This window comes from Crocodylus siamensis, chromosome 3 (assembly GCF_052110815.1).
Source record: "Crocodylus siamensis isolate JL-2025a chromosome 3, ASM5211081v1, whole genome shotgun sequence".
NCBI classification, from domain to species: domain Eukaryota; kingdom Metazoa; phylum Chordata; order Crocodylia; family Crocodylidae; genus Crocodylus; species Crocodylus siamensis.
In genome coordinates, this window is record NC_143397.1 from 110,970,107 (window position 1) to 111,213,899 (window position 243,793).

General features: G+C 47.1%; 4 protein-coding genes and 2 long non-coding RNA genes across 11 annotated transcripts; 4 read left to right on the forward strand and 2 right to left on the reverse strand.

Annotated features, from left to right (window-relative positions):
- The first annotated feature begins 26,352 nt into the window (after window positions 1-26,352).
- Window positions 26,353-43,721, forward strand: LOC149868663 (purpurin). Its single transcript, XM_090037264.1, has 5 exons — window positions 26,353-26,469; window positions 36,308-36,444; window positions 38,863-38,975; window positions 41,769-41,981; window positions 42,955-43,721. The coding sequence occupies exons 1-5, from the start codon at window positions 26,353-26,355 to the stop codon at window positions 42,963-42,965; spliced, it is 591 nt and encodes a 196-aa protein (XP_089893390.1). The 3' UTR covers window positions 42,966-43,721.
- Window positions 43,722-54,539: 10,818 nt separating this feature from the next.
- On the reverse strand, window positions 54,540-142,997 carry IDUA (alpha-L-iduronidase). Of its 4 annotated transcripts, XM_090038975.1 has the most exons (15): window positions 141,066-141,362; window positions 134,494-134,634; window positions 87,081-87,222; window positions 82,191-82,273; window positions 78,806-78,913; window positions 76,430-76,525; window positions 74,835-75,037; window positions 73,291-73,470; window positions 68,063-68,279; window positions 67,121-67,336; window positions 66,076-66,197; window positions 65,297-65,422; window positions 64,068-64,144; window positions 63,017-63,117; window positions 54,540-58,585 (listed from the first exon to the last, which is right to left on the reverse strand). In XM_090038975.1, the coding sequence occupies exons 3-15, from the start codon at window positions 87,122-87,124 to the stop codon at window positions 58,485-58,487; spliced, it is 1,674 nt and encodes a 557-aa protein (XP_089895101.1). In that variant the 5' UTR covers window positions 87,125-87,222; window positions 134,494-134,634; window positions 141,066-141,362; the 3' UTR covers window positions 54,540-58,484. The 4 variants fall into 4 exon arrangements, with proteins under 4 accessions (XP_089895101.1, XP_089895099.1, XP_089895102.1 ...); XM_090038973.1 differs by lacking the exon at window positions 87,081-87,222 and having other exon boundaries at window positions 141,220-142,976; XM_090038976.1 differs by lacking the exon at window positions 87,081-87,222 and having other exon boundaries at window positions 141,066-141,240.
- LOC149868665 (uncharacterized) lies at window positions 98,668-106,030 on the forward strand. The gene is made up of 3 exons (XR_016441014.1): window positions 98,668-99,058; window positions 100,123-100,241; window positions 104,516-106,030. It is a non-coding gene; the product is annotated as an uncharacterized LOC149868665 (long non-coding RNA).
- SLC26A1 (solute carrier family 26 member 1) lies at window positions 109,014-127,646 on the forward strand. The gene is made up of 3 exons (XM_090038972.1): window positions 109,014-109,143; window positions 119,542-120,192; window positions 123,072-127,646. Exons 2-3 carry the CDS (start codon window positions 119,548-119,550, stop codon window positions 124,596-124,598), a joined length of 2,172 nt encoding a protein of 723 aa, XP_089895098.1. The 5' UTR covers window positions 109,014-109,143; window positions 119,542-119,547; the 3' UTR covers window positions 124,599-127,646.
- Window positions 141,594-216,980, forward strand: LOC149868667 (uncharacterized). Of its 2 annotated transcripts, none has more exons than XR_016441298.1 (3): window positions 141,594-141,708; window positions 178,091-178,297; window positions 216,906-216,980. It is a non-coding gene; the product is annotated as an uncharacterized LOC149868667 (long non-coding RNA). The 2 variants fall into 2 exon arrangements; XR_016441299.1 differs by lacking the exon at window positions 216,906-216,980 and adding an exon at window positions 180,025-180,175.
- CORO2A (coronin 2A) lies at window positions 143,201-241,101 on the reverse strand. Of its 2 annotated transcripts, none has more exons than XM_090038977.1 (12): window positions 240,508-241,101; window positions 170,528-170,728; window positions 162,329-162,445; window positions 159,260-159,409; window positions 157,947-158,126; window positions 157,263-157,379; window positions 155,842-155,946; window positions 154,602-154,698; window positions 153,192-153,304; window positions 151,930-152,020; window positions 151,394-151,662; window positions 143,201-149,355 (listed from the first exon to the last, which is right to left on the reverse strand). In XM_090038977.1, exons 1-12 carry the CDS (start codon window positions 240,520-240,522, stop codon window positions 149,224-149,226), a joined length of 1,587 nt encoding a protein of 528 aa, XP_089895103.1. In that variant the 5' UTR covers window positions 240,523-241,101; the 3' UTR covers window positions 143,201-149,223. The 2 variants fall into 2 exon arrangements, with proteins under 2 accessions (XP_089895103.1, XP_089895104.1); XM_090038978.1 differs by lacking the exon at window positions 240,508-241,101 and adding an exon at window positions 190,434-190,602.
- Window positions 241,102-243,793: the final 2,692 nt, after the last annotated feature.

The following is a 243,793-nucleotide window of genomic DNA, read 5'->3' on the forward strand; positions in this document are numbered from 1 at the left end:
GAACAGGGGAGGTCTTTCCAGTCCTATGCCCCTAATTGCTCCTGGTAACTTCATGGGCATAATTATTCTTGGCAGCTCACCTCCACACCCAAAGTATCCAATGCACCTTTGAATTACATTCAGACAGCTAACAGTGCCACCTTTTCACTATCGCCGGGACTTGTTAATTGGTAATTCTCATATTTGAAGATGCTCTCTACTTTATGAAATGCATCAAGATGTTCTGATCTAATTTCTCATGTTGATCTGCTTGTGCCTTCTGTTGCACGCTGGTGTGGAGGTTAGTGTTTACTAAGACATCTGGTAAAGGGCTTTCAGATATATGAGTACATGGATATACAAGTCCTTTGCCTCTGAGGATTCATGTCTTTGACATGGCTTTAGCTTCTAAGTCCAGCCCTAGGGCTGGCACGTGCATTGTGGCTTATCCAAAACTACTCAAGCTGCTAACAATATCATTTTGTAAAGCACGTTGACATGCAGGGCATGCAAGCAACTGAAGAAGTCATGCTGGAATGACTTGGAAGAAGCAATTAATGTCAGCAATATATGATGGCTTTAACATATGCTTTATAATGACTTAAAGCCTTTAGCTTTACTCTGACAAGTTGGTATTAAGGTTCTTTAGTTAGTTCTATGAACAGGAAAGGAACTAAATACAGTATATATAAACTAATATAAAGCTTCAAGAATATTAGGAGTATAGTCCATGTATAACACATTTTAAAGGCTTGCTGTCAGCACAGAGAATTCACATCAGCACAGAGAATATAATAGATTCTGATCCATTGCTTCACTGTCAAATTACAGTATCTGGTACCATCCATGCCTGGCAAGCAAAAACCTGAAATAGGCCACAAAATACCCCAGGATGTACTCAAATCATGAAATAGGAAGAAGAAAAGATCCTATTTGCTTTTAGGGGTCATACTTGGAAGTTTCTCCACAAATACAGGCACTGGAATTATACTTTGTTTAAACTAAAACAGATCAGATCATCACCAGAATGCAGGAGCCGATGGCATTTAAAAGATGGGAAACAAATATCATAAGACCTGGGATAAAATCACAAGCATTGGCAATATTTCTTGGAAATTGGCTGAGCACCTGGGTAATGCCACTCATGCTACAGAAAACCCATAACAAATATCAACCTTTGTGTTCAGTGATCAGACAGTATCTACTTTTCTTCAAGTTACTGAGCCTCAGATTTTCTGGTAGGTGTAAATGAGTGAGAGGCCATTAAGCTAAAGATTTACACTGTAGCAATCACTGCGTGCTCATTCCAGCATAGGTTCAAGCAGGTAAGGGTCAGCTGCACCAGGAGGCCACAGTCTTAGACAGCATAGTCCCCCTTGCATCCTAAGACCAGGAGGGAAAGTGGTGCAGAGGCTGATGCACCAGGATGGTGCCAGCTAAGAACTTTTTTATGACAAAAGAGATATCCGTGGATGCAGGAACAATGACTCAGTCCACTCTGTGCTGCCAAAGAAGGAGAGGTGCAGGAGGCTTCTGCCTTGAACTCTAACTGCCCTGAACAGCCTGACTGTGAAAGCTCTGGGGAATTTGTTCAGAAAGCAATAAAAATCCCAGTTATCCCATAAATAACCATAGTATTAATGTAACTACCAGAGCAAAAAGAATGCAGACAGTCAGGCTTTAGCTGCAAGGTAAGAAAAATTAAACAATAAATGGCAAGTGTAATGGCCTAGGATCAGTGCATACTAGTAACAACCAAAAATATTTTTTTCTGTATTAGTATAAACCATATCATATCACAATGATATGACTGCCTTAAATTAATATACTGTTTTTCCCTCTACCAAATGGTGACAGAGTTATGGGACCTTGCTGGTCAACTTTCCAGTGAAGGGGCAAACAGTGATGTGGGTATAATATGCAGAATGTAATTTGTTTTATTTGCACACATATGCCAGTTCTGTAACAGACTTGGTCAACCAGCATGTAGAGATCACAACCACCCAGAATGCCTGGCTTCTTGGGAGCATCATCTCCAATTTAAAAATTGTTTCTGGCTACTCCAACTTGGAGAAAAATAATCTTAGTGCCCAGCAAAGCTTTGTGTAGCAATATTTAGCCATAGCTTGCCTTCTGAAGATAAAATATTTGTCTGCATGTTAAGAAAAACTTGAAAAACTGCAACAATGCTGTTCAATGTTAGTGACATCTGCAAATGTTACCTTATTCTATTAGAAAATGTCTGAAAATACTTTCAGTCATTTTCAACAAATGGGAAGTGTTATGTTTTCCACTTTCTAACAGAAAATATCAATATTAAATAATTGTACTGTAAGCCCCAGGGCCAGAAAGATTAGGTGGATGGAACTTCCTACTGCTGCCGTAAGGGAGGAAGTGAAAAGCCAGTTCTTTTCAGCTTTATTTACATGAATTACATCACTTGTCCATAATTCAGCTTTTGCACTATTGCTTTTACTGGGATTTGATTTTGATGGTATACCTCATCATATTTCTTCTGTACTAATGGATGGCCACAGGAATTGTACATGGCCTGGAGTTAATGGGTCAGCAGGACTGTAGAGTGTAGCGGGCAAACTGACTTATGCTCAGGCTCTTAGCGTAACTTTAGGCCTTCCCAGAACTAAGCAATTAAATTGGCACTCACTGGGAAAAGTTGGTACAGTGGGCTAATCAGATACAGTACTTTCCCAAGAAGGAAAATAAATAAAAAACGGAATAGGATTGGAGTACTTTATCTAAAAAGATAAGGTAAGAAACTTGAAGAATGGACAGTTTGAGATGAAAAAGTCACAAAAGTAGTGGACAAAGAGACTGTGTGTTTGCATTGCCACCCTGGGGAGACAGGAGCAACCTTGGGATTCTTGCTTTGAGTAACAAAGAATCCAGAAACTAACATCCCACACACCCAGCAGAGGATCTGAGGCCAGTACCACCAAAGGTCAGTGTTGTGACATCTGAAAGAACCATTTGCTATGAGAGAGAGAGAAAGAGCAGGAGAGGGAGGGAGGCATGAGAGAGAGAAATAAAAAGGAGGCCATGAGAGAGTGGGAGGTATGAAAAGAGAGGGAGACAGGGAGGCATGAGAGAGAGAGAGAAGGAGGGAGAGAGGGAGAGAGCATCATGAGAGGCGGGGAGGTGGAGAGAGGGAGTCACGAGAGTGAGGAAGGCATGGAAGAGAGGAGTCATGAATGAAAGACAGAAAGACATGAGAGGGAGAAATAAACAGTGCATCATGAGAGAGAGAGAGAGAAAGAGGGAGGTATGAGAAAGAGAAAGCATGATGGATGACAGAGACAGAGAAAGTGACAGAGGGAGGAATGAGAGAAAGCAATAGAGGGAGGCATGTGACAGAGAGAGAGATGGGGTCATGAGAGAGACAGTGAACATGAGAGAGAGAAGGAGGCATGAATGAGAGAGAGGGAGGCATGAGGGAGAGAGAAAGACAATGAGAACAGGAGGCTTTAAAGAGACAAAGAGAAAGAAGGAGAGGCAAGAGAGAGAGGATGGAATGGCAGAGGGAGGTAGGCATGAGAGAGAGGGAGAGGGAGTCATGGGAAAGAGAAGGAGAGGTAGGCATGAAAAAGAGAGGGAGCCAGAGAGAGTGAGGCATGAGGGAATGAAAGAGACAGGGAGGAATGAAAGAAAGAGAAAAAGCAGGCATGAAAGAGAGAGAGGGAGAAATGGGGAGAGGAGGGATGCATAAGAGAGACAGTCGGAGAGGCATAAGAGGGAGAGAGAGAGGCAGAAGGTATAAGAGAGACAGAGAGGAAGGGATGGAGGTAGGGAGGCATTTGAGAGACAGGGAGGGAAGTATGTGGGAGGGTAGGAGGGAGACAAGAGAGAGAGAGAAATCAGGAGGCATGAGTGAGAGAGATAGGAAGGCATGAGAGGGATGAGGAGAGAGGGAGGGAGGGACAAAGAAGAAAGGTGGAGGTATGGAAGGGGGAGAGAGAGAGGAGGCATGATAGAAAGAGGGAGAGATGAGTGAGGGAGAGAGAAAAAGAAAGGCTTCAGAGAGACAAAGAGAGATGGAGGCATGAGTGAGAAGGAGAGAGTGAGAGGAAGGCATGAAAGAGATCAAGAGATGAAGGCATGGGGGCATGAGAGGGAGAGGGAGGGAGACATGAGAGAGAACAATGTATGAGAGAAAGGGAGGTGAAAAAAAGAGGGAAATGAGAGAGAGAGGCAGGCAAGAGCTAGTGAGAGAGAGGAAGGAATGAGAAAGAGCTAAGCAGGCATGAGATAGGAGGGAAGCATGGGAGGTAGGCATGAAAGAGGGAGAGAGAGAGAGAGAGAGGCAGAGGCATGATTGAGGGAGGGATGGAGGGAGGCATTTGAGAGAGAGACAGGGAAGGAATTATGTCAGGGAGGGACTGAAGGAGTCATGAGAAAGAGATTGGGAGGATGAGAGAGACAGAAAGAGACAGTGAGACATGACAGAGGGAAGGAGGGGAACATGAGAGAGAAGGGGGAGGCATTAGAAAGAGTAAGGGATGAGAGACAGGGAGGCATGGGAAGGAGGCATAAGTGAGAGAAATGGAGGTATGTGAGAGAGAGTGGGGAGGCAAGAGAGAGATGGGGGCAAGAGAGAGAGGGCAAAGCAAAAGAGAGTGGGAGGAGAGATAGAGTGTGTGGGATGTCAACACTGATAAGTGCAAGGTGTTGCACATGGGGAGGAAGAACCGGCACCACGCTTACAGGTTGGGGGGCTCCCCTCTTGCCAGCACGGAGACGGAGGAGGATCTTGGAGTCGTCATTGACTCCACGATGGACATGGGCCGGCAGTGTGGGGAGGCGGTCAGGAGGGCCAACCGTACCCTGTCATGCATCCACGGATGCATCTCGGGCAGGTCCGGGGAGGTGATCCTCCCCCTCTATGCGGCACTGGTCAGGCCGCAGCTGGAGTGCTGCGTCCGGTTCTGGGCGCCGCACTTCAAGAGGGACGTGGACGATATGGAGAGAGTCCAGAGGAGGGCCACTCGTATGATCGGGGTCAGCAGGGCAGGCCTTATGAGGAGAGGCTACGGGACCTGAACCTGTTTAGCCTACACAAGAGAAGGTTAAGGGGGGACCTTGTAGCCTGCTACAAACTGGTCAGGGGGGATCAGCAGGTATTGGGGGAGTCCCTGTTCCCCCGTGCGCTGCCAGGAGTGACCAGGAATAACGGTCACAAGCTGGCGGAGGGTAGGTTTAGATTAGATATCAGGAGGTGCTACTTCACAGTCAGAGCGGCTAGGGCCTGGAACCGGCTTCCAGGGGAAGTGGTGCAGGCTCCTAGCCTGGGGATTTTTAAAAGGAAGTTAGATGAGCACCTTGCCGGGGTCATCTGACCCCGGTGCTCTTTCCTGCCAAGGCAGGGGGTCGGACTAGATGATCTACCTAGGTCCCTTCCGACTCTAGCTACTATGAAACTATGAAACTATGATAGGTGGAGGTGAGAGAGACAGAGGGGGAGGTGGGAAAGAGAAAGAAAGTGAGAAGTGGATGCAAGATAGAGAGAAGGGAGGCAACAGGGAAGAGAGAGAAGGAGAGGGACAGAGATGAAGGGGAGAAAAAGATGGGGAGATGTTAGAGAGAGAGGAGACAGAAGAGAGAGGGGAATCTGAGAAAGAAAGTGGGGAGGTGAGAGAGAGACAGGAGCAGGAAGAGAATGAGAGGGAGAGGCCAGAGAGAGACATGAGGCAGGACAGAGATAGCAGGGAGGCCAGAGAGAGAAAGATGGGGGGGGAGAGGGTTAGAGGGGGAACCAGGAGAGAGAGGGAAGGTTAGAAAGAGAGGGAGGGGGAGAAAAGAGAGAAAGAGTGAGTGGGAGGTGAGAGACACAGGCTGCTGATAGGGAGAGGGGGAGGTGAGATGGAGAGAAAGGGGGAGATGAGAGAGTAAAAGTGGGGATGATAAGAGAGAGGAGGGAGGAGAGAAAAAGAGGGGGAAGCGAGAGGGGGGGCAGTGAGAGAGTGAGAGGGGAAGGCAAGTGAGAGAGAGGAAGATGAGAGGGGGAAGCAAGAGATGGGGCAGCAAAGGAGAAAAGGGGATGTGAGAGGGAGAGGTGTGGGAGATAGGGAGAGTGGAAGGTGATGGCAGGAAGGAGACAGTGAGAGAGCAGTGGAGGTGAGATAGGGAGAGGAGGAGATGCAAGTGGAGGAGAGAGAGATGGGGAGAGATGAGTGAGAGGGGGGAGGCAGAAGAGATAGGGGAAGCATAAGCGATGGAAAGTGGGGCTTTACTGGGCTCATCCCCCCCAAACAGGGGGCAGCAGGTATGGCTGGAGGGTAGATCGGCCACAGGCTGCTGCAGCAGGGGTGAGGAGCACACACACTCAGATATCCTGCACAGCCAGGATCACAGCCGGCCCAGGAGGCAGGTAAGTTTCTTTCTTTACCTGATATTGTGGGGGGGGAGCAGATTAATACCCCACAGTGACAAATCATTCACCACTGCCCCTGCCCCGCTGCCTGCTGCACTGTGGGGATCATCCCACGATCCAGCCTGTGAATGAAAGTGAATGGGGCCACAGCTGGGACGGGTCATGGGACATTTAGAGCCCAGCGGCTCCTCCAGAGATGCAGCATGGCACTGGGGAGCCAAGGTGGGGAGGGGGGGCATGTGTCTTCCCATCTTTTCATGGGGCATGTGCCCCTCCCATCTTTGCACAGGTGGGTTGCAGCTGCGAGCAGGGATCTACCTGCTCCCAGCCTCTGTGCTTCATTGCCTCTGCTTCAAAAGCGACACAGTGCCATGTGAGTCCTGCCGCTGCAGCGAGGTACATGGTGCCACACCACACCACTTTCAAAGCAGTGGCAGCAAGATGTGGAGGCTGAGAGCAGGCAGAACCCAGGTCGCAGCTGCGTCCTGCCCTTGACCCATGCAAAGATTGGGCGGGGAGAGGGGGCATGTGCCCCCCTTGCCCCTGGGAGGGTGCCATATTTGAACATGGTGACTGGTAGCTTCTCTGCTAAGTATAGTATAACACCTCCCCATCTCCCAGCAGGGACACCATATTTGTAATTTAGTATGATCTTGAGCAAGGGGATGCAAGATTAAAAAAAGCAGTTAGGAAGCCCAGGAAAATTCCAGCCCAGGGATTGGCTAGGTGGCTCCCCTTAAGACCAGAGTGTCTCCCCGCCCCCAGGGTGGAGAGAGAGAGGCGTGCACTGTGTGACAAGGGCTAAGAAGAGCCTGCAGTATGGTCCCACCCTGCAGCTGCCTGCTGGACCCCTCATGGTTGGGCCAGAGGCCAATGGGGAGCCTGAAGGGTCAGGCAAAAGAGATAAGACCCCTAGAATGAGCAAGTGAAGTTCAATGAGGAGCTAAAAAAATCCCTTAGGGTGGGGACACAGCTCCAGGAAACCCCTAGAGAGTGTGTAGGTGATTCTTCACTGGGCTTGGAGACTTGAGGGAGGTGGTCAGTAAGAGAACCCCTGTGTAAGTGGTCATGGAAAGGACTGTGGCAGGACTGGGTCAGCTGGGTGTAAAGAGACACCAGCTAGGGAAAAGTGCCAGGATGCCAGTGTGGGTTAAGACCCAAGGAAGCACAACTTGAGGAAAAGCATCAGTGCGCCTGAGTGCCTAAAGTGGGAAGTGAGCCCATAAGTGCTGCCTGATTTGTAGTGGCAGTTCGCTCTCCCTCTGTGGCTCAATTGTGTAAAAACTCTGTAGGCGTGGAGAGGCTGTGTACATGTTACACACATTGCCAATTGCTCAAATCATGAACAAGACCTTATGAGGGAGGATAAGTCAAGATACCACTTTTATTGATTAAGACACCAAAAAACAATAAACACAGATTTTTCTGTATCCCTCCTTTTGCAATTCTCGACCACTTAAATGTTACACTAATTGCCAATTGGTCAAATTACGAGCGAGACCTTATGAGGGAGAATAAGGCAAGATGCTGCGTTTATCAATTAAGCACATAATACACACACTCACACACCACGTTCATACCCCAATTTCTGTTCTGTGCTGGTATATGTTATTAGTCTTATCAGTGCTCGGATCAACTTAGTGCTCAGCCAAGTTGATCACGACTAGGAGCTGGGCTCCTGCCGGTCCATCTCGTCAGATGAACCAATGCTCCAGGATGACATGCAGAACAAGACCCAAAATCGATATGTCTCGCCCCATCTTTTATAGCCTTGTCAATTCACCAAGTCCTCTGGGCTTTTGCTGTGTTATCACTGTGTTCTTCCTTGAAGGTCGATTGCCGTTGTTCTTTCGCTGTTCTAGGGAGGATTCTTCTTGTTTTGGTCTTTTATCTGTCTGCATTCTTCATCTAGTTGCCAGCTGATGTCTTCCTTTTCCACAGACACACTCTCACCCACTCTTTCACACATACAAAGGTCGAGCACTTATGTCAAGGTACAAAGCAATACAAATTGGAATTTCTTAAGGCAACACAAAACTCAAGAAAATACATAAGTTTAAGAGCAATAGGCAAAAAGTCTATTTGTATAACACATAGGCAGAGAGGAGTGCACAGTGGCTATTAGTTGTATATAATTAATTAGGGGATAATAAAAAGTCCTTTTTTAGATATGTGGGGAGCCAGAGGAAAAGCAAGGGCAACATTGGACCCCTGCTAAACCAGAAGGGACACCTGACAACCAATGCCTAGGAAAAAGCAAACTTGCTAAATGGTGAGTTTGTGTCAGTTTTTCACCAGTCCCATGGAACACCCCTGCCCACTGTGGGTCAGGGAGGCCCGGGTGAGGGAGATTCCTTACCCTCCATCGAAGCTGAAGAAACACCTTGACAGGCTGGATACCTTCAAGTCAGCCGGCCCTGATGGTTTACACCCCAGGGTACTCAAGGAGCTGACAAGCTTCATAGCCCAGCCCCTGGCACAGATCTTTGAGAACTCCTGGTGCTCTGGTGAAGTGCCAGAAGACTAAAAGAAGGCCAATGTGGTGCCTATCTTCAAGAAAGGGAGGAAAGTGGACCTGGCAATCTATAGGCCCATCAACTTGACCTCTATCCTGGGGAAGGTCTTGGAAAAGATTATCAAAGAGGCCATTCTTAACAGACTAGCTGACGGCAATATCCTGAGGAATACCCAGTATGGGTTTCTTGCAGGTAGGTCTTGCTTGACCAATTTCATTTCCTTTTGTGACTAGGTGACCTATCACCTCGACAAGGGGAAAGTGATTGATGTCATATATCTTGACTTTAAAAAGCCTTTGATCTGATATCCCATGACCACCTCTTGGCAAAACTGGCTAACTGTGGCCTCGACCTCACCACGATCCGCTGGCTGGGGAATTGGCTCTGCAGCAGGACCCTGACGATGGTGGTTGACAGAAGCCAATCATCTTGGTGCGCAGTCACCAGTGGGGTCCCTCAAGGCTCTGTCCTAGGGCCTATACTATTTAATATCTTCATCAATTACGTGTATGTTGGTATCAGAAGCGGACTGGCCAAATTTGCCAATGACACCAAACTCTGGTTGGTTTGTTGCAGATTTTTCTGCCCCAGATGGAGCACTTTACACTTCTCAGTGTTGAACAACATCTGGTTCTGGTCCTTCCATCTAACTAATCTGTGTAGGTCCGCCTGGATCATCAGCCTACCCTGAGGCGTGTCTGCACTTCCCCATAGCTTAATGTCATCAGCGAACTTTGCCAATGTGTTTTTCACGCCCACATCCAGATCATTGATGAAGCTGTTGAAAAGCACTGGTCCAAGTACCGAACCCTGGGGGACCCCACTGGCTGCCACCAGGTCGACACAGATCCGTCTGTTTGTACTCTCTGGGTCTGATCCCACAGCCAGTTTTCCACCCATCTGACTGTTGAATTGTTGAGCTCATAGTCCCCTAGTTTTATCTCAAAAGCTTCATGGGACACCACGTCAAAGTCCAAGTAAATGTTGTCAACCTCATCTCCCTTAACCAGGTGGCAAGTAACTTGGTCGTAGAAGTAGATGAGGTTAGTCAGACATGACCTACCCTGCACATAGCAAAGGACTGAGGAGAGTCTGTTAAAAACATACTGGGTGCATGATGCTACATTGCTATAGTGATGTGCTATGGCAACATAGCTCGTCGTTATGGCAATATAGCATCAACGGGCTCATACCATGATGGCAATGCTACATTACTGTAACAATGAGCTACCTCACCATGTCATGTCGCTACAGTGACATAGCTGCTAAAAATAACTGTGTGCCACCAAGACAGCACAGTAATGGCTGTTACTGTACCATCTTTTAATACTCCCTAAAGCAAGTGTTAAATGATGGCATAGTAACAACTGCACTGTAGGAGGCACCCGTAGATGTGCCCACCGAAGTACGATCTACTCAGTGCCATCTAACACATTATTTAATGCTTGTGGCCTTCTTACCAAACCAACCATGTTAGTTCTTTCCGGGGAGCTTGAGAAGAAACTGCAGCCGTATGATCCCAATTTTCATCAGAACAGCAACAAAAAAACTGGTAGTTGTTGACTTTGTATCTCAAGGATGCCAAGTCTGAAGTAAAATAATGAAAACTTTTCAAAAACATTTCAATACTGTACAGAGGAAGGCTATCCAATTCCAACTGGTTCAGAGGGTAGATATCATGTGACAGTTATGTGGAGAAGTCATTGAAAGAAGGTGAACAAGAGAGGAGGAAGACTATTGTACCAATAGAGTTTGTAAAACTGGATCCTGAGACTCCTTTACCTGTTCAGATGGAGAAGTTTTGGCAGCCTTCAGCAAACAAAGAGTTATTACAACTGTCAGCCAAACAGTACTTCTGTGAAAAAGGAAGAGAGAGTAGCATACATACTACAGTGTTAAGTGGAACTATGACAGGAGAAAGTGACAGAAGAAAGTCCAGGGAAACAGGAAAACAAAGATTTTAAATGTAATTGGTTTGGAAGTGGATGCTGTGATTGATGGGACAACTCACTGTATTATTATCTCTCTCCAGACAGCTACTATATAGCCAAAAAGAAAGTTCATAGCAGGTGATTACTTATTCCTAATGATGTTGAAACAAGAGCTGGTCAAAATTTTTCTAGTGAAAGAAGTTTCAAAGCTGTTTATCTTCTTCCAAAACTTTGATTTTAGTTTTATACTTTAAAGCATTGCTGGAGGCCAGCAATTCAGTGTCCTCTTTGCTTCAAGTTACAGTAGCTTTTGAAGCTTAACTGTGTGCTTTTGAAATACAAATCCACATTAAAATTTAAACTATACAGGAAAGAGAGACTCAGCCATAGGCCAAAAGGCAGGTGCATTGTACTTTCTTGGTCTCTGCCTTACTCTGCTTTTAGCTGAATATCAGTTATGGTCAAATCTGAAACCGCTCAAAAGTAGTAATGACTACCAGAAAAAGTTGCCTCTGGGAATTGGCACTTAGTTGGATGGGAGCCACAACTGTATTGCACGGCCTGATCCTGTTCTTTGTTAGTGGGTGTCACTGCCATTGGGCTCTTACTTGTTAAAACTGTGAGGAGGCTATATGTTGCAGGCAGCGTTGATAATGAGCTGTGGAACCTTTCACATCCTTACATCAAGCCCAGGGCAACCATACCTGAAAGTCCCTGCCTAGGACTTACAAGAAGCACAACTTATTTATTGGATGAAGGCAGAGCAGTGCATTATAAGTTAACTTAGAAAGGCACAAGCTTTTGTAGGCTACAACTTACTCAGGCCTCTCTGAATGAGTTAGTCTGTCTTGCCTTCTTGTCAAAGTTCAGACTAACATGGGTAACTACTTCTGTTTATTTACTGGATGTTAACATCCATTGTCTCTTCCAACTATAAAGCTGTCCTGTGGCATGATCACAGAATCCGGGCCCTCTACGCCCATTAGACTAGGGGGGACACCATACAAGGTGGACTCTTTATTAAAGGTGGGACAATCCCTGGGAGTGACAGCCAGATTACAACCCACATTATGACTTCATGTGTCTGTCTCCCTCGTGCCACACGGTGTCAGAAGTGGGCCTGATTCCTCTCTTTGGTGCAGGGGAAGGGAGAAAGAAGAGCCCCAAACTGCAGGAGTGTAAATAGTCTCTCCCTGACTCCCTATGTGCACTACAGCCAGGAGGAGGCAGGCTGAAAGCCCAGTGCAGCTATGGAGACTGTAACACAGATGGCTCTGCTAGAGAAGTTTGACTATGGGAATGCAGGCAGTTGGTCTTGCTGAATCGGAATATTTGAGTGGATCTGTATGGCTCCAGATGTATCAGAAAGAACATAGAAATACTAGGTAAATGCCTTTATCTTTGCCATGGAAAAGGCTAAAGATGATATTCTATGGGTCCCCTCTCCCCCTTTTACTGAAGAGGAAAAGAAAGACTACAAAAAAGTGAAAAAGGCTTTTGATGCCCGTTTCATAGGGAAAATAAATATTATGTACAACGGGCCAAATTTAACACAAGATACCAGGAACCAGAGGAAACAGTTAATTTTTTTATTACTTGAGTTCATGCTCTTGCTGAACACTGAAGTTATGGAGTTTTGAAAGTACAGCTCATAATAGGGGACTATTTCAAGCATCAGAGATGCAAGCTTCTCCGTACAAATACAGTTAGTTCCAAAATTCACACTAGCAAAAGCCATAACAAAAGTTAAGATGAAAAACATGATGAAGAAACAGCAGTATCTATTGTGAGGTACTAGGAAAATGCATATTAGTCTGTCTTAATGAACTTTAACTAAAGTGCATACTTTTTAAGTGACACTAAACGCACATGGCCGTGTATAGACGAAGTGAGGGGCGTGTTTGCACAATACCTTAAAGTGGGCTAAATGCTTTTGCACCGCTTTAACAGTATCAGTGTTTGCATGCCTTGGCGGCATATTGAGCATTAATTCCAGCCGCTGTAGGAAATTTCACAGCATAATGCACCTTAAATGACTTGGGGCACAGCAAACTAAAACTCCTCGAAGGAGTTTTAGTTTGCTGCCCATACAGGCGCAGAGCAAAGCACCAGGCTCTGTGCAGCTCCATGGCTCTGCAGGAAGCTCTGCAGGCAGCCTGACAGCAGCCCAGGAAAGCAGTTCTGCCCAAGAAAAGCAGCAAGCCTTATCTATTTTTTTTTCTTCCTCCCCTGGAGACTGCTGGCCTGCTTGAGCTGCACAGGGGGCCCAGTTCTTCCCTCCACAGCTGCAGTGCCCCCCGTGACTGCCTGAGTCGGGTCCCTGCAGGCAGGTGTTGCCTGGGGGCTGCAGCTGTTGCGGAGGGAAGCACCAGCCCCCCCTTCACAGCCCAGGGACCACTCCACCCACGGGCAGCTCACTCTCCCCTCCCCACTGGAGAGGCAGATAAGTCAGCAGAGTGTCAGCCCTAAATTGAAGCAGTGTTTTTTAAAACCCACCGCTTTAATTTAGGGCCCCATTTCATCGACACGTACCCCATTAGCCTATTTTAGTGCACATTAAATAAAAAGGCATTTTTTTTGCATGACGCTTTAATGAGCGTTAAAATAAGCTAATGTGTATTAAAGCACACATGTAGGTGCACCCACAGTGTACCTAAAACTTCATCAGATAGGACTGATATAGGAAGGACACAAGAACTAAGAAGAGAAGGGACCTTCACATCTAAGATACAGTATAAAAATAGAGCAAAAATGAGGCAAAACCAACCAAGAAACGTCAGCAGAGAAAGCAGTAAATAGTGTGACAATTGTGGTAAAACACCAAGCCATCATTGACACCATCATACCACAGGTCCAATAAATGTTATTCTCCCCTTTGCATTTTTCCTGGGCCATCATGGCTACAACAGCACTACAACACTGCTAGATCTTACAGGTCATGGATGAAGTGAGCTAACGATCCAGATCCGGTTCCTAGCACAGCCTGGAAGGTACTGTTCATAACCTGCGCTCCTAATGGCATCATTGGCAGAGAATGAGTATGAATGTGAATTCCACTTGGAGTGGACCCTCTTGCAGATTACTAGAGAACTGTAGTGAAATTAGCTGTTCCCCAGTCCAAGATGTCCCTGCCCTAGGGGCAAGCAAACAGGGGGCAGGGTGGGGTGTTTGTGTCACTCCATGAGTGTCAGTCAGCATGCTTAACAACAATTACATTCTCTTACTTCAGAGGTGGAAAGATGGTTCAATTCACAGAAATGAAGTTGTGATGTATCTAATGACTATCTCAAAGTGTGTGTGTCTACACATGCATGAATGCACTTTTCCTAATGTGCATTACATTTAATACTTCCATTATGAGGTGCTAAATAAATGTGCATTAGGCTACCCTAATGCACAGTACCAAAAGTGTACGTTCTTAAGTGGCATATTTTACTGCACATTTGCATAATTGCACTTCTTTTTAAGTGACATTTTAATGCACAGTAAAATAGGCTACTGCACATTAAAGTACACATAAAGATGCACCCAGTGGGCAGTAAACTACAATACTTTTGGACTTAAGTCCAAGAACCTTATGTGTTGGCCAAATGGGAACAATATCAAATGACTTCCCATCCATATCAAGCACATTGTGTATTTGATAGGGAAAGCAAAGCTAGAATTAAAATAGCCACTGTTCCTCATCCCATGACCCCCAAGCACTTTACCTCAGGTAAGCAAGCATTATAGCCTCAATTTCATAGACTGGTTGCCAAATAGAACAACATTTTAAGGTGTTTGTCACTAGAAGAGCTAGAAACCGACCTAAAGTCTAAGATGTAGCCCTGTGCCTAAATTTCAGGCTTCCATCCAGAGTCTCAGGAATATGAATTAGACCTACCTAAGCTAAAGCTAAGGCAGGTAATTCTCTCTGCTTATGTACAATAACCACTGCGATATTTGTCAAGGGCAGCTCAAAACGAGTCTATATTTAGTGGCTTTCAAAGACCTTTGTGAACAAGCACAGAACTTGATTGCTAGCTGGGCAGCAGGGAACTTAATGCCTGATGGAGGAGACTATTTAGAGACCTTATACTGTACCTCCCACTGCTGAGTTAGCACTAGCTGCTAAATCTGAGCTGGCCCAGCAATCACAGTAAATCCTAGAGTAGTTTATCCAATGCTTGTTCTGATAAATAAAGGCATGAAGAGGGGTCAGTTTGCCATAATAACACTGAGCATTGCTTTTCTATGTTCTTGCCTTCTGCTTGCTGTCAGCTGTCTTATCCATCTCCTTCTGCAGACAATGCGATTCTTGGTTTTAGTATGACTATTTTACATGGTTCTTGATGAAACTGTCAATCTTAAACGACTTGGAAATGTTTCTTGAGGTATTTCTAGACTCATACCTCCTTTTCTATGCCAAAGGTGCTCTGACATGGTATTTTTACATTGTTCTATTAGTGTAATTATTTTTTTCCTTACTGAAAACAGTAAACAATGCAGTGACAGATGTTACAGCCACAAACCAAAATCTTGTGTTGTGATTAGCTATTATTAGTGCATCTCTAATCCCAGTGGGATTAAGTGTCACCTAAGTATTGCTTCAAATGTCACCTATGTCTTGCGGGAACATAAACTATTTTTTTTGTTGTGTTAAAATCAGGCTAACTGCTAAGTGGTCACAAATCCTTCTGATTTACAGGAAATACAGAAAACTCACTCTTGCATAAGCAGTAATTTTATTTGTATTAGAAGACAACAATTATAAGGTTATTTCTTTGTTTTTGTCCAGCTCTAAAGCTGACATCCTTCCAAAAGCTGTTACAAAAAAATTAAGTCATAGTTTCAGTGGTCTCATGGTTAAATGGCAAAAAATTATATTAACAGACTATAAACATTTGACAACTGTTTATTGATAAATCAGTTAAGCACTGTGGCAGAAAATTAAAATGGCTTGTTATGGCTCCAGTATAAGTTTGAGCCCTAGTCCAGACCCACGTTCAAGTGGGGTTATCTGGCCATTCACACTGGGGAGTCAAAGGCAGCCAGATATGATGTTGGCTGCATTACTTTTGTGTGCTATTGGTGATAGAAACTGGCCTGCCTTTGGTATGTTAACCCAATGAGCCACTAGGCTGAAAGGGACCTTTGACTCCATTTAAAAGACGAACAAAATAGTCAGTGGAGGATGCAAGGGAGAGTATTGCTTCCTCTGAGAAGCAGGTTGAACATAGTTTTTATCATGGTGGGCAGTCATGTGCCTGAAGTAACAAAGCATTTTTTTGTTGATGCTGTCTGAGGGGGCAGCAACTATGTACCCTGTTGATTTACAAAAAGGCATGGTACATATATGGTAGCCTTGATCACTGACAGCTGTAGCTGAGGGATTTTCTCAGCAGACCACAATTCAGTATCCTTCTGGAAAAGCAATCTGAGTTTTAAGCTGGCATTTGGTTCTAGCAGTACTTGTAGGCTGAAGTCAGTACTTGGGGTGGTGAGAGAGAAAAGGGTTTTGTGCTTTTGAATGTGCTGTACATATACAATATAATCAGCAGCAGCAGCAAACACTCACAGTCAAAGATGATCGTCATCCACGACTGCCTTATCTCTGAGTCCAAAGATGGCTGATGAGGCCTATCTGGGATTGACAGCCTCTGTTTCAGCTCAGGCACATGTTTCCACATGGGGTGGGTGGTTCTGGGTTCTTGGTTCGTTCTGTGACACACTATTTTTGCCACTTCCAATTTTCCATCTCCTGTTGTCATCATAAGGTTTCAAAGTAGTGAAATCATTGCAGCAGAGTCTTCCTCTATTTGGGGTGGTTCTGGGTGATAGTCTCCCACAAGTTCATATCAATGGTGCATTTTTTTAAGTTGGCCTTGAGGACATGCTTGAAGTGCTTTCTCTGCCCTGCTCTTGAGTGTATGCCTTGACTAGCTGAGCGCATAAAACTCTTGAGTGTACACCCTGGGAGAATAAGACTTGCTTCAGGAATCTGGAGTTGGACATCTAAATGATGTGGCCAGTGAAGTTGATGTCAGAGGATCATTGCCTCAGTGCTTGTGCTTAAAAGAGGAAGCTAATGTTGGTATGTCTGTCTACCCGCTGGATTCGAAGAACCTTCCACAGGAGCAACTAGAGGTGTCTCCTGTATGTTGTCCACATCTCAGCTCCAGACAGTAAAGGGGGGATCATGGCTGCTTGATGAACCATTGGTTCTGATGTCATGTTCTTCAAACACCTGGTTCTTTAGGTGTTCCAAGGCTGCATTACACATTGGCAGTGCTGTTGGATTTCTTTATCTATGTCAGCCTTCTGTGAGAGGCAGCTTCCGAGGTATGGGAAATACTCAACAGTCTCCAGACTCTCACCTTGAAACTGAATTACTAGAGCTCAGTACTGCTCATTGGGCGCATCTGCACATACTATTAATGCACTAAAAGCTTACGGCACATTAAGCTTTCCCTGGAAGTGCATTGACACATCTCCTGCCCTGCTCTGCTCCCATATGGCAGCCAGGAGGAGCTCTAGGCTCTCTGGGGTGCCAGCTCTGGGCTGGCAGGGGGCTTTGGGGTCAGTCCTGGGCTCCTGGGAAGCGGGGTGAGTTGTCCCATCTCTGGAGCAGTTGCCTCCTACCTCACACCCCTGCCCTGGGCAGCTGTATGCTGCCAGGCCCCTGCTCTGAGATCGGAGCAGAGGCTAGGACATCATCCCCTGCCCCAGCAGCTTCCTGCTACTGAGCAGGGGACATGTCCCAGCCCTAGCTGTGATCTTGGAGCTGAATCCCAGCAGCTGCCTGCTGTCAGGGCAGGGGACAATGCCTCGGCCCCTACTTCAAGATCAGAGCAGGAGCCAGGCAGCTGCTGGGGCAGGTGACGATTTCCCAGCCCCAGTTAGCCAATCAGCATGGTAGCTGGGAAGTAAGCAGCTATCTGGGGAGAGAAAACAGCTCTCATACTCCCTGCTGCCTGGGCTGACTGGAAGTAATTTGCTTCTGATTAGGTGTCTACACATGTGCTACTGCATGGTAAATCTACCTGTATTTACAGGTAGTAGAAAACCATGCAGTAGATTAATCTACTGCACAGTAGCTGCTGTGCAAGGTTACACAGTGACACTTGACTGCATAGTAGATTAGTCTACTGCGCAGTAAAGTGTCTCATGTAGACAGGCCCATTAAGAGCTTGTTGATGGAGGACCTTAGTCTTCTGAATGTTAAGTATCAGTCCCATTTTCTTGTATGCCTTGGTAAAGACAATGACAATTTCCTGAAGGTCTGTTTTTGAGTGAGCACACACTACAGCAACATCAGTGTACTGGAGCTCAATGATTGAGGTTTGGGTGGTCTTGATTTTGGCTCAAGGTCAGCTGAGACTAAAGAGTTTACCTCCACTCTGACTGGCTCTTGACTAGCAGCTCTCATACAAAAGAGGTTTAACCTTCATCCGTTCTGGATGCAGCCCATTGAATCATTGCTCAGAATATCTACTGTGGATTTGTCTCTGGCCAGTCACTCTGCTGGCTGAACAGAGCTATATTACTGTGTCCTCCCTGCTGCCTTTGGAGTGGTTTGCACCAGTGGGAGACAATGAGAGTATTTTCCTGTGCTCCAGGGAGCAAGGGCTGCTAGTATAATCAAACAGGATGAGACACAGCCCGGGGAGTGGCTAGAAATAAGACAGCACATATCGAAGGATGTTTAGTGTGCTTCAGCTCTCCCTGCTGAGAAGAGTTGAAGCACTGAAGAGGAAATGGGCAGAGGCCTCAAGAACCATTGTCTCATTCTGATTCAGAGGTCACAATAAATGGCTTCCAGCAGGATTGTGCCCATTCATCATGCTTAATGGATAAAAGGGATATGGGTGACATTTGGCCAGTGGTTAAGCGTTCATCACAACGTCCAGCCCGTTGGAGCCCTGACCACAAATGCTATCATACTTTTCCTGGGATGACTGGTGGAAGTCCTCCCCACAATGTTTATGAACACTCCAAGTGTTCCATATGCCCTGGGATTTTCTGTTTTAGAAAACAAGCCAAATCAAGACACCAGTAAAAGACTACAGTAAGATCTGAAAGTCATGCTAAGCTGAGGCTTATTCAGAACAGGTAAAACAAAAAACACTGATGCTGACTTCACAGTGCAAGCATGGCTTGGCCATCTGAGAAGAAATAATATGGTATCCCTTCCAGTTTATCTTCCATATTCATAATAATTTCAAGCTGGGTCCTAGGTGTCTGGTTACTCCTTAAAACCTTATATTTTTCCTGGTTGTTAATCAGTTTCTTGAGACGTTCCAACCCATATTGGATGTTCCAACCCTTGTCCTGAAAAAGTTAATTTATTTAGATTGAAACTGTTCAAATAACAGGATTTTCCCTGTCAAATATGGCTTGGGACCCTCTTGATTTACACAATTAAAAGAATGCTTTGAAGAGGCTGGACTAAGGTTATAAGAAAGCTGTAAAGCAGCAAACAGTGTGCTTCAAGAGGGAGAAAGCTCTCTGACACCATCAGCTGTTGTTTTTGAGAAGTTGAGATAAACAGATCGTCCCTTTTGGTCACCTGTTTAACCTTCAACAATCGTGCCAGGAACTTTGCGTGTCAACAAAACACCCGAGTGCCTTGGAACGATGAGATCCCAGCTCTCCTCTCTCCCTCTCCCTCTCTCTCTCTCTTTCTCTTTTTCTCTCTAGGCATAGCTTTCTGAACCTGAATTTTATTAGTTAAGTTTGAGCTAGGTTTTCCCAAATACTCAATTGAACTAGGGTAATATTGTAATTGTTTTTGTTTGTTTTTCCTTGCATGGCTATTACTACCAGTGCCATCATAAATTTCATATACTTAGTAATAAATAACTTTTATAGTCAAACTGGTGGTAACTGGGTGTATTTTTCCTTCTCTACTTCTCCTTTCCCACTTGCCCTGCAGCAACGCTTCTTTTCCCTAAGCCAAAGATCCCTGTAAAGCCCCAAGATACTGTGGGTTCACTCATCAAGAAGCTATCACTACTAGGACAGTTAGGGCAAAAGATTGGGACATACTGAGTTTGAGACACATAAGGGGATCAGCCTACATAGGCTGATTGACCCAGTTTGGCTCAGACATGCCCTAATGAACTGAATGCTGGCCCATGAGGGTGTCAGCTGGGCACCCAGCATGATTCAGGGGTATTCTGTTTACCTGTGTGCTTGTGTCTGACTGCATTTTATTGTTATCTTAATGAACTGATTCCTGGCATATGAGGGTGTCAGCCTGCGTATGCCGGCTGGATCAGGCATGTCACATTAATCTGCATGTGTGTGTATGTATTTGACTGATTTGATGGATGGAGGAACCCAGCCCCACTGAAACTGAGTCCTGCAAGATAGCTCCATTGGGGGTGAGGACTTGCAGAAGGGAGAGATAGAGCTCCATATAGAAACACAAGTGACACAAGCAGCACATTGGTAGAATTACAGAGACCCCAGAAACATACCCCTAATAAATGAGCACATCCCAAAGTGATGGGCAAATCTGGTAACAGCTTGTGGATGGGAATTGCAGGAGGCAGTGGGAGACAATAAGGAAAGGAGGCGCAGGTTTGGATACAACAATTTTATTATGTTGGTTTGGGATTAATCTGAGTTGCTCTAAAGCACTGCCTCAACAGGTGAAGTGCTCCAAGAGAGACACCTGGGAGAAGAAAAGAAACATAGCACTGGTACTACTGGAAGTGTCTGGAGTCTGGCCAGACAGTGAGGGAATAGTGTGAGTTTCAATATATGTCAGTGGACAGGAAATCCAGGAAAACCAACACAGACATGGAGAGACATCCTGGGGCAAAGTCCATATTTTTAGACTCACTGTTTTGAGTCTTAGCTGATAATGCAAACATCCATCAGCTTTGTGAACCTAAGAATATCTTCTGTCCAGGTGATTGGGCAAGTCTGGTCACATGCATATGCTTAATATAAGTCTAAAGCAAGAGGTTCTGATTTAACTCTGCATTTGCTTAATATACATCTAAAGTGGCCAGAAGAGTGGAATACGGCAAAAGTAATTTCTCATTGCTTCAGCAGACTTCTGTGCCCTCTGGGCTTTTTTTTTTCCCAATTATGTAAAAGCTCTATATGTATTAGTACAGAAGGCAGATGCATGTGTGTGAGGATTACTGTTGGTGTTTACATAATGGATTATCCAAGATTAAGTGTTTTGTGCAGGCGTATGAGTGAAAATAACCAATTAGTGACTTTGCAGACTTATTATTTAAAGGCAGCTAGAAGGTAGTTCATACAAAAACTCTTCCACTAACCACAACGTAAAGACCAAGATAGAGTAAAGTAGAAGAGGTCCAGCTATCCCAACAGGTACGTCCCTTTCAGTAGAGAAAAATCAGGTAAATATCTCAACAAACAGTATTTCCTTTCAGTCCTTTCAACCTATTGCACATGAAGTGCACAATACATAAGAAAAGTATAAGTAACAATTGCTGATATTAGCACATGTATGGTTTAAGATGGAGAAGAGTAGTTGCTTGGGTATTTAGGGCCATCTTTTAGGTAGCTCAGGCTCAATGTGGGCAATACTGTAAAACTTAAAATGTTTAAATAACCTAGCTAGGTGTTTTGTTGGATATTAAGGGTTGAATTTCCTGGAAAAATATTGTACCTCCACACTTTTCTGCCAAAGCACATAAGAATACAGATGAGCTGGATTTTGCTATGAACTGGATGCACACAGGAACAGGCAGCCAAGTTTGTGACAAAGTTTAATGGCAACCAAACAATCCACCAGTTGAATATTATTCTTCAGATTTGGGAAGTGATGTGTATGAGAAACTATTAAAATGTCAAATGTGTTTTGCCTTTATAATATGCAATTAGGAAATGATTAGGTCATGAAGACTCAATAAAGGTAATGATCATGCTGTTTGTTGCTGCTAGATACCTAAAAACAACTTAACTCTAACAAATGAAGCTTCACTAAAGCACACTTTATTGTCAAAACAAAAATTCAATGAAAACAGAAAAATATTGTTAAGTCTATTCTATGTTTGATCAAAATTTATATTTATAAAATATAACTGGCTTATATTGCAGTATTGTGGCAAGCAAATTCTATGTTTGGCAAATCAGTCATAGTTGCTCAGACAAGGTAACTGGATTTGACTGGGGCATTTAAAATTGCCCAGGTTTTTTAAAGAAGTATTTATTCAGTACTTTTTATAATATGAAATAAAACTAGCATAAATGTAAAGCATGTAGCTGTAGGTATAGCACTATCTGTTTATACTTGCTACATACAATTAACAAGGTTTTGTTTTTATTTACTTAATTTTTTATTTAATCTATTGCATATCTTCTGTTTTATACCATTCATATATGACTGCCTCTTAATGCAGGCAAAAAACTTAAATACACATGCATACAGACTCAAGAAAAAAAGTAATTCTCTAAGATGTACGCAATTTTAATAGAGGAAAGGTATAGATAGACTAGACAAATGAAACCTTGGGGAAGGGTTATTAAACTTAATGTGCTTTACAGAAGAAAAATCTTTTTATAAAATATTCCACAGATGGTACCTATCTCCAGCCATGATCCAACACATTTTTCTAATGGTGGTGCGTCATGTTGGAGAGGCTGTGGAGAAAGAGGCTACTCTTTTATGTGGTGTTTGTGCCTAGAGGTCCAAATATTGTGGGGGTGAAGTAACCAGAATAATAATTACTGTTGTGGATAGTATTTTGCTTTGGATCCATTGATTTGTCTACTGAATGCCCTAGTAAAAGAAGTTTATTTTGTGTAGAATGCAAAGCTGACATCTTGCTTGTTTTCAGCTGCTGGATTATGTATTGCTCAAATATAGAAAGTGGTTAGCCATGTTACTCTGAAGTCAGGCAGAAGGCAGGTCTGGGTGGCACCAGAACAAGTTAGTCTTTAAGGTGCTGTTCTGCCCTGTCTTCCAATGTGGTGGTGATGGAGAAATTGTTCTATCAAGTTAGATTTTTAGAAAAGTGACAAAAGAGGGGTAGATATTTAGAAATATAGGTTCCATTCTGGACCTATACAAAGGACAAAAAATCACCAATCAGAAAGCCAGTGCATCAAAGCAGAATTCTTGAATATTACTGAATGTTACTGGATGTTACACACACACACACACACACACACACACACACACACTCATTATAGTGATAGTGGAGGTGGTAGTTTATAAGAATTTTTGTTTTCCTTTGTCAAGATTACAGAGATGGTTAGCTGGGTTAACCTTAAGCCAGGCAGAAGGGAGGGCAGGGAATCACCTTCGGGCTCAGGCAGACATTATTTTTCTAGTGCTAACTTTGTAGCACTGTAAAAAATACAGTGTTATGGGCAGGCACTCAAGCACAGCCTGGCTAAAGCAAGACAGTTACCACAAAGGCATGCTGTCTGGCTAGGGAGTGACAAAGGGCCTTCTCCCAAGACAGCCTGTCACTGAGTTGGACAAGCTCACCAATGGTCTTGCCTGATCATCTGTTGCTATCATGGCAATAGCTGATAGGGACCAGAGACTGCTGGCTACTTCCAGTCTCAGGCTGCCTGCCAGTCCCTCAGGTAGGCAGGCGACCCCAGTGCTTTTTCCAGAGCTCCAGTTGGGCAGGTGGCAGCTCTGTTCACTGCTCCCCACCCTGCAGGAACTGGACCTGCCCTGGGGACCCCGTGGCTAGAACATTGCCTCCTGCTGATATTCTGGCTACAGGGGCAGAGCCTTTCTCTGTGGCTATCAGAGCACAGGAAAGAGCAGGGCTGGCCAAAATATGTCCTGACAAATGATTTTACCCAACCCACAGCTGGTCCACTGAAGGAGAATTTTATCTGGCCCACAGTTACCCTGGCTTCTGGTGCCTCTCACCCTTCTCCCTTCCCCATGGCAGCCAGCTGCAGCAGCAGCAGCAGCCACTCCCCTCCCCTCCTTGGCCAGCCTGCCCTGTCCCACCCTCCAGCCCCCAGTGTAAGCTCTAAAGCAGGGGGTGCTGAGCTCCTGGTCAGGCTTCTGAGGCTGTCTGCAAGCCACTCCAACCCTGACCCGGCGAGTCGAAGCTCAGGTAAGGTTCTCCCTGCTGGTGGGGAGGAGATGTAGGGGGAAGAGGGCCAGGAGCAGTGGGTTATCCAGGCTGTGCTTGACCAGGGTCTGGTAGGGTGTAACAAGTGTGTGTTCCAGGGCCAGTCCAACTGTTGGCCCACTCATTTGTCTCAGGGCTAACTGCCTGCTTACCTTACCTGCCACGCCTTTGATGATATGAATGAGAAGATGATAACAAGGCAGGAGGCTGCCCATTTACTTGCCCTGATGCCAAGGGCCTATAAACAGCTCTGACCTTCTCTATACCATGTCCCATGCCTCGCAGATGGCATCAATATTACTCCAGTGCCTCACACTGGGATCCGTACTCCTGTGCCCTGCCACTGAGGTCCTCACACCAGTGCCTCACCTTGGGACTCTTGACCCCTGTGACCTCACACTGGGACTCCTAATAACTCCCACTCCGGGCTCCCAGCCCATCCCTTCTCCTCGGGCACCCTGCCTGGCATGAGACCCTCTTGATCCCCTCACAGGACCCTCTTGGTCCCCTCACGCCCCCACATGGGGGCCTCATCCCGTGCCCAGCACTGGGCCTCAATTCCCTTAATCCGCTTGGCTGAGGAGCCTCACATCTAGCTCCCTCGTAGGCTTAGGGCCCCACCCCCTGGAGCCTCAAATCCAGCTCCTTAATGCAACTCAGGACTTGCAGTGAGCCTGGACACTGCTTTCACATCCCTTTCTGACCTGGGCTCTGCCTCAGGACAATCAGTTGTGCCTGACTGGGAGTGCAGCCACCTGCAGACTGCTCTGAAGTGGTAGAGCACAACTTGTACTCTATTACATAGGGGCATGGGCATTGATGCCATGCTGTGTTCCTGTGGACCGCTTTGGGCTCTCCCACATGGACATAACTAGAGCAGTTGGCATGGCTCCTGCCCGACCTTGAGTTCCTGGCCTGTGGCAGGAGCCGTACCAGCTTCACCCACTTGGCCAAAGCGGCATGCAGCAACACAGCACAGCACCAGCCCGGCCATGTGCTGGGGACTCCAGGCGGGGCAGGGGGTGAAGAGAGAAGGCGGGAACACAGCACCAGCCTGGCCAGGTTTGGATAACCCACAGATCCCAGTCCCCTTCTCCCTGATCTCCCTCCTGCACCCCAAGTCCCTAGCATGCAGCCCGGCTGGTGCCATGTTGTGTTCCTGCATGCCAGCTCAGGCCATGCCGGTGCAGCTGGTGTGGCTCCTGCATGACTCAGCTGTGTGCTGGGGACTTAGGGACAGGGGAGGAAGTTCAGGGAGAAGGGTGTTGGGAGCTGCGGGTCATCCGCACCCAGCTGGGCCAGTGCCATGCTGTATTTCCTCACTTCTCTCTGCCTTGATTCCCCAGCATGTGGCTGGGTCAGGCAGGAGCAGTGCCAGCTGCACTTACATGACCCAAGTCAGAACATGGGAATATAGCATGGCACCAGCCTGGTTGCATGCCAGGGACTTGGGGCAGGAGGGGGATGAAGGGAGAAGCAGGGAACAAAAGTTAGGTTCCCCAAACCTTTGTTCTCATTGTGCAGTGATAGGCAATTATTTGGGCTGGAGAACCACTTAGGGAGTTTTGGTGAGCTGTTGCGAGGGGGCAGTGCTGACCTGGCCTGTGACAGTTCACCCAAACTCCTTAAATGGCCCTACGGCCAAATAATTGCCAACCCCTGGGAAAGAGTGTGTTCGAGGAGCCCCAGCCCATGGCCAGAACACCAGGCAGGGGCCAGCATCGTGCCCTGACAGAGCCCCCTTACCTGGTGCCAGTGATCAGCTGATTGACAGGACCAGGAAGGGGGCAGTGTGCCCTGACAGCTCCAGAGAGCCAGCAACTCTCCCTCTTTTGGGTTCCAGAGAGCCATACTCTTGGAGTGGAGGAGGGTGAGGGGGGGACTTGGATCTGTGATAGGAATGCCTGTCTAGATGTCAGAAAACCTTCCTGCCACAAAGACGTTGCTGTTTTCAGTGATGGATCTGATATTTTTGGGACAGGTCTACTATTTTTTTCCTATGAGAAACAGCTTGACTATCTGGCTGGTTGAGTTTCTTCATGGGAAATTGCTATATAGATCATGAGAAATCTGGTTCACACCTTATTCGTTAGTCTATCTAAAGTGCCACCCTGCCCTACCTTTTGCTTTTATAAAGATGTAATAATTTCAGCCTCATGCAGTTCCTGTGTATCTGTCCAGTGTTGAAGGTTTGTTTCTGGAATTGCCTGCACAAAAAAAGGTTACCACCCCCCCCCAGCGAAACATACAGTCCTCCTATCTCATTCACCCCAAATTGGATCTGGCAATAACCACATGAAAATGTAAATTATTTTATTTGTTGTAATTCAAACAAAATGTTGGCTTTGCTCACCCCATGTCTGGTATAATTCATATGTAGTATCTGGATTATGCATGACCTTTCATAATGTATTTTTAATTGTCTATATTAATCAGAATAAGACTCAACATGTTTGCTTTTGTCTTGCAGAATGAAAAAGAAACAGTTTATTTTCCTACTCATGCTCCTCTCTGCTGTTGAATATTGCTTAGCTCATTCTTGCGCAGTGGATTCTTTCTCTGTGAAAGAGAACTTTGACCGAAAGAGGGTAATTATTACTACTTCATCTGTAGGAAGTAACTTGTAGAAGTAATCCAATTTAAATGATTTTTTTTATATATATATGTATTACGCTTATCTAAAAGGTTTCTCGATACAGTATGTTCTGGTTAATTATTAAACATAACATCACTATAATACACACTCTCAAGCACTGTTTCTGTAGTTGAACCGCTCCTTTTTTGTTGCTGTTAACTCATAGGATTAACCCCCCACTACCATTATATCAGTGGGAAACCAGTCCCCTCCCTCCCCCAACTCTGAATCCAGTATTTCAACACACATGACAATTAGACCACCCTGATCCTTTCCGGTAGGGCAGGACATAAATCTAGATACTGCTACTACTAGTTTGACCTTATATTATCTGCTGTATTGTGCATCATCCAAAAGTGATGCTCTTGGTTTTACAGGCACTCTGTCATGTTTTCATGGATAATATTCTGGGCTGGCTGACTTCTGCAACTTAACTTTGTTTCTAAACCCATGGTCGAGTCATTCCCCCGAAGGTGAACTATCAGTGCACAGTCAATGGGAAGGGTAGGGTTCTTTTAGTCTAGATAGGGAACATGAATGAGAAAACCTGCACTTCCTAGCTGGGGAGTAGCCTTTCTCAGGTTCCTCCAGCCTGCACTCACTTAGCATAGCCCCATTCACATGAGTCAGCTCTTAATGTGAAATCTGCAGCATCTGCCTGAGCCATGGTAGTGAACATGGTTACCTGTATGAAGCTGTTACTTGTGACATAAAAGGTTTCAAATGTGGGCTTGAAAGTGCCTGGGGCGTTTGTCTGGAACCGGGAAGAAGAGAAGGTTCAGACTGCTGTTCTGCCACAGACGTCCTGTATGATTTGGGCATTTTCCTGCTACTTAAAGCTACCACTATGACCTATATTTGCCAACTATCTATACTATGGAGCTCTGGCTAAACTTCTAGGTAGGAGGTAAATTCCTCCCCCATTTTATCTCTTTGCTTACCCCTCCTTGCAGCATGCCCAGCTCTGCAGGCCTTGAGCACAGGAAATTGGCCAGCAGCAAACCCACAGTTCTCTATTCCTGATTTCTAGGGCCAAAAGAAATGACGTACCCCAGCAGGGGTGGTTCCCGTTGCTCGGGTTGACTGAGGGCAACCTCAACTCTAAATATAGTGGAGATGTACCCTTGGTCTCTTTATGGCTTAGTTCCCAGGCTGTAAAGTAGGGATTATAACACTATCCTGTCTCTCAGTGGTGTTGTGACCATACACACACTGAAGCTGATATAAAGGCCCTAGAGTATCTTGGACTGTAGACCACACCATTTGATACAGCCTTCCTCTTCTGCTCCAGTGGGTATAGCATTCAATTTTAGTCAGTAATCAGAAAGAAAGACTCTTGGTCTCCCTGAAGCAGGATTAAACAGGTTGCCTACTCTTACTCTGAAGGGCATTTTTCAAAGTTTGTTTTTTCTTCATCCATTACAGATAGAGCCTGGGCCAGTGTAGGCATCTAACACCCCACATAATGCTCAAGAGCACTGCTCTGTTTTGACTGCACTGGAAATATACCCTATACCTACCTCCTGGGGTAGAATGGCCCTACGTCACCTCTCTCTATACTATGAGTAGTACCTAAAGGCAAACAACTGGAACCCATTTTTGTTAACTCAGGGATATAGTCAGACTTCATGTCTTCATAAGCTGCAAACACTAATTCAGCAAATTCATAGCTGGGCAGCTCTGCAGTGCAGCCACTGTGCAACACCCAGAGCAGCATTGGCTGCTGGGGTGGCAATTGCAGCAGTGTGATCAGCCACTACTGCAGTCATGGCTATTTTTGCACCCCTTCACAGAAGCAGCACCCACAGCTGTTGCCCAGTTTACCGCCTCCCCGCCATAGTAGGGTAGAGACCAATAGTAAAGACCAATAAGATCTCTAGATTTTATTGTAGTAGGCAACTCATTGCTGCAAGCTGCAACAGTGTATTCCAGGTAGAGGTGGCCTACCCGTGTCAGGTAAGTCATGTTGTCAATCTGCCAACTAGTGCATGTAGTCGCCGTAGTGGAATCCAAGATGGCTGCGGTGAATTCACATTCTGGTCAATATTTCAGCTCCCAGTACGGTCAGAAAATTAATTCCAGTGACAAAACCAACATTGTATGAACTAAGGAGAACAATTATAAAATTTCTGCCATGGTAGTCATATTGGATTCCAAGATGGCTGACACACTAGCTTGTATGTATCATCTCAATATAATTAAAACTAATAAAACGATACTCTCATACTAAAACCTTACAAATTCTATCACTACAAATTTCCTAGCAGGCCTACAGTACTAAAAACATTATAACTCCAGCTAGCCAACTTGTTCAAGTTATACTGAATAAGACAATACATTTTTTAAAATTTTAGACAGCGAAGAAGTCAGATATTAGTAATATATAACTCAATGGCAATGAATCCATAGATGCTTCTCAAGCAAATCCCAGGATGTCATTCTCCCCTTGTACTCGGCCTTGGTGAGGCTGCAGCTGGAGTACTGCGTCCAATTTTGGGCTCCACAATTCAAAAAGGATGTGGAGAAGCTTGAGAGAGTCCAGAGGAGAGCCACGTGCATGATCAGAGATCAGGAAAACAGATCTTACGATGACAGGCTGAGAGCCATGGGACTCTTTAGCCTGGAAAAGCGCAGGCTCAGGGGTGATCTGATGGCCACCTATAAGTTTCTCAGGGGTGACCACCAGGATCTGGGGGAACATTTGTTCACCAGAGCGCCCCAAGGGATGACAAGGTCAAACGGTCACAAACTACTGCAAGACCGTTTCAGGCTGGACATAAGGAAGAATTTCTTTACTGTCCGAGCCCCCAAGGTCTGGAACAGTCTGCCAGCGGAGGTGGTTCAAGCACCTACATTGAACACCTTCAAGAGTAAATTGGATGCTTATCTTGCTGGGATCCTATGACCCCAGCTGACTTCCTGCCCTTTGGGCAGGGGGCTGGACTCAATGATCTCTCGAGGTCCCTTCCAGCCCTGATGTCTATGAAATCTATGAAATCTATGAAAAGCATAGACATATATTCAGCTCAAGGCAATAGGAAAATGTAATAGTCTAATCCAATGGTAATATAATAGTAATACAATGGTATATATAACATTAATACAATGGGTACTGCAGTTTTTCAAATCTCTTCATCACCTGAATCCATTTCTGAATCCCTGTAGTTATTATATGCATTGCAACATGCTGTCTCATAGCACTCACAGCTGGGAGTGCATGGCACATTAAGCTGCTTGCACAAGCACGCTGATCCCTGGCATTCCTTCTTTCACTTGCAACTTGTTATCTGAAGGTATTCTGCTGATAATGGTTCAAGCATGATTAATGATAAGAACATAACTGTCATTTTCAGCTTGCCAACCACACTGGTCAGATACAAGCTCATTTCACCAAATAAGACTTTGATAATTGGCACATACACGGTGCGCAAAGAAGTTGTAGGTAGGCAGAAGTCTATCCAGAGCTTTTCCTTGATGGAATAATTTTCACGCTAACATCCAGGAAGATCAAAGATGTTGATGGCTGATACAGCAACACAACAATCTTTTTTACACAACTGTGCAAATACTTATCAACGTCAGGACTACTTTCTAGACCTGCCAATAGATGTGGATGTTGAATGAACACTTTCTAAGCAGTTTTCTTAGCATGACCACTGAGCTGGCTGGTGGTATCACAACCAGTGCAATTGTAGAATCCAGTTAGAGATGCATCGCCTGGCTCAGGCAATTCTGACACATACCATGAACTGGAATGAATCTTACTGGAATGAACTGGAGTCTTATTGGGTTGCTTCTCTTCATCCAAATCTTAGATGCAAGTTTATGCCATAGAAGAAGGACCAGTACATCTGTGTCATTGCACAAGAATACTAGACAGGAGTATTTTTGACCAACTGCATGTTTGCCATGTAAGAGAATTCTTGCATCCGCCTCTTCCTGGTGTGATTGCCGTTGCGAAATGTCACACAAGCTGGAGTGCTCTGCTTTTCCATCAGTGCAACTACCAATAATGAGCACTTGTTCACTTTGGAAACATTGGCATAATTCCTTAACAAGCTCCTCACTTAGAAAATTAACTAGGTTTTCTTTGCTTGCTGGCAAGGATGTAAAACTATTCCATGATGCCAGTAGTGGAAGAGATCTGCTCCTTTTGAGTCTGTGGAGTGGCCTAGTATTTTGAGTCCTTGATATTCTTATGCCTGCTATAATCAATAGTGATATATATCAATCAAAAACAACTTCAGCTTGATTACATGTGTTGAAATAGTTGGCAAAAAACTTATTGCACAAATGAGTCAGCCTAATCTCCAAATGCTCATGCAGTTTTTTGGCTTTCCTATTTTCTGTACAGGAGCCATGCCATCAATAATAACAGCTGATTTCTCAGGAGTAGTATCTGGTAGAACAGTTAGTGCTTTATCTCTAATCAAGATCCGTGACAAAGCTGTTTTGTAGGCCTCATGGAGCGATTTGTCAGGTTTAAAAATGACAGAAGGTATGCAGACAGTTTGTGCTGTAGGAGAGCATGCACATCGAACCTCCTACCTGCGGCAACCACTGCCAGTATCCTCTGCTGGCTCTCCTTTGTATTCTGCATCTGTTTCATTTTGCTGCACTGTCGCATACTTGACTTTACATCCTTGAAGGCTTTCAGTGTCAATTTGGTTATGTTTGCATAGAAGCTCTCAGTAGCATCTGGATAATGAAGTTCACAATTTCTCTTCCTTTGTCATGTGCATTCAGAATGTCTTTGTGGCAGGTTCGTGCCCCAGGCGTGGCCGTGAAGCCCCCTGGTGACCATATGACCCCTGCTTGGCTCAGTCTCTATTACAGCCCTCCCTTAATTGCTCGCCCGCCACATCTTGTTCTTACTAGAGGTTAAATAAAGGAGGCTGCTCACTGGACTTAGAGTAAGCCTTAGTCTATTTGCAGTACCCTTGGGTCCCTCCTGGACCCTCAACTGCCTTGATTCTCCCTTAATCTCAATAGCTTCTCTCAGCTGGCCTGTGCCCCTGCAGAGCCCCTGTAGCTGCAAAGGCAACGTGCATATTTATGCGCCCCTGCCCCAGGGCACCCATAACCTTAAGGGCTCAATGCATGGCTCCATTTCCTTCCCTATACCATGCCCCAAGCCTTGTGTTCTCTCTTCAGTGCTAACTATTTGTACACGTGACCTCCTTGGGCCCTCAGACCCCTGGTCCCCTATGTAATCTCCCTGTACGCTTGTGGACGTCTGGTCCCACATGCAACTCCTCTTCTGGGCTCTTGGACTCCTGGTCCTGAGCAAAGCCCCTCCTCCAGGCTCTCAGACACTCTAGTCTGGCCTCTAGTTAGCATGGACCCTCTGATATGGGTCTCAGCCTTTCCTAAACTGCTGGACCCCTTACTGGGCCCCATGCTCAATCAGAGGACTCCTGAATTACTGGCTGTCTGAATAGCTGGCCACCACAGGGCTCAGGGGTTGGGAACCTCTGGCTGGGGGGAGACTAACTGACTGGTGGGGACTCTGGGCTTAGGCTCCATCCTGAGGCCTCTTCCCATCACGTGAATCCCACAGTAGCTCCCCCTGTCACCCACAAGTGGCCTCACAGGCTGCTTGTGCCCTTAAAGGAGGAGGCACAACTCAGTGCCCTGCTACGGTTTAATGCAATATCTTCCAACACAGCGTCTCCCATAGAAATACATAACAGCTCGTTGTTGGAAACCTTAAGCAAGAGGAAACTTTCAAACTGCTCTTGTACCAACTTGACATTGTTGTAATCTCATTTCAGTCATGTCCTTTGTCTTTCATTATGATTGTTGTTGTATTGTTCCCAAATACTTGATTTACCATCTCAGTTAGGGAACTTCTTTTATTGAAGTTCAGCTCCCGAAGTTGTCTAACTGATTCATTGCATGTTACGTTTACTATGCCTCCAGTAATATTGCAAACTTTGTTAACATGCTCTATTGCCTGGTTGATTTAAATGTTTACAGGTGGGAGATTAGTTGTCTTCTAGTTCATCACTGGCATCTCGTTCACCCATCACTTTATATGCCGTGCTCTCACTTCTTGAGCTATCTCCACATGCAAATGGGAATGAGAGACTTGTTGCTTCCACTGTTCTTCCCACCTGCATTCAGGATGGTAACATGCCTCAGCAGCTATTAGAGCTTTGATGCCAATTTGGCAGCGCAACACTTCATTCTTCTCTGTCAGCTTGTGTATTGCACTGGCTGATTCAAACAGCACTTGACCCCAGTATCTTCTTATTAGAATGCTTCTGGCAAAATATGCACGTCCTTCAGTGAACTGCTGGAGTAGATGATCTGCTTGATGTCCTAGTGCACATCTGGCCCATGGAGTGATTTTGCCCCACTGGGTGGTGCTGGGGCACCCCCAACTCATGCCAGCCTGCAGCTTGCCCCAGGATGCCCATGCAGCAGCAGCAGCAGCAGCCCCAAGACCTGCTGGCTTGGTGTGGGATGTAGCAGCATGGAGTAGAGTGGTACAGGGGCAGTGGCAGTGGTAGGAGCCCCGGTGAGGGTGCTGCATCTAGGGCTGGGTCCAGGGCCAGTCTCCATGGAGACTGCATGTGGCCAGGTGAGGAACTGCATCCAGGGCCAGAGGCTGGTCTCCGTGGAGACCATGCATGGTCAGACGGAGCTACATCCAGGGTTGGACGCAGCACCCTCACCAGGGCTGCCACTGCCCCAGTGCCTCTCTGCTCCATGCCACTATACCCCACAGTGAGCTGATGGGGCTGGGAGCTGCTGCCACCATTCAGGCATCCTGGGGCAAGCTGCAGACTGGCACAGGATGGGGGTGCCCCAGCACCACCTCCCTGCCCCGGCCCCAGCCCAGTCCTGGCCACTTCAAGTGCATGGTGGGGTGTAGAGTCATTGCTGGGTTCACACTCTGTGTCCCCTGCCTGTGAGCTGAGGGAGAGGACAGATGAGGAGAGGGGGAAAGAGGCTAAGTTCCCCCCACTTAGTGGACTTGGCAGTGACACATGGCTGTCCCTTGCCCCTGCCTCTCCTCCTTAGCCTCCTGAGCCATCTCCATGGGGCTTACAGCCCTCCTCTCCTCTTCATGGGTACTGTGGCTCCCCAGTGAGGCCCAGTGGTGGCTTCCAGCTCTGTCCTGGCCCTGCACTGTCACTGCCCCAAGATCTTGGCTCCAGCCCCAGATAAAGCACCTGGGATCCATGTAGGCAGGATGCATGGGTGGGTGGGGAGTTGCATCCAGGGCTGGGGCCAAGATCATTGGGCAGTGACAGCATGGGGCCAGGTGGGGACCGAGCTATGATCTTCTCCCTGCCCCTCCCCACCTCCCGACCATGGAACCTGAGCCTATCACAGGGGCATGTGGGCAGCATATTGTGGCTCTGACTTGGCCCCAGCCCCACACTGTCACCACCCCATGCCCCTGCCTTGTGATCCCAGCCTTGCCTCCAATCCCACTCCTGAACACCTCTGCCTGGGGCCCCATCCCACCACATAGGGAGTTTTGGTGAGTTGTTGCATGGGTATTGGGAGGGGGCGGGTGCTAACCTGGCCTGCAACAGCTGACCAAAATACCTATGTGGTCTTCAGGCACCAAATAATTAGGAAAGTCACCCAAGGTAGAATATGAAAGGGAAACCCTACCAACAACATCAAGTGAAGAACACACTGGGACCCCTTGTTAGCAGGGTTGTTGGTAGGGTTTCCCTTTCATATTCTGCCTTGAATGACTATCTTAAGTCTTGCAATATGTCCTTTGTGTGTAAAAGAACTGTAGCAAGAACGGTGCCAAATGAGGCTTTTTGCAACGCTTCAGTGCAGGGTCAACACAACATGATAATCTGTCAAGAATACTGCCATAATAAGTGTTGAATTCAGCAACCGTCCTACACTGAATGAGCACCTTGTTTATTCATGCAATGCCAGCAGGTGTACTTTGGCAAATCATTGACTGCAAACCTACTTAGAGACATATGATGCATTTTGTAGATTCCCAGTTGTACCACGCACTCTTTGCTGGACTCAGTGATGCTACTGGCTCCATTGTAACATTTGCTAAAGGGCAAAAAGGGCAAGTCTCTTGTAGACAGTCTCCATCAGAGGTTTTCATGTTGAGGTAATTTGAAACAGAACAGAGGTGAAGTACCAATTTTGCAAACCTTTTGAGTATCTAATAATGAACAAAACTGTAAATTCACAGCAGCCGCTATGGAAATCTTACAATTGATCTCCTCTGTTCATATAATGCTAGTTTTATCATTGGAATTAATTCTCTAACACTACCAGGGCCTGAAATGTTGACCAAAACATGAATTCACAGCAGCCATCTTGGATTCCAATATGGTGGTTACACATACTACTTGTCAGATTGGCAACCTGACTTTTCTGACATGGGTAAACCACCTCTACCTGAAACACACTGTGGCCACTTATGGCAAGGAGCTGCCTATGGAGTGATACCTTTGCCCTTCTTTACTACCCTTACTATAAGTTACACTACTGCATTTCAGTCCTGAACATGCAAGCAACTTCCTAGGTCAGAGGTTTTCAATCTTTTTTGGTTGGTGTACCCTCGGCAGCCGGTCGAGAAGCAGGGAGTCCCTCAGCTGGTCAATGAGTAGGTTGGGGGAGGGTCCCCCAGCAGCTGGTCAACAAGTGGGGGTGGGGAGGGGGCCCCCTGTGCAGCAGCAAAACCAGAAGTGCCAGCAGTAAAACTGGAAGCACTGGTGGCAAAACTGGAAGTCCCCTCCCCCTCCCTGCTTCTCCGTGCCTCTGCTGCATACCCCCTGGGGCCCTCTCAAGTACCCACAGGGGTACGTGTACCCCTGGTTGACAATCCCTGTCCTAGGTTATATGAGCTTTTTTTCTAACTGAAAACCATAAGTTTATTTAAAATAACAACAAATCGTATCCCCAAGTCCCACTTCTCTTTAGTATGAACATGGGGATACCCGATGTTAAAGTGCAGGCAGACAGCTTTCTGCTTGTGTTTAACCCTGTGAGGTTCTTCTCCCAGACTACAGTTAATTGTGGGCCCCTTCCAGTACTGGAGCAGTTTTCTTGGATCCTCTTTCTTCCCCACTAGTAGGGTTCTAGGTCTTCAGTATTCTTTTTCTTAGCTTATATGTCCCCACCCCAACTGTCCTTATCCTATTATTGATGCCAAACTTTTTCCTCTGTTTCTAATGGGTAGGGTCCATCTTTTCTGCTTTGTTTCACAACCTTATACCACAGAGGTCAATGACCTCCAGCAAAAACTCAAATTCAGTCCCTGTTGGCAATATCAGGTACCACTCTGAAATGGTAAAAAGAGATAGGAATAACCATTTGTCCTAAAAACACCCATGCAGTTTGCTCTGTATTTATTCATTTCTCTACATCATATCTGGAGAGGCCACGGACTGCATGGGAAGATAGTGTACTGTGAGTTATAACAATGGGCCTTCTGGTTTATAGATGAGCATGGCAGTGTGGCAAAACTTGTGAAATTGCTGCCTGAGCTGCAGATACCTGCAATATTAACACTGGAAGGTTACTACTCCAGTACTCATCACAGGGGAGAGAAGATACAAACTGAAACACGTACACAAGGACCATTAATCTGAGCCCCTAACAGAAGATCTTACAGGCAGAATTTGCACAGCACACAGTTACCAAAATTCCAACTTTCTGCCCATCACCTAGCTCTAGAGAGTCTAATGCCAGGTGGTGATGCTGTTTCCATTTGCACTAGGCTCCTGTCAAAGGTTGTGTTCCTGCATGCAATGATAATGACTCCAAACACTAATATCCTTTCATTTCAGTATGCAGGGAGATGGTATGCCTTAGCTAAGAAGGACCCAGAAGGTCTCTTCCTGCAGGACAATATCTCTGCTGACTACACTATTGAAGAAGATGGCACAATGACTGCAGCTTCCAAAGGGAGAGTGAAACTCTTTGGGTAAGTGTGTAACTCACCTTTTACTTCAGCTGCTGATAGACTGTGTTTTGTGCATACCATTTCCAGCTGTCTAATCTAGGCATGTGCGTAATACACTTGCTTCCTTCAAGAAGGTATGTGTCATAAAGTTAATGCATTAGAAGCAGGAGATTTGAGATACTAAGCTAAAATGCTATTCTACCTATTGGGCATGTGGATGAACTTGGGTACCTAAGTGAAAATTCCCTGTTCAAATTCTGAAAATCTATTAATGTCTCCTTTTGTAACACACTATCATTTGACCTTTAATACTGAGTCACAAAAAAGCAGTGAGGAGGACCCACCTATCTCTTGCATTAAGAGCCTTGAACAAGGTGAAATAGAATTCACTATATCCACTTATGTGCCCTAATAGCCAGAATAGAATCTGTCCCTGAGGGTCCTGACTTAACACTTATGGAGTTCGTGCTCAGCCTGGACCCTGTTGGAGCCTATCACAAATTGATCATGTAATTGATAATCTTTGTTCAGAGGCATGGAGCTTAGGATGTCATTAAATGGTAATAAGTGAATAGGAACAGGTGCTAGATACTGAGTTTGAAACTAGATAACAAAATTAACTGAGTTATTAACAACGATTTATTTTTTGCAGGGGGTTGACAGTGTTATACTTAGTTATGCAAAATAAGATCTCAGGAACTGAGCCTGAGACTTAACTTCTATGCAGAGAAACATGGTAAAGAAAATAAACCAATGTGAACATTTAAATAGTACTTCTAACAAGTTACATTTCCTTGACAGTTTTGGTTGAATGAGCCAATACTGTATTTACCTGAGTCTAAGACAAAGTATTTTTTCCCATTTAACATGGAAGAAAACCCCCTCATCTTCAGCCCCTACCCAAGGCATGGGCCATAGCAACAGCTACTGCCTGTTTCTTTCCTCCCACTTCCACCCTGCCACTTCTGCACCTTGCCATTTCCCCCATGCAGCCTCTTTCCCCATTTCCACCCCCTCCCCATGCAGTTTCTGTTCCCCCACCTGCCCCTCTCCCTCCCATCCTTTATCTTTGCTCTGTGCCTATGCCAGCAGGCTTTGTTCATGTTATAGCCTGGGGTGCTGAGCACAAGCCCAGCCCCAGCCCAGCCCCATAGCAGTGTTGTGCAGCTCACACAGCACCCTAGGTAGAATAGGGATAGAGCCTGCTAGCACAAAAGAAGGGGAAGTGTGCGGGGGGAAGGAAGTGGGGAGCAGAGGCTGGAAGGAGGAGAGAGGTGGAGGAGTAGAGGTTGGGGGAAGGTCAGGCAAGGGGCAGAGGTAACCGGGGGAAGGCAGAAGTCAGGGGCAAGCTGCTTTACCTCCCAGTACCACCTGCCCCACCACTGCCTGCTCCCCTGCAGCAGTGCAGGATGGGGGAGTGAATTAAAGACAGTCCTCCAATAATTAGATTCTAGAAATGGAAAATTATAATAAATTTATCAATTTTCCATGTATAGAATCTAATAGTTGACGGAGTTGTCTTAAATTCAGGGTCATCTGGGATTGGAGTAAATATAGCAAGTGAATCTTCCAGCCTGAACTTTTTTGTCTTTCACTTCATCAGATGCTGTGAAAGGATATATTTAGTTAATCTATAAGGCATGAATCAGCCTTTTCTCAGTAAAGAAAGAGACCTCCAAAAGTTCAACAGGGGTTTCACTGCTTTTTGGTATTTGTGGTACACCTGGCAAACACAAATCTAAGGATTGTTAAGACAGACGCATCCTAGGAGAGTAGAGTCAAAGCCAGGTGAAGTTCAACAGGCATGTTATATAACGCATGTGTGAAGAAATAAATTAACTGACTTATTTATGAGTTTTGGGTGGCTTCTCAAGAATACCTAGAAAATCTCAGGCTGCTGCCTTGGATACATCTTTTCAATGTGCAGTAAGGGTAAAAGACAAGTTACAAGGTCAGTCTGTAAACCTGAAAAGGATGGATAATCCGGAGAACACTGTCAGCCAATGGAACATTCTAACATCTGGGAACCGATGTCCAAATACATTAACAGTATTTAAAGTGCATAACAGAAGAAAACAATTTTTTAAAAAAAGATATATGAATTATAAGCACTAATTGAGGAAGATGTGTCAGACAGAATTTATAAGGCTAATTATATGGGCAAATGAACTAGTTACCATGCAGTAAAAGGAGGTGGAGACTTACTGCACATCAGCTTGCTCTGTTGTAACCCTGTACAGGCTGCACAATGTGGCTTTTACTTGATAACAAACAGTTATTTTATAGCAGCATGGTGGTCTTGCCCCATGTGGTCATGATTAATGTATAGTCCAGAGTGTACAGGCATGACATGCTCTGAGCTGGCTTACGGCTGCTGTTGACGTGTGCATTGAAACAAACTGCAGATTCTCACCCTCAGCATCTTGACTCTTGTTTCAGCTTCTGGGTGATATGTGCTGACATGGCTGCTCAGTACACTGTGCCAGACCCTGCCACACCAGGCAAGATGTATATGACTTACCAAGGTCTGGCTAGCTACCTGTCCAGCGGAGGTGAGTGGGCTGGTTTGTAGCTTGTGGCTATTCAGGCCCATGGATTTCATTGGATAAAGTGCCAAGCCAGTTTTGCTCCTCTAGTTCATGACCACTCAGAACTGAGAGCTCCAGAGCTGGGAACAAAGTGGTCTCACTGAGGGGCTGAGGCTTGGAGCAAAATTAAGGAGAGGAGGGAGCTCCAGATTCTGATCTTTGGAAGATACTGCAAAACACTGCTTTCAAGGCTTCCCCCTAACAAGTGGACCATGGAAGCCTGCTCCAAACAAGTCTTTTGATTAGGACAAAAGTCAGAAATTTTCCTAGGGACCTAGCTATTGTGAGTCCTTTGTTTTTAGAAATTGTGTTTTAGAGGCAGGTGACAGCACAAGATGGATGGAAATGAATGCAGTACTTGCCTTATGTGAACTTGGGGAAGCAGTCCTTTCTCAACTCTGGGGGGGTAACTTCTCATGTCAGCGTTTGCAGAGCCTGCTTACTTGACCCAAGTGATGGGATCTGGCACTTAAACCCAAATCGTCAAACCAGCTGCTAGCCTAGACCATGTGGGTGGACACGACTGGTTCTAACTGAGCTGCCCTCCGTGCTGCCGCCCAGATTCGCTGAATTATTTTGCTGCACAGAGTATATGCACCTCCTAATCCTATTCATGTCCTTTCCATATTTATTTTGTAGCCAGTGGCCTCTGTAGCTATGGAGAATGGGCAGCATGTTCCCCTTAGTAAGGACTAAAGAAATACATTTCTAGTGAAATAGTAATTTATTAGTATGTACCTGATTAAAGAACACTGCTTGAAAAACAGTCATAACATCATATAACATCTATATACATAAAAAGTATGCAACTTTAACGAAGCTGTTAGTCTACATGTAGTATTTTCCCAGATACGTGCCATTGTAGAAGTTTGTCATTGAAGGCCAGATGGGATTTAGTCTGCGTGAAGAAATCCCCCTCTCTCTGTCCCTCCCATGGGTCATTTCAGCTGGACCCCTCTCTCCCTCTCTCTTGCTTTCTATTTGGTTCAGGCTGGTCAACCAGGTGACCAGGCTGGATAAATTCCAGAGGGGAGGGGGAATGCTCTCTTCCTCCAGTGGGCATTTTGAAAAGCCACAGGCAAAGTGCCTCCAGGCTGCTGTGTGGATGAACTCCTTTAAGTAGAAATCTGGAAACTAGCCAGGTGTTAGGATTTATGTATAGGCAGATGAGTTTTAAAAGGATTCTTTTGCCCAAGACTGTACAGGCAACGCCCACTTAACGCTGTTTCACTTAACGCTATTTCACTATAACACTCATTTGAAATTGATACCTGATTTCACTTAGCGCTCAGCAGGTTTCGTAACAATGCTCATGGCCACCATCTTGGGTCATTAAAAACAATTGCAGTTGCCATCTTGTGTCATCAAATATTTTCAGTTTCACTTAACACTCATTTTGCTTAATGCTCAGTTTTTCAGGAACCCATTAAAGCACTAAGCAGGGGTTGCCTGATTACATTTACTTAAAGCATCCTCTGACTTCCTTGTTCTCCCCCTCCACCTCGATCAAAAATGGTATTGGGTTACAGTATGCCTTACTGTGGTATTGTGGAGGGGTGAGAGGCGAGCTTTTTTGCTCCCAGCGTGGCCAGCAGAGCTCATCTGTTTATGTTTCCTCAGTCCTACTTGAGGTTATCTTGGGATGCTTCAAGCTGAAATAGGCACCCAGAAATATTACCTGTGAGGCATTGGCAACGCGTAGGGGATGCATGCAGGTACACATGCACACTCTGAGATTGGTCCTGCCCCCCAAGATTGGTTGCTGCTGCCAGTAGCGTCTGTGAGCAGTCACTGCTCGCCACCTCCCCCCGCCACTGCTACTGCTGGCGGCATCTGCAGGCAGTCGCTGATCACTACTCAGAGCTCCCCCCACCACCACTGCCACTGCCACAGCTGCCTATGGGCGGGCCCCACTTGGCCTGCCCTCACCGCTGATGTCACCACGGTCACCTATGGGCAGTCCCTGCTCACCACCAACACCACCGCCACTGCCTGCGGGGGGTAACCATGCCCCCCCAGCCTCAGGAGGCAAAAGGCATTCATGCCTGTGGGTAAAGCACCCCCAAGGCTTGCAGGGTCTGTGCACCCTGGCTGCACAGAGCCCTAACAGAGGCCAGTGCCTGGCTGGTGGCCGTGTTACCCCAGGTTTGCTGGTGTTCTCCAGGAAGCGGGACAGCTGGCTGTAGGCACCCCATGGGAGACTCCCAAAGCAAGGTTTTTTGAGCCTGGAACAGTGGGGCAGGTGGCCCTGCATAGTAGTGCCCCCTACTGTGCACGCCACAGTCTGGTCTTTGGCATAGCCAAAGCATCACAAGAAACACAGGGAGAAATGCACTGAGCTCACCTCGTGAGTGGACTAAAGCATATCTTATTGGGCACATCTTGTGAGGTACTAAATTAATGCTTATTAGGCTGCACTAATGTGCAGTAGCACATTTGCATGCTTTTTTAATGCTGCTTAATGTGCAGTAGACTATTTATTGCACATTAGTGTAATGTCACCATTTTTTTATGTGCGGCTTTAATGCACAGTAAAATAGTTTACTGTGGATTAAAGTGAACATGTAGCTGTGCTTGTTGAAAGATATATAGTCTTAAGGTCAGGTCTTTAAGAGACAGAGAACTTTCCCTCCTCTGGGAAGCTGCTCTCACTCTAGAAATTTTGTGGGGGGGGTAAAACCTTTGTCTGTAAGAAGAGATCTTTGCTCAGTGTAAGAATGTGGAGACCAGAACTAACAAACTGTCCTTATATTTCAGGAGATGACTACTGGGTGATTGACACCGATTATGTTAACTATGCTGTTACATATGCCTGTCGTACACGGAAAGAGGATGGAACGTGTGATGATGGGTACTCCATTATCTTCTCACGCAATCCTCGTGGTTTCTCACCAGCCATTCAGCGTATTGTACGTCAGAAACAGGAAGAGATCTGCATGTCTGGACAGTTCAAGCCTGTGCTGCAGTCAGGTACTATAAGGGCTTGTCTACTGTGGGAGAAGTGTTTCCCAGGGGCACAAGGATCAGTTTGCTTTGCACACCCAAACATACTGACATGCTTAGACTTTGAAGTTAATCTGTGAGGTTGCTCTGAGCTTGTCTACATGACTTATGCTTGAGCTCACAGACTCCAGTGGGCCTGAAAGTACAACTGGAGACATGACCAGAGCAGTGTTACTGGTGGACTTCAGGGTCTGATGTTTGTAGCAGACCTGAGCGAGTGGAACAGGCTCAGGCTAATCCTTCCCGGGATTTCCTGCTATAGTAGTATAGACAAGCCCTAAGACAGTAACCAGACGGACCTGGTACCATATAGAGGTCAGATGTACTTTTCCAAATTAGGGACTATGTTGGCAGCCAGCTAAGAATAAGAGGGCTGCATTTATTGTAAATAAAGTGAGGGCAACTGAATTAATACTCTTTTCTTTGCATTTTTAAGTAAGAGTGTGACCGAAAAATAAAGTACATGACATTTAGCGAAGGTTAGATGTCAGGTTGCCCCACAGTCTTCACACTTCTCCTTCAATCAGTCCTACACACTGTTGCTGACGTCCTCTGAAAAGAGTATTCAATATAAAAATCAACACCTGGCAAGAGGCAGAATCTAGGTTGCATGTATAATGGTAAATCTGGACTGTCCTAACTTTCAACCAAAATCTTAGCAGTGTTAATACAATTCTTTTAAAGCAACCTTAGTGTGCCATTCCCTGGCTATTTCAAGGACAAATGTATGTAATATATTCTACAAAGTAAATCATGAGCATGATCTGAGTCCTGACTCTTCAGCACAGACTGCTACTATTTGAGGAGCTGCGCTACCTAGGTTAACTGGCTGCTAAAGGCTATTACCCCAAAGAGGTAAAAGAAAAACACTGACTCGGCAAATTCACATGTCTGGAATTAAAAAAAGAGTTAAAGTTTTCTTTTTATAATTATTTTGCAGGGGCCTGCTAAAGACTACAGTTTGATTCTAAGAATGAAAGCCGGATCTCTTGGTCTTGAAGTTGCCATCTATCGGGAAAAAAACCCAGAATCATAGCTTGGACTAGTGCTTTTCCTGGAAAACACTGTTGAAATGTTTTGTTGTTGTTTGTTTGGTTTTCTGGGTTTTTGGTTGTTTTTTATTTTATTTTATTTGTGGTAACTTCTGTGCAATACCACACTGGGTATCTGAATTTTCAAGGGAATAACTAGTGTAATATTTGTCAATATTATATTTTTTAAGTACAGCATGTCTCACTTAACTAAGTTTATATCCTAATTCCTAAGTAATGAACCTTTGTGGAATGGTTAGAGCTCTACTGTGATCCCACTACTTTATGCTGAATAACAGAAGGAAAAAATTAGGTTTTGGATCCAGGACCTGTTCAGGTCAAAACAACTTAAATGCAGAATAGGTACGTTTATTAGCTGTGTATAAACTATTGTCAAGTATTATAAATACTTCATCTCCCTGACCAGCCTGGTCAAAGTGCAGTGGCCACTGAAACGACTGAATACCCACTAATTACTCATCTCACTCACAAGGAAGTATCAGGGTGGAGTTGAATGAACTTTGGATTCTAGTCTCACGGGGCATTTCTACACATGCATTTATGCTGGCTTAAATTTACTGCATAGTAAATTACTGTGCAGTAAGTGGGAATAAGCAGACATCTACAAGTGCAGGCATTAAAGTGCATTAACACTGCATGTGGATTGATTTGGGACTAAAATTAATCCCAAGTCACTTACCCCACAGCATTAATGAGCTTACTGTGCAGTAATATGTAGCGGGGGAGAGACAGGCTAGGGGGGAATGGGGAAGGGGAATGAATGTAGTGGTAAATAGTTTACCAGTTGCATTCATTCCTCTTCCCCCCAGCCTGTCTCTCCCCCACTGACTCCTTAATTTACATCTTCACTGACTGGCTTTCTTGCATGCATACCAGCCTCTGGCTTCTTTACTATTCATTCCTTCCAGGAAGAGCACACACCAACTGCAGATGCTTCCTCAGCCTGAGAAAGGGTATTTGTAACTGAAAGCTTGCAAGAAGAATTTTTCCAACTTATGAGACCAACTCAAATAAAGATATTAGATTTACAAAAAGAACCTTGTATGCCTAACGTGCAGTAATGCGTCTACACATGCATCATGCAGGTATCAAATTTACACTCAGGTCAATGGACGTTACCATATTTACTGTGCAGTAGGGGTGTGCATCTGTAGATGCGTTACTGTACTGTGCAGTAAATGCACATGCGTTGCCATGCCCACTGATTAGACAAGGCAAATTCCTGATTACAGTAAGTCTAGCTTTTGGACAAGACATTCAGAAGAATGCCTCCAATTCTGGAGGACTAAGAATTTTAATGTCCTTTATTATTTCATTTACATTTCTGTAGCATCTAGAAGCCCCAGCAGGCAGGAGCTAGACCTTAACTTTGTTCTGCCCTGAGGCAAGTCCTGCTCCTCCCCACCCCTGCCCATGCCTTACTGGCACCTAGCACCATGTTAGGGCATTAGGGCATTGCTTAAACTTAATGCCAACTGAGAGCCATGTTATATGGAACACTTGGTATCTGTTAAATTCACTTAAAATATAGGCATCTGCATGTTCAAGTAGTAAAATGCATGCTAAGTGTGTTCATATCATAGCAAACTTATGACTCTTTGGGTGAGAAGTATCTCCAGATCATATTAAGTAACACATGTTCAGCTACCACAAGCCTATCTAGTGGAAATAATATGAGCAATTTGCAGTCTGCCAGCATGTAGGGTGCACTGTTTCCAGCCACCTAACTTCCGCTCCAAGGTCTGGTCTATCCACCCACCTGAACTTTACAGCTCAAGTGGGTGTCACCAACCGTAAGGCAACACCCTAGGCTGGGAGTAAGTGACACCCCAGCCTACGTGGCATCACCCCAAGTATGCATGGAAACCTTCAAGGTTCTTCAAAGCTTGCTTGAGTGTCCACTGCAAACAGAGAACACCTCGCTTTGTGAACCAAACTGAACCAGAGATTCTCCTCCTTAGACCCCTGTAGGAGGACCATGAACTGGACTTGTGACAAAGTGTTGAACCTCATCATCATCTGGGGTGAGAAGAGAACCATTGTCACCACCACCACCAAGGGCAGGAAGGACAGCCACCAAATGGTGTATGAGTGTATCAAGGCCCAGATGATGGCATGGGGACACCAGTGGGACTGGCAGCAGATATGCACTAAAAGCAGCAGATATGCACCCATATCATTTAAACCTCTGTAGTATAGTGTATAGTAGCTGCTGTAGTGATTGTGAGAGCACTGGTTTCAGTATATCTACCTATCTGAGGCCCTGGAGTCTGGTGTCAATGGTCAGCTTCCTTCAAGGAGCTGTCTTCTCCAGAAGGGGGTCTCTGCCTGCTGGTACCTGAGGTTTTGGGAGTGCACCCTTGACTTATTTGCTTAACAGCCGTTTTATCATGGGTTACAGAAATAGTCAATAGAATGGGTGCTTAGTTCCAGGAATCAGTTCCTTGGCTTGATTAACTTAAAATGGCTTGTAGAGTAGAGTTTTGTAATGGTAAGTTCCTCAGGCTACTCTATTGTCAATTAACAACCAGAGATACTTGGTTTGTCATTCGTGCTACATTCATTCAAGGGACAGCCCAATATAGCAGATGTTATCATTTAACAATTACAATTTCAATGCAGCTTTTAACAATGGTCCAGGTTGTAACTGCATTCTACAGGGAGTACATTCCTTAAAGGTTTAACAGTATGAAATATAAAATACAAAATGCCATGGTAAAGCTGAGACAGATGAAATATAAAAATGCACTATGAGAAATATACAAAATGCAATGTGAGATAGTAAGGATCAAAGGTTACTGGGGACAGTAAGTGAGGTAGGTTAGCACAGTCATTGAAGTGGATATTTTAGTTCTTTTGTTTTCTTAGTGACACTGAGTTTAAGTGATATGTAGATATAGTTTCTAGGTTTCTCCTACAGAAAGCCACTTCAGCTTTCTGGCTTGCTCTTGAGCCTTGCCACACCCAGGCAATGAGTGTGCTAGGTCTCTGACAATACTTAGAAGGAAAAAGAAATATACAAAATGGGGGGCGGGCGGGGAGGGTGTTCAGGCAAGAAGGGGCTTCTGTTATATCAATGTCCAGAAGGAAAATATACAAAAGGGGCTTTCTGCTACATTATTTCCCGCCCTTTGGGGTGATGGCACTATAACCTTTCAGTTACTGAACAGCATGGTCCCACTTTATAGAAAGGAGGCATGTCATCTTCAACTGCTTTGAAGTTAAAACAAAAGTTAAGCTGTTAAAAGAAATTAAAAGAGAAAAATCTTGGTGGGAGGAAGAGAGAGAAAATGACATAATAAGGTTGCTTTAAACAGTTACAGTGGCATAAATGTCTCTTCACTTATTAAAATAATGTTGAATTAAATATGACTTTGACGTTTTATTATGGAACCTGTGTGCCTTTTTATGGATGGGATTTGTATTACCAAGGGTGATTCCTTTTCTGCATGCTGGCTGATTCATTAGAAATACATTTCTAGATGCAACAGGCAGACTTACCTTTTCATCTGCCATGATTACTCTCACACTACAGTACCACTGCAGAGCCAAATTTAACTTAGTTTTTAACCATTTTTTTTCTTTAGACACAGAGGCTTCAGGTTTAGGAAACATTAACTCAGCAGGTTCTTGTTTCCTTTAACACAATGGGTTAATGCAGTTTCTTACACACATCTTGTTATACTGATGTTCTAAATAGCACTTAAATCCTTGAGGGGAAAAAAAACCATTTTATCAGATGGTTTAGAAAAGAGAAAAAGAAAAAGAATAAACAAAATACACATTACGTTTAATAAATATTATTTTGCTAATCAAGTGGAATTTAAAACTTTTATATGAATTTCTGCCCTTGTTTCAAATATTAGAACAACTTTCCAATCCAGCTGAATAGAAGTGTTCTGGTCTGGGATCCACAGACAGATTCAATTTTTAGAGGGGGTATTACCAATGATTTTTTTATATTCATATATATTTAAACTTTTGACAACTTAAAAAAAACCAAACAAACACAAAACATATAACAAGACAACACAAACAGACAATTTTTTTTTGCTGTAATTTTTGCCACGGCTTAGATGAGGAAGGCAATGCTGATGGTAATGAGGCCTCATGGTCTACCAGTCACTTTTGCTACTGGATTGAGATTACACTGTGGTTTCTGCAAAAGAAAACAAACACACACAAACCTGCCAAGGAAAACTCCTTGCAGTGGCTTGTTATTCATATTTACAAATGTACAATGCTGACATGTGCAAGTGGCAGTGCACACATCATTGCCATTCTTGGGGTTCTTCTCCTCTATACAGAAAAGGTGGAGCAGTTACCTACAAGAGGGTGGCCATCATAAGGTAAGTACTTTTCTGACTGTTTCCTGCCTTAACATTGGGTTGGGCTCTGATCAGCCTGTCCAATGCATATTTTCCAATGGCTCAGAGCCATTCCTTTCTGCTAGCCAAGAAGGGTGGCCAGCAGGTAAAGAAGACTGTTTACCTTATTCCTTGAGGGTCAGGTGATTTATTTAACATGGGGGGTCCCAACATTAATTGCTCAATGGAGCCCTCTTGTTGCTGTATATGTGAGATTGAGGGATGCCAATACTCTTGTTACAATTAAGCCAAATTGTCATTTTAAAGATGAGTTTTTCCTTTAGAGGGACAATTTCTCCCTCAGAATTTTTACTTAGAAAGCTTTTTCCATGCTCTTTTGGCTGTGCATTGTGAAATCTTTAGGATACTTGGGGTAAAACAATACTATTGTTCCTTGAATATATATTTAAAATTATACCAGCACTTTTATACCAAGGAGATAGAAAACAAACAAAAATACAACCTGCATTAAGCCAAATTTAATACTGAAAACCATTTTACCCCTCCTGCTATAGCTGCTATAATTGCAGGGTACTCTGCCTTTCAGAACAGAACAAATTTCAAATCAGAGAGTCACACACACTAAGCATTTATACTATCATTTCCTGACTTAACAAACTTCTATGAGCTATAATCCTATTTCAGTTTCCAGTGAATATTTACAGTGCATTGGTAGAGGAGAGTTTGGTCCCTCAATTAAGACACATGCCTGTATCTCGTCACATTTTAACCTTTTTCTCTGCCCAAACTTTAGGAAATGCCTTCATTCAATTGTCTGGGTTAACCCTATCATTCACTCAATCACAGCCAAACCTTAACAACTGCTAACACCGTTCTTTCTAGGATACATATATTATACCCACACTATTTCTGGACATACCTTACACCTATTACCAATAAGAGTATACTTTTACACTTCTAGTAGTTTTTGCCCTGCACCACAGGCACAGAGCAAACACAGAACACTGCTTGCACTCTCTGTTTTGCACAAACCCCTCAACGACCTCTGCAATGCAGCCCTTCTTAGGCTTTACTTTTATTACTCCCTGCTCTAAAGTAGTCATTCCTAGCATTTCATTCTTACTCTTTCCTCCTACCTTCTCTAGCATTCAAATTCTGTTAATGTCTTATTCTTTCCTCTCTTTCTAACCACTTTCCACACCTCTCTCCTTAACAGCTGCCTTACAGCCTGTTTTCCCCTTCCCTCCATCTATTGCAGCTCCTTGCTTTCTGAATCTCTCTGTGTAAGGAAACAAACCTTGAATAAGTCATCTGTGCATCCTGGCTAGTAAATTTTGATTTCACTCCCGCACATAGGGCTGTAACAATACAGGCACCAGCTCTGGGGGGTATTTTCAATCATAATGGTTTTTGACCTGTCCAGACCCAGCACCTTTCAAGAACTGGGTCTCCCTTATGTCTCAAATCTGGCACAAAAAAGGGAAGTTAGAAAACCAGGTTGTCCCCCAACTCCTTACGGTTACCTTTAACCCTTAGGCATTATTACAGCTTTCTCTGTAATATGTCCTGACAAGTGACTTCCTAAACACCTTAGGAGCCATTTGTGATGGTTGTTCCTGCTTCTTAGTAATTCTCATTAGTTATTCCTACCCTCTCTCCACGGTGGGATCTGGGTTGGGCCTCTGAATAGTAGGTTGCAACCCTTTCTAATCAGGTCTAAATACTGGACTATACTAGCTCTTCACGACAAACAAAAAGCCAGTCTCTTGCACCAAACACTAACTTACAATCAGCAATAATCTCAAAATTCAAAAACTCAAAGCTGAAAATCTCAAAATTTCAGCTCAAAACTCAAAATCTCATAAACCTCAAAGCTTAAGACACAAAATCTCAAAAGCCTCAAGACAAAACAATCTTACAAGCATTTCTGCTTGAGAAGGACCTGCCTTCAGATACCTCCTACCCACTTGGCCTCATGGTCCCCCATTCTAGGCTTAGGAGAAGTCTTGCTGAACAGAAATATTTTCCTAAACGTATTCTGAGCCCTCAGATCCTAATCCTCAAGCCTCCTGATGGAATATGTCCCTACCCTGCAGGAGTTCTTTGAACAAATCTTACTCCTTCGTGGACATGAGCTCTATCTAAAACAAATTCCTGAGTTTCCTTGAGCCCTCACACTCCTGACACCTCACAGGAATTCCCTAACCAATTCCCACTCCCTCACAGACGTGGCCCTCCCCTGTCCTGCAGGTCGAACGCAGGTTCTAGCTGTCTCTGAATCCTGCCCTCCCCTCTCCTGCAGATTGGGCGTGTATCCCACTCCGTCATGGACATGGATTCTATCTGTTTCTGACCCTGAGCTTGTTGGTTCTTAAGCCCTTAGCTGACTTCTCGCAGGAATTTTCCAAACAACTCCCACTCCTCTGTGGACGTGGGTTTACAAGGTGACACAGCCCCTGCTCCCCGCCGCAATTATTAACTGTCACAACCATCAATAATCTTAGGATTTTGCCCATATTCTCCACCAAATAATGTTGGCTACAAAGGACCAACTCACGGGCTCATAATAAATTCTAGTTTATTGAATAGAACGTGAAATTACCAATAAAATCATAAATGGAAACTTTGAGTTATGGGTGGTACTGTCACCTTAGTACATACACACACACATGCGCTCACTCATTCAAACCCATATAATTTAAATCCATATAGTATAGTGTATAGTAGCTGCTATAGTGATTGTGAGAACACTGGTGTCAGCATATCTACCTGTCCGGGGCCCTGGAGTCTGCTGTCAAGGGTCATCTTCCTTCAAGGCAATGCCTTCTCCAGAAGGGGGTCGCTTGCTTGTCCTTCTGTCTCAGTAAGTCAGGTGTTTGGCCCTGGGAGCCATGTCAGATTCTTGTGTGTAAACCCATCACGCTCCCACACCCCAACGCCCCCCCAGTGACCTCAGAGCACCCCGCCAACCCCCAGCACTGACGGAGATAAGCGGGGCCCATGGTGGGAGGGGCACAGTTCAGCTGCACAGCAGCTGAGTGGAACTGAGGAGGGGCTCGCCCTGCCCGGCTTCTACTTAGCCCAGCCCCCTCCCAGGGAGAGAGAGGGGAGAGAAAAGAGGGGGGAGAGGGTACTTACCAGTCCCTCTCTGGAAGACCAGGGACCCCCAAAGTCCCAGGTAGGGCCCCCCCCTTGACAGGGAGCAGCATCTTGCTGGCAGCGGGCCTACTGCGCATGCGCAGAGTTTAAAAGAGCCCACCAACTGGAAAAAAACCTGTTTGGTCCTGGGAGTGGCGTGAGATGTACAGGTGTAAGCCCGTTGCGCCCCTGCACCCTGAGGCCCCCCCAGTGACCCTCAATGACCGCAGAGCACCACACCAACCCCCAGCCAGAGATAAGTGGACTGCTGGAGGTAAGCAGGGTCCATGGTGGGAGGGACATAGCCCAGCTGTGGGGCGACTTAGTGGAGCTGAGGAGGGCCTCACCCCGCCCTGGCTCCTACTTCGCCCAGCCCCTCAGGGACCTGTGCAACCAGAGCCTCGGAAACAGGATGCACAAACAGGTGCGCTTCCGGGCCTGGTGCATGAGCTACCATGGGAGTTTGCGCAGGAGGGTGAGCAGGAGAGCCTGAGGCCCTGCCAGTGATACCCCTAGGGCAGGCAGTCCCAGCCGCAGCTGGCCTACCAGCGGCATCATGCGAAGGGACACGCTCCACAACCCAAGGGTCTCCTTGGGGTCTGCAGCCCACCCCCTCAGCTCCTCAGGCCTCCACCCAGATGGAGCCAATGGTTCCAGGCTCCAAGCAAACAGAACCTCTGGCTCTCAGCTGCTGTGGCTGCTTGACACTTTTTCAGGCTCTGGGTTCCGGGAGCATGGCCACCTCCCGTTGTGAGGTCTGTTCCCTTTTGAGGTCTCTGGCGTGCCAGCTGGAAGAGCTCCAGGCCACAGTCCAGAGACTGCATGCCATCAGGGATGGGGAGTGGGAGATAGACTCCTCCTAACAGGCCCTTCTCCCCCTGCAGGTGGAGGGTAGACTAAGGTCTCCTTCCATTCTGTCCAGCCAAGGGGTTGGACCAAGGTGGTCAAGGGCCCCAAGGCCCACTGCACCAAGGTTCTCACCCCGCTGGAACGCTGTAACAGGTATGAACTTCTTGCAACCCCAACAGAGCCTGCTAAGTTGCCAGCTTCTGCAGGCAACACAGGCTCAACTGTAGCAACCACCCCCACTCTCCCTAAGACAAAATGCAAAGTGTTTGTCATGGGAGACTCCATCCTGAGGGGGACTGAGGGGGCACTCTGCCGCCCCGACCCCTTAGCCTGGGAAGTATGCTGCTTCCCAGGAGAATCCAAGACATTGAGGAGAAGATCCCTGAGCTCCTCCGGCCTACTGACCACTACCCTATGCTCCTTATCCAGGTGGCACAAATGACATGGCTTGGAGAGCTCCCAGCTGGGTCATGAAGCACTACAGGGATTTGGGAGCAGGACTTAAGGGGTTGGGGGCGCAGGTGGTGTTTTCTTCGATCCTCCCAGTTTCAGGTTATGGGCTGAGGAGAGAGAGGAGGATCGAGGTAGTGAACCAAAGACTGCAGTGCTGGTGTCACTGGGAAGGCTTTGGCTTCCATGACCACAGTGTGCTCTTTGGTGAGAGAGGCAGTGAGCTGCTGGGAAGGGATGGCCTCCACTTCTCTCCACTGTGGAGGAGGCTTTTCTCAGCCAGACTGGCTGACCTGCTCCACGGGGCTTTAAACTAAGCCAGCTGGGGGATGGGGGAGACCACTGCCACTGCTGGCCCGCTGAGCGACCCTTGCAAAGCCAGCAAGCCAAGGCACTTCAGGGAACCCACCCCTGCCCCAACCCTGGAATGAGCTGTAGGCAAGGCAAAGGCCCCCATAGGGACACTTTCCTGCCTGTACACAAATGCCAGGAGCTTGGGGAATAAACAGGAGGAATTTGTCCTCCTGCTTAACGCAAATAATTATGATGTCATAGGGATAACGGAGACCTGGTGGGACTCTACCCATGACTGGGCCACAGGTATAGACGGCTATACCCTGTACAGGAAGGATCAAGTGGACAAAAGGGGAAGGGGTGTAGCTCTCTATGTCAAGGAAAGCTATGCACCCCTGCAAGCCAGCATGGGTTTGTTGCAGGTAGGTCTTGCTTGACCAATCTTATTTCCTTTTATGACCAGGTGACCTATCACCTGGACAAGGGAAAAGAGATTGATGTCATATATCTTGACTTTTAAAAAAGCCTTTGATCTGGTATCCCATGATCAGCTCTCAGCAAAAATGGCTAACTGCAGCCTTGGCCTCACCACGATCTGCTGGCTGGGGAATTGGCTCCATGGAAGGACTCAGAGGGTGGTGGTTGATGAAAGTCAATAGTTGTGGTGCTCTGAGACCAGGGGGGTCTCTCAAGGCTCTTGTCCTTGGGCCTACACTATTCAACATCTTCATTAATGATGTGGACATTGGTATCAGAAGTGAACTGGCCAAGTTCACTGATGACACCAAACTCTGGGGTAAAACGTCCACACCTGAGGATAGGAGGATGATCCAGGCTGACCTTGACAGGCTCAGGAAATAGGCGGACAAGAAGCTGATGGTTTAACACTAAAAAATGCAAGGTTCTCCACCTTGGGAGGAAAAGCCTGCAGCATGCTTTTAGGATCAGCAGTGCTACGCTGGATAGCACTACGGACGAAAGGGACTTGGGAGTCATGACTGATCACAACATGAACATGAGCCTTCAATGTGATGCTGCAGCTAGTAAAGCAAGCAAAACACTGGCTTGCATCCATAGATGCTTCTCAAGCAAATCCCAGGATGTCCTCCCATTGTACTCAGCCTTGGTGAGGCTGCAGCTGGAGTACTGCATCCAGTTTTGGGCTCCACAATTCAAAAAGGATGTGGAGAAGCTTGAGAGAGTGCAGAGGAGACCTACACGCATGATCAAGAGTCAGGAAAACAGCCCTTATGAGAGGCTGAGATCCATGAGACTCTTCAGCCTGGAAAACCGTAGGCTCAGGGGTGATCTGGTGGCCACCTATAAGTTTATGAGGGGTGCTCACCAGGATCTGGGAGGACATCTATTCACCAGAGCACCCCAAGGGATGGCAAGGTCAAACAGTCACAAACTCCTCCATGACCGTTTCAGGCTGGACATAAGGAAGAACTTCTTTACTGTCTGAGCCCCCAAGGTTTGGAATAGACTGCCACCGGAGGTGGTTCAAGCACCTACTTTAAACACCTTCAAGAGACAATTTGATGTTTATCTTGTTGGGATCCTAAGATCCCTGCTGACTTCCTACCCCTGGGCCAGGGGGCTGGACTCAATGATCTTCTGAGGTCCCTTCCAGCCCTAATGTCTATGAAATCTATAAAATCTATGTGCTGTATGAGAGGGCTCCACTGAGGGTCACACTTCACTGCCTTTTATCCCTTTCTGGCAGACTTGTGTGATCCTTCACCATCATCTTGGCTGCCCAATCCGGAGGTCGCTGTCCCACATGGGTTTTGAGTACTACATGACAGCTATTAGTTCCAGGAGTCTCTGCCTGCTTGTACTTGAAGTTTTGGGAGTCCACCCTTGACTTATTGACTTAATGGCTGCATTGTCATGGGTTACAGGAATAGTCAATAGAGTGAGTGCTTAGTTTCAGGAATCAGTTCCTTGGCTTGATTAGCTTAAAATGGCTTGTAGAGTACAGTTGTGTAACAGTAAGTTCCTCTGGCTAGGCTATTGTCAATTATCAGCCAGAGGTACTTGGTTTGTCATTCATCCTCGCATTCATTCAGGAGACTGTCCAATATAGTGTATTTTATCACTTTACCATTACAGTTTCAATGCAGGTTTTAACAATGGTCCAGGGTGTAACTCCATTTTATGTGGCTGCATAGTTAAGGTCCAGCTTTATTTCTGAAATAGGATGGTAAATAGGATAGTAGGATGCAGATCCTTAATGCTCACTTTTGAGGTAACGTTGGAATCCAGTATAAGAACCATAAACCAAACTGGCTCCTGTACCTTGCTACAGCCTTCTCACATGATTTATATTATGTTGTGAACTTGAGAGTTTGGAGTGAGAATTATTGCCAGAATCTGTTCCCTTATGATTGAATGAAAGAAAAACAGTCATATGAAAGGCTGAGAACCAGTTTTATTGTAAATTCAAGGTATTTTATAAGATATAGTGATAGGTGAAATGTAGTTTGCAGGTTTATACAATATAAAAATTATCCTCCATGAGACTTTTTGCATTAATTACACAAATACAATCAGATACAGAAATAGTATGGTACATGGCATTAGAAAAAGTAAGAGTGCAGCAAAATAATGCCTGTGTAACAAGTTAAACTTTGGATGTAGATAATAACACACTTACTCGAGAGTTATTGTGACTTTATCTCTGGGACAAAAGTAGAGTGAATACAGAGTGTGTCCATGTGCAGCTTTACATTGATCGCTCAACTCTGGGGTAAAATTATCCTTCAGAAAACAAGTATCCATACACCTACGTACAGATTATGGGTCCATCATTCTAGTCCATTTTGTCCAGGGGTATCCTTTTGCTTTGTGCAAACAGGCTATTGTTGGCTGCCTCTCACCCAGTTTCAAGGTACTGTAGTAGCAGCTACTGCAGGTATATACCTGCAGAGACTCGGTCATGTGTCTGTTGCAGACACCAATGTAATTTTATTCAGAAGTAATATCCAAGACAAATTCTCCCAAGGTAAACATGTTGCATACCTGTACCATACTCCAACCTACTCTCATCTATATCTCTGTCCATCAGTAGATATACTAGAACATGGGTACCACAAGTAGCACAGGCAGTCTTTTTGTGTGGCACACAGCAGACTGGGGAGGGAGCAGAAATAAACTGAGTTAACTAAAACACCCACTTAATTAAAATTATATTAACTGTCTTGTCTTACTAGAAGTATATAATTGGCTAAATGGCATTGTCTTCAATGTATAATAGGGGCTTCAAGCCAACTTGTAATCTGATATATTGTAGGATCCTTACCAAAGTTGTAAACCAAACTCCCATTATACTTTTATTATGCTAAGTTGGCACCAAAATACTAAACCCCTTGGATAATTCTATTAGTGTCCAATAAACATCTCTTCCTTACTAGGAACTGTTTTGGGACTGAACACCTTTAAGTCCTCTGAGTTTCTGGAGTGTTTTGTTCAAAACTGGATCAGGAACTGGCAGCAACTAATTTATGTACTATTGATAATGTATGGAAAATTATGATGTATGAAATACTGTATTGGTCAATTTCTGGTAAACAAGTAGCTTATAAACATTGGAATATTAGGCAGGCTTATTGAGTTCATTCTGTGAAATATCAGCACCAAAATCAGACCAGACAATGGGTAATCTAGTATACCTACATTGCTGCCATTTGATTATGTTCTTAACTGCTAAAATCAACGAATTAAATGAGTCTGGTCTGCCTGGTCTTCTGAAATATTTTTTTTAAGAAAAAGTCAGGAGTAGGTTCTTCAGGACTGTAAAAGGGAATAACTGCACTACTGAAGTATTGGAAATTTAGCCTATCTCATCTCAATCATCTACTCAGGCTACTTATATATGGATGGGGTGTGGGAAAATCACATCTGAATCCACAAGGCTAAATCTTGTTTAACAGCTGACTTTATGTTGCCAGGCAACCAGGGTTGGGTGGGGGCGGGGATCAGTAGCAAGATACACCCAACTTTCAGTTGACCACATCACAGGAGAAGCAGTCAGGGAATTTTTTTTTAAGTCCCAGAAGAAATTAAGAATTACACCTGCCCTTTTCCTTCCCTGCCCACTGCTGCTGTTGTCTCCAGCTGCCCCAAAGGCAAAGGTGAGGGAGAGGGCAGCTTCAAAGCTGTGCTGGACAATCCAGCTGGGTCCTGGGAGGAGACAGGCTCACTCAGGGACAGAGGGAGCAGCAGCTGGATTTTCTCCTCCCTGCCCTGTCCCCCAGTTGCTCCTTGCCAGCCAGCAAGTGTTGGGGAAAGGAACCTGCCTGCTACTGCTACTGCCTCTAGCCAACATTGGTTTCATGTATAGCCTGGCTGCAGTGGGGCAGGAGCGACTGAAGCCCCTTGTCCCTGGCTCAGCTGGGGACAACACCAGTGGCATCAGTGGGTAGGGGAAGGAGGGAATATAAGGGAAGGCAAGAGAACATGCACATGCAGCTAATCGTGGAGAGGAAGGAAGGGGAGCCTTCTTACCTGCTTGAAGGACTTTAGAAAAGTCCCTGTTGCTGCTTCTGCAATTCAGCCTGTCTGCAACAAGGAGGGATGCTGGGAGCTGGGGTGAAACTAACCCTGCAGTGCATGTCACTGCTCCTGTATCCCCTTTCTAAAAACTTTCTGAAATCCTGGATCCACCCATACACACAACTAAGCTTGCTTTGTGTTAAACTGATGATGTACTTTATATCAGTGGTGGGAATGTTATAAGAGATGTTTGTGACAGAGGCTTATTTCCCTATTACAGAATATCCTAATATTTTACTGCAATGTTTTTTTTTAGTGTCTACTTCCTTCTGGGAGCACTTTAAAGAGAAAAAACAGTAATCCAGTTGACTCAAACACAGATGTAACTTTAAGCAGATAAGGTTCTTTTGGTGAATCTGGTATCTTTTATTCGACCAACTTAATAAAATATATCAGATTCACCCAAAGAACCTTGTCTGTGTATGTCCTTAGACCAGCACAGCTACAACCTACACTGATGTAACTTTAAGGCACTTTGACTTACAAAACAATCATTAACATGTGAAGGCAATCTAGACATAACACTGGCTTTATCTTTTTGTGTAACACTATAACCCTCTTTTTAAAAAGTTTTGTAAAAGACAAGCTACTGAAGCATTCTTAGCTAAGTTTCCAGAAAAGTGTGCCCAAGGCGAGCCCTCTGCCATGTACAATTCTAGGGCCTACTTATCTGGGCCTTTTAGCAGTTAGCTGATTATGGAAGGAATGCATAACCCACTCTATCTGTCACAGGCTTTGGCTTATTTAAGGCTCTGCACACCGGGAATAGTAGTCTGCAGCTTGGCCATGTGACTTAGGAGTAAGCAAGGCTGCAGGGAACAGGGAAGCAGGTTGTCTTTGTCTGGCCTCATTGCTGTGACTGAGAAAGCCTAAAGTTTGGGAAGTCCTGGTTGGAAGAGGTAAAGGGATGGTGATTTAAAACATCTGAAGAAAAAGAGAGAACAAAAAAGCATACAGGCACAAGCCCATGCATGCTAGAAAAGGGGATGCTTTCCTCTCTCAATCTTGTTGGAGGCAGGGTTCTGTGCATGTAGGTAAGGCCCAGCAATGGGCAAATGACTGCCAAGAAGCTCTTACACACAGGGCTGAAGGACTCTGCGCTTCCTGAGAAAGTGGGCCAACAAACTGCATTGAATTCCTAGAATCCTTTAGGAAAAGGCACTGCCAAGTAACACCCACAGCTTACAGGGTTTGGGACAGCAGCCCAAGGAGGACAGAAAAGGTTGCTTTGTTCTTGCCTTGGAAGACATGCACCTCTGACAGAGCTTTGCCTTTACTCATATTCCTCGCTAGCAGGGAAGGAAATTCAGTTACCCCCTCAACTCCCCATTGGGGTCTGCCTGAGAATGCTTCGATAGGCCCAGTTTGTGACTTTGCTGTTGGCCTCTGCCTAGTCAGTCAGTCTGTACATTGGAACCATGGCCTCATTCTCACTGTCCTGCTCTGCTTTTACGACCCCAAGTTTGCTGCTGTCAGGTGAGTTCCACTACTGGAATACAGGAAGAGGCAAGGTCAATTATTTCTTCCTGACCACCAATTAACAAAGCAAATCCTGGTCCGGTGTTAGTCTTTTACAAAAATAGCAGGAGTCCAATTGTCGGTGTTCTTGCTGTTTGTATGTTGTCTTCAAGCAGCATCAGCGACAGTAGCTGACAATACTGCTTTCCAACATGCTTCATCATGTCACTGCTGTCTTCCCACATAAATTAAGGTGAAGTTTTGTTTTGGGGAGGTTGTAGTTGGCAGTAACCTATGCTGCTCTGCCACATGCTGCAGGCAGATTCATGGCTTTCTCTTCTTTTTCATTCAGGAGCTTCAGTGTACTTCACAGGAATGGAGAAAGGGCCTGGCTTGCCCCAGTAGTCAACAGCACGCACTCTGTAAAAGCCTGAAACTATGCTTCCTACAAATGAGGAGATCAAACATGATTACTGCAAAAGACAGTCATATGCTAGAAAAGCCACTGTCCCTGTAAAGCAGGGGTTTCAAACTCACCTGGCCCTGTGGACTGGGTGAGCAGTGCAAGGCCAGTCCACAGGGAGGACTGGACCCACAGAATGGCTGTGCATGTCTGTTCTGGAGGGGCTGGAGTGGTTGCTGTGTGTAGTGTGGATGTGCTCCAGCTGCCTGGGGCTGCTGCGTGCAGCCGCTGCTCTGCTGCTCTCGGCTGTGTGCTGGGGCCAACCGGGGTGCCCAACATGTTGCCTGTGGGTCAACCCTGAGATCCACAGGCAACAATGGGAGGCAGATGATAGGTCTCTGTGGGCCAGATCTGGCTCTAAGGCTATACATTTGACACCCTTGCTGTAAAGCATACATTTGTGGAAAACAGTAGATCTATGGCTGGGTTCTAGTAGGAATTTCTCTCTCTTAGGTATCACATATTTGTACTAGGCAGCCACCTACAAAGGATAATCTGCAGGAAATTAAGTGTTGACTTATTCACTGGTGCTTGTTGCATATCCAGCATATGCTTTGTCCTTATCTGGACACTGAAGTATGGCTACAGTGTTAGTATAAAATCTGTGTCTATAATAGTAACTGATTTACTCAAAGCAATCATGGTTTTCTTTATTATTGCTTACACTTCAATTTGACTATATCAGATGTGATGTAATTGTGTTCTGACTAAGAGATACTGAGCATTCAGAGCAGGGTAAATCTGAAGGAGTGGTACAATGCTCCTGTATGCTTGCAAAGTTTACAGGTTGGTTTTAAGATCCTTAAAGCTCTCCTGGCAAAATCAACAGAACTTATATGTTTCTTGAAGAAGCAGTCTCATGCCAGAGATACTTGAGATGCAGGTGTGCTATTCTGTAACTCCTGAACTGCACTGGATTGTAGGCCTGCCTTTGTTTAGGTCACTTTTGAACTTCATTCATTAGCAAAGAATTTACACCTCACAAATAAAATGGTTATGGGTTTTCTTAAAATAAAGTAGGTAAATGTAATTGCCTATACTTGGCAATAACTCAAGTAAGAAGTATTCTGTCCTGCTGGTCAGATGTATTTTATTCTACCAAAATGTATAGCTTAAAGTATTACGATACATGCCCTGTACCACCATATGACTTTGCGCTCTGTCCTTGGAGTCCTGACTGAGCCATGACCTTAGTTTGTGCTTATCTGTTCATCTTTATCAATGCTTTAATGGTCTTTTGAATTTAAAAAGAGAACCTGACTTCAGCCGGTTGTATCAGAAATGTTCACAATCAAGGCAAACCTTTGTTTCCAGTAAACTGCCTTCTGAACTGTACCTCGGAGTATGTCACTCAGAATACAACTTTCATCTCTAATCAGATTATACATGTAAAATCTAATCAGTGTTTATTACCGTAATCAGTGCCATCAAACTGCCAAATAATTTGTGTCTAAGCTTTTTATATGTTAGAATACCACCCTACCACATTCTTTCTTCTTCTAAGCCAGTTTCTATAATCTTTTGCCCATACTTAAAAAAAAATGCTCATTGACTTCCATGGGACTTTTGCCTGAATTATGAGGAGGTCATCCTGCTGTCAGTAGAGTGCTACATGGCCATAGGCAAATGGAGACTGTGTGGTATTCAAGCCTATGAAAATTATCAGCAGCAAATGTAGAAACATGGAAAAGTAGGGCTAGAAGGGACCTGAAGAGGTTATCTAGTCCAAATCCCCAGCCACAGGCAGAACCATCCTTATCCAAACCATCCCATCAAAATCAGCAAAACCCAGAAGCATGGAAATACTCATAGTAGAGCCTAGGCATACAACTCCTACATCATCCCTGAACAATACTCATCTAACCTATTGTTGACCACCTTCAGTGATGGAAATTTCACAACTTCCCTAGGCACCTAGACAGCCTATTCTATTGCCTCACTGCTTTAACAGTGAAGTTTTTATTGATGTCCATCTAAACCTACTTTGCTGCAACTTTAAGCCATTAGTCCATGTTCTACTGTCTGCTATTTTCCCCCTTCTTTAGGCCAGCCCTTCATATATTTGAAGATTTCTATCAGTGTCATTTCTGCAAGTTAAACCAGCCTATTTCCTCCAACCTCTCCTCATATGACTTGCCTTTCAAGACCTTTCATTCTTGTCACCCACTGCGGGACCCTCTCTAACTTCTCCATGTCCAGGAGAGCTAGCTATACTTTAAGAAGGCCCTTTTAGGGATGTAGGATTTAGCTATCCCAATTCAACTGAAGAATAGGAACTACAACAGGAGGCCAGCCTGGCTAGACAGTCATTTCTTCAATGAACTGGAACTCAAAAAAAGAATCCTACAAAAAGTAGAAAGTCAGTCATAGTACTGGGGAAGAGTATAAGAATATGACACAGGCATGTATGGAGAAAATTAGGGCAGCCAAGGAATTATTTGAGATGCAACTGGCAAGAGATATAAAAGGCAATAAAATCAGTTTTACAAGTACATCAAGAGTAAGAGAGGGGTGCTTTAATTAGAGCAGCTCCCAAGAGCAGCTCTAATTAAAGCACCCACAGCATCTCAGTGTTCAGTGTCCCCATGTCTCAAAATGCTGGCGGGGTTGCTTTAACTAAAACTCATTTGATGAGCTTTAGTTAAAGCTCCCCACATTTTGAAGTGCAGGGATGCTGAACACATGAGACACCAAAGCTCCTGGAGTGTGCTGATTAGCATGCTCCAGCAGATTCCAATGCACTGTAATTGCGGCATGTTGGAGCAGGCATCCCACATGTCTACAGACACCCAAGAAAGCCAAAGAAACCACAGGTCCTTTACAGAACTGTAACAGAGCACCCTGTGCTCTGTTACTATCAGGGGCCTGAGCAGCAGCCAGGCAGCCCACAGTTGCCTGTGGTCCTAAACAAGTAGAGTTGCCTGATTGAGGAACAGGGTCCAGCTGGTGTATATAAGGGCTGGGTCCCTGAACTGCAGGGCAGCAGTCTGCTGCTGCCAGTTGAGGAGGCAACATCTAGCTGAGTTGCTGCCTGAAACATCTTGGAGGTAAGAGCTGGGGTGATAGGGATGGAGGAGGCTCCAAGGTCCCGGGCATGACCCAGAACTGTACCCTGCCAGGGATGGATGGTCTGGTGGAGCTACCTGTGGCAGTGTAGCTCCCCAGAAATGCCAGGCCAGTTACCTCACTTGATGAAAGGTGAGTAGGGATGCTTGAAAACTGCAGCCCCCACATCCCTGGTGAGTGAGACCTGAGACAGGGGGAGCCCAAGCTCATTGCAAACACTGAGGCAGTGTGCAGGTTGGTGGAGGGACCTGTGGCAGCACCTAGTCTAGCAGAAGAGCCTAGGTGCATTATGGAGCTAGGTGTTAGGCTCCAGGGGGGAACAGGGCTTGTAGCCCTAGTCCCATTGTGAGAGGCTTGGAGCCTAGTGAGGGGACCTGGGACCTGGAGATATAGAGAGTGGGTGATGCCCAGGGACAGGGCTTGGAGCCTGAGGATGGGGCTTAAAGTCAGGAGAGCCCTGTGGCCTGGGGATGGTGCTTGGAACCTGATGACAGGCTCTGGAGCCAGAGGATGGAGCTGGGTGTCAAGCCATAATGATTGTGAGGCCGGGTGTTAGGCCAGGAAACATCTACAAGGCATAGGACATGTCAGGGTGAGGTTGGAGTGTGTACAGAGGCCCTTGTCATCAAGGCAGGTGAAAGATCTGGTCTCATTACTGGGAATTCACTGACAGAAATATGCCTGGTACTACAGTGTAATGGCACTGAAAACATGACTTTTGGACTGAGGAACTAAGTATATTAAGTTGAAAGAGGAGGAAGAGACATACCACACATCGACTATTCCACAGTAACTGTTTTGTATGTTTGCTACTATTCTGCAAAAAGTGGAAGATAAACTGAGGGAACATAGCTGAGACAGGACAGGAGCAGATACGTGAAACAATTACCTTGGACAGTTGATGTATGGTAAATCTCCCTTCCATCTCCCCCTAGCTGCACATATAGTGCCTCTCTCTCATCCCAGACACACCGGCTTCCCATGCTGCAGGAGCATGGCGTATCTCTTGCCTTTGTTGCATGCAGTGAGAGCAGTCTGGCCCTCTCCCCTGCCATGCATGCAGCACAGACACCTTGCTCCCCACTGCACACCCAGCTGGGCCCCCTCTCACTGTGCTGCCCCCTGGGTGCAGGAAGTAGAAGCTGAAGAAGGAAGAGGGAGCCCAAAGAATCCAGCAGGGATTGGGGAGTGGCAGTTAGGCAGGAGCCCGCAGGTGACACACTAACCCCTTGGCGGCTACATATGCCCTGCATCCTGTTAGATGGGCAGCTCTGCCCTAAGTTACATTACAATCTGTAATCAGTTAAAAATATAACAAAACATACGAAGTGTGCATGCTTGCTTTACCTGGACTGTAGACCCAGAGAGTGAATATAGTGTCTTTGGTATTAATCCTTTGGTATGTTTTTCCATTTGGCGAAAACTCTACTTCAAATGTTTTTATGCACCTAGAAAAGAAATCATGACTCTATGACTACAGTGGTGGCCATGGAAAGGCCATGTCCTACTCCACCATGCCATATCAGTGAGGAGAAATGGTTGGTGTTGCGCACTAGCAGAAAATCCTGCACTGCATCATCCCCCTCCAAATAAAAGGTAGCACTCACTGTTAGGCAGTGGGTGTGGTGATAAAAGCCCACAGAAGAACATCAAGGCTGGCTGACAAATAGTGCAATGTGTTCAGAGCACCTGAAACACATTGCACAGCACCTTCTGCTCTTACTGAAACCAGAAGGGGAGTCAAGGCTTGGCATTTTAGTGAAGATGTTTTACATCGTGCAGGCTGAGGCCCATGAGGCAGGTATGCTGGCCCTGACTGACTAGTTAAAAGGGATGCTTTAAGAGTTGGGGTGTTTACTATGCCTCTGATCTGCAGGGCAACCTACATCAGTGAGTTTCTGGGCTAGAATGTATGCAGATTGTCTGCTGATACCTATTGGATGTAGTTTACCATCTCTGCCCCTTCAGATAGTATCATTTATGTTTTGCAGGGATAATTTTGACTGGATTTGGCACAAGAGCTTTCTTTCACACAGGAGTGTTTGTGGAGCCTATCTCTTCCAGAGGAACAAGGCATCTTGATTTGCCATTGTGGCAGCCTGTGAGGTATCCCTCAAATGAACCAGCAAAATAGGCAAGAGGCTATTCAGGGTACCTTCATGGCAGATACTGAACATGGGTGCTAATGATTCTATACTGGTTGAGGCCACAGTGCATACAAGTGGTATTAGGAATAAAACCTTGATGGTTGGAAAGGGATAATGCCTTGTGCTTAGCTGTGGCATGCAGGCAGGCAGATTTTGCTTAGCAGCTTTGTCTTAATTTTACCAGGCTCCTCCTAACATCAGATCCCTGTCCTGCTAACTTTGTTTAGCTCCATTTCTAAAAAAGCACATACTTTGAATCCACATAGTCGTCATCCCACAATACAGCAACTTGCTCCTTTGTGAGTGGTAGAAGGTAAACACCTGTTACCTGTCAAAAAGAGATGCCCATGTAAGAATATGGGGCCCAGTAAATTTGAAGGCCCTACTCTAAATGATCAGAGCTATCGGATCATGTTTATACTTAAAAGGGCTGGCCTGGATATTTTGAAGTAAAACAATAACATACTAAATAAATAAACTAAATAAAAGTAGATAAAACTCAGTTCCCCATATTTAGAAACCTATACCAGTAACCTAATACCCTCCCTTACTCCTCCCCACCAGTTTGAATGCTCAGCAACTCTCATTGTTTTCATTGGGAATTTTTAGTAGCTTACTTTCTATAGAGAGGAAATAAAACAGACCACTTATTATGCTGCACCAGTATAGAGTTTTGGAACTACATCTTATGCCCTTTTCAACCAAATTCTTGACCCTACCATTCTGCACCTAGTCTTGCAAGTCATTCAGCATTCTCAAATCCTCCCACTAACTGCACAGGAAGTTGAAAGCATCCAGCCCAACTTTGGACATACTCATTATTCAGGCTTGGGCATCAGAAGACACGGATATGGTGTCTGATCCACTACACTCACTATTCCATAATGTAGCTATAAAATATGAATATGTTGCTTGCTGAAAAGTTATTTTTAATCATTTTACTGTTGGAACTGATAAGATTATAAAGTATTGTCCTTACAGTACACTAAAGTGTTTGGTTTTTTTTCTGGTGCCGGCAGATTTTGATTTTTAGTTCAGTTGATATGATCTGCCATCTCTTGTGGGGGGTTTTATACTGGAATGCAATTGCAATTCATGGAATCTAGCTAAGAAATGAAGTCAGTCTCTCTGCTTTAAATAAACCTTCTGTGCAGCCTTTAAAAAGTATATGGTGATAAAATAGAACTTAAATATTTGCAGGGCTAGGTTTCTTGCTCACTGTGAATATGAAGATTTATGAACTGGGGAATTGTAGAACCACAGCAAATAGCTGTATAAGACCACTGAGATGCTCCAATTGTTTGCTGTGGCTCTTCAAAGGGCACTGCTTCTCTGATCAGTTTTGTAGGACCAACTATGAATGACTTGGGTTTCACTGTACACTGCACCCATCAGTAACTAACATCTCCAATGAGATCCCAATAGACAGTGTGGGACCAGTTTCTAACTTGACCACATAGCAATGAAATATGATACGTACTTGGTTGGGAACAGAGCGAGGTCTTGCACAAACATGGATCAAGAAGACAGATGGAATGGGGAGTTCCTTTTTCAAGAGCAGGTGGCCATCTTCAGGAAATGGGAATGGTCCTGTCACTGCTGGGTCCTGCAAAATGAAATGGAAGTGTTAAGAAAAAAGATGAGTCTTCATAGCTATTTATTATGGTAGAAATGTCTTTGCCTTTGACTAGGCCATGGATGGCCAACCTGTAGCATGCATGCCAGCAGTGCCACAGGCAGCTGCTGTGTGTGGCACGCAGATCCCAAGTGCTCAGTGAAGGGAAGTGCTGGAGGCAGGGAGCAGAATGCTCCATGGGGCATAGTGGGGGTTAAGACATTGCTGCAAGTGCAGGTGTCAGCTGCCACCATCAAAAGCCAGATTAGTCCTTCCCAGGCCCTGCAGCTGACACTGAATTTAAGGCTTTGGATCCTTGCTGCACCAATTGCAGAGCACTAGAAGGGTTAACAATTCAGGACTTCTGGCAGATCTAGAATGAACGGCTGACAGCAGAAAAGAGCAAAATCTCTGCAAAGATGTCATCCTATAAGTTAAATGTCTCTCTATGGTGGTTGGAGAGCTGCAAGGATGAAGCTTGAGATATAAGTGTGTCTCAGTTTGCCCTGCATTTTATTTTTTCCCTTCTCAGCACTACACTTTTCTGGATTTAATAATCCCATGCAAAACCTCCTTCATTTTTTTTCAACTCCTTAGCTGCTACTATAAATGCCGATGCCTCAACCCACCATATACAATCATACCTCAGCATCCCTTAGTTGTTGGAACTGCTTTACAGAAGGAAAGTCAGGGCTTCCTAGTTTCTTCCACTCCAAATACGGATTGGTAAGATTGTTGTCTAGATAGTATGTCACATACACAAGCTCTTTGGAGACACAAAAGGAATACATAAAGCTCCAGATTCAGATTTGAAGACAAAAGGGTAAATATTTTAAAAAACAAATAAGCCCCAAGTTAGAAAGTGATTTAATAAACTGAGTTTCTCTGAAAGTCAATGAGACCTAGCATAAGATTTTTCACAAAAGCTTAAGATGAAAAATTCCAAACCAGTGCACTTAAAATTATGCTTCTGAATAAAAAAGGCTTGATTTTTACAAGGACTGAACACTGAGAGATCCTGTTGGAGCCAATACCAGGAAATCCCATAGACCCTGTAATATTTAACCTGAAGGGAATGTGCTGCTTTTAAAGCAGAGACTTGCAACCTTTGTAGACTCAAGTAATCTCTCATTAGACTCAAGGCACCCCTTAGAAAATGCTGGCTCTTAGTTTTCACTTATTTTTTTGACTAAAAAAAAATAATAACCAGTTCTGTTACAAGGAGTAAAAAAACCCCAATAGGTCAGAATGTTCTTAATGCTATGGATTCCTATTTGAAATCTCTGGATTTATCTTGTGAATACTGTTTTTATAAAAACAGTGCTAGTACCTGTGGCACCTTTGAAAGGATCTCAAGGCATTCCAGGGTGCCATGGCACTCCGGCTGAGAATCGCTATTCTAAAGGGTGCAGGTGCAGTGAAGTTTCTGAAAGTGTGGCATCCACAGCAGCCATCAATAAGTGGAGACAACTCCAGGAATGGAATCCAAACTCTTTTCTCATGTGGACATATTACAGACCAGAAAATCTGGGCTTGCCAGGCATGGTTTTTAGTCACAAGCAGAATTTTCCTGGGCATGTACAAACGAGCATTGTTACTTCAATCAGGAAGTTTAAAACCCAGAAAACATTCAGTGCAAACTTACTGCTGGAGATCCATGACATAAAATGCTAAGCACTGTGTGTTTACCTGCACATTTGGGGAATTGAGTAATGTTCAGTGTTACAGCACTAATATTCAATGATGTATGGTTATCATCACTAGTGTAAACCAGTATGGCAGCTTGCCAGCTATCTGAAGATCGTAGCTCAGCAGGAGTGTGTAGAGTGGCTAGTACTCCAACGGTGCTATTGTTACCATTTTCACCTTTGCTGCTGTATACATCTGCAAAAATTTGTGTTTCCCCTGAAAAAAGCAGAAATACATTTTTACCACAAAGCTAATTAAACAAGCATCTGACACATGAGAAGGTAAAACATGTAACTAACTGTCTGTGTTGGACTACAGGTTACTCAATGACACCAGCATAAGGTTGGAGTAGCACTGGTTAAATCAAGAGACTTGCATCACTGTAACTGAAAGCAGTCCTTTATTTTGCAAAACACTCTACATGGCATGGATATCATTTTATCTGATTATCAAGTACCTAGCAGTGTGGGCCTCCCAGTTGCTTTTCTTTCAGGCACTGCTGGGTTACAAGTGTTTAATGACAGTTTGCATCACTGGGACTTCAGCATATGTGATTCAAGGTCTATGTGATGAGGCTTAGAAGAATTTAAAGATTCATTAAAAAGAAATGAAAATCTTGACCAGACAGTGACCAAAGGCCTTTCCAAGCCACAAATAGGAAAGGGAAGATAGTAACTGAGGTGGCATAATGGAGGTTTAAATAGACATAAGAAGATTTTGACTGTGCTGAAGGGAAAATAAACTACAAACACACTGATATCAAAGTTATTTGTTTCCAATGGGAAGTGGTGGAAACTTTATTCTTTGTGAGACTGACCAACTACTGAATTCAGAGCTAGGAAGAGACTTAGAATAGACGATATGATGGAGTTCATGCATCTAATTTTAATGAGAATGGGATCTGGAATAAGTGACTTCTTTTTAAAGACATATTTACCATACCTAACAATGCCAGAAGGCCCATTGCAGTCAACACTGGCTTCCTCACCATCTGAACATGTGGTGGTTTTGTGTTGTTCATTTGAAATCGTGCAGTTAGTGTCCTCTGGGTAAAGTAATGGGGGTAGTAGTTCATGAAGGCATTATCATTACTCAGCAAGGTATAGTTAATAGTGTTGTTGGCCTTGGAAATGAGCAGGTTTTGATGTTGGATGATTATCTGCAAAGTGATGGAGAAGATTAAATTTCTTCTTTAAAAAAATCTAATATTTTTTCTGATTACTTAACTGAAAAGCTAATGAAGTTAGTGAAAAACTAATGAAGTTCCTATTTTCTACTGAACACTGGATATAGAATGCATAGTATTGAAGCTACTGGATTATTTCCTTGTGGGATCAATTTAACTTGCTATTATACACTGGAAACGGCAAGTGAGAGCACTCTTGCCTCTGCTATTTTGGTAAAGCTAGCTATAGAGAAATAGTTTAATTCATGTGCAGCTCAAGCGTATGCAAGATGAAGAGAGGAACTTGCAATGTATATGCAACAAAAGCAACAGCACACAACATTTTGGCTTCTAAATTCATGAAGGTCTTAGAGTGGCTTTGGGTTATGTAATACCTGGCTAAAATTAGGTCATTAGTAAGATTGCAGCAATACATCTAATCAGATGTAAAGGATTAAACCTACATATAAGGACAGAAGCAGAACAGCAGGTTCCTTGTAAGAACATAAAGCTCTGCACAGAGGAAGAGTTTTATAAACATGCTATGCAATGAGGAAGATGCAGGTGTTCTTAGCTGGAGGTCAGTACAGATGGCTGTAGCAGATTTCTGCAGAGTTTTGTGACCTATTATATTTACAGTGAAAATGTACATTTACTATCACGAAGTGTAGGGTCAGGGAGGATGGAAACAAGAATACTTAAGAATACATTAATGGACTTCTAATCCTATTCATTATAAAACAGTTCAAAGGACTGGACTGGCAGTCTGGATTTATACCAGGCGAGTATGTCCTCCTTCTCTCAACAGGACTAATGTTTTTATTTTTACGAATTACTTTGAATTTATGCTAGTGCCATAGCATACAGTTTTTAACCCCTGGTTTCTGTTTTTGTTGAGTGACATTAGGCACTTCTACACATGCTGTTAATGCACTGAAAGCTTACTGCACAATAAAATACCATGCAGTAAGCTTTCCCTGGGAGTGTGTCTACACGTGCCCATTGGGAACAAATCTGCTCCTCATAGGAGCAGTTCAGTGCAGGGCTATTCTGCTTTGTTCTGCTCCCTTACAACAGCCAGGGCAAACTCCAAGCTCCCCTGAGTGCCAGCCCCAGGCTGGCAGGGGACACCAGGGTCAGGCCTGGGCTCTGGGGGGAGCTGTCCTGCCTCTGAGGCAACTGCCTCCCAGCCCTGCACACCTGCCCTGGGCAGCTGCCTGCTGCCCAGCCCCTGCTCCAAGATTGGAGCAAGGGCTGGAACACTGTCCCCTGCCCTGAGTCAGAGTGGGGGCCAGGCAGCAGGCAGTTATTGGGGCAGGGGATGGCACTAGTCCCCAGTCTGATCTTGGAGTGGGGGATGGGCAGCAAGCAACTGCCAGGGGTAGGGAGTGGGACCCCACCCTCTGCTCTGGTCAGCCAATCAGAGCAGGGGGCTGGGAAGTAAGCAGCTGCCCAGGGAGGGGACAGTTCTCTTGCTCCCTGCTGCCTGGGCTGACTGGGAGCAATTTGTAGTAAATGCTGTGCACATATAAATGGTAATGCTTTACTGTGCAGTAGCTTAGTCTACTGTGCAGTAAAGCACCTCATGTAGATGTGCCCGCACTCATGCAGTGCTTCATTTTATTCCATTGTAAAATGATGAAGAATGCAACAATGAGTTGGATCAAAGGTATAGGCCAGAGCAGAATTTGGTGAAGTCTTGAAGGCAGATACCCTAGAAGTTGAAGTGTAGGACTTTGACAGCAACATCAGAACTGTAAAACACTGGCACCCAATCTTCTGGAATGACCCATGGGCTGGGTGACTAGCACAGGGTTGGTTGAGAGGCTGGATCATGTGCGGGGTCAGTACATGGAATTGATCTATGGCCTTGATCCTGCACTGGCCTGATTCGATTGTATGTTGGCCTAATCCAGCCATGCACTGATAATATAGTCCTGCATGCCAGACTATCTGGCTTGTAGGGCTCCCCATGGATCCAGAAATTGGAAGCAACAATTTATTTATTATTCAGATTCAAATAAATATTAACGATTTGAAATAATTATCTAAGTCAACCTTGAATTTAAGATGAACCCCAAGAAGTAAATTCTATAAATAAAATTTTTACAAATTTGTTACTGGCAGGCTCCATCCCTGTTCTAATTTGGAGACAGCCCAGCACCCGTAGTAGCTGTGAGGATTATGTGCTGCTGCTATGGGGCAGGGCTGAGATTATGCTCAGTGTCCCAGGCTGCAGTGTAGACATAATCTGCTAGCTGAAGTAAGGGTAAGGGGGCAGGGAGAGAGGCTAATGGGGAGCAGCGACTTTGTGGGTAGGGAGGGAGGTGCTGGGGGGAAGAAGCTGCAGGACAGAGATGTCAGGGTGCAAAGGCAGTGCAAGTTGGGGGGCCAGGCAGCAACTGCAGCTATGGTCCCAATGCTGGGTAGGGGCTGAAGCCCAAGCCAGAGCTGCCCCCTGCCCCCACTATCCTTGTTCATGATTCTAAAATAGTGAAAAAAAACCTTGTCTTAGAAATGAGTAAACAAAGTAATGCTGCCTCCATTCCCCCACTGCCAAATTTCCAGACCCCTGGGAGCCCCATGGGTCAGACAACAGTTCTGCAGGCCAGATGTGGCCTATGGGCTGGGGGCTGAGCATCTCTGGCATAAAATATACAAGAGACCTTAATCTAATAACCCACATTTATGCTGTCCTATTTCAAAACAACCACAAGTGTAATTAATTCTATCCATCTCAATCTTCTCAGGGACCTATTTAAAAATATTTTAAAGTCAGACTTGGTATGTCTTCTTGTGGCTCAAGGATGATTTTTTTTTTTCTCCCTCAAAGCTGCTAGGTACAAAAAGTCTTAAGAACATGGTGATATTTTATCATTAAATGTGAACCAAGAAGGAATGATGAGTAGCCATTCTTTAACTGACCTAATGCTTTTGTGTCAGATATTGCATACTGTAGTGAAAAAGGATCACCAGTCAGTCTAACACATTCATGAGCAGGTTGTAGAAAGTTCATACACATTTTGATGAAGTAAAGTCTGCTGGAGACAACAGAGCTTACAGACTGCTGCTCTGAAAAGTTCAGTGTTAGCTCTGACCAAAAGAAGCCTCCATAGTAAATAAGACTTGCCTGTGTGCACTTCTGACTCCATTATGAGAGGCAGGATATTATGTAAGCATCAAAAAAGTTGTAGGAAGTAAGCTTGCTTTGGAATGAAGGTATGAAATTCTAGGCATGTCTACATGAGACACTTAACGGCGCAGTAGCCTAGTTAACATGTGCACATGCTTACTACACAGTAAACCTCACTAATCGCAAATATGTGTACTACCTCAAAATGCAAGTAGCAAGTACTTTAAATCACTACTAGCGCAGTAGTGCTTGTGTAGATGACTAACCTGGAGCAAATCTCCTCCTGGTCAGTTGTCCACTGAAAGGCAGGAGCTCCAAACCCCCTGCTCCAGAAACATGATTGGGAAGCAGGGGCTGAGAGATCCTTATCTCCCAGGCCCTGCTGCACCATCACAATTGAGGAGTAGGGGGTTGGGAGATAAGGGTCTCCCAGTGATGGCCCTACAGTTGTGAAGCTGGCGCTGGGAGCTCCCTGTTGGCAGGGACTGGGGAGCCTGTTTCATGCCCAGTTCCATGATCATGGACCTGGGTGGGGAACAGGCTGAGGAACTTGTTCCCTGCTCAGCACCGCCAACACAGACATGAGCAGGAAATAAGCTGGGGAGCAAGCACCCCAACCTGTTCCCTGCCCAGCTCTGTGCTCATGGAGCTGGGCGGGGAACATGCTCCCTAACCTGTTCACTACCAAGCTCTGCACTTGCAGAGTTGAGCAGGGAACAAGCTCCCCACCTTGTTCCCCAGCCTCCTCCTCGTGTGTGGGGTGGGGGCTGGGAACTGTCCTGGTCAGGGGTAGGTCCTAGCCCCAAGACCCAATTGGGTGACCTAGGTAAGATATCTGCTAGCTGCCCCACCGGTGCGTTGGGGCTGGGACCTGCCCCTACCCTGCAGCTTTCCAAGTTCCTTGCCCCTGATCAGGGCACCAGGGCCAGGAGCGCCTTGCTGCTGGGATTGGAGGACATTGTTCTCACCCTAACAGCAGGCAGCCCCCAGAGGCAGGGTGTAATATTCCAGCCCCAGGTAGGAGACAGCTGTCCCCTGGCCCGGTAGTCTGTGCCAGCCCCTTTGGGTGATATCCTAGGGTACCTATAGCTCCCCCTGGTGGTGCCAGGGGCCCACTGCAGGGCTCCTGGAAGCAGGAACAGTTTGCTGCCATTAGCAGCAAATCTGCTCCAACTTCCCTGCATGTGTAGATTCCTGCCCAGGAGCATTTATTCGTGAGTTTGTAAGTAAACTGATCCCAGATCCAATGCATGTGTAGGTGCACCCTCTGACTGAAACATTCCATGAATCCACCACGTCATTCTTATAAATTCATTTCTTATAAATCGACCACGTCATTCATCCAGGCATAAGCAACACATAGTGGGGGCACATGGGTGGAGGGGTATGTGCCCCTCCGAGATTGGCCCTTGCCAGGTGGGGAGTGGAAGCACCAAGTGACGTACCAGCTGGTGCCCCTCCCTGAATGGTGCCGGTGGCACTGAGAGAAGTCACATCTCCACTGCTTCTGGTACTTCTGGTTTTGCCACTGGCACTGCGATCAATTACGGGGGGACACCCTCCTCTCCCTCAGTCATCAAGCAGGCTCTGGGGGACACCCCTCCCCCGGGCTGGCGATCAGCTGCTGTCACTCATGCATCCAGGACATTTTTATTTAATATGTAGTCACTTGAATGACTGCTAACCTCCAAGTGGGCTTGCCTGAATAAAGAGTGAAATATAAGTAAGAGCCTCATGACTGGGTCTGTAAATTTACCCTGCAGCCTATGTATTGTATATATTGCAGTCTATGTACCTAGGTTAAAAAATTGTTTAGATCCCACTACCTCTTCAGATTGGCTTTGCTTAGAAATGATTTGGGCTGTGAGTTACCTTTACCACCATGGCAGCGTAGGTCACATCAGCTCTCCATGTCTGTGGAACTGACCATCCCACCATTGGGTCTGCCTCATCATTGTAGATTGGAATAGAAGTGAAATTTGGGAAAAGCTGCTGAATTTGTTCAAGAACTTCTGTTTCTTCTTGCAAGATCTGAAGTGAACTCCCAGCTCCCTGTAATAACAGGAATATGCTGTCATGCAAAGTGAGTAAACAACAAAGACAGTACCTCTGTCATGCGGCAGGTCACTAGCCAGGGTGCCAACAGGGTTGTCAGTAAATTTACTGGCTGTCACTAAAAAATCAGGTTAAAATGGCTGTCAGTGGGCACAGTTACACGTGCCTTAATGTGCCATAATTACAATGCATTAAGTTTAGTACCTCTAATAACAGGTACTAACTTAATGTGCTGTAATTGACGCTACTGCGCAATAGTGCCAGTGCACGTTTTTGTGACGCTAATGCGCAGTGGACTAATTCTACTGCACATTAGGGCATTACCATGGTTTTTGCCTGCCACGTTAATGTACAATAGAATCAGTCTACTGAGCTTTTAGTATCTCATGTAGATATGCCCAGTAAAATCAGTAAAAAATATCTTTAGGTGTCAGTAAAAAGACTAAGCAGCTGTAGCTTGATTGCAGCTCTGATAGAGCATAGCAGTGCCACCTAGTGCTTCCTGAGGAGAATATTCTCTCAGCCATATACTACTGCTGCTGCTGCTGCATCCCAGGCTGCCTGGAATACTGCTATATCAGAGCTAGGCTTCTTTGGGGGTCTGTACCAGGACAAGTGAAAGACATGGTAAGTGGCAGGGGTAAGGCTGGTGAAGGGGGCAGCAGGGTGCAGGGGGGATTATCAGGTTGTGGGGGTAAGTAGAGGAACCCTGGGGGTGTGCAGCACAGTGTAAAACCATTATTACAGTCAACCAAGTTTGCCCACCCAATACATTTTTTACCGTAAACTTTTTACTGACATCCAAACTTCTTTTACTTTTTTTAAGTCTATTTGACATTAAACCCCTAAATTTGACCCTGGCCCTTTTAACTGGCAGCAGGTCAGGGCCTAGCAGAAGAGGTACACTTACACTATGTAAAACATACAAGTCAGTTAAAGTATGGCTATTAGTAAAAGGCTTGCAGGTTATCGTTATTTTTTTCTTGGATTGTTAACCGTGTCCCTGGATCATCCAAGTATTTGTGTCTTTGGCAAATCTAATATTTCTATACTTCCTCCTGAAGCACAAATGACGTTCGAATAAGCCATTTTGTTTCAAATGGCAAAATTCTGTATTTCCCCTAGCCCCACTCTCTATATGTGAAAAAATGGGACAAAGTTATTATTAGGTAGATACCAGGTTTAAAAACACTTACTTTTTAGGCTAAAGTTTTCCATTGGGATATCTTTAAAAGGCCCTCTTAAAATTACAATGACCGTATTTCCCTGTATAGGCAGAGCCAACTTCAGAAACCACAGTACTGTAGAATGCCTAGGAAACCTCAGGATTAAATTGTCAAGAAACACTCTTCCGAGCTGACCTTTTTGTGGAGGGATATGTAGTCCAATCTCACACCAGTCTCTCCTGTGAAGAAGTTGGTTCCATTGTAACAGTGATATAGAAGACTCCAGCACATTGGTGACTTTGGGAAGGGGTGAAAGGAGTCTCCTGGCCCTCCAAATTTCAGTAGAGAACTAGCTTCTCTTAACCCTTCTGAGGAAGCATCATAATAATTGAGAAACCCTAGAATTAAAGCAGATACATATGCAGTAGATGACTACAACTTACAATGGTGGCTTGGTTAAAACTAGTGGAGAATACTGTAAATCTTCTTGCTACTATGCTGCTGATTAGCAAATGTATTCAAGTAAGTGCACAAGGTGCCTTTGAAACTGCCTCTCGCCCTCTTCTTCCTCCATGAAGATCACAACAGGAAACTACCGGTCCAAAGCCTCAGATTTATGAAGTCTTCAGAAAAAGAAGCTTGTCAATGGGCATCTGCCTGAAAAGGCTCCCAGGACACACAAATCAAGCAGAAAACCACATAGCATAACTTTAGTCTGTAACCAAACAGCAAACTGAGGGTATGTCTACACATGCGCTTTAATGCACAGTAGCCTATTTTACTGTGCATTAAAGTGTCACATAAAAAATGTGTGATTACCCTACTGCACAGTAAAATGGGTTACTGCACATTAAGCATCACTTAAAAACCATGCACATCAGTTCAAAGTTCCCTCTAAGGTGTGCGTGTGCATGGCAGCGCACAACTAAAAGTCTGGCCATGCACAGCCTTTGCAAGGCCATGCACCGGGAGAGGAGCTTAAGGTAAGCTCCAAGGTGAGGTGAGGGCGGGGACCTGGCAAGGGCCGGGGAGTGGAGCAGTTTCCCAGAGCCGCAGAGCAGTTCCCCAGAGCTGGCAGAGCCTCACTCAGGGCAGGCAGCAGCTCCTCCCCCAGGTGAGGCGAGGCTGGGGCTGGGGGCTGCCACAGGTTCCGCCAGCTCTGGGGAAGTGCTCCACTCCCCAGCCCTGATGCCATGTGACTCCTCGCTCCCTGATGCGAAGTGGGGGAACGGAGCAGTTTCCCCGGAACTGGCAGAGCCCGGGCCCCAGCTTCCAGCCCTCGGCCCCAGCCTCTGGCCCCTGACCCCACCCTCCAGCCCTCTTCGGTAAGTGTCTCACTCACAGACCGAAGCAGTGCACCGCAGACTGCTACTACTTAGAGGGAACATTATAACAGTTACTGTGCATTAAGGCAGCCTAATGTGCACTTACTTAGTACCTCACATTGGAGGTACTAACTTTAATGCACATTAGAAAACATGACTTAATGCACATGTAGACATGACCAGTGTGATCTAATTTCTATTGTTCTTATTTCTATTTCCTTTTTCTGCATGCTGTATCTGCTTCTTCACATGGGATACTATCCAAACTGCAAATTTACAAGATTCAGACCAGTGATCACGTGTGTGGATCATAGCCAGGGACAAACGTTTATAGAACAGTATATACACATTTTTATTGTATTCCTATTTTTTGTCATCCTACCCTGCTTCTTTTCTGTTTCTTCCCAGCACATCATCAATATGAATAAACTAAACAGTAAGAGTTAATAAAAAAAACAAGCTTACCTTTGACAGTCATTGACACATTATCAAAGTCATGATGATCTGGCTCATTCCAAGTTTCAAAATTCCATTTGGCAACATGTTCCAGACCATATTTTGCTGGAAATAAAACAAACTTTAAGTACTGCAGTTTCTTACTACATAAGATGATTAATCTGAGGATAAGTTCCACGGGTATGATACATTCAGATATATACTGAGCACTGGGACCACTAAATCCGAGTACCGTTTTTGGCCAATAGAAAATCTACTTAAAAAGCTATGCTGAACTTTTTGCATAGTTTGGGTCATACTGAAACTATTTGTATGTTTGGGTTGACTCTGCTAATAGTTTTGGTTGGAAGAGAGCATGTCCGGACTGGATTCACAAAACTGAAGAAGGGAGACATTGGTTCAGATTCCTACTCTGTGGGCATATCTACACATGCATTTCAGTGCTTAGCAATAAACTCTGGCTCATATCGTGACAGAGTTTCTTACTCCTGGGCACCACATTTACACATGCACCCGGGACCACAGCACACTGAACTAGGTCAGAGCAGCCCCAACTGGCAGGAGATCAGGGGGCCAGCCTGAAAGTTCAGGGCTGCTCCAACCCAGCTCAATGAGCTACAGAGGGGCTGGCTAAGGCATTAGGGTGTTTCAGTGCGGGGCTAGCCAGCAGGCTGCCCCCCACACTGAAGCACTCTCATGCCTGAGCCAGCTAGGTCAGCATCTATACATACACTGCTGGGCACAAAAAAATTTCACAGCAGGATAGTATTCATATTTAGAAGTACTAACCTGCTGTGGAGTTTATTAGTTTCTTGCAGCCTAATAGGGCTGCATGTGTAGATCCTGAGACATTTACTGCACAGCTAACTAGGCAACTCCACAGTAAACATCTTGTGTAGATGCACCCTGTTTACAAAGACTTGAACCCACTTTTCAGGGAGCATTCTAGTCATCCCTGAGCAGGTCTATACAAGACACTGACTGTGCAGTAGCTGAATAATATTGCATAGTAGTGCATCACAGCACTAACGGTGCTAATATACTACTGCGCAGTATTATTAGGCTGAGTAACAGTGTCATTAAAAAGACGTTTGCTGGCACTACTGCGCAGTAAACCTGGTTACTGCTCATTTATTTATTACTTGATTATACAAGTACTAAATAAATGCAGTAACCACTGCAGTAGCATCTCGTGTAGATGCACCCATTGTATAGCCTGTTCTGAGGTAGATCTCCTTCAGTCTCTTCTGCTGGAGGTATTTCGCTTTGCTTAGAACATAGATTACTTAAATATTTGCTGATCCAGAGAAGGAGCTTGTGACTGTATTTGGTGATTAAGTCAGAACACGGACCTAGGTGCTGGAACACCTGGTTTCTACTCTCTGCTCTAACGAAGGTTTAATTATTTATGCAAAATGGGACACCATCACTGTGACAGATTAGGGTGGCAGATAAACTGAGGACATGTCTACATGTGCATTAATGCACCTTTTTTTAATGCACATTAAATTTAGTACCTCCAATATGAGGTACTAAATTAACGTTCATTAAGCTGCACTAACGTGCAGTAACTTTTTAGTGAAGCTTTGTGTAGTAGACTACTTTACTGAACATTACCATAATGTCATTTTTTATGTGACTCTTTAATGTGCAATAAAATAGTCTACTGCACATTAAAATGCACGTGTAAACGCACCCTGAAAATCCCTGGCTATTGAAACTACAGCCATGACCATGAGATTAATCTACTCCTTCATTTGTTTTGCTTGTTTTCAAATATATTAAAAAGCTGATTTGGATTGAATGAGATGTTTAATTTGACACAAACAGAATTTGGGTATTGCATATTTCACTAAGATCCCTTCTCCATGTTCCCCTTAGTTTACTTCATTTCAATCAGAAACATTTTTTTTTCTTGTTTGACTGCCAAACCAGGAAAAGAAAGATCTGCACAGCCCTTCGCTCAACCAGCCTGTCATCTTCCAAATGTAATGGATCTACTCCTTGGAGTTCCCAATGATTTCAGGGATAGAATGATGCCTGACTCGAAGGGATGAATATGTGTCTGTCTGGTACATAGATTATCTGTGTCTCATTCCTTGAGTATTTTGTTAGTCTTCTTCTGTCAACCTGCACTGCTCCTTTTTTTTTTTTTTAATTGTATTTTCCTACAAAAAATGTTTGGTGCTACAATGTTCCATGAGACACTGTAGGCTGTATAAATTGTCCATCCTTCTGTGAATCTTCTTCCAGGACAAAGTCTATGAACTAATGTTGCTCAAACCCTTTCCATTTCTCCAATCGAGCACACATCACAGAACTTTGGAAGCAGGAAGACAGGACTCATTATAGCAAGAAAAATAGGATTTTTTAAAAGTAACTTACCTATATATCTCTTAGCCAGAAGTGCAACTAGGTTCTTCCATCTTACCACCTGTTTTTTATCTTCAAAATCTGTGAAGTATCCTGAAGGGCTTCCCATAAGTTCAAATCCTTAAACAAGTAAAAAAAGGTCTTATTCTCCATTTTTTTTTATTAACTGAATTTATTTTCCAACCTTCATAGTTTCTAGGATCAGAAGGGACCTGAGTAGATCATCTAGTCTGACCCCCTGCCATGGCAGGAAAGAGTACTGGGGTCAAACGACACCAGCAAGGTGTACTTGTAGCCTCCTCTTAAAGACCCCCAGGGTAGGAGCCAGCACCACTTCTCTTGGAAGTTGGTTCCAGTTCCTAGCCGCCCTGACCATGAAGTAGCGCCTCCTGATATCTAGCCTAAATCTACCCTCTGCCAGCTTGTGACAGTTATTCCTGGTCACTCCTGGCAGTGCTCAGGGGAACAGGAACTTCTCCAGTGCCTGCTGATCCCCCCAACTAGTTTGTAACAGGCCACTAGATCCCCCCTCAGCCTTCTCTTGTGGAGGCTGAACAGGTTCAGGTCCCATAGCCTCTTCTCGCAGGGCCTGCCCTGCTGCCCCCTGATCATGCGAGTGGCCCTCCTCTGGACCCTCTCCATGTTGTCCACATCCCTCTTGAAGTGCAGCGCCCAGAACTGGATGCAGTACTCCAGCTGCGGCCTGACCAGTGCTGCATAGAGGGGGAGTATCACCTCCTTGGACCTGCTTGAGATGCATCTGTGGATGCATGACAAGGTACGGTTGGCCTTCCTGACTGCATCCCCACACTGTCAGCCCATGTTCATCTTGGAGTCAATGATGACTCCAAGATCCTTTTCTGCGTCTGTACTGACGAGAAGGGAGTTCCCCAGCCTGTAGGTATGGTGCCAGTTGTTCCTCCCCAGGTGCATCACTTTGCGCTTGTCAGTGTTGAATCCCATCCTATTCTCATCTGCCCACCCTTTGTAACCTGTCTAGGTCAGATTGAAGCCTATTCCTTCCTTCTAGTGTGCCCACATCCCCCCACATCTTAGTGTCATCAGCAAATTTGAACAGGGTGCTTTTTACCCCCTCATCCAAGTCACTGATGAAGATATTGAACAGTGCGGGCCTGAGGACCGAGCCCTGAGGAACCCCACTGCCCACATTCCTCCAGGTCGAAAATGACCCATCCACCACCACTCTCTGGGTGAGGCCCTCCAGCCAGTTGACAACCCATTTGACTGTGTGGGTGTCGACACCATGGTCCCCCAGTTTCTTAATGAGAACAGGGTGAGAGACAGTGTCAAAGGCCTTCCAAAAGTCCAGGAAGACTATGTCCACTGCTACTCCGGCATCTAATGATTCAGTGATCTTATCATAGAAGGCCACCAGGTTGGTCTGACAGGACCTACCACTAATGAACCCGTGTTGGTTGCCCCTAAGCATGACCTCCCCTGCTGGCCCCTCGTGGATATGTGCCAGAATAATTTCCTCAAAAAGCTTGCCCAGGATCGAGGTAAGACTAACTGGCCTATAGTTTCCCGGGTCCTCCTCCTTCCCCTTTTTGAAGATGGAAACCATGTTGGCCCTCTTCCAGTCCTCTGGCACCACACCAGAGCATCATGAGTGCTCATAAAGCTGTGCCAGGGGTCCTACAATGACCTCAGTCAATTCCTTTAGTACTCTAGGGTGGAGATCATCTGGTCCAGCTGACTTGAATACATCCAGTCCCTCCAGAAGTTCCCTAACTAGTTCCTCACTAACCCTTGGCCTAGGTGTGCCTCCCTTGGGGCCTGAGGGGGGGGCCCAGCAGGGGGGGGTGACCGTTCCAGTCCCTGCTTAGGAAAATGGAGGCAAAGAAATCGTTAAATATGTTGGCTTTGTCGTCTGGTGTGATGACCAAATTTCCTAATGTGTCCTGCAGGGGCCCCACATTACCCGGAACCTTCTTTTTACCCCCTATGTATTTAAAGAAGGACTTCTTATTGTCCTTAATCTGGGAAGCTAGTCCCCGTTCCATCTCTGTCTTGGCCTTCCTGACTGCCCCCCTCCATCGCTGAGCAACTGCATTATAGTCATCCCTGGTGATGATCCGTCCTTTCCATTGGGTATACGCCTCCCTTTTAGTTAGGAGACATTCCCGGATGCTTTTGGTGAGCCATGGGGGCTTGTGTGTCCTCCTGCTCCCTTTGATCCGCGTTGGGATTACCTCCCTTTGGGCTTGGAGGATCATCTCCTTAAAGAGCGACTGCTCTCCTTGGACACCTGGCTCCCCTCCCCTCTGGGACCTCAGTGCTTCCCCGACTATTCTCCATACCTCATTGAAGTCTGCCCTCCTGAAATCTAGGGCTGCTGCCTTGCGCTGGATGGTGAATTCCAGCAGGCGATGATCACTATCACCCAGGTGGTCGAGCACCTGCAGCCCCCTCACCAGGTCATCTCCCATGGCCAGCACCAGGTCCAACAAGGCGACTCCCCTGGTGGGGCTGTGCACCTCCTGGGTTAGATGGAGGTCCTGCATTCTGGCTAAGAACCTACGTGAGCAGTCAGATCTGGCTGACTGCTCATCCCAGCAGATGTCCAGGAAGTTCAGGTCCCCCATGACTACCACATCCTTAGACTTCACTACCTTCATGAGCTGACCTAAGAATTCCTGGTCAAGCTCTTCCCCTTAGTTGGGAGGTCTGTAGTAGTCATCTGATAGTGACCTCCATGAGATGCACAGACTGAGTTATGTAAATGAAGCTTACGTTCCTGATGCCAATTTGAGATTACTCAAAGTTATTACTTGTCAATAAAATTCACAATATTAGGAGTAACGAACTCAGTTTATGATGGGGGAGCAGGCAATTATTTTGGGCAGAGGGCTGCTTACTGAGTTTCGGCAAGCCATCAAGGGCCGCATGACAGGCAGCCCAGGGCACATTAATATTAATTTTCTAAATTTTTTCAGGACCCCATGGGCTGAATAAAAGGACCTGGTGGGCTGCATCTGGCCACTAGGCCACATTTTGCCCACCCCTGGTTTATAAGCTGGAAAGGCATTGGATGCAAGTGCTACTGTGTTCAGGGAAGTACCAGCAAAATCCATCTGGGAATTTGTCCTCCCTGGCCCCTTCTTGGGTGTTTCTTGGTAAACATGGGTTGATTTCATCTTCCAGTTTACAAATCTCAGTTTAATACCAAAGCACTTCATAAGTAAAATAGAAGGGTTTTTATTTGCTACTTTCTCAACATTTGCTGCACAGATTTTGTATTTAAGCTAATAGGAGTTAAATATCAGTAAAACATGTTTTGTTTCAAAATCACTTCTGGTGAAACTCACTTACAGTTCTGTCTGATGATTGCACAGTTTGGTCCAACATTAATAGTTGACGGATAAAAGCATCTTACCAGGAACAAGTTTGTTTGTCCGTAGAAGATCCATAAAATTATCCAGGTTGGTGAAATTATAGTGCAGTTTCCCATTTGTCATCCTATAGGCAGTGAAAGATAAAAATGTGATTACTGGGATAGAGACAGCATTTGCCTCCAATATTAGCAAGGCTGCATAACTTCAGGATGTAATAACCATGTTTCCTTGTTGTATAGGACTAGCATGTTTCTTCTGCAAGTTTTACATATAAGATTCTCTCTTTTAAAGTGGTTGACATCCATAGGATGTAAATATGGCCCTTTTATGCCCAGTCCATGGTATTTTCATCTCTAAAATGCAAGAACAACAAAGCTCTGATTAGTGATTGCTGGCCTTGTCTCCATGTTTTCATCTACAGCATCTGTTGTTTGGCTCTCCAATCTCTTTCTGACATACCAGGTAGAACTTACAGAAACTTTTTCCTCCTCACTTGCTTTCTCACAGTGCCTAATTGCTTGTGGTCCCCTTCTTACATAATATGGAGATCTGATGCCTGATGTAATTAATTAATCCTCGTGATTTTTATCCTTTGTTGTTCTTACTTCAGTGAACTCTTTGCTTTGGCCACATCTTAAGATTGGCCTTTATATATGCTGGGTAAAAAAGACCATATATTCTGAATGTATAGATATGAAAACATCTACTGTAATTTTTTTCAAATGTTAACATCCTTAAATATTCTCCCTCTGCTCCAAAAAATCAGTAGAAAAAGCATTTACATTTTCAGCTGAACCTCTGTCTAGACTCCATGAGTACAAATGTGCATTCATTTCCTGATACAAACCTGTGCCAGCATCCACATTTGAATGCTTATAAAGAAGGATTATGATCAGCTCCACAAAAAACATTTTCCTCAAAAGTGGAAAATAATAATCTACTGTAACAAAATTCTGCAAATGTAATTTGTTGTACACTGAAATAAAACCTGTGTAAATGTACAGATATATTCCAACCATACTCATGCTAACTAGCTCATTAACCTGGTAGCTTATTAACCACATATCAGTATACATAAGCAGTGTAATGCATAGAAGGGCAAGGTTAAAATTGTGTGTGTGACAGAGAATCCAACGATGAGTGCTTTAAGTCATGGCAGGATGGACAAAACTTCTGACTCTGCCTTTATTACTGCTGTTTATCAGGCTGTCTTTGCTCTCTTTCCCATCCTGTGCACAGATGAGGACTATGGGAATGAACTCTTTCTTGTGGATCTTCCCCAGGGCTAGGTTTGAATAGAAAGCCTATTGTTTTATCATCTTGGAGCTATGCCTGAACTAAAAAGGAGATGATTAAACTGCTTGGAAAAGAAAGAGGAGGTGCTGGTGACTGAAGCGCCATTAAGATTGGCAGCTTGTCTCTGAATTGCTGTCCAGATGAGTGTTTTGATGTGGGAGGCAGAACAAATATGAATGAACTGAATCCACTCCTTATCCCACATCAAGGTTCTGTGAAGGATGGGAATCGGACTCTGTTCATTCAGACTCAGCTCCTTCATATTTGCTCCTTGTCATGCATCAAGTTCCCAGGAAGGATCTGAATGAGACTAATCTGATTTGGGTCCTTCCTGGGACTTTGATGCAAATCAGAATGAACTAAATTCGATTTGGATCCAGTCCTTGTCCCGCATCAAGGTAGCAGGAAGGATCCAAATTGGATTTGGTTCATTTGCACTCAGATTGCTCTAATTCACTCCTCGTCGTGCACTGAGGCCCAGCAAAGAATCCAAAGGAGCTGAATCTGATTTAGATCCTTTGCAGTCCCTGGATGTAGAGTGAACCCAAAGGATCTAGATATGGACTTGGACCATAAAGGGGTGGTGCCCCTGGGCAGAAGCGGGGAAGTGCAGTGCTGCCCACATCAATGCATGGGGAGGTGGGCCTGGTGCTGGCAGGAATCATTTCAGGAGGGGAAAGAAGCTGCCGCCAAGCCTGGCCCCAACAAGATCCTGGGAGCTGAGGGGCTGCAGGGAGGCCTCACAGGCCCCATACAGTGCCAAGCAATGCCCTCCTCCCTCCCTGCCAGGTTGGGCTCTGTAAGGCCAGAGGCTGAAGGAAAGAGTGGGGCCGAGGATTCGAGGGCCCAGCACACATCAGGGATCCGTGAGTGCAAGGCAAACCACTGCCTCCCTGCTTTTGCTTTTTTTGGTGTTGTTGTTGATTACTGCTGGGGCCTGGGAGAGGCCATATTCCTTTGATGCCTTGCCACAGCCAAGAGGCCAGGAGCTCTTGGGGTCTCCGGGGGTAGAAGACTGTACTGTGGCAGGACCAGCAGGCCTGTCCAACCAAGGGAAATTGTCTCAGGGAGCAAAACCATTTCCAAACAGTCTTTAAGTTGTGCAGGCTGAGCATGATGGAGAGTAACTGGTCATTCACCAGCGAACCCACAGCCACTGTACAAGCAAACCAACCCAGCTGGAACTCACAAATGGCCCAATTTGGGATGATGTGACATGCCAGAACACGGAAGAGCCCAGATCATTGACTATGTAGCTAGAGATTATCCAGCTAATGCATGGAAGGTGTATAGGGGAGGTGGAGCCCCAAGGGATATCTGTATGGAGTGCCTCCGAGTGAGTCCAGGTCAAATGGGAGTTTCTCACATCTACCCATAAGAACAAGACATGGCAGACAAGCAACAAGGGCTTGCTTCCCTTCAGAGATGGTGCTTGGCGGATGATAGTGCCAGAGAAAGCTAAAGCCCAAGCAAAGAACATCAGGCCCTCAGCTGCTCAGGAGCAGCTGCTCAAGCTTAGATTGGTACACCATGGACCAGATATGGCCCACGGACCAACCTGGTACCTTTCATCCAGGTTGCAGGCTGAAAAGGCTGGGCACCACTGGTGTAAACAGGGACCAGACCTTTGGCTTCAATACAATAGCATCCTTTCACATAAGGTTGCATTTTGACCCTTTTCATTAAAATGCCCCTGTCATCATGGCTGCTGATGAGTTTCTACAATAAAGAACAAATATAGAATTTCTTTCAAAGATGACAGCTTTTAGAAAAGCATTTGGAAGAAGGATTTTTGTAATGGCTATATCAGCATTTTGGAAACAGAGCTGAATTTAAGCCTGGCTATTTGGTACCAGGGAAAATTAACTCTGACGGTCAAGCTCCAAAGTCCAAAGCATCATAAAGTGTACTTCTGCTTTCACAAATCCATTAACTGTATTTATTACACCCTGTGTTCTATTGAAATATTTACTTACTTGCTGTCAGCAAGCATAACAATGATTAACTCTACTTTCATGTAAAAACTTACCAAGACAGCCCACATAACAGAACAGCAATGAATGTTCACCTGACCTCAGTATCTAAATCAAAGATTGTAAAAACCAAGGTTATGTCTCCCTGGTATGCACGTTAGGGATTGTACAGATTTTTTTCTGTATTTCTATAGAAATAATTTCCTGCTCAGGAGTTCTTTCTCCAAAACATTGTCGTCTTTTCACTTTTCACCAGGTTCCATGCTTTATGACAAAATCTAGACCTATCTGCTTTTATAGAAGACACAGAAATAGCTGCATATGATTGGATAGAGACATTTAGAATTTATCCCTCCGTCAAAACAGAATTAATAGAATCTTTGCTTGCGTGAACAGGGAAAGCTTACTCCTATTAACAGTCTGATGTTTGCACAAGTACTCTTACTAGCTTCACGATTTGGCCCTTAAGTCTCAATATTTCATGTTGGGTGATAAAGAAGGGCCACTGGAGTAGAATTCTGTTTCCCTTCACATGAATACATGGACACTTTCCAGCCACTTAACTGACATTTTTGGCACTTATCCACAGTTTGTGATTCTGTTACTCTTGCAGTGTGAGCACATAAGCATGTGCACACAGACTGAGAGTGTGCAGTAGGCAACATACTGGCCATGTCCACTCCTGACCCCATCATGTACACAGCAGCCACAAAAATGTAACTGAACAAAAACCATGAGTAACAGGTGTTGCATGGAAGAAGGGGGCTCTCCTGCTTTAGTCCCTAAAGCTGGGTGGTTAGGGCACTTACTCATGAAGTAGGAGACAAAAGTTACAGGGAAACCCTGTTCAAACCCTCACTCAGGTTTGAATTTCCATTTCCCCAACTTCCAATGATCCATGAGGCCAAAGGCAGACATTATCCAAATTCATTTCCAGTGCTCCTTTTGAAGATGGCATCATGAGGGAGCTATGGGGGGTCAGGAAGAAGATAATAAGCAGAGGTGAGGTGGAACCTGCTTTGAAATGGTCTAGTCTGAGCCCTTACCCCTAATATGGCAGAAACCTCTCTGCTGCTACACTGCTCTCTATCCATTTTATCCAATGACTGGTAAAAGTGAGGGGCAGTCGCTCAACTTCAAAAGAAGCATTGGAGAAAAGCAAGAGAAATGCTTAATCTGTAGTGGGGTTGTTTGAACATGCTAAGACATCAGAGATCCGTAGGTTCACACCCCTGCTAGGCACACAGGTCCTAGAAGCTCTGTGCCTTTCTCCCTTCAGGAAAATGGGAGGGCCCTCCTCGTCTTTTCTGGGACTTATACCAGTGAATGCACATATGTAAATGCATACCTGCCCAGCCAATGCATAACCAACTGAGCATCCACACTGCAGGAGTAATAGAATCAAAAACTGTACTTAAGTGCCAAAAACACTACTTGTATGGTTGCAAACTGTCATTTGGGTGTACAAAGAGTAATATAATTCCACCCTTAAGTCTCACCTTTCACAAGCTATTTATTGGAATACTAGGCCTGGGGTTTATTTTCTTAACTCTCAGTGAAATGATTTCACTGTTCTCAAATACTGTAACACTTGTAATTGCCGCAATTTTGATAAAATATAAATGTGTAGGTTTATAAATATTTCTTCACAAAAGTGGATACCTGCTGCTGGAGGTGGTCTTAAGGGACATCTCTGTGTCCAGCATCTCCAGGAACTGCTCAGCTCTTAGTTAGTATATTCAGTGTATTTCTAGTGGCTATTCCATTATTGGTGAACGGCTTACTCTTGTTGTCTCCAAACAATCTGAGGAGGAGCAGAATGATGGAAATGAGAACTATTAATAACTTCTTAAAGTATGCATGGCAAAGATTTAGGAACAGATGCTATCACCTCCTTAACCAAACAGCCTAACCTCTATTGCTGCTCTAATCTCCCACAAGCATAGACTTGGCAGAGAATGCACATTATTAAAATGAGGAGGTGGCTACAGGAAGCCTGTGGGATGGGAAAGTGCCAGATGCTTCTGCCTTCTATACCTTCAGGATGAAGATCAAGAGCTCTACAGATAGACACTGGGAGTATCTACGCATGCCAATCCTGCTGGATGGGTTTACTCTCAATTCACTCAGGAGAAAACATACCCTGGGCAGGCATCTACGCATCCAGACATTTGGGAGCAGATTTGCTGCTCCTGGCAGTAGCCTGCTCCTGCCCCATCCAGCCATGCCCTAGCCTCCTGCAGCAGCCAGGGGGAGGTGGAGGCTCCAGCTGCAGCTGCCTGCAGCTGGGGGCCATCTTCAAAAGCCAGCCCTGCATGCTGCTCCCTGGCCACCTGCCTTCCGGGCCGGCCCACAGCAGCCTGTAGAGTGCTGTGCCAGCATTCTGCGGCTCTGCCGTCAGAGCCTGTGCCTACTGCATGATTGCTGCTCCACCCCCAGGCCCCAGGAACAACATCCAGTGCCCTGGGCACCTACTCGCCACCCTAGTTGCCCTGCTTCACCGCCACAGTGACCATCGCCTGGCCCAAGTCAGTCTTAGCCCTGGTGGCACCTGTACGTGGCACAGATGCCTAGCCAGGCTCACTGCAGCATCTCAGACTCCCTGGCACTGCACTGCTGCCACTTACACCCTGTGTTGCCACCTGAAATCCAGCAAGGACTCTGACGTGTATCCAGATGCGCGTCAATGTCCTCCTGGGGCTCCAGCCCCTGCTGCCTGTGGGCCTGCATGGCCAGCTAGGACTGATGCCCTGCCACTGGTGCCCTGCATGTCATCTAGAGCACCAAGGATGACAAACAGTGGCTGGAGTCATCCCAGATGATCCCAGCCATCTTTCAGGAGCTCCTTGAGCAGCTTTGCCTGCACCTACAGAGGCAGGACACCACCATGAGGCAGCCCCTCCCTGCAACATGTCTGAATCAAAATGCAGGCTTCTTTAGGCTTTCCAAAGCGGTTCAGAGCTTCTGAACTGCTTTGGAAAAGCTTCAGCGCTGCCTTGGGATCTGGTCATAGGGTATAACGGGGAATCAATGAAATAGCTATAACTTTGTTGTTTTTTGTCTGATTTGGATGAAATGTGCAGGGGTGGTAGCCTCTGCTGAGCGCATGAAGCCTGCTGAGTTTCAAAAAGATCAGTGCAGGGGTTTGGGGGGAACTGCACCCCAAATTCTTGAAAGCAAAACTCATGTCACATGTATGTGTTAAGCCACAGTGGGGTCAAAACTGCAGGAGTGGTGGCCCCTGCTCAGGCCACAAAGACTGCCAAGTTTCAAGGAAATAAGTGCAGGGGTTTGAGGGGAACTGTGCCTCAAACTGCAGACAAGCAAAACTTGTAACATGGGTGACACTGTGTGCGTTAAGGCGCAGCACGGTGAAAGCTGTGTGGATGGTAGTCCCTGCTGCAACCACAAAGCCTGCCAGCTGTCAAGGAGATAGGTGCAGGGCTTCTGGGTTCTGGGGCCCTGCACCTCTAGCTTCTGACAGGCAAAACTCATGACATGGGTGCTTGTGCAACTGACTGTCTCTGTCTTGGGGTAGTTGATTGTCTGTATTATTTCCTCTCCTTAGTCTGTGGTTTTGTAGGTGTTAATCATTGCTCATTAACTTAACACCTAAAAAACCATAGACTAAGAAGAGGAAATAATCAATACAGACCTGTTTGTTTCATCCAAATCAGACAAAAAACAACAAAGTTGTTTCACTGATTCCCCATAATACCCTATGGCCGGATCACTGAGGTAGCACTGCAGCTTCGGAGCCGCTTTGGCCAGATTGAAACAGGAACCCAGTCCAGAGCTCTGGATCGGATTGCTGGCATCCGAAGCGGCCAGATCCAAAGCCGGATCGAATAGCTGCCTACTCGCACAGGCCTACTACCAAGCCTGTAGGTATGAAGGAGATTGTTCATCCCAAGGTGGAGCACTTTACATTTCTCAACAATGAACTTCATTTAATTCCAGTCTGCCCAATTTGCAAGCCTGTCTAGATCCACCTGTATCTACAGCCTATCTTCAAGTGTGACCATGCTTCCCCTGTATCTGCAGCCTGTCTTCAAGTGTTGTCCACAAACTTGGCCAGTAAGCTCTTCACCCCCACATCCAAATCATGAAGATGTTAAATAGCACTGGACCAAGCACCAACCCCTGAGGGAAACCACTGGCCACTTCCTGCCAAGATAACAGATTAATTCATTAGAACTCTCTGGGAATGAACCAGGTTCGGCTTGAGTTCAGGCTACTGCTGGTTTGCACTGAGTGAACACCAGTCCTCTGGGCCCTCCACTATAGAAAGGATGTAAACAAATTGGAGAGAGTCCAGCAGAAGGCAGTGAAAATGGTTAGAGGGCTGAGACACATGACTGATGAGGAGAGGCTGAGGGAACTGGGTTTATTTAGTCTGCAAAAGAGAAGACTGAGGGTGGATTTAATAGCAGCCTTTAACTACCTGACAAGTGGTTCCAAAGATGATTCAGCTGGACTGTTCTCAGTGGTGGCAATTGAAAGAACATGGAATAATAGTCTCAAATTGCAGCAAAGGAAGTTTAGGTTAGATATTAGGAAGAACTTTCTCATGAGGAGCATAGTAAAAGGTAACTCAAAAAGGTGGTAGAATCTTCATCCTTGGAGGTTTTTAAGACCCAGCTAGTCAAAGTCTTGGCTGGGATGATATAGATTTCATAGGTATTTGGGCTGGAAGGGACCCTGGAGGATCATCAAGTCCAGCCCCTGCCCCAGAGGAAGGAAGTCAGCAGGGATCATAGGATCCCAGCAAGATAAGCATCCAAATGTGTCTTGAAGGCATTCAAAGTGGATGCTTGAACCGTCTCCGGCGGCAGTCTATTCCAAAACTTGGGGGCTCAGACAGTGAAGAAGTTTTTTCTTATGTCCAGCCTGAATTGGTCACAGTGGAGTTTGTGACCATTCGATCTTGTCATCCCTTGGGGGGCTATGGTGAACAAACGTTCCCCCAGATCCTAATGAGCACCCCTCATAAACTTTTAGGTGGCCACCGGATCACCCCTGAGCCTGCACTTTTCCAGGCTGAAGAGCCCCATTGCTCTCAGCCTCTCATCATAAGGTCTGTTTTCCTGACCTCTGATCATGTGCGTGGCTCTCCTCTGCACCCTTTCAAACTTCTCCACATCCTTTTTGAATTGTGGAGCCCAAAACTGGATGCAGTACTCCAGCTGCGGCCTCACCAAGGCCGAGTACAGCTGGAGAATGACGTCCTGGGATCTGCTTGAGAAGCATCTATGGATGCAAGCCAGGATTTTGTTCACCTCACTAGCCACAGCATTGCACTGAAGGCTCATGTTCATCTTGTGGTCAACCATGACCCCCAAGTCCCTTTCACCTGTAGTGCTAACCAGCATAGTTCTACTGAGCCTATAAGCATGGTGCAGGTTTTTCCTCCCAAGATGGAGAACCTTGCATTTTTTAGTGTTGAACACCATCAGGTTCTCATCTGCCCATTTCGTGAGTCTGTCCAGATCTGCCTGGATCACCCTCCTGTCCTCAGGCGTGGATGCTTTACCCCAGAGTTTGGTGTCATTGGCAAACTTGGCCAGTCCACTTCTGACACCGATGTCCACATCATTGATGAAGCTGTTAAACAGTATAAGCCCTAGGACAGAGCCGTGTGGGACCCCACTGGTCACAGCGCACCAAGACGATTGCCTCCCATCAACCACCACCCCCTGGGTCCTACTGCGGAGCCAGTTCCCCAGCCAGCGGATCATGCTGACATCAAGACCGCAATTAGTCAGTTTAGCCAAGAGGTGATTGTAGGATACCAGATTGAAGGCTTTTTTAAAGTCGAGGTATACAACGTCAATCTCTTTCCCCTTGTCCAGGTGATACGTCACCTGGTTGTAAAAGGAAATGAGATTGGTCAAGCAAGACCTACCTGCAACAAACTCATGCTGGGTATCCCTCAGGATATTGCCGTCAGCTAGTCTGTTAAGGATGGCCTCCATGATAATCTTTTCCAAGACCTTCCCCAAGACAGAGGTCAGGCTGATGGGCCTGTAGTTTGCCAGATCCACTTTCCTCCCTTTCTTGAAAACAGGCACCACATTGGTCCTCTTCCAATCATCGGGCACTTCACCAGACAGCTGACAACTCTCAAAGATCCGTGCCAGAGGATGAGCTATGATGCTCGCCAGCTCCCTGAGTACCCTTGGGTATAACCCATCAGGGCCAGATGACTTGAAGGTATCCAGCCTGTCGAGGTTTTCCTTCACAAGGTCAGCTTCGATGGAGGGCAAGGAATCTCCCTCGTCCAGACCTCCCTGAACCATAGTGGGCAGGGCCGTCCCATGGAACTGGTGAAAAACTGACGCGAAGTACCCATTTAGCAAGTTCGCTTTTTCCTGAGCATCAGTTGTCAGTTGCCCCATCAGGTTTAGCAGGGGTCCAATGTTGCCCTTGCTTTTCCTCCAGCTCCCCACATATCTAAAAAAGGACTTTTTATTTTCCTTGATATTTGTAGCTATCTGGAGTTCCATTGCAGCCTTGGCTTTCCTGATTTGCTGTCTGAAGTCTGGACTAAAGTAGAGAATTCCTCCTTGGTAGCAGTTCCAGTCCTCCATCCTTTGTAGGTCTTCCTTTTAAGATACAGGAGGTCCACCAGTTCCCTGGACAGCCAAGGGGGCTGCTGTGCCCATTTGCTGCCTTTCACAGATTTCACAGACATCAGGGCTGGAAGGGACCTCGGGAGATCATCGAGTCCAGCCCCCTGCCCAACAGGCAGGAAGTCAGCTGGGGTCATAGGATCCCAGCAAGATAAGCATCCAATTTACTCTTGAAGGTGTTCAATGTAGGTGCTTGAACCACCTCCGCTGACAGACTGTTCCAGACCTTGGGGGCTCGGACAGTAAAGAAATTCTTCCTTATATCCAGCCTGAAACGGTCTTGCAGGAGTTTGTGACCGTTCGACCTCGTCATCCTTTGGGGCGCTCTGGTGAACAAAAGTTCCCCCAGATCCTGGTGGTCACCCTTGATAAACTTATAGGTGGCCATCAGATCACCCCTGAGCCTACGCTTTTCCAGGCTAAAGAGTCCCATGTCTCTCAGCCTATCATAGTAAGATCTGTTTTCCTGACCTCTGATCATGTGCGTGGCTCTCCTCTGGACTCTCTCAAGCTTCTCCACATCCTTTTTGAATTGTGGAGCCCAAAACTGGACGCAGTACTCCAGCTGCAGCCTCACCAAGGCCGAGTACAAGGGGAGAATGATGTCCCGGGATTTGCTCGAGAAGCATCTATGGATGCAAGCCAGCGTTTTGGTCGCTTTACTACCCGCAGCATTGCATTGCAGACTCATGTTCATCTTGTGGTCAATGATGACCCCCAAGTCTCTTTCTTCTGTAGTGCTAGCCAACGTAGCACTGCCAAGCCTATAAGGATGCTGCAGGTTTTTCCTCCCAAGGTGGAGAATCTTGCATTTTTCGGTGTTAAACACCATCAGATTCTCATCTGCCCATTTGCTGAGCTTGTCCAGGTCAGCTTGGATCACCCGCCTATCTTCTGGCATGGATGCTTTGCCCCAAAGTTTGGTGTCATCGGCAAACTTGGCCAGTCCACTCCAATGTCCACATCATTAATGAAGATGTTGAACAGGATGGGTCCAAGGACAGAGCCTTGAGGGACCCCACTGGTCACAGGGTACCACGATGAGTGACTGCCATCAATTACAACCCTCTGGGTCCGACCACGGAGCCAATTTCCCAGCCAGCGGATCGTGGTGGAGCCAAGGCCACAACTGGCCAGTTTGGCCAAGAGGTGATCATGGCATACCAGATCAAAAGCTTTTTTGAAGTCAAGATATATGACATCAATCTCTTCTCCCTCGTCCAGGTGATAGGTCACCTGGTCGTAGAAGGAAATAAGATTGGTCAAACAAGACCTACCCGCAACAAACCCGTGCTGGCTATCCCTTAGGATGTTAGCCTGGGCCAGTCCATCAAGGATGGCCTCCTTAATAAACTTTTCTAAGATCTTCCCCAGGATAGAAGTCAGGCTAATGGGCCTGTAGTTAGCCGGATCCACTCTCCTCCCTTTCTTGAAGATCGGCACCACATTGGCCTTCTTCCAGTCTTCGGGCACTACACCAGAGCGCCAGGAGTTTTCAAAGATCCGTGCCAGGGGCTGGGCTATGACGCTCGCCAGCTCCTTGAGTACCCTGGGGTGCAGATTGTCAGGGCCAGCTGACTTGAAGGTATCCAGCTTCTCAAGGTGTTCCTTCACGAGGTCAGCATTTATGGAGGGTAGGGGATCCCCATTACCCGGATCTCCCTGTCCCATAGCAGGCATGGGCCTCCCATGTGACTGATGAAAGACTGACGCAAAGTACCTATTTAATAGGTTGGCTTTCTCCTGGGCGTCAGTTGCCAGTTGCCCCATTTGGTTTAGCAGGAGTCCAACGTTGCCCTTGCTTTTCCTCTGGCTCCTCACATATCTGAAAAAGGACTTTTTGTTGTCCTTGATGCTTGAAGCTAGTTGGAGTCCAGTTGCAGCCTTGGCTTTCCTGGTTTGCCCCCTGCAGGACCGGACCAGTGCAGAATAATCCTCCTTGGAGGTGAATCCCGTCCTCCATCCTTTGTAGGCTTTCCTTTTTAGCCGCAGGAGGTCCGCCAGGTCCCTGGAGAGCCAGGGGGGCTGCTGTGCCTTCTTGCTGCCTTTCCTCTGAGTTGGAATAGATTTAGCTTGTGCACTGAGGATCGCTTCCTTGAGAAGCAACCACTCTTCTTGAACTCCCATCTCCCTGGGGTCATGGTCCCTAAGGGCCTGACCGACAAGCCTCTTGAGCTTGTCAAAGTCGGCTTTTCTGAAGTCAAGGATGGGATAGACTTTGCTTACGCATCCAGGATTGCTCCCTTGAGGAGCAACCACTCATCCTGAACTCCCCTCTCCATTGTCAGAGAGGCCATTCGGTTGTGGCCTCTCTGACAAGCCTCCTTAGCTTGTCAAAGTCAGCTTTCCTGAAGTCAAAGACTTCTGCATTACTGACTGACTTGCCAGCTTTACAGCAGATGGTGAAGGTGATCAGTTCGTGATCACTGTCACCGAGCTTTCCTTCAATTGTTAAGTTGCTAATTAGGTCATCCCTGGTTGCCAGTACAAGGTTGAGCAGCGCTTTAACTCCTGTTGGCCCGTAGACTTTCCGCATCAAATAGAGGTCATCCACAGAAGAGAAAGCCTTGTGACGGTTCAGATTTGGCCGGGCGCTCCTCCCATGAGATGACTGGGTAGTTAAAGTTTCCCATGACAACCATACACTGGGATTGTGTGGCCTCAGCCAATTCCCTAACAAACTCCTGGTCAAGGTCTTGACTCTGGGTAGGGGGTCTGTAGTAGACCCCCACCATAGTATCCCCTGCACCATGTTCCCCACAGATTTTAACCCAGAGGGTCTCAAGTTGTCCACCGTGGGTCCCAATTTCAGCTTGCAGGGACACATAGCTTTCCTTGACATAGAGAGCTATGCCCCCGCCCCTTTTGTCCACTCGATCCCTCCTGTACAAGGGTATAGCCGTCTATACCCGTGGTCCAGTCATGGGTGGAGTCCCACCAGGTCTCTGTTATCCCAATGATATCATAGTTATTTGCATTTAACAGGAGAACAAGTTCCTCCTGTTTATTTCCCAGGCTCCTGGCATTTGTGTATAGACATGCAAGTGTTCCCTTAAGGGCCCTTGCCTTGCCTACATTTTGTTCCAGGGCTGGGGCTGGGGTAGGATCCCTTATGTGCCTTGGTCTGCTGGCTTTGCAAGGGCCACTCAGTGGGCCTGCAGTGGTAGTAGTCCTCCCACCCCCTGGAGGGCTTAGTTTAAAGCCCAGTGGAGCAGGTCAGCCAGTCTAGCTGAGAAGAGCCTCTTCCCCAGTGGAAAGAGGTGGAGGCTGTCCCTTCCCAACAGCTCACTGCCCCTCTCTCCAAAGAGCAGACTGTGGTCATGGAAAACAAAGCCTTCCCGATGACACCAGCACCGCAGTCTTTGGTTCACTACCTCAATCCTCCTCTGCCTCCTCAGCCCATAACCCAAAACTGGGAAGATCAATGAAAACATCACCTGTGCCCCCAGACCTTTTATCCCTGCACCCAAATCCCTGTAGCACCTCATGACCCCGCTAGCAGCACTCCAAGCCGTGTCATTGGTGCCCACATGGATGAGGAGCATGGGATAGTGGTCTGTGGGCTGGAGGAGTTTAGGGATCTTCGCAATGTCACAGATGTGGGCCCCCAGGAAGCAACAAACTTCCCAGGCTAAGGGGTTGGGGCGGCAGATTGCCCCCTCAGTCCCCCTCAGGATGGAGTCTCCCATGACAAACACTTTGCGTTTGGTCTTGGGGAGAGTGGGAACGGTAGCTACAGTGTCATCTGTGTTGGCCGCGGGAGCTGGCAACTCAGCAGGTTCTGCTGGAGCTGCAAGAGGCTCGTACCTGTTGCAAAGCTCGAGTGGGGCATGGGCCTTGGTGCGGCAGGCCCTGGGGCCCTTGACCACCTTGGTCCAACCCCATGGCTGGACAGAAGGGGAGGTCCCCAGATCCTCCCTTCTCCTGGAGGGAGACCATGGTCTACCCTCCGTCTCCTCGGGGAGAAGGGCCTGGCAGCAGGAGTCTATCTGCTGCTCACAGTCCCTGATGGCAAGCAGTCTCTGGACTGTGGCATGGAGTTCCTCAAGCTGGTGTGCCAGAGACCCCAGTAGGGAGCAGACCCCACAAGGGGAGGTGGTCATGCTCCCAGATCCCAGAGCCTGAAGAAGGGACAGGCAGTCCCTGCAGCCGAGAGCCAAAGGCTCTGTCTGCATGAAGCCCGGAACCATGGGCTCCATCTGGGTGGCCGTCTCTGTGCTGCAGACCCCAAGGGGACCCGAGGGGTGCGGCGTGTGCCCATCCATGTCATGCCCCTGGTGGGCTGGATACGACTGGGACTGCTTACTCTGGGGGACTCACAGGCAGGGCCTCGGGCCCTCCCACTCGCCCTCCTGTGCGAACTCCTGCACTAACTCATTCGCCAGGCCCAGGAATGCACCTGTTTGCGCGGCCTGTTCGCAAGGCTCTGGTTGCATGGCTCCCTGGGGGGCTGGGTGAAGTAGGAGCCAGGGGGTGGGACGTGACCCTCATTGGCCCACTTAGCCCGTTCCCAGCTGGTTAGGTCCCACCCTCCATGGGCGCCTGCTTACCTGCCGGCAGGCCGGGGCTTGTCAGGGGTCCTGGGATTGTTGCTGGGGTCCCTGGGCTCAGGGGTGCAGCGGGCTTACACCCGCACGTCTAGCACCGGAGCCAGGACTCTAATGGGGCTTATGCCATCGCTGGGCCCTTTTTAAACTGTGCGCATGCGCAGAAGGGCCAGCCAGCACCTCAGTGCTTTTGGGGGGGCTAAGGGGGGTCCCTCCCCTCCACTGAGGGAAGGAACAGGTGTGTGATTTCCCCCTAACCCTAACCCCTAGTTGGGATGATCCTGCTTTGAGCGGGACATTGGACTAAATGACCTCCTGAGGTCCCTTCCAACCCTAATTTTCTACGATTCTATGATTCAGTCAACTATGAGCAGGCCCTGTCCAGGTGAGCACTTGAGACTCTTGTTCATATCAGTGTTAAATCCTGAAGGACTCTGTCTTGCAGGATTGGGCCCCAAAGCAAGGTACAATCAATGTCCACTAGGGGTGCACCAATAGAGATTTTCTTGGCGACACCGATAGCCAATTATTCCCCAGGTATATTGGCCAATACTGATCCAATAACTGATCTATAGGAGCACAGCTAGACAGCGTAAAGAGCAGCACCCTGCAGGTAAGTCTGTGGAAGAAAAAGGGCGTGGGGAAGGGAAGGGGAATGGGGCAGGCAGATCAAGGCTTCCAGGATGAGGGAGTGGGGCATGGGCAGGGGCAGGGGCAGGGGCTGGAGCTGGGGCTGGGGGGTGGTGAATGGGACCCCAGAGCTGGGGTGGGGAACTGGACAGAGCCACAGGTGGCTCATCCAAAGGATCAGTATCCCGGTGCTTAAAAACGGCAGCAGGGGTGCTTGAACTAATGCTCATCTAATGAGCTTTAGTTCAAGTGCTACCACCACCATTTTTAAGCTTTTTAAGAGTGGAGCTGCATGGGGTGAGGGCAGAGGCAAGCTGCCTGCTGTGGACTCACGGCTTTCTGCTCTGCTGCCTTTCCCCCAGGAACTACACACTGGCTGCACTATGTCCCCTGCCTGCCCAGCTGCAGCAGGCTCGGTGTGCAGTGGCTGCATGGGTAACATGTGGCTCCCAGGGCAAAGGCAGCAGGGTGGAGAGCCCCAGACCCACAGCTGGCAGCCTGCATCTGCTTCACGCATAAACCTGGGGGTGCACATGCCCCCTTATGCCTCCCCCAAGGGTGTGTCCAACAGCAGAGAGCTGTGCCCCCTGGACAAGCAGCCTGCAACACCATCCCGCTCCTCTCCCCCAACCCTGGGGTCCCATACACTGCCCTGGCTGGGCAGTGCTCCCAGAGCCAACTCCACCCCCTTCTCCTGCCTCACTACCTCCCTCACCATAAGGGCCTTGATCTGTAGCCCCCCACACCGATTCCCTCCCCCCACATCCCTTCCCTTTTACAGACTTACCTGCAGGGCTCTGCTCTACACACTGCCTGGCTGAATTTCTGGCCACATGTACGTGTACGGCTGTACACATGCACAAAGTATCCGGTGCCCCTGGCCAGAAGGCATATTATATTTATCAGTACATTATTGGCTATGCCAGACAAAAAAAGCTGATAGCCAATAACGTTAATTTTCCTTTTACTGGTGCTGATCTAAAATGGCACTTGTATATCAGTGCACCTCTGACGTCCACATGTTAGGGGGCTGCTTCTTCAGCACACTTTGTTCCAAGATTCTTAGGTCAGCTGTAGAGGGGGCAGAAAATACTAGACGAATACTAGAATACTAGAAGAATAGACTTCAGAAGACTATTAATGAATAACTATATAAAAGCGGGAGACTGAGCATTCTGCATTCTGAACAGCACGTGCAACTCATCAGAAGTCAGTAAATAAGGTTGAATTTGCTGACACCAGACTGACGGTACATGCTCCTTGGTGCCACTTGCCCTGATTTCCTATGTACATCAACTATGTGAGTGTTAGTAAATCTGCAGGTGTTGCCTCTCCTCCCATGTCTCCATACAACATTGCACTTGGGATCACCCTTGGAGCAGTACAGGAAGTACAGAGCCATCTGTGGATTTATAAATGCTTCCCTTCTCCACCACACAGAGACTACAGGCAGGATTAGTCCTTCATCTGAGACCTTAGCTCTAGCTGCAAGCCTTAGCAGTATTCTACTAATTGTTAAAAAATTACCAACCTCAATAAGCTTTTTCCAGTCTAACTTACTAACAGTTAGTGTAGCTCAGGGTCTTAGCAAGCAGTTGCAGTTGTCAGCTGAAGAGTTAACTCACTAATTTGGATTTGGGAGAAAAAGCTGGATGTTTTACAGTTACACACAGTAAGGCTGTCTGTGTTCAGATATAGCAGACAGGCACAGACTTCACTGCCAGCTCTCCCTGCATCGGCAGGAGAACGGGGCCGGGTTTGGATATAATTGGGCCTACAGCACTAATGGAATGAACCGATCCGGCAATGAACAAAGGACACAATGTTAACGGTAGGATGCAATTCATAATTGTACAGTGATCCAATGTTCAACCTAGCTGACATGATGGCTTGTCACTGTTGATCTAGTTACACACATGACCAGCATAATTCATGTGAGAAACAAAGGATGATAGCATAATCTTTTGCAGTTTAGAAACTGGGGAGTGTGTCTGTTTATGCTGAAACACTGCCTTTTCCACAAGCCAGCAGAAATGCTGAGCACTCAACTGGGATTCTCTCATAGAAAGTAAAAACAGAAGCCAACAGTGATTTGGATCACATATTACCCAGTTTTCCCCCTTTAAAATAAACATTACTGACCTTTACTAAGCAAATCAAGTAATAAATCACAGCAGTGATGCAGCTAAATTTGACAGGACATGTAAGATATGCAAAACTGTGAACAAACAATGAAAGCTCTCCGCAAAGTAATCTAACATGGCCTATGATTTACCATGTCTTACTCAGCCTGCTCTGTGAGCAACGCCTCGGTCCGTCTGTCAGCAATGCATGTGCTCTGTGTGGGAGGGAAAAACAGACAAAACATCCATAGCTTGCTGTGCTGAGATGATTTTGTTTGCTAGGAAACTGTTATTAGTACCCCTTCCTTTTTTTTTTTTTTTTTTTACAGGCAGCATTTTCCAAAGCAAATTCAAGATCTGAAAGGGAAGCCAAGCTAAGGATACAAAGCAGTTTAGACAACAGATGTAGTCTTTTAATATCTGTATACATTCACAAGTCTGGCCATCCAGTTCAGGCCATCTAAGTACAGATAATCTGAATCTTAGTGTGTAACAAGGAGATCATTTAATTCTCCACATTTATACAAAGGCATATTATCAAATGATAGTAATAGCAATCTTATTGCAGGAAATGTGTTTGATATTTCTCACTGCAGATATAAGGGAACATTGCAAGCTGTACACCTTCGCTTTCCTTTCGCTGCATTTACTTAACTGATACTTTAATCATATCCAATGTAATTTAGTGACACGGTTTGTTACTATATCAGCTCAAAAATGTATGGTTAAAAGTGAATGCTACATGTAATTTTACACTGTTGTATTTCAATAGGATATGAACCCTGCATGCATACACACTGGAAAAATAAATAAATCCATGAAGATTAAAAGAGATGTTTTTCAAAGGCATCAAAGGTACATATGGAGCTCAAGCACCAGTGACAATCTGAGGTGGGTGTTTCACTGCCTTTGACTATCTCCCCCTTCAACTCTTTTTAAATTTGGCCACATAAATTGTTATTAAACTTCCCTTGTAAAGTGGCACTGGGAGCGGGGCTATGGCAAAATCTGGGATGGCTGCAGTCCCCTCCGTAGCCCCTGCCCCAAGCCCAACCCCTGCCTAGAAGAGCCTGGTGCAGCCCCGGTTCCAGCCTGCAGCTGCAGCCTGCTCACCCCACTCCACTCAGATCCAGGGGCACTTGCCCTCCCCTCCCCCACCCATGCCCTCCCGGGGTGCATACAATGGCAGGAGCCATCCCTACCACACAAGCCATGGCTCTGTCCCGTGCCCGCCCCCCACCAGCTGCGCAGCACCTGCCCCTTCCCTCACTCTCCAACCACAACAGACTTACCAGCTGCATGTTTGACACAAAATCAAAAACATTTCCCTTATATCTGCAGTGAGAAATTTCAAACACATTTCCTGCAATAGGATTCCTATTACTATAATTTGATAATATGCCTTTGTATAAATGTGGAGAATTAAATGATCTCCTTGTTCCAGCTGTACTGGAAATCAGATTGGTATCGGCCAATATGCTTCCTTAAAAATTGGCTATTGGTTTTGGCCCCCAAAATCTCTATCGGTGCACCCCTAGGCTTTGTCCTTGAGATGCCAAAGTGTTTCCTGTTGGAAAAAATATAACAGACCCCCACTAATCTACATTAATGACTGAGGACCATTCCCAAATTATTAAAGTTTGGTACTTAGTAGTAATACAAAGCCCGCTAAGTGTGAACTACCAAGTATACTTAATTAATTTTGTTTGAAGTTTATACTGAATGATTTCTAAATACTTAAACACTTCTGAATAAATGTTCTAGACCAATTAAAAATCTTATCAATGGGGCAGCAGCTCAGCCCAACTTTTTGGTTCTTCAAGAGGTGAGGAGACAATATTTGTGCAGATTATGATACACTTAGTGAAGTTCTACTACAAATGTAAGACTGGAATAAATTAGTACTATAATAAATGTCTGTTTTAACTGCATTCCTCATTCTATGAGATACAGACTTAATGTGAAAGAACTTGAAACCAAATCTTCAGCTCATTATTCCCACTATTTCCAATCTTAATCAGTTATGGATATTTACAACCTACAAGTTAGATTAGTGTTTCCAATATAATTAATGGTAACAGCACTTTCAATCCACGCCCAGTTCCCATGCATTTTTTTAACAATTGCTAACCTAATAAGGTCAAATGTCTTCCCATTTCAAAATGTAATTGCCTTTTCAGACACAGAACATATAAATACATTAATCCATCAGCTGGTAAATAAAGCATTTAGATAATGTTTCTGCACCCCACTCAAAAACAGGCTTTACATATTCTGATTTGGTATAGCCATTGAGCCAGAAATTGGATGCCTGGCTAAATTGAAAAGATTGCTAATTTATTTAGACACGAGCAAAAAACAGTGTTTTTATGCATGTACAAAGTTCTAAACTGTTTAAGGAAACAGCAAGTATTATAGCAAAATACGGCCCCTGTGAAAGGGCTTTGTCTGGCCTGCAGTAGGTCCCTTGGTCCTGCCTGGCCCAGGCGCTGCCCAGCCATGGTGGGTCCTGCAGCCCCCTGGGCATGCAGCCAGGGTTGGGACAGCTCCACAGCTGGACTGCCTTTCTAGGCAGCCCAGGCAGCCATGGCTCCTTCCAGCTGCCTCTACCACTGGCCCCAGCCCCATAGTACCAACGGGGACCAGTGTGCATAGTACAGACCCAGTGTGCCCTGCACCTGCTCTGGACTCATCCGTCCAGACTCAGCAGCTACAGCAGCGGTGGCTGCAGGTCAGAAACTGTTGCTCAGTGTGAGGGAAATATGGCCCCTCCCCCTCGCCACTGCCAGGCAGTTCTTGGTGCAACCACCCAGAGTCCAAGCCACACCACGCTGCCCTGCGCATCCACCAATGTCACCACGGCCAGGGTGCACTGTAGCTGCTCTGCACTGGCACTGCCACTGCACTGGGCAGCCCAGAAGCAATGGTGATAGTGGCAAAGATGCAGGGCAGCCCAGGCAGCAGTGATGGCAGCAGAGCCACAGGGCAGCCTGGCACAGCATGGGCTCCAGGTGGCTGCATCAAGAACTCCCCAGCAGCAGCAAGGGGCAGGGGCTGTGTGCGCAGGTTCCCGCCAATACCACGGAGCTGGGGCCAGTGGCAGCAGCAGCCAGAAGAAGTCACCCCAACTCAGCTGCATGCCAGGGGGCAGCAGGACATGCCGCTGATACACGTGACATGCACACCCCCCATACCCTTAAACCCTCCCCCAAAAATCCCACAACCACATCCTCCTCCACACATAATCACATACCCCACAAACACTGCACCCACCCACACAAACCCCACACACCCAAGAGCCTCTGGGGGGAGCTCCACTCACTGGTACACATACATACCTCACCACACACACACACACACACACACCCAGCCACTCTCCCACAGCCCCCACAAATCTGATACCCCACCCACACACATCCCAACAAACCCCCCCATACCCACCCACCCAGATCCACACCCCCCATACCTTCCCCCACACCCTATATAAATAGACATTCACACACACACACATTCACAGCCCCCCACGAAACCCATACAAGTCCTTGTCTAATCTATTCCTATAACTACATAATCAATCCTAGCACTTGAGCATGATGGGTCACTCTGAATCTGAGACAAAACCTTGTAAGTGTTCATACATCAAGATGAACATTCTGCTCCTTTGGGGTTGCACTGCTAAGCAAATGAGTTGCTGCATTTTTATGCCAGTAGGACCGTGAAGGTGTACAAGTTCCTTCCTAGATATGTTACACAGTAATCAACCATACTGGTAGTCTGGGTATGAGTCCTCATGGCCACTGGGGTCTGTATTAATCAGCATCTCTTTGCAAAGCACAACTCAGCTGTACCTGCCAGACAGCTCAATATATCAGTATGTAGGGCTGGTTCAAAATGTCTCCTTTCCATATGCAATCAAATAAATGCAACACAGCATTTCAGCCAAGAGTGTTCTTATAATGCCTTAGTTCTCATCTATTTTTGCCCGAGTCTTCATCTTAGAACATACTGTACTATATACTTTGACCTGCAGCCCTGAGGAAAGTTTAGATGGCATCTTAAATACAAGTAATATCCTGCTGCAAAGCAAAAAGCTCTGCAGCAGCACATGTGTAAATGCTACCTCTACTGGCTCGGCTTCAAAGCAGGGGCTGTCTGCTGGCTAGCCCTACAATGAAGCACCTTTGTACCCCAGCCAGCCCTTCCACAGCACATTAAGTCAGGTCCCCTGCCACTCAGAGCTGCTTCAACCCAGCTCATTGTGCTGCGGTCCCAGGTGCACATGCAACAGTGTGCCCAGGAGCAATAAACTCCAGAGCAATAAGCTCAAGCACATTAATACACATAAGTTGATGCGCCCACTCCCTCACACTGGAACCTATAAGCAGAGTCAGCAGACATTTATAGCCTCTAAAAAGATCAGACCTTACAACTAAAAAAAGATCAGACCTTGAGAGAAGTATTCCCAAGTCCTCCGCTCCTGGCCTTCAAGCAACCTCTAAATCTGACCCAACTCATTTTCAGAAGCAAACGGCTTCAACAATAACTGGAAAATCTGTCAATGCATCTCCAGCCCCACAGCACTGCCACCCTTAAGAAAAAAGAATCAAAATCTACAGATTCTATACCTGCACATCAAAGAATGTGGTATTTCTCATCCAGTGTTCCAGATGCCTCCATGGAAACTATGGGGATGAAACTAGACAGGAACTACATGCCAGAATGAACTCTCATAGAAAAAATAAAAAAGACAGAGATATACATGTGCCGGCATGAATATATTTTTCACAAAACAACCATTCTTTCTCTGACCTCACAATCCTCATGCTCAAAGGGAATTTACAAAATACCTCCAAAAGGCAAGCCTGAGAACAGAAATTCATAATTCCACTGGGCAGTAAAAAATCTGGTCTTAATATAGACAATGGCTATGTCTCATTAAAACCTTACGACTGCCAATCATCTCCCTCCACCTCACAGGTAGTAACTGCCACCTTCCTGAATGGTCCAGTTCTGCCACTAACTGGATTGCCTCTTCCCTTGCATTTTTGCCTTATAACTAATATAATGGCTTCTGTTCACACCTTTTCGCTTCTAGCTCACAGCCCTCCTCCATCACCCCAAAGAAACTATTTGCATTCACATGGAGTCTTTTCTCTGATATTTAGCTCAACCTGCATCTGCTTCCCCTTCAGACCGGAGGAAGGGTACCTAATGCCCAGAACATTGTTCAGCTGCTTTCCCACCTAAACTATTGGTTCAATAAACAGTATCATAAAAAGCCTTGCCTCTCAACATTTCCAGGACCATCATGGCTACAACAACACTCTGACCCTACTACTTGTATTTTATAATTCCTTGCATTACCATCTACCTGGACAATTATATGAATGAATATAAATAAACATGCGGCTACATATCTTGCACTGCATATTCTGAAGGTGTGATTTTATTCATGACCATCTAAGAAACCAAGACTTTGGACATTCTCCTTTATGACTGACTTCATAAATTGCTACTATTTTTAACAATACATGAATAATGCCTGGGAGGAGGGGTCTGAGGAACATATACTGCTTCATTCAAGGAAGTGCCCCTTTTTGCTCTAAACCCTCTATACCTCCTCCACCTGCTTCAACTGTCTTTGCTGTGAGTGCTTTAGAAGTTGGAGTATGCATGAGCTCCAATGATGATCTTTGCTGTCTCTGCTGTTGGCAACCATTGAAAATAAAAATGAACAAGTGAAGTCACAGAAAATGCTTTAGGGTGCTAAAGTCGAAGCTACTCTGTTCTCTGAACCTACAGCGTAAGGCCTTTTTCAATGAGCGGTAATTAGTTTTTCCACACAAAACCCAGAAAAAAATTCCTATCACTTCCCACATTCATCACCCTGAGGACAGAGAATATACCTGACCCAAAGCATAAGAAGAGAGGAAGCAGGCACTGGAAAACCTCTACCTTTTACAAGAAGATAGGAGCTTATCATCGTTTCCACTTTTCTGTAACTTGGTCTAACCCACCTTCATTGGTTTCCCTCACAGAACTCCAGCCCAACTATGATGAGCTTCTCTTGCTCCTGCCCTTTCTGGTACCTGCCTGTCACCACCCAGTGGCACTGTGTTTGGCTTTGTGTGGAAAAGTCAGGCCCACTAGGCTTTCTCATAACTCTGCAAGCAGAACCAGACTTTCTTGCTGTACATTTAGGGCCCCTCTACATGTGCAGGTAAAGATATGATGGGATCCAATGCATGATCTACACAATCGCACCTCCTACTACGCCATATGTGTATGGCAGGAGGTATGACTGCGGGATCACAAATCAGATCCCATCACACCATACTGCTGGTGCAGCGGAAACCCAATCTTAGACTCCCCTTGTGCTGGCTCCCCTTGCTCTTCAGCTGATGGGACTCCCATCCATGCATGCGCCGCAGGGGTCCTGGAAGCAAGGATACTGCAACTGACTCGGCATTTGCTTCATGCACCTCTGTGGCTGAGACTGCAGCTGAAGCAGTGTCCCACTTCGCAGACTGAAACTGATGTGGTATCCCAACTGTGGGGGTGCTGAAGCAGGGAGCAAGAGAAAGAACCCAGGTCACAGGTCTCCTGCCTAGAATGTTAAGTGTTATTCTGTTTGTAACAAGCTAAGAAGGCGAACAGATAAGAGAGCTCCTCCTTCATACTGAGGCATGTGGGGTACAGGAGAAGGGATTGCTCTGTACTTTGACTTCATCTTAACTTAAAGGAATACAATTAAAGCTCTGTAAAGACTGAAACTGTGTGCCTGACAGTCTTGTCTCAAGTGTATATTAACAGCCTTTTATAGAAGCAGGACATTGGTTGCCATGTATTGTGTCAATAGTACAGCTGACAGTAGTTTTACAAAGAGTTTAGATTATGGATTGTTTAGGCTGGTTTGAATAGGGATGGTCCTGCCTCAGGCTGGGGGTTGGACCGGATGGCCTCTGGATGTCCCTTCCAGCTTGCCTTCTCTATGTTTCTACAAAACCATACTGGCTGACAGTTTCCAGCTTGCAAGTACATGAGATGGCTGAATATTTTAATATGTTTCTTTTATCAAATAATCTATTGCTCTAGTGACCTTAGGGATACTGTGATAGTAAGGGGGAAGGGAGAGGCCCCCTCTGATGGCACCTAGGGGTGCTTATACACGCCACAGGTGTTTAATTCAGTTTAGTTCTCCCTAAATTGAAATGGTAGGTTTTTAAAAACACCACTTCAATTTAGGGAAAATTAAACCAAACTAAACCCCCGCGGCATGTACGCAAGGGTAGGGGCCTGATCCTTACCTGCCTCTCTGACAGCTTAATGTTGCCTAGTGCTGTGAGAACATTTGGAGAGCGAAGACCACCCAACCCCACTCCTGTTACATCTACTCTGCAGCCATCTTAAGTGCCTCCATGGCCCACTGATTGGGAACCTCTGACCTATAGTATGCTTAGCTTTTTGCCTGTACTAGGAGTTAATCCAAGAAGAAAGGAGTGGAGGACAAGGGCTTTACTCAAACTTCAAGAAGCTCATTTGTTTTGGAAATGAGAACAAGCATGGGGGAGGGATTTGGAGAGGGTCCAGAAAGCCACTCGCATGATCAGGGGGCAGCAGGGTAGGCCCTACAAGGGCTACAAGACCTGAACCTGTTCAGTCTCCACAAGACAAGGCTGAGAGGGGATCTGGTAGCCGTCTATAAACTGGCCAAGGGAGACCAGCAGGCAATGGGAGAGTCCCTGTTCCCCCAAGCACTACTGGGAGTAACAAGGAATAACGGCCATAAGTTGACAGAGAGTAAATTCAGGCTAGATATCAGGAGGCACTACTTCACAGTCAGGGCGGCTAGGATCTGGAACTAGCTTCCAAGAGAAGTGCTGCTGGCTCCTACCCTGGGGGCCTTTAAAGGGAGGCTGGATAGACACCTTGCTGGGGTCATTTCACCCCAGCATTCTTTCCTGCCCATGGCAGGGGATCGGACTTGATGATCTGCTCAGGTCCCTTCCAACCCTACCTACTATGAAACTATGGTAAATGTTACACCAGAAGAGCATTATTAATAATTTCAAGGGTTTATTAACAACCAAATTGTTTTACAGATGGAATCCATTTCACTAACTCGATATTACCTAGAACAAAGTAGTTTCCTAATTACCTAAAGTCATGGAACTCTTTCATATTACTACTTCTGCTGTGGAGCCCTGACGCTGCCGGCTGTGAGAGGTGATATGGAGCCAAGCAACCTGGCTTGTCAATGGTGGTACACTGCCTCCTGGCCCATTCTGCTATTACCCTCAATATCTTTGGGGAAATTCTTATGACCTGCTGCAGAACCCCAGGGTATCATGGAACACAATTTGAAAATCACTGACCTAGGTGAAACATGTTATCTCCCTTCATTCCCTACCCCACCTTGGATCCCCAGGGGCTAAGTATGGTGACTGTGCAGGGACTCCATCATGCACCTCTTCCTCTGGTATCCAATGTCATGGCTTTTTAATCTAAGTGTTTTCTACCTCCCATTTGAGATTCTCTCTTCATTTTAGAATAATACTGACTGATAGTTCCTCACTCTTCTTTAGCACTTCTCATCAGTAGATCTCTCAGTGCTTTACCCAGGAAGTCAATATCATTGGCTCTATTTTAAACATAGGGTCAACTGGGGGACAGTCTGGTAAGATGCTGGCTCAAAAGCAATAAGGCCAGGCATTGTGGGCATTTTACATGTGCTCTGGGACGTGGTACTCAGCACTTTAATTACCAAGCTGCACTAATTAAAAGCACCCATGTATCTTGTGTATCTGCATCCCCGTGCTGAAAAAATGGTGGCAGGGCGCTTTGAACTAAAGCTCATTGAACATGTTTTATTTCAAAGCACCCCACTGCTATTTTTCAGCGCAGACACATGCAGGGATGCTTGTACGTGTAACGTGGAAGGCTGCCGGAGCGTGCCAATTTCCGTGCTCCAGCAGACTTGATTAATCGAGTCTATTCCAATGCTCTGGATTTCCAGCATGTCAGAGCAGGCTCCGCACATGTCCATTGGAGCCCTGTGAATCCAGCTCAGTTCCTATTAGGAAACACTGCCGTAACAAACATTAAGAATCAAGTAACATCCTGGGCTGGTAGATAAGTCTTCATATTTATTTTTGTAACACTCATAGGCAAAACAAGAACACTAGTGGACCAGAATTAAACAAGATTTGGCACTACAAACACTGTACAAACAATGGCCCTTGCTGCAGAGTCTTCTAAACTTCACTGCATCCATTTTGTAAAAGTTTAGCCATTAGTGATATGGTGTAACCTTCACCTCCTAGTATCCTACCTTAAGAACTAACCAAAAAGGCAACTTTATTACCCTTCCAGACACTGCCAAAATGCACCTGACCTTGAACCAGTCCTTCATTCTCATTCATCAAACATACAAAGTCAAAAGCCAGTGTTAGCCAAAGATGCATAAAGCAGAAAAACACTGAACTAGGAAGTGTGTTCAAAGTTCAGTGATAGTCCGACTTGAGCTCAGCATAATTTTTGGATCATCAACTGTTAATCAATAATCTGAGCATTATTTAAATTCCACCACTCAAACTTCACAGCATAAGCTTACAAGTTATGTAAAGGTATAAATGAATACTTACAGTTTGGCCAAGGAGAGATTTGAAAAATCACTTATAATTAAGGAATGTATTGTTAAATATTCTTAAGGTTTTACTGAAGACTTTCATTCATTTCAACAGATAAAAATTGAAAGCTTTGTGCTGAAAACTCATCTCACAAAACAATTCAGGTAAGAATTTTTAATTTTTTTTCTGAAGTAATTTGTAAAGATACAGAATATATCTGAAAATTGAGGCCATTCTGTGTAACTTTTTATGCTATGTCAGTGTTCCAAGTTATCTTCAAGAAAACAAGGTTGGCAATTTCATAGAAGCCTTCATAAATACTATTAATGGCCTGTGATCTCCTGCTATGTAATCAGTATCATAAAAAACAGGCCTTAAGAAAGAACTTGTAATGGACAGCTTTTATTTAGAATTAGCCTGTGCTAAGAAGTAGTCTTATTCATTTGGATCTCTGAGATATCTTTCATTATTCAAAGTCTGAACCAATCATGTGCTGAGAACTGACAAGGGCTTCTTCAGGAATATTTATCATAACCTGGAAAAAATTCAAGTTATTCTGGTGCTTGTGCCCAATTAGAAGGGGGGTAAGAAATAAATGTTTACATTTGCCTCTACAAATGCCAAGGGAAGCAGCACAGCCTTGTAAATAGGCATCTAACAACAGGTGACTTGTGACTTACAACTACAATGCTTACTAAACAAATTTAGCTTAGCTAGCAGTTAATCCTTCTCACCTTATTTTAGCTGCAAGGTAAAATACTGACAAGTGGCTTCCATCTACTATCTCTTAGAGCTGTTAGCACTGGAGAATAAATGTGGTTAGTTACAAAAGTTACTATACTTCCAGGGCAATGATTCTCAACTAGGAGACCATGATATCGTTTTAAGGTTGCCATGGGGTGCAGCTCAATATTAGCACCTATACAGGATTCACAATATAAACCCCAGAGATTTCAAACAGGATTCCAAAGTGCCAAAAGCATTCTGACTTGCTGTGTTTGAGTTCCTTGCAATAAAACAATTGCTTGATTATTTTTCTGTAGTCAAAAAACAAGTGAGAGCTAAGAGCTAGCATTTTCTGAGGGGTGCCTTGAGGGATACCTTAGGCAATGAGGGGTGCCATGAATCTAAAAAGGTTGAGAACTATTATTCTAGAGGGTGATCAAATAACATGATGATGGACATGGTATTAAGTGGTATACAAGACACCATCTAGTAGGATTGTTAACTGGGTTCGGCTCTGGCTTGCCAGCAACCCTGCAACTGCATAAGAATTACGAGCTGCAGAATCTTTACGCTTAAGGATGCATTTCTAGTGGACTAAGTATACTTTGAGTAAATATCAGTTTACATTTACCGACTGTGACTGGAAAAGACCCAACCCATCTTCTAATTCCTAGGTTAAATTTGCAGAATTGACACTAAAATAAGCAAAACATGTTTACTTGTAAACTGAGAACATTTTAATTAGAAAGAAACTCAGAGCATTACAGTCACCTTTTACTCTGAAAATGACTCTTCATTAAGGGCTGTTTTAAATTATAGAAGATTTCTAGCAACCTTCTAGCTCTTTGAGTCACGTAAATTCATAACCTAAGAGTTTTATTTTGGTTTTCAAATCCAAATAATCCTGAAACTCAAAAGAAAACTGCATGAAGCTGCCACTCCCTCCTAGAAGTACAAACCAAATAAACCGAGCAGTGTTGAATGATTTTCATATACAAAGAAAGCTAGCCTAGGTTCTGTCCAAACTCTGCACCATTCAACAAAATTCTGTTTGGTCAATGTTCTGGTTCTGGTTAATGAAATTTCATTTTGCTCTCACCCCATGTACATTAAGGATGCTTATACAAGTTACATTTTTTGTGCACTAAGGCCCCTGAAAGCACTCTACAGCCATGACATAACATGTTCACAGCTACAGAACTTTAAAAATGGCTTATCATGGAAAAAATTAACCCTCATTAAATCAACTATTAGCTGAAGGCGCTCCAGAGTGAAGCACCTTAGGTAGCTTCTGTTCAGGTTCCCTGCAAGGGTTAAGTGCAGGAGATTCTGCCAGTGTCCCATGCACGTTTGTGGGGCTGTCAGAGAGGAGAGTGTCCTTGTGCAGTCGTGGAGGAAGAAATAAGGTGGGAGGGGATAGGGGTGGGGGAAACTACTCCTGCTAGGTCTTGGGGAGAGACAGCCCAGACCTGCAGGGTGAAGGGGCTCCATTACACCCACAGCCGCTCACCAGCTCCGGCCGCAGCAAAGCTGAACCACCAGCCATGTGCTGCTGCTGTCAAGAGACTGGGAAACAGTGCCCTCCTCCCCCAACCTCACTGACGCAGTCCAACTCCACCCCCCACACCAGTACCCGAGCCAGGATACCTAGGAGGGGGCCACTGAGGTGGGGGGGCTCCCTGCCCCCACCCCCTGCCAGAGCCTCTTGACAGTAGCAACACACAGCTGCTGGCTCAGGTTTGGGGGGTGGGGTGGAACAGAGCCCCACTGCCCCCCACCCCAAATACCCTGGCTTGGTATTTGGGGGAGCTGGGCTAGTCTCGTGAGGTGAGAGAGTTCCATTCCATGGCCCCCCTGCCCTAGCCACAGCAAAGCTGGGCCAGCACCCGCCACTGTCAAGAGGCTCAGGCAGGGGGGAGGGAAGGGAGCTTCCCTCTGGCCCAGCTTCCTCCAATACCCCAGCCAGGAGGGGCCAGGAGGTGGAGAAGGCTCCCTCCCCCAAACCATCCCACCTGAGTCTCTTGGAAGGGCAGCATCCAGCCAGGCTCTGGGGGAATGACAAGAGGTTTCTTTCATGTAGACAGCAACAGAGCTGCTGAAAGACTATTAACAGGAAAGTACAAGTGATGATAACAGGAAAGGACAAGTGACCATAACAGTTAAGCACTTAAAACATACTTTGCTGATTTAGAATGCTTATCACTACTGTCTGTTTTGCTCTTTACATCACAAAAAAAGGGGGAAACCACAAATCTGAGTATGGTTGTTTACCTCCTTCCTTTTCACGTCCTAGTGTCAAGGTATTTAGCAGAATTTGGATATTAACTGGAATCTGACAGCCACACTGTGAGCATTTCTGCTATGGCCTCTAAATATCTATGTAATTAGGCCTCTAATTACTAAATACCAGTATATCCAACTATGCAGCTACACACATATTGGGCATGTCTACATGAGATGCTTTACTGCACAGTAGAGCATCACTGTCTACATATGCAGACCCTTACTGAGCAGTAATTACAGCAGTTACTGCGCAGTAAAGAATGTGTAGATGGCTGACCAAGAGCAGGGGGTGGGAGATTGCTCCTTGCCTCTGAGAGCTGCCTGCTGCCAGGGCAGGCTCCCATGGCAAAGCCTGGGTGGGGACAATGTCCCCCTGCCCCAGCAGCAGGGAGTTCCCGGCCCCAGCTCAGCAATCATGGAGAAGGGGCCAGGAGCTCCCTGCTGCCAGGTTAGAGGGATATTGCCCCCACCTGGGCTCTGTCACAGGAGCCTGCCCTGGTACCAGGCAGCTCTCAGGGGCAGGGGGCAATCTCCTGGCCCTGTGCTCCCTCCCAGCCCCTGGGCTAGCTTAGAGCTCCATCTGGAGGCTTCAAAGTGGTAGAGTCAGGTGGGAGCAGCCCTCTCCAGGCTGCTCCCATTGGGAGCAAATCTACTCCCAAATGCTCACTTGTGTAGATGCCTGCTCAGGGTAGATTTATTCTGGATTAAATTAGTCTGCAGTAAACCCGTCCAGCAACATTTGCACATGTAGATGAACCCAGTGCTAGAAGCAGCATGACAGCTCTCACTGTTTGAAAGATCTTACTCTGCTGCTGTCACTAGTGCCATACCAGTGCAATCACTAGTGCCATATTAGTTATATGCATGCTGTTGACCAAATTCACAGGGTATGATGGACAGGTAAAATTTTTCTGCTTACAGGACTGACTGAATCACTTTAGTAGTTTCGTTATGGAAGAAAAGTACCAATCCAGCATCTCCTTCTCTAGGTTTCCAACTAGAAGGAAACAGTTTCAGATCCTGTGGTGGGATGAGCTGAAGCAGAGCTTTCTGCATGGTGCTGATCCCTCAGCCGGAGACAAGATGCCTCTCACCTGTAGTAACCTATCATGATTGTTCACTAAGGTTTCTGGCAGCAGAAACCCAGCTAACTTTGGTCCTTTGAATGTCTCCCCTCTTTCAGAGTGTTTTTTTGGGTCAATTCAAGGGCTTAGTGAAAAGACAGGAAGGAAGGTGGGAGTGAGGCCAATTAGGAAATAGAGTTGTTGGTTTGAATAGTCTTTTCTTGCAGCTGAAGTTTCTAACTGTATTTTTAGCCCACAAGATAAACCAGTCCAGTGTCTGCAATGCACATGACAAATTAACAATTTAGCATTAAAACAATGGAAGTGTTGCCAGATCTTACTGACAACATTTGGGATTTTCCTTAAAGTGGCAGCTCTTGAGGTTGGGTTAATCCTTCCCTTAGAAGCTTAACTCTTGTTTTAAAATTGAAATTTCTTGTCCTTCTAGTGGTGGAGAAAAACTTGAAAAATGAGAATGCTGAAAGACAAGAAACCAATTAATAACAACCTAAGCTATTTATCATAATCAGTGATATTGCATGTATGCATATATGGTGATTAGTATGTGCATATTAACTCATTTGTTAAATGCTACATGTAATTATGCAGTTATTCAAATTTAATGGTTTTTAAGCCAACCTCACGATTTTGAGGGCCTGACATGATTTTTAAACAACTGCTGATTTTTAACAATGCTGCAGCAGGATCCAACTGCCTTGGTTAGGAAATACAGTGGGCCATATCCCAATGTTTCCTATACTAGGTAAGTCTGGAGTGACTCTTGTGGAGGGTGCAGCAAAGCTATAGCTATATTTACAAAAGTGTGAATAAAAGAATCAGTAGCAGTGGAGTGGAAACCTTATTAGGGTACAATGAGAACAACTTATTGCTTTTAACCATGTTTGCTCACTCGCGATACATGCAACAGTCACATTACAAATAAAACATTTAGGTGGGAGGGCCAAAAAGAGAGCCCATTTATTAGAAGTTACATGGTTAAGCACTATTTTTCTGGCAACTTATCTCTTCTCTTCTTGGGGATGACTTCACTATATCCAAAACAGTCATTAAAATCCTGCAATGATTACAAATATGTTGTTTATACGCTTACAACTTGTAAGAACTGCTTAGCACAAATGGAGACTACTAATTCCAAATTTCTGAGGCGGTGACTTATAACTGGCATACCCACATGGCTATTCAAAACTTCCCTAGCCCAGCAGGAAAAATGCTAATCTTTTCTAAATAAACACTAACTAATAATCAATCGTTTAAAAAAAAATCTCATCTTAGTATCCAAATCCATTTTATACTCACCCAGCACACAGAGGACCCATTCCTCCAGTTTAAATATATAAGTACAACTGATTAAGTTACTTATATTTTAAATCATCAGAGTTTTGATTATTTAAAAGTTACTACTGCCTTTTCTAACTAGCTACATCTCCAGCATTCAAAAAATACAAAGTAATCAAAATGACCTGTAATCACCGTATGTACTCAAGACTGTTTCATGAAGTTTCAGATAACTTACATAAAATATACCAGCTATCAGAAGCTATAATTATCCTTCAGACAGAGTACTGTACATAACTGTTCTTATATAACCATTGCCCATTTAGTGTTTTTACCTAAGTACCATATGCTGCTTTTCAGTAAACAACCTTTTAGGTAAGCAGGAATAGAAGTACATTTGAAATGTTTGAGCCTAGTCTGTGGGTCCTGATTTAGTCTTTTATGTCAGCCTATCAAAAGCATCCATTTGATGATGGCACTGCCCACCAGTCTGTAAGTACTCAAAAAAAGCCACTATATTACTTATAGACTGACTGACTGCATTCCCTTGGCTGTATGAAGTTGGATGGAACTTGTATTCTGTCCAATCCTTGCATTTTCAGAAGTAATTTAGGTAAGAAGACGTACACGTATATTTTCTCCTGCATTTTAAAACTGAAATTTGTAATTCCAGACTATTCATTATTTAGCCAATATTGATCATATACTCTTTAATCTGAATTAGTTTTGTACTGTATGTGGTTTTTTGTCTTCCTTCCATTCATATGCAAAGATTCATTTGCCCCGAGCAATTTGCTGACCAGTACAATCTTGCTTAGTGTAACAGCTCAGTATGTTTTAATCTAAATATAGGATGGATTGTATAAAGAAAAAATAAGGATCAGCCTTACTGGACAATTGCACAGAAAGTTGTGATTATTTTATTTTGCATCATTGAAATAAAAATAGCTCAGAATTTCCTGGAGAGATACATGGTTGACCTTCATTTTTATTCAATACAACCCCAATGATAAAAATTATTCACTTGTATATAACTTAAATCCAGTTTTATTTAAAAAAAAAACCTATTTAAAAATGAAATCAGACATGACAGCAGCTTATGTTAAGACCCAAATGTACTATCTATTAAAATGATTTAAACAATTTTTAAATTTTTTTCATCCGCGAACCCTCCATAAGTTTTCATATGTTAAAGGATACTACTTTTTAACATGATACAGAACAGGGGAGAAACACCTCACAATGTGTTGGATTAAGTAAGGGATTGCTTCCATGTATCATCCATGAAGCTTATACTCCAAAGATTTCTTTGGCTGATATGTCTTATACCAATGCCCAGCCAGCAGAACTGTATATGTATATTAAGGTTTTGCCATCATAGCTATATTAGTTAGGAGGCATGACTTTTTTCACACTCCTGATAGCCAGCAAGTAAATCAAGCCAGAACATTTATTTTCTATCTTGATGGAGCACATACTGGTATTTGTAGTTTTTCAAATGTAAATATTTTCATTTTCCCTTGTATAGGAAACCTTTTTTTTAATTACTTTTATTTTCAGTTTAACTAGTAAGTGCAGGGATTTTTATTTCATTGGACTAATTCACTGAAAATTGAGACTGATTTAGAATAAAAAATAAGGAAATCTTGTTTTCCCTTTCCAATTTACAAACTTAAAACCAGATGGGATGGGGTGAGATGTACTAATTCTGGTTTTTAAAAGTATTTATGTCTTTAAATATGCAGTTACATGTATAGTGTGGCTGCAAGAACATTTAAGCAGACTAAGTACCTAGTTTTCATAGGTGTTTTTCCAAACCCTGCTGGAAATCTAACTCCATGTTTAGGGCCTTAAATACTTTTGAAAATCTGACCCAAGGTAACAAAAAAAATGGCCTGTTTACTTATTACAGTTAATACGTCCTTCATTAAAAAATCAGGTTTAAATGCAAAAATATATTCTGTCGTATAGCATTTATTTAGTATATTTGAGATTATTTTTATTTAGAAAACTATTCTAAAATGCTGGCTTGCTATGTTTTTAATTACATTTTTCATCCAAATGCAGTCTGATAAAAATTCAGAATTAAAAACCCATCATCTAGTGAATAATAAATGTATTGTGTAATACAATACAGTAAATACACACTATTTTCTCACATACCACACACCCACAAATAAGACATGTATCTTGCTTGGGGGAGAGCAGAATGAAAAAAAAGATATTTCTAAAGTTATGGTTGCATCGAACAGGGACAGAGCATATACTTTAGTTCACTCAACCTCACTTCCCTGCTCAAACAGAAATTAAAACTGAAGACTAGTCTCCATGTGTAGATCTACAAATCTGAAATAAGCTAAAAACAATCTGTTAGGCCGTGACATAGGAGAAAAGAGGCCAGGAGTAGCTAACAGACTGCAAAAGAAAGGTTAACCTGATTAGTGGAACATCAAGACCATGAAACAGGAGAGGTGGTCATTAATACCAGTGGAATGAAGAGCAACAAACAAATAAATCATTAAGCTTCCTGAATAGAAATGCCACTACTGCTGCCAGGCACTTGGCTTTAATCTTTGGGTGGAGGAAGAATCAAAATGAAGTACTTGTATTTTGGACAAATAAAAAAAGATTAGCTTTTCTTCTTAAGACACACACCCCAATTCTGGAAAGTTAAGTTTTGAGGAAAGAGTGTGTATAGTATGTGAGTAAATATGAAAATAAAAAATTGTAAAACTTAACAGACTAAATAGATATTTCTTATGAAGCTTTATAATTGCTTCAATAATTGTGCAAATAGGTATAGTATAGCCTCCAGTTTATCAAAAAGAAATAGATACAAAGTTTAGGCCACATTTGTTTGCAAATAAGCATATTAAGTGGTTATACAAAAAAATAAGGACCTTTCCTTTTAAAAAATCAAAAAGTACAAACCAAAAGATTAAATCAGTTATTCAGAACAAAGTTTTTTATTTGTTGATTTCAACCAGGGGAAGGCAATTATTTGGGCCCAGGGGCCACATAACATAGGGAGTTTTGATGAGTTGTTTTGTGGATCAGATCAGCACCATCCCTTCCCCCCAGCAACTCACTAAAACTCCATATGGGGCTGCAGGCAGACAGGAAGCGATGTTCAGGAGTAGATGGGTAGGCAAGGCCAGGATCATGGGGTGGTGACAGTGTGGGCTGGGGCCTGCGGCAGAGCCATGATTCATTCCCTGCACATCCCTGCCCTATGGGTGAGGGTGTTGGGGGGAGGTGTAAGGGGGCATGTGTGCATGTGTGTGTGGGGGGAACTGCTTGGGCGCTAGGTTCTGGGAGCCAGCCTGGGGTGAGGGGAGGGAAGAAGGGGCAGGGCGAATATTTAAAAGAGCTTGCCCAGGCCATGCAGTCTACAGCTGCCTCTACAGTGCTCTACTGAGTGGGGCTGAGTCTTGCCCACTCCCACCCAGGGCAAGCTGTGCCGCACTCCAGCCCACTCACACAGCTTACTCCCAGTGCATCTGCAGCCACCTGGGTGCTGCTCAGCTCCCCTTACCACAAGGGGTGGCTCCTTCTCCTGCTCTTGTTCATGCTGTGCTGCTCTGGGTGGGGAGGAAGCTTCAGCCAGGTGGCTCCTGCCCCAGTGAGCAAGGTTCTGGTTTCAGCTGCCTTTCACCCACTCTACCTGCCCAGTGCAATGAGCTGCTACCTGCAGGGGGCTGAGTGGGTAGAAGGCAGTCAGGAGCTGAAGCCAGAGCCTTATGCACTGGGGCAGGAGCCACCTGTCTGAAGCTTCCTGCCAACCTGAAGTGGCACAACACAGACAAGAGCAAGAGGAGGAGCCACCCCTGGAGGTGAGGGGAGCTGAGTAGCATGCGGGTGGTTGCAGCCACACCAGGAGCAGCCTTGGTGGTAAGCTGTGTGCGCTGCCCCTGACTGGGGCTGGCAGGCATGGGCAGAAGCACAGCACTGGCTACTCTGTATACTTTGTTTTCATAGGATATTCTAAAAGAGGGTGGTCATTGTGCACTATCTATACATGCATTTACACAAATACAACTTTTCATAGGATTCACTTGGTATTCCATACTCTCTTGTTTTCATCAAAGGTGTGTGCAGAAGAAAAGAATAGCAAAGCCTGTGTAGCCTGTCTTTCAGTGGAATGACACCTGGCATAACATACATGGTATTTTCCAGCCTATGCATTCCACTTTAACTGTCCATCTGTTTGTATGGGCTTGTCTAAACTATAGTTCTTCTGTTGGCTACAGCTATGGCAATGTAGCTATGTCAGCAGTCCCTTAGCAAAGATGCAACGCGGTACTTGCCAACAGAAAACCAACACCACCTTTCCAAATGACATAAGCTGAAAAAGCACTCTTCTGTCAGCATGGTTGCATCCACCAGGTGGAGTGCAAAGCTAGGTCAGAAAAAATTGGCATTACAGATCACTTTCCAGAAAACATAGCTAAGGTTGGAGGAACCATAGGTTGCACATTTAAATGTATAGTAAACATTTAAAAAATTAAATGCCCTGACACTACAAATATTAAAACCTCAGTATCCTGACACTAGTATACTACCTCCAGGTTTAGTACTTCTATTAACAGAACCCTCTCCCCATAGGTTGAGAACATCTGCTGTGACAACTTACTACTCTATGCATAGCTTCCACATCAAGGCCCATATATCCCATAATACAACTACGTTCCATTTCCTCTATGCTAATTCAAAATATTTAGTATAAGAAGCCTTATATTTATTTCAAATTTTAGTATTCAAGTATACGTGACCATTCTAGTGTGCGGCATGTACTTCACTCAACAATGGTAAATGGAATTCTATCTAACATATACTATGTGTTAAAAATAGTGACAATTAATTTAGCTGTTTTTGCTTAGTGAAACAAATCTGAGTCCTATGAGTGTCCGCTGGATAATTTACAGACTGTTGGTTATTTGGAAGCTCTTTTCTTTATTAGAGTTGTTCAACTCTAGATCTCAGATCCCATGGTATTCTTTTAAGCAGCTGACTTAAACTTTATTATGAACACAAGAAATTAAAAGTAACAAATTTCAGCAATAAATTTGAAAAGTTGAAAGTATTTGTGCTGAAATATTTAGTGCAGTATTTAACTTCTGGGAGCTCTGAACACTTACAAGTATTAACACCACAAGAACTCTGATGCTAACTACCATTTTTTTAACATCTTAGGAACCGATGCATGAAGTGAATGCACAGAAAATGGAAAGACAAATAGAGGCCATCAAAATAGATGACAGTTCAGCATCTGCATTTCAAATGGAAAGAAAGGTTCACACGAAGATAAACAGGAAAGAAATTATCCAAGCCAAGCTGAGGAAGAGCTGTTCCTGCACAACACAGAGACTGAAAAACACAGTCCTAGATTTCTTCCCTGTACTACGATGGCTTCCCAAGTACTCCTACAAAGAGTACATCTGGGGGGACATTATGTCTGGGTTAGTGATTGGGATCATTTTAGTTCCCCAAGCAATAGCCTACTCCCTGCTAGCAGGTCTGAAGCCCATTTACAGCCTTTACACATCATTCTTTGCCAACATAATTTACTTCCTGATGGGCACTTCCCGACATGTGTCAGTTGGCATTTTCAGCTTAATAAGCTTAATGGTAGGACAAGTTGTGGATCGAGAGCTGCTCTTGGCAGGGTTTGACCTGAATGACGATGCTCCACCAGCCTTCAGTGACAGCTCTCCATGGAAGAGAAATGATTCTAACATAACAGCCTTCAATCTTACCTTTGCGGGGCTGAATGCGGAGTGTGGGAAAGAGTGCTATGCCATCGGAATTGCTACAGCTTTGACCTTTCTGGCTGGAGTTTACCAAGTAAGTTGCTACCTATGTAAATGGGTTGGATATGAAAGTCTTAGGCAACATCCAGATAGCGTGGCAATCTCAAACATGCTATGACGCTCCACAAATAAACAACCCCATGTTAATGGGCCTGCCCTCAGCAGTGCACAATGTGGCTACACTGCTTCTAGTTAGGCAGGAGGCACTGTATCTGAAGAGCCGGTTTGATAGTGCCACTGCTGAGCACTGTCGTTCTGCAGTCTAGGCAAGGTCTTATGTGCATCCCCATGCTTCTCACTTCAGTTAAACTTTCCCCACTTCATTTTAGTGAAATGGTGATTGACATTTTTCTTTCAGGATTCCTGGCCCTATATTACGAAGCTTATATTTAAAAAAAAAATCAAACAAACAAACAAAACCAACCCCCCCACAAAAAAAACCCCAAGTTAGGCAAATAGATTTTATTGTCTAGTAACTTTAAGTTTAAATTTACAAAAAAGAATTCCAGGGCTACAATAGCAAGAACTGGACTTGATGACCCAGGGGTCTTTCCAATTTCTGTACACCTTTGTGGGACAACTGCTGCAGTTCAACATACCCAAAATTACTACTGGCTTTAATGGAAGTTTTACTGACACAGGTCATGATGTTCAACAGCATTCTGGCCTTGGGTGACAATGGTAGCAACAGAGGACAGGCAGGCTGTGGCAGCCGTTGAGCCAGCAGCGATGGTGGCTGATGTTCCTGTGCCCTCTCTTTAAGCGTATGCCTGGGGCTGACGCCTCAGTCATCCATCCTTCATTTTGCTACTGTCTGGGAAGTTCCCAGGTGCCAGAAAGTCAGTTTAAAAGCTCCAGCAACTTTGATTCACAGCTTCTCATGGGGCTGTGGCACTTCTGTTCTGACTCCCAGAACAGCTGTGAAGCGTAAGTTGGAGTGAAGTGCTCTAACACCAGAGCTTGTTCGTGCAATTATATGATCAATATTACTCTCATATTAAAGGTTCACGGATATTAATGTGCAAAAAGGATATATAAAGGACAGGGAAACTTGAAACAATTTAATCCTCTTTCTTCAAGTTTGAATTTTGCTGAGTTAATAAGTCTTTGGGACTAGAACTCTAGAGAGGCAGGAGAGAAGAGTTACAGGAAGACACCACTTCAAAGTGTGATGTAAATTTAATCTCCATTAGGTTCCAGCAGTGCACACTTCTTAAAGTCTTAGGATCTATGTATGCTTCAGACCATGCCACAGTGGTATGAAAAACAGCACATTAAAAACCTGAGCCTTCTACCCCATGGTCACACTCTTTTCTGTCTTCATCAATCCAGAATGGAGAGGCCAGCTGAACAGAGATGCTCTCTCTCTGTCCCTCTGGAGGTGTGCATGTGCACACGCACACATATTCTTTCTCAAGAGCAAGGCATGAAATTTCCCTAAGCACACTTAGCAAGGATGAGTTCCGTGCTATGAATGCAGATATAGCACAGTTCCTCTTTCTCTGTACTGGTCAGTGAAGTAACACATTACTCAAAGCAACTGTATTCGACCACAGCACTGGGCAACAGAATTTGAGCTTGAATGCAGAAAGCACAAAAAAGAAAGCTCATTCACTAGCCTGCATTTCAGAGAGTGGCTATACAGGACAAGGGGCACATTGTTTCATACTTGTTAACCCACTTGCTATCTCAGATTCACCGAAAGTAAGGGGGTGAGAAGGACATAAAAAGAGCAGCTTAGGTTATCATTTTTCTTTTAATTTCCTTACATTTGAAGCTACCTTAAATTAAAAAGATGAAATAAATAGTCACAGTTTTTATTAAAACTGGATGCCTGATACCCTGTATAAAACAAAACAGAAAGCATGGCTTAAGTGTCCAAAAGCAACTAGAGGAAGGAGGGGACAATGGTTAGTTAGGCCACTGGCTTCATACTTCAGAGACTCTGAAACACGGTTCCACTAAAGGCTTCTGTGCAGCTTTGTACAAGCCTGTATTTCACCTCCCCTTTGTAAACAGGAAGAATAGCACTGTCCTACCTTCCAGGAGTGCTACAAGCACAACTACAGTAAGCCTCTAAGCCAGGGGCAGGCAATTATTTTGGACAGAGAGCGGCTTACTGAGTTTTGGCAAGCCATCGAGGGCCACATGACAGTCAGCCCAGGGCAGATAAATATTAATTTTCTAAATTTTTTAGGGGCCCCATGGGCTGGATAGAATGGCCTGGCAGGCCGCATTTTGCCCACCCCTGCTCTAAGCTGTGTTACTTGGGCAGCCCCTTTCAGACAACTTAAAAACTCCTGATTTGAGAAGTACAGATGCTCAGTACTTCTGGGGATGAGGCTGCTTGAACACACCTCAAAAGACCATTCAAATCCTGAGGTATCCAACATCATTGCACCTGCGTATGGTGTCAAAGTTATAAAGAAAAACACAGTTCAGACTTGAAGAGTTTTTCTTGAAAGTGATTAGCTAAAGACAATAAAATACCACTTTTGCTGGAGTTGAAACCTCACAATTATCATGGCACAATAGGGACAAAGCTTTATTTTACTTTCAGCAGAGGTGAAATAACAATTTGCTGTGGCTATAACAGAAGCACTCAGGATCTAGTTCCCTGCCTTACACTGGAATAAATTCAGACAAGCATGCATCACTTCAGGTGAGCTGCTTTGAATTAATACCAGTTAATGTAGTTCAATTTGATCCACTTCAAGAATTGCTTTTTTCATCTCTTTTGTTCATGATATATCAAAGCGATAAAAGGAATTCACACATTTTACACATGGATCTGAAATAACAACAGTTCCCTGCTGGTTTAAGAATTAGAACTGTCAAGCACTCTTTACCTACAAGTGCTCTCCCTCTTTAGGGCAGTATCATTTATTTTTCATCTTCTTGCTTTTCTTTCAGATCCTGATGGGAATCTTTCGTCTTGGCTTTGTATCTGTATACCTTTCAGAATCCATGCTGGATGGATTTGCAACTGGTGCTTCTTTAACAATCTTAACTGCTCAAGTTAAGTATCTTATTGGAATAAAAATCCCACGCAGCCAAGGGCTTGGGATGCTTGTAATGACCTGGTTTAATATTTTTCGAAATATTGCTCAGGCTAATCTCTGTGATGTAATAACAAGTACTATTTGCATTGTTGTGCTGGTCGCTGCTAAGGAAGTGGGAGATCGATACAAACATAAACTGAAATTCCCGCTTCCGACAGAGTTGGTGATTATTGTTGTGGCCACACTGGTTTCACATTATGGGAAACTGAATGAAGTTTATGGAACCAGTGTCTCAGGTGCAATTCCAACTGGATTCATTCCTCCCCAGGTGCCAAGTTTTAATCTAATGTTTCGAGTTGCTGTAGATGCCGTGCCTCTTGCTATCGTTAGCTTTGCATTCACAGTCTCCTTATCAGAAATGTTTGCCAAGAAATATGCCTATACGATCAGAGCCAATCAGGAAATGTTTGCTATAGCATTCTGCAACATTATTCCATCTTTTTTCCATTCCTTTGCAACCAGTGCAGCTCTTGCAAAAACTCTGGTCAAAACTTCTACAGGCTGTGAGACACAGGTATCAAGTGTTGTTAGTGCCATGGTAGTGCTGCTGGTCCTGCTGTTCTTAGCACCACTGTTTTATTCTTTGCAAAAGTGTGTCTTGGCATGCATCATCATAGTCAGTCTCAGAGGAGCCCTTCGGAAGTTCAAAGACGTGCCACAGCGATACTACCTGAACAAAGTGGACACTGTAGTCTGGTGTGTGACTATGCTCTCCTCTGCCCTAATCAGCACGGAAGTTGGGCTTTTAGTTGGTGTTGCCATTTCCATGCTGTCCATCATTGGTCGGACTCAGCGGCCACATACTTCCCTGCTGAGTCAGATCCCCAGCACTGTCTTTTATGAGAATGACCAGGAATATGAAAATCTCTCCCCTGTTCCAAAGGTCAAAATATTCCGTTTTGAGGCACCACTTTACTACGCAAACAAAGACTTTTTCGTGAAGTCTCTCTATAAAATGACAGGGCTAGATCCTACACTGGAAGCTGCAAGAAGGAAGAAGCAGGACAAGAGGGAAAAAGAGCATCTACAGAAGGAAAACCAAGCTACAAATGTTAATGGATTCAGTCAGGCAGATACAACTTTACACTTGGTCCCTAAACAACTTGATTTCCAGACCATCATCATAGACTGTTCCTCCTTCTCATTTTTGGACATACCTGGTGTCAACACACTGAAGGAAATATTGAAAGACTATGGGGCACTAAACATCACTATTCTCCTGGCTTGCTGCACTCCCTCTGTGATTGACTCTCTGAAAAGAGGGGGGTATTTTGAGAAGGATGACAGAAACATGCATGAAATGCTGTTCCATAGCATACACAGTGCCGTGCAGTTTGCAAGGGACAGAAAACCTTTGGCAGACAACTCCACTGTTTAGCCTGAAAGGTCCATAGTTTCTCCTATGTTGCTTTCCACATAAGTGGGACAGTTTAAAGTAATTCCCATATAAAAAAAGGCAGACCCTTGACTAGCTGCTCAGGAGCAATCTGCCTCGTTGACACTGTCTCAGGAGGATGTCTGCAGCATGTTGGACCCAGCACAGAACAGTCTCTGTGAGGTTGCAGATTACTAATAATGGGATTGAGGACCGATGGAAAGAAACAGAGATGCACTCAATTACTACCTGCACTATCACTTTAAAATACATATATTGTGCTGGAAGGCAGACTGGAAGTGCTTTTCCCTTGATCTACAAACTTGTACTCTGGGGCCAGATCCAGCATGCCACTTAGGCGCCTAAGTATTCTACTCTTTAATCATCAACACCAGCCTTCATCTTAACCTTAAAACCAGGTTACAACATGTGGCAAGGGGAAATAAAATCCACCCTCCCCCCAGTTCTGAACAAATAGTTTTACCTAGGCCAGAACACAGTAGAAAGGGATTGCCCTTAGAGGTGGAAGGGGCTAAGGCTATGCTGTCACAATAAAGACTGGCCCCTCTTGGCTCCCCAACTGTCTGCCCCTAGCACATTGACATCTTACAAGTTGAGGTTGTGGTTGTTTTTGGCACTGCTCAAAAATGTTGCTGACCTCTGCTCTAGTACATCATCCTATTTATCACAACAGATTTAGCTCATTTGGTTAGATCAAGGTTGCAAGTTTGATCCCTGATTGTACCAGATGACCTCTTGAGGTCCCTTCCAGCCTTACTTGTCTATGAGACATTTTTTCCCAGTTAAAAAGAAACTAGACATTTTACTAATATACTAGTAGCCTCAGGCTATATTATTTAAGATTGAAGCAAAAGCAAATATAATTTTACTGGAATGTGCATTAATTGGCTATATTATATATTATGTACCAAAAACATATCTAGGCAAAAACAATCAAAAGACATTTCATTAGTCCTGTCATAATTAAAATTAAATGTACATCTCTTTCAGAGCTTCCTTGATCATCTTGACAGTGCATCTAGTACTTCATTGAAAGTTATTTCCACACCTGAGTTCTTGTTCTAACTAGAGGTAAAATTAGTGAAAAGGTTGTGAAAAAGGAGTTACATTACCAGGAACAGCTAACAGACAACAGAACTGCAGAACAAAGAATAGTTTTATTAGTGTAACCATTAAAGATCATTAAAAATAAGGTTATAAACACTTGTAAAATGAAAGGTTTAGCGGGAATCAGGTGTATAATGAGCCGGGTCCTCAACTGACTCTCTCATTTCTGCTGCTACCACTGTCAAACAGTTGGTTTTAAACTCTGGATGGAGCAGGAATCAAAGTGGTGGGGAGGGGTGGTGGGCAGGCAGGGGGCGACATTAAACTGCACCACTGTATCCTGCCCCACTTGGATCCGTCCCTGCATGGTTGTATGAATCAGACACATCAAAAGGCAAGACCATGACACTCAGATTTGCTGTGAGAAAATACTTAACAGTATTAAGAAAAGGGAAGTGCTTAGATTTCAGTCTCAGCGACACTGGTGCATCCCCATCCACTTAAAATGAGGAGTACTAGTTTAACCAGTCTGACTCTGTGACACCATGGAACCATCTGTCACGAAGGTCTTGAGCTTAATACCTAGAGATTTGACTGCAATAATGTGTTCATATCATTTTTGTCAGACTGAGTGCAATGCAGAGAGGAATAAACAAAAATGGAAAAAAACTGAGGGCAAAAAATGCAACAAGGAAACTCTAAAATCTAGCTTGGAATGAAAGAGGTGGGCCCATTTGAAACAGTTACACTGGCATGAATGTGGTGTTACAATGCCACTTAAGTTTTTCTGCCATGAAGCCTATTTAACAACATGATCCACTAAAGAGCTGGTTTCCTGTCCCCACTGCTAACCATCATCATGCTGCTACCTTGTGTTCTCCCTGCTGGCCACTGGTTTGTGGTCTTAGTGTGCAGGCACTTAGGCAGCAAGAATCAGCCCTTTCGCTTGTATTAGGCCTAGCATTATGGGGTCAGGGCCATAGTTGCTCCTGCACTATATAGTTGTACAGTGCAGCAGGCTACCACTATAAGTGAATAGGAGATCAAGCTATAATGACTTAAGGCCTTAGGACTGGCACCTGAGGAAAAAAAGGTAAGAGATGGAGTTCTAACCTGTGAAATTAATCTGGTCTTAAAGATGGAGCAGAAATAAGGGAAGTCTTAAAACTAAAGTCCAGAAGTCTTGTTATTACTTAAAGAAGACAGAGTTCTAACTTACAGTCAGAAGAAAAAGCAGCTGGCCTTTTGGTCTCTTTTTATTACATGTGCTAGAAAGGGGTTGTGGAGTCTGGTGGCTCTTTTTAATGTAAACTCTCTTCCATCCTTCTTTCCATGAAAAGTACATCGTAGTAGATCTGAGTGAGGTAACTCAGGTGTGGGAGGAAGCACTGCTTTGATGAAACAAGCCTACTGACTAGAGATTTTAGAAGCGATTTATATTCTGAGTTTCCTTACACCAAGTGTTTTTGGGCACTGACTCACATGTTAGTGTACTGGGAAATGTACAGTACTCACATGCCAAAAGCAACTTCATCTATTATTTTTTTACTGTACATAGGTATAGGGTCTTCTGACTCTGAAGTGGCTAGTGATGGGATTTTACTTTCATGTTGGTTCAGTATTGGGGCTTAATAAATACTTAGATGAGATCTTTAATACCTCTTACACTAGGACTCTTTCTTGTGTCCTAGAATATATATTTTTTCAAGTGTTGTGTTTAGTATAAAAGTCATGTATTTAACCTTACTTATTCATAGCTACAGTTCAAAGGAGGGATATCTTGTTTCAGGTCTGTATGCCTGGATAATGGGTCCAAATCTCTATGCAAGTTCTGCCCCTTGGCTACTGAGGGCATGTGGGTTGGTAACTAACCATCTGGTCAGAGAATGAACCCCCATCACTGAGACTATGTATGTCATACAGCCTGGAAATGAAACAAAATGTATTATTTTCAGTTAAAAATAAAGTTCGCTTGTTTGTGAAGACTGCCTGCCTAATGGTGGTGTCCTTCTTTAGAGCATAGCTTCTCAACCTGTGGTTCACGTACCCCTGGGGGTACATGAGACACAGGCAGGGGGTATGTGGGCATGGAAAACCCCCACAGCAAGGGAGCACCGCTGCTCCCCCTGCCGCTGCTGGGTTCACATCCAGCTGCTCACCCCCAACCCTCAAGCTGGCCAAAGGCTGCTGCAGGAGGGGGAGGGCAGGCACACAGATACCTGCGTACTCCCTGCCGACAGGCAAATAGGTTTTCTTTTTTATCCTGCCTGGGCTTTGGGGGTTGGGGGGGGGGGGGAGGGGCAGACCGAGACCCCCAGAGTGCAGGAGGTACAGGGCGCTGCCCTGCTCCCTCCTGCACTGTGGGGATTGGAGCCATAACCTGTCCTACCCGGGGCTCAGTTCACTGCAGGCAGGAGGGCTGGCAGTGGCACCAGGTTCTTCCTGGTGCTTGGGGCAGGCTGCAGTAATGGGAGGGGGGCTGCTGCCTGCCCCCACCCCCAGCGCCACTGCCGCCATAGACGGGGAAAAGCCCTGTGCTGCTGCCAGATCCTGCCTGTAGGGTAGGATAGGCCGCTCTGTGCTCTGAGGCGCACATGCAGTCGCCACCAGCATGGAGCTGATGCTGGTGCTGCGGACCCGGGTGCAGCTGTTTGCAGCCTGCTTGCTGTAGCTGCCCCAGAGCCTAGGCTGGATACAAGCGGTGTCCGGTGCCGGTGCCGGTGGTGGCACAGGATTTTTCTGGGCTGCGCTGCCTCAGGGCCCCGCCCTGCATCATCTGCTCGGAGTCACAGCCTGCTGAAGCCTGGAGCAGCTCCTTTGCAGCCTCCTCGCTGCAGCCAATCCAGGCTCTGGCTAGCTGCTGCCAGCCACAGAGCCCGGGCTGCTTGCAGCAGGGCTTGCAGCCTCCCAGCCACCTGCTGGGAACAGCTCCGGGTCCATGGCTGGCAGCATCTGCCTAGAGTCTGGGCTGGTGGTGGCGTGCCAAGCAAAATGGCCTTGCGTGCCATGCTTGGCACACATGTTCCAGGGGTTGCCAACCCCTGCCCTACAGACTTATCTCACCACACCATGGGCCTCTGCTTCTCCCCATCACCCCAACCCCTGCTGCAGCAGCCCCAGAAGCAGCCAACACCACCTGCCTGCACTACAATTATGGTTGGTACCTATCCCTTCTCTCCCCCCACTTCCCTCTCTCGCTTCACCCTCCCCACTTCCCTGTCTCACTCTCTCTCTCACCCTATATCCTTGCCTGTCTCTCACTCTCTTGCCCTCTTTCCCTCTCTCTTCTCTCTCGCCCTCCTTCCCTCTCTCTCTCACCCCTTCTTCCTATCAAAACTATGGTGAAAAATTTGATGCACAGCACATTACATGGCACTTCAAATTCCCCAGCAATAATTTGGTGTGCCACATTTTCTGTGACATTGGGTTCAGTCCTCCTACCTTTGGCCAACATCACCTCAACCCAGGTACATTCTTCAGCACCCCTGGTGTAAAAGGTAGCAACCCTACCCACACCAGATCAGACGTCTGTCGTATCATGGCCGTGTCTAAGCAACCTTTCTTCCAACATATAGCACACATTAGTCTGTAAGTATAAAATCCCCTGGAAAATTGAGTGTTGGGGTACTTATTAAAATTTTCAGAAGTTAGGGGGTACTTGATACTTAAAAGGTTGAAAAACACTGCTTTAGAGGACTCTGCTTGAGCCATGAAAGGTTCACTGTGTTTTCAAATGAAAGAAAGTGGGATCCTGGTCAGGAGTGGAGCAGGCAATTGCTGGGTAGTGCCATGACCTGGCACGAAAGTAAAAAGAAAAATGGTTGGTTGTTCTTTTATCTTTAACCATGAACCTCTTCAGAATGAACACCACAGATACACAACTCCACAGGGCTCAAAACAGGATACAGTCCTCTGTCAGTCCTTTACTCTTTTCTCTCTGCCCTAACTACCCTCTATCCTGCTGTCCTCTCCCAATTCACTCATATTCACTAACTCCATGACACTTGCCCTATCCTCACAGGTTGCTCCTCTTCTTACTCTCAACCTCCCCAGCCGCTTATAAAATCCACCAGGCAGGCAGAGCACCCCTCCTGGTTCTACTGAGCTCTGCACCTCCTGAGACCCACCTGCTTCCCCTATCAGGTTCACCCCAAACTCAGAGCTCCCCTCCTGTTCTGGCTAAGGATGCCATCAACTTTTGCCATCCCCAAGCTCACAGGATGCCCTTCCTCCAGCTGATATTCATAAGGCCTGTATTACCAGCTGCATGCCTCTTCTCATTACAGTCCTTGTATTTCAGTAGAGAAGTCCCTAAAGGCCAGCAAGAGGCATAATGCACAGCAATGTATTTCAGACAAGGTTCTTTGCATAGATGTAATATCTTTTATTAGACCAATTAAATAGCTGGAAAAATTGTTCTTTGCAAGCTTTTGGGCACAAACACCTTTCTTCAGGCATAGAGAGAGCCTGTTGGTAAATTGTGTCCTCTCCTGGGTAGAATACAATATACAAAATGCGGGTCCATGAAAATGCTAATGCATGGCACACAATTCATTTACAGACTCTCTCCATGCCTGAAGAAAGGTGTTTGTGCCCAAAAGCTTGCAAAGAACATTTTTTTCCAACTATTTAATTGGTCAAATAAAATATATCACATCTAGCCAAAGAATCTTGCCTGCCTATTTCCTTAGACCAACATGACTACGATAGACAGCAATATATTGGCCATGCTACTTGCTTGTGACATCATCACTAATGGGCAGGAGCAGACCCAGAGGAGGTGCAGCAGCATGGTCACACCCTGCTTTAGCTGTGCACTGCATGAACAATGAGCTCTCACTGCTCACCAACATATCACCTGCTGCAGCCCCACATGTGCTGGGAGCTGTGGGAGCTCACCAGCTGGTGTGCTTGGAGTCCCTGCTTTCAAGCAGCTCCAGAGCCACAGCAACAATGCTCAGCCCCTGATTTCATGGAACACAGGGACTGCACACTACTGCAGCACCTCCCTTCCTTTCCCCTACTGATGAAACGGGAGAGGAAGCTGGGAGTAGGGAAAGAGAAGGAGGGGGAAGGGAAAGAACACATAACAGAGCTGAAAGCAGGGGCTTCAGCAGTGTAATGTAATCTTTGAAAGAGAGAAGACACCTCTTTAGAATGTGCGCCGAATTACTCACTTAACCCATAAGAAGGGAAGGGTCAAGCAGGGAAGCGGTAGAAGAACTAGAAGACAGGGAGGCCAAACCTCAAAAGACTGAGCCAGGAACACCTAGTCAAAATTCCTCAGGAGATCTTCTACAAGAAAGGGACCATGAAATAAGATTACCAGAAGAAGAGGAGGAAGATGAAGCAAAGGATGGAGGAGAAAAAAGGGCAGGGGAGGAAGAATCAAGGGAAAAAGAAGGGGAGACAGAATATGGCACTCCCACTCCCTCCAGGACTTCATACAGGGTACACAAAGGAAAGCAGAAGGAAGGAAAGAGAAACCAAAGTAAACAAAAAAGGTAAAAACTAAAAAGGTAAAAACCACATCTACATGGGATGCTATCCTCCACCCTAGACCAATTTACTGTACAGTAAGTATCCTGTCTACACATGCACATGCTTACTGCACAGCAAACTGGTCTGCTCTGCAGTTAATATTTTACCTGCAAATGCAAGTAGCAAATTAACTGCAGAGTAGTTAGTGCACAGTAACACACATGTAGATCCCAACCAGGAGCAAATCAGTCAGCCCCGAGACCAGGGGACCACTTAGGCTAGTCCCAGGGCCACAGGGCTTGGAGCTTCTCCTGCCCCAGGCCTTTAAAATGCAGCGGAGACTCCAGTGGCCCCTGGCCAGCCACAGCATGCCTGCCTGTCCCATGCTGTGCTGTTGCACTGAGCACTGCAGGCACCTGCCCAGGCCTGGCAATACCCTGTGGGCTATTGAGGGAGCCATGCTGGAATCATCCCCCAACACTACACACTGCCTCCTGGAGCTGGAACTGGTCCCAGGAGGATACTCACTGTGGGGCGAGGCAAAGGACCCCAGTTAGTTTGCCCACAGCAGGCACACCAATGCGCACATGTATGAGGCCGCATGCAGGAGTGCAGGCACAACTAGTTGGAGCACCAGTGCTGCAAAAAGATCAAGACCTTGCAGGCACAGTGGATCACTGTCACCAACCACAACTGACATTTGGGGCTGCTCACAAGTCCATGCCATTTATGCGGCAGCTCGATCACATCCTTATGCCCCAGAACCCTGGCTGAAGCTGTGCCATGTACTCCAGCAAGGGCAGCCTGTCTAAGCCTCCACTGTGGCCTGGCAGCGGTGACAAGGTGTTAGTGGGGGAGGGCTCCTTGGGGTACCAGGCGCTCATCCTGCCATGGTCTCTGCCCCAGCATCATCCAGCAGCTCTGGCAGCCCAGGCCAGCACTTACCCTGCCAGCTCTGGGTGCGCAGGCCTGCCCAAGAGGCCAAGCCAGCCATAGCTCCACTGATCCTCAGCAGCTCAAGCTCCTCCCTGGAGGGGGCCTCTGCCTAGGCAGCCAGGTGCCTCACCCATGCACCCCAGGATACCACCAGGAGCCACACATCATTGCCACCAGCAAGGACACTCGGGCCACTGTCCATGCCTGCCACACCCACCTAGTAAGCCCTGCACTGTGGGGGAGGGCTCTCCTGGCCCCTGCCCCCGGCCCCCAACCAGCACGACTTGGCCGCACTCCCCCAAGCCCCATTCCCCTACAGCATGCAGGTAGGTGGGAGACAGTGTAAAACTTTATTGAGCAGCCGGTACCTACTCAGCTAGGCAGGCATGGGAATCTCATACAGGGAGGAACACATTGATGTCTGCGGTGATCCTAAGCTGCAGAGGGCAGGGATGTGTAGCTCAGGCACAGGTACCCCTCCAGGTGGCAGTGGATGTTGTGGGACAGCACAGGCTTGCCAGGCACACTGTCAAAGCTCAGGGTCCTATGCCAGGTTCGCAGGTGCACCTGGGGCACCATGGCAAGCAGCACCAGGGCACAGCATGTCAGGCACCCCTCAGTCCATGCCATCAGCTCCTCAGCACTCCTGGAACACTCTCAGCAGGGGTACACTCGGGGGGGGCTGGCCCTGGGGCACCTCTCTGGAGAGGCCCCCTGGGTGGATGGCAGGGGTATCACCAGCTCCATGTGCCAGTCAGCCAAAAGTCCCTTGCCCCCCGAGTCTGGGCGCCATGGCCTTGGGTAGAGGACAAGAAATAGGCTGGCCTGCAGGAGGTCAAATGGGGGGCTGTGTGGGCAGCAAGTGCTGCCCAGAGTCAGGCCTTTTCTGGCCTGGGAAGGGAGTGGGGAAGGCAGGCTGACTTCCCAGCAACCCACCTGTCCCAGATAGCCATAACTGTCTGCTTTGGACCCTTGTTAGTGATTCTGGTTTGGAGACCTGCCTGTTGTGTAAGCCATGCCCTCTGTACCTAAACTTAACCTGTGTAGCAGTGACAAGCTGCAAAGTGTAGCTAAACAGCAGAAGGCCTCAAAGCCTGTGCCTGAGTGACTTGGAGTGTGCATTTTTGTGGATGTAACAACTAGCTTGGCCAGCAAACACCTAACACAACACCTAACATCAATACATCTAACAACTAACTTGGCCAGCAAACACCTAACAGTAACACATCTAACAAAGCATAATTAAACAACACATTACATTATGATTGTATCTTAAAATATCAGAAGTAGTGCATGACCAAAAGTATTAAATGTTATTTTGCTATAATAGATGTATTTCTGCCTAGCTGATTTGTAAAAACAAAGCAGCCTTGTCAGAAAAACCCATAAACCAGAGCAGAAAAAGTAACAGGTCAGAGGGAGTAAAAGGAGATAACAAATCCTCCCTCTTGCTTTCCCAAGCCTTCCAAGCCCTCAAGATATCTGGTTCAGAGAAACAAAGAAATGTAAATACAGCTAGAGGTGCACTGATACATTGGTCCATATCATATCAGCACTGATTAAAAGAAAATTGGCATTATCAGCAATTGGCTTTTTTGGGCTGATGTGACCAATAATGTCGCCAATACATGCTACATGCATGTGTGCAGATGCAACACAAACATGACCAGGAGTGAAGCACAGCAGCTTGGAGAGCAGCATCTGTCTGGTAAGTCTGTTGGGGTTATGCGGGGGGGAGGAGGAGAGGCATGTGGGGGACACAGATTGAGGCCCCCACTATGAGGGAGGGAGTAGGGCTGGGACAGGGGCAGGTGCTGCCCAGCCAGGGCAGGGCATAGGAGATGGAGCTGTGGTTTTTCTACGGGGAGGGGAGAAGGGGTGGCTCCCAATACTGCATGCCCCCCCCAAGGGAGGACTGAGGGGCATGTGACTCCTCTGATCTGTGTGCGGAGCAAGGGTGGGCTGCCCCTGTGGTCTGGAACCAGAGGCTGCACTGGGTGCTTCCTGGTGGGGGCTGGATCAGGGCTGTGTTCAGAGCAAGGCAGGGCGGGCAACGGTGGCACTGGGAAGGACAGGTACAGGGGGGCTACAGTGAATTTTGGGGTGGCTGTAGCCCATCCCATAGCCCCCCTCCGCCTTCTAGCACTGTATTTTATTATCTTGCAGTCCCAAATTGCTCATGCCATAGGGACATTTCCTAGCTTCAAAGGAAGAGCAACCATGCTAACTGTGCATACCTTCTTCAGTCAATCATACCCGTATAGATACTCCAAACTGAGTACAAGCTAGAGCTATCTACAGGTCTCTGAATCAAAGCAAATATTAAAAAAAATAGCACATGATGGTGGAGTAGTAAGCTGCTTTGATAACATATTCCATTCTCATGTTTTAAGATTTAGAAGTGCTCACTTACTTGACTGTAATTAGTTCCAGTAGCCAGTGAATTCGAACTTGTTCAATGCCACCATGTGGTACTGAAGAAATGTATGCAAGGTTAATGATTTGGTCCTTACTGAGGTTAAAAATATCAGCTCTGCTGTGCGGTAGAGGAGGACTATGGAGAGAAAAAAATGAAATTTATTACACTGCATCACATTAACACTTAGATGCCCCAACCAATCTTGGGGCCTCATTGTACTAAGCCCATATATATACCCAGTAAGAATATTAAACTCTTTACAGTAGTAATCACACTCAAGACCAAGGCGAAACTGATACATAATGATTTGTCTAAGGTCACATACGGTGTTGGTGCTAAACCCAAAACTAAACCCTGGGATGGGGCTACAGGAGGGGATGCAGCCACTCCAGAATTTGCCATGGCTCTCTGACCCCATTCCCAGCGCCACCACTGCCTGCCCTGAGCGCAGCATGACCCAGCCCCACCACCAGGAACAGCCTAGCACAACCCCAGCCCACGCCATGCCGCCCTGCCTCACATGCAGATCTGGCGATCCGCACCCCCATGCCCCCCCAGGGTTGCGCATAGTGGTGGTACTGGGATTTTCATAGATTTCATAGACATTAGGGCTGGAAGGGACCTCGGGAGATCATCGAGTCCAGCCCCCTGCCCAAAGGGCAGGAAGTCAGCTGGGGTCATAGGATCCCAGCAAGATAAGCATCCAATTTACTCTTGAAGGTGTTCAATGTAGGTGCTTGAACCACCTCCGCTGGCAGACTGTTCCAGACCTTGGGGGCTCGGACAGTAAAGAAATTCTTCCTTATGTCCAGCCTGAAACGGTCTTGCAGGAGTTTGTGACCGTTCGACCTCGTCATCCCTTGGGGCGCTCTGGTGAACAAAAGTTCCCCCAGATCCTGGTGGTCACCCTTGATAAACTTACAGGTCGCCATCAGATCACCCCTGAGCCTACGCTTTTCCAGGCTAAAGAGTCCCATGGCTTTCAGCCTGTCATCGTAAGATCTGTTTTCCTGACCTCTGATCATGCGCGTGGCTCTCCTCTGGACTCTCTCAAGCTTCTCCACATCCTTTTTGAATTGTGGAGCCCAAAACTGGACGCAGTACTCCAGCTGCAGCCTCACCAAGGCCGAGTACAAGGGGAGAATGACGTCCCGGGATTTGCTCGAGAAGCATCTATGGATGCAAGCCAGCGTTTTGGTCGCTTTACTAGCCGGAGCATCGCATTGCAGGCTCATGTTCATCTTGTGGTCAATGATGACCCCCAAGTCTCTTTCTTCTGTAGTGCTATCCAACATAGCACTGCCGAGCCTATAAGGATGCTGCAGGTTTTTCCTCCCAAGGTGGAGAACCTTGCATTTTTCGGTGTTAAACACCATCAGGTTCTCATCCGCCCACTTGCTGAGCTTGTCCAGGTCAGCCTGGATCACCCCCCTATCTTCTGGCGTGGATGCTTTGCCCCAAAGTTTGGTGTCATCGGCGAACTTGGCCAGTCCACTCCTGACTCCAATGTCCACATCGTTAATGAAGGTGTTGAACAGTATGGGTCCCAGGACAGAGCCTTGAGGGACCCCACTGGTCACAGGGCACCACGATGAGTGACTGCCATTGATTACAACCCTCTGGGTCCGACCACGGAGCCAATTTCCCAGCCAGCGGATCGTGGTGGAGCCAAGGCCACAACTGGCCAGTTTGGCCAAGAGGTGATCATGGGATACCAGATCAGAAGCTTTTCTGAAGTCAAGATATATGACATCAATCTCTTCTCCCTTGTCCAGGTGATAGGTCACCTGGTCATAGAAGGAAATGAGATTGGTCAAGCAAGACCTTCCCGCAACAAACCCATGCTGGCTATCCCTTAGGATGTTAGCCTGGGCCAGTCCATCAAGGATGGCCTCCTTAATAAACTTTTCTAAGATCTTCCCCAGGATAGAAGTCAGGCTAATGGGCCTGTAGTTAGCCGGATCCACTCTCCTCCCTGTCTTGAAGATCGTCACCACATTGGCCGATGGGATAGGCAAACTGTAGGAGAGGTCACACATGGCAACCGGCACCCACCACTGGCTATTAGCTGAGGGCAGCAGCCCAGCAGCCAATCAGGAAAGCAAGCTGGGGTGGGGGCAAGGAGGTATTGTGATGTGTTGTATGGGGCTGGCAGTGCCTGGTGCACCCTTCCCACTCCCCCGGGTAAGAGACAAATGTGCCAGGGGAGATACCGCCACCATGGCCCGGGGCTCTCCATCCTCATCCACCCGCACATATCCCAAAGACCCTTCTAAGTACCCCTGGGGTTATGTGTACTTTTGGTTGACAAACCCTGATATAGGCATTTAGAGCCTGAGGGCATAAGAGCATGGATAGACATACAACTACACTGTTTTAAAATAATATATGTGGGTTAGGAGCAGGAAGATGAAAGTTAAACTGGATTCAGATGCACCATATTATGTCCTGCCCTTCCCACCCTACCCCACTTCCCTTTACAGTGCAACTATGTTGTCTGTCTACACCCTGGCTCTCACTGCAGTAAATATCTTTAGATCCCTAAATACCTCTGTGGGCTGAGGCCAATGCGGTTTTGCGGCAAGATAAATTAGACTGAGCTGAGCTATGTGGTGCTGCTCAACTGCCATATGTCCCCAAACTAACTTTCAAGTATCTACATTACGAAGCAATTACAGAAGAAACTAGTGTAGACAGGACTCAAGGCTTGCACTTAGCACAGATTACACTGCCAGTAAAGAGCTAATGTTTGCACAACTGAATTTTTGTCCGTTGGTAGAAATGCACTACAATAAGGTCTTCTATTACATTAGCATATGGTATCCATGAAGCTATGTGAAAATGAGCATTCATTCTCAGGATGAAGGTATTTAAACAAATCACATGTTAACAGTGGAGGGTGTTACACTCTTCTGAGTAGATGATTGTAACATATGGAGCTGTTCAGTAAGTGAAAGTATTTATGTGTACCTTAAACATCTAAAATTCCAGGCAAAGTTTCTGCCTCAGGATACAACATAAAACATGGAGCTTCAATGCATGATGGTCTGTTCAAAGCTCTTGCTGTTGCTGTTAATGATGATTTGGATTTTTTTATCCACAAAGCAGTGTGAATGAGACTCCTCTGGTCTGGCATGAGGCTCTCAAAGGCCTCTGCAACCTACAGGTACTGCCTAAAAACATCCTCATTCTTGCTGCAAGCTGCCTTAGTGTCCTTCCTAGGGTGGCTTGCCGGCAAAGCACTGGCACTATTGTAAGCAGCAACCCATCAAAATGTGCCTGGTGTCCTTAAACCACTTCAGTCAGCATGACCTAGTGATTTATTGGAGGGGATGAATAATAACAACTAGGGGTCAAAGTTCAGCCAATGCAGAGTGGAGTTTTCTGACCCACGTACACATCATCCCTAGGAGCAGCTCACAGGGGACCTTTTCTTTCAGCTGAAAGCTGTTGCAGAAGCCACGGTGCTGCTTGAAAGCGTTTAACATGGAGAGGAGCTGGGCCACGCACCGCTCTCTGCCTCACCCACACAGCCTCACTAAGAGGGCTCCACAACGGCAGGCAACAGCCACGTGCAGATGAGGCTGGCTGCATATTCCCAGTTCCTTATTCCTGGTTCTTTATTCCTTATTCCTAGTTCCCAGTTCCTTTTTCAAAGCTAATCTAGACCCAATCAAAGCTTGTTACTGATGAATTGCACATCCTAAAGAGAGAGAATTTCATTACCAATGCACATGTACTAATTAATATGTAAAATAATATCCTGCATCAGGTACACACCCCTGAATGAAGGTCAGATTCGGATGGGATTATGAGCCAAAATATTCCTCAGGCTGCTGCAAACTACCTGTCTATGCCACTGGGGGACTGCCCCAAAGAACCCTGACCACAGTCTTGCCCAGCCCAAAGCACGATTTGGCCCTGCCAGGCTGCCAACTGACAGCCCCCATGCCCACTTTACTTTAGGGATAGCGGGATGAGTCCATCAGTGCCACAAGAGTCATAGTGTGGGGTGGCCCAGAAGCGTTTCTATCTCTAATCTTAGCCCAAAAAGAGCTCCTTATTCAAACCATTATACTTAGTACAGGGGCTGGGGGACCAGGGGCTCTCAGCTGACAGCATGACAGAGCCAAACTGCACTTTGGGCTGGACAACGCTCTCCAGGCTGCCCTGTAGAATTTCCCAGTGCCACAAAGTCATAGTGTGGGATGGCCCAAAAACAAATTCCAAGCATAAACCCGGCCAAAAACAGTTCCTTATTTGAGCCTATATATTTAGTACAGTTGGCATGGGGGCACTGTCAGCTGGCAGCCTGACATTCACAAACTGCACTTCGGGCTGAGCAAGACCCTGGCCAGAGATGTCCAGGTGAGTCCCCCAGTGCCATAGACTCATGGTGTGGGGTGGCCCAGGAAGCATTTCCATCTCTAATCCCAGCCCAGAAACCAGTTCCTAATTAAAGCCCATATACTTAGGACAGTGGCGGGTGGGGGGAGGTAGGGGAGGAGGCTGTCAGTTGGCAGCCTGGCACAGCCAAACTGTGCCTTGGGCTGGGCAAGATCTGGTCAGGGATGTCCAGGAAGGTCCCCTGGTGCCACAGAGTCATGGCGTGGGGTGGCCCAAATGGATTTCCAGCCATAATCCAAACCCAAAAGCCAATTCCTTATTCGAGCCCATATACTTAGTACAGTGTCTGGGGGGGCTGTCATGTGGACACCTGGCATGAACTGCACTTTGGACCAGGCAAGACCATGATCAGAGATGTCCAGGACTGCCCTGGTGCCACAAAGACATGGTCTGGAGTGTCTTAAAAGGGATTTCCAAACGCAATCCAAACCCAGTTCCTTTTTCGAGCTCATGTATTTAGTTCAGCAGCCATGGGAAGCTGTCAGCTGGCAGGCTAGCACGGCCAAGCCATACTTTGGGCTGGGCAAGTCTCTGGTTAGAGACGTCCAAGAGAGTCCCCTGCTGGCATAAAGGCATGATGTGGGGTGTCCCCAGGAAGGATTTCCAATCATCTTCAGGCTGGACATAAGGAAAAACTTCTTTACTGTCCCAGTCCCCAAGGCCTGGAATAGACTCCCTCCAGAGGTGGTGCAAGCACCTCCTCTGGACTCTTTTAAGAAACATTTGGACATCTATCTTGCTGGGATCCTTTGACCCTTGCTTACTTCCTACCCCTGGGGCAGGAGGCTGGACTCGATGATCTTCCAAGGTCCCTTCCAGCCCTAATGTCTATGAAGTCTATAATCTCATTCCAAAAACCAGTTCCTAATTCAAACCCATATACTTAGTAGAGTGGTTGGGGTGGGGTGTCAGTTGGCAGCCAGGCATGGCCAAGTCATGGTTTGGGCCAGGCAAGTCTCTGGTCAGAGATGTCCAGGAGGCACAGAGGCATGGTGTCGGGTGGCCCAAGAAGGATTTCTAGCTATAATCCCAGCCAAAATCCAGTTCCTTATTCGGGTCCATATACTTAGCACAGTGGCTGGAGTGCTGTCAGTGGGCACCCTGACATGACCAAACCGCACTTTGGGTGGGGCAAGTCTCTAGCCAGAGATGTCCGGGACAGTCCCCTGGTGGTACAGAGCTGTAGTATGGGGTGGCCCAAAAAAGAATTCCAAGCATAAACCCAGCCAGAAATGCTTCCTTATTTGAGCCCATATACTTAGTACAGTGGGCAAGGGAGGACTGCCAGTTGACAGCCTGGTGCGCACAAACTGCACTTTTGGCCAGGCAAGACCCTGGCCAGAATGTCCAGGAGAGTCTCCCAGTGCCACAAGTACACAGTGAGGGGTGGCCCAAAAGGAATTTCCAATCATAATCTCAGCCCAAAAGCCAGTTTCTTTTTCAAGCCATTATACTTAGTAGAGCGGGCATGGGAGGCTGCCAGTTAGCAGTCTGGCACGAACAGCGCTCTGGACAGGGCAAGACTTGTCAGACGTGTCTGGGAGAGTCCCTCAGTACCACAGAGGTATGTTGTGGGGCGGCCCAAACAGGATTTCCAGTCATAATCTCAGCCCAAAAGCCAATTCCTTATTCCATCCATTATACTCGGTGCAGTGGGCGTGGTGGGGGATGTGAGTTTGCAGCCTGGCAGGACCAAACCATGCTTTGGGCCAGGCAGGACTATGGTCAGGGTCTTTGGGGCAGTCCCCGGTGGCATCGACAGGAAGACTTCGGTGGCCCAAGTATTTTGCCCTATAATCCCATCCTAACCTGACCTTCATTTACAGCTCTGCACTTGATGCGGGATATTATTGTACACACTTATCAGCAAATGTGCACAGCGAATTAAATCCTCTCTCTTGCGGATGTGTCATGCATTAATAACGAACTTTTATTGGGTGTCGATTAGCTTTGAAAAGGGGCCAGGAACCTTTCGGACGTGTCATGCATTAGTAACCAGTGTTTACTAGGCCTCGATTAGCTGTGAACAAGGGACGGGGGACCTTCACAACCGAGTTCAGGCTCGTGACTTGCGGAAGGGGCGGGACGCCAGGCTTCATGGCGGAGCCCACCGAAAAGAGGCCGCGGGCAGCCGGCCCCCGCGTTGGGCCGTCCCATACCTATGAGCTGGGTCGGAGACGCCAAGGGAGCGGCCCCGTCCCCTCACGTCGGTCGGGCGGCGCCGCACCGAGGACGAAAGCGCGGCGCCAGCCAGTTCCAGACGCCGTTTCCCTCCGCGCGCGCATGCGCAGCCGGGCCCCGAGCCTGGCTTACCAGAAGCCGGCGCTTTTCCAGAAAGGCTTCAGGGCGCGCGGGCTCTGCGAGGCGTCCACGGTGATGACGTAGGCGGCGCGGGCCGTACCGAGCAGCACGTGCAGCAGCGTCCCGACGGCCCAGAGTCCCGCCGGAGCCATGAGTCTGGGGCCCGGGGCCGCGGCGCTGTCGGTGCTGCCCCGGCCCTGCCCTCGCCTCCCGCCTGGACACTCTCCGACCTGCTACCCAGGACCGGGAGCGGCCTCTGAGCCCGAGGGGGAAGAGGTCCCTGCCGCAGCAGCAGCCTCGCTTGCGGGAAGCGGTCGGGAGGCGGGGAGCACCCTCCTCTGTTCAGCCGAGTGGTTTCCCCCGCCTGCCTTCCGGGCGCGAACGCCGGCGCGGGGAGTGGCGGCGGCAAAGCCGCGGACGGCGGTTGGAGGAAACCGAGCGCAGATCGGCTTGTGGGGGCGGCGGTTCGGGGCACTGCGCAAAGGCTTCTCGTCGCCTCCGGTTCGTAGGGCAGGTTTCCTCCCCGGGGGGGGGCATACGAGATGAGGGTGGAGCTGGAGCTGCTGGCAGCTGGTGGTGACATAGTCTTGGCTTTGTGGTCAGGGCTGGGGCCATAGAGCTGGCGGGGCAGGCACTAGCCTGGACTCCCAGAGCTGCTGAAGGATGCTGGGGGTGGAGAGCTCAGAGGGACAGACTGCTGGTGGACCGAGGTGGCCTCCCCTGGTGACATGTCACCGTGGGTGCCAGGCCATAGCGTAGGCTCAGGCAAGCCACTGGTTCTGGAGTACAGAACACACCTGTGGCCAGGGTCCCCATGTGTGAGAACAGCATCCAGTTGCCATATGAAGGGCATGGACTTGCAGGCTGTCCCCAGCTAACAGTTGTGGTCAGTCACAGTGACCCAGTGTGCCCTCAAGGCCTTGACCTTTATGCAGCACAGGCATGTCAGCTGGTCGTACCCATGCTCCTGTATACAACCTGACAGCTCTTCATAAATATGAGTGTTGGAGAGCCTGCCCCATGCAAATTGGCTGAGCGCATCGGCCTCACCCCACAGCATCATGAGGTCTCCAGTCTAATGACAAGCTGGGGCCCCAGGAGGTGGTCTGTGGCATCAGAGAAGATGCTAGCATGGCTCCTGCAACAACTCTGGGCCTCTGTGGCTGTACCAGTGTTGCTGGGCCTGGGCAGCTGCCTGCAGCACTTAGCACAGGAGTATGGTGTGAGACTGGCAGCTGTGTGACCAGGCAGTGCCAGGCAGCACCTGCAGGGTCCGGGCAGGCTGCTGCGTGTCACCTGCAGCCAGGTGGAACTGGCCCCAGTAGCCAGAAGCTGTCTGCAGCTGGGCCTGGGTGCTGGCAGGCCTGGCAGGTGCCTACAACACCCTGAAGATCTGGACAGCATGGCCCTGGCAGCCACATGGCACTGGAGCGTTTAAGGGCCCGGACCTGGGGCTGACGTAGAGCTGTGCTGAAGCTGACCCCCTAGCAGCAGAGCTGACTAGGAGTAAATTTGTTCCCAGTCAGGGTATACACATGCATTACTGTACAGTAACTACTTGTGAGTAAATTTACAGGTAGCAAATTTACTTGCAAGTAGAGCAGTTTACTGCACAGTACATGTGTGCACATGTAGACATGCATACTTACTGCTCTACTGAGCAGTAAAGTGTCTTGTGTAGACACACTCGCTTGTCTCAGCTCCTGGGCCCTGAACCTAAATCCCCAGGACCAGTTAGCTGCCCCACACTCCATGCAGCAAAATGAGAAAATTCTGGTACCTTGAGAGCTCATTTCATATGGTAAGGAATGCTATGTGGGCACTGTGCATGGAAAATTATTGGGAGCACTGTGTAGACATGAGCCTCCTAAGCAGTGGCAGCATCTGGGTCTGAGCAACGAATGCTGATAGAAGAGTTACAGCAGCCTACAGCGTAATGTGCTTTCTTCATTGGCTTTGTATCATGAATGTATATGTCAGACACACAGACAAAAGGTACCTCATCAGCTGTGGGATGGAGAGATCCCTGTATTCCCATATGAATACCCAGAATCCCAACCCCTACACTACCTTCCTAGCAGAGAGCAGGTTGCACCTGTAAAGGGTTGCTTCATATCTCTCCCTCATCAGGACCCAGGCTAGCCTTAAATCTACAAGCTTTCTCAGGTGAATTGAACTAGGTAGCCTGAAAGTCTCATCCTCTCCTTTCTGTATAACTTCAGCTGTGGATCAGTGTAATCCAGTGATAGTGGGATATGGGTGTTGTCTTGCCCTACTGAAAAGCCATGACTAAATGAGTTTTCTCAGTGCTACAGAGATGAGGAGAGTGGGAAGGGGGAAAAGAGGAAGAGAGAACCCCCCTACAACATTTTGTGCTCTGTGTCAGGGTGTTTTTACACTTTCCCAGAGGCATCAGGTATTGGCTTACAGCCAAGGTTGGGGACTTTGACTGGGGTGTTCCTGCGTGGTGCAAAGCTGGAAGTTCATGGCTACAGGGTCTAGCCCCTTTGTTCAGGGTCAGACCGATTGCCATATTTTGGGTAAGCAAGGAGTTTTACACCATGGTCAGACTGGTATGGACTGTGGGGTGTTTGTACCTTCCTCTGTAGCTGGGGGATATGGTCCTCTACCCAGGACCTCTTGAGTGTATATTGATGACATTTTATAGAAGCAGGCCTTTGGCTGCTGTGATTCCCCTGCTTTACCTGTGGAAGGTTAGGGTATTAGGTCTATGTTGAGGCAGGGTTGATGTAGTCTTATGTAGAATTTAGATTATGGTTGTATGGGGTGGTTTGGATAGGGATGGTCCTGCCTCAGGCAGGAGTTTGGATTAGATGACTTCTGGAGGTCTCTTCCATCCCTACTTCTCTGTAATTGTGAATCGATGAGATGATGAAGGTAATGAAGATGACTGAGATGCCAGCTGTTCTTAAAAAACTGATCAATACTGAAAGGAACCTGAGCAAGCAGAGCACCAGCAAAGAACATGTAGTTGTCAGGTGTGCCCCTGGGAACCCAAAGAGCCACAGAGCTGTTCCTGTCACATTCCACATGTCCTGCAGTCACCCACTGGTTGGACACCTGCTCAGAAAGACAGACACTAAGCTAAACAGCACTTTCACGAGTGGGTTTAGGGGGGTCTTAAGTTTTATTGTGAGACTTCTTCCAGCAAGAAGAGCAGTTATTGGTTAGTCATGATGGTGATTGGTCACCTGTTTAGCCTGAGGCTTTCTCACTTTTTTCTTCATGATGAAACCTTATAAATAAAATCTTAACATTTTGGGGTCTCTTCCATGCTTTGCTGGATTTTATTTTCCTTTTTACTTTAAATGTAGACTATATTTTTACCTTAGAAAATTTTGTGCAATGACTACAGAAAAAAATATATTTTTAAGAACTTGAGTGAAAATGTTGCTGTTTTGTAAAGTCTAGTTGTACAATCATTTTTTAAAGCCAAGTTATACAAAAGGGAGATGGACTTTGAATTTGTATCTGAGTTTTTTGTATTCTACTCTTCTTTGAGGCAGTGAATGTGCTTCTATGTATCCACAGTGGTGGGGATGGGAGAGAAGGCCTGATCACCCTGCACCATTCAGGGCATTTACCACTTGGCAAAGAGCATGTACAGGGCTACTATGCCTGAATAGTCACTTTCCAAACCCACCTTGCACAGCAGGCAAGACTCTAAGGTAGGGTTGGGCAATTATTTTGGCTGGGCACATCAGCCAGTTTTGGTGTCCTCTTGAGGGCCACACTTCTGTCTCTCTCTCTCTCTCTCTCTCTCTCTCTGTCTCCCCTTGTAACCTGGCCAGAGCTGTAACATGCCCTGAGCCCTACCCTGACCTGGAACCTGCTGACTGCATCTGCAGCTTATGCCTCCATCCACCTAGTGCATTTCAGGTGGGTCCAGGTATCAGCTGTAGATGTCACCAGCAGGTTTTGGGTGGCAGTTGGGTCCACAGCTGATGCCACCATGTCAGCACTGGGCAAAACGAGTCCTACTGACCTGCCCAGCACTATGTGGCAGCTGAAGCCAGAGCTGCTGGCTGCCTGCAAGCCAGATTTCATGAGTTCACAGCTACCCATCCATAAGCCAGATGCAATCAGTTGGCAGCCCTATTTTGCCCACCCTTGCATTAAGGTATGGAGCCCTGTGGTCTTGCATAGCACTCGCCTTTCACTAGTGGGCCTTTAACTCATGATTACCATAAGTCCTGAGTTGCTGGTAAAAAGATAAAAGAAAATAGCCCCTGCTGAAGGACTTTTCCTTCCACTCACCTGTATGGTACAATAGGCAGGTTAAGGAATTTGGAGGTTTTGGCTGCTTGAGGGTAGGGCTTATATTTATGGATGGTTATCAGCAACTTGTTGGACTGCTTATTGGTTTGTAAATACTTTAAATTAAAAGTATCACTGGGAAGTAATGTTTCTCATGATTCATCTTGCTGCCAGGATTGTAACAGATCTTCATTCTTCACTTTCCTCCTTATGGTGCATGACAGAACTGGTCAGGATGAAGCTGCATGTTCTCTGTCTGTAATAAGTCTGGGAGTGGATCACTTCAGACAGCACATACAGCCAGGCTGAACTGGGACATGGATGGCATGGTGCAGAATGCATGCCTCCTGGCCTCTATGCATGTAGGCCAGTAGGGGTGAATGGAAGGAGGGAAGCCTGCCCATTTACAATACCTGGGCAAGGTGCAGCCATACTCATGCTTCCTGAATGTTGTGTGGGTTACAAGTCAGGAGGGGCATGAACCCAGCCCCACTAATTTTAAAGTGGTGAAAAAGCAAGTCTGAGCCTGGATCAGTCCTTGGAGTGCAGTCCTTGCAGCAGAACTCAGGTCTTTGAACTATAACCACTAGATTATGGCTCTCTTTTCCTGGCCCCAGGAATCTTGTATTTTTACTTCACAGTGGACCCGCTTTGATGGGGAACTTGACCTCAGTACCCATATAGTAGTTACTCAGGTGCAGTGGTTAAAAAGCAAATGAAGAGAAAAGCCTATCTGTGTTCATTCCTTTGGGTTAGTTTTTAGTTTATTAGAAGCTGGATCAACACAGGAACAAAGTATGGAAGGACTTAAATGAACAGCCCCACCAGTCTCTGGGGCAAATGGGAAGGTTAAGACACACATGTATTAACAACAGTGTAAGCACCTGTATAATTTCAGGTTTAATTACCCAGTATACTTCAGGAAATAATTTATCAGAGCACAGACAGAAATACATAAACTCCCTTCTAAGTCTGATCAGTCCTCTGGTTTAGAAATTTTCTTTAAGCAATTAAACACTAGAAAAAGCAAAATCAAACCAAAATCTACATATATTAAAAAGTAAAATTCTAGATAGATATTGATTTAATTACATTTGTTTTACATTGCACAAATCTATTTGCCCTTTTCTCCTTATCTTGTTTTCTATTATGTCTTCTTGAGAAGAATGCCACAAATGATCTTTTAAATATATTTAGGCACTGTTTAATAAAACATAATAAAACAATTTCTGCCAATCTGTCTTCCTGTAAAATATTTATGGTTACATTTCAGCTTTGAGCTGAAATATAGTTCAAAGTTTACATTTATGCAGAGGTATTATCCAAAAGATCATATTCAAGTCCTGATTAGATATCCTTTGTTCTTGGAAAGATCTTCAGTAAACAATAAATGCAATGATTATCTTTTCAAGTATACATTGAGATCAACAAGTCCATTCATAATTGGCTAAGAAACATTTGCTGACCAGTTTCCAAGCTGTCTAGTCATACACATACAGAAAAATTTTAATAAAAAAAGAACAAACAAAAATGCCTGGTAAAAATTACTTTTCTTTACTTTTGCTGACAAATAATTTAAATAATTTTTGTATAAAAAAAACAAAAAATCTCCAAATGAAACACACTTTTCACTGACAGAAAGCAGCCTTACATTGTCTTACACTGTAGGTATCCATGTTGTCATGTCACTGATGTGTTGTTCGGTTTTCATAATCATTGGTTGTAAACTAAAAATGATTGGGATTTTTTTACAAAAAGAAGTATGGCTGTATTACTTGTGTGGAAGTTTCAGATGTGGTTCAGACAAACAGTAGATGTGTCCAAAGTATTTGGTGGGCAACTTGGATGATCAGCTCTTTCTTTCATCCGTAACACCTTGAGAAATAGTAACCCACACAAGCCCAGATGCTCAGCTTCACAGAGCCTAGCACTGGTGCTCGTTAGCGTAACAGGGGGCTGGGCACTACCTTTGTGAAGGGGGCACAAAAATAGATGCATCCAAAGCAGCAATGAATAGCTCCCACTGCAGTGGCTGGCACTGCCCCAGGCATTGCATGGCTGCCCTGAGAATGGAGCTGCTCAGTAACACCTCTGCTGGCACTGCTGCCTCCACAACAGTATCGGGCAGACAGAAAGATGGAGTCAGGCAGTGAGTTCCCCAGAAAAAGCAAGCATCAGTGTAGCTCATTTCTGGTCTGCTTTTATGCCAGAGAGAGGTGTCGAAGGTGAAGGCAGCCAACTCTAAATGGATTTTGTCTTTGTGTGGGGGTAGTTGGCCACACACTAATGGTCACTGGTGAGAGTGGAAAAAGGAGGCTGTTCAAAGCAACATAAAAGTGACTGTTCTTTAGCACCTGAGTTTCTTGGTTTTTAGAGTGGCATGAGGCTTTTGGGAAGGCTGAGGTCTCTTTACATTACACACCTATTGTGGGTCCTCTTGCAGTGCTCACAGACAAACACTTTCTGTCGGCTGCAGCCTTCTGGGAGCTGGTGCTAGTGAGCGCCTTGCCCCAACAGGAGACACTAGCAGGCAGGACACAGCCCTGACTTCACTGGCTACTGAATTCTCTGTGGTGGAGTGGTTCTAATCTAGCGACACAGTAGCATTCCTCACACTTGGCAAATGTTTGAGCTCAGATCATGGCCCTGCCATCTTGCCCATGCTCACCCCATGTGTACATGAGTGCAGGCACATATACACATACACGTATGTGTGAAGCAGTAATTACTTTGGGTAAAATGGAGTGCCTCATTGATTCTCACACCGTTCAGGAGACCATGGACACTTCCTTCCACCTTAGGGTTTGCATTGACACTACTGTTTACACCTAAGGGACCTAGAAAACCTCAGGACACCTGGGTTCTCACCAGGTATACACAGAGAGGCTCACAGGACAGAGCTTTGAGCCTTGGCAGAAGCTAAACCACAAGATGCTCTGACATCAGGCAGTCGAGGGAGAGTGGAAAAGTCAGGCAACTAACAGCATGTGGATGGCAGTGTGTGTGTACTTCATGGGAGACAAGCAGTGTAGGGTCAGGGAAATGCTGCTGAGGCATGAAAGGGCTACAGACTAACTGGTGTCTGGGTTATGGGGCATGAGGTAGCGATGGAGCCAATGGCTGTTGCAGAAGAAACAGGATGTAGCAATAGACCCTGCCTGAAGGGAAAAGATGGGAGAAGGACAGGAGTACCAGGCCTAGATGCCTACTCTGGGAGGGCTGGAGGTGCTGTTGGGACAGGCCACAGACTCCAGTCCTCATATGGGTCTTACATGATGTTATTCCATGTGCAGGGTAGCTCAGGCCTTGTGCAGTATGGGCAGTTTGTGGGCCACCCCCATGGGCTCTGCTACACAGCACCTGGCTAGTGCTGACAGCCCCCCCCTCACTGCATAGCCAGGCAGCAGTGCAGGGACCGCAAGAGCAGCACTGCCAGGCACAGGCTGATCTGGGAAGCTTGTAGTACCCCTTCTGCTTATTCCAGCACCCTGCAGCATACAGAGGCATCAAAGGAGAGTGTGCAGAGCCAGAACAAGACTCCCAAGACTTTGTCCATGTTTTTTGAGCCAGGTTTCCTCTGCGAGCTCCATAGATGGGTGTGAGCCTGTGTACTGCCACTGGGCATTCAATCGCATGCCTTCCATCTTAATCCAAAGCTAGAAAGAGCAGTTTTCTCAAGGTGGCTGGGGTCTCATAGGCCTGCCGGGTGCCATCAGCCACACAGGCACCCCTATGCCCTCAGTACCTGCCGGCATCCATGTGGCAGTTTTTGATCTCCAGCTCCAGCTGTTTGATTTGGACATCCCTCTGACTCACCACCTCACGCAGCCTCCGGATTTCCTCCTGCTGTCGGTAAAACATCTGTAGCAGCTGGAAAAGAAGCAACACCTTGTTCCCCTCATGCCACAACCAGATCTAGGCATAAAGTACACTGCCACAGCCCTGCTGGCACAAGCAATATATCAGCCAGGTATCCTCTGGCATGACTGCCATCATCAGAGTACTCATTTAGCCACCTGAATTCACCCCCCAACCCACCCCATGGCTCCTGAAAAGCTACATTCCCTCAGTATAAAAGAAAGGGAAGACAGAAAAATAGTTTCTGCCCCTCTCCCACATACTTCTGCCTTTATGACTCCATTCCACTGATGGGCCTAAGGGCTAAAATTCAGCACTCAGGAGATCTGGGTCCAGCTCCTGGCTATGTGTCAAACTCCCTGTGTAACCTGGGTATGTCCCTCAGCTTCTCTTGGCCTTTGTTTCTGATCTCTTCAGCAGAGATAAAAAGCTTCCCTTTGTCTTCTTGGCTTACACTGAGCTATTTTGGGGGAAAAGAACATCCCTCTCACTAGATGCATATTCAATACCCAATGCTAAGAGGCCCCAGTCTCAACATCTGTGATTGGCCAGGAACAGGGCCCAAAAAAGGTTGCACGCTATGGCATGGGTGGGCAATTATTTGGGCCAAAGAGCCACATAGGCAGTTCTGAGGAGCTGCCACAGGCTGGTCAGCACCCCCACCCCCCCCCAAAATGGTCTGGCATCTGTGTGCCCTGTGGCTCCTCCCCACCACTGCCAACAGCACCTAGCCCCAGCCCTGACTCGCCCCACGCCCACGCTAAGCAGTGGCAGTGACCAGGCAGAAGCTACTGCTCAGCATGGGGGAAAAGCAGCCCCTGCCACTCACTGCTACTGGGCCCTTCTTGCTGTTGCTGCGTAGAGCCGGTGCCTGGACTGCCCTGCTGCTCCTCTCTGTCACAGTCACCTTCACCTCCAGGCTATCCAGCAGAGCAGAGGTGGCAGTGCAGAGGAGCTGCAGGGCAGCCCAGGCATGGGCTCTGGGCGGCTGCAGCAAGAAGACCCAGCAGCAGTGAAAAGGAAGGGATGCTTTTCCCCTGCACTAAGCAGCAGCTTCTGCCCAGCTGCCACCACTGCTGTTGCTGCTCAGCACGGGTGGGTGAGTCTGGAGCAGGTGCAGAGCAAGCTGGGGTCAAAGCTGTATGTGCAGGTTCCAGCTGATCCAGAGCTGGTCCGTTCTGCCAGGCCGAGTCAGAAGCAGGCATGGGGCAGGCTGGGGTCAGGACTGTGCACATGGTCCCCACCAGTACCACGGGGCTGGGGCCAGCTCAGTGGCAGCCAGAAGGAGCTGCCACTGCCTGGGATGCCTAGAAAGCAGCAGAGCTGCCCCAGCCCCACTCTGTGCTCGGGGTAGCAGGATGCACCACAGGCTGGATGGTGCCAGGGCCAGGAGAGACCAAGGGACCCACTGCAGGCCAGAGAAAGTACCTTCTCAGGTGGGATCCAGCCTATGGCTATATTTTGCCCACCCCTGCTCTGTGGGCACTCTCCCCTGACAATACTGTGGGGAAGCTTTTGTTTATGGGCTCCTCCCAAGGGGCAAGCCTCTCTCTCACATTTGGGCAAGTGACCAGATTTTCTGAAGAGCAGCATGCCCGTAAAGGCCAGCAAAGCCAATAACTGTCTTTCAATGGTCCAGCTGGGAATATCCTCAGTTAGGACCATCTCCTGAATAAGCCAGTGCTAGGTACCAGCTACAGAGAGGAAACCAATGAAAATGCTGTGGCTTTGCTCAGGTAAGGCCTACAGCATACTTATTTTTGCTTCATCCAGGGGACCTCTGGGTGACCATCACCTTAGTGTATGGTTGAGAGCAGAAATGTATTAAAGTCAGCAGTGACAAGGACTAGCTGTAAATACCTGGGTAGAGAGAGCCTACCCCTTGTAACAGGGCTGCCTCATTGTGCTGTGTGCTGTATTCATGTAAGAGACAGCCAGTGGCCTCAGGGGATCACAAATGAAGCATGCCGTTTGGGCTAGCTGTCACCTGTTGTTCTCTCCCTTCTCCCACCCTCACATCCAGGCCCCCCGTGCTTCCACACAGCCAGACCTCATTCTCAGTTTTGGGCGGGGGGCATTCAAACACATCAAAGCCATTGGAAAGCCGCATCTGGCTATCATCCTGTAGTCTCTCCATTTTCTTCTGGCTTTTCCTGTCTGGGACACTGCTTTGCTTTTGGATCTTCTCCCGTGGCATCCATTCTTCCTGGTTTTGGTACCAGTTGGATTCTGTGGTCTTCTGGGATGGCTTTTGCTCAGGAAATTGTGGCAGAGAATTCACAATCCCAGAGCCTGGTCTCAAGGACACCAGAACAGGCCCTGTAAAGCAAATGGGGGGCAGGGTCTTTAGCTCCTGAAAAGAGCAGGCATGTACTCACCCAATAGGAGAGACCTGCAGGTTGGAGGTACTCTCAAAGGCCATTCATAATCGCAACAGCCCTGAGTCATAGGACCAATTTTATTTTTTTTAATAGAGCATAGCTCTCCAGCCGCTAATGAACCAGAATGCTCTTGACACATCATGCCAATGCAAGTCAGGCAAAGAGCTGTTGGACTCTAATTCCACTCCCTCTGCCCAGGCCTGACCTTTATTGATTCCATTCAGCCACTCCTGAGATGTCAGTGCTGGCTGGGTCCCAGCTGTCATAGGGTAGATGTCCTCCTGGTAAGATTCTGACTGCAAACACACAGGGAAAATGCACAAAATTGCTACTGGGGCCACCAGCTGCTGCCAAGCTTGCTGGCCAAAAAAGGGCCATTTCTCAGCAGGGCCGCCTAGACACTGACAGGTAATGGTTCCTAATGGGTAGGAACCTCTACCCATCCTGACCCAGAAACCCCTTGCCTGTCCTTTACTGGGATGATGATTCCCCTAGAAATTCCTTGTTGCTTTGATTCACAACATCCCCTTGCCTGGAAGAGCAGAGTGTTACAAGGTACGTTCCAGGCTGATATTTCTCCTAGCAATATATGGATATAGACAACCTGGTCCTGTTAATACTTGCAGCAGAACTTCTGCTAGTTTTCAAAGGATTGGGACTGCACCCAAAGCGAACCTCAAAGATGTGACACCCACAGAGATGAGCTAGGTGGCTTGATGGCAGAGCTGGGCTGCTGTAGACAGCTATATCTGAGGAGCAGGTGGGCTGTATATCTGAGGAGCAGAGATGGAGAGGTATAAGTACTCACTGGGGTGCCCATCATGGACTCCATGGACTCATGTAATCAGTTGCCATAAGAACAGCCTCCTCACAAGGAAGCTGGACTGAGTGGTGTCAGGGGATTTAATAGTTTACAGAAGTAAATTTAGTAGCTTACAGAGTCACAGCCAAAGTGAAAACTAAAGTGATGTGGGTGCGAAATGGTTCTGGTCTCCCTGACTGGGATATCTACACTGCAGTCCCAGGATGTATACAGTGGTACATACAGCTCTCCAAGCTAGCTTTAGGCTAGCCAGCTCAGACATCAGGAAAGGCTTCAGTATGGCAGCATGAAGCTTGGTGCTGGCAACTTTATCCTTCCAAGGAGCTGAAACCCCAGTGCGGGCCCTTTCACTGTGTTATTCCAATAAAGGTCCTGAGCAGTTTATAATGTTCTTACATACTACAGTGACATTATCTGTCCCACACACATGGCTAGGTAAGAGCCTTCCATAGCTGCAAGCCATGTAACAGGCTATCACAAGCTGTCTTTCCTTAGGAAATAATCTTTGGTTCAGGCAGCACCCATCTCCCACCTCAGCTGAGGAATAGGCCCAAGGGCTTTCCCAGAGGTCATACAGCTCCTGCTTAGCTGTGCTCTATCAGAGCTGGTGGATGTGCCCACATGCATGGCAGAGGCCTGCTTACCCGCCGTGGCACAATCATGGAAACGGGCTCGATCAGGCTTTTGGTTGGGATCAGCTTGTAGAATCGGAAGATCTCACAGGCTGACACATCAAGGCCTCTCTTCGGCATGGCCCCTGATGACAGAGCACAGCAGATGGCAGGCATGGTTTGGGAGCAGGCTGGGAACAATCACCACGGAGGATTAACCCATCCCTTTTCCAAGTGAATTTAAGCAAGCAAAGGTCATTGACTCAGCTTCCCTCACCACAAGCAGCATGCCTCGCTGAGAGATGGCATTCGTTTTGGTACAGATACGCTAACAACATCTTGGCTTATTAGTACTGTAACAGTAACAAGGGCGCTAACAGTCATGCACTTCATGAATGGTGGCAATAACATGCACTCACATCCAACTAGACACAGTGTTGTCAACTCAGCTCTCAGAATTTTTGGCATTGTTCTTAAAGTCTATGCTTTAGGAATGTGAAAAACGTAGATTTTTATTTTATATATAGTTATATATATCTATATATAAAAGAAAGAGCTAAGTTTTTCACATTCCCGAAGTGGAGACTTTAAGAACAACACTAAAAATCATGAGTTGGCAATACTGCCACTAGGGTTTTTGCCACACATTACATACATTATGTAATGAATTGGTTAACTGTGCAATAAATGTAGACTGGCCACACTTGCAAAGTAATTATCCCACAATTAACTGATTAATCACAGAATAAATTTAGACCAGCCACATATGCAGAGTAATTATCATGCTATAAAAATGTCCATCCAGCTATAAAAAGAGCCAGCCAGCCACCAAATTAGTGCATGAAAATGTGTAACAATTTTATAGCTGGTTTCTATCCAGCATTAATTTTAATATGTGGTTGGGCCCTAGGCGACTGTGTCCTTATAAGGATCTATGCTTGTTAGATGGAGCCTAGAGAACATTTTTGTAAACCATCTGATTGCCATGGCACTGAATGCAGTGTTTCCTTCTTCCTTGAGTGCTCGGGTCAGAGAGTGACTCAAATGGATGCTTATCTTGCTGGGGTGATCTAACCCCAGCTGACTTCCTGTCTTTGGGCAGGAACCAATGATTTTGCAAGGTCTCTTCCAGCCCTAATGGCTATGAAATCTATGTGCCTTGCTGTGTAGTGTATTTTCTACCTCCAGGAACAGAGTTGCAGCTCAGAGGTGGTGTTCAGAATAGGCCCCTCTAGCCTCAGAGCCCTTGGGACTGTGCTGTCGAGAACATAGATGGAAATCCCAAGAACACACACACAGTCGGTAGCTTTTATATCTGTCAGATTCCATTCACAAAGCTGAGGTCTGAGTTAGTCCCCAGAGTATGTTATTGTGGACCCCAAATTGGTATGGTCTCAAATGCTAAGCCCACAGCTATGCTAGCGATCCAGGCCACACACTCACCAATGCCTTTCTGTGGTATGTGGGAACGGTACTCCATCAGGAAGTTCAGGTATGGCTTCTCCATGCTTATTTCATAGTAGCGAATGTTCCCATCACCCTGGAGACAAGGAGAATCAATGCGAGGCCTGGCTTAGCGAGGCCTGGCTTAGCTCCCACTGCACAGAGGAGGACTCAAGAAAGGGTTGACTCCAAGTGCCATTCCAGTGAACAAGAAGGGAGCCCTTTCTCTGTGAATACCAGCTTTAACCTCCTCACTCCCATGAGGAATTGGCTTTATGGTGTCATTTCCCATTTTAACTGAGGTCAAAAGCTCTGAAATGACCAAATTCAACCTGCTGTCCAAATAAATGTGCCTTGCCATGGAATCTGGCCCCATCCCATGGCAATTATGCAAGACTGCAAGGCTGAACAAAGACTGCGCCCCATGTGCTACCACTGGATCCACCTGCAAAACTCCCTAAGCCTCAAATCTTGTCATGGCATGAGTTTGTACATAACTAGGCATTTTAGTTTTTAGTTTCTTTTTACCTGGAGAAAAATATGGGTTGTGTTGCACCATACCATATCGTTATGCACCATACCATCCGCACCCTCTTTTTCAAAATACTAGATCCACCCTTGTTTGTGGGTTTGTTATGGCCCCTCCAAGGAGTAGATGACAGACATGTTGAAGACCTTGGCTCACCTGGACCCTGATCCTGCAAAAGCTCATGCACCTACCCAACATTACACCTCTAAGTCCTCCCACGGAAGACCATGTCTTCAGCTCACATGTTTGACATAAGGCTGCATTTGCAGGATCTGGTCCCTCTGGGCAGGCATCTGAGTGCTGTAAGCCCATGTGATACTGGTGAAAACTGACTCGGGGACCTGGGAGTGCAGAGTATACTGGGAAGTGACTGGAAGGGCTCACCTTGTCATCAAGTGCAGACCCCAGCTCTCAGCAGTGCAATATAATCATAAGTGACCATGCTTCATCTAAAAGCTGGCTCTCTGCTGCCACAACTATACTGCCTTTCTTCCCATTTCTAGCACAGGCCCATCTGTGGGAAGGGGAGACTTGATTTCATCCTTTGCGTCTGTCTGTCTGTCTGCCAAGAGGTATCCTCACATTTAGTTGAAAACCTTTTTAAAGCATCAAGGCATGAGTCTCGTAACATGCAAACTGATTTAAAGCAGCAGCCCCTAGCAGGGAGCATAACCAACTATGCTAACATCAATTCCAAGGAAAAGCACTTACCTTGCTCACAACGTATAGCATGTTTGTATCTGAGTCATAAAAAGGGAAGAGCAGCCCTGAGGAGCCATCTAGATCCTCCTCCAATAAAGGCACCGAAAGATCACCCTGGGCATAAAAAAGGAGAGACAAAACAACTCCCATCAGAAATGACCTCAGAGAGGAGCTTCTTCTCACAGGACGTGGACATGGATCAACCCAAATGCCCTGGTCCAAGAGACAGAGTGTAACTCCCTGATAAGGACCCTGTCCTGTCCCTCCTAGAGCGAGAGCTGTCAAGACAACAGGCCACATCCTGGAATCCCTCAAGATAATGGTGGGGACAAGCCACCCTGGCTCCTTGTATGGAGGTATCAGCTCAAAGGTGTTCACTAGACAAGCACCTACATGGGGGGCAGAGCATTTTGTGAGGGGTCTAGGAAGGTGCTGGTTGGGCCCAAGGTCTGTGCAATGTAGGAAACTGGCACATCCCCCCTCACAAAGCAGGTGAGCCTGAATGAGCCTGAAGGGTTCTGCTACCAGGGCAAAGTTGAAGGGTAGCTGGAGTGGCAAAGCTGCTGGGAGGAGTTGCTCACTACCCAGCAAACCAGCCACAGGGAGATTGGCAAAGGGTCACAAACAAGTTACTTGGCACAGAGGATACAGGCTTGTGACTCTGCAGAGCCACCACTGCCATCACCTGGGGCAGACCTACCAGAGACGAGCCTGCTTAGGACAAGCTCAGCACCATGGCCAAGAAGAACTGGCTAGCATGTTGTTGGGATGGACATTGCTCCAGCAGCACCTCCTTCTTGTGGACACTGTATCCAGTAGCACAGGTGGCCATCTAATGGAAAGCTGCACACACCAGTGATGGAACAGCCCCTTCACTGCTCTCCAGTTAATGATGCGACACTAAAATATCCTTTCTTGACCAGCACCCATCTTGACAGGAGGCACATGCCTTGCCAGTAGATTGGGGTAAATGTTCTCCAAATGATTAAGTGCAACGCACTGCCAAAACTAAACAGCAGATACTTTCCTCCCTTGAAGCCCTACCGACCCAATGTGGGGCTCAATTCTGCTCCAGTGGGAAACAGTAGACTTTTTGGCATTGAGGGCAATGGTACCAAGAACTAAGAACTGCATCCAAAACCCTCAAGGTCCTTGGAACAGCCCTGTACCTCCAGTTGATTGCTGTCTGCCTTGTTCCTGTGTCTCACTACTTTGAGTAATTTCTCTGCTTCCAAGCTATGTTCACTTGCATTTAATAATATGGTACAAACCAAATGATGACTCACAAAGAGCTTTTACCTGGATAGATGCCTCTGAACACTGGCTACAAATTAATTACTGGGTATTTGGTAGGTACAACTGTTAACATGACAGTTACAAAGTCCAGAAAATTGTGAATGTGAATATATTGGGCTGCTGGTCTGACTCACCTGATCCCATAAGACTATCTGCCTATTATTCCACCGGGATGTGCCAGTAGAAAGCAGCTTTTTCATGTTTCCTAGAAACAAAACTTTATTCACTCTGTGAGACTTGAAGCTGGCTTCCTGTAGGGAGAGATGGCATGTTACTGTGATTTCCAAAGTGAACAGTACATTGTGGAAAGAAATCTTTTTCCCATTGTCATCTGACATTTGGAGGAATCCAATCTCTCTGGTAAATTAATCTTTGCCTCACACAAACTGCACTGCTCCCAGAGTGCTGCCTCCTAAACCAGAAGCAGTGGAACCAATCTGCATGGTGCTTCTTAGCAGTAACAACACTAATTACCTCCGAGTTAATTAGTTTATATGGATGCAGCTTTTTCATTTCTGGATTAGGAAGGAGTCCATGAGCTGGTTTCCAAGAGGACAGTCCCAAAGTCATGGCTGTTTTGTGACACTAGGAATCGCCTTGGAGCAGAGCCAGAATTCACTGGTCAGTCTGCTCCAGGATTCTCTCTGGCACTTGCACCTTGTTTATAGGAATGATCACCTCCTGGTTCTCCCAATGAAAGCTCATCTCCCTTCTGCCATCTGCACACAAGTGCAGCCTTCCCAATGTTCAATAAACCTTGACAGAAGAGGACTCACAAAGTCAGCCACACTGGATTCAAGTTTCTGACCCCAGCATACCTGTACAACTGTGCCTGTCTGAGGCTCAAAAATCCGTATCTTTCTGTCTCGGCAAGCTGTGGCTAGCAGACTGCCATCCATGTTGAATGACATGGAGAGGATCACATCCTTGTGAGAATCAAAGATCTTCACTGGATTCTGAATGACCGTCTCCTTTGTGTCGAGGCTCCATATCATAATCTGAAGCAAACAAATAAGTTCTCAAGCCCTTTCCCTTTGAACTTGTTCATTTTACAGTAAACGCAAGAAAAATGGCTGTTCCATCAGCGAGATCTGAGTGGACATACTGGAACTGTATGAAAGGAGCTATACAAAAGGTTTACTGCAGCTATATGAAAGCTATATGAAAGCTACTGGAGCTATATGAAAGGTTTATTGCAAAGTAGACTAATTAGCTCTGCCATAAATGTTGCGCATCTACATGTGCACCCCTATTAAGCTGGAGTAAACTAATTTACTCCAGTGCAGGATAGTACTTGTAAATACAGGTACTATCTTGCTGTGAAGTAAAAAACTCAGCAGCAGCACACATGTAGATGCTGCCCTGGCTGGCTGGGGCACAAGGGTCCTTCAGTGCGGGGGCTGCCTGCTGACTAGTTCCCACCCACTGAAGCACCCTCATGCCCCAGTCAACCCCTCTGCCATATGCTGAGCCAGGGGGAGCAGCTGTCAAACCAACCCCCCAGGTTCCCTGACAGCCAGGGCTGCTCCAACTTGGTACAACATGCTGTGGGCCTGGGCACACATGCAGATGGCATGCCTAGAAACAATATTAAATACATATGTAGACACACTTTCTGTTTCCTATTTACCTTTCTGTGCCCCTTTTTTACCTTCATTTTTTTCCATCACCAACGTTTTTACATTTCCCAGCCTGTCTTGTTCTACTGCTTCTGAGAGCTAGTCTGACTCAAACCACTGAGACCCACAGAGGCTGAGGAGGTCCAGTTCACCCTGCTTGTAAAACCCCAGCCTTGGCCCTTCAAGCCAAGACCATCAACTTGCCCTCAACCTCCTCCCCAGTGACTTCCAGCCCATGACCTCTTCTCCTTGAGGGAACCACAGGACAGAGTAGGGCTACTTCTGGAGAACTTCCCCACGCAGCTTGACAGGCCTTGGACCTCTCTTTGAAAAGACAATGACAGGGAGGTGTACCAATAAAAATGATTCTGCAGAAGCAGAGCATATATGGGGCAGAGCTTTCCCCTTGCAAACACCTGCAGGCCCCACCTCCACTGTGCAAGGCTCAGCTGTGCACGCTACCATTTGGAGCAGGGAATAGCGCCTTGGGGCCTTGCTGGATACCAACAAACCTTATAGTCATAACCACAGCTGAAGAGGATGTTATTGGCAGTGGGGTGCCATTCGATGAGGCCAACCCTCCGTGCATGGCCGAGGAGTTCCTTCTTTGCGTTGGTGATGTTTCTTGTTAGCAAATGCTTGGGGATGTCCCAGATCTTGACCTGCATGGCACAAAAAGGTCTTTGCATAAATATGGTGTTGTATCACCCGATATCTGTGCTGGTATGAGGCAATCTATCACTAAAACCTGGTCAAGTAAATCATCAGCACCACTGATGTCAAATTAGGGGAACCCATGGTCCCGAGACCTGATATTTCTCTCAGGACACTGCCAAGATACTTGGGAGCTAGCCCAGCAACTAGCACATTCAAAGCAGGGCTTCCCCTTTATTCCAAGTAGTTTTGAATTGGACCAGAAAGCATTTGACATTGGCCTCCACACATATCATTTAACCAATTCAATGAATTATGGAAAAGAGCCTGAGGGGACCTCAGGAGTTCATCTAGTTCAGCCCCTTGGTCACAGCAGGATCATCGTAGTATAAAGCATACCAGACAAGTATTTGTCTAACATGCTCTTAAAAACTTCCAGGGATGGAGACTCCACTATCTCTCTGGGTTACCTGTTCCAGTGCTGAACCACCTTCACAGTTAGAACATTTTTCCGTCTTAAATGTCCCTTGTTGTAATTTAAGACTGTTATTTCTTGTCTTGTCTCCTGTATAATTCAATATTTTTTCTGTATAACTCTATATACAATATCTATATAACTATCCTTCAGGTATTTGAAGATGGTTATCAAATCTCCCCCTCAATCTTTTCTTCTCCTGATTAAATAATCCTAGTTCTTCCAACTGTTTCTCATAGGCCATGTTTCCCAGACTGCTAATAATTTTTGCTGTTCTTTGCTGAATTTTCTTCCCAATTTGTCCACCAAAAAGGCAGTGCCAAGGAGCCACTCCACACTAATCCAGCTTGGCCCAGGCTACAATGATCTAGTTAGGAATTGTCCTCCACTGACCTTAATTTTCGATGATTTTATGTCCTGCTGTCAATTTTTGTGCCAAGCTGGCATTCACTTGTGTGGAGGCAAGTTCTGGTCCCCTGTCCTATACCTATTGCTCATTTCTATCCATTGATGGCCTAATGAAGAAACCCCCTATCCAAGCTGAGTGCTCTAACCATTAAACTTAATCACAGAAAGTCATTGAACTACAAGCTCCTTTTGATTTACTCTCCTTCTATCTGTAGGACTCTTGAAATCTTGGTGGCCCAGCAGTCCAGCTCTATCAGAGTCCCCATAATCAGGCATGTCTATAGTCTGGCAGTTGGAGAATGAGCTCTCCTGGGAGACATTAGTTGGAATAACTTCAAGCCAAGGAGCAGCTAGAACCCAGGTACTCTACTTCCTGGGTATGTGCTCTAACCACCACACTATTATGCAAGAAGTGAGCTCTACCTCCTTCCAATCTTGTTTCTGAGTGAAGGTGGCCATGACTGCCACGCTTTACACTGAACACAAAGATCTTTGCTTGCATTGTCCTGTTCCAAACATGTCTACAGATTTGGGCCCTTCTAGGGATTTAGACAGCATTTAAGTGCCACTGTGCCTCATATTGGTGTCATAATGGAGCTCAGACAGAACCTAGGTGCCTTGCTTCTCAAACTGACCTACTTTGGGCCAATGCAAAGACTATATTTAGATGCACAGGGAACTCTGAAGTCCAAAACATGGGCAGTAAATTAGGGCAGGCACCCACTGAGATTTGGGGCCACTGGAAGAGAGATAGCCTGGATATTTTGGATTACTTTTCATGATTCAAGTGTTTAAATCCCTCCTAAGTCTCCTTAGGTGCCAGGCTTATATATCTGGATCTACTCTGCAGTCACGCTTTGTCTACAATATAGACATACCCTTGGAGAGCAGCTCAACCCCTGACCCATTTGGTTTGCTCTCACTTCCACCATTTGCATTAGCATCAACCATTGTAACTTTAGATAGTCTTAATATCCATCCTAAGGAAATGCCCAACTCCTTTCTCCATCTGGCTACATTTTTTACTTCTACCTGTATGAGCCAGAGTGGCTCCACAGAAGGGTGCTATTTAAGAAAATCTATTCTTGATTAGCAAATCCTAATTACACTCTGCGGGCAAGTCTACACACGCAAATAATGCAAAACAATAAACTCCAGAGCTTATTGCTTTCGAGTTTGTTGTTCCCAGGTGCACTGTTTAATCATGTTCCCAGGAATGCAGCACGTTGTGTCGGGTCAGAGCAGCCCTGGCTGGCAGGGGGTCCTGGGGGTCAGCCTGCTAACTCAGGGCTGCTCCCCGCAGCTCAAGGTGTTGCAGAGGGGCTGGCTGGGGCATGAGGGAACTTTAGCATGGGCCTAGCCTGCTGGCAGCCCCCTCACTGAAGCACCCTCGTGCCCCAGCCAGCCAGTGCAGTATGGAGTAAACTGTGGAGTAAAAAACTTGTAAATATAAGTATTATCCTGCTGCAGAGTTGGTTAGTTTACTCCAGCCTAATAGAGGTGCACATCTAGATGCACAATATTTAGTGCAGAGCTAATTACTTAACTCCACAGTAAACATCTCATGTAAATGCACCTTGTGGGGATGCTCTCAGTCTGGAATAAGTGTCAATCAAGACGAGCTGTTCTGCTTTAAATTCAGGCCCTATACTAATCCAAATTAACTTGCTTGTGTAAACAAGCCCAAGGAGTATGTTGCATTGGAAAAGCACCTAATTCAGAGTTTCCTTCTCCCGCTGAGCCCATGACATATTTCACCCATGTCTGTATGGGAGCCCATGGTTCTGAGCCCAGGACAGAGCCTCAGGTTTGTTTTTAAATGTGACTCTGTTTAGTATTTCACCATTTAGGCTGTAGGCTCCTGTTGAAGGAAAAAGCCCACTAAGCTCTATGGCCTTGATTGTAAGTTGGGAACAGAAGGAAAATATTCTTTAAACAAGTTCAAGAAGAGGAAACCAAGGCACGCTTTTCCCTGAATGGTACAATTTCTTTCCCAACAAATGCTTTGGCTGGCTAGTAACCGAGAGCAAGCTGGCAAACTTACAGTGGCATCTTCTGAGCAAGAAGCTATTACAAAGTCATTAAAAGGGTTCCACTTGATGTCCAGCACGTTCCCTTTGTGCCCACACACTCGAGGGTAATGTGGGTCAAGCTTTCCTGTCTGAAAAGAGCAGAAAGTCCTGGTTAACTCAGAAAGTTATAGTTTAGCCACAGGTTTATATAATTTCCACCCAGCCTTAGTAGGTTATGTGCCATGGCCAGACCTGCGCCATACTTTCCAGGTCCAAAGAGAAACACCATTTTTTGCTTCAGATAGATCTGGATATTTTGCTTGCAGAGAATAGGTCTTGCAAGCTCTTAGTTCTTGGATAGTGCTATTCCAGATGCTATTATCCTTCACCATTCCTGAACAATGACAGTGGAAAAGCCCAGAAAAGCATGAGACAACCATGGAACTGATCATTTCCCAGGAGCCACAGACAAGGGTATAAAGGACAGTGGCTAGAGCTGGGCAGGTAATGGGATTTCTGGCTATGGTGGCTGGATCAAAAAATTAGAAGAAAATAATTGGGTTCAGGGTAAACTGAAAAGCAAATTTGGAGGGATTCTATGAAATAATCCCTCAAAAAGGCTACATAAAACTGTATTTTGTCAAAAGTCTGACCTTGTGCCTTGTTCATAGTCACAGAATAAGAGGGCCCTTGTACACATGAGAAAATTGCACCTTTTAGTGATTTACTTGCCTTTTTTAACGATTTAATTGAGTAACAGTGTACATGTTTAGTGGCATATTTTTGCTTTACTGTATTTTCGCACATACAGCCCGCACCCAAGTATAACCAGCAGAAAATTGTATTTTCGTAAAATAGTTTGTGTATTCCCCACACCTACGTATTCCTCGCCCCACAAGACATGGCTGTAAGCACGGGCTCTGCTGGGCATGGCTGCCGGAGCTGGAGCTGGAGCTGGAGCCAGGGCTCACCGTAGACTCTCACCGCCTACCTGCAGCCTCCCCCACAAGACATGGCCGCAAGTGCAGGCTCTGCCGGGGCTCACTGCAAACTCTCACAGCCTGCCATGTCTCAGTGCCAAGTCCCGGCTCCAGCTCCGGCTCTGGCGGCCATGTGCAGCACATATATGTATATGTACACATGCATATATATGTGCGCATGCATATGTCTTCACCGCGAGTCCTGGCTCCAGCTCCAGCGGCTCTGCCCACCATGTCTCGGTGGTGAGCCCCGGCTCCAGCTCCGGCTCCAGCAGCCGTGCCCAGCAGGCTCTGCCGGGGCTTGCTGCAGACTCTCACCACCCACCTGCAGCCTCCCCTCCCGAGACATGGCCACAAGTGCGGGCTCTGCTGGGCATGGCCGCCGGAGCCAGAGCTGGAGCCAGCTAGAAGTGGTGCAGGGGAGGGGAGGGATGAGGAGCTGTGAGTGGCAGGGGAGGCAGCCCCACTCCCTGCCGCCACTGCCAGCCGCACTCAAGATAATCCCGCCAGGAGATGGGCAGGGATGGGCTATGCTGTTCTAAAGACTCTGCATAGCCCACACCCTTGTATAGCCTACACCCACCCGTCAAGTTTGTAAAAACGTGTATAGCCCACGGGCTATATGCACGAAAATACGGTAAATGTCTTTTTTACATAGTAAACTAAAACACATCCCATGTATTTTAGTTTGTTATGTAAATTACAGCGATATGCCTCATGTGTACAGGAACCCTATCCAGAGAAGGCAGCAGGGACGGAAATCCAGGTGTGCTCGGGGAAACTCGGGCTTGGCGGGCTTCCAGTGCCCTGTACACCATCCTCATCACCTTCTCCGGCTGCCAGCACACCTAGCCCCCCTCCTGCCACCTTTCTGGGGCAGCCAGCCTGTTTCCAGGTGGTTCCAGGCAGCGGGATTGGTGTACAGGGTGCTGGAAGCCCACCGAGCCCGAGCTTCCCTGAGCATCCCTGGGCTTCCAGTGCCCCGTGCAACCGTTGGATCTGGCAGATGCTGCCTGCAAGTTGTGGCTGCACCTGTGCAGCTAACAACCCGCCCGGGTTGCCCCCAGGGACCCTACCACCAAGGAGGGAAGCACTGGGCTCCCCCGCTGCTCAGGGACAGCGTGACACAGTGGCAGCTCACAAGGGTAGGCTCCACTGAGGAAAGAAAAAAAGCGGACAGAGGCCTGATCTTTTTTTTTTTCCCGCACCCTGCCTGCGTCTCCCACAGCTGGGGAGTGAGCTACTGGTGGGTTGTGCAGCCCCTGAGCTGTAGGGGACCCCAGTGCTTTCCTCCATGGTGGCAGCACCCCACAAGCAGCACCCACCTACCTAGGTGGTCCTGGGGGGTACCACCAGTGCGAAAAGAAGCACCAGGGCCTCTCAGCAGCTCGCCCCACAGCCTTGAGAGAGGTGGGCAGGCTCCAAGAAAAAAAATAGGATTAGGTCCCTCACTGCTTTTTTTTTTTTCCCTTCAGCAGAGCCTGCCCGCTCTGCGACAAGAGGCCCCAGTGCTTCATTCTTGCTCTGACTTGCCAGCATATCTGTTTGAAATGCCTCAGGATCTATAATAATAACATGCTTATTCCATCTGTTCAGAGCACTCTGATTGGTTGTTTCAGTAAGAATTGTGATTGGCTGCTGAGACAACCAATCAGAGTACTGCGGACAGACAAAATAAGCCTATTATTATAATTAAAGATTATCTTCAATCAGCCACGTGGGTTCCCAAGCAGTGCTTGAATTCAGCCTATCCCAGACCTCTTGCCGGTTTAAGTTAAAACGGAGACCCCCAGCATCCTGGCATGCTCTTTGGGCTGGGCAGGGCTCTGCTCCACAGCAGGGCTGGCCCCTCCCCTCTGCTCCCTGGCTGGAGCTCCAGAGACCGCAGGCTGCTTCCCCCCTCCCCTCACCACTCCCTGCTAAGCAGGAATTCCCCCCTCCCCTCTGCCTTGCTGAGGAGGTGTCTATGTATTAGCTTGCAGACTACCTGCTGAATCCACAGGTAGAATCAACAGGCAGAGTCAACAAGTAGCTGGTAATGTCCCTCTGTTGTTTTCTTAACTGGGTGATAAACACTGATTTAGGGGGTAAGAAGCACTATTATCAATTCCTTGTTGGGCTAATCAGAGTGTCCTGCTGGGGCCTGGCCAGGCCCCTCTCAGCTCAGTACTGTGGAAGGAAGGGAGGGCTGCTCTAGCACGCCCCAGTTTCTGGCCTGAGCCACTGCAGGCATGTGCCTGTATTTCTGGGATGTCTATCCAGTTATAAAACTGATTTAGCCTAGCCAGGTTAGACTAACCTGCAAAGACTGAACCAATTCAGGCTCAAGCACTTTGAATGTCTGTCTCTAGAGCCTAGGAGGGAAAAGAGAGACTCCCCATAGACTAGCACATACAGATGCTTGTCTAGATGGCACGATTAGCTATGAGGGCTTTGGGCAGAGTCTGCTTATGAGAAGTTACAGTGGAGGGCACTGTAGCCAGGAACCATGTGGTGCTGAAGCAGCAGGTGGGGGGTGGAGTTGAGCAGTGGTGGTGGCAGGCAGCAGAGGAATGGCAGTGACTGGGTGTGCGGGAGCACAGCGACAGCTGGGTGGGAGCATGGGGCCTGCACCAGGGACCTAGACCAGGGTGCGGGCCGGCACGGGGTCTATGGAGCCAAACTGGCTCCCCGCTCTCCCTGCTGGCACAGCCCAGCCCAGCTTCATAGAGCCCCTGCCAACCCACACCCTGGGCCCCTGCTGGCTCAGCCTGCTCCAGCATGTTGCACAAGGACCTGTTCCAACCCCTTTGCAGGGGAAGAGGAGGAGCAGATTTTGACAGATGTTCCTTCCTCCCCCTTCCTTGTCTGGCTTTGGATCATGAGTTAGTTTTGTAGCTGCCATTGAAGGGACACTCCTTATGTCACAGGACAACTGGACTTATATGCGCAATCTTCCAAAGTTCTGGAATGATGTTGTAACACAGCACCACAGCAGAACAGAGAAGAACAAAAATGGTGAAGGGGCTGGGGCACATGATTTATGAGGACAGGCTGAGGGAACTAGGCTTGTTTAGTCTAGAGGAGAGATTTAATGGGAGGGGGTGGGAATTTAATCTTTTGAACCTCCCTTCAACTACCTGAAGGGAGGTTCGAAAGAGGATGGAGCTAGACAGTTCTCACTGGTGGCAGATGACAAAACAAGGAGCAACTGTCTCAAGTTGCAGCAAGGGAAGTTTAGGTTACATTTTCTCACTAGGAGGGCAGTAAAACACTGGAACAGGTTACCCAGAGACATGGCGGAAGCTCCATCCTTGGAGGTTTTCAAGGCCCGGGTGTAGGCAGAGCTTTGGGTGGGATGATCTAGTTGGGGACGGTCCTGCTTTAAGCAAGGTGTTGGACTAGATGACCTCCTGAGATCCCTTCCAACCCTAATTTTCTCTGATTTCTCCATTTTCACATTGCAACACTATGCAATATGTGGGTGTGGCTGGCTTCTGACATAAGGCTACAGAATCTTTAAGCAGTTACTTGTTGTGATGGTACAGCAGCAGTCCATCAGTCCTGCAGGGCAGCTAATAACAGCTCAGTCTAATAACAGCTGTGCTAATTACAGTAGTATTTACCTGGCTCAAATTCTACTGCCCCTATTAAGTGCATAAATGGACTTCAGGAAGACAAGTCCTTAGACCAGTGGTCACATACCAGTGGATCTCAATCCACTGGTAGATCTTGGAGCCTCTTGCAGTAGATTGTGGAACCTCTTGGAGTCAATCTGAGGCTGGGGTGGGGGGCTGCATGCACACGTGCATGCACACATGTGCCCCAGCCCATCAGGTCAGTCCATGGGGGAAGGAAGGGGCAGGGGCTAGATCAAGGCCCCTGCAGTGAGGGATAATGCCACAGAGGCAGGAGCAGGGGTAAGTTGAGTGGGGAACTGGCCAGGTGGGACTACCTATTGGGGAGGTGCACCCCCAAATAATTTTTTCTCGATTGCCTCCACTCTCCCCTCCCCACAGATTTAGCTACTGTGGGGGGGAGGGGGTGGCAGCAGTGCATGGTAGATCTTGGGTTGCTTTTAAATGCCAAAGGCAATCTCCTACTTAAAAAGGTTGGAAATCACTGCCTTAGACCAACATGGCTACAACCTATACCCCTGTAAATGGACTTAAGTATCCTATTTTTATTCCACCCTGCTCAAGTCCTTGAAAAACAGTTTAGACAGTGGGGCCTCCACCTTCTCATTGTTAAGGGTCAAAGGACAGTGTGTTGTAAAAGCAGTTGCATTATTGAATTTTTAGGGCCTTGAGCAGGGTGGAACAGAATCACACTTAAAGTCCTAAGTCTGCTTAGATACCCAATAAGTGAAACAGAGTCTGGCACCTGCTACAAGAACTCCCAGAGGGTAATATCACCATGTTTATTCACCTTGTTCCTGAATAAAACAGAGATATTCTTCTATTTTATGGGGCCTTAAGTATTATATCAGGCAAATCATTTGTTACAGGAAACAGCCAGTTCAGAGGTAACTGTATCTGCTTCTCCCCTGTTGAAGTTATCTGAATGTATAGGCTTTAGCTCTTCCTTTAGCTCTTTCACAGGCTAACTTTTTATGTGTAGCAACCTCTGCTATTACTGTTTCTCGCAATGTTCTTCACAAGATATTCATTTCTGTTGTCTCTGGCAAATTGTAGGATGTTCTTGGCATGTCAGGCTTTACACCTTGGAGTAGAAGTTCACATGTATTTTGAGTGAACTATTTTTAGCAATCTTTGGGTTAATAATTCCCTGAGAATGCAGGAAACCTGGGCTCAGCAGCCCAGGAGGCTCTTCTAACCCTATGTTCCTCTCCCATGTCTGAAGACGTGTGGAGGTTTAGCCGCGTCTTCCCAAACCAAGCAGCCATTTCTCATGTAGGACTGGATAGTCTCCTTGAATTCACCCACCATGACTTCGATGGAAAAAGGAAAGAACTAAAGATAGGCGCAGTCCTGTAAGATGAGGTGGATGTGACTGAGAAGGTTGGCTCCTCTTCGCAAGGCTCCACCATATAACCTGGTGTGGAGAGGGCAGGGTACCCTCTCCATACCAGATGTTATGAATTTACTCGTATCAGTTCTCATCTATGGGAGCTTTGGCCCCTCAGTTATTCTGGCCAGATTTTAGAGGTCTTGTTCCTCACTCCTGGTCACTTGCCACGTTCTTTCCCACATGGGTGGGAAGCCAACCATCCCAAGCCGGGGTCCTCTTCTTGCCTTTGCCTCCCCTGGATCGACAGTGGCTGCCTGCTTGGCATCTCTTTAAATCCCCGCTCCAATCAGCTGTGGTTGCCATAGTAGCGTCCCATTTGCCGTCATCCTGGCTCTTGCAGATGACTGGGCTAATTACCATCCGGGTCTTCCACACGGTTCCTTCCTTGCCTGGGTTTGCTGCACCTCCGCTTCCCGTCTGGGCTTGCTTGGGTAAGTTGTTCCTCCTCCTTTGTTCTTTAGGGGTTTCGTGGCAAGGCAGGTCTACTGCCCTGTCACAACATGCACCAAAACCATTGTGCCAGGGCTCTATACCAGCAGGTCATCAGCAGGGCTTTGCTGATCTCCAAGGACAATTTCCTTAATTCCACATTTGCATTATCCCCAGAAGGCAAAGCAGTAACATTACAGATTTACAACAGCTGGCAAGAATGAAAGAGCTGGCATTAGAGAAAAGTTTATTAGGGAAGAAGGGTACAAATGAGTCTGATCAATGAAGTAAAATGCAAATGTGCTGTCTTCGCTTTGCCAGCACCAGTGTGTTATGGCTCAGAGGCCCAAACTCGGCAGATAAAGACAGGTTCTTTATCTCCAAACATATAGACAAGGGCCCAAGAGGCATTTGTTTAAGAAAAGAATAAAACAGTAAACTTCAAAGGCAAACTGGCCCAACAGCATAGCCCTGATATCATCTCTGGATGGTCAGAACTGCAGATCTAGACAGGCTGGGAACCACACCAGATCTCCCAAACTTAGCTAGTTAGTTTCCCCTCTGTTCTTAAAGAATGACATAAAAACAGAGTGGCTCCAAAAGCACAGACAAAAGAAAAAAATAAAACTGAAAATCCTCTTTTCATATATGCCACCCTAATTCTAGCCAGTTCACAAGCTCCTCAGTCAGTGGCACAACTAGGGTGGGGTAACCAGGGCAGCTGTGCCAGGAGCCAACTGGCTGGGGGGGAGAAGGGGGAAGGGAGGAGTTGTCACTGCCCCTATGTAGAGCACCTGCCCCAGCTGCCCACCTGTGTCATTACACATCTGTCCCCAGTTCATAATCTTTCCTCACTTCTATTGTCAGGATGTTCCAGGGTCCTGCAACCCTATCTCCATGTCCTAGTCCGCTGATGTTTACCCCTGCTTGGTACTACATTTTGACATGTTCTTAATTTGCCCAAATCAGGACCAAAGGAATAAAAACCACACCATTCTCTTCTCACTTTTGTCATTTTGTAGACCCTGATTCAGCAAATCGCCACCACCTAGGATTCACATTAAAATTTGAGCTGTCACACATTTTTAAACTCAAGTGGGTCACAGAAATGGGGGCCTTAGGACACTGTCATGACCACTGAACCTCTTTTGTTCTAAGGAAACCATTGGTGATGTATAGGCAGTGCACACGGGTGCACATGCACCCCCTGAAATCGGCTGTGTACCCCCTGGAAGCACCAGCTGCAAAACCACAAGTGCAATTCTGGTTTCGCCACTGGTGGTTCCGTGCTCAACAATCTGGTGCCCCCCAGACTCAAGAGGCACCAGTCGCCCATGAAGGGAACAGTTGGTTGTGAAGAAGCTAAGATCATATCCTGTCCATTAGCAAAAGCTGAATTCCTGTAAATAAAGACTCTTTCCCCCTTTTGCTGCTGATCTTTATTTGTCTTGCAATAAGGACCAGGCCTTTGGACCGCTGCTACTGATTGCGTGTGAAAGATATGCAAGTATGAGAGTGCCATCTAGCAACGAAAAACCTTATGGCAGACAAACAGATAAAGATACAAAAGAACTCTCAGTGTTAGGGGCTATAGAGTCATGTAACAGAGACTGGCTCCTCGTAACCAATTTAGGGCCCAAATTGTGTCATGCATTGTGTTTTACCATACAAGCAACAGAAGTAAGTTTCAGTTACTGCTGTCACCAAGACATGCCAGGGTCTCTGTGGCCTTATCTCTTTCCCCTAGTATTGTACAACAATGGAAGAAGCCAGCCTACACCCCCAGAGCCCTGCCCAGTGGTCACTGCTCACCTGGTGCACAGGTATCACAAGGAAGGCCCCACCACCTGCACACTCCGTCACCACAGCAATGAAGTGGGGGTTGACAGCACAGAAGTGGTTGTCGTGGACGCTGCGTGTGATGGGCACACAGTCATAGCACTTTTCCTTGCTGGCTGGCTTGCCGTAGACGTGACGGAACTTGGAACTCCGGTACTGAGGGTGCCATGACATCTGGAGTGGGCAAAACAAAACAGGTGGTAAGGATGGGGCCTTTCCCTGGTGCTATGCAATGCTGGCTCAGGCTTGAAACGGATCAGCAGGGCTAGTGCAACCCATGAGCCTCCACCCCTTTATGCCCATGATGCATTCAGAACCCCAGATATTCAGGAACCAGGTTCTGACCAGACTTACTGTCTCTGCCCATGACCACAATTCCCCTTTCAGAACACTTGTGAGCCTTTTCTCCTTTATCTCATATCTGCTCACCAGTCTCTTCCCAAAACCAGAAGGGAGGCCAAGAGCCACATCCAGGCAGAAGCCCCACCATAAAGTGAACAGCAGGGCTTTAGGAAAAGAGACAGCCACTGAGCACCCCTTCTGGAAACTAGCCCAACCAGCTCCAACACATAATACTGTAAATGACAGGGGGAAGTGAGGACAAGCATGCCATCAGCCCCAGGCGGCCAATCTAGAACACAGCAAGAATGGCAGCTGCTGCCAGCCTGGCCATTGCTCAGGGCACAGAAATTGCTTGTTATGGCTCTGCCCAACTCATCCTCCCAGATGGTCCCAAGAAGGCTCCTCCACAGTCCAGCAGGCCAGCTTTGATGGGGACTAAGCCATCAACAATGAATTCAAGAGGAGAGACCAAATGAATCCAGCTCTACATCATCTCAAGCAACAACAGTCTAAGACACCACAAATGACTTGAGCAGCTGAGACCTGTGCCATGCCTGGGACGGCCAATTTCTTTCATAAATGTGGCTCTCCCACCACCTCTCTCCCTGCCGTCAGCAGCACCTTTGGAGACCATGCTGTATAGATCCAGATGGCATCTGTGGCTGACTATAACACGTTCTCAGCTTGGCCTCAGCACTGCCTGACACTACACTGGGAACTCAATGGGTAAGCAAGCACCTTCTCCCTCTCTAATGAGCTTCTACAATATTGCCCAAGAAAGTGTTGCATGAGACCCCGAAGGCCTCCAGCACAAAGAGGGAAGCCCTCTAGAACATTAGCCCAAAAAAGGCTAGGACTCTTCAGTCTGGAAAGGAGAAGGCTGAGGGGGGATATGATAGAGGTCTATAAATCATGAAGAGTGTAGACCAAGTAAATAGGGAACTGTTGTTCACCAAGTCCCAGAATACTAGAACTAGGGGACACACACTAAAATTAGACGGTGACAGGTTTAAAACTAACAGGAGAAAGTACTTTTTTATACATGCACAGTTAACTTACAGCATTTATTGCCACAGGAGGTGGTGGAGGCAGATAGCATAGCCACTTTCAAAAAAGGGCCTGGATAAATTCATTTATGATAGATCTTTTAATGGCTACTGAACAGAGTGATTGGAGAGGTTTCCTCTGGTATCTCTAAACCAGGAGTGGGCAAAAGATGGCCCTCGGGCTGCATCTGGCCCAGAGGGTTTTTGTTCAGCCTGCAGCAGGTCCCTTGATCCTGCTTGGCCCAGGTTCAGGGGGCATCCCAAGCTGTTGCACTTCTGGCTGGTCCCACCACCCCTGGATGTGCCCTGGGGCCATGGGCCACAGCAGCTGGACTCCGTGTCCCGGCAGCTCCAGCAGTAGTGGCTCCTTCCAGATGCCACAGCCACCGGCCCCAGGGGCTCCTTCTGGCTGCAGCAGCTGCTGGCCCCAGCCCCGCTGCCTGGGGCAGCCCAGTGATGTGCTCTGCACCCAACACAGGGGGCAGGACCTGAGAGGCCAGGGCACACAGCTGGGCAGCTGAGAAGGGCATGTGGGCAGGTGGAAAGCAGTGTTCAGGAGCTAGACAGGCAGATGGGGCCAGGGAGATGCCAGGATCTTGGGGCAGCAACTTCGTGGGGATGGGTCCCAGGGCACGGCCACCAATCTGCAGCCTACATGCACCTGTGATGGATGTGGGTTCTGTGGGCAAGGGGATGCAAGGAGTAGATTGCACCTCTGCCCCAGCCTCAACCCTGTCCCCACGCTGTCACTGCCCAAAATCCCAGCGCTGGCCCTGGATGCAGATCCCCACCTGGATCCAGCCCCATCCTGTCCACTCAGCCACACACCTTGCCCACACAGCTCCCAGCCAGTCTCTATGGAGACCCTAGGATTGTGGGATGGTGACAGCATGGGGCCTGGGCAGAGCAATGATGTGCTCCCTGCATGTTGCTGCCTGCAGACCTGCGGCTTTGCCCCAGGCTTGGCCCCAGCCCCGTGCTGCCGCCACCCTGCAATCCTGGGGTCTGCATGGAGACTGGTCGGGTGCCCCATGAACAGGGAACATGGCCAGGCAGATGGACATCTACATGTAGGGCAGGGGCCGGGATAGCACAGGATAGGGGTGACAGCACAGGCTGCAGTGACAGCTGACCATGGTGACAGCATGGGGCCGGGGCCAGGGCAGAGCTGCGATCTGCTCCCTGCATGACCCTGCCTGTGGAGCCCGTATCCATCTCAGGGCTGGGCAGGCAGAAGATTGCAGCTCTGCCCCACATCCTGGCCCCAGCCCCGCACTGTCACCACCTCATGACCCTGCCCCATGATCCTGGCCTCACCCACCTGTTCTGCTCCAGAACGCTGCTCCCTGCCTGTCCATGGCCCCATCCCATGTAGGTAGCTTTGGTGAGCTGTTGCATGGGGGAGTTGGGAAGGTGCTGACTTGGCCCACTACAGCCCAGCAAAACTCCCTATATGGCCCGCAGGCCCAAATAATTACCTACTCCTGCTCTAAACCAATAATGGTGGATGCTAGGGAAGATATTGAATAGGGGATAGATTACCCTAGAGATACCCAGTTCAGTACTCCTCCCATCATAGCATCCATTTTTGCTGCTGTTGGAAACAGAATATTGGACTAGATGGAGCACTGGTCTGACCCAGTATGACACTTATGTTCTTAAATGATGGGCTGTACTCACAGAAATGAGTGGCACAAAACTTAATAGGAACAGCCACATTCATCCATTTTTAATGCTAGAATGACAGTCTGCTGGGTAAAACCCTTCATCAGAGAACAGCCCATAACACTTACATCCTGTCCTGGTTCTGTGGAAGAGTACAGTGAGGTACAAAATAATTAACCTTTCCTACTGCAAACAGGGAATAAAGCTCTTTCTGTCAACCCTGGTCAAAACCACCACCCCCAGTCCCTCACACCACTAAAGCAATGGTTACTGCTGGATGTTGTAGGACTTGGTACCACCTGTGAAATGCAGAAGTCATGGTGCTGCATGAGGAATCCAGTGCAGGAACTCTTCCAAGCGTGGGAGACCAAGGATGGAAACAGCTCCAGCATAGACATACAGCATGTACAGACATGTACAAACTCTCCTGGGAGTGATTTAACCCTGTTTATTCCCAGGTTATTTTTGCCTTGGAGTGGCCATTTTTACTGTGGGAGAAACAGCTTGAATATCTGTACACTTGTGGCTTCTCCTGGGAGAATGCCTGTCCAAGGCCAAAACCTGGATTTGACCACTCGAGCTGTGAGATGGGACTGTGCACCTGTCCAAGGCTGGGAAAACTTATGTTAGAAATCAGATCTCTGGAATTTGAGCAAAGTGAACTCATATCTGATTTGGATTTCATTTGCAGCTAATGATTATAAAGGCAATGGCAAGAAACAAATCTCACAGGTCCAGCCTATAGAAATTCCTTTTACAGATATGGTCCAGGTTTGGTTGGGTTGGGGTTACAAATAAATGGTTTGTAGGAAATAGCTGGTTTGCAGTGAACAGGTTGTTGTGCCTCCCTCCCTCCTTTCCCCCTCTGCCCCCAGGTAAAACAACACTTACAGACTGTGGTAGTTTTCTAGAAAAGGAAAAATGGAGAAACGGTTGAAACCTGTCTTGAGTCACATGTTTTTGGGGGGAATCTTAGCTATGGAAGTGCTTGTGAACTGAGCAGGAACTGTTGCATTTGCAAATCATGAGAGAAGCTGAGGACTGCTGAGCTGAAACTGAACTGGGAATGCTGAAGCCATCTGGGTAGGCTAGCTGGAAGCATACAAAGGTGGGTTTCTGAGACATGAAAAATATCACACAAGGCAAACAGATCTTCACTTGTTCATGTCCCCTTCATAAGAACCCCAAAGAACACCAGGTGTGTTACTTGATGCATGGATCTAAGCAGGATAGAAAAATGATTTAAACCTTGACTCATATGTCATCAAGGTCTGTCTATACCACGTACAGTGCATGTCTGGGAAGCTGATCACAAACACACTCCATGCACCCACTCCCACTCATCTGCATCAAAAACTCTGGAAATGCAGCAGAGAAACTGGTCCAAGACTGCCCCACTGTGGCCATTCACACATGCATGGGAGATGAGAGTTTCCAAAGTAACCACAGGGGAGTGTCCTTGAATGACTTATGTCCCCATTTCTTGGGTTCGTACATGAGAGCAGGAGTGCATGGGTGGGGCATATGCTGAGACCATCCCTCAGGGACAAGCTGGAACTGTAGTACAGGCATACCCCAAGGAACTTTATAGTGCTTAGTCCAGTAGAGCATCACCATCTTTCACTACTTTATCACAAGCCTGAAATGCCAGAGCTGAAGTCCTGAGTACAGGAACAAAGAGATCAGCAGGAGAATCTCAGCCTCTGTTGAGAACCACACATGATTCTAGCCTTCATCATGGCAGCAAAAGGCTCAGTAACATGACGGGTGAGGATCCAGCATCTCAGTAGTCTATGGGGAAATCTGGAATTGGTTGTTTCTAAATTCTTGACCTTTTTAAGCCCAAACCATAACTTTTGGGGGACCTGACTCCTGATTCTAGAATATTTGGGCCGCTCAGTGCCCCTGACCAAACCACTGGTCTTTCTGGCTGTTATGCTCACCATTTTCTAAACCATGTTAAGTGATTTGCATCACACAGTGCAAATCAAATTTCAATTCAAATGAACAGTTAATAGACAATCATTGACCATCACCGAGGTTTTTGTGCATTTCTACAGTAAAGACAGCAGGGGGCATCTAGTGCTACACCAGGTGGTGGGCATAAGCAAGCCATATATAGGTGTTAATCAGTATAGTTTAAATTGCTTAGTTCAGACTGCCATGGTCTGCATTCACTTTAATCCTCATTCAATGAGGATTAATTAGTTAATTCAGACTCATGCCAATTTCAATTCAGATTACAGACATTCACATGTATACAGTGACAATTGTAGTCCAGATTAAACCTTGAACAACATAACACCTATAAACAACCTCTGTCTCCAGGTGAAAGCACATCAACACAGTCACCGCCCAGCTCAGTGAGCTGACTAACCATGCCTCACAACAGGACCCTGCCAAGCCCTTTCTCTGCAATGCACCTTTACTTGTGTTGGCCACAGAGACCTGCTATCTAAATGGCGCCTGCTTCCCCACGTCTAGGGAGCTGCATGCAGCTTAGAAGCCCTTACACCTCCCTCCATACTCCCAACACAGACTGGGATGGCTCCACTGCTCCTTCCTCTCCATGTGGCAGCTTGTAGTGTCCTCTACTCCAATCCATCCCCTACCCTCCCTTAGCAGCTAATTAGCCATCAGCCTCTATCCTCTGGAAGTGGGGAGCAGCCTGTGTGAAAGCCAGCTAGCTGGCCCTTTACCTGGGACTCCTATGTCCAAGCCTGAGACAGCCCTCAGCAAACAGCACCAGTGGGGCCTTGTACCCCTGCTTAACAGCAGGACCAGTATATATCCTCTGGATCCATCACTCACCAAGGCTTATTGGTATAACAGCACTAGGAGAACTGAAGAAATTGTGCCTCTGCTACTGAAGGCAACTGAAGACACAATCCAGGGTGCATAAAAAATAAGTATTTTGTTTTTAAATTTTAAAAATGATTTTTTAATGTAAATCAGATTTTTTATTTAGTCATATTTTTTGTTATGATGGTTTTAAAAAATAAATAAACCTATATAAATATAGTTTTAATGCAAGATATGTTAAAGCTCAAAGATATCATCGTGGAATAGCAATTATAACTTCTAATTATATACCATTTGAGACTATATTCATGCAACCTTGTTAGAAAAGTTTTATGAATAGGTCATAAGAGGCCATGAACTGTATTAGGGGCCCAATGTTATGGGGTTTCCAGATGCTCTTCTATATATTAGTAAAGATTAAAGAAAACCACTCTACCCAATGGGACTCAGTCTATAAGAACCCATTAAACACCACTGTGATGCTTAGATTCAGTTTTCAAACTGTGGATTTGTGACTCCAGACATAACATCCTTGTTAACATAGTTATCTTTCATCTCCTAGTATATGGAGATGAAAGATAACAGACCTGATTATCTAGCCATCAGCCCTACTGAATCTCTGCAAGTTTGTGCACCCAGAGTCAAGCCCTTACCATTCTCTAAAAGTGTAAAATTTCAAGAAGTTAAATGAATAGAGGATTGTTGGGGGTGTAGCAGATCTGGGCAAGGAGGAGTAGTCTGGAGATAAATGCAGGGGCGGGGGGCAATAGAAACAAAAGAGAAACATTTTGAGAAGAATTTTTCCTGAAGTCTTGATGACTAAGTTTCTGAGTATAGCCTTGCCATTGATTTGCAAGCTAGTGATGGAATAGTATAGTAGAAGGGAAAACCTATCATGGCAGCAGGCTTGCCAGGCCATAAAAGAGACCCTGTTTGGGAATATTTTAATGAAGTTCCTCTACCTTTCGGTAAGACAGGCATGAATGCAAAATGCAAACTGTTTAACAAAGAAATGCAAGGCCGGGTTGCCCAAATGAAACAATATCATGAGAAGTGCCCCTTCTCAGGAGGAAGCTGCTTGGAAGGTGGTGAATAGAACATGTCTGAACAAGCAGCATCTCCAGGTTATTAAGCTTCCTTATTTCATACTTCTTTCTAAAGGACTGCTTGTCTTTCCTGTCCATATCTTTTGGATGGATTTCTGGACTACTTAAATTCTCATAAAAATGTCTGAGCAAAAATATAGTTGTTACTTTATGGAACTCCCATATTTTTAATGCAGTTGTAATATAAATTAATGGCTGAAATAGGCAGATCTTCCTTTTACAGTTCAGTTCTAAAGTAGTACTGAGTACAATGAGTACAGGCAACCCACGCTTAACACTGTTTCACTTAGCACTATTTTGCTATAACGCTCATTTAAAATTGATACCTGATTTCAGTTAGCACTCAGCAAATTCCATTATAATGCTCACAGTCCAATAATGCTCACAGTCCAATTTTGGGTCATTAAAAACAACTGTGGTCACCATCTTGGTTCATCAAATACTTTTGGTTTCGCTTAACACTTGTTTCACTTAACACTCATTTTTTCAGGAACCAATTAAGAGTGCTAAGCAAGGGTTGCCTGTAGTAGTAAATGAGCAGTGCTGCAATGACTGCATTGACTTCTTTTGTTCAGGAGGATCCATCTCAACATACAGCATTCTGACTATCCATCTTCACCATCACCATCACTGCCTACAGTTTCAGTTATCTGCTAATGATAAGTGTTCCAGTCAAATGCATGTCACAGTATATCCTGTAGCAAAAAGAAGAAAAAAATCTCCACCATCCAGAAACAACCATAGATAAGTCTGTAACAGGAACCAGCAAATTACAGCAAGAGGTAAGAGATTTTTAAAAATTGCTTAGTTTGTTTATACAACAAACTCTTCTTTCTATATGGGTAAGAACACACACTTCATTGACACGGTTCAGTCACTACAACCAGGATACAGTCCACTCAACAGAGCAGATATAGCAGGCAAACTGCTGAATAAGGTGTATGAGAAAGAAACTGAACAGTGTGCAAAAAGTCTAGAAGAGAAAATTGTTAACCTGAGTCTTGATGGGTGGAGCAATGTTCACAATGATCCATAATATGTGCTTGTGTGACAAGAGAAGAAGGAACTGGCTACTAGGCCTGTGTGAAGCAGCTAGTATTTGCTTCAGAGTCAGCCAATAAATTGTTTCTATAAGGTAGAAAGTAGGGCTGCGCGAAGCTTTGGGTGCTGATTCAATTTGGAGGAGATTCAGCCAGATTTGGCAGCCGAATCTATGAATCCGAATTGAATTGGGAGACCAATAAATAGGCCTGAATCGATTCGAAGCCTCCAAATCGATTCAGAAAAGATTTGGAGAAAGATTCAGAGATTTGGTGATTAGGGCAGTCCCCACTTGCCGTCACAGGGAGCTGGACCCAAGCTCGGTAAGTAGGACAGGAGGAGGGGGGAGGGGACCATGGGGGGACTCCTGCCAGGCCCCATCCCCTGCCTGCTCCCTCAGCCCCCCTGAGTGCCCACCAACTCCTGCCCCCTCTCCCAGCCCCATCAATGGCTGCCCGCCTAGCCCCAGTATCCCAGGTCTTTTTCAGAAAAAAGCCCTGCACTCACTGGCTGCTGCAGTGGCCATCAGGGCCTCCGGGGGCTCATGGCAGAGCCCCCACCCCCACAGCACAGGGCAGTGGGGTGGGGCAGTGGGGATCGCCCCCATTGCCTGGCAGGAGCCAGTGCAGGGAAATGGCTGTTTTATTGCTGATGCTGTTGAAATTTGGAAGGAACTGAGTGAGACCTGGAAAAGCGAAATATGCAGTGACAAAGTTAAATCACAGGCATTTAAAAGATGAATAGATCAAACACTATCTCCATCTCATTTTCTTGCCAATATTCTCAACACTAAGTACCAGACTCTATCCTTAACTGCTGAAGAGGAGGAGTTGGCTGTGAGATGGGCATCCAGCAATCAACCCTCCATAATACCAACTATAATATATTTTAGGGCTAAGGGTGAACCATTCAAGAAATATATGCTTGCTGATGAGGTTTTAAAGAAAGTCATATCACTGAACTGGTGGAACTCAGGGTACCTATACATGTGCAAAGAGGCTGCTCTGACACACTGTAATTACAGAACATCGAAGCAGACTCAATTAATTAAGCCTGCTGGAGTGTGGTAATTACCATGCTCCAGCAGACTCCAGCATCACGTGTATCAGTGTCCCAGCACTGAAAAATGGTGGTGGGGGCACTTTAACTAAAGCTCATTCGACGATCTTAAATTAAAGCACCCCTGCCACCATTTTTCAGCACAGGGATGCCGATACACGTGACGCTCTGGGCACTTTAATTGGAGCCACTCTAATTAAAGTACGCTGCCCCTTCCTGGAGCACATGTATAAATGCCCTTAAGCACTTGGACCCATCAGAGACTACTGAAGTGATAATCCAGCTTTTACCAGCAGTAGCTTCTTCTGCAGGTATAGAAAGTATATTTTCTTCCTTTGGACTAATTCATTCTAAACTGAGAAATTGCTTGGGAACTGAAAAAGCAGGAAGGCTTGTCTTTCTTTTCCAGTCTATGAATAAACAGGAAGAGGAAGGTGAAGACTGAGTTTGCTGCATAATCCAGTATTTCAAGTTTCTCATGTTGACCTGACTGAAATAATCTATTTAATTTTTGTTAAAAACACATTTCACATTTATAACTAAAATAGTTAAAAATTAAAAAATACACGTTTGTTATGTTACAATAATTATAAATGTTTGCTGACAGAGAAAAACAACCAAACTACATAATAAATTTGTTGTTTTACTTAAATAAAACAATTTAAATATCTGTTATTTTTAGTGATAGTTGTTGCTGTTCTCTAATACAGTGTTCTCTAATACAAAAATATCCCCCAAATATCCATGACTTATCTAGTGAATTGGAGATAGTTCACTTCCCAATGACTTCACAAGTATCTGCTTCAATTAGCTTTGGTAAGTAAAATAACCAAATCATAAGGAGAATCTTGGAATTTGGGTCTGTTAAGTAAATATTACAAGTGATTTTTTTCCCCTTTTAAATATCTGCCTATTCCTTCAATATATAACATTTCTTTTTTTTTTCTTGCTATCTGTGAACTAAAGCATATTTTTACTGCAAATAATTATATCACTGTTTTGTACTGGGAAATTACTAGGTGCAACAAAATAGCAAGAGATTTTTTGCCCTCTACCTCTGTTAATTTGGTTCAAGCATTCCTCTTGTTCCAGTCCACCTCCCTTTTTCCAAGGGAGGTGGTCTTTAAGAGAAGGCTGGATAGGCATCTGGCTGGGGTCATCTGACACCAGCACTCTTTCCTGCCTAGGCAGGGGGTTGGACTCAATGATCTGTTGAGGTTCCTTCTGACCCTAGCATCTATGAATCTATTAATATAATTCAGTTTTCTGATGTAGCTAGACAATTAATCTGAAACAAAATATCAAAATAAATCACTGCTTTAAAATGTATAGTGTGTGCCTTCTAAAAATGAAACCTGCATCTATCTCTGAGTTATGAATAATATGTATTAAGGCTATATCAAACAACAAGAAAGCACTTTTTGTAGAAAACAATGATTAAATCTCTCTTCCTGCTGAGAGATTCAAACCCACATTTCCTACTTCTCAGGGCAGTACCTGAACATAGAACAGGCTTTGGGGGGAACCCCAGCCCTCCTAGTGATGCTGGATATTGGGCAGTTAGCAATGCCATGACCATGGGATCAGAGAAACAGCAGGGAGATAACTCTCTTTAGGGACCAGAACCCAGGACTCTGCCCTCATCACTAGTTATAAAGAGATTCAGTCTCTTGTTTGTGGTCTCAAGCCACAAGACTCTTAGCCCCACAAGAAGGTGGAGGGTACCCTGTCACTATCATAGCTGAGTGATTTAGGCACTGTCCTGGAAAAGGGAAATTATGGGTTAACTTAGGTTAAGAGGGAACCCAGGTCTCAGTCTCCCAAACTCTAGCTAGGCCAGTGTACTATCCAGCAGTCTACAAAGCAAAGGTGGACAACACCACCACGCTGTGCCCTACTGCTGGGTCCCAAGTAACTATAGCACTGGTTCTCAACCCAGGTAACATAGCACCCAAGGTGCCACAATGAAGATACCACTGCCACAATCCAGTAAAAGTGTCTCAAGCAGCTGCATCAGGTATGTGGTCTCCCACCTGCATAAAGGCACTCTGATCAACCTAAAGTGGGGAGGAGAGCTGGCTGGTACTTCAGCCCTTCTTGGTCTGGTTGTCCCCACACTCCTTCTGGGAACAGAGGCGTGTACGTGCCTGTTTCCAAAAGATGCCATGAAGGGTTGGACCAGGTAGGAGCACAGCATCAGCTGGCTCACCTGCCTGATTTAGGCTGATAAGAGAACGTTAATGCAAGCAGGAGAGTGCACATGCTGCAGCCTTCCCAGGTTCAGTGCAGCAAGCATTTTTATCTGGTCATGGTGGCACTAGCAGCACCCTGGCTCAGAGCAACGGAGATAAGCTGAGGCAGCTGATTTCAATCTGGAGGACCCATGCAGTGTAACTGAAGGAGATTCATACAGAAAACAATTTCAGGGCATTAAAATAACTGTATTAACAGATACAATTAGCTCACTGTTTAAACAGGTACCACTAGAGACACAGTATCCCGATACAAAAGAAAGATTTTTAATGTTATATATAGTGTGTATATATATAAACAGAGAGAGAGAGAGAGTGTGTGTGTGTGTGTATAGGTATATCACGTCCAGTTCCCCTTTTCAATTCAGGAAGGTTTTTCATGGCTACTCTATGCTTCTTCTAAAGCACTTTGCATAGGAAACACATGGAACACACTGCAATAGTTCAGTGGTTCTCAACTGGGGATCCCACTAGATTAAAAAGAACAGTGATGGGGTGCCCTGACTCTAAAAGTTTGAAGACCACTAGGCTAGAAAAAAGTAATATGCATCCCCAAGTCATGCCCCTACATTCCAAAAAGGGGCAGGAGTTCAGACCCACCTCTGGGATCTGTGATTGGCTCTGTGGCTAGGGACATACAGTCAAAAAGCCGGAGCCTGAATTGATTCAATCTTTGCAGGTTAGTCTAAGCTGCCTAGGCTGAACCTATCTGCAACTATACAGACATTCCCTCTGGGCTGAGGAAATGCCGGCACATGACTACAGTTGCTCAGGCCAGGCACCGGGGGGGTGCTAGAGTGCACCCTCAGCTGCAGGAAAGCTGTGCTGGGGGAGGGGGTGGGGGTGGCGGGGAGTCCAAGGAGGGGTTCCTGCCCCAGTCACAGGTACATGATCCAGGTCTGCCGGGTGCTCCCTCCTCACTGCTGCAGTGGTGCGGCTAGGCACAGCCAGACACCAGCTGGCATGGCCCCTGAGGCAGAGGGTGACAGGGGAGCAAACATGATGGGAGCAGCAGCCCCTGTCATGGTGTCAGGAAGCACAAGCCTGGTGCAGGGCCATGCTGTGGGGTAGGGAAAGCTGCTGTGGACCACAGCAGTGCTGGGGCAACTGGGCTCTGGCCCCGTCTGAGCCCCCGTGCTGTCACTCACAGTCTGCTGCAGCTCTGCCCACCCCAATAGCACTCCCCTGACCCCTGCCAGGAATGGGCTCGTGCTCCCTGACACAATGACAGGGGCTGCTGCCCCCATTGAGAGCCCTGCCTCCTTGCTGCTCCAGCAGCCAGGCGGGAGTGCAGCCAGAGGCAGGGAACAGGGAGGGGGGTTATTCCCCCTCCCTCCAGCATCTGGCAGAGGGGGAAGCAGGGGGCTTATTCCACTGCTTGCCCCAAGCAGGCAGCAAGCAGTGGTGGCAGTCAGGTGAGGCAGACCTGGCTGCGGTCCCTGGGGGGCATTGGGGTAGATGGGGGAATAATCCCCCCACCCCCTCTGCCTCAGGGGGCCATGCCAGCCGGCATATGGCTGTGCCTGGCCCCGTCACTGCAGCAGTGAGAGGGGAGCACCTGGCAGACCTGGCTCAGGTCCCTGGTGGTAGGACAGGGAGGGGGGAATTAAATCCCTCTCTGGCCAGTTTATTCAAGGTTACTGCCAGAGCTGGCCATGCCCCCACTGCTGAAGCAGCCAGCAAGGAAAAGTGCTTGCTGGTGGGACAGGGGAAGGAAGGGGGAAATAAACTTCTTTCCTGCTCCCTTCCACCCCTGCCTGGGTGAAAGTAAGATACTTAAACACCTAGCCGGGGTCATATGACCCCAATACTCTTTCCTGCCATGGCAGGGGGTCGGACTTGATGATCTGCTCAGGTCCCTTCCAACCCTACCAACTATGAAACTTGGCTGCCTTTAGTTTATTTCAAAGCACTAGTTATATGTGAGCACTCTTCAATTTCTATGTGCTTTGCCTTTGCCATATATCTGTACTGCTCACGTGACAATAAGCCCCAATCTTTATTAATTCAACAGACCATGGGGTACCTATTGGCCATCCCATGAGATCAGAATTAGGCTGCAAGGTCTAAGATTTGACAGATCATAAAGAAAAACCCATACAACTCATCCTTTTTTCTACCTTATAAAAGATCCCTCAGCCAGTCTCATCTGCATCTCAAGTTGATGTATACTACTAAAAGCATCAGTCAGGAACAAGCAAATCCAAATTCAGCCACTGCCAATCCACAAAGAATCAAGTTTGAACTCTGTGGGCATGTCTACATGAGATGCTTAACTGTGCGGTAGTATAGTTTACTGCGTAGTAAGCATGTGCATCTACACATGAGCACACTTACTGTGCAGTAAAAATGCTTAATCAAAATTAAATTTGCTACCCACAAATGCAGGTAGAAAATTTATTCTCGATTAGTTACTGCATAGATGTGACTGGGCCAGCCCTGCCACTAGGGGACTGGCCTGACACTAGCCCCAGGGCTTCGGGCTGGGAGCCTCCCTTGCCCCAGGGCTAGGCTGTCTCTATGGCAGCCCCTGCCTCAGGCCTTTAAAAGCCAGGAGGCACTCAGAGCTCTGGAGCACACCAGCAGGGGGCCTGAGACCACTCCAGGCCCCTGTGTTCCCCTGGGCAGGCCACAGGCCAGCTGCCCTAGCCTGCCTGCACCCTGGTGCTGCTGCCTAGCATTGTGCTGCCACATGCCTGCCAGGCCCACGCTGTCCAGCCTGCAGTTCCATACTCCAGACAGAACTGCTATCCCTAGGCCCAGCTGCAGGCAGCTTCTGCCTGCCGGAGATAACTCCCCCTGCCTGCAGCCCAGCCCCAGCAGTCTGCCCTCAGCTTGCAGGTGATGCAGGGCGTTGCCTCTGCCACACATCAATCAGTCCCATGCTGGAACCCTGTGCTGGGCACTGCAGGCAGCTGGCCAGTCCCAGCAGCACAGGGACAACCACATGGGGACCCAAAGAGCTAGAGCAGGACCCACAATGGTGTCCTCCTCATCTGCAGTCATGCCAAGGCCCCTGCCCACCACCCATAGCATAGCTCCAACTAGTCCATGAAGGAGGCTGGTGACCTTGTGGCACTGTGGGGCGAGGTAGAGATGCAGCGTGAGTTTGAGCAGAGCGGGCGCTCCAATACCCATGTCTATGAGGGGCTGTCAGTCCAGATGTGGAAGCATGGGCACAACCAGTCAGCGCAGCAGTGCCGCATAAAGGTCAAGGGCTTGCGGGTACAGTGGGTTTCCATTGCCAACCAAAATCATTGGTTGGGGAATGCTGACTGGTGCTTTTAGGACTAGCACCCTGGGACCCAGGCCACAGCCATGCTGGGTACAGCAGCATGGGCAACCTGCCTGAGCCCCCACCCCAGCCTGGCACCCTCGGTGACATGTCACCAGGGGAAGGGCCCCTCAGGCATCCAGAAGCCTGTCCCACCAAGCTCCCTGGCTGCACCCTCCACCAGCAGCTCAGGGAGCCCAGGCCAGCCCACCATCATGACACAACCAGACACCAGCACCACCAGCTCCTCCCAGGGGGGGCACAGCCAGGCACCTGCCTGCTGCACCCCACAATCCAAGGACACTGCCCAGAGCCGCACACCATCTGCAACAGTCATGACTGTGGAGCCTCCAGCCACTCCAGCCTGGCCACATGGTAAGGCCCGCACTGGAGGGAGGGCACTCCCCATTCCAGACCCTGCCTCTGCCCCTCTCCCCACCCAGCTCACCCACAGGGGCAGGAACATATAGCACAGCCATAGGTAGTGCCACCACAGGTGCCTGTACTGCGGGGCTGGGGCCAGCAGCAGCCTCAAAGGAGCTGCTGTGGCCAGGCTGCCTAGAAAGGCAGTCCCGACGCACAGCAGCCTCAGCCCAGCTGCATACCCAGGGGCGGTGCCTCGGCCAGACAAGACTGAGGGACCTGCCAGAGACCAGACAAAGCCTCTCTGTGGGCCGGATCCACCCAGCTGGTCGCGTCTGGTCCTGCCCCCGCCTGGCCACGGCAAGAGGGGAGTTTCCCGGAGCACAAGTCTCTTCCTGGCAGGAGGGGGAGGGGGGCTGCACTGCTCTGACTCACTCTAGACCCCGGTGCTGCCGTGCGCAGCCTGCCACAGCTCTGCCAGCAGGGCTCCCCACCAGGAAGGGGCTTGCATTCCCTGACATTATGACAGGTGCTGCTGCCCCCACCAAGGGTCCTGCTCCCTCCTGCTGCCGCAGCCAGGCTGGGGCATGGCCAGACGCCATCCTGCAGGGCCCCTTTTGAGGGACAGAGATGGGAGTTTCATAGATTTCATAGATTTTTAGGGTCAGAAGGGACCTCAATAGATCATCAAGTCCGACCCCCTGCCCTTGCCAGGAAATAGCGCTGGGGTCAAATGACCCCAGCCAGGTGCTTGTCCAGTCTCAAATATATAATAATACTATATGTACAATGCTATACCTTAGTATAGCCACACTTAAACCACTAGAACTATATTTTAACCAATACAGCACCTATGGGTGTGGTTCTACTTTACCAGCACAGAGTTCCCTTTTCCTGTATGGTATACCTGTATTCCTATACCAACAAAATGCTTTCCATTGTAGGCACAGCCTCAGCCAAACAAGTTATTGGGCTCAGTACAGAGGAAATCAGTTGAAATGTATACAGCTTATGAGGTACAATCATAGAAAAGTAGGGCTGGAAAAAGGCCTCCAGTCCAGTCCCCTGCCAGAGGCAGGACCATTGCTATCCAAACTATCCCAGGGAACCCCTTTTCTAATCTACTGCTAAAATACACAGGCAACCTGCCACACAGCCATAAAGCAAAGCACCCTAACTTGCCACAGGTAAAGCAGGGGGACACTTGCAATATCCAAGGGAGAGAGTCACAAACCACGCTATAGGAGAACATGAAAACCCTCGTAGTCTGCACTAATTTGACCATGGGGTAAAATTCCTTTCTGACCCCAAATGTGGTGATTGGCCTGACCCTGAGCAGAGACCTTCTAGGCAGGAGGAACCTCTGGGATTTAGTCCTAAAAGAATTGGCACACCCCCGTTAAAACCCCAAGCCTTGGCTGCAGCCAACACCTAATGCTTCTGAGGCAGGTGAAAAATCAAAACCAAACCAAAAGCAAAAAAACCCATGGGGGAAGGGGAAAAAAATCCTCCCCAGCCCAGTGCGGCAATCAGCAAAACCCAGAAGCTTGAGAGACGACCAAAGTAGAATTTACTAGATCACCCCGACCTAGATCAACCCTCCCAGATTGGTCTGTTGTCCTGTGAGGTCAGGCCAACTCTCAGGATCTGAGTATTTCGCAGTTAGACAGGAGGGTGTGACACAATTGCACATATACAAACACACAAATCAATTAGGTTCATAGACACACACACTACCAGCTCAGGCACATATACATCCAAACCCGCCTACGCACATGCATACCTATCACCAATTCAAGCACATACACCCCAAAAGTTAGACACAGATCACTAATTTGTATATCATGCACACAATGACATACATACACACACACGCACACACACACTCACCAGTTCACACACATACAGCCCACCTACACATACACACAGGTAAGTTCCTAACTTGGATGGTACAGTGTGTATGTGTGTGCTTGGGGACCTGGGATACTTGAGGGAAGGTTCAGGTGAGAAAGAGAGTTAAAGTGTAGGGAGTGAAAGTTGCCAGAACTGAGTTATTTCTCCTTCCAGCATCCAGTGGCAGGGACAACAGGGGACTTATTCCCCCACAGGGACTGAGCGGGCAGACCTGGCTGCCAGTGGGGTAGAAGGGAGACTAACCTCCACGCTGCCTCAGGGGCCATGGTACCCCACTGCTGCAGCAGCAATGGGGGAGTGCCCGGCAGTCCTGGCTCAGGTCCCTGCCAGTGGGATAGCAAGGGGGGAATGAAACCCCTCCCTGGCCAGTTCAGCCTGGACTGGCCATGCCCTGCTCCAGCACAGCTTGCCTGCAGCTAGGGGCACGCTCTAGCGCCTCCAGCTCCTGGCCTGAACAACTGCAGGTATGTGGCTGCATGTCTGCTCTGTTACAAACCGGTTCAACCTAGGCAAGTTAGACTACATGGCAAAGGTTGAATCAGTTCAGGCTCCAGTTTTCCGAATGTCTGTCCCTAGCCCTAGAGTGGAACTCTGATGATCTTGGGATGGGCAAGCTCTCAAAATTCATGCTCTGAAAATGACATGTTATTGGACATTTCTCCAAGAGCAAGATTTGTATAGTAATATCTTATGCCAAATAAATCTTCATTCTTTTATATTCCCTGGACTGTCAGAGTTACAACACAACATCACTACCTACAACACGAAAGATTTAGGAACAACAATGCCATATGCCTATGCTCTAGCTGTTAGTATCTTTTCCTACATAAACTCTAAGAAACAATTCCCTTATCATAATGGCTAGAAAACAAACTCAATTTCTAAGAAATGGCATTTCCTACTGGCCAGAGATCCTGACCCAAGATCTCAGGGTCTGCAGAGTGAAAATGAAATAAAAATGAAATGGCTGCAAGCAGGTCATACCACCATCTGTATACCACTGACCCTAAAGCTTATAATTTAGCTCTACCCGTTGAATGTTTGCTGCAGATATATGTACTTATGCCTTAAAACCAGTCAGAGAAAAAAATATTGTGTTGTGACAAAATATGCTGTATGTAAAGAATTATTTTACCCTAATACATGCACAGCTGAACACATATGTACACATGTGTACACATACTCTTATCAGTTGTCATATGGGATAGGAACACTGTAATATTCATGTAATTACTTAACTCTGACTTCACTGGTGTTCTCATAGCTTTCACCAGCTGAGAATCTACCCCTTAGATCAGTGGTTCCAATTTCATCTTGCCCCGCAGGCTGGATCTAGCATGTGTGGGGCTAGTCTACAGGCCTGATCTGGTAACCAGGTTCAGTCCACATGTGGAGCTGCATCATCTTTACTGTGGGGCTCCTCATGTCTAAAATCTGAAGACAGGATGATGAGTGGCAGATGGTTTAACTGCTGCCACTCTGGGAGTCATGGCAATTAACACCGCCACTGCTCCCCCCACCACCAGATTTCTAGTCCTGTGGGTTGTATGACATGCAGGCTGGATTTGGCCAGTAGGCCGTATCTTGGTCACTCCTGCCTTAGACTGTAAGCACCTCAAAAAATAGTCTATGGGCTAGATCCGAAGGATATTGCATGGTTTTCACTTTGTCCTCATTCATGTTTAGTAGCTTACTGGGGGCTTGGTTTGTAAAAGGGCTGATTTTAAAAAGTGAGTGATACGGCATTGTTACCTGGGCCTTGTATTTTACCTGCATCATAGACAGGGGGTGTGTAGAGCTGGACCTTCGCCAATAATCACAATTACACACTGTGGACTTTAAGCTGATTGGAACCACAGGCAGCACCTGAAGCAGAAGCTAGAGGCTAACAGCTTTCCCACTTGTTTGGGCATTGTCAAAATTCAACCCTTCTGCTTTTAATACCCCAAGCCACCAAAATAATGTTACAAGGTTAAAAGGGGCTCAAAAACTCCCAGAATGAAAGGTTTTTGTTTGACCCAACATGATTTTTTTCATATCTCTGAGACCACTGAAAACATATGCACTTTACCACAGACGTGTGTGATAAAGTGCAAATGTTTTCAGTGGTCTTCTCCCCAGGTAAGGCAGCAGTGGAAGATCAATCATCCAGAGAGCCCTGCTGTACAGCCCAAGGCCCCAGACCTGTTAGTGGGAATCTCCTAGGTCACATGCACAAAGGCAGGTCAAGTTCTAAGCAAATAGGCTTTCCTTCCAAGACCAAGTCCATGGAAAGGGTGGGGCCATGTTCTGGCAATCACAGGAAGAAAAAGGCACACCAGCAGTGGGAATAACTCTGCCTTGGCCTGGGCTGTATGCAGAAGAGAATCTGAACCAGGCTTTAGGCTGCTGTACTGAAATCAATGCAGCTTGCTAAATGGCTGCTCTTGCACTGATTTAACCTTGGCTTACTCACTGTAGTGACATTTAATTAGCTCCTGCAACAGTTCAGTAAAGAGAATTGTATGATAAAGCAACACTAAAGCAGGGGCCAGTTCACAAATCTAAAAGTAAAAACCCCACTTCTAGATAAATGGATACCAGACTGTGGATCCCCTGCCACATATTGTTTGCATATCAAGGTGTAATGAGAGAGACACAAAGAGACACACACACACACACACACACACACACACACACACACAGAGACTGCCCCAAAAATGCTGAAAAATACTGCAGCCAAGTGATGAGGTACTGGAGTCAAGTGCTCCACTGCCGACAAAAACAAGGCAGTCCACTCAGTCCTCTGAACGTTTGCCAGCCCTTCCAATATACAGCTGAATTCAGAATGGGTTTGCAGCCCAACCTTTAATACTTCAACACTATCACCTAGCCCCTCTGTGCATGGAGTAGACCTACCCAAGGGGGCTGGAGTAGACAGGAATTCACACAGAAGGCCGTCCCCCACATACATGCACATTTACCCAGGGGTAGGGTCTGTGGATGCCACAGTCAGCTTCAGCGGTATCCACTTACCATTGACTGAGTTTGTGATCGTCTGGATATGGAATAAATGGTTTGGATCCTGTTGGTGTTACCGTCTGTCCATCTCTTTAGCTAAAATAAGAAGGGGCTAAAAATCCACCAGCAGAAATCCAAGAGTGGGGTGAGCCCTCCTGACAGCACTCGCTCATCTGCCAGCCTCTGTGTGCATGTGTGTAGGTCTGTAGAGTGAAACAGGAACCTGAAACCCTGCCCAGGAGGGTGTGGCTGCACTACCTCCCTGCCTGCCAGTCAGGTAAACAGTGCAAATCTGCTTACCTCTGACCTCAGGCTATCTGCTGCCTGCTCCCTGTGTGAGTAAACAGTCTCTCTGCAGTCAGCACAACTCACTTACCAAGCCTGTGACAGCTACTTCCACTGGCTGCTAAAATTGTGTGATATCCCCTGCCCTCCTCCCTCTGTTTTTTCCAGCCCAGCACAGAATAAAACCATACCCGTAAACTGGTCTGGCTAATGCTGCCAGAGGCTGGACACGTGGCACATTAGGATGAGAGCAGTCACTGTTCACACTCTGAAAAGCGTCCTTAAGGTCACAAATCCCATGTGCTGCACCTGACAATGGGTGTGGACACACATCAACTTGGAACTCTTTCAAAAGCGGAAATGTTTTAAAAAGGCAAGAACCAAAGAAGAAAGATTCAAATGTAGCACAACAGCTTCAACTTTAACACTGCTTCCTGCGCATTTAAAGTTATAGCCACCTTGCAACATCTGAATTATTCTCAGCTTGTTCACATATAACAATAAACCTGCCAGAGGGCTGTGGGTGGGGAGTGAGGGGCACCAGCAAGGCCCAGGGGGCTGTGGATGAAGAGTGAGGGGCAATGGCATGGACAGGGCACTGGCATATCAGGGCTGCTCAGCACCACAAAGCAGCGCCTGGGGGCAGCCTCATTTGAACCCATGTCCTGGTGAGTGAATGGGGCAAGGGGAGCTCTGATTTTGCTTGATAAAAAAAGCCAAAATCAACCACCAAAATTTATAGGCATTTAGAAATTATTTTATTACTAGCCAATTGCCTGTCAACAATGACAGAGGGGTGGGGGGAGTGGGCAGGGACAGAGCCCGGGGCCCCTCCATCTGGGCCCACTCCCCCTTCCATCCTGCTGCTTGGGGTCCAAGGCTGCTTTCCCCCTCCCTGCCACAGCAGCAGGGAGAAGGGAGGAGCAGGCCCAGGCCCACTGTGGGGGATGACTGGGCCTGAGGGTGGGGAGAAGCTGGGTCTCCACAACCAACTCCTTCCCTCCCCCAGCCACTGCTGCAGCCGTGTCAGGCCAGGCCCAGTCTCGTGTGTCCCCTCCCCATCCCCCACCCCCACACCAGGCTGGCTTTTGCCCTGCTTGCACCCACTTTCCCCCCTGCATTGGGCCTCAGGCTGCTTCCCTCCCTCCGCGTTGGGCCCAGGTCCACTCCCCCCTACATTACCTGCAGGGAGCAGAGCAGGGGGGCAAGGCCAGCTCTGTCCCACGTCCCCACCATCATGGCAGCAGGCTGCCTTCTGTCAGAATGCTTCTTCATGTTCTGATTGGCTGTTTGTCAGCCAATCACAGCACAAATAAAGCATTATGGACAGACAGACACACTTAGGCTTTTACAATATCAGAATAGTGATCGAGGCACTGGTAGGCTTCAAAAATACTTTAAAATTGTAAATAGATCAATGAAGCTTTCTGTTCAACTGATACCTCTCTCCATATATATATAGTAGCATTTCATTTTAATCATGGAAAAATGCAGGTTTGGGGTTTTTTAAATTGAGAATTGGTGATTTTTTAATAAAAAAAAACTAATTATCAGTGAATTGCAAAGACAATTATTCAAAGAAGCACTGATATGATTTTTCACTCTGCTTGTGAGACAGTACTAGCAATATAGAGGACTCAGAAGATTATATCAGAACCAATGAAGAGAACAGGGATCCAAAAATCTGGTGGTCAATAAAGAAAACATCACAACAAAAACCAATACTGCCAGCTGTGACTGTGTCCTGAGCTTCTGTTAAAGCCACAGTTGCTGGAAGCAGGAGATTACAAGAGAATCTCAGCATTGCTTTCCCAATAAACAAACAATGGGATAACAGAAGATTTTGGCAGTGTTGGGCATAAACTGGATGGAGATTGATCTAAGGGTGGACATGAGGAGTAGAAGCAGATTAGTGATGTATAACATAGTGAACATGAAACTCAGATGTGGGCAGTGTCACAAGGCACCTCTCCAGAGGTGGCCATGAAGCTCCTGGGGTCCCTGCGGCCCTCACTTTCTGGGGCAATCACCCTTTTAGTTGCCTGCTGCTTTTTGATGTTGTTTATTTTTATGATGGAGGAAGACCCCAGGGCTTCCTAAATTGCTCTCTCAAATGACCACCAGGTGTGTGTGGTCGGTCCTACTTTATGGAGAATTGCATGGCTCCATTCCTTCCCTACACCATGCCCCATTCCTTGCAGATGCCATCCTCATCGATGTCTTCTTCCACCTAACCCCTCCTCTGAGATTCCTGGACTCCCACTGGTCCCACATTTGGCCCCTCAATCTGGACTCCAGACCCCTCCCTGAGTCCATAGGAACCTCTTCCTCCTCCCTCAGTTCCTTCCCAAACCTCCAGACTGCTTTAGATGTTACCCTCTATGTTGACCTTCTGCAGCGGCAACCAGTCTGCTGAGGTGGTGTTTTCTCAGCAGGCTTCAAGCTATTACAGCTGGCTCATCTCAGGTCTGGGCTTATATCCTACCTAAGTCCAGCCTTCCTCCAATATCAGATGACTCCATAATCAACTCTGGCTGTACCTGCAGGCTGCCCCAACACTAGCCTGCCTGCTTTTTAAAGTGGCAGGAGCACCAAGCCTTCTGCCATAGACAGGTTTTAGGTTGACAGGAAGGAAGGAGGAAAGAACTGAAGGTTGCTGAAAACATAATGGAACAGGACTGTGTGAAGGAGAGACACAAAATGAGTAGCTCCAATACCAAGTTCCAAAACTAACCAAGGAATATGCTTCTTCTGAGTGTAAGTCATTAGGCAAACCACAACATGGGTGCAGGGGCAGAAATGGATGGAAAAAGAATGGTATGGATATTTTAAGAGGAATATAAAAAGAAAAAGGCCAATTTACATAGCTTGTCAAAGGAGAGTTAAAAAAAGAAACCATGCACAGGAATTCCCCTGTTAACAGAGGCTCAGTGAGGGAATAGAAATTGACTCATTGTTGGCAATGGGGTGACAATAGGGTGGGGCTGGGGACATGGCTCCAGAGAGGTGGCATTATAGCTGTGGCAGGGTAGGGCTATGGGCAGATGGAAAGGCCCCTGTCACCTTGGCAACTCATAGAGGAACCTTGCAGATGAAGGGAGATAGACCCTAAAACTGACTACTAGAAGCCTTCAAAATGACTGGAAAGAATTGGGTTCAGGGCTGCTGATGCCACAAGTTTCAGTGGTTGAGGTGGGTTTTTCTGTATCTCACAAACATGGCTTCTATTAAACTGGAGTAAGCACATTGCCTGTTTTCAGTCCTGTGGCTATGCACTCCCAGGGAGTACCTTGTGGTTCCTCCAGCAATGGGGATAAGGGATGTTCCCTGCAGGAAGGCACAGAAGAGCAGAGGGGAGTTTTGTTCTTTCTCCAATGCTGAGGTTAGGCAGGGATGCTAGTTATATGCACTGGAGACTGACAGGGCTTTTTGGGTCTAGACAGGTACAGATTAGTTATAGCTACAAGGAGCTATGATAACCAGGGATCCAGGTTTTCCATGTCCCACAGAAAAACATGGCTTTTCTCCTTTAAAGGAGAAAAACCTGGGAAACCACAGGTTTCCCTTTGCAGGCTGGCAAGTTTCCAGCCTGCAAGGAGCTGCTTGGGGCTGTGGGGAGCAGGAGAAGGGCAATCAGAGGCGGGGGGTCACATGTATGTTCATGTGTACACATACACATGGCTGGCAGTGCATAAATGTGGTGGAGAGCAGCTCCAACAGCTCCCTGCAGGTAAATCTATGGGGCGGGGGGTCATAGGTGACACATGGCAGGGCAGCGAGAGTATAGGCAATGCATCAGAAGGGCGTGGGGGAACACATGTGCCCCCCCCGAGATTTCTGTGCCTACAGCGGGGTGCACAGCACAGGGCTGTAGCCTGGTCAGACTAGAACCAGGCAGGAGCCACCTCAGCAGCCCAGTAGGAGGGACCCACCATGGGAGGGCAGAGTGGGGTGGGGTGGAGTGGGGTGGGGAGGGGAGGCTCGGTGCTACCGCCACCACTGCCAGGAGTACTACACCACCATGGCCACCAAGATGAGGTGCCCCCTGCCTGTCTGGCAGCAGCAGGGGGGCACAACTCCACGCTGCTGCCACTACAGAGCCTCACCTTGGCAGCCACGGTGGTGCGGCTCAAGCAGGGCTCCTGCCAGTAGCAGTGTAGAGTTGTGACCCCTACTGCTGCCAGGCAGGCAGGGAGTACCTCACCTTGGCAGCCATGGCAGTGCAGTGCTCCCTCCCACCACTGCTTGGTGCCAGTATACCAGGCTGCAGCCCGGTGCCCCACTGTGGGTGCAGAAATCAGGGGAGGCACAAGTTCCCCCATGCCCTCCCGACACCTCACTTATGGTGTTGCCTATACCCACACATTCCCCTCACTTCCCCACGCACTCAGGGGTGAGGGTCTGGGGGTGGGGCCAGTGGATTGGGAGTTAGCGGCATCACCAGGGACAGGGGGCAGGTGAGGAGTGAAGGGCACCAGCAGGGCTTCTGGGGTGGAGGACTGTGGGTTGGGAGAGGCACCAGCAGGGCCAGGTCAGGAGTAAGGGGCACCAGCAGGGCCAGAGAGCAATGAGTCAGGAGCGAGGGGCGCCAGTAGGGCTGGAGGGGTGGGGAACTGTGGGTTTGGAGTGAGGGGCACTGGCAGGGCGAGGAAGCTGGGGGTGGGGAGTGAGGGGCACCAGCACAGCTGGGGGAGTGGAGGACTGTGAGTCAGGAGTGGGGGGCAACAGCATCGGCGGGGCAGAGCACCAGGCATATCAGGGCTGCTCAATGCCACAAAGCAGGGGGATGGGGGGGCAGCAGGGAGGAGAGGAGGGCAACCGCAGCTGGACCTGCGTCCTGGTGAGCAAAGGGGGCAGGAGAAGCTCTGATTTTCCATGATAAAGAAACCAAAACCAAATGCCAAAATATATAGATATTTAGAATTGATTTGATTACAATGATTGAGGCACTGGCAGGCTTCCAAATTGCTTTAACATTCTAAATCTATCAATAAAACACTGTGTTCAACTGATACCTATATCTATGGTGGCATTTCATTTTAATCATGGAAAAGTGCAGATTTGAGGATTTTAATCAGAGAATATTGAGGGGGGGCGTTAACAGAGAAAACTAGGATCCCAGATGATAACTAACTGGACAAACTGGAAGGAAACAGTGTTGCAATTTGCCAATGCATCTGCCCAATGAACTATCTTCTGACAGTGCTGTTTTAAGATAAACAGGCAGATTTTATTTGGGTCACTGAGCATCTCCAGTATAGTGCGTGGCTTCAGAAACCACCAGTGCAGAACAAAGCCTTTGCCTATTCACTGGGCAGAGATCTTGTCCACAGGGCACATAGGAAGTATACTGTGATTGTCTGGGTATTAAAGGAAAACCCAATCAATAGCGGCTTGATTTTCCAAAAACTCAGGTTCACATTTGTCAGCACGCTTGAATGTGCAAATGTTCTTTCAGCAAATAACTTCTTCAAAAAAGGTCAGATTCTGTGTATTCTGATCCACCATTTTAGTTCATCTTTCTGAACACCATAGCAAGTTTAGTAGGAAGCAGGTGTCCTGTGTCACTCGTATGACAGCACCGAGGCAACTGGAGTTACACCAGGGAGGAATTTGGACAACAGGGGCCTTATAAATGTGAGCGAGGCATGGGTGTAACCTGACCGTGCATGTTCACGTGCTCAAGCAGGGCACTTCCTTGCCCCTCTTGAGGACTGACATCAGACCCACAGCTCCGCATGGCTCCCTTCTGCTCGCTACCTGTCCCAAGAGGCTAACTTGTCTTACAGGCTGCCCAACACTTGCCATCTGCCACCACTGAGCACATATCATGTCACACAGCACTAGCTGATACCTCAAATGCCAGAAGCCTATTGTGAGGAAAGGAGACATAAGAAGCATAAGACTGGGGGAGGGGGAAGCAGACTCGTTACCCACTGGGGAGGAAGGAACTATATATTAGTCCTTTCCATATCTCTTACTGCCAAGTTGTACAGTAATATTAGTAATATCATAGTTACCCATCTAAGACCTGGTCAAGCAAAGGCTGATGTGGACAAGGACCTGTGCTCAGATAAGCGGTCCCACTGAGTTCCCTATGTCTGCATTCCTGGCACAGCATTTCTTCTTCAAGCCCACGAAGTCAGCCCTGCAAAGGGCTTCTTTGTAAAACACCCATCAACATTTCCTAATGGATTCACTTCCAAGGGAAAGCCAAGCAATTCTATTGGTTTCATATCAGTGACTTACTGTTCGCTTCGCCCCTATCAGACATGTAAGTGGACTTAGGCACTTAAGCGCCATTCTGCTCAACCCTGCTCGAGTCCCTGAAAAACAGTTATTCCAACAGATCCATCCTCCTCCTCCTCCTCTCTCTTTTGTTTAAATATAATCTCAGGGGTCAGATGCAAATGTCAATAGTGCCAACTGTCATGAACCCATTGCAAGACTTGGGATTTCAAAGTCAAAATAACTCCAACTTGCGATCTCTCAATCCAACCCTCAGATCTCCAGATTTTCCCAGCTGATAAGTAGAGGGAAAGGGGCCAGGGGGGTGGAGATCAAAGCCCCCGCGTGAGAGACGGAGTGGATCAGGGCAGGGGTGAATGGGGCCTCAGGGCCAGGGCAGGTCATCCAGAGGTGCGGGGTGGGGGCCTGGCTCCCCACAGCAGCGCACACCCCTGGGGGAGGCATGGAAGCATGTGTCCCCCATAGGGCAGAGGCAGGCTGCCTGCTGTGAGCTGGGGCTCTGCACCCTGCTGCCTTTGCCCCAGGAGCTCAGCCATGCAACTCCTGTGTCCCCTGCCCACCTGGCAGGCAGCATTGGCATCGTGTGGCTAAGCTCCTGGGGCAAGGCAGCAGGGAGCAGAGCCCCAGCCTGTAGTGGGCAGCCCACCTTTGCCCCACACGGGGCACATGGCCCCTTGTCTCCCCTGTGAGTGCATGCTGCTGCAGGGAACCGTGCCTCTCCCCCTGTGCCTCTGGACAACCTGCCCTGGCTCCAGTGCTCTATTCACCCCTGCTCTGCTCCTGCCCGTGCCCCACTCCCTCCCTTACCATGGAGGCCTTGATCTCCCCCCCGCATCCCTCTCCCCACCTTCTCCCCCACTTACCAGCTGGGTACTGTCTGTGTGTCTGTCAGTGTCTCTGTCTGCTCCTCACTCCTAAGCCACAGCCCACCATACCCACATACTGCCAGGGTGTGCGGGGACCCTCCCTCCCCAGGCTCCAAACCCCACACCCACAGCCCCAACACCTTCACAAATAACCTCCACATGCATACACACACACTTCAAAAACAGCATCTCATGATTTACATGCCAATCTCTCGATATTTTAACAGTTCATCTCATGATTTTTGTCACAGTAGAGTTAGCAAAAAAGTAGATGCATTAATGGATTTTCAGCACTTCAGCTACTGTGAAAAGACTTAATGAAGATGTATCTGCTGAAGTAATACTTGAACAGGGTGGAATAAAATCACACTTTTTAGGCACCTAAATTTACTGAGATGCCCAATAGGTAGAATAGAATCTAACACTTCCTACTCAGGGATGCAGTCGCTCTTTGGAAATACCCAGGGCAGGAGAAAGATGGAGCCTTCTAAGCATGTTAAACCTACAGAAATGGAGACTAGTTTTTCAGATGAAAAATGCATACTTAATTTAAATAACTAAGGCATTAAAGAAAGATAATATCCTATACATCTTGCAGAAAGTACTCGAATGGTATTACTGTTAATGTCCACAGGGCAGCACTCTCTGTGAAGAGACTTAATGAAGATGTATCTGATGAAGTAATACTTAGGCAGCTTGGGGGAAAAAACAACAGCTGATTCTTTAAAAAGATAAACTACTGCATACCCTCTTGAGCAGGGAAAGGGTAGGATTTGGGTTGATGGCACTGGAAAAACCCAAGTGTTACTAGTAATTTGCCTCCACAACTACTTCCAATTAGGACTAAAGGTGAATTTGTTTTTTTTGCAATGAGAAGGCCTCTGTGTTGATTAATACAGTCAGAGAGGAGTCAATTTAAGTTATGCCACAGCAGGGCAAGCATTTTGGGGCCAAAATGTAAGAGTTCATGCAAAGACTAAGCAGAAATGACTGAAGTGGTAGATCACAACCGAGAAACCTATTTCACATTTTTGGACAAGCCCTCATGTCCCTGATGGAAGCCAAAGTACCCCAATACCCGTTAGCACTGCTAAGAAAGATTGGCACAGCATGCACAAGGCAATCTCATGCTGGTTCCTGGCTGGCTGGAGAGCTGCAAATCAGAGGCTGAGTCCATGATTTGGCTCAGTGGAGGATGTGGTGAGGGAGGAAGCAAATCGTAAGCTTGAGCCCATGACAGTCGGCTCAATCTAGGAGCCAGTCCAGGGCCAGCCAGAGAAGCAAGAGGGTTTTGGAGTCAGCTTTTAAAGCGCCCATAGGCATGCTGCTACAGCATGCTGCAGCCTGTGGAAGAGCAGAGATGAACACTAAGAAATCCTCCAAGATGACCAAATAAGTTTCAGCACTGGACTGTATAAGGCAGTATCCTGCAGGGACCTTGCATGCAGATGGAAGCAGACTGTTCTGTACCATCTGCAGTATAACTCTGGATGTGTTGAGGGGCAACCAGCATAGACTGACACTTAGAGTCCAAGGCACACATGAAGCAAAAGGCTGTTTCAGAAGCTGAAGGCAGAGCAAGAAACAAGCAAATCCCCCCTCTTTAAAAGGACCACGGAAAGCAGCTTGGCAAGATGAGAGGCAGAATTTTTCCCTTGTGGAAGCTTTCGCAGAGGTGAACATCCCTCTGGAGAAACTTGATCATCCAAAATTAAGGGACTACCTGAACCAAGAAGTGTCTAATGCTGGCAGTTTTCCGTGTGCCAACAAGCTTCACCAAGACTATCTCACTGCAGGGACTGCTTTGCATGTAGTCCACAAAGGCTGCCTTGGCAGAGTATGAATCCTTCTCCATTGTGGATGATGAAGCCACCGACCCTCAAGATAACTAGGTTCTGCACATTTTATTTGTACCAGAGAACTGGACAAACCAGGACCTACCTATGTTTAAAACTGAGCTGGTCCACCCCACATCAATATTTTTACCATGTCTCAAGCCATTGTGAAGGTAATTGTTAGCCACAGTGTGAAATGTAACAAGATTTCAGCATTCCTGCCTGACAATGCCATCCATGTACATGTGCAAGGCTTTCTCCGATGTGCTCCAAGAAATGCTGTCCAATGCAGTTCATGTCACCTGCAATGCACACATTCTGTCTTTAGTAAGTGACATCTGGTGCACACAGTTCCCCAATGTGGATAGCCTGGTGTTTCCTTCAAGAAGGGCTTCAAGTACTATCCATGCCATAAGGTCCATTACAGGGAGTCCATCACCAGTGAAAGCGGGGACTCACATGGCACTGTGCCGCTGCTACCACAGCCTGTGCTCACAAGGTGGAATTCATGGTTCAACATGGTCTGTTACCATGCCAAGCATATGTAGTACTACCAGCAGTCTCTGAGCAAGGAGCTGGAAATCACACCCAGCACACAGTGTATGCTTATGATATCTTAAGGCGAGGTGACATTCAAGATCAAGTGATATTTGTGGCTGACAGTGCCCCCCCAGTTCATGGAACTTCTAATGTGGTTTGAAGGCTGACAGGCTGTGATCAACCACACACAGAAGCTGGTGGATTTGATAAGCTGGGTCCAAGACAGGACATTGCAAGCAATGTAAAGCTAATCTTATGAAAACCAGTGCAGAAGGGACCTGTTACAGGCAACAGTTGTTCAGCTGAACCATCACTACAGGTGTGGTCCATCACTGCCACTGCAGTTCAGACAACTGGCTGCCACCTTCCTTAGTGCTGTTCACATTTTGGACCCTAACCAGGTGCCTATTATGAATTGTGACCCTCAGCTGCTGAAAACACTCCTGGGATGGCTAAAAGAGTATAACAAAGAACATGCTGCTTATGTGAACTTTGTCAAGGAGTGCCAGATGCCTGTGCCGGTGTGCTGGAGCTCTGTCTGTGACCAGTTTCCACATCTCTATGCCCTGGGAAGATGCTGCCTCACCATTCCAGTGAGCTCAGCAGACACTGAGCATGCCATCTTAGTGTACAGACAAGTGTTCAGCTTACAGAGACAGAGAATGTCTGCAGCAACTGTGGCTGGGTGCAGCATTATCACATTTAATAGCTAGCATGAATTGCCTGTTTCAAGGTTAGCCTTCAGTTTCAGTAAACTCCTTTCTATAATGGTCTTTAATACCATGTATATAGTTGGTATTAGTTACAATTCATGTTGCATATAGCTTTATTTTAATAAGATAGTTTAAATAAGTGCTTAGATTGCTTAATAATGCATCAATTAATGGCTTCCACTGGCTTAATCCCCTGATTAATCATGCACAAGCCATTAACATAAACGCTGTTAAACAATTTAAGGTGTGGTTTGGGGCCATCTGGCAATCTCTGGGGAGGGGCAGGACTCCACTCAGAGGTATGAGGGGCCCTACTGCGCTCAACCCGGAAAATGGTGGCCCCGGGAACTGCCTCTGAAATCAGCCAGCTGCCTCCTTGAGTTCGGAAGACCCCTACTGATGTCTCAAGGAAGCACACTGCTGTCCTAAATAGCACTCTAGGGAGGAGACTTTTTTTTAAGGCAATTAAATTATTATTGCATTACTTGGCTGCTGGTTTTCTCTCTGCCACTCAGGCATAGGTATTGCAAATCTCATGACATGACAGATTCAGTTTATAGGGCCTAACAGCACTCCAAGCAAAACAAAACTGTACCTCACCACTCATTATCTGCTATTCCTGAAGTAAGCTTTCTTGGGGAGTGAGAAGGGACATGTCCAATTAGTCTACTCTGCCTGTTGACAGAGAGGGTGTGAGCTTTCAAAAGGTCCCAGTGCTTGATTTCCATATCTCTATGGTGATATGATTGTTGACACTCCCTGCAGCAAGGAGTAGATGCATGTAGCTGCTCCCTCCAGCCTTAAACTGTGTTGGGCCAGAAAGGCCAAAAGTTTGAGTTCGGAGAATAGTGGGGAATTTTCCCCTGCCCACAGCACCACCATGCTGGGATCAGAACACAGCTAGGTAATTGCATAGTTATGTGTAGTTCTAACATCAGACCACAGCACGTGCAGGGCCAGGGCAACGTTTTTCTATAAAATACCTGTCCCTTCTATGTCAGTAGGGGAAGCATCTTAACTGAGAGCTCATGAGTGTTGCTTTGCAGGGTTGCTTCAGAAAGCAACACTGCAAAGATGATGCAAATACCACATGGATTACACTGTAATACACCTCACCAGACCTAGTCAGAAGTGTCCAGAATGTTGTAGAGAGTTTGCTCCTCATTAGAAGCTCTGGTTCAAAGGTACATACATACACTGACCAAAGGGAAAGCAAGGTAAAGAGTGGGTCAGATTCAGTACTGTGGCATGCACACAGATAAGTGACAGAGGGAATCTGATGGCAGAACATAGTCCATGGTCAAAATAAAGGTGGATGCAAGTCTGCTGGCTGCAGTGACTTTGGGTTAAAGTCTTGCTCAGCTAGAGCATAAGGGTTCTGCAAAATAAGTAACTTCCAATAATTTAAAATCCTAAAAAGTTCTCTATAAAAATCCTACCAGTAATTCCCCTGAAAAGGGAGAGATGCAGAGCCAGCTCCTTATCGGCTATAATGGATTTTTCCAGAGATAGGGCATGCTGGAGTAGTTCTGCCTCCTCTGATGAGAACAATTTTCAAAGTAACATGAAGGATATTCTCCTTCCCCCAAGGAGAGTGGAAGAATTACGTTACTCCCCACACTGCTTTTAAATGTTCTACCCCAGGCTATTATGTACACTTCTCAACCATACATGACAGACACAAAGGCATGGTGCATGTGCTGATTCACTATTCAGTCAGTAAGTATTATACTGTAAGCTGGTTAGTAGGACAATCAACACTGAAAAGTTATTTTGTTATTGTTCTGAGAGCTGCCACACTTTGGCTTTTATAGTTGTTTTCCAATGCTGTTTTCTAATTTCCTGTTCCATCTGTCCTTGCTTGGTAGTTGGCACTAGTTCTCATTAAAACGAGTTGTACTGAGCTAGAAAAAACACTTCCTTGGGCAAGGCGGTTCCAATAAACCAAGTACACAACCAGGACAGGAGTATTCATAGGTAACTTGTACTCTCTTTTTTAACCAGCTATTTCCCTTTGGGAGCATGAAAACTTGGAGAGAATTTATGCAGGCCATGGACCAACTGTGCATACCGGAGCAAAACACAGCACGGGATATAGCTTTTGCAAGCCCTCCTTTAAATATTATCACTTGGCTAATGGGCTTCTGGGACAGAAATGGCTCCATCCATTATCATTCCCCTCACCATATGCCTCCCCCTCACATACTCATACACAATAAGCAGTCAAGGTTCTTTGGGTAGATGTAATATCTTTTATTAGACCAACCAAATAGTTGGAACAAAGTTCTTTGCAAGCTTTTGGACACAAGCACCCTTCTTCAGGCACAGGGAGACTCTGCTGTTGTTCTGAGATCTCCAAGGAATGAAAGAAGCTGAAAGTGTGGCAGGAGGTCAGTGAGAACGTAGATAGGTGGAAACTAGGAAAACAATGGGTAGAGAAGGGGAGGGAAGAAGAATGAGGGGGAAAAAGGAGAGTTGGGTTTTGCTCTAGTGTTTCATAGTAGGTTGTGTCAGAGAGCTGTCTGTTGGCTTCTTTTATGTAGTCTTCATGGTGCTGGTTTTATTACTATTTGGTGGTCGGATCTTAGGGAGTCAATGGCCCTTCTTTTTGAGAGAGAGAGGTTGTTATAGTGGTGTTTGCTGTTGAGTATTTCATTGTTCATTCTTTCTCTGAAGCAGTGAACGTAGTAGTCAAGGTTTGAATTTCATCCACTGTAAAGTCTCCAATCTGAGGTTTTGGGGGATTTTTTTGGCATCAATTTTTTCATTGATGTTGTCACTGGATGAATTCGTGTTGAAAGTGGATTCATTTTGGTTGTGGAAATACTCCTTCAGAGGTGTCAGAAATTTTCTTCTAGTTCTCCACATTGTATCTTCTTCAGGTGCTTTTCAGGACCGAAATTAAGGTCTTTGGGGAGGTCAGATTTTTCAGCTTAGGTAAGTATATGCATGGAGATACTGATAGTATTAGAGGGCTGACTGGTTTCTTCTGTTTCATCAAGTATGATGTTGGAACGTTGTACAGTATTGGTGTTGTTCTTCTGAGGATTGTTGTGTGGCTGGGAAAGTTGTTCCTGTAGTGGTTCCATTTCTTCTTTTTGTGTTGGATGGATGGTGTAATAAATCTTTGGTAATCTTTTTGTGTATGTTGTATACTGTTTGGGAAGATATCCAGATTCATCTCTTGTAGGTTGTTGTAGTATGTGTTGATTTCCTTCTTGAGGTGATTTATTTTGGAGTTGAGTATGTGAAGGAGATGATTTCTAAGTTTTTCTGACGTTCTCCTGCAGAGTTGTGAAGCATATTTGGAGTTCTGTGTGGCAGTCAGAGGATTGTAGATGTTCAGTCCTCTGAGAATGATGTTGTGTTTCTTGCATAGGCTGAGAAAGGATAGGTCACTGTTGATGTTAGTTTCTTTTATCTTCATGTTGTGAACCATGTATAAAATGTCAGTTATTCTCCTTGGGCCCAGATACAGCATAGCACTGAAGCACATACATGGGTGACTGATGCCTCCTCGGTCTGGGGGGCACCAGATCACCAACTGGGGGAGGGTCCCCCGGCAGCCAATCATTGAGCCAGCAGCAAAACCGGAAGTACGCTCCTGGTTTTGTGGCTGGCGCTTCCAGGGGGCACACAGACGATCTCAGGGGACCCTCTACACATTGCCAATGAGCATGTTCCATTTAAGTCTGTGTGACCCCGGCATATCCTTACGCCACTCAGTGAAAGGGCCTGCTTTCTGGCATTCCCTCAGAACTTCCTGCAATGTGCAATGGGGATGTGCCGGTGGGGAGGCAAGAAGAGAGGGGAAAAGCTTGTTCCTGGCAGCCTCATGGGAGGCAGAAGTTCTTGTACTCACAGCTAAAGGAGAGTTCATGTGATAGAGGCCAAGGGTCTCTGTTCCCGTCTACTCCCATGAGTCAGCGGTGACCAGTGAAGTCATATCCTGCAGCAGAGGATCTGCCTAGACCTCACTCAAACTTTACTAGTTTGATCTCCAGGAAGCTGATCCTTCATCAACAGGAGTCTCTTTCTCTGTAGTAGGTTTGTATGCCATTATGCTAGGTGTACCAAAGTGTATTACCAGTAAGATGGCAGAGCTATGCAAGGCAAATTTTACCTCTCTCCTTTCCCTGCCTGCTTAACATGAACTCCTTCCAGGAGAGTGTACATCATCACATATAAGCAGAACTCCTGCTCCTATGCTCCCCTAGGAAAGTTGTCCAGTTCTGACTGATTTTATTTGAAGCAGCCTTTTGTTACAGCAAGTGAAGTCCTCTGAGCATAGTAGCCTAAAATATAAAGTAGTTGATTGAATATTGGGAAAGGAGGGAGCACTTACTGGGGTCGGACTACTTTCCAGGACCAGCTTTCCAAAATTAGTAGAGGTGACCAGGTCTTAGAGAGAATCCAGGCCAAAATAAAAATGACTTCCTACCAAAAGTAGGTCAGGTACCCTGAGCATAAGCAGACTAACAAAGGAGGACAATGTTCAGTTATTATAAGCCCAGATAAGTTTAGGGCTGCTCATCTCTTGGGTGAATACCATGGCTAAATGCCTTTGCAAATACCTTCCTGGAGCCTTACTACCCTTACCATAAATGAGCATCTGACTGATGTCAGATGGAAATGTATTATTATGATCAACATCAATAATGATGATGATACCCAATTCCTGTAGGTATTCAATATATTATGGGTTTGATGCAGCTTTCATTAACTTCAGCAGCAGCTGCCCTGGACCCTGTGGGTGAGATCTTAGATGTAGTTTCATAGTTTCATAGTTAGTAGGGTTGGAAGGGACCTGAGCAGATCATCAAGTCTGACCCCTGCTATGGCAGAAAAGAGCGCTAGTGTCAAACGACCCTGGCAAGGTGATTGTCTAGCCTTGTCTTAAAGACCCCCAGGGTAGGAGCCAGCACCACTTTGCTTGGAAGTTGGTTCCAGATCCTAGCCGCCCTGACAGTGAAGTAGCACCTCCTGATATCTAGCCTTAATCTACCCTCTGCCAGCTTGTGACCATTATTCCTGGTCACTCCTTGGAGTGCTTGGGGGTACAGGGACTCCCCCAGTGCCTGCTGGTCCCCCCTGACTAGTTTGTAACAGGCCACTAGACCCCCCCTTAGCCTTCTCTTGTGGAGGCTGAACAGGTTCAGGTCCCGTAGCCTCTCCTCGTAGGGCCTGCCCTGCTGCCCCCTGATCATGCGAGTGGCCCTTCTCTGGACCCTCTCCATGTTGTCCACATCCCTCTTGAAGTGCGGCGCCCAGAACTGGATGCAGTACTCCAACTGTACCTGGACCAGAGTCGCATAGAAGGAGAGGATCACCTCCTTGGACCTGCTTGAGATGCATCTGTGGATGCATGACAAGGTGCAGTTGGCCTTCCTGACTGCATCCCCACACTGCCGGCCCATGTTCATTTTGGCATCAATAATGACTCCAAGATCCTTTTCTGCCTCTGCACTGACAAGAAGGGAGTTCCCCAGCCTGTAGGTATGGTGCTGGTTCTTCCTCCCCAGGTGCAGCACCTTGCACTTGTCAGTGTTGACACCCATCCTGTTCTCATCCGTCCACCCCTGTAACCTGTCTAGGTCTGATTGCAACCTATTCCTCCTTTCTAGCGTGCCCACATCCCCCCCACATCTTAGTGTCATCAGCAAATTTGAACAGGGTGCTTTTTACCCCCGTGTCCAAGTCACTGATGAAGATGTTGAACAGTACGGGCCCGAGGACCGAGCCCTGTGGGACCCCAATGCCCACATCCCTCCAGGTCGAAAATGACCCATCCACCACCACTCTCTGGGTGCGGCCCTCCAGCCAGTTGGTGACCCATTTGACTGTGTGGGTGTCGACACCACAGTCCCCCAGTTTCTTAATGAGAACAGGGTGAGAGACTGTGTCGAAGGCCTTCCGAAAGTCCAGGAAGACTATGTCCACTGCTACCCCTGCATCTAATGATTTGGTGACCTGGTCGTAGAAGGCCACCAGGTTGGTCTGACAGGACCTGCCTCTTATAAACCCATGTTGGTTACCCCTAAGCATAATCTCCCCCGCTGGCCACTCGTGGACACGTGCCAGAATAATTCTCTCAAAAAGCTTCCCCAGGATCAAGGTAAAACTAACTGGTCTATAGTTTCCCAGGTCCTCCTCCCTCCCTTTTTTGAAGATGGGAACCACATTGGCCCTCTTCCAGTCCTCTGGCACCACACCAGAGCACCACAAGTGCTCATAAAGCCATGCCAGGGGTCCCGCAATGTCCTCTGTTAATCCCCTCAGCACTCTGGGGTGGAGATCATCACAACAGGACAACCTACCCCACCTATGAAACATAAAGTCATCCTAAAGGAGATCTTAACTAACTATATTCATTCAAAACTCCTTACGCCACAGTATGTCTTTCTGGTGGTTCCATATACTAAACAGGAAGTCACAGAAGAGCATGCATGATGCTCTCCAAACACCAGGCCTAAGGCAGCACTGTATGACCCTTCCCATAACCCAGAGCAACGTTATCAATAGGATTAACTGGGCAGCTTCAGTGATAAATCAGGCCCAGTCTGCTTAGAGTTACTGCAACAAATGGTCCTTTTGCTGCCATCCTACTGAGTTCATTTTGGCTTATGCTGCCACAAACTAGAGGACTTTGGCCCATCTTCTGTGAAGCCCCCTTCCTTCCTGCTGGCACTAATACAATAAGAGGTGGGGGATCGTAAGCAAGTAGAGTAATTGGGAACGGCTGCTTCATCAAAGAAACTGTGGCTGCCCCACTGAACATGAGCTTTCCCTATCAAAGACTTTTGGGGAGAAGCTGGACTTGCAGTGTACTCTAATCCAGCATTTCTGGAACCACCAAAAAGACATGCTGTGGCATCAAGAGTCTTGAATGAATGTAGTTAGTTAAGATCTTCTTTAGGGCTGACCTTTATGTTTCAGAGGTGGGGTAGGTTGTCCTGGAATGTACCCCAGCCAGCAGTACATTCTGTGTTTGCCTGTGCACATCACTCTGGGGAAGAAAGAGGCTCTTGCACTCCACAGGGGCTGGCCGTGATGATCCTAGTGTGTGCTGAAGTTGCTAAGAGGTGCGTCACTGCCTGAACCACCAGTCCCAGCCCATAGGGGTTTGACTACGTGTAGCCTAGAAAGAAAACTCTGCTTGTTGCTCCTGCTGAGGTACCTGACATGCATGTTTTTCATAAACTCTCTTGAGTGAATAGATTGTTTATCTTCATGGTTTTACTCTCACAAGAGCTGAAAAAACATACCTTCCCAGAGCCATCATTAGGCACCGATCAAAGTCTAGGAGGCCTCCCTGGTGCTGCACATACCTGTTATCCAGAGTAGCTTGAAGGCAGCGGGTTCACAAAGCTCTCACAGTTTTAGACTTCCCGTATTTTTTAATGTGCTGTTGGGCTTCCATATTTAATACCATGTTAGTATTTTAGCCCATGCAATTCAGAACATAGGGGCTGAGCCATACTTAAGAGTCGCCCTGTTTGTCTCCTACTTTCTTCCTCAAATAAAGGCGAGACATCTACGTCCCCATTTTATGCATTTCTCTTGGAGTGGGAGGTCTTATTCCCATCCCTCTGACTGTGGATCCATATGGTGCTGGAGTGGGTGCTGAGCCAAAGACAAGAGGGGTGAATGGTGAGGGCTCTCCAAGTCAGTAACAGCCCAACTCTACCTCTGGATAAGCATAGCAGAGCTGGTTTCAAACAAGGGAGATGTGGTGCTGCTAGCAATGCAGCGGAGTGCTTCCAAGTACGTACTCCATTTTCTGAGCAGGTTTTGCAGCTCTGTGCTGCCACAGCTACACTTTTGGGTTACCATGTTAGCCACTTTAAAACTAGCTTGGATGTGTCTACATGCATATCACATGCACAGAAGAGAATGCCTCTGTAAGAATTATTGACCTGCATAGCTTCTCAGTGATGCCAGCTCTCAGGATGTTTATCCCAAATTCTACAAGTTAAAAGGACCCAACATTTATGATTGATAAAAATCATACTTTTAAGACAATCTAATGATTTTGTTAATATTTAGGGTTGGCAGAACTGTTGTTATTATTATTATTATTATTATTATTATTATCATTCTTGGTACCTAAGGCTCAGGGCCCCATGGTACTAAGGATCAGGGCCCCATGGTACTAAGGATCAGGGCCCCATGGTACCAAGGTCTGTACAGAAATACAATGAAAATGGTTCCTGCCACAACTTTCATTCCTGCCACCTTCTAAGATTTGTGAGCTGTTGGGCAAAATCTGTCCTGTTGAAGGCAAAGCCAAATTCTCTTACTCACATCAGTAGTAGAAGGATTTGGTCCAGGGCTTTCCCTATGTCAGGAGACCCTGTCTGCTATTCAAGAACAGTGCCATAAGGATTTGGTCCAGGGCTTTCCCTGTGTCAGGAGACCCTGTCTGCTATTCAAGAACAGTGCCATAAGGAAGTACCAGTAAGCAGTAGCTTTTGGTCCTGGGGGGAATAATCCCTACTCAATAACCCTGAGCTGTAAATACCACATGTGCTCGTCACTTCCAACAACCGAGCCAGCTCAAGCATTAGCTGTGAAGATTTACAGTAATGAGAGCAATAAATGGTAAACAACCAACATGGGTTTCTTCACAGCACGTAGCACCTACTGAATTAGAAACTCCACACCTAACAAGCCTCTTCCACAGCAGTAGTTCAGGATGAATGCTGCTTGTGCTTGCTAGAGATTTGTTTTATCCATTGGCCTGTTTTGTAATGAAAATGCCTTAAAAGGGGGGTTTCCAAAAAGCCACTTGATGCAACAGGGATGCTCTGTAGGCAGCATTAGGGGGCAAAGGTCCAAGTTCCTGGGTTTACCAAGCTCTCCTCAATGCAAGGTCCAAGGAAGTTGGCTCTGCACCAACAACTGGCAGAACGGAGAGCACCCTCGCTCTGATCGAATCTACTCCTGGCTGCCGGGAATAGCTGGAGTCTGGAGTGTTTCAGCCAGGCTGTATCCCTCAAGCAGTCTTAAGGAGTCTTGCCTTAGCCCATAACAGAACAGGGTATGAAACTGGTGACATATTATCTTCCTGCCTCTATGCTAGAATTCCCAAAACAAGAAATGACCTGTCCTCTTTCCTGAAATGGCAGTGCTGTTGGCTGGGGCCAGAGGCTGCTGCTCAGTGACCAGGTCCCTCAAGCTAGCTCCACGCAATCTGAACATAGGGGTGCTTGCATAAGCATGGAATAAGCATGGCGTTCCCTCCTGGCTCCTCCAAATGAACCACACCTTATGGGACAGGACTGCAACATGCTGGCTGGCAGACAGCCAAATAAGCAATCTTCCCTGAAAGTTCATTCACACTGCAGAGGAACCCTGCTGAAGCAGGGCTGGGTTTTCCTGTAGTTGAGCACCAGGCATCCTCACTGGCACGGCTAACATTAAATGAACATTGGAGAGGATTCCCAGAGCCCAATTTTGAGATGTGTTGCATGGAAAGATGCCTAAAAAAAGAAACTTCCAATCAGGCAACAGAAATATTACTATGTGACATATGCATCCAGTCCCATGTCTCATGCCTTGAATATAAAAGACTTACAATGAACTACTTCAGATCCAGAATTGTTGGTTGGACTGGTTTGGCAAACAGCATTAAATAAAGAACAAATACCATACAAATATTATCTGTCTACAGATCATTTGCAAGCACCAATCGAGGAATTCCATCAAATACATTATCTGCAACAATCTCTTTCTGTACCGCAATCTCAGGGAAGTACAAGTAGGAAATGTTTTCAGCAGTGTGTTGGCAAATTATACTTGAGAGCAGTTAATTATAGAAGAAAATAACAAATTGTTAACACTGGATGCCAGATACCCAGAATTCCCTGTAAGGCGTGAGATGTCTCACCAAGGCAGCTTCCCCACAATGCGCAGCAGCAATTTCCCACAAGGTAACATGCCTGAACGTGGAAGGGACAACACTAGGATGACTCCCTCCCAGCACATTTTTGCCTAGACAGCCTGCTTCAGTGTGAATTCAAGGGGCCCAGTATGAATGCTCTCCCTGGACTAGCTGCAAGGCTGACAAAATCTTTACCAGCATAACTGTCTAGTGTAAATAAGACCCTAGGATTATAACCTTTTTGCCTCTTGAGGTGAAGTGTTTCACCTCCTAAATATGTACCTAACCTTCATGTAATGTTCCCCAGTGTGGCTAACCTGTGATGCCTTCATTTTACCTAGGGCATGATAACGTATATTAAGGAGGGCTCTGTGACTTAATTGGTTAATTGGCAGCAGTGGCAGTGTAGAGGAGCCGCAGGGCAGCCCAGCATGGGCTCCAGGCAGCTATAGCCTTAAGTGCCAAGCAGTGGCAAAAGAAAGGGGCCACTTTTCCCCTGTGCTGAGCAACAGTTTCTGTCTGGCCAACACTGCTGCTGCCACTGCTTAGCATGAGCAAATGAATCCAGAGCAGGTGCAGGACATGCTGGGCCAGGGCTATGGCATGTGTCCCCACTGGTACCGTGGGGCTGGGGCCAGCAGCGGCAGCAGATGGAAGAAGCTGACACCACCTGGTCTGCCTAGAAAGGCAGTCCAGCTGCAAAGTCACCCCAGCTCCACTGTGTGCCCAAGGGGTGGCAGGATGTGCCACATCCCGACTGCATGGAGCAAACAGGACCGAGGGACCCTCTGTGGACTGGACAAAGCCCCTCCATAGGCCAGATTTTGTCCACCCCGATGTAGAAGGTGAACAATATTCGCTAAAATGTACCACAGCCAGACTGAGAAATCCCACTTCACATGGAAACTATGTTGATCCCAGGGACAGGAGCTCTGACTCACCCACTCCACTGCTCCACCATCCCTTAACTTGGGACCTACAAGCAAGGCATTTATATCTTCTCCATACTGGTGTCACATGGAAAACAAGGCCTCTTGTCTCATATCTGATTTCTAAAACCCATCAAGAAATTTAAATTAATGCATAAAATTCAGATGCTGAAGAGCATGGCTGAGATTTAAAGGTGCCTGCGGTAGGAAGAGGCCACAGTGATAACTTGATGCTACTCCCATTTCACATCAGTGGTATTATACTGATTCCACTGGAGGTACCCTAGCCTAGAGCTGAAATGTGGTGGGAAGCTATGCCTAGTATCTGCACTTGAGCAGACCATGCCGTAGGTTACACTCCACTTGAACTTATAGTCACAGCCAACAGATCCTTTTTTTCCTTCAAATACCCCACGGTATTTAACTTCCTTTAAAAAAGGTGCAGTGATAGCTCTAATGACTTGGTTAGCACACCCTTGGTTGGCACAGGGAGGACCTTAGGAATTAGTGTTACATTTGCACACAGTAGGCTTTTTCCAGAACTGCAATTCCAGAGGGAGCCAGCCTAACACACCCAATCTGACTGCAGTATGGTAGAGCCTGCAGGTGAACACAGGGCTCTTCAATACCCACCCTGCACCCAGGTACTGAAGGGGCATTTGCTCAGGCAATCTGGGGGAGAGTTGGTATTCAAAGAGAGCTTTAAGCGATTTTCTGAGCCAGGCATGAAATGGAGGCATAACCCAGGAAGTAGCCAGGTTTTGTGCTGGTGTGTCATTGCCATCCGAATTACTGATAAAGCCAATTTCCCTTGCTAAATTCCATTATTCTGAGACAGCCCTAAACAATCTGTTTGCCAGAAAAAAATGCCAAAGCTAAAACTAACTTGTCTACATTCTCTGAAGACAATGCTTTCTTCTACACATGCTTGTTACCTGGGCACCAAGGAAAATATTATTTCTTATCAACCTTCTCCAGGATTCAGTGGGAGGGCAAACTCCATGTTACAAAGCTTTCACTTCTTGGCAGTCACCCACTTAATTATTCAAGCAAATTAATAAAACTTCCTTGGTTAAAAAACATTAAAGTTCAAAATGCAAAATAAAAATGAATGGGGCTGAGCAGGAAGGAGTCCATATAGTTTAAAAGCCTATTAGCACTAGAAAGCTTTGTGGACAGAGCTGTTTTTGCCCTTAAAAGGTACAGAGGTGTAATGCAATTAGCTGTTAAAGCCCTATCAAGGCAGAGTGGCACCTTAGAGCCTAAGTGATTCAGAGGCATACACTTTTGTAGGCATCACCTACTATGATGAAGTTTCATACCATCTGACAAAGTAGGCTATTGCTTATGAGAATGTATCTCTCTGAACCAGTTAAGTCTCTGAGGTGCCACTCTGCCCTGCCTTTGTCTGACTTCAAATTAACACAGCTAACTACCTCTTCATATTGAAAAATGATTTTCCTGCTGTTTACAGACAGAGAATGGATTGATAGCTCCAAGGAATTCTACATCTACCTACAAAACAGTGCAGTACTGTCCAGGCTTTGCACCAGTGCTCCACTGATAAGTCGCAGCCCTGCCTAATCAAGACTGCTTCTACAGGGAGAGATCAGTCTCCAACCTTTTGCAGTCTTTGTTCTTACTGGTGAGGCTGGTGATAAGGACACCTGTGAATATCAGGAGGGCAATATATTTATAACATAGAGCCCATAGCTAAGAGCCTTCTGAACACCTTGGTAAACTCTTGGATAAGTGTAAATCAGCAAAGCTCTGGTAAAGAAAGTGGAGTCAGGCCAGTTTACACAGAACGGGGATTGGACACAGGAGGTACTTCAGTAACTCCCTAAGGCAGGGGTCAGCAAAATACGGCCCATGGGCCAGATCTGGCCCACGGCGGGGCTTTGTCCGGCCTGCAGCAGGTCCCAGGGCATGTCCTGCTGCACCCTGGGCATGCAGCAGGGCTGGGGCGGCTCTGCAGCTGGACTGCTTTCTAGGCAGCCCAGGCAGCGGCAGCTCCTTCTGGCTGCTTCTGCCACTGGTCCCAGCCCTGCAGTCCTGGTGAGGACCAGCACACACACACAGCCTGGACCCTGCACACCCCACGCCTGCTCCGGGCTTGCCTGCCTGGGTTGAGCAGCGACAGCACAAGAGAGAAACTGCTGCTCAGCATGGGGTAAAAGCAGTCCCTCCACCTTGCCACTGCCGGTGCTTCCTGGTGTAGCTGCCCGGAGCCCAGGTGGGGCTGCCCTGCGTCTACACTGCTCCACCACTGCCTCTGGGCTGCCCTGTGGGACAGCAGTGTAAGCACAGAGCAGATGCAGGGCAGCCCTGCATGGGCTCCAGACGGCTATACCAGAAAGCACCAGCAGTGGTGCTGCCAGGCAGTTCTTGGTACAGTCGCCCAGGGCCCGCGCCACACTAGGCTGCCCTGCATCTCCATCACCACCACCTCTGGGCTGCACAGCGTGGCAGTGGTGACAGTGCACAGCAGTCACAGTGCAGCCCAGAGGCAGGTGTGACGGACATGCAGGGCAGCCCAACATGAAGCGACACAGCATAGGCTCCAGGTGGCTGCACCAAGAACTGCCAGCAACAACAAAGGGGAGGGACTGATTTACCCCATGCCGAGCAACAGTCTGCCCGGCGGCTGCTGCTGCTGCCACTGCTGCTGCTCAGCCCTGACAGGCACGTAGGGTCAGGACTGCGGCACACCAGGTCCTGCTGCTACTGTGGGGCTAGGGCAGGGGTGGGCAAAATGCGGTCCGTGAGCCAGATGCAGCTCACCAGGTTATTCTATCCAGCCCATGGGGCCCCTAAAAAATTTAGAAAATTAATATTTATCTGCCCCTGGGTGCCTGTCATGCGGCCCTCAATGGCTTGCCAAAACTCAGTAAGCGGCCCTTCACCAAAAATAATTGCCCGCCCCCGGGCTAGGGCCAGCAGCAGCGGCAGCCAGATGGAGCCGGCCCAGCCCTGCTGCATGTCCAGGGGCAGCAAAATGCACCACAACTGGGTGATGCAGAGTGGGCGCCATGAACGACGTGTACCCCCTGCGGCTGGGGGGGCACTGTTGGCAGCGGGGGGCTTGAGTGCCAACCAAGGGTCAGCGACCACCTGCAGCCGCTGCCAGTGGTGTCGGCGGCAGGGTGGTGAGCAGCAACCACCTGTAATCACTGCCAACAGTGTGAGCGGCACCTTTTTGTTGGGGGTGTACCACCATGCTCAGGGGGTGCACGTGCACCCACGTGCACCTCCTATGGTCACCTCTGGCGGGTGTGGGGAACACTGGAGCTGTGCACTGTTGGCAGTAGCAGGGAGGCACCGCATAGCACACAAGCTCTGGGCTGTTGCAGGGCAGGAGCTGACCTCAGGGAGGTGCGTGCAGGGGGCTCCTGTGCACACCCCACAATACTCCACAAAAGATTATGAAGAATCATATTTGTGGGAGTCCAGCAGGAAAAATAATGCAGCAGGGAAACCAGCATGGATTTGTAGCAAGCAGATCATGCCTGACCAATCTGGTTTCATTTTATGACAGGGTCACAAAATGCTTAGACGCAGTAGTAGAGGCGGATGTTGTTTTCTTGGACTTTAGCAAGGCCTTCTATATGGTATCTCATCCTATTCTCATAAATAAATTAAGAAGCTGTGACATAGATGTTTACACAGTCCGGTGGGTGGCAAATTGGCTTAGCAATCGCACCCAGAGAGTAGTAGTAGATGGGTTGGTATTGACCTGGAAGGATGCGGGTAGTGGGGTCCCACAGGGTTCGGTCCTTGGACCTGTACTCTTCAATGTCTTCATCAGTGACTTGGATGTGGGTGTGAAGTATACTCTGTCCAAGTTTGCGGACGATACTAAATTGTGTGAAGTGCACACTCCAGAGGGTAGGGAACGATTGCAGGCAGATCTGGACAGGTTAGAAAAGTGGGCAGTACACAACTGGATGCAGTACAACAACGACAAGTGCAGAGTGCTACACCTAGGGCGCAAAAATATCCAGCACACCTACTGGCTGGGAAGTGACCTTCTCAGCAGCACAGAAGCAGAAAGGGATCTTGGAGTCATAGTGGACTCCAAGAGGAACATGAGTCATCAGTGTGACAAAATCATCAGCAAAGCTAACTGCACTTTATCATTCATCAGCAGATGCATGACAAATAGAACCAAGGAGGTGATGCTGCCCCTCTATGCGGCATTGGTCAGACCAGAGTTGGAGTACTGCATCCAGTTTTGGGCACTGTACTTCAAGAAGGATGTTAATAGACTTGAGAGGATCCAGAGAAGGGCCACTCTTATGGTTAGGGGCTTCCAAGATAAGCCCTATAAGGAGAGACTGAGGGACTTGGACCTCTTCAGCCTCTGCAAGAGAAGGCTGAGAGGTGACCTTATGGCTGCCTACAAATTCATTAGGGGGGACGCAGCAAGGGATCAGAGATGCTCTGTTCACCAGGGCGCCTCTTGGGGTAGCAAGGAACAATGGTCACAAACTGACAGAGAACAGATTTAAACTAGATATCAAGAAAAATTTCTTCATGGTAAGGGTGGCCAAAATTTGGAATGGGCTTTCAAGGGAGGTGGTGCTTTCCCCTTCCTTGGGGGTCTTTAATAGAAGGCTGGATAGGCATCTGGCTGGGGTCATCTGATCCCTACACTCTTTCCTACCTAGGCAGGGGTCAGACTCGATGATCTGTTGAGGTCCCTTCCAACCCAAGCATCGGAATCTATGAACCCACAAACCCTCCCCCACAACTAGACCTTCCCTGCACACAATCACACACCCCACAAACACCACACCCACCCACACTCTCCCCCACACTCACACCCTCATGCCTCTGGGGGGAGCCCCACTCGCTGCTACATGCACACACATGTACCTACACACACATACCCAGCCACCCTTCCCCTCCACATACCCCACAGCCCCAACAAACCCCATACCCATCCACGCATCCCCACAAACCCCCATACTCACTCACCCACATCCACACACACCCATACCCCCCATATCTCTTCACACTGCCCACAATATACAAGAGTGAGATTTCATTTGAGCTACTATGGAATCACTTCTATATACATAGTGCAAACAGACACAAATCAGGACAAAAATATATTTTTTAAATAAAATTATAATACGTTATTATGGATGTTTGATTTTTATTATACAATTTGTTTTTTTCCAGTTCCAAGATGGCAAACCCCCTTCCTAAAAGGAGTACTTGCAGGGGCAAGAGGAGGGACTTCCAGTAACAAAGGTGAGAGGTTAGGGGCAGAACTTCCAGTCCCAAGATGGTGACCATGGGGTGGGGTGCTTGTCAGGGGGCAGGGCCACCCTTGTGGCCCTTCACAGATCACCAAAACTTGTAAAGCAGCCCTCTAGCCGAAATTGCTCGCCCCTGCCCTAAGGGCTAGGACCACAAGAAACTAATGCTGCAACATCAGTGCTGCAACATCTAATGTTATGGGGCCTGGCTACCCTTGTGGAAGCCTTAGCCCAAAGTGAAGTGCCCAGGCTCCCTATACAGTGCACAGGAAGACCTGCACAGCCAGCATGGCACGCAGGGAGCCAGCCACCAAAGGCCACATGCTCTGCATGCAGCCAGTAGGAAATGCCAATGAAACGGGCTGCATATTATATTCTACTGTGATAGGACCCTAAGTTGGCATACCCAATTAAAGCACAGCTAAATTTAGGAATAAAAATGGCCATTGTTTATAACCAGGGAAAAATACTATGACAGAACCATCAGGGAAGACGAAATATAGCATCAAGTTTCAAAACACACTAGCTCCTAAAATGCTTCACTCCCACCCCTGGCCAGTGCTTACTTCTCCATCCCTGGTTGGTTCCAGTGATAGGCAACAGTTGTCACTGTCTCTGCAACAAAACTTCCCCTCATCCCTAGAGGCCTCAGCTTCTCTGCTGGCCTCAGCAGGTTGTCTCTGCCTCACTGTTCCAGCCCCCACTTGGCAGACACCCTCCAGCTCTACTCTTTGGGGCATCACACCAGCAGGCTTCAGCAGGCCACATGCTGGCAGGCAGTCACACAGGCACATGCTTATAGCTCCTCCCCTGCTTATAGCTCCTCCCCCAGCTTCTACAAAAAGCCAGAGCAGGCAGGGAAGGCCCTTCCAGCACTATCCAAAGGGTGCAGTGTCATAAGCTAGCAGCCCAGCCCCAATCAGTTCAGAGACAGACAGAAATTAATGAAGGTGCTCCTTGATCTGGCAGGACATGGCTGTAGAGTGCTTTCAAGGGGCTTACCATGCAACAAGTGTCACTTCTGTCAGTGCCCTCAGTGGTTAGAGCCCTCCCCCAAGATGGCAGAGGGGTGATAAAGAACCATCACTTGCATTTCACCATGAATGGAGGGAATTCATTTTGATCTATGCCAAATTAATCTCTGGGGTCAGTAGGGTTATCCCAGCTATGAACTGCTTCTGTATTTTATCCAACAGGTGTTTCATGTAATGTATTCAAACCTATGCTGAGAACAGGCCAGGATCCAGGACTCCCCCATTTATAAGGAGAGCTTTACCCAGGATGGATCCAGGGGGGTGAAGTGGTATAGTCAAACTCCCCTTCACTGCCAGTTCACCACCAAGAGCTCTGCTTTCAGACACTGGATACATGTGCAGGGTCCAGGGGCAGGCAACAGAGATGATGCTTGGAAAGCAGTTCATACTGAAGGACTAAAGGAAGGACTGAAGGAACTAGGCCTGTTCAGCTTGCAGAAAATGTGCTTAGGAGAGGACATGATAGCAGTCTTCAAATACCTGAAGAGCTGCCATAAAGAAGAGGGAAAGTACCTTTTCTCTATTGTTGCAGAAAGGAGAATGTGGACCACTGGCTTGAAGTTGCAGCAAAGTAAGTTTAGAATGGATATCCAGAAAAATATCTTCACTATTAGAACTGCAAGGCAGTGGAATAGGCTGCGTAGGGAAGTTATGGATACTCCATCACTGGAGGTGCTCAAGAAGAGGTTGGTGTAGCATGTTGGAGTCCCAGAGGTGGCCATGATGCTCTCTGTTGGCTCTGCAACCATACCCCACTCTGCCTCTAGGGTGCTTTCCCGTCAGTCTCACCCACCACACTTTGATATAATTACAGGATTAAAAGGGAGGCTGCCCCTGGGACTTAGAGCAAGCCCCAGTCCAGGTAAATCCCCACCAGAGTTCCCCTGTGATCCCCTGATCTTGATTACACCTTCAGGCTCAGTGGGCCCTCTCAGCCTGACTGCACCTCTGAAGGATACCTGTAGACATAAGGGCTGATTGCAAGGCTCTGTTGCTCCCCTGCACCACGCTCCAAGCTTTGCAAGTGTCACTATTCCATTAGTCCCTCCTACTGGGCTTCAGCTTCCGTGGCCTTTGCCCCCATCCTTTAGCAAAGTCTTCTAGCCCAGGCCCACTGTTTCAGACCTGGCTTTGGGGCACCAACTCTAGTCTAGCCCTCAGACACCAAGCCCCTGGCCCCTGCCCACACCCCTCTTTGTTGCCAGGACCCTGTATGTATGCACCCTTCACAGGCACTGAGCCATTGTCCCCGGTCTGGGCTCTGTGGCCCCATGTTCTACCCTACTCCAGGCTTAGCACTTGCTCAGACCTTGAGCCCTAGAAGGGCTCAAGGCGCTCATGTGCCCCTAGGGCGCTAGTGGGACCTCTGAATACCACCTGTAAGAGTCCCAACCCAAACCACCAGTTCTATAACAACAACCAAGCAATAAGCTCCACCCGGGATATAATATAAATTCTACCCTCTAGGCCCAGCACTTCAACAAAAGGGGAAGCAGCCCTCTGACCCTTTAAAAGGGAAAATTTCCCCTCATCTCTGGAGCCAAAATAATCTCCTAACTCTGGGTTATACCCCTGTGAGCTCACAGAGTCTCAGTGGGGAATCAAGGCTGCATAGCAGTCCCTCCAATATTCCTTTGCAGCTCTCCTAACCCACTGGCTTGCAGGACTAGACTGTCTTGCTGGCTCCAGACCTGGGTTTATGTGCCTTCCGGTCAGGAGACAATCTGGGCTGCCTGCAGGTGCCTGCTAATTGATCTCATTGCCCACTTACTGCAGCAACCTGGAGTAGCTGTGTGTGCCCTGCCTGGCCTGCAGTGCTCCCTCTCTGAGCTGCTTCCCTCTTAAGGTAACAGAGTCCCAGGCTTTCTGTTACTGTTGGACAGCCAGTAGTTGGGGAGTAATCTAGGCATAGCTATGTTATATGCCTATAGCTAGGCATAGCTAAGCATCCCTATGTTCTACCATAGGTATTTCCCATGTTTCTGGGCTTTGCTCACCCCCCCCCCCACACACACACACCCCTCCCTTTTCTGCTGTATGTGTCAGGGTGTTTTTTCTTTCAGGAAGGCATTGGGTGTTGGCTACAGCCAAGGCTGGGGACTTCTTTGACTAGGGTGTGCCAATGTCCCTGCTGGGAGCAAAACCAGAGGTACCTAGCTAAAGGGTCTTGCCTCACGGCTCAGGGTCAGACCAACTGCCATATCTGGGGTCAGGAATGAATTTTACCCCATGATCAGATTAGTATGGGCTGTGGGGGGGGGGGGTTGCCTTTCTCTGTAGTAGGCAGCATGGCCCTCTACGCAGGACCTCTTAAGCACGCATTGGCAACATTTTATAGAAGCAGGACATTGACTGTCATTGTTCTCCTGCTTTACCTGTGGCAGGTTAGGGTGTTAAGTCTGTGTTAGTGTCAGTTTTGACAATAGTCTTATGTAGGGTTTAGATTATGGTTTGTATGGGATAGTTTGGATAGGGCTGATTCTGCCTCTGGCAGGAGCTTGGACTAGATCAGCACTTCTCAACCAGCAGGTCTCAACAATATATGAAAGGGTCATGAACAAACTTTAAAAATGGATCAACAAACTTTTAAAAAGGATTCTCTTGTAAAAGAGAAAAACGTGATAAACTGTGGGTTTTCCTATGCAGGCTGCCAGAGTATCAGCCTGCAAGGAGCTGCTTGGGGCTCCCCCATGCCGCACCACCCCCCGCTCCCCCCACCCCCTGCTCCATTCACTGGGATGGGGGCAGCAGGTTGGGAATGAGAGGCACTGGCAGGGCCAGGGGGATGTTTTCTATGTAAACTATTTACTGAGTTGGGACTGGCCATCATTGTTTACAAATGGGCCCTGGTACATAAAAGGTTGAGAACCACTAGCCTAGATGACCTCTGGAGGTCCATTCCAGCCCTACTTCTCTATGACTCCATGACATAATTCTCTGCTGCCACTGGACCCCCTATTTGCCATCCTGGATCTGCAACTGGCCCTAACCACAAGGCTGAAGAGTCAAGCTCCTGGCTGTTGATCTGGCCTGTTGTGAGCTGTGAGAGAATCATAGGATTATAAGTCTGGGAGGGACCTCAAGGGGCATCTACTGTAATTCTCCTCCTTTCCTCCCTACCCTCTCACATACACAGATATAGGATTCGCTGCTCATAAACCACCCCAAACACATGCCTGTCCAGCCCGTTTTGAAAACTTCTCACAAAGCAGATTCCACAACTTCCCTGGGCACCTTGTTCCACTGTCCTACTCTTCTGACACTTAAGGTGTTTGTTGCACTTTGAACTTGCTGAGCAACATCCTGCCCTCTGCAGCGAGAGGGAATAATTTTTCTTTGTTTTCTTGCTGGCAGACATTCAACTATTTGAAAACTGCTCTCATGTCACCACTTCGATCTCCTTTTCTCCAGAATGAACCCGCCTGGTTCCCTTGGCCTTTCTTCATACAATCTTGCAGTCCTTCTTTTGTTCTCCTTTCTTTTTGGTTATACTACTGCAACTGAATGCAATCTGGTAGAGTCACACGCAGTATGCCCTGGAGGGCCACACCCAGCCACAAAGCATTTATCTAATAAATGGCTCTGCAACACAGGCGATGAATATTTAGAGGGCTCCTGTTCTGTGAGGTAGCTGCCTGCAGGCCACACACTATGTTAGCGATATGGCAGTTTCTTCTTGGGTGAGATATAGTAGAAAACACAATTCTATTTTGCCCAGTTCAGCTTGGGACCAATTCTCGCTTAACTAACCAAAATGCAGGAGCACCTATTACCTGCTGTGGACCCATATTATAAGAATAGAGAGATGTCTATAGGTCTCCAGAGTTATGCAGGGGAATAACTTGCAGACTGATCCATGTCCTGTCAATAGATCTGGGGCAGGCTGGTTAATCCCTACACAGAAATAGCTGCTGTAATTTGGCTCTCCATGGTGTATGTAGAATCTCTAGAGGACTCCAGGGAAAAGAGTAAACAGTAGTAAGAAGTATTCACTCATGACAAGGGAAAAGGCGAACTGCTAGAGATAAGTAGGCACTGGCTGCTCAGCAATGAAGTGAAGAATACATATATTTGGCAGCATCAGACAGAGCTGGTGCCTGCTAGCACAGGCCGGGAAGAGGGATGTTTTCCCCGTTTTCCTACAGACAGAGCCATGAGAACAGAAAAATACCCACCCCAACTGACATAAAAACAAGAAATGTGGTATGAGACCCTGTTCTCTGATCCTGAAAGCAGGGGTGTTCTTTGAAGCCTGTAAAATGGAGATATCCCTCTAACCTCTTTATAATTGCGTCTCCATTCAAAGAATATTTATGGGTCTGCCTGAAACAAAAGCTTTCTGTGTGTCCACTTGCCCCCCTCTTGTGGATTTGTAGTGCCAATGGAATTGATTTATAACTCCATTTGCGGTTTTTCCCTTATGATTTGCTGAAAAAAATCGAAACTAGCTTCTGCCTAGTCTTCTCTGAAAAATCCCAGTCCACTTGTGGAAGCTGATTAGTATGTAACAGCACTCTGAAAATAGGGTTCTCACTGTCTGATGTATTCTAGGAGCTTTCTTAACGTTCAGCGTAATCAGTGCCATATTACCTAGTTAACTATTCAATCACTTCATCTTTGGGTACACTTATTCCAAAGCTGGTGTTGCTCTCCAGTGCCCCTGGCAACCAAGCCCAGACACAAGCAGTGGCCCAGACAGAAGATGCATATACCCAGGGACAAATCCTTCATCTGAAAGACCAGGTAAGAGTTGGTGTGAAAATGACAGGCTGGATTCTGCCCTCACCCCCTCTTGTACTGGTGTGACTCCAAACTAGGGATGTCACTATTCAAACTGTATGGAGGGCCATCTGCAATGTAGATCTTCCTGGAGGGCCCATCTAGTTATATCTTAGTGCTTGGCACATTTGCAAGTAGGAAATCAGACCACACACTCAGAGATATGCACAGATTAATGAGTGCCTGTACAGTGAGAATGTGGGATCTCCTGTTAGCTTCTCCAGTGTTTCTTCATTTCTAATGCTTATGGAACAGCAACAAATGAGTCCTTTAAGAAAGAACTATGGTAGCTGTTGTGTTTACCTAGGGAGGGATGGGAGAGACATATAGGGTGTATCTACATGTTCATTAATGCGCTGTAATTACAGCAAATTAAGTTTAATACTTGTTATAACAGGTACCAACTTAATATGCCATAATTGACATTACTGCACATTAGTGCAGATGAACTCTTTTTGTGTGACGCTTAATGTCCATTGGACTAATCTACTGCACATTACCACATTAGTATGGTTTTTGCCAGCCGCACTAATGCAAAGTAGAATTAGTCTAATGATTATTAAGCAGCTCGTGTAAATGCCCCATTGTGCCCCCCTGCTGTAGAATCATAGAAAAGTTGGTCTGGAAGGGACCTCAGGAAGTTATCTGGTCCAACCCCCTGCTCAAAGCAAGATCATCCCTATCCAAACCATCCCTTACAAGTGCTTGTCTAAACCTCTTCCTAAAACTATATGACAGCACTGTTGTGCATCTACAAGGCACACTCCCCCACAAAATAGTCTAACTTGACACAGATAAAGCAGGGGGGGCAATATTCCACTGCTGCAAGGGTTATTAAAATGCACTAAAAAAAACAAAGAGCACCATGTCCCCACTACAGAGAAAGGCAAAAAAAAGCCCAGTCTGTACTAAACCAGCCATGAAATAAAATTCCTTCCTAATCCCAAATGTGGATTGGTCTGATCCTGAATGGAGGGCAAGATCTTCCAATCAGGAATTTCCGGGTTTTAGTCCCAACAGAACATCAGCAGACCTTGGTCAAAATTCCCAGCCTTGGCTGCAGCCAACTCCCAATGCTTCTGAGAAAAATCCTGATACCATTAACAAAAGGAAGGGAAAAAGTTCATCCTGGCCTATGTCGCAACCAGCAAATCCCAGAAGCATGGGAAAAAACAAACCCTATCCACTGTCCTCTGCAACCTGGGAACAGCAAACACAACTCCACATATCACTCCCATTAACTGGAAAGCCAGCATTTCCCTTTCTGTCATCCTATCTCCTCTAGTGGAACTACTTTTGATTCCCACTGGTGCAAATGAAGGCTGAGTCAAAGAACCCGACCCAGTGGGTGCATCTACACGTGTATTAATGCACTTTAGTTAATGCGCATTAAATCTAGTACCACCATTATGAGTCTCTAGGAAAATGCACATTAGCCTATCCTAATGCATATTAACTAAAGATCACAATTCTTAAGTGATGCTTAATGTGCATTAGCCTATTTTAATGCACATTAACTAAAAAGCATGGGCACCTATACACGTGCAGCAAGGCTGCTCTGAAGTGTTGTACTTACAGTGTGTCGGAGCAGACTTGATTAATCAAGTCTGCTGGTGCATGGTAATTACTGACACCATTTTTTAGCACAGGGACACCATTTTTCAGGCCAGAGGGGATTGTTGCCACATTCTAGTCCTATCTCCTGCACAACATAGGCCATAAGACTACCCTAAATTAATTGCTTTGGGAACCAGAGCAGACCTTATAGTGAACACTCCTTGCTTGATCTAAAAATTTCCAGTACTGAGGAATGCTTCACTTAATTGTCCCAAAAATTAATTATATTCCTTACAAAAACTTTGTACCTCATTTCTAGCTTGGCTTTGTCTAGCTTGGAACTCTCAGCCACTGGAGCTAACCCATCAAACATTATCAAAGTTGGTTATGGCAAAAGACATAATGGGAGACTGCTTCTTTAAGCACCACACACTTTGAGGTTCCACTGAAATTATAATAGAGGCTGCTTGGGAACAGAAAGAGAAGAAATTATGACTTCGAACCTTAGCTTGTACTCCAATTCAGACCTCTTGGGAATTTTACATGCATCAAGGCTTTTTGTCTTCACCAAGGCCCATAGGTGAGATAGTTGTGATATTTGCTCTTGTTTGATTACCATTTTTCTTACTTGCAGCATGCCTCATATACAATATATACCTTGTTTTTGAAAGGCAGTATGAAAAAAACTCCTTCATTTTAGTAACTGGGGAGCTGAGCTTGCCTTCAAGCCTGCTGCCAGCCCCATGCCCTAGATGGGTCCCGTGGACTGACCCCAGGCACCTGGTCCAGGGCCACATGCCAGGTCCAACTCAGTATGTCAGGTCTAACCCTGAATTCAGGGTCCTGGGCCGTGTGCAATTGATGCTGCCACTACTCCTCTGCCGCCAAATTTCTAGACCCATGGGAAGCTCTTTGGCCGGATCACTCATCTCTGAAGGCCGGATCTGTAATGTGCACCTCAATTCCCACCAGCTGGTCTGAGAGGAAAAGGTGAGGGCTGTATGTGAGAAAATATGGTATTTATGCACTTTATTCTTCAAATTAAATTAGAGGAAAGCCACACAGAACTAAGGATGTGAGCTAACTGCATTTAAAGAGGAAGCAGTAAGATAAACACTGGCTTATTATATTTATCTAATGTAGTTAAACAGCAGGTTGGATTTCTGTTTTACTGATTTGTGTTCCTGTTTCCAGTACACCCAACATTTTGCAATTTTTTTCATGCATACAAATGGGAGCATAAAGAAGAAACTTAATTTGTCCAAGCACACAACGTTCCTGCAAGTTTCGTAACAGAACCCTCCTTGACACTGTATTCCAAGAAGTCTCTGTGGCCAGGCTGACTTCAGGTTCTGAACAGACTGAGCCAAACATGGAACCAGAGAAAAAAAATTGGGCTTCTATATGATCAGTTTTATACCGCTGAAACTTATTTGTAGCTTGGCTCAGAACAACCACTGGGAAAGGCTAGTTTTAATAACTGAAAGGTTCTGCTTCATTTTAATAATTTATGCACTGTACATGGCTCAGCAAAGCATTCATAAGTAACCATTCAGAGGACTGCTGCTCTGGAAATGGAATGCTGCCTGAAGGGATGGAACAGCAGGCAACATGAAGAATAGAAGCAATTTCCCAACTAAAAGATCCTTCAGGTTCAACAACCTTTGCCAAGGAGAGTGGTAGAAAGCCTGTCACTGGAATCGTTGAGGGAATGCTCAGGAGAGAATGACTTAGACAGATTGCAACGGGGACCTTTTGGCAGATGGGCAAACATGCCACACTAAGGCACTACAAGACATAAATTACACATAAACTGGTATAAATAATCAGAAACCAGTTTAAATCTGTAACACAATGAAAGTTCAGTGCATATAAACCACTTTCAAAATAGCCAAAATCAGTTTAAGATAAACCTGGATGGATGTAGTATCAGACTTAACTGATTTAAGTTAAATCAGTATATTGAACTTCTGTCCTAGGTACCCTCCAGATTCAAGTTAACTTACAGTTCTCCAGCATCCCAGGATGCTTGGTACCTCCCCTGCAAACTCCCATTCACAGGGTGGGCAGACTAGCCTTGGCCCAAGCTGTCTGCTCCAGCCCAGCAGGAAGGCATGCTCTAGCACCCCCTAGCTTCTGGCCTGAGCCACTGTAGGCATGTGGCTGCATTTCTGGAATCAAAAATTAATAATGTCTATTTACTTGCTTATCAGTTCAATCTACGCATCGTGGATGAACCTGCGAAGACTGAATTGATTCAGCCTTGGGCTTTTTGACTGTTTGTACTTAGCCTAAGAGGCCTTTCCCAGGCATGTCTGTGCTCTTGTTCCATCACCGAATTGCAGGGAGGACCCCTGGCAGAAGGAAGAGGAAACTCCTACAAGACATTGGTCTTCCTGCTAAGCCTGCCCACTGTGGAACTGCCCATGATGGAGATGCCTGCAAACTGTAACTGGGCTGCAAGGAGTATGACAGATGCCACCTGCTTATTTTCACTGAGGAACTGGCGTATATGGTGGGTAACCTTCTATCGATGCTGGCCTGCCTCTGAGGAGTGAGATGGATTCTTTCATCCATGCATCACAAGTGGCTTTATGAGAGCAACTCATGGCAGAATCTGACCCAAAAACTTTAGTCTTTCCAGTGCACATCCTGGGGCTGACATAACTCTTGCATTCCCACTTGCCTCCCCCACCTTTGCCTGTGGCCATGCCATGCTGTGTTATGGCTGTAGTACCCTGTGAACACCTCTGTGCAGCTACCTATTGCTATATCAGTGCACTGTCATGCCCAGAAATAATGCTGTTGAGAAAGGATGACTGTGGTGAGAGGACTGTCAGTGGGCCCAGTCCTGGCACCCTTTTTCTTGCCAGCCCTACAGCCCTAATGCTCTGTGTGTCATTCCACTGCTTCCAGCATGAATAAGAGTAGCAGAGTTTGGCCCTGTACTTGAGATTTGGTAGCATTAATACCAGCCTTGCTTAGTCACCCTTTTCCTATCATAAAATCTCAGTGAGGAGGTGCCTCAGAGCATGTGTGATTGGTGCCTCCTGAATCTTGGGGGGCACCTGCAGAAGCCCTGACCCTGTCGGGGAGGCACCAGCTCTATCGATAGTGTCAGGGGGAGGTCACCAGCCCCATCAGCGGGGGCACGTGCACCCCCTACCAGCTGCCTATGCCTCAGAGAACTGATTCTGCCCACCTTTACATCTATGCTGCCCTTAGAGTTCAGTGGGGCTGCAGGGGTTATAAAGAAAGAATGTGGCTCCTCTGCTTCCCTGGAACTTATCTAATCAGGGTCCATGGACTTTGGCCCTGATAACATGTCATAAAGATGGGGAGTTTCCATTCCTTTTCTTTTTTATCATTTTCTTTGTAACTTTGTCTCAGAGAGGTAACCATGTTGAATGGCCTGTCCATGCAGGTACGTTTTCAGGAAAAAAAACCCAAAACCATTGGTGGGGAAGATGCTCCTTATTTTCCAGGGTGGCATATGAAAGGTGTGTCCTGGTCAGAGCCAATCTATAAGCAGATTCTCCACATACAACATAAAATACACTGCCCAAGAGACCCAGCATATGGGACTGTGAGTCAGTCTGAGGCAAGATACAGTAGCACATAACAAAGACTGTGAATGTGGGCAGAGGAACTGGGAGCCATTGCTGTATACTAGCCCTGTCTGTGCCAGTGATTTGCTGTGTGTCACTGCAGGCAAAGCACTTTTCTGTGCCTGTGTGGGGGTGCTGCTGAGAAAGGGAGAGAGATGGAGACATGGAAGAGTTCATTAGTTAATGAGGGGGAAGAGATTTTTGCATTATGATGATACTGTCCTGCAAGACATGTTTTTAGTGCAGAGAAGTGGCTGGGCAGCCTGTGCTGTTGCTAATGGGAATCCCTGTGCACACCAAGCCATTTGCTTATTTATAAGGGTAATATAACCCTTTGGGCATGAGGCACCCTGGGCCCATGCAGCACCCCAGATTAAGTGAAAACTCTCCAGTTACTTTCTTCAGAGCAGCTGCAGGGGATCCAGTTCATCTGCCATATATTGCAGGCCTCTTGCTAAACTAGCTCCAGGTAGCTAAAGGCACTGGCAATGCCGCCGTCCTGAGGATGCTGCAAGACAAAAGTCATGTAACCAGTCTACATCAAATACCTTATTTCATTATCATCTTACGGGTCACAGAATCATAGAAAAGTAGGAAGGGACCTGAGGAAGTTATCCAATCTAACCCCCTCCCTCAAGGCAAGACCATACCTATATAAACCAACCTATATAAGTGGTTTTTTTAAACAAATAAATAGAGATATAGATAAATAGATATGTAGATCTATATATCTTTATTTATATTTTTTTTAAAGAAACATATATTATTTATTTATTATAACATTTGTTTATCTTTAAAAATGCCTGCCACACAACTACCAGGCACATTTTCCAGAAACACTGAGTACACCCTAAGCCACTGCAGGTAAAGCGGAGGGTAAGTATATTGTCCTTGTCCTGCTGCTGCAAGGTGCCCACACCCTCAGCAGCTAGGAGTAGATTCTATAACATAGCTATGCTGTGAGGCGTCCACATGTACACCCCCCCCCCAAACATACCCTGTTGTACCTCACGACTACCCTTGTGGGCGGAAGACCCTGGCCTGGCCAGCAGACAGCTTCCAGGTGGGGCTGCTGCTGCTGCTACTGCAGCCCCAGGGACCTGCTCTGCTTCCCTGGTCTCCAGGCAGCAGGCAAAGAAGGGGCAGGGGCAGGGGATGAGCTACAGCTGGGTGAGGGCAGGGAGTGAGGGGCAGGGGCTGGTGGCAGCATGGAGCCCATGCCTGCAGGGCGGCGGCACTGTGGAGTGCAGGTGGGTAGGGTGTGGGTGTAAGGGATGGAGGGGTGGGATGATGAGACACCCCTGCTCCATACTTCCCCAGTGGTGCACAGCCCCACAGACAGTGGCAGCAGCAACAGGAGCAGGCGGGGGCTCTCAGGGCACTCGTGTCTGGCGCAGGCACTGGTGTCTTGCGGGGCACAGCTCTGGCCAGTGCTGCACAGCACAGGGAGGAGCACAGCCTCTGTCAGGCAGTCTCTGTCACCAGCACTCCCTGCCATGCACGTGTAACCCCCACACTTGCATGACACCACTGGAGCCAGCTGTCTACCCCGCTGGGGCTGCGCAACATGGAAGGGAAGCCCCAGGCACTTTCTCTTCAGTGGTGGGGAAGGCAGCTGGCTCCGGTGCCTGGGGCTTCCCTCCCATGCCATGCAATTGCGGGGGCTGCACATGCATGGCAGGGAGCGCTGGAAATCGAGACTGTCTGGTGGAGGCTGTGCCCCTCACCATGATGTGCAATGCTGGCCTGAGCTGCACCCCACGGGGCACCAGCACCTGCGTCAGGCACAAGCACCCTGAGCACCCCTGCCTGCTGCTGCTGTGCCATGGGGGGATTGCAGGGGAGTCCCCACACTTCCCAAACCTCCCTCACACCCCGTAAATCCCACCCATCCACACCCTACCTCTACAACCCCCCCAACATACCCTATGCCCCCCCACACAGCCACATCCCCTCACGAATCCCCCACACTCTACCACAGACATGGACACCCAACCCCCCACAATATACAAGACTAAGAATGTATTTTGAGTTACAATCACCTCTATGCAAACACAAATCATGACAAAAATATTTTTTTATATTTGTAATAAAATTAAAATACATTATAGTAAGTGTTTGACTTTTAGTGTATGAGTTGGGTTTTTTCTGGTTCTAAGATGGCAACTCCCTATCCCTTCCCAAAAGGAGTATTTCTGGGGGACAAGGGGAGGGACTTCCGGCAGCAAAGGTCAGGAGTTAGGGGTGGGATGGCGACTGGGGTGGGGCAACCATCAAGGGGTGGGGCTACCTGTGCGGCCCTCAACAGTTCACCAATACTCATTAAGCGGCCCTCCACCTGAAATAATTGCCCACCCCGAGTTAGGCAGTCTTTTGCTTGACACCGTTTGAAGTTGTGGGGCTGCCTGTAAACTAGGACAGGCTGTCCCCCAAGGCTACTTTGAGATTATTGTCAGTTTCCAGGCAGGATTGGAAGTCACTAATGATGTGTCCAAGGTGCTCAAACTGTAAGGATTCGGTTGCCCTTGCCATGGGGTTGGTACTGTAGCAAGTCAGAACAAGGTTCTGTTGATTTGAGTGGCTCGAGTTTTCTTTAAGGTGCCACCGTACTGTACAGCCCGTTGCACTGACAGATAAACAGCCACAGGAATAGTGTAACAAAGGGAGGGTGATCGGGGCACTAGCCCTGTTGCCAACCCTAGGGGCAGGGACAGAAAAAGAGCAGCAAGTGTGCTGCTGGCATTGCAGCTGCTGCACTACTAGCAGTACAGCCACTGATGCTGCCTTATGCACGGCTGCTGCTCAGGGCACTCAAGTGCCCAGTTACACCTCTGAGCCACAGCATTGGCAACACATGGGGGTGCACACGGGTGCACATGCACCCCCTGAGATCAGCCATGCACCGCTGGAAGTGCCAGCCATGAAACCGAAAGTGCACTTCCAGTTTCGCTGCTGGCTCAGCAATCGACGCTAGGGGACTCTCCCTTCTGCCCCCCCCGTTTGGCAGTCAGCCACTGGGGGACCTGCCCCAGTCAGTGACCGGCCACCATCGGCGATCTGGTGCTCTCCCCAGACTCAGGAGGCACCAGTCGCTCATGAGCCACAGTATCTGGAACTGTTTTGGGTGAACCTGAGCTAAGGAGCCAGTAGGAGGGTACATAGTATTCTGAGTTCAGCCTACCCAGCAAGCAGCTCACAGCAATTAGTGGGGCAGGGCCACCCCCTCCACTCCTGCCCATCTACCGCTTTCACCAGCTCAGCACACACTAGGCTAATTATAAATCCAATCTCCGTGCTGTTGAGTGGAGCAGGAAGTTGTGCCCATGCCAGAACCACAGTGCTGGCAGACAAAGTACCAAGCTACATGGACAAAATGCTCCAGAAATCTCCATGCCTTTTTCTAACCCGGGGTGGGCAAAATGCGGCCTGGGGGCCAGATGCGGCCCGCCAGGCCATTCTATCCGACCCACAGAGCCTCCCCAAAATTTAGAAAATTAATATTTATCTGCAATATTATCCCAGGACATCATTCTCCCATTGTACTCGGCCTTGGTGAGGCTGCAGCTGAAGTACTGCATCCAGTTTTGGGCTCCACAATTCAAAAAGGATGTGGAGAGTCCAGAGAAGAGCCACGTGCGTGATCAGAGGTCAGGAAAACAGACTTTATGACAACAGGCTGAGAGCCATGGGACTCTTTAGCCTGGAAAAGCTCAGGCTCAGGGGTGATCTGGTGGCCACCTATAAGTTTATCAGGGGTGCTCACCAGGATCTGGGGGACCAATTGTTCACCAGAGCGCCCCAAGGGATGACGAGGTCAAATGGTCATAAACTACTGCAAGACCAATTCAGGCTGAACATAAGGAAGAATTTCTTCACTGTCCAAGCCCCCAAGGTCTGGAATAGCCTGCCGCCAGAGGTGGTTCATGCATCTACATTGAACGCCTTCAAGAGAAATTTGGATGCTTATCTTGCTGGGATCCTATGACCCCAGCTGACTTCCTGCCCCTTGGGCAGGGGGCTGGACTTGATGATCTTCCAAGGTCCCTTCCAGCCCTAATGTCTATGAAATCTGTGAAATCTGCCCCTGGCTGCCTGTCACGGGGAGGGGGGGGCGCCCTTGATGGCTTGCTAAAACTCAGTAAGTGGCCCTCCGCCCGAAATAATTGCCCGCCCCTATTCTAACCCAAACACACAAATCTTTGACATCATGTTGGAAGAGGAAAGTTGACAGTATTTGATTTACTGCCAATTTCTAATGCACTAAATGCATCTGAAAGGCCTTTTATTGATCGAGTTGAAGCAAACTTTGCAATCTCTTTAATTGGGTAAATGAACCATCTGCAACTACTGTTGCTGTACGTTAAAATCTGTTGCTTCAGCTTTTGTCTGAAGCAGCTCTTCCCTTTTGCTGAAGCAGCTCTTCCCTTTTACCTCCAGGATGTCCTGTGTATAATAATGACACCAGGGCTCCTTCAGGCCCTTTCTGGAGTGGGGGTGGGTTACTCCCTCACAAAACAAAGCAAAGCTGCAATCACTCATGTTTGGACACAGGCTACAAAAATGATCAGAGGCTTCTGAGGAGGTTTCCATCTTAAGGCAGACTGAGGCTATGTGTAGGCCATCAATTTACTGTGCCCTGCAGTGTCACCCTCAGAAATATCACACAGCTCCAGGCATATAGTACTGCTTCCCAGAAGCCATGTAGCCCTGGCACCATGGCACAGACACCAGGCAGTGCTAATTAGCCCTCCATCATCACCACATGAATGCAGCACACTGCTTCTCGCCTGGGCAGTGACAGATACAGAGCAGATACCATCAGTCTGCAGCAGACAGGGCTTAAAAGGACAAGGCCAGCTTGTTATGAGGAACCATGAGTGGAGCCCATGTAGGGGCGGGAGTGGATGACAGCTGCTGCTTCAGGCTTAGGGTTCCCTGCCCTACTGTCCTGCCCCCAGGAGCCTCGCACCGGCTACACTGCCATAGCAAGGCACCCCCGCCCGCCTGGCAGCAGCAAGGGGCACAAAGCTGCGCTGCTGCCACTGGGTAAGCAGGGGGTGCCTTGCCATGGCAACATGGCCAGCATGGGGCTCCCGGGGCAGGACAGGAGGGCAAGAAGCCCTGAACTTGCATCCTCTCCGGCTGTGCACACAATCTGGGGGGCATGTGCCACCTCCATCCCTCCCTCCCTGGGAGTGTGCACAGCTTCAGGGAGCTATCCCTTTCCTTCCCACCCCCTGTCCCCTGGAAGAGCCACCCGTAGCTCCCTCCCACTCCCCAGCTGGGCCCTGCAGCTGCACATTCCTGCCCCGGGCCCATGCACCGCCCCAGCTCGGCAGTGCCCCCAGCCCAGCCCCATCCACCAACCCTGCCCCACTCCCTCTCTCACTGTGGGGACCTCAATCTGCTCCCCCCATAAGACTTATCAGCAGGCAGCTGAGGGAGCTATTTTCCACCACTGCCTGGCACTGTATTCCTGGCCATGCACATGTGGTGTCCCCTGTGTCCTGCAGCCCCTTGCAGGCTGGATCTCTGCCAGCCTGCAAGGGGAAACCCACCTTTTCCCACTTTTTTTCCTCAGTGAATGCCAGGACTTGATGTGCCCTTTTCAGAAGTGTCCACCCAATTAGGGACAGGTGGTCACCCTATGTGACAAGGAGGAAAGTGGGAGTGGGGGGAGAACGTCATAGGGCCAATCCTAACACCCCTTTCCCCATGCAGTGAACTGGGAAGCACCTGATGCCAAACAGTGTCACAGCAATACTTTCACTGCCCCCATGTAGTGACAGCATGGAGCCCATGCCTCTGGCATACCTCTTGTGTCCAAGGGGCTGGCAGGGGGCATAAAGGGTTAGTCCAAGGGTGGGCAATTGTTTTGGTTGGACGGTTGTTTAACAACTTTTGATGAGCTGTTGAGGACAATGGCTCACGGTTCCCACTTGCAGTGCCAGGAGCCCCATGTGGTGGCATAGAGCCACCCTGGTCCAAAAGTACATGCCAGCAGGATGGGCTGGCTCTGTGCTGCCACCTTCAGTTCCTAGGACTCCACTGGAGCCTTGTGCCACTGCGGGGGCTCTGCCTGCTGTGGGCCATGAGCACCCTGAGGGCCCACTGCCTGCTGATGCTGCTGGCAGTGGGGGATGTGTGCCATGAGAGCAGTGGGGGCCCACAAACCCTACCCCCACATGCATACCCACAATCCACCCACAAACCCTACCCCCCAACACACCCCTACCATAAACCCAACACCCATCCACACTATGGTTACCATATGTCTTCCCAGACATGTCTTCTTTTTGGATTCTGCCATCTCCATCTGGGCAGTTTTTTAAAATACCAACAAATGTCCGGGATTTTGCTCTGCCTCTGCTCAGCAATGAAGCTTTTCCGGGCACTTCCTGGCTTGCTCTAGCAAGGAGCTGCTTGGGGCTGGGAGGCAGCAGGGGAGGGCGATTGGAGCCAGGGGTATTACATGTGTCTGCACACGTGCTCTGGCAGCTACAGGCAGGTAAGACTATAGGGACTCAGGTTGGAGAGCCAGGGCTGCAGACTGTCGGAGATGTATGTGTGTGTGTGGGATGGGGGGGCAGGATGTGTCGGGGGTATGGGTGCCTGCCAGTGCTGGGGAAAGCTGTCCGGGCACCAAGGCTACAGCCAGGTGGGGAGGCAGGAGGGATGTGTCTGCTCCTCCAGCAGGGGAAGGGGGTGGGGGGAGCCCTTCAGGGGCAGCAGAGAGCTGCATGGCCAGGCTGGCAGCACCAGGGCCAGTACCCTTTCTTGCAGGGGTGGGGCAGCAGCTTCAGGGGGCTGCAGGTCAGGAATGAGGGGCACTGGCAGGGCTGGTGGGGCTGTGGCTTGGCAGTGAGGGCAGCAGGTGGGGCAGGGGACTGTGAGTCAGAAGCGCAGAGCACAGGCAGTGCCAAGGGGGCTGCAGGTCAGGAGTGAGGGGTATCAACAGTGATGGGGGAGGTGTGGGAGTGAGGGGCACCAGCACGGTCTGGGGGGCAGGGTACTGTAGGTCAAGAGTGAGGGGCAGCAGCAGGGGTGGGGCAGGGGGATGCGGCTTGGGAATGAGGGGCAGGGACAGGGCATGGGCATATCACTGTCCTCTCCCCCCCACAATCATATTACCCACCCTCGACAGGTGTCCTCTTTTGTGAACATGGAAATATGGTAAGCCTAACCCACACACACTCCCCACACAATGCATGCCATTGATCTGAGCAGGCTCCATGCTGCCACATGTGGCTCCTGGCACTGCAGGCAGGAAGCTTGGCGGCACCACACAGGGCTCCCAGCTGGAGTGCTGGGAGCCCCACGGAGGTGGAGGCACAGAGTCCTCCCAGTACAATGGCATGAGACCTCTTAAAGCCTATGCCTTCCTTCAGCTTTCAGAGGGGTAGCCATGGGCTGGTAATAATTGTTTTTTGGAGGAGCCCTGCAGGCTGGATAGAATGGCCTGGCAGGCTGCATCTGGCCCATGGGCCATATTTTGCCCGCCTCTGGGTTAGTCACTTCCAGTTTGATGTAGCGTTAACTCAGGCTTCAGGGCAGAAACTGAACTCTTAACCATCTGTGTTGATGAAGCAACACTTTCAGGGGTCCAGTTCTTCCCTGATGTTCTGGGATGGGGACTCTGGCAGAGCAGGCACCAGCCAGGTGCAGTAGGTGATAGGACTCTGAGCATGACAGGAATAACTGCGATGCAGCAGGGCCATTTCTGCATGCCTGTTTTTCTACATATTAGTCCTTGAACTGAACCAAGGCAAAGGGAGCACTGTACCTTGCAGGGTGAGCAGTGGGTAGTGCTGTGACTTCAGTTAGAAACCGACAGTCACAAAATACTGTTCCCACTGTCTAACCCAGGCTGCCAAGTATCAGAAGGCATAGGAAAGGTTCATGCAGCTTCTCACTTGCCTTCCCTGGATGAGCAGGAGATTACATCCCAATTGACTACAGTGCAAGTGCCCCATAGGGTGTTCATTTTTAAACAATCCTGATGGCACAGAAGCCAATGGCCAAACTCCCACTGATTTCCAAGTAATGGGGCCAGGATGTCAGTGGGTTACTAACTGTATGAGAAGTACAGGTAATCCTTACTTAAGGTCCTTCCAGTTAACATTGTTTCATTATTATGCTGTGGATCTATTAGAAAACATACTCATTTAATGTTCCACAATGTTCAGTTATAACATTGTTTGGCTGCCACCTGCTAGTAGTTAACTACTTTGTGATGTAATTGGATTCGCTTAACATCATTTTGCTTAAAGTTGCATTTTTCAAGAACGTAACTAAGACATTAAGCAAGGCGTACCTGTACAGGGACACAACTGCCCCAAGCTCTTCATGCCCCTGAAGGATAATCAAAGCTCAGGCTGAGGTCAGGGAGTGAAGGGGCCACGGAAGATGAAGGCATTTTGGACCAGGAGCATAGTCTTGGCTTGCAGGTGTTTCTCAGGACCACCCAGCCATTTCACTGGCAGGGATGAGTGCCAAGGGTAGTTTATACCTTTGACACAAAAATCAGGGTGTCTGCTCTCAGTTATAAGGCACCAATGCATCAAGGAACTCTACTGCTGTCAATAAGCAGCACCTGTGCACATTTTCTATGCAACCTCTGGGCCAAATTCTCCTGACTTACTCTCCTGTGGCTCCACTGATGATAATGGGGTCACACAAAAGTAGCTGGCTTTCAGATGGTAAAGCTTAAGATACAGAAAGAAATCCCAGGAAATTGCTTGGGGGACATAGTTGCAATCACATAGTCAAAGGGGCAGAGAGGGAAAGTCCTGCTCATGCAGCCTGTAGAGGGGATTTCACAGACAATGCAGAGACCACTGATCACTAACTCCTGCAGTCACTGCACACAGAGAGGCTGTAAGGATCTTCATGACATCCTGGAGCCTTCCAAGAACAAGTACAATCGAAGAGAAGTGAAGATAGAGTAACTTCCACCCATGCTATGTGCTGAGCACCTGAACCTCCATGGTGCTGGCCACTTCCAGCTCCTGTTGTCTACTATGGGACGCACCCACAGCCTTGGAGCAGCTTAAGCTGTGCAGGGTCAGGCTGGGATTGATGTCCCTTGCAGCAAAGGGTACATTGGCCAGCATGCTGCTCTCACTGCTCTAAGCTGGAGGGGGATACTCAGGGCTCAACCGATTCAAATTGTGCCCAGTGCAACCCATACCACCATCCTCCAGCCAAAGCAGATAGTTGAGCCGCATGCAGTTGGCTGTGTGGGACTCAGGGGGGTTGTGACAGCTGTGCAGCTCCAGCCTCTGGTATACTCTGCTCTGTGAAGAACAGCCCAGGCCCAGACCACACAAAGCAGGGAGGGGCTGCAGCAAAGTGCATGCACTGGACTATGCCTGCTGCTCATCTCTCTGGGGCACAAGCCTATAGCAGCTGCTGGAGTACAGTAAGCTTCACAGCCCCCAGCCCCCAGACAGAAGACTGTTGGCTAAACACCAGAATTCACTCCCCTTCTGTCTATGAGCTTCTCAGATGACCTGGAAAGAGTTAGTTTACCTCTGTGTTCACCTCCATGAGGCTGCTAGGAGACCATTGAGGGCAAGCAGAGCCTCAGAGGATGTTACAACAAAGCCAGTTAAGTATTTTACAGTAACCATGGGGGCAGAGATGTTCCCCATGGACTAGTACAGGAGTTTTCAACCTTTTTGGGTCATAGTACCCCCAGTGGCCGGTCAACAAGGCAGGAGTCCCCCAGCAGCCAGACAAGCAGAGGGGAGGGGGGGCAGGTCCCCCAGTGGCACATCGATGACCGGGGGGGAGAGGGTGTCCCCAGCAGCTAGTTGACAAGACTCCCACTGCCAAGTACCCCCTGAGGCCATCAGAAGTACCCCCAGGGGCACGTGTACTTCCAGTTGAAAACCCCTGAACTAGTAAAAGCTGATCCAGTGCATGGCCTGGGAGCTGCAGCTTACTGCCTTGCTTCCCAGAGGCTCCATTAAAGCGCCTACTGCTGGAGTCCCATCCAGCTGGCCAACTGACAGCAGACTGGAACCCGGAAGGAGCAGCCTGTTGGGGAAGAAGAGGAACCTTTGTCTCTGCAGAAAAGTGCAGTATCACGTGTTGCAGGAAGCTGCTGCACGGGGCATAGAGGAACTGTGGAAAGTAACCATTCAGCACCTCTGTGCTACAAGATTATCTGCCCTGGAGGGAAGGGAATATGACAGAGTTTGACCTGGAGAGCCAAGACAGTCAAAATGAGGTGCCAAACATACAAGCAAATGAAAGTCCTAGAGCTCTTGATGGGCTGTGGAGTCACCACCCTCCACAAACCAGGTACAAGATCACTTGCTACTAGCCCCAGGCATGTGTGTATGTGTACACTGCACATCCATGTGCCTGCATATGTTGGACACCGTGTGTATGTGTCTATGTAGGGGTGGGGTTTTGAGGACCCATGTACTCTGTGCTGGATTCTCCTGGAGGCTCAGAGGGGCCCTGCATCAGGCAGTGACTTTGTGACTGCACTTTTGCATCTCATCCAGCCCTAGGCAGAGGACCAAACTCCTGAGGCCCAGCTGGGAGAAGTTTTTGTCTTTGCATCCACCTTGGGACTGCTGAGAGGCCCAAGGTGCAGAGGGTAGTGGAGTCAAAGCATGGCAGAAGTGAAAGGGACAGGGCTGCTCCTTCCAGTGGCACCAGCCCAGTGCAAGTAAAAAGTGACTCTCCCCCTTCTGGCTCTGGTAGCCCCTCAAAGCACAAATCCTGCTAGCACAGCCTGCCAAAGAGCTATTGTGGGGGCACAGAGTTATTGCTCAACTCTACACATATCAGACTGAGGTAGAGAGCCAGTGTCCCCAAATTCAGCCTTTCCTAAGCTTTCAGCTCCATCATGGCACTGTCTGGACTGGCTTTGTAATGCTCCCCAGTGCTATGGGTTTCCAAGGTCTTTTGGATTCTGCTCCAGCCTCTCCCCGGGCACTGAGTTCTCATCAGACCTCTTTACATGCAGCACTGTCAGGATACCACCACAGCATAAAAGTGTAAAAGGGGGACTGTTCCCTTAGGGCTGCATGGGCTGCACAACATAGCTGCCTGCCTGCACTTTCCACTGGCAGCACAACATGCCCAAAGCCATTGCCTTTCCACCCAGCAGGGATTGCAAGCAACATGATGCCACCACCCTTCCCAGACCACAAGCCAGGCAAAGCTGGAGAGACATCAATACCTGCATCCTGTGGGACTGCATGCTGCATACAGCTCAACCCACACCCAGAGCACACACCAAATATAACCTGGATAGGCTAAAATTATTGCCAGTCCACAGAGTATGCTACTGGTTTTCCCTCTGGGTCACAGGGCAGACAGCACACAGATGCCAACTTTCCCAATTGCCTGCAAAGGTAGATTAGGTCTTAAAAAGTCCATCTGCCCTGCCAAACACCCATGATTGCCACCTCACAAATCTCAAAAATGCTTTCACTCAACAAGGACACGCCTCCAGAGAGATAGATTGCACTATTAAAAAAGCCACCCAGATACCATATGAAGAATTGCTACAGTGCAGAAGGAAAACCCCCACGAACCGCACACTACTGGTTACGACATATCACCCCTCCCTGGAGCCTATACAGAAAATCCTCAAACAATTGCAACCCATACTAGAAGGAGACCCAATTCTTAAAGAGATCTTCCCAGAAACACCCATCCTAGCCTTAAAACAAGTAACGAACCTCACTAACCTCATAACCAGAAGCAAACTTTCTATGGCCCAAAATACACCAAATGGATCCAGCCCATCCCAGGACAAGACATGTAAAACCTGCCAACATATCTGCAGTACCCCCACAATAATTGCACCCCACAACAGAACCATCACCATTCCTGGATCTTACACCTGCACCTCCAGAAATGTGATACATCTCATCCAATGCACCAAATGCCCTGATGGAAAATTTGTATGAGAGACTAAACAACAACTGTGGAAATCTATCAAAGACAAGAATACCCAATTAGCTGTGCAGACACATTTCTCACAAGAAAACCACTCTCTCTCCAATCTCTCAGTTCTGATCCTCAAGGGGAATTTACAGAACACCTTTCACAAGTGAGCCTATGAACTTCACTTCATCAACCTCCCAGATACTAAAAATCATGGACTAAATGTAGACATTGGATTGATGACACATTCTGTATAACCTGCCTGACATCTGACTCCCCCAGGTACCTCTCCACTATTTAACTGTTACATTCATCCCTCTTCTCCCCCTACCCAGCCTGTCTCTCACCCACTGACTCCTCAATCTACATCTTCACTGACTGCCTGTCTTGTGTGCAGCCCAGCCCAGCCTCTGGCTTCTTTACTGTTCCTCCCATCCAGAAAGAGCGCACACCAACTGCAGATGCTTCCTCAGCCTGTGGAAGGGGATTTTCTACCCAAAAGCTTGCAAAGCAAAATGTTTTCCCACTATTTAAACTGGTCGAATAAAAGACATCATCAGATTGACCCGAAGCACCTCGCCGGCCTTTTAGCAGCAGGTGCATCCTGCGCTCCAGTCCGATGCTCTCCTACCTTTGTGATGGTCATGCAGGATTACTCCAGGCCAGGAGGGCGTGGTGTCCAGCACCCCCCGCTGCAGCAGGGATCTCCAGTTCTGCAGGCACACGCAGCCCAGCCCTGCCCCCCTGCCGGCTCGGACTGAGCGTCCCCTCGCGGAGGGTGGGCGATCCCTGAGTCAGGGTCATTCATAAGTCATGACACAGGGCTGCCTGGCTTGCCTGCTGCAAGAGGCACGAGAGAGCGGGGAGGATCCGAAACGAAAAGCCAAAAAAAAGAAAAAGAAACCACCCAACAAACCAGAAAACCTCCAGCTTCCCAGCGCCCGGCAGCGGCAGAGCGAGCTGCGGGGACACCGCACAGTCCCTGCAGCACAGCCCGGGGCGGGGAGGTAGGGGCTCCGGGGGGGTGGGGGGAGGAGAGAAAAGGATCAGAGAAAGAGATTTCCTTCCTTTGTGTGCGGCAGAAATAGGAAGAGCCGCTGCATATGCATGAGGGCGGAGCCTGGCTCCACCTAAGCAGACCTGCCCTGCCCTGCCCCGCCCGGCCGGGGCTCTCCCGGGACCGCTGGCGGGCGCGTGGCGGGAGCGCCCTGTCGCGTAGGGGACCCGGCTCCTGCCGGCGCGTCGCGTCGCGTCGCATCGCACCAGCCCCTCCCCTCCCTTCAGCAGGGCTGCCTCTGGCAAGGGGGAGCTAGGGCAGGGCAGGCGCGGAGCGTAACAAGAAATAAAGCAGCGTTGTAAGGGGCTGCAGGACACTGAGCCTTCCCGGGAGCCAGCGCAGGGGCTCAGCGGCTTTGCTCCGAGGATGCGGTCGGCGTCTGTTGGTGCCTAAATCCGTGACTGGGGCAGGTTCCCCGGAGAAACATGCAGCAAGCCTAGTCCCTGAGGCCTTGGGCTTGCCCACTGCTGCCATGGGCGCTATAGTAGCCTGCAGCTCTGGTGGCTGGCGTTGCTGATGCGGGGAGCAGGATGCAACCTCCTGCTCCTGGGCTGGGAGTGTCTTGAGGCTGTCCTGCATCGTCCAGGGCTGATCTTGTGTGATCTCTCTTTGCTGGGCTCTGGCTGTCATATGTGGATGTGGGTGCCATTTCCAGAGGACTTAACTGTCTGTCAATATATGTGTCCATGCTGTTAACACTTGCCCTTTCTACCCAAGCCATCTGCAGGACAAGCAGTCGTCAAGCCAGCATCTGTCGGCCACAGGAGCCCTAGTAACATGTCACAAGATTTCCCCCAAGCTGAAGGCCACAGAAAAAGGAAGGGTCACAGGCAGAAGCATTAGCTATGTTCTCAGCATGCCACATAGCTGTTTCTTCTGCCTGACTGGGGATGCCCTGAGAGCACCAATGCTCCTCCTGACCAGCCACGCTCGCCACTTAGGTGAGGACTGGTCGCACGGGGGGCACATTCCCCCCCTGACTAAGGCAGCATCGGTCACCCATGGCCTGACTCCTGCCCCATTGGTATTCTTGTATTTAAGTCATTGGGTAGACTGCAGTAGGAAACCATCTGCCCCAGTGAGGGTAAGAGACCAGAACCTAGCCCCAGCCTCCCAGAAGAAAGGAAAATTATGAACACAGCTGCTCAGCTACTACTCCATGACAGCTGCACAGGTGATTGCAGGGCAAATTCCCTTCTGGCTTGGTTACTTTTGCTCACTGAACCCTAGAGCCAGGAGAAATGATAGGCCATATTCTTAGCAGGTGTAATCCAACATACCTGCATTAAAGTGACCTGAGCAGATTGCGCCTAGCTAAGGATCAAATCCTATAGGACAAGTGGAATACCTCTAGCCAGGCCTGTTAGCTCTAGGGATTTGCCGTGAAAAGAGGCCATTTCCCATGAGCCTCTTAAATGGACCTCTTATGGGGCAGCCTGAGCCCAGGGAACATAGTATCTGGTCCATTTTAAATGTAACTGAGGATAACATTTGGAGAGACAGACACCTTCATGAGAATGAGAGTAACAGAGGACAGGCTGAGGGGCAAATTGACAGACGGCTCAGTGACATTCTGAACTTGTGTAGGAGGGTTTGGCAAGTCAAACACACAGGTCACTCTTTGATTTTCACATAAGAACAATGTGTAGCATTTTTCAGCACCCAGGCTTATGGACTATAATCTCACAGAAAGACTGTTTCAGAGTAAGGACCAGCCTCCAATCCAGGATGACACATGAGAATATTACACCAGAGCCAAGTGCTGCTGGTAACGAGCCCAGACTAATCACTGGCTCAGCTTCCAAATAATAATATACTGTAATAGGAACAACATTTCTTCCTTCTGGATTGCAGCAGTGCTAACAACTGAACATGCCATGCTGTGGGCGGATGAGCAATGTGGACGTGACCCATCATGCAAAGAAGATTGTTTGCTTTTCTCCACTTATCAGGATTATCTAGGAGCTGTTGGAAGCTGAAAATATGTGCCTGAGCATGTTTCTATCACAATGCCTGCCTAGTTTGGTGGCACACATAGAGGCAGTGGGGGGACAGTTCTTCAATTCTGAGACCACGGTGCACTGAGAGATGGATATGCTGCATGCTGGCCTTATGGGGGGCCAAGATCACAGGCCAATGGCACTGTGGGGCCAGTCCAGGGACCGGGGCAGAGTTGCCATCCACTCCCCACATGTCCCTGCCCACAGAACCGGTGCCCATCACAGGGATGTGCGGGAAGTGGATCATGGCTCTATCCTAGGCCCTATCCCCACACTGTCACTGCCCTGCAATCCCGGGCCCAGCCCCTGCCCACCCGTCCGACTCCCAGATGGACGCTGCTCCGTGCCCGCCTGCGGCCCCATCCCATCTGCCTGGCCAAGCGTGCCCTGCCTGCAGGAGTCCTGGCTGGTCTCCATGGGGTCCAGAGACCCTGCCTGCCCACCTCTAATGGGGCTTCTACCCAGTTTCTAGAATGGAAAGAGGGCCAGACACCTCTGGCCCATTCCCCCTCCTTCACCATGCTCCCCTTTCTAAACTTTTTCCTTCCTCATCTTGCTGTGTGTTTACCAGTACTTCCTTCCCTTGGTAGAGATCCCTTCCCTCTTTCCCCTGGCCTCCTTCCACTTCATCTCGGTCCTCTCTCTCTCTCTCTCTGCCTGTGCCCCAGGGGTGACCCCCGAGTCAAATGCAGAGGCAGGGGGGAACTACAGTAAGATGGCTGCTGGGTCCAGGTTCAGGCAGAGCCAGGGGACCCAGGCAGGGGAACTTGCTACAAGATGGCTTCCAGGTCCAAGTGTAAGCAGAGCCTGGTGGCCCAGGGAGAAGAGGAGGAGTCATGTAACCCAAAGAGCCCCATATA

What these genes read in the sequence shown, in the direction of transcription:
- SLC26A1 (XM_090038972.1), top strand. Translation starts at nt 119,548, where the DNA reads ATGCATGAAGTGAATGCACAGAAAATGGAAAGACAAATAGAGGCCATC. An exon ending in TTCTGGCTGGAGTTTACCAA is followed by an intron (nt 120,193 to 123,071) that starts GTAAGTTGCTAC and finishes CTTTTCTTTCAG; the next exon opens with ATCCTGATGGGAATCTTTCG.
- LOC149868663 (XM_090037264.1), top strand. Translation starts at nt 26,353, where the DNA reads ATGAAAAAGAAACAGTTTATTTTCCTACTCATGCTCCTCTCTGCTGTT. An exon ending in AGAACTTTGACCGAAAGAGG is followed by an intron (nt 26,470 to 36,307) that starts GTAATTATTACT and finishes CTTTCATTTCAG; the next exon opens with TATGCAGGGAGATGGTATGC. An exon ending in GGGAGAGTGAAACTCTTTGG is followed by an intron (nt 36,445 to 38,862) that starts GTAAGTGTGTAA and finishes CTCTTGTTTCAG; the next exon opens with CTTCTGGGTGATATGTGCTG.
- CORO2A (XM_090038977.1), bottom strand. An exon ending in CATACCACAGAAAGGCATTG is followed by an intron (nt 153,305 to 154,601) that starts GTGAGTGTGTGG and finishes CTCTGTCATCAG; the next exon opens with GGGCCATGCCGAAGAGAGGC. An exon ending in CCATGATTGTGCCACGGCGG is followed by an intron (nt 152,021 to 153,191) that starts GTAAGCAGGCCT and finishes GTGTGTTTGCAG; the next exon opens with TCAGAATCTTACCAGGAGGA.
- IDUA (XM_090038973.1), bottom strand. Translation starts at nt 141,359, where the DNA reads ATGGCTCCGGCGGGACTCTGGGCCGTCGGGACGCTGCTGCACGTGCTG. An exon ending in TCTGGCTAAGAGATATATAG is followed by an intron (nt 76,526 to 78,805) that starts GTAAGTTACTTT and finishes TTTTATTTCCAG; the next exon opens with CAAAATATGGTCTGGAACAT. An exon ending in TCTCTGGGTCTACAGTCCAG is followed by an intron (nt 58,586 to 63,016) that starts GTAAAGCAAGCA and finishes CCTCATTTGTAG; the next exon opens with GAAGCATAGTTTCAGGCTTT.